Source organism: Pogoniulus pusillus, chromosome 24 (assembly GCF_015220805.1).
Source record: "Pogoniulus pusillus isolate bPogPus1 chromosome 24, bPogPus1.pri, whole genome shotgun sequence".
In the NCBI taxonomy this organism is placed as follows: domain Eukaryota; kingdom Metazoa; phylum Chordata; class Aves; order Piciformes; family Lybiidae; genus Pogoniulus; species Pogoniulus pusillus.
The window spans coordinates 16976397-17264754 of record NC_087287.1 but is presented as its reverse complement, the minus strand read 5'-3'; the positions used below and the strand labels follow the sequence as shown (position 1 = coordinate 17264754).

The 288358-nt window shown below is 45.1% G+C and overlaps 1 protein-coding gene and 6 long non-coding RNA genes across 11 annotated transcripts in view; 1 reads left to right on the top strand and 6 right to left on the bottom strand.

Moving 5' to 3' along the window:
* LOC135186249 (uncharacterized) overlaps window positions 1-123 on the bottom strand; it is a 1905-nt gene extending 1782 nt beyond the window's left edge. The window contains exon 1 of the long non-coding RNA XR_010306791.1: window positions 1-123. This exon is cut by the window's left edge and continues 468 nt beyond it. This is a non-coding gene — a long non-coding RNA (uncharacterized LOC135186249).
* LOC135186248 (uncharacterized) overlaps window positions 1-580 on the bottom strand; it is a 7958-nt gene extending 7378 nt beyond the window's left edge. The window contains exon 1 of the long non-coding RNA XR_010306790.1: window positions 445-580. This is a non-coding gene — a long non-coding RNA (uncharacterized LOC135186248). The remainder of the gene's footprint in view (window positions 1-444) is intronic.
* Window positions 581-8938: 8358 nt separating this feature from the next.
* Window positions 8939-36465, bottom strand: LOC135186337 (uncharacterized). The gene is made up of 3 exons (XR_010306827.1): window positions 36320-36465; window positions 10449-10593; window positions 8939-9893 (listed from the first exon to the last, which is right to left on the bottom strand). It is a non-coding gene; the product is annotated as an uncharacterized LOC135186337 (long non-coding RNA).
* A 39304-nt stretch (window positions 36466-75769) lies between these two features.
* On the bottom strand, window positions 75770-92424 carry LOC135186246 (uncharacterized). Its single transcript, XR_010306788.1, has 3 exons — window positions 92244-92424; window positions 77373-77410; window positions 75770-75939 (listed from the first exon to the last, which is right to left on the bottom strand). It is a non-coding gene; the product is annotated as an uncharacterized LOC135186246 (long non-coding RNA).
* Window positions 92425-110562: 18138 nt separating this feature from the next.
* LOC135186245 (uncharacterized) lies at window positions 110563-149158 on the bottom strand. Of its 2 annotated transcripts, XR_010306786.1 has the most exons (7): window positions 149042-149158; window positions 138884-138991; window positions 136431-136513; window positions 122990-123068; window positions 114024-114189; window positions 111957-112080; window positions 110563-111574 (listed from the first exon to the last, which is right to left on the bottom strand). It is a non-coding gene; the product is annotated as an uncharacterized LOC135186245 (long non-coding RNA). The 2 variants fall into 2 exon arrangements; XR_010306787.1 differs by lacking the exon at window positions 136431-136513.
* Window positions 149159-161751: 12593 nt separating this feature from the next.
* On the top strand, window positions 161752-176699 carry RCN1 (reticulocalbin 1). Its single transcript, XM_064163826.1, has 6 exons — window positions 161752-162227; window positions 166234-166427; window positions 168353-168531; window positions 169056-169116; window positions 173398-173597; window positions 174572-176699. The coding sequence occupies exons 1-6, from the start codon at window positions 162001-162003 to the stop codon at window positions 174677-174679; spliced, it is 969 nt and encodes a 322-aa protein (XP_064019896.1). The 5' UTR covers window positions 161752-162000; the 3' UTR covers window positions 174680-176699.
* LOC135186243 (uncharacterized) lies at window positions 163088-279356 on the bottom strand. Of its 4 annotated transcripts, XR_010306785.1 has the most exons (4): window positions 279181-279356; window positions 165671-165825; window positions 164218-164269; window positions 163088-163949 (listed from the first exon to the last, which is right to left on the bottom strand). It is a non-coding gene; the product is annotated as an uncharacterized LOC135186243 (long non-coding RNA). The 4 variants fall into 4 exon arrangements; XR_010306782.1 differs by having other exon boundaries at window positions 163088-164269; XR_010306784.1 differs by lacking the exon at window positions 279181-279356 and adding an exon at window positions 174123-174181 and having other exon boundaries at window positions 163088-164269.
* Between the last annotated feature and the right edge of the window lie 9002 nt (window positions 279357-288358).

The window sequence follows — 288358 nt, the reverse complement described above, 5'->3', positions numbered from 1 at the left end:
TTCTGGGGCCCGACCAGGCAGCCGGCTGCTCCGGGGTGCTCAGCGGGGCCCCCAACGGGTGTGGTAACCTGCAGCTGCCCCCGCCACCTGAGATGGGTAACGGCGAGGGAGCAGGGCTCGGGTCACTGGGCGGGGGGAAGGGGAGGGGGCTGCGCCGCCCGCGCGGGGAGGGGGAGGTTTGGGAAGCCGCTCGCCGCGCCGGCCACCCCCTCCGCCCCGGGGCTCCCCCTCCGACGGGAGGGCAGCGGCCGGAGCCGCTCCCTCCTTTCCTCCCTCCCACCCCCACCTGTTGTGCGGGGCTCCAGCCCGCTTCCCTAGCCTTCCCATTCCACGGGGCACGGGTACCCGGGCTACCTGGGGTCGGCCCTTGGGGCCGGCGACAAGGACAAGCCTGGGCCTGGGGCGAGCGACAGGGGACGAGGCGGGGGCATGCGGAGACGTTACCTGTCAGCGGGAGCGTAGGGCCTGGGCACGGCGGTCCCGCGGCCAGGAGGAGGTACCTGGAGATTCCAGTCGCCAATTTCCACGCAAGAACCTGCCACACAGTTTAAATGTCAATGACAGCAAAAGAGGGGTGCTGCCTTTGCACTAACTTTCCCTTAATATCCACGCCAGCGCCTCCCCCATTGGCTGGGCCGCCCCGGTGACGTCACGGCGGACAGTACTTAGCTAATGAGACATTTTAGGCGATACGAGCGCGGACGGCGCGAGTCCGGACACCGCCCGCCCCGACGGCGGAGACAGCCCGGCCCGGCTCGGCTCCGCTCGAACCCCGTTCCGGAGCTGGACCGCGGGTCGGGACTCCCTGCGCAACAGCGGAGGCCGCTGTTTCCTCCTGCTGCCTCCCTGCAAACGGGGCTGCAGCCCGACGGCTCGCCCCATCCGCAGAGCTGCCAGCAGCCGGGTCCGTCCCTGGACTCCTATAGGCCGAGTATTAGGCTGAGGTTTGGCTTCTTCACCTGTAAAACGCCCTCCGTGGGGAAAGGTGGTGCGTAGGTAGAAAGATCACCCCCAAAAACTCGTCCTAACCCTGCGGCTCCTCGGAAATGTCGCGTCTGTCCCAGCCCGCCCGTCGCGATCAGGCGGAGCGGGGTGTCGGTCCGGCCCGCCGTGCGCCCGGGACACGCGTGAATCGGCTGGGTAGCCCACCCGACCCTTGACAGCCCCTGCTGGTGACCTATGCCCAGCAGACTCTGCCCGGGCTCTCTGCTCTGCCCACCGCACCCTCTCCCATTAGAGAGGGAGGGAGAGAGGCCGTTATTTGCACACACTTGTCAGAGTAAATAATTTATCAGAGAAGAGTTCCCCCCCCCCCGCCGATAGTTTTATTGAACTGCACTTAAATGTTTCATGAACTTGCCGCCCGCCTGGGATGAGGCAGGAGCTGCCAGATAGATCAGAGGCAGGTTTTGACGGCGAGGCAGGAGGAGAGGGATTTGCGGGGTACCGGGGTGCTCATCCGGCCCTTGCTACGACTCTGTAGGCCGTGGTTCGGAGGCCTCAACCAGGACAGGGAGCTTGCAGGGCCTGGCTCGATTCCCAGATGACCCTTTCTCCTTTACGCGGCAGGACCGCGTAAGTCCCGCGCGTTGGCAGGTAGCGACGGCCCCGGGGGGGTGGCCTCGGCGCCGGGCGCCCGGCGGCGCTGCCAGGAAGGGGTTTCGCGGCGCTTTTGGAGCCGCTGCTATTAAGGGGCTTGTGGCTCCCTGCAACCCGGCAGGGTCCTCCAGGGAAGCGTTGGAAACACCACGGCTCCCGCCTGCTTATCTGGCTGTCAATAAAAGGAGATGGCTCCTAAAGCAGGGCCAGGTGCTGCCTCCCCTGCTCTCCAGCGCGCCGCTCTCCAGAAACTGCTCAGGCGTGAAGCCAAGTCTGCTTGGCCAGGCCTCGGCGGAGGCAGGCAAACAGTCCCCTCACCAGAGCCAGAGCGCTCTCTGTTTGCCTTTTTATCTCCTAAAAAAAAAAAAAAAGAGGGAAGAGAGGCAGGAAGGTGGGGGAGAGAAAGGAACAGAGTCCATATTTGCCCGTGAGATCGCCGCAGAGGCTTAGGGAAAAAAAAAACAGGGGAAGGAAAAAAAAAAAAAAAAGATCGGGGGAAAGAAGCTGCGAAACGTCGTGCTCAGAGACAGCGGGACCCCGGGGGCTGCGGGGCCGGGCTGCCCATCTTTCCCCGGCGGGCCACCGGCTCAGGGCGCTCTGAGGCGGACGTCGCGGGTACTCTTTGGATAGGAACCGTCTGGTCCCCTCGGACCACGAAGCGGGGCTATCCAGGCGCGCAGCGGGCCGCCATCCTGCGCGCAGTCGTGAGGGAGTGCCCAGAGAGCTTGTGCCCAGCCGCAGACCGGGTGGCTCTGGCAGGGAAAGGTGCCGGGGAAGCAGGGAGAAAAGCCCCCCCGTATGTCCGTGCGTTCCCCCCATTATTTCTGTTTTCTGCCACCGTCGGGGCCTCAGCCTTCACCTGGGCCGCGGAGGAGGGAGGCGGTTCCGCCGAGCAGCGCGGAAAGGAGCTGTGCTCATTGTAGGGCTTCGCGCCGGGCAAGGAATAGCAGCAGGGACAAGGCAACGTGTTACAAATTTATAAGCATTATACATATTTGATTTACACCACTACACGAAGTAGTGTTGTCGGTGTTGTTTTTTTTTTTCCCCCGAAGATGCCCCAAACCCCCGTGTTCACATAGATTGAGCAATTCTCAACACACACTGTAATAATGAGCTTTAATTCTCTATCCAAGCAGAACTTGAGCAATAATAATAAGCACATCAGAACAATTTGTTTACTGTGGCATTGGACAGGCTGCAGGGTCCACGACTAGCTGCCATAAACGGTAAAAAACGAAGGAAACTCTCTAGAACAGGAAAAAATATTGCGATAGAAACGTGGTTTTGGCTTTCAAGGAAAAAGGCACTTGACTAGCATTTTAGCTGGGATATTTTGCCCTTGTCCAAGGTATGTGGTTTTAAATACTTTCTTTTTATTTCCCCCACACGTTTCTTTGCTTGTCTAATATTTCTCTTTTGCCCCCAGGATTGTGTTTAAACCTTGGTGCAGAAATGTAATTTTGCTCTTCTTTGGTTTTAAGGAGTGTTTTGTTTTTTTTTTAACCTTCTCGTCCTGTCGGTTCAGCCCTCTCGCAGTTTGATAGAAACTGAATAGTTCCATCTCTTCGAATAAAAAATACCTGAGATATTATTGAAATGGCTTTTCATGTGTTGCCATATAAAGGGCTGAGAGCTTTCCGCTTGTTGTGTGGATGGCAGCCTGCGAGGCTTTCCTGCAACCTGGTAAACGGTTGCTCCTTGCCTTCTCCTGAGCATTCGCCAAGAGCGGGCTGAGCCGGCTGACACAGGGCACCCCGGTTTGTGAACCCTGATGTGCTGGAAACTTGTTGTAACAAGAGGGATTAACGTGAGGGAGTGTGTGTTTGGGGGCGTTTGATTTAAGAAGCTGCAAGAAACTTCTGTGAACTGAAGCGTCCTAAAGACAGAAATTTAGCAGAAAAATAACATTTCCCCTCGCGAAGGATCCCACTGTAGCCGACTGTATAATAAGACTATTATTTTCAATGCCATAACCTTGTTTTCTCATCCAAAGAAATATAATTCAAAATTTAAAAAGGAAAAAAAAAAAAATCAAACCAAACAACTTCTTGCTTCGGAAAGAAACATACAGTTATAAATAATTTCTTTATACCTTAACTTTGAAGCTGAGCTTTCTCTATTTTTTTTCCCTCCGAGGACTCTTAATGCTATTAATTTGTCTAAAACTTTATTCTGGGTTGTCTTGAATTATTTCCCTTTTCTATCCTTTAAAACATTTTCATAATAAGCGTGACTCCGGACAATGTTTGATTTGTTTTTCTCCCCTCATCCCGGTTTAGACTGAGACATTAGCTGAATTCCCTGGGGGTGATTGGATGCAATTCGCTGAAAGTCGACAGGCACGTCCTGGATGTTAGAAATTCACTTTTCCTCAACGTGACAAGGCTGAGTTCGATCTACAATTGTATTTGAAAGGGCAATGAGCGGAAAGATCTCCCATCATTAAAGCCTCCCTCTTCTTTAGCAAAATAACAAGATACTTCATTTGCACACAAACACTCAGGGGAAAAAAAAAATACAAACCCCGAACGACCTGCGATAACTCTTTAATAAAACGCTATCTCTGCATAATTTGGGAGGGGGAGACGACATATCAAAAGGTATCGGAGGTCCCCCAAAGCACCCATGTGATCAAGTTGACTTTTTACTTAAAATCTTGAATAAGATGTGAGTTGTAACAAGGGGATTTGCACTTACTCCATGACCCTTGTAATTGGATTAAATATAGACTGAGACGTACAAAAACATACCAAGATTGACACCTGCCAACTGGACTTCCTTATGATTGATTGTGATGCTTCGTGCTGGCAACAATAATGAAATAAATTGTATGGATAAAACAGCGCATTTGTCATTTCCGTGCCATAAGAGAGGAAGGCAGCGTGCTAGGCAAGCTGTTAGATGACAGGCACGAACAGTAGACACAACTAAAGAGCTAAACAAGGATTCCAGACATTGACAAGACAAATTATAACTTGTCACAACCTTTTTAAATTCAGAAGTTTTCAATTAACATATATATTGCTGTTACATATAAGATCGGGTGGACTTAAAACATAAACAGCCAGGGACGGAGGGCGTCGGGGGGGGGTGGGTGTGCGAGAGCCTGCGGCGTGCCGGCGTTGCCCCGGCTGCTACCGGCACTCACCGAAGCCGCGGCCCCGGGGACGACGGCCCGCAGCCGCCATGGAAGCCGCCCCTGCTCCAGGGATGGCCCTGCTGGAGCAGCAGGACGAGTCGACGGGGCCGCTCCCGTCCGCTTTTGTCCGCCCCGCGGCCCGGCCATAATGCGGAGGCGCGCAGAGGACAGGTGCCGGGGGGCGCACAGGTTATTCGCGGCGTGCCGGGCTGCGGGTGTCAAAGCGCCGTCCGCTCAGCCCCGGCTGCAAGTCGCGCTCAGCAGCGGTGTGCCTCGTAGGTAATTGATTTGGATTTATGGCTCCCGGAGGCAATTCGCGGCTGGGGGATGGATGCAGCATAGGTAGTCTGCCGCGCTCCTCCGCGTCCGGCCGCACCCGCGCAGCGCGGACAGCGCTAGGGTCGCAGAGCCAGGCTCCAGCAGCGGGCCGGGTCGAGCTGGGCCGGGTTCTCCGCCTCCGTCATCCACGGGGGCTGCAGGGAGAGATCAGTTCCCGCGGGACCCCTCTGGAGGTCCGGGGCTGGGATCTACGCCTAACACCAGCCTCGCTTTTCCGAGTGAGGCCCCGACCTTCGGCTCCCCACGGCCACTCTCCCCAGCCCGGCCCAGATGTCATAGCCCCCGTCCTGCCCAAGAAGGGGACTTTCCGTACGTGTGGGACACCGTGGCACAAAGATTTGGGATTGGTCTGGAGTTTCCAAGATGTCCAAACAGGATGCCTGTCCCATAGAGGGCTGGGGCCGGTGCGGTGGGTCAGTGGCCAGATTTGGGCTACCTGGATTCTGCCAGGTCCTTTCTGGATGAGCTCTGCCCTTCCCTGAGCGCTCCGAGACGGGAGCGGGCTCGCCGGGTCACAGACTCGAACCTCCTGCCCCAGACTGCCCAAAATGCCAAGGGAACATCCGAGCCCTTTCGCCTCGATCCTGGTACGCTGTGCCCGAGGGATGCTGACCTAAGCTGGGCCGGTCAGCGTCCTCCGGGAGCAAAGAGAAATCCCCATTCTCTCCGAAAACAGTCGGGTCCTACTCGAGGGGCAGCTCCAGCGCTTATACAAACATTTTCCACCCCCGTCTGAGTGGGTTTCTGCTGGGTCCGAGATGACGAGTGGTAAAAGTGCAGGGCTGCAGCTACGCGGCTCTCCCGAGCGTCGCCGAGGGCCAGAGGTAAAAGACTCTCCCCGCAAAATCTCGAGTTCCAACTTGGGGAAAAATAACTAATATTCTAAGGCGACCTTTCCATTTGCTATAATTACTGCCAAACTCATTCCTCTAAATTAAATGCTGCAAGTGATTTGAATCCTTGTAAAGCAAAAAACCAAGTTCCATCGAATTAGTTGTACCCTGCCTGCTTTCCCCAGTGACTGCATCTATTAACATTATAATCTCAAACACCATTTTTTATGTAACACTATTGTTAGTAAATCAACTCCTCAGGTCCACAGAGACGCTGACCCCTGGCAATTCAGTGAAAGTGTAATTATCTCTCCGAATCTTGGACAGATTTAAGAGATTACATTTCAACTAAATCTATATCAATGCTAATTTTTTCCAGACTCCAGGTGCTAGGCACTCCGAAATGGTGTTTCTGCCCAGCAGAATGGGTTACAAAGAGGAGAGGGCTTGCTGTGTAGAGGGCCAAAAGAAATGCAGCCCCACATAAAATTACACCTATTTTTTTGCTACAAAACCTGGTTCTTGCATGGCAAAGTTAAACAAAGCAGCTATGCTAAATTAGCGTTAAATAAAGGCTAGTTTAATGCTCGGTTACAGTCAACTGGTGTATATTTGATGGCTAATTGTCTATCAAAATTAAAAAGAAAAGAACAAATGATTCGTTATAAGAAGGTGTTAAAAGCTTCGACAAAAGGACATTTCACAAATATAATATCTGTGGATGGCGAATTGTCCTTTTGAACCTTTTTTAATGTACTAAAGGCCCGGGACTCCCTAGATATGAATAACGGGGAGAAATGCGTTCTTTTATTCGAAAAGAGCCTCTTTTAAACTAGTGGCTCTAATAAAGCGGCTAGGACAATATTCCGGGAGGAAGGAGGACGCGAGTTGCTGTGATTTCCGACGGCCACTTAAATAAATAATGCCCCGGCAGTAAAAAGGCATTTAAATGTTATTTGGTTTGCGCTTAAAGAGACCTAAGCTCCTTCCCGGCGGAGAGCAGCTCTCACTTGCAAATCAACCTCTGTCAGCAGGGGGAAAACAGTATTTGGAGGGCTGCGGGGACTGGGACGGATCCTGCCTCGAGTGCCCCGCGGCCAGGCGAGGTGCGGGGCCGCCCGCCCGGCATTTATTTCTTTATCAGAGTAATGGGCCAGGAAATATGCCAGGGAAGGGGGGGGGAGGGAGAGGGCGAGAGCCACAAAAATAAAAGGGGAGAAAATGGTAAACTCAACCAACCAAGAAACCTCTTGTGCGAAGTTAATTAAAGAGGATGGAGGCGAAGCGGCAATGGGGCAAGGTCAGCCCCGCCAGTTCCGCGGACGCGGAGCCGTGTGTGGCCGGTCCGCAAGGGGAGGGAGCGGGTCTGCGCCCTCGCGGAGGGCGTGTGGGAGAGCTGGAGTATGCAAAAAAGCCCAGACTAAATCATGCAGCAAGAACGACAAACCGTCTGGAAAATGGACCCATGGAGCAGCAAGAATGTACTTTTTTATCTTTGACAACTTGTGTCCTAAAGAAACTATCTTGAAGATAATTGAAATGATTACAATTCATTGCTGCCTTACTTTGAGAAGAAACAGTCAAATAATGAAATCTTAGTAATACAGCAAAAATTTAATCTACATTACACCACTGCTCGAGGTTTCCCTCTCTCTCTCTCTCTCTCTCTCTCTCTCTCTCTCTTTTTTTTCTTTCCATTCCCAACTTCCTCTCGAAATTTTGTGTTCAAACATAATTCAGCACTTCGTTGCATTATTCATATTTTCAGGGTTATTTCCCATCACCTTCTGCCCTTTCTCCTTCAGTAATTGTTTTCTCTGAAACTTCTAGGTGTGGGGGTGGGCTCATTTGTAGTAGCCCATGATGAAAGAAGGGACCCCAAAGCTAACCCCAGTGAGATGGATATGTCCTTGCCACACAGCCTGAGCGAAGGTTTTGGATACTCCCCACCTTGTGCAGCTGCAGCAGTCAGGGGTTAGCCAAAATCTCCTTTCAGGCTGTGATGACCAAGGATTTGGGCTGGCATGGTCTGTCCCACTCAAGGAGGTGGCAATGATTAATTTTTGGAAGCTATTATGGGGCTCAGTCCTTCCTTTATTATTATTATTATTATTATTGTTGTTGTTGTTGTTGTTGTTATTGTTGTTATTGTTGTTGTTGTTGTTGCTGCTGCTGCTGCTGTTGCTGTTATCAGTATCGCTACCACTATCAATGTCACTATTTTACTAATAGTAGTAATTACTGTTTTTGCCAGGAAAATGTTTCCTAGTAGCCATAGAGTGTCCCCAGTGATGGGGGGGTATTGGTTTGGGTGGTATTTTCCAAGAGCTTTGGGCTGGAGGAGGGCAGTAGGGCTCACCTGGCATGGGAAATGTGATGGAGCTGGGATGACCCTCTGCTCTAAGTTACTCCTGGCTTCTCCCCAGCTCCCCACTAGCTAGCCTCACAGTTATTGGTGGTGGCACTGCCCAGGATGTCCAAGTCCCTTTTCAGCCTCTCGCCTTGCAGATTGCGAGGGAGGCAGCCTGTCTTTTAATCCAAGTCAGAAATGGACCAGCATACATCCTCAATGCAACTAACTGTTTCTAAAAAAAAGACCATCTGGTAATTGTCTTCCTTTAGATCTTCCCTTAATTATGCTTTTAATTAAAGATGGTTCAAGGCATTGGACCACATGAAGGGCAGTAATTACAAATTACATTACAAACCCAACAGATGTAGCTCTATCTGCTGGGAAAAAGGTACTGGAATAAAATTTGACTAAACTTTAGGATAAATTAATCCGCTGCCTTGAGAACAGAAGCACATTTTTTATTATGCAGACTCTAGCCAGGATTTAAGTTCTCTGTCATGATTGTTTTCATATTTCTTTGACATCTATTGATTTGGAGGCAGCTGCAAGGCTTTGTCACAAGAGAGAAGAGCAGTCACAATATATTAGCTTGATGGCATAACTCGAATATGAGTAGGAAGGATAGAAACATGACAGGGAGCCACGTGACCGAGTGATGGGTCTCCAACAAAATAAAGAAATTAATTTTTAATAAAAAGCTTTAAAAATACCACAGCTAGTGCAACAAGGAGAGGAAGGACAGATCCTGTTAATTAGCGAGCGTTGGAGCCTCTGAAATTCACCCCTGAAGACTACGATGGGACAGGCTTTTAATTTCCAGTTAGGACTTATGCATTTGGGCAGAAGTCACAGGGAGCAAAGCTCCTGTGTGGGGTGTGCTTGGCTGGAGCCCACCCTGCCTCAGCTGCCAGCCCTGGCTTGGGGACACTGGGGCACCTAGCTGCCATGGCAGGGCTCCCCTTCCCTGCCAGACACTGGGAATAAGCATCCTATTCTGCCTGCGATCTGCTCAGAGACATAGCTCAGGAACCCTGAATAGAGTTAATGTAAAGTCCCCTCAGTGAGAGAACGCAAAGCAATGCAGACCTGATAGCCTCTGTAATGAGAGAAGGCTGTGGAAGCTCAAAGATTTCCACAGGGAATATCACCCCACTAATCTGTGGTCACTGATAAGCTACTTATAATGCATATTGCAGGGCTGCAGGGGCGCAGGGGTATGAACTTTTTGAAAGCAACCTGCTTCACTGGGGCTGGCTGGCACCTTGAGAGGAGATCAAGAAATTATGGGTGTAAGGGTTTACGAAACCCAGTTCTGGTTCAGTGGATAAAGACATCACTGATGATCAAGGGGCTGTTTTTCAGTCTACCTCCAGTTCAAAGTATGCGCCTCTCCTGCATTTTGCCAAAACCCTCTGCTAAAGGTAGAACTTGGGAGCTCAAAGTATTTGAGCAGGTTTGGACAAGGTAACAGAATTTCCCTGTCTGGAGGAGTCTGTTTGTTAAAAGCAGTCATTGAAGTCGGGCTGGAGAGCAGGGACAGTGAGGATTCACATGTCAGACGCTCCATCAGACCATTATAAAGAAATTAAGTTGGGATGTTTCGTCTTCCCCTCTTCCAGCTCTACCTCTGTGGGAAAAACACAACAAAAATCCATCCAGCACCTGAATTGGGTGGGTGAGGCTGTCTCCCCTTCAAGCCACAACACAATCTGTGATGCCTTTGGCATCTTTTGAAGGTGGAATTGGACACAGGAGACTTTGGGTGTGAGGCTGCTTACAGTTCCCCCTTTTTGCCTGTGACCACTTGCACCTGCATCCTCTGAAAACTTCCTGACTGTGGGAGCCATGCATGGGCATCCCAGGTACTCAGGGTTGTATCATGTCTCTGGCTTCCCTCTCCCACACACAGACACAAATGGTGGCCAGGCTCTTCCCATCCTGTCTCAGGCTTGACTTCCAGTATGCCTCTGCTTAGCTGAGCACGTCGGGACCTGGCCCAGCTGCTTTCTTCTCCAAAAGACTCCTCAGTGCAAACCAATGGCAGATTGATGCACGTGCACACCCCTTGCACCCAATCTTGGCTATACATTCACACTTTCACACACCCTCTGTTCATAGTGTCACCTCTTTTTTTCTATCCAAGAAGCATGAGCCCCTGTGAGCATCTAACCCATTTTCTTACCAATTTCTGCATTTCATTCTGCGTACAGGGCAGAAACACGAGCAGCTCCTCTTGGCTCCTTGGGGTCCTTCGGTCAGGAAGGTAGTTATTTGGACAGAGCTCTTCAAATGTCTCTTAATCAGCCAGCTCCAGGTTTCCAGTATTACTGTAATTTATGATTGCCAAGTGTCAGTAGGGTATGGTTACAGGTACAATGTGCAATACACTACAGCTCCTAGGCTCTCATTTTGCTTTCAGAATGAGCAATGTAATGCTTCTCTATTTGTTCATATTTTAGCCCTCTCTTTATCTATCATTTCCCACTTCCTTAAACTCACCCTGATGGCAAAATACCATATGAGAAATGCAGACTAATTGGATGTTTAAAGATGATGTTACATATGAGAACTACATATGCTATCCAGTAAAGCCCAGGTCTATAATGTGACTGGTCAATAGGTGGTTACAGATCCTCCTGAAAAGCTCAGGCTGCTGATTCATATAAAAACTGTTGGGATGTCTTTGCATATCAGCAGACAAAAAACTTTTGCCTCAGATTGCAATAATGCCTCAGATTGCAATAATGCCTCAGATTGCAATAATACCTCAGATTGCAATAATACCTCAAATTGCAATAATGCCTCCAATTGCAGTAATACCTCAAATTGCAATAATGCTTTCAGATCAGGAACAAACCAGAACTATTTAAATGTATTTATAGCTATACATTATATTTATCTTCTGTATGGAGTATACTATTATTTTATATTCAAATATTTCAAACATTAAATTGTATTTCACATGGAATACAAGTGCATGTAAACAAACCCACATCAAGGATAGATTTATATTCTATCCTAGGCTGTAAAGGAATAGAATCTCCATTTCTAGCAGTTCATTTCTTTGTGATTTAATTGCTCTGCCTATGGCCCCATGTGTTGCCGTTCAGAGAGGCTGCGACGTGCTACCGGACAAATGTTTCTTTGTGAGATAAAGCCTACACAGATGTTTCACTGATCTGCTGGGTGAATCTCAGACCCTTTTTGGTGACGTGGTCTGTACTTGTTTACACAGCGAGGAAGCAAGTGAGGCGTGCTGTTCTTTGGGTTGCAAGACTCACCAGACGTGAAGTTAAAGCCATATATGCAGCTCTGTCTTTCACAGGTCTGATCCAGAGCTCGCCGATGTGGTGGACAAATTCCCAGCTCCACGTGATGTGGTCACTGGGCTGAAATCACAGCTCACAGGGTGCACGATGGAGTTTATGTCAATAACTGAATACCACAGGTTTTGTTTCTAGTCTTCTTTCACCATCAATACTGAGCACATTATTTTTCCTGTTACAATCCAAATTTGAGCTTTTTCTTGGAAAATGAGAGTCCTTACAACTATTTAGTGTGGAGAATCTACTGTCTTGCATATGGATTATATAGTTCTAGGTGTCTGGCCAGTATACTGGGGAGGGATGGAAAGCAGACAGCAGAGGATGTATACCTCTTTAACAGCATGTCTCACAGCCATGATCACTGTGCACATTATTTTTCCTGTTACAATCCAAATTTGAGCTTTTTCTTGGAAAAGAGAGTCCTTACAACTATTTACTGTGGAGAATCTACTGTCTTACATATGAATTATATAGTTCTAGGTGTCTGGCCAGTATACTGGGGAGGGATGGAAAGCAGACAGCAGAGGATGTATACCTCTTTAACAGCATGTCTCACAGCCATGATCACTGTTCACATGTGAAGTGTATTTCATGCAGTAATGATGTTGCATAAACTAGCAGTTTCAGAGCTGTAGAGTAGATGCAATAGTGTCAGCCTTTTTCAGCATGCAAGAGCCTAGTCCTTGGAGTTTTTCTCAGCTAGCGTTGTCTGCAGGAGGGTCCTGAGTTGAGAACAGCCATGTGATTCCTAGTGGCAACACCTACCTCTGCAGGTCAGTCAAAGTGACCAGAAAATCCTTCTGCAAGGCTGGCCATGCATTTTGTAAAGCCATGTTTTCAAGCATGTCTGTAGACAGAATATTGCCATTCTTTTCTCCACTTTAAAAGGTGGATTGTCTCAATAACACATCAGCATAGAAAACACAGGGTGAGAAAATACCTTCTCCATGCAGAACAGAAGCAAATGTAACACTTTCAAAAAGCACTGCCCAATACTTTCCTGGGAATAGTGTTTTTTAAAGTGCAGTATTTTGGACTTCAATCTCTGTCAGGCATTTGTGTTAGATGTTGTATTCCTGGCGTACCTTGCTCAACGGTAGCGACTTCATCTATAGCGGGTCAGACAGTGCAGGGTTTACATGGAAACTGGAAAACTGCCCACTCTGCATCTCTGTTTTTGGTGGTGGTGGGGTTTGTGCTTTTATTTTTGTTTGGGAACAGAGTAAAATTTGGATAAAGAAAGAATATATCTTGATGCACTCAGAGTAAGCAAGAAAAGCTTGAAGCTGCCGTGGTGTTTGGAATGATGGAAATAGTCTCTGGGGACAATATCCAGGTGGGTTTTTTTGTGTGGGACTTCAGAGCACTTCCAAGATATACTTATTGCATGTCTTCCCCCCGACCCCCTTGGTGTAATACCCAAATACCTCACCTGTGCATGTATTAGATATTAAAGATTAACTGAAATCTGGACATTTCTGTGTACATTTTTTTTTCTGATTAGTTTAAAAAGGAGAAGTCTGAGATGTTGTTAGGAACTTTTTCCTGCATTCCTCAGCAAATTATTCAGTTGTCCTTAGCCAGTGAGCTGCAGATCATTTCTTGTAAACATTTGCATTGCACTGAAGTTCAGTTACATAAAACCTTGTGTAAGGGTGTATGTTTGGAGGAGTCTCTGTGTGTGTGTGTTCATCCACACACTTAGAGACGTGGCCCCTCAGTTTTCTGTGTCTCAGAAAGAGAATCTCTCTCTTTTTGTTGCAAGGACACATTTATCCATATAGCAATCTGCTGTGGGGCAAGCATGTCAAAGGGATAACACTACACATGCAAAATCCAGATACAGATAGAACAGGACAGAATATTTTTCTGTATGCCTGCTCTCACAAACAAGATTTACTGATTGGCACTGCTTCCTCCACATTACCACCTCTCCAGTCCTGCTCAGGAATGGTACCTGTGATTGTACAGTACAAGTGAATTTTAAAGCAAGGCAAATTCAGAGCAAAACAGAGACATTTGCAAATATTGAAGCTGTTGTCCTTTTCTTGCTTTTAAGCATTAAATTTTAGCCTGGTTGCAATGTCTGGCTCTTCATTAGTTGTGAGTGTAACAGTTGGGTTTGGAAGGACACACACGTGGTGCAGATCCTCCTCAGCTGGGCAGCAGCAGAGTGCTTTCTTCTGCAGGGTTTCCCCAGTGGAATCAGAAATCCAAAAGCAACCCTACCATCACTCAGGGACAGAGTAGTGGAATCAGAAATCCGAAAGCAACCCTACCATCACTCAGGGACAGAGTATAGATTTGTCACGGTCCTTGGAGGACAGAGAATCCTAAAATCAATGACTGGCTTACACTGATCCGTATTTGTAGATATCTCAACAGATACAGGATTGATAGGTCGCTTCATTTTGCTGAAGTATTTTGGATCACCACGTGGGGAGGCACAATGGAAGGATAATTGCATTTTCTGCTGTGAGAAAGACTTCTTAAGGAAGCTGAAGTCATGCCATTTGACGGGGATGTAAGTTGCTGCTACCTCCTGCAACACATCTGAGCACACATTTGATTACAGCATTACTGTGCTGCACAACTTTTTGTATCAGAGCCCATACATTTGTGGCTCAAGCACTGGGATGGAGAGACACACACAAGCATACGTGTGTGTGGGCAGGGAGACAGAGTCTGCCCTGAAGAGTTACATTTAAAACACCTGGTGCTGCTGTTTCACTTCTGATTTCTCCAGGTGCATTATCAAGAATGGCATGGTTCAGGGGAACAAGGGGGATTGTGACCAGGCTGAAAATTCAGTTTTACAAACAATGCTTTTAAACACAAAGAGCAGAGAACACAGAGCAGTGAGCAACTGCTATATGCATGAAACAGAGCTCCATATTGAGCTAAATAATTTGTGATTAACGCTAACCTCATCTGGCATAAGTGTGCATTGTGGCCCAAAGGCAGATTTACACCTAGATGTGGCAACCAGAGACTAAAGCTGTGCAGAGCAAAGCCGAGTCTCTCTGAGGGCTGCTGGAAGTTTAGGCATTGCCCTCCCCTTTCCCTGTTTGCTGCTCAGGCTGCTAGTGCAGGCATCACTCGATCTACGAGCTGCAAGTCAAAGGAGAGATGTGAGTGGGATTTTCCAATATTTGCAGATTTCCCACACAAGTATCCAGGTTTTCCACACAGCAATGTGCTTTTCTGAGTGCTTTGAATGATTTTTAAACAAAAACAATCTGCCTTTTACAGCAGGTTCTTTTTTTCTTGTTTGTTTTTCTTGTTTTCAGCCATGTTTTTGTTTTCAGCAATATTCTTTGCATTTGAAGGAGTAAATGAAGAATCTATGTTTACATGCATGTCTCTTGAAGCCTCTACATGAAGCAAAAAATAAAAGGATCTAGAATTAAGGAAGTGTTATGATTTCCTTACAGACATTTTAAAAAGGAAGCTGGTATGAATAGTTTGCTTTCTAGTGAATAGGGCTACACAAATTCCTTACTTTTAGTTACCAACCTAGCAGTTCCATTTTGAATCAGACCAAATCACTGAAGAAAGCAGTGGTCAAGGCAGGAAAGCTCAGTGATGAAGAGCAGACGTTGAGAGAGAGGAAAGTCTAATGAAAGGGAACCCAATATTAGCAGGTTGCGTAGATCAGGAGCAGATGGGATAAATAAACTCACTCAAACACAGACAGAAATATGTAGTATAGCAGGAGGGGGCAGCTGCATAAACCAGCTCCAATTTGCATGATTTGCCCTTCCCCTAAAACGTCATGCATTGCTTTCTTTAGGGCAGAAAGCTTCCCGGAGCTCTGAATCCTTGTGGAGAAAGGATGCAAAGGGAAGAAACACTGACCCATTGGTGAGCTCTAAAGCCACACACTACCTACCTGCCTGCAGCCCTGGGTTGTCATTTCATGGGATCAGATGCAGTTAGGTTTGAGTTGGACCTGAGATGGTCATGTCAGCCTGAGAGTGTGGGGTGAAACTTGCAGCAAGTTCCAACACTACAAGGGTGGCCCAGCCATGTTTAAAGGCAATTTATTTGTGATTTGTCCCTGTCAGACAGTGTCTGATGGGGTGTGGTGGTGGTCCTTGTGGGGTACTTCTATAGATTCTGCTCCTTAAAGTATTCTGCATGTGCTTCTGTAAGGGATTTCACCAGAGTTCTGAGATTCCCTGCTGTATGCAGTGTAACAGCTCACCCTGAATCTCGGCAGGCACAAAGGGCTGGATTTCAGTTCTAAAGCAGCATCCATGGACCTAACTGATTTTTGGTTATGAAAACTCTTTGTATACCCCATCTAATGAAGGTGTGGTTATGGTAACAACAGAGCAGGGCAGCCCTTGCACTACAGAGCTTGGAAATGGACAGGATTTGCTTAGGTTTGATACACTGCTTTGCAAATGGCTTTTGTCTCATGGTACACGAACCAATGTTATTTTACTGATAGAAGATACTCCAAAGCAATAAAGACTCTCCCAGTACTTTGTGCTTGCTTAACACTAGTACTTTATGCTGATTGTGTGCACTCTGCTTTTAGCCATTATTCCCCATCTATAAATCAATCACCTGAGGAAATTCATTGCGAGAACAGCAGCGATGCATTTTGAGCACAAATCTCGCGCTCAGAATGTTGAAGTTTCACTAAGTGGATTTTACCTCCAGGAATAAAACATTGCAGGCATTAATTTTGCAGGCTTTAAATTGTATTTTCTTGCCCAGCAAAGCATAGCCACAGATACTCTGGTGTATCAAGAGCTGCTATTGCAGCAGCGCAGGGTTTGTGCCCGTGTCCGAAGGGGTTGCTGAAAACTGGACGTGCAGGTTCCCGCATGGCGGCATAAGCCCACTGAATATTAACAGCAGCTTTTATAGGCTGCTTCAGTGCAGAGCAGATGCAGCAAAAAAATGTCTTCCAGCTTGTGCACAAGTGGTGAAAACACAGAAAAACATTACACAGACAGCGCCTGCTTTTCAAACATGTCACACGGGCACGGCCAGGTAATCATTTTGGAAGGCTCTCTGCCGACAGGTTCATAATAGGGACTAAAAGCCAGGAAAATGCAGTGTTAAAAAGTGCAGCTGTACTCTGCCAAGCACAAACCAAGGCATCAAATGCCAGGAAAAACAAAAACAAACCCCCACCATTACACTACAAGTGGGTTTTTTAAACGTTGGGGTTATTTTTATCAAGGCACGAAGGTGTTCAGAGACATTCAGTGTTCAGGACCTGCTTGAAATCTTCGTGCCTGGTTTTCAGAAGCTTTGTTCCTCTGCTTCTGGGGTGGGGATCAAACCCTGCATGAATGCTCCCGAAAGCTGTTAAGCACTGGCAAATTTAATTTGCTAGGGAAACTTGACCTATCTATCTCTATCATCTCTGTCTCTATCTCTGTCTCTAATCTATATCTATATATATATCGTCATAGAATCAACCAGGTTGGAAGAGACCTCCAAGTTCATCCAGTCCAACCTATTACCCAGCCCCTATCCAACCAGGTTGGAAGAGACCTCCAAGTTCATCCAGTCCAACCTATTACCCAGCCCCTATCCAACCAGGTTGGAAGAGACCTCCAAGTTCATCCAGTCCAACCTATTACCCAGCCCCTATCCAATCAACTAGCCCATGGCTCCATATACCTATATATCTATCTCTGTATCTAAATAACCTCTATCTATATTTAGACAACACAATGAAATAAAAGGGAGAGTCCAGATGCTATCTCAAAACTGTAAAGTGATTTCCTGTTTTCACTTGTCATCTGCAAAATGTTATCAAAATATTAGCTGCATAGAGGGACATTGGGGCTGGAGAGGGAGAAGGAAATCACTCTTGGAAGATCTTAGGCTCATGAGTGATTTTCTCTGGCATCAAGAAAAAACCTACCTACACCCCCAGCTTCAGGAAGAGCAAATATACTCACAGAAATCCCCATCAGCCTCTGCCCTGAAGCCAGCTACTTAACTTCAGGATCGCTTTTATTTAAGTATCTTACACTTCAGCAAAATGCAGCAGAGCTTGACAAATTCATTTTGCAAGGGAAAGTCTGCTACAACTTGTTTGCTTCCTGGGTTTGAAACGGGGGCAGAGTGGAGAGCATTATTTTTCCCCCCCCCCCACACCTAAGTTAAATTTCACAGGGACTGTAACACACTGGGACCTGCGGTGGCAGATATGAACATTGCTTAGTTGGTACTGTTGTTACAAAGTCTTGTATACATTTCAGGGGCAGTTGAGTTATTTGAGTTTACAGATTTTTACCTTGTCAGGTGAACAAAATGATTGCATTTGGAATAAGATTTTTTTGTTTTGGAATGCAAAATTTTGAATAGTAAAAAAAAAAATATGATTACAAACTACCAAATTCTGCCAAGATCTTGAAATTATCAGTGTGCACCAAACTGGATCACTCAGTTTAATCTCCAGTGCCTTTGACTTCACTAAGTAGGTCAGCCCAGCAGCAAGTACAGATGTCATGAAATAAGGTAAAACATCCAAGCAAAAATATGGAAGATGTGTGATCCCCAAACTCTACAACTCAATGCATTCTTAAAACTCCTCCAACCTGTTCTTGGATAAAAAGAGACATCTGCAGAAGATCTGAAGAAACAATTCAGAGACAGCTGTTGGTGGCAGAGGCTAAGGAGAAATGAGATCATATATGAGTTGATTAGGACTCTGTCCTTATTCTGTGCAGGGGACTGTCTGGAGACAGTGGGATGTGTCAGGCAGGACAGCCTATGGCCTTACAAGCCTGTGTCCTCAGCAGCAGGAGCCATCCCAGCCATTCCAGGGGCTTGTTTCTGATTTAGGCTACAAATGCTGTGAGGAGCTTCACAGAAAATAGTTTATTGCATTGGTGCTGCACAAAAATATCCCAAGTGTATGCTGCACCCACCTTTGGAGGTCTGAGATTGTGGTAGCTGAAACAGGGTCCAGGGTGCAAGATAGCATTGGGAGTGTGCTCAGGCTGAGATGGAGTAGGGTTTACACCCTACCCTGGCTCCACTGTTCACGGTAGGTACAGGCTGTTACCAGGATAGGTGTGTCCTGAGATGTGGCCAGGGATGGCATGTGCTGTGACCCAAGCTGGCATGTGCCATGATGTGGTTGAGAGCAACAACTGCCTAGGGGCAGGGCTAGGACAAGGAGGGAACATGGGCGATACTCGACTCACGGAGATGTCACTGGGCCACCTCCATCTGCCAGCCCCAGCGGGCATAAGGGTGCAGCCTGGGCACTGCCCTTCCATGGGAGCTCCTGGGCATCTCAGGGCACTGGTGCAAGGCAGGTGGTAACGGACTCAGCTGTCTGGAGATGCCCCCAGTTGGGGGACATGCAGGTGGCACCAGGAATTAATATGCACAAATAATTTGTAAGGAGACTTAGACCATGAATGCTGATCCAAACCCAAGGAGGGTCTGGGCAGGGAGACACAAGAACAGACTGGATTAGGCGCTTAGTGCCATGGTCTAGTTGATTGGCTAGGGCTGGGTGCTAGGTTGGGCTGGATGATCTTGGAGGTCTCTTCCAACCTGGTTGATTCTATGATTCTATGAAATGTGTTCAGGCAAGCACTGGCCTGTGGACACAATGCTGTCAAGACCAGTTTTGGCAACTGGTGGCCCTGCTGCTTCAGTGCCTTCTGAAATGGTCTGTCAGTGCCTTAAAAATTCTGAAAAGACTGTAAAAATAGCATATTTATGGATTCCTTTTGTCTCCTACATCAGATGGACCTGAAACTTACTTCTGAAGGAATATCGAGCTCCTACAGAAAACCTCTCTCCCTAGGGATCAGATCCCAAACAGCAACGACTATCACCCAGCTCCAGCAAACCCTCCAGAACCAGAGGCACTGGTGGCTTAGAAAGAGGCAGCTGTCTGCTGGAGCACTGCTCTATGCTGGGAGCATCCCAATGCTTCAGGGAGGGTTGCTCAAAACGTCACCGTCCCGTGGCTCGGGGGAGACGCTGACACAGGATGCTGATGTGTAGAGAGGGAGCTGGAGAGCAGCTTGTTCGTGCAATGTCACACACTGAGGTGGCCATTGCTCCCTCAGGCCTTTGTCGGGGATGTCCCAAACCGGAGCTGACCAGCTCTGCACTGTCACTCTGCAAGTGAGTGCAGTGGTCTGGGTACTTTTCTCTCGTTCTAGACTCTACAAAGTCTCCTTCTCTAGAGACTTTCACAGTATCACAGTATCACAGTATCATCAGGGTTGGAAGAGACCTCACAGATCATCGAGTCCAACCCTTTACCACAGAGCTCAAGGCTACACCATGGCACCAAGTGCCACGTCCAGTCCTGCCTTGAACAGCTCCAGGGACGGCGACTCCACCACCTCCCCGGGCAGCCCATTCCAGTGTCCAATGACTCTCTCAGGGAAGAACTTTCTCCTCACCTCCAGCCTAAATTTCCCCTGGTGCAGCTTGAGGCTGTGTCCTCTAGTTCTGGTGCTGGCCACCTGAGAGAAGAGAGCAACCTCCTCCTGGCCACAACCACCCCTCAGGTAGTTGTAGACAGCAATAAGGTCTCCCCTGAGCCTCCTCTTCTCCAGGCTAACCAATCCCAGCTCCCTCAGCCTCTCCTCGTAGGGCTGTGCTCAAGGTCTCTCCCCAGCCTCGTCGCCCTTCTCTGGACACGCTCAAGCATCTCAATGTCCCTCCTAAACTGGGGGGCCCAGAACTGAACACAGCACTCAAGGTGTGGTCTAACCAGTGCAGAGTACAGGGGCAGAATGACCTCCCTGCTCCTGCTGGCCACACCATTCCTGATGCAGGCCAGGATGCCACTGGCTCTCTTGGCCACCTGGGCACACTGCTGGCTCATGTTCAGGCAGGTATCAATCAGCACCCCCAGATCCCTCTCTGTCTGTTTGGATACGTTCTTGTGTGACCTTCCCATGGTGATCTTGCTTTGGCAGGTGGCTTGGATTTGATGATCTCCAGAGGTCCTTTCCAACCCCTCCCATTGTATGATTCCCAGGGCCTGGCTGTGCCTGCTCCTTTCCGTGAAGCTGGTTTTGCCTGTGGCTGTGGCAGGAGCCGGCGGGAGCCTAGGACAGCCCTGCCTGTCACCCGGGGTCGCTCTGCCTGCAGCGCTCGCTGCCGCCTGCCAAGCGAGCGGCACAGGGGAGGCAGGGGATAAAGTGCTGCTTTGTGCTCTCCCAGCACCTTTTTCCCTGCCACAGTCTAACCATTGTGCGCATTTTATCGCGATTAGGCTCCAGATGAACATCAAAGGGAACGAAGTTCATCAAAACAGGAACGGAACAAAAGGCTTTTAACGCGCGGCTGCGGTGCGCCGAGTGCAGCTTTTCAAAGGCAGACAAGTTCACGTTAAACATAGACTACCTTCCTGGCGCTGCCTTAACCGTGAGGGCACTCAGGCAGCCCTCGGTGCCAACCGGGCTTGTTGCTGGGGCTGCTGCAGCAGCAAGTCCCTGTCCCTGTTGGAGGCCCTGTCACGCGTGGGTGCCGGCACTGGCTGAGGGCACTGCTGCGCAGGGACCAGGCAGCATCAGCCTGGGAAAGCACATGCTTTATTCATACAAGTGAGTGGCACTTTTCTGCTCCAAACATAAATAGTGAATGGTTTCCTTTTTCTAATGAAGTGCTCTCTAATGACAGTTGGGAGACTTGGCTTTTCCCCAGGTATCCACGCTGGGAGCTCAAATGACCAGCAGTAGTGTTGCAATTTACCATCGTGCTTATAAGCTATAAAGTGTGTAAAATGTAGTGGCCACTCGAGATGTTTAAAATCCAGGGGCAGCTCATGCACAAGCTCGTGGCTTTTGTAGGAAAAAGCCAAAAAAGAACTAGTGGGAGAGCAGGGAGGGAAGGGCTGGCTGTGGGATTAGCCAGGGAAGGCAGAGCAGGTCTCCTTAGAAAGAAGGCTCTTTGATATGGTCATATTCCAAGAAGGAGCCAAAGTCTGATCCAAAGTCCTTGGCAGCTGGGAGAAGAAACAGTGGGATTTTAAACTCATAAATAAATATTTATTGCTTATTACTGCATTTTCCCCCTGAAAATGGAATAGTTTTTCGTTAGGACAAGTTGACACCTTCCCATTTCCCATGCAATAACTGATCCAGTGAGAGCAAACACAACAAAGTGGAGCAGAAGATTGGAAGCGTTTCAGCCCTTAGTGAAGGGAGTGAACAAAAAACATAGACTTGGAGACAATAAAGAGTTGGGGTTCTTTTTGGTAATATCTGTGGAGAAATAAATTGTTTATGGATTTTGAGAGCTAGATCATAGGGGGAAAAAAAAAACCCAACCCTATTTACTAGCCCTGAAGTCACTGAGCATGCCAAGCTCCCATTGAGCTCCCATTTGGTTCCAGAAACAGCGTACCACACAAAGCAATTTTCAGTCTCAGCTCTAGGTAAAAAGTTTGTTGCCATGGGCTTATGTGGGGATCAACTTATTCCCCCCAAAAGTGGAAGCATGAGGATGATGGGCTGTGAGGTCTGTTTTGTGGAGGAAGGGGACACAGGCCACTGTCTCTGTTGAATCTATAAAGTGACAGCTTTATATAGGCAGAGCAAATACGTTCGCTTACCTGAAACAACACCCCTGCTCTCAGGAGCCAGAAGAACTGGAGACAACAGCTACAAATGAAAGTCAGAGAGGGAAGAAAGCCTCTTAAAGTCTTGTGCTGTCAAAGCCAGCCACGGGCTCTCCACTAGCTCATTTTGAAAATGATCCATGCAGGGAATAGAGGCACCAGAGAAATCTGTGGGCTGAGGGAATTTCGTGCCGTGATCTAGCAAAGAGGGAATTTTGTTTTGCAAGGCCATATAAAGCTGAACACAAAGATAATCCACAGCTACAGAAAGCCTGCAGGTTGCTACAAAAACCCCAAGAAAGCCTCTGCAAGAAGGGGTAAACAATTAACACAAACTTCAAATCAATGTGCTGTCACCTTAATAGCCAGCGAAGGCAGCTAAGATGGGTGTAATACGATGAGACAGTTTAATTCTTGTTATGACATTAGCTGCAGACTTTTACAACAGCTGAAAATGCTGGAGTGAGAAGAGTTTCCAATTATCACTGAGCTACGATACACAACTCTGGATTAGACCGAGGCATGAACAAGGGCTCCTCAGCCTGACAAGCAACACGCAGGTGAAGTCACAGAACTTTCTGAAATCCAATAAAGATTTTTTTTTCCCCCTTCTCTCCTTTTGATGCTACACTTCCAAAGAGGTTTACTGCAGATAAAATAAGACCACTTTCAAAAGCCTAGCAGGGAAAGCAGCTCCCGAGCCGAGTGTGATACAGAATTGCGTATCGCAAATCTGTGCATCCAGGAGGGGAACTGAACCAATCTGAAGCGGTTCTGTTTTCCCAGCATTAAGCTTCAAAAAAAATTAAAAGTCACCCAGGCTTGAAGTGCAGATAGACAGGTAATAAGCCATGACAGCACTTCACGGGAATCCGCAGGAATAGGCAAGTAGGTCTGGGTGTCAGCCATATAAATATGATCATCAGACCCAAAGCGCCGAATAATGCCGCCAAGTGCGAGCATGTCAATATTAAAGGCAAGCGGGCTGTGAACAGGAGCCCGAGGCAGCAGCGAGTTTTGTGGCTGGCCTGCTGGCCAGGCAGGCTGCACCCTTTCCCTGGAGAGGGGCTAAGCCAGACTGAAAATGCAGATCCTTGAGCTGGGAACGGTGTGCAATTCACATGCCTGCGGGGAGACTCTCCTGCTGGGTAATACGGAGCTGTGTTGGCTGGAAGGGTTTGGGTTTTTTTTCATGCCTTGGGATGGGTTTGCCCCAGTTTTATTTCATAACTTGTTCTCTATTCTCTCTCTCTCTCTCTCTCTCTCTCTCTTTTTTTTTAATAAACCTCACAAGAAGAACACTCCTCCTGGACCCTGTGTATGGAGATGGAGTCGGTATGCCAAATCATGTACCTCCTTCATGGCTTTTGTCAGTCTCTTGGGGGCAATTGTGAACTTGGGAAGAGTCTGGGACATTCACAGAGAGAGTGATTGGGATTGGAATGGGCTGCCCAGGGAGGTGGTGGAGTCACCATCCCTGGAGTTGTTCAAGCAAAGCCTGGATGAGGCACTTAGTGCCATGGTCTAGTTGACTGGACAGGGCTGGGTGCTAGGTTGGACTGGATGATCTTGGAGGTCTCTTCCAACCTGGTTGATTCTATGATTCTACGATTTGAAGTAGCAAGGCTTTAACCCAAAGGTGGCAGGTTTTGCATTGCTGGTGTCTACTGGCCTGCCTTTTGAAATATTGCATTTGTAAAACCAGGTCACATTTTCCTTTTCAGATCATAAAGAGAAAAATCACTTTGTCAGGCCTCTCCCTGTATAGTGCTCCTGGATTTCCTCTGTCTTACTTTGTGTAGCTGAAAACGTAGATTCTAGAAAGGAGAAAAGTAACCTCATAAGAAGATAACTGGGGAAAGCCCTGTCCTGAGTTGCAAAAAGTTTTTTGCTGGAAAATAAGTTACAGTGCACTAAAATGCCTTTTCCACTCTCATGAGAGCCCTGTCGGTGCTCCATGTTCATTGATTACATCCCAGATGTCTCTCCCCACCTCTAGTTTGGTAAAGTCTTTGCTGAAAAGTAAGTCACGTCTCTCTAAAATGCCTTTTCCCTCTCTTTTGAAAGCATTCACAGGAGTCATTCTGGGTGGCTTGAACCACAGCCAGCAGAGAGGGTCTGCCTGCTTGCGGTGCTGTCTGACTGACAGTAGGCAAGGAAAAAGAGTGTCACAGAGGGAGAAGAGCTGAAATTCCACTCAGACCTCCCAAAAACCTATCTGGGGAGACCTGTCTGAAGACAGCCTTTGCTTCTTTTCCTTTCCCAGCAGCCTTTATTTTTTGGCAATTAATTTTTAAAAAGGCTGGCCTGAAAAGCTGCTGTGTCATGCAGTCCCTTCCTTATTCTGCATGATAAGGTAAGGTAAGTTCTCATTAAAAGGGTTGGCTTTCAGCCTCCTCCCTTCCCTGGTGGCTGAATAAGTAAACACATACACTTGAATACGTTCTGGAAACGCTCTCTCTGCCATTCGAAGAGCAGAATGGAAAGCTTTGGCTTTGGCGTGCACCATCCTCTCCCAGCCACTCTGCGGGACAAGAGACAGCTGAGGGGTGGCCAGAGGGTGATTGAGGGGCAGGCAAGGTGTGAGCGAAGGTGTCCCCTGTCTGTAAAACCCTCCTTACCTCCTCACCTCTGTGCTTGGCTGCTTCACACACAGTTTTGCTGCCCCCTCGCAGCTCACAAAACTCTTTGGTTCAGGATGTCATTTGCTGTCTGCTCCGCTCCCAGGGATTCATCTCTGGCTTTTTTTTTTTTTTTTAATTCCAAAAATCCCTGCAGTGAAAAGAAACTTTCATGGCTTTATATGGAATTGCAAACCTGTATTAAGCCTCAGAAGATGTTTTTATCAAACAATCTCGACAGCTGCCAACTTCCCTAAACCCCAAACCATCATTACGCATTTAGTCTTAGACAGGGGATTTTTCTGGATCTTCCCTCCTGACCCAGTGATAAAGCCAAGTTGGTTTGAGATTGAAGATTCATTTATCTCTCCTTGGCAATTATCTCCATTACTGCCCACAATCCTTCCCAATCTTTTTAAACAACATCCTGTTATTAAAGCCACTTGGCAAGCATTTAAAGCCCTGGGATAAGTTAACCATGCACAAAATATCCCACTTGGGGAAGGATCCAGCTATAAAAATAAATGGTTTACGTTCCGCAGGCCACGGTTCAGGATGGGGATTCTTCATTTGTGAAGAGAGGTCATCATTGCTGACAATAAAATTATGTAGGACCTGATCCTCCCCCACTGAGCTCAATAGCAAAATCCCTCCTGATTTCAATGGTGTTTTCCGGGGTCAGTCGCCGGGAAAGCCGACATTCCACAAAGTTGCTGAAAATCTATAATTGGATATATTAAGAGGGCTTTCAAAGAGATGTCAGATTTGGAGGCTTAGTGTAAACCATGCTGCAAAGGGGATCATTTCCTAGAATTGAATCAATAAAGCTTTTTTTTGGTGGTGGTTTTTTTTTTTTTGTTTAATGTTACTTTTCTACTTGCTCTCTGATGGGGGAAAAGCAAAGCTCTGGAGACTCACCGTTAGCAACCGAGGAGGTGCTGGGAGTCTGGCTGGAGGGTGAGCCTGGTGGGAAGGATCCTGGCAAGTGACCTGGTGTAAGGTGCCAGGCTGAGGGGTGTAATCCTGCAAGTGTTTGATCCAGTGGCTTTGCTTATGCTGTGGAGGTAACTCGTGCATGTAAGTGCTGGACTCCTGAGCCCTTATTCTCATGGGGTTGCTGGTCTCCTGTCACAACACATCTCATTGGGAGGTATGACTGAGAGTTTTGGTGAATTCTGCCCTGCCTAACGTGCCTATATTTAGTAACATGAAGCTTAGTTTGCATCTTTGGAACAAGAGATGACTTTATCTCCCAAAGACAATTTTTTAGACTCCTGGCTTCTTGTGCTTCAAAGTGTTCTTTAAGGCCACTTTGAAAATGCTCACTGGTAGCTCTTCAGGAACTGGAAATCTTCCATTTCTACTCACATGGTGCTTTTCAGGCTGATGAGCATTGCCCTGCCTTTGGTTCTCATGCAGAGAAAGTGTCTCTTGGTACAAAGCAGCTGTGCTGGGCAGGGATAGGAGCCTCATGGAGATCGGCACTGGTGTGCCCAAGGGGCTCCCCTGGGCAGAGACACTGGTCCAGGGCTTGCATCAGGTTGCTTCACCTTCGCAGCAGCTTGATTTATAAATGTGTGTGAATCATCTCTCTTCCAGCATCCCCATGTTGTGCAGGTGGGGATGGGGAGATAGTTACAGCTCCTGCAGGTGATGCTGCCCTCACTGCCACTGGGCCCTGCCACAGGTCCCCTCTGTGGTTCAATCAAGTCCCCTCCATGGTCTGGTCACACTTTCCCATTGCTCCTCTTTTCCTGCCGTCTTGGTGAACAGCTCTCCACAGGGTCACAATCACAAAGCTTGCTCCTTTTTCCTACAGAACTGGAATTCCCCCCCTCTCTTTTCAGTGAAAGCTAAAATTCAGCAGAAGCTGATGAGACCACCACAGAGAAAAGCTGGTTCACCACACTGGCTAGTACCAGCTTGATCTGGCTCTGGCTCCGGGATGTGCAGCCTACAGACACAGCAATGAAAAGAAACAGCCTGAAAAGGATGAGTCAGCTGGAGGCCGGTGGGGAGAGCATGCAGGATCTGACTGGAATTTAAAAAGTTATGAGGCTACATGTTGTTTTGAGCCCTGCCAGAGGAGAAACTCACACATGCAAAATGCTTTGTCATCTGGTTACTTTGCTGATTGCCTACTAAACTCTTTAGAAGATGTTTTCAGACATGAAACGTAAAAGCTTCCTCTGACAGCACCAGTAAGAGCCTGCTTTATGTGCTTTTGCAAACTGTCTTTCCCAGAACCCCATCAGACTATTGAGTGGCTACAAACTTCTATGTATTAGACAACTTTTCCCTTAAAACAGTTGCGGTACCTTCACAGCTTCACTTCTGTGCTCTAAGCTGATGTGAGCTGTGAGTACAGCCACACTCATAGTGCAAACCACATCTTTGTCTAGTTCTGAGCCCCTCAATTCAAGAAAGATGTTGAGGTGCTGGAACATGTCCAGAGAAGGGCAACAAAGCTGGTGAGGGGCCTGGAGCACAAACCCTATGAGGAGAGGTTGAGGGAGCTGGGGGTGTTTAGCCTGGAGAAGAGGAGGCTCAGGGGTGATCTTATTACTGTCTACAACTACCTGAAGGGGCATTGTAGCCAGGTGGGGGGTGGCCTCTTCTCCCAGGCAACCAGCAATAGAACAAGGGGACACAGTCTCAAGTTGTGCCAGGGTAGGTCTAGGCTGGATGTTAGGAAGAAGTTCTTCCCAGAGAGAGTGATTTGCCGTTGGAATGAGCTGCCCAGGGAGGTGGTGGAGGCACCGTCCCTGGGGGTCTTCAAGAAAAGCCTGGCTGAGGCACTTAGTGCCATGGTCTGGTTGATTGGATAGGGCTGGGTGCTAGGTTGGACTGGATGATCTTGGAGGTCTCTTCCAACCTGGTTGATTCTATGATTCTGTGACTGGTTTTTGTATGTTTGCACCAACTGGGACAGCAGCAGTTTGGTGTGAAGCTTCTGCTAGGTATCAACACATCCTTCCTGCCTTCACTGAATGCCTGGCAGGCAGGTTCTTTGCAAGAGAGAGACCATTCAAAGATTTCAGGGTTTGGCTGTCAGGTTCTTTACATAAATGACATCAGTATCACGTGTATTTGTGTGTAAGAAGATGTGCTACCCACTCCATCTTTATAAAGAGCTGATCCACCCACTCCCACTTTCCAAACCTGGTCAGACTATCAAGGAGAGTCTGTGGTCATTTCTGGAGCATGTCCAAGCAGGAGGTAGGAAGAAAGTGCCACTGACCATGGCTGTAACTGGCCACTCCTTGAAAATGAGCTATGTCTGCCTTTCCTCCACTCCTTCACCTTTCCTTCCACTGAACCTTGTCTTTGACAGAGGTGCTGACATAAGCTGGCTAACTGGTCACAAGAAAGGTGGGTACCCACCAGTGAGCATGAGGCATAACCAATTGCTACCCCCTCTCAAGCAGGTCTCTTTGTCACAACGTGGACGAACAGGACATCAGTTCAATCAGACTAAACCAATACAGGCAACTTCTCTAAGTTATCTCCTGTAATCATTTGTGGGAAGTGGGGAAGTACCAACAGGGTTTTATCACTCTCACTGATGTGTTGTGAGAGGCTATTCCCCAGCTGCCTGAGGTAGCTAGCAAAGGGCCCAAAGCAGGCTGAGGGCCATTAGCAGTTTTCACTGAGGGCTTGTAGAGGACCCTCGCCCTGGGAAAAGGGGCACTAGTGAGTCTTAGACAGGGCAACTGGGTTTCAACCTCAGGAAAGTGCTGGAGCAAATAATCATACAACTATTTGTAAGCACTCAGGGTGGTAGCTACCAACGGGGATTTGTCAAGAACAAGCTATGTTTAAATCACTCCAGTTATGTTCTACAACAGGGGAAGTCCTGTCATGGGGAGAGAAGTGGTGGAGGTACCCCTGCCTCCAATTTTCCCTCACTCTAGGAAGGTAGTGCTTCACATAATGTTTTCCTGTGCAGGGTTGGGCAACACGGTTCAGATGAAGCTAGTATAAGACCAACCTTCGAGTATGTCAAAGAAGGTTACAACGGGGAAGAGAAGAACTTGCTCTCTATGTCCATCCTGGGTAGAACAGGAGCAAAGGGGCTTAGTGTGCGGCAAAGAGATTCTGCTCAAACCTAAAGTTGGTCTTCTCTCACAGTGAGGCCAACAAGACAGGGGGACAGGTTGCTGAACTGAACCACAGGGGCCCTGACTATCCTGTCTAGAGGTCCAGATGACCTTCTGAGATCTCTTCATGGCCCTGTAATTTATACTGCCAAGAAACAATCCTGCAGATTCCACTAAGATGTGTTCTAGAATAAAATTTCCTCCACGAGCACGTTTCTCTGCCACAGCTCACCTGTGGGATCCGGTGTGAAGTGGCTGTGAAACGCTGCTGCTCGGATGTGTCTTTGTCATACACCTCCTCTCCAAAGTGCAAATAACTCCCCAGGCTGCAGTCCTGGGGGGACAGGCCCACAGTAAGTGATGGGCTCTGATTGATGAATTTTCACAGCAGGTGAGAGCAGCAGGAGACACACACATTACAGATATCACATGCAGACAGTAGCACTCAGGAAGACGAATTGTGCAAATACTCCAAGATGCGGCTGCTGGGTCAGGCGTCAGCCTCCAGCACTACACAGTGGTGGACAAATCCCTGTCCTCAGCAGTGGTTCAGAGGTGGTGCTCACCCTGTCTGTCCCTGCGAGATGGAGGAGGTGACACTGCTCCCACAGCCAGCTCCCAATTTTCCTCATTACCTGCGCTAAGCTCCTCTCAAAGTTAAGTGGTTCTTGTGCAAAGCCACTCATTTAGTGGCAGCAAACACGAAAATAAGTCTGGATGCAAAAGGCTGGTGGGATTTTGACAAGATGCATGTAGAGGTTGGGCGACTAGTCTTAATTAGGCCATCTTTGTTTACGTTTGATGTTTATCAGCTAATTGGCATGGCAAGGTGTGAGTCACACAGCTTCCCTCTGGCATGAAATCAGTTCGCAGGAGAAAAACCGGGAGAACAAATGATCCCAATTATAAGAAAACCCACTGTGCTAATTACCATCCCACGGACCACGGAGCCTCCCACCCGTGGCCTCGCATAGTCACCCGCCCCACCAGCTCGTCTGTATGACCCTGGCACTGGCATGCTCCTCCTGCCCACATGCCCAGCCCCTCGCTGTCTAGGGACCCACCACATTCCCTCTCTTACCGCAGGAGCAAAGGTGATGCCTTGCCAGCTGCTCATTTGGTGCTGCACAGCACTTCTCTGGGACTCAGGCTGCTGCCCACGCCACTGCCCTTTTTCTTTTTTTTTTCATCTTTTTAGGGTTTTTTTTCCCTGTTTTAGCTCGGTGGAGACCATTTCACAGCAGCTTTCAATAGGGAATATCTTGTGCTCCCAGCATGGCAATATTGGCCCATCAAAGATGAGATGCTTGCCATGGTGGAGCTAGGCTGGATGAGACCCTCACTGCTTAAGGAAATGAAAAATCAACATTCAAACCTTGCCTTCACTACAGAGTCAAGGAGGAAAGCCTCCCTCCCACCTTTCTGGAATACTTTTAGGCTGTCTGTGGGTTGGCCACTATCCTGCTCTGCTCTCCTTCCACTGCCCTGGCACTTGATTTCAAAGCACACGCTCACATCTACTGGCATGTATGTGCACACCTGCCAACTGTAAATCTCCATCTTTCTCCCTCTCTCTGTCCCTTGGAGAGATGTGCTGCCCTCATACCCTTTCAGGCCTTTCCCCTATACACGAAGGGTCCAGTGCGCAGGAATGTTTCTTGGCTGCCCTTGAGTTGAATGATGATCCTGGAGGCTTGGAAAAGCCACAAAGCTCAATGCTCTCTGTCTCCCTGTGTTTCTCTTGTCTTCCCTTCTTAGTAGGGGTAACAGATGGCTGAGGCTTTCACCAACAGTCCTGAACACATTGTCACTCCCAACTGAAAGTGAAATATTCAGCGGCATTTAAATTAAATAGACTCTAATGCTTCAGTAATATTAATTACGGTTTCATTCATCCCTGGCCTAATAAATCAACACATAAAGATAGGATGATCCTGTGGCTGGCAGCAAAGCAGGGCTATTCTGCCCTTTGTAAGGTTATGCACACAAAGCCCCCATTCTTACAGGGACATGATGGCCCCCACAAACATCTGTGCTCAGCACCACTTGAGGAGAAGCCAAAGTAGTAACATTTAAACTTTTCTTGTCCAATTTGTCCACGCAACAGGGCTCAATTCAACCAGAACCCTGGCGTTAAGATGATAAAGCCCACGGTAAGGGAGTGAAAACATTTCAGTGCTTCAGCTGAGGGGAGACTTGTTCTGGCAGTGCTGGCTGAAGCCAAGGGCAGGGCGTTCATTCTCCCTGCTGAATTTGTTACCCCAGCTTCAACCTTTAAGAGATGGGGGTGGGAGTAGAGAAGGCTTAGAGAATTTGAAAACCTGATGGTGTTAAGCTAAATTTCAGGATCTGGGGAGGCCCTGGGCAATAATTTTTCACACAGTTTTGTGGTGTGAATACCACAGGGGAAATAGGCTCTGTATTTCACCAACAACAAGTTCCTCCCCCCCCTCACTGCTATACATATGTAAAAGGAGACTAATAAAACGGTTGAAGAAAAGCTCGCTGCTAGTAAATCTTCTGCAGACAACCCCCCCCCCCACTTGTGATGCTTCAAATCTGCCCAGAGCTACCAGTTTACCTCCAAAAGTCTCAACTCAGGGCTGCTGATTGGAAAATAAAAAGCCCCGTGCATAAAAACTTCACTCCAATTGTCATGCAGTGAATGTGACGTTTACATGCAGCAGCTTTACTTGGCCAAATGACACACGAGTATACAAGTGAAAAGCTTGTTGCCTATATAGTTTAGCTCCTTTGGTCCAGCTAGAGCAGGTTTATCATGAAAACAAACAACAATAATGACAATGCAACCCCATATCTGGTAAGTGCATCACAGAAAGCTGGACCTGTTAAAACCAAACCAAAGCAAACCCCAGAATTAAATGGGGTGAAAAAAAGCCACAGCACTGCTTGATGTGTCGTTGGGAAGGCACCATTTAGCGGTAGCCCTTCTGGGAGGCAGCAGAGAGGAGTAGCCTCCTTCCTTCCCTGCGGAAGCACAGCCCCTTTCTGCCGACTTCGGTGTGGTGATGCCCCGCGGTGATGTCCACGCTGCAGCCGGCAGCCTGGCACAGTGGGATTCCAGCTCACTGCAAGGAAGGCAGCACGACAGTCAGCAGGGATCTTGCGGCAGGCTGAAAAGAGTGACCAGGAGGCTGTTTCTGCCAGTAGCACACAATGGGGCGCAGCAGCCCCCAGCCCTCCGCGCAGCCATCGCCCTTGGGAACACGCAGCTTCAACCGGCCGGGCTGTGCCAACAAGCCAACCTGTAGTTAAGTGCTTAACAGAGGCATTTTCAGAGCCAATCTCTTAAGCACAAAACTATTTAAACTGCCCTGGGACTAAACGCTGGGGGGCTTACCTTAAATTCGGCCAGGTGGAGGTCTCCACTAATCCTACTAGCCTCTTCTAGCTTGTGCCGAGCCAATAACACCCTTGCAGTGCAGTGCAGTGCAGGTATTCCTGACCAGGTGTCTCACCGATGGTATCTGCTACTGTCAGCCTGGGATTATCCCACTTAAACCCCATTAGCTGTTCAGAGAACTCATTTGCCTTCCCTGTCACTACTGCCTATCAGTTTGAGACCATTTTTAGTGCTTTATTTTGGTGTTCCAAAAAAATCAGTGCTTTGTGCTTGCCTGTAGCCTGCGTTCAGCCCATTCGCTAGGGGACTCACCCAGCCATGCTTCGGAGCTGTGCCCCTCGATGCCAGCACTGAGGGTCCCTATAGATTAGGTGCTTTGGCAGCCTTGGTTACAATACACCCACCTGGAAGCTCACAACACTGATGTGCTGGCTCAGGGCTATTTTCTTCTTACTTTTTAAAGCAGAAAAAAGAAGCAGTGTCACCTGGCTGGCATACATCCCCTCTCCACTCTGTTTTTGTTACCAGGAGCGAGATACAAAGCTGTAACAGGGGGACTGATCTGTGGCAGCCTCTCAGAAGTGGCTGACAGCAGAACTGATCCACGAGGCGCTCTTGTGGGGCTTGGAGAAGATAAGAATGGTGATGGGATGTGTCAGTCACCCTGTGTTCACCCCAAAGCAGTGCCCACAGAGCGTGACCTGGTTATGTGAATGGAGATGAACTCTCACCGTTGAGCATCCTCCCCGTGCAAGAGCAAGTGCAGAGCCTCTGAAAGGACTTCTTCAAGTAGGAAGAGTCCAACTTTCTCCCCACCACCGTTGCTTTATCTCTGCTTTTAGGCTTTGCATCTGATGTGGCACGGCTGGCCGTCCTCTGGGTTTGAGGCATAGGTCTGAGGACAACTTTTGGGAAGTAGAACTCTCTTTTTCGTGAGGAGAAAGACTGACACCGAAGAGGGGTGACCGTGGGCCACTGATTGTCCCTGCTGTCCCCGTTGTGGCTCCAAGCGAGAACACGAGACTGGAGACCGGCGGCGATGCCAGCCCTGAGCGAGAGGCGGCACTGGGTAAGGCACAGCAAGGGCAGGGCTGCGGGCAAGCAGCCAGAGACCCTTAACTGGGAAGAAAGATGGGATGGGGCTGTGCTTCAGGGGGCTGGGGGGGCCCAGGGAAGCCTGTCAGGGAGCAGCAGCTGCTACTGCACCCCGGGGCACGGCTTGTCCTCTCCCGGCTGTGATTTCACTGCCTCCACCAGCCTGCCTCTCCAGGCAACTGCCGATTTCGGCGGCGCCTAAAGCTGGCCCCGGGAGCCGGGCTGGCAGGGAGATGCTCGGCTCCTTAACGCTCCAGCTGGCTCCGAGGCCGTCGCAGCAGCTGAATGAGGAGGACGCACTCCACTGCATGTCCTAGTTCCCATCAGCTGTCCGGGGCAGACCGTGCGCCCGTTAAAAACAGACAAGGAGAGCACGTGTTGCTCCAGCCCGTCCCTACCCAAGCCTCTGATTCGGGATCGCAGCAACACAAAACTGGGGCAGGAGTTGCACGAGATCCGCGGCTGGCATACTCCTGGGGCGGAGGTGGCTGAGCAGTGGTCGCTGCACCAGCACCACAGAGGAGCTGGTGCTGGTCTCAGCTACAGAAGACAGCATGTAGGTTTTTTTTTTAAGGCAAAGAAAATTGTCCAAACATAACTTCCTTTGGTTATTCCACTCAAAATATTTCATAGGAATCTTAAATGAGTCTTCTTTGACTCCCATTTTGGGTAAAAAATCAAAGTAAAGTATCAATACAGGGAGGTCATTCTGCCCCTGTACTCTGCACTGGTTAGATCACACCTTGAGTCCTGTGTTCAGTTCTGGGCCCCCCAGTTTAGGAGGGACACTGAGATGCTTGAGCGTGTCCAGAGAAGGGCGACGAGGCTGGGGAGAGGCCTTGAGCACAGCCCTACGAGGAGAGGCTGAGGGAGCTGGGATTGGTTAGCCTGGAGAAGAGGAGGCTCAGGGGTGACCTTATTGCTGTCTACAACTACCTGAGGGGAGGTTGTGGCCCGGAGGAGGTTGCTCTCTTCTCTCAGGTGGCCAGCACCAGAACAAGAGGACACAGCCTCAGGCTGTGCCAGGGGAAATTTAGGCTGGAGGTGAGGAGAAAGTTTTTCCCTGAGAGAGTCATTGGACACTGGAATGGGCTGCCTGGGGAGGTGGTGGAGTCGCCGTCCCTGGGGCTGTTCAAGGCAAGGTTGGACGTGGCACTTGGTGCCATGGTCTAGCCTTGAGCTCTGTGGTAAAGGGTTGGACTTGATGATCTGTGAGGTCTCTTCCAACCCTGATGATACTGTGATACTGTGATACTCAAAACAGCCATGTGTTCATGCACATCAACACGTGCTTTTAATACACGAGAGTGCTCTTTACCAACCATACTACTGCCCTGGTCCTGCAGGCTCCTGTCTTCAATGCAGGACCAGTCTCATGTACTGATGGCTACACTGGTAACCAGTGGATGGATCTGCTCTCTATGCCATGCATAAATGGTTAACAAAATGATTATTTCTTCATTTAGGCTATATTTAATTCTGAAATACATCTGCATGGCCTGGTCTGTAGACAATGAATTAGACTTTGAAGAGGCTGGCCTGGAACATACTTTCTCCTCCATGTATTTATGAACCACTGGAAACAGTTGAATGAATAATGTTGCTGAATCCTAGGGAACAAAAGTTACTAAAGTAATCAAGGAGGCGTTGTTTACTGTTCCTAGACAAGGAAAACTCAAAGCTGATCATCCCTTCCCCAAGCAGGGGCAGAGAGACCTTCTTTGAGTGATAGAGAAAGCATACACTGCATTTTGGAGGCAAGTGGCATCTCTTCCCAGAAGTACACCACACCACGTTGTGCTCAGACAAAAACCTTACATAACCTCTTATGGGCTGACATAAGAATAAGCTGAAAGGCAATTTTTATACGATGGAGATTAGCAGAGAACATTTCACTGAATTTATCTCGAGATATAATTTGCTAACATCTTTTTTCTTCCTGCCTTCAAACATTCTCTGGCAGTTATTTTTAGTAATGACATAGATATTTCTTTGTGAGGCACTTTGCATTTAACAGTAATAAGAAATAACATTATCTACTTTTTATGATTGAAGATTAAGGAGTCTACTCTAATAGCTTCAGTTGTCAACACAAGGTCCTCTGGTACTATGTTTCTTGACTTCCCTGTTGTAAAAGAACATGTCTATGTAGATATTACTAATTTATCATTGCACAAAACCAAGTTTATGAACACTTAATATTTAATGTGCTGTGAGTTTAATAATAAAAAATTAAGACTCTACCTTGCATCATTTTTGAACTACCTGATTTTTATTCTTCTCATTAGCTCTTTATGGCTCTATTCTGAGATTTTAAACCCCTGACTTGGGTTTAAAAGCTTTTAGCTGTGTATACTGAAATGTAAATACTTAATCTCTAGCCTAGTTGAATACAAGGACCACACCATGATGATATTAAGGACCGTGGCGTTTCTACCACACACAGAACACACAGATCTAAATATTAAGCTGTACTGAGCTAAGCTGAGCTGCCCCAAGTTTCATGACCCAAGGAAATAGGTTGTGTCCCTTAGTAGCCACAACAGATAGGCATGCTTGCTCTTCTGTCAAAGAGCCCTGATGCTTTGTGCATTGATGCTTTGCCAGGCAGCTGAGTAGGCACTCATTACAGGTTCTCCAAGAGCCTGCACCACTTCTGTCCCTCTGAGTAGTTTTTCCATAAGCATGATTAAAGAAAAAATATTTTATACTGGGAAAGATTAACAGCTCTGGCTTGTTATTATGGTTTCAGCTTTCCTCAGCACAACCTGACAGATCGTGTTGTTATCTGGAGGGGCTCTCTAGGCTCTCAGCATAGGTTGGGGAAAGTGGCTTTTCACACTAGTGGCATTACATGCTCCAGCCCAGGGAGGATCTGGCTCTAGTAAGTCCTGACACACATGGCATATGATTTTGTTCCTACCACATGATTCATTCTAGATTTCAAGTGGTGAACACGATTCATACTCACTTCTTTCTTTGCATTTATATAATCCAGCCTAGCTGCTGAGGCTTTAGCCAGAAGAATAATTAACGTTTGGTTGATAATCTGAATCCAAACAGCTCATCCCAGACAATGTTTCTTGACAGCTGATCCTGCACCACAGAGGTTGAGGCACAAATCTGCAAAAGCCAGAAGGTGAGGACTGCACACAGAAGTGCAGGCCACAGCACCAGTGCACCCCATCTGCTCTGCCCCGCGCTGCGCTGCCCTGACTGGAGCGCTCACACCGCACCATCGCTGAGCCACAGCCCCAGTCTGACGTGATGATGAAGAGTGATCGTGCACTCAGGAATGCAGACCACCAGACCTGTACTGCAGTGGGCATTTGTACGTGCAATTATCTGACTTGCACACCCCTCCTGTCTGTGCCTCTTGGGATTGGCACACCCTGCAAGCCAAAGCAGATGAGCTTTAAAGTGGCTGCAACAACAGCAGAGAGGAAGCCTTCACTTCTGGGGTTGTCTAGCCTGGAGAAGAGGAGGCTCAGGGCAGACCTCATTGCTGCCTACAACTACCTGAAGGGACATTGTAGCCAGGTGGGGGGTGGCCTCTTCTCCCAGGCAACCAGCAATAGAACAAGGGGACACAGTCTCGAGTTGTGCCAGGGGAGGCATAGGCTGGATGTTTGGAGGAAGTTCTTCCCAGAGAGAGTGATTGGCATTGGAATGGGCTGCCCAGGGAGGTGGTGGAGGCACCGTCCCTGGGGGTCTTCAAGCAAAGCCTGGATGAGGCACTTAGTGCCATGGTCTGGTTGACTGGCTAGGGCTGGGTGCTAGGTGGGACTGGCTGATCTTGGAGGTCTCTTCCAACCTGCTTGATTCTATGATTCGTTAAAAATCTCACAGCAATTGAACTGTTTTGTAATGAGACAAAAGGCAAATCTCCAATAAAAAAAAAAAAAAGATAAAAAAAGTAAAAAGATAAAAGGCAATTTTCCAATAAAAGATAAAAAACACTTCAATCAGAGCTGGAATATTAATATGCCTGACTATGGCAAACAAGCAGGATAAGCCAGACAGGGAAGCAAACAATGGAGCTTGCGCCTTGCTGGGTGGTTATTCTGAGTAGAGATCCATTGTCAGGGCTGCTCCCTTGGAGGGAAGCATGTTTGGTGAGAGGAAAGAAGTAGTGTGCTCCATAAAAAAGGAAGTGTAGAAAACTACTAGCAAAGAAGTTGAAGTAGAAAAACCAGGCTGTGGAGAATGGAGGCAGTAAAAGAAAACCAGGGACTGATGACCATTGCACACTGTCAGGCCTCCTTCAGAAGGAAGGACAGAAGGAATGCTCATAATTGCCATTGGTAGCTTAATTTGATACCTTGATCAGTGAATGCCAGCAGAGGAAGTTCAGTTCCCTCTTTGCTTCAGCTGCTCTTGCTAGCAGGACATCATCCCACAGGCAGTTATGCTGCCCTTTCCTACGGAGAGGAGGAGGAGGAAGAGGAGACTGTTGTAAACTTGGCCTTACAGGAACCTGCACAGTACCTGCAGGTATTTCACTCAGGAGGAAAGCAAGAATTTCTATGCCTGTATTTTATGAGCTGAAGCTTCACAGAGTGCACTTCTACTCCTCTGAACTCCAAAAAATGCTCATCATTTTACCACTACAAAAAAAGATGAGGCAGTGCTCATCTAAGGGAGAAATTTGATCTTAATGGCTAAAGTATCTCAACAGGTTGTTTTATAGTATTAGAACTGTCACCGCTGGAGAAAAGGTGGGAAAAGACCACCAGCTTCCTAGGCACAACCATTTCCAGCTATTTCACTGGAAATACCAGGTGTGAATAGCCTCCTGCCACTCGCCACACCAATTACTGTGGGTGGGATGGGAGCGTGGTACAGAGTGCGCAGAGTGGGGATCCCCTTGCCTACTCAGTCCTGCCAGGCTCAGGGTTGCATCACTCCTCCTGAGATTTAACAGCTATTAGAGGAGGAAGATTTCTGGGAATGAGTAAGCAAGCACGATGCTAGGAAGACAACTGTCATCACCTGATAGATCACAAATCATCTGCCAGCACGGTCCCCTCTTCCCCTCCTCACCATTCAGCCTCTTCAAGAAGCTCACCTTCAGCCTCTTCAAGAAAGTGTCCTCACAAGTCAGAGCTGGTGTGAAAAGGGTTTTCCTCTCACAGTCTTCATGCTGCAAAAGAAAATAACTCAGTTTCTCCCCTCTCCTCTCTGGTTAACATGGCAATCACTCACACAACTTGTCATTGACCTGGTTGTTACAGGTGACTTCCAGCACAACACTTAGGGGACAGAGCTACCAAATGCCACCACATAAATACCTTTAAGACAGTAAACAGCCTCCACCAAACATGAATTATGGTACCTTGGCTTTTTAAAAAGGAGCATCACTTACTTCAAGTAAACATTCCTGCAGTTGCTGGAGTCTGTTTCTGTTTCAGCCAATAATTGTGCTGCCTAAAACATGAAGCAACATTTATGAGAGACTTCCCCACCCAGCAAGCCTAAGATTCTGCTCTATCAACCAGGACAGTTTGCTCTGACTGTGGCTAACTATCCCTCAAACCCAGGCTTGCCTCTCTACGTCCTTTATTGCTTCATGGCCCTCTGCAGGCAAGTCAGCATCTAATCCTCCTCCTAAACAAGGAACATCATATTACAGACACACAAAACAGTAATGTAAGGACTAAGTGACTAATGACCTAATGTCAAGTGTCCTCAGCGACTGACTGATCCTTGAGGCTCTCATGATTAAAGTGCTGCCAAATGAAATGTTGGAATATAAGTGTGTAACTCTCTCCTGCAAGTGCCTTTTTAAGCTCAGGACGGATGCTTTAATTGCAAGGCTGGTGAAAGCTGCTTTGTAATCCGAAGAGGGTTTGTGTAATGCATGCACATACTTAGTGAGAGGTAATGAACCCTTCTTCACCTCCCATCCAATGAAGCATTAGCACCACCAGTTGGTCATCAAGCCTGAATAGCATCCCGGCCCAACTGCGATAATCATCCAAGAGCTCTTAAAACCAACGTATTGTGTCGTCCAGATACATTGTTTAGCTGACCTGAAGCTGGGGCGAGTCATGTTGAAATTACACAGATGCCTTTTTTTCCCCTGGATTGATCGCTCATACCTGATCTGTTCCAGCTTGAAATATAAACCACACTAATCAGGGAATCAGAAAACTCTGACAAGGAGCACAGCTATACCCCAAATCTCTGAGCACAGTCACGTTTTCCAGTTCACTGCTGAAAAGACTGAAGAGGATCTGGAGAAAACACTGTTAATGCTTTGGACTTCAGAAGCAAGACAAACGAGAGAAGGAAAAAAGACCTGGAACTCACCTTTTCCCAATGGAAGTTTTAATATTCTTTGTGGCAGCCTTGCCACATGCTGTCTGAAATACTTCCCCTCTTTGCACTTGTACAAATAAGGATAACAAAACCAGTTTTCTTGGCAATTTCATGTTCCTCTCTTCTTTAGTCCAAATGAGCTTTGATTTGAGGCTATCCCCACAAAACCACATGTACTTGTTCAACACAAACGTTCTGTGGTGTTTACACTGATTAGAACACTGTGAGGGGTTAAAAATGGAGAGCAAAGTATCACAGCTCTGAGTATGACTTTGTGCCTGCTGCTGGCACATGATGCTAAGAGAGCAAGGTGCTTTACTCGTGAGTAACACCAGATCTTCTCACCTGAGCAAGCATTTGTGGTATCCAAGCTTTTCCTTTGCAGAGCTGGAGGGGTTTTTGGAAGACTTTTTTTTTTTTCTTTCCCTTTTCTGAGCTTATTAAAACTGAAAAATTCTCCAACCCATTGCTTAATTGTTTCTCAGAGGCTGTGCAGTGCTCAGAGAGCATATCTTCTTCGTACCCTGGCTCTCAGCTACACAGGCTCTGCCTGAAGAGGCTGGGCAATATTCAGTACCATGTAGCACTCAGAAGTGGCACTTTGACTGTAAATATTATATGCTGCTGTAAGAACATTGGAATGGTAATACTCAAGCAATTACTTTCCTTTCAAGATCATTAAACACAAATCTGACTTGTATTTTAATAGGACTGCCAATGTATTTAATGGGGGGCAGTAAAGGGTAGGTTTTTTCTAATGGATGAATGTTTATATTATTATCCACTCTGAGAGACCACATTAGAAGGAGACTGTATCATGCTCCTGTGTTTTGCCTCAGTCCTTTTCTCACAGTACTCATTTTTTTCTCAGTTCTGCATCTTACTGTATGATGGCAAAACTGCATCTACAATAAATCCCACTACCATATTCTAATGATGAGACCAAAGAGACTGAACACAGTCATGCTGAAAAGCATTTGCCATTTGCATCTCCCTTGTGTCTGTTGAAAGTTCAGAAAAAAGCCAATGCTTGGCAAGCTGTCAGGTTTGGATGGTGACACCTGCCATGCAGCCAGGGGACAGGCACTGAAGGATCAAGAGCAACACCAGTTTCTCTGTGGCATTTTACAAACGTGTCAGGGGACTGCTTGGAATGATTCCTCAGCAGTTAGTAGGTGTTTATGCCTCTATGTCCATTCCCATCTCTATGTGGCCTTCCAAGCAGAGTGATCATCAGTGTGAGACATGCTGTGGGTGACTGGGTCAGTGCTGAAATCAGCAACTGCTTTGCCACAGCACTTTGGGCCAAGTGCAGGGTTCTGTACTTTGGCCACAACAACCCCAAGCAGCGCTACAGGCTGGGGACTGAGTGGCTGAGAGCAGCCAGGAAGAAAGGGACCTGGGGGCACTGGTGGATAGAGGGCTGAAGATGAGGCAGCAGTGTGCCCAGGTGGCCAAGAGAGCCAATGGCATCCTGGCCTGTATCAGGAGCAGTGTGGCCAGTAGGACAAGGGAGGTTATTCTGCCCCTGGACTCAGCACTGCTCAGGCCACACCTTGAGTGCTGTGTCCAGTTCTGGGCTCCTCAATTCAAGAGAGATGTTGAGGTGCTGGAAGGTGTCCAGAGAAGGACAACAAAGCTGGTGAGAACACAAACCCTATGAGGAGAGGCTGAGGGAGCTGGGGTTGTTTAGCCTGGAGAAGAGGAGGCTCAGGGGGGACCTCATTGCTGTCTACAACTACCTGAAGGGAGGTTGTAGCCAGGTGGGGTTGGTCTCTTCTCCCAGGCAACCAGCAACAGAACAAGGGGACACAGTCTCAAGTTGTGCCAGGGGAGGTCTAGGCTGGATGTTAGGAGGAAGTTGTTGCCAGAGAGAGTGATTGGCATTGGAATGGGCTTCCCAGGGAGGTGGTGGAGTCACCATCCCTGGAGGTGTTCAAGCAAAGCCTGGATGAGGCACTTAGTGCCATGGTCTGGTTGACTGTCTAGGGCTGGGTGCTAGGTTGGGCTGGATGATCTTGGAGGTCTCTTCCAACCTGTTTGATTCTATGATTCTGTGACTCTCCTTTCATAACTGCTCCCTAGCCTTTAACCATTCTCTTTAGCACAGACCCACCCCCTGCCACTGCCACCTCCACCATGGGGACCTACTGGATGGAAAGCTAAAGGGATTCCAAGTCTCTTATTAACTCCATGAGCAATTTGGACAAACATGTTCCTGACTACTTATTTCAGATTAGTAAAACATCTGCATTATCTTGTCACTGTGAATTTAAGTAACATATTTTTGCTGGGGATAGAGTACCAGGTGAGCTGGAAATCAGAGCCAACTCGGGCTGGTCCTCAGCAGACTGCATTTTGGGAGCTCAGGAAAGAGCAAACACTGCAGTCTCTCTCCACTTTTCATTCACTTCTTGAAAGCAAAGGCTGGAGACTGCTGTGTGATATGGTTGGTTAACATCTGGTAATCTCTGAGCAGTAGTTAGAAAATTCCAACCTGGTTGATTCTGTGATTTTCCTCTCCATCCACACACAAACACAGACCCTGCTCTCCCAACTGCAGGGAAGGTTTTGCCTATACTTCAGAGCAAAGGAGGTTATGTAGATTGTGTGATGCGTCCAAAATGCAGGACAGAGAAGCACATTTCTCTAAGGTCAGGGCTTTTGTGACAGTCTGAAGTTATCCATGGAGCTTTGTTTCAAACTTGTACCTACCTGAACAGCTGAGCACATGCACATGAACCACCTGTATCCTCACTAGAACGTTTCAGCTGCAGATCTTGATGTCTCCCCAGTTGAGATCTGGGGGCTGTAGTTATTCCAAGTTTATCAAGCAGAATTTGGTAGATGTTTAGAGCTGTGCTTTGTAAACATGGCAGTTAAAAACATCAGGAAGGTGGCTTTAAATCCAGCAGTCATGGGATTAAAAGGAAAAGTGAGGTGGAAGATTTTTCATTACTTTGTATTTTAGTGGAGAATAGCAAAAGCTAACCAGGAGCTGCCAAGGACCAAACACAGAGCGAGGATGTATCATGATAAAAAACTGAGTAATGAGAGTGAAAGCCTCCAATCATGAATGAATTCTGCAAGTTGCAGACAGAAATAATGTAGATGAACACTTTCATCTCCCCTCTTACCCTGGGGATGAGAGGAGTCATTGTGCAGAAAGGTTCCCTACCCTGCTATCTGCTTGATGTGGCTCTGCTCCACCAGCACTTCTCTGAGGACCTGCTTGACAAGAGCTTGGAGAGGGCTTTACCAAAAACTCCCACTCTTAGAAGAGAGAGACAGCACAGAGGAGGCAGCAAAGTCACTACACGATTGCACATGCAGAGAAGAGTACCTAATCGCTGGGATGCAAAGACAGAACATGCTCAGTGGTGAGCAGGCTCAGGAATGTGTAGCTAGCCCACTCCTAACGGCTGCTGCAAAAAGAGCTGCTCCAAAGCCTACAGCTGCCATGGTTGGGACTGTGATTATAGAAAACTCTTGACATTCTCTGTGTTAAGGATGGTTATCAGGAATTAATGGATAATTTAGCCTTTTTCCTTGCAGAAATAGTGTGGTACGCTCTTTAAATACGCATGTAAAGAGACTGATGTGTGACATTTGTGGATTCAGATGTCCTGAAAAGTGGCAATCCTGTATGGCAGAGAACAAGACTTAAAAGAGGATATTATTTATAAAAGCACCACCATGCACAGGCAGTGTTTATTTACCATTTAAATGCCTCATTTCTGTTCTGGCTGTCTGTGCTATAATTTGCACAGGCACTTAAACTTGAGTATAAATAAATGCAAAGAAGTAATGTTTATGCAGAGTTAGGATGAGGAAATCAAGTGCTAAAAGATGGAGGCTACTCCTGCATCAGTTCAGCCATCTTATCCAGTTTGGGCTTCTGCTGAGGGCCCCTTGAGTGCCAAGCAAGAAGCCATCCATGCTTGTTTTTGAAGAGCTTGATCAGAATGCCAGCGTTGAAGATGTGGCTGAGATTTAATGAGAGGGTGCACAGCGTGAGCCAAGCACAGGATGGTATCTTATCACTACTGAAATGCATGGGATGTGATGAAGCACCTCAAGCATCTTGCCAAGATCCACAAAATGGGAAATGCTTTCACCTGGGCAAGATGAGACCTAAACCCTCCTCCAGGATGAAGGTGGCAAGTGTCAGGGAAGAGCCCCAGGATGGCAGGCTGCAGTGGAAGGCATTTCACAGTATCACAGTATCACAGTATTATCAGGGTTGGAAGGGACCTCACAGATCATCAAGTCCAACCCTTTACCACAGAGCTCAAGGCCAGACCATGGCACCAAGTGCCACGTCCAGTCCTGCCTTGAACAGCTCCAGGGACGGCGACTCCACCACCTCCCCGGGCAGCCCATTCCAGTGTCCAATGACTCTCTCAGGGAAGAACTTTCTCCTCACCTCCAGCCTAAATTTCCCCTGGTGCAGCCTGAGGCTGTGTCCTCTTGTTCTGGTGCTGTCCACCTGAGAGAAGAGAGCAACCTCCTCCTGGCCACAACCACCCCTCAGGTAGTTGTAGACAGCAATAAGGTCTCCCCTGAGCCTCCTCTTCTCCAGGCTAACCAATCCCAGCTCCCTCAGCCTCTCCTCATAGGGCTGTGCTCAAGGCCTCTCCCCAGCCTCGTTGCCCTTCTCTGGACACGCTCAAGCATCTCAATGTCCCTCCTAAACTGGGGGGCCCAGAACTGAACACAGTACTCAAGGTGTGGTCTAACCAGTGCAGAGTACAGGGGCAGAATGACCTCCCTGCTCCTGCTGGCCACACCATTCCTGATGCAGGCCAGGATGCCACTGGCTCTCTTGGCCACCTGGGCACACTGCTGGCTCATGTTCAGGTGGGTATCAATCAGCACCCCCAGATCCCTCTCTGTCTGGCTGCTCTCAGCCACTCTGACCCCAGCCTGTATCTCTGCATGGGGTTGTTGTGGCCAAAGTGCAGCACCCTGCACTTGGAGCTATTGAACACCATCCCCTTGGACTCTGCCCATCTGTCCAGGTGGTCGAGGTCCTGCTGCAGAGCCCTTCTGCCCTTCAACCAGGTTACATCTGCCCCCAGCTCGGTGTCATCTGCACACTTGCTGATGACTGACTCCATGCCCTCATCCAGATCATCTATGAAGATGTTAAAGAGGATGGGGCCCAGCACTGATCCCCAACTATCCTATTGGGAAGGGGACAACTAAACTGTGCCTCCTCCTTGAGCACTGCCCCCATACTACAAACCTGTAATTGGTCTCTTTGCTCCCACACATTTGACTCTCTGCCCTACCTTTGTGGACATGTGCACAGTGTCATGGAGGCACTGTGCAAAGACATGCTCTTCCCGTGGGAGAGGGCATGGGGCAGGGAATGGCTGGGGGCTCCCAAGGTGGCAGGATGGCTTGACTTCAATCTCTAGACTTGGTAGGAGCAGATTTACACCAGTTCATGTCTGTGTTTGAGGAAAGAAATCTGTGGCAGAGCTTGAATCAAATATTAGGGGCATAAATCCCTCATCTGGTTCCCTTTATTTGTCCAGGCAGAAGAAGTGAGCTGTTTTGGCAGAGGAAGGGAAGGCACCTCTTGCTTTCTGTGTCTATTAAAAGGGTGGAAAAGTCACATCTTTTTTTCATCACGTTACAGCACATTTCTGCCCTTGGCTCCTGAGAACAGACATTAGGAAGAGAAATGGGTGCAAGGAAAGGTTATGTTCCTTACTTACCACATCTGCTCTGTTGCAGTCCACGGGGAAGGTGCCCTCGATGAGTTGTCCTCTTGCATAACAATGCCTGTGATGACTTTTCCAGCACAGCCTCTCCGGCAAGTGTTTGTGAAGCCTCTCTGTATTGTGAGGAAGAAGAAGTGTGGAAATGAGGGTGCACCAAATTCTGGAACGCCTGCTTCAGAGCTGAAGTCACAGAAGGTGTTTCTGTATCTGCAGCAAGCCCTGTTTGGAACATCAGCTCTTCCTTTGCTTCTGCTTTGACTGCATCAAAGAGAAAAGTCTGTGACCAGCAAGATACTCAACATCACTTACCTTGCAGGTGATGGAATCACAGAGTGACAGAAACATCCAGGTTGGAAAAGCCCCTCAGGATCACCAAGTCCAACCTGTAACCATACTCTACAAGACTCATCTTAAACCATATCCACCATATCCCTAAGCACCACATCCAAACAACCCTTAAACACATCCAGGGTGGGTGACTCAACCACCTCCCTGGGCAGCTCATACCAGTGCCTGAAAGAGAGGAAGTGCTGTTGGGGTCTGCTTTGGCTTCGAGTGGGGATTGGGCAGTGTCAGTGCCATGCTGCTGTCTGTGGCTCTAACTTGCTTGAGGAGCCATCCTTATCTTTCTTAGACCAGTGCTACCACCCATGCCAGTAGAGCATTATCCAACATGCATGTTGCCACTGCGAAAACATATTCTTCTGTCCTGCCTTTGCTGCAGGGAAACCTGACAGCTGAGCTGTGTTTCGTGGCTATGAGGTCTCACCTCTTCCTCCATCAGGTGCTGCCCATGGGCCTGCAGGACTCACACGAGTATTCAAGCCAGTAGGAACAGTCATGTTTGGCTCAAGGTGTGGCACCAGGGAACTCAGCACTGCACACAGAGCCCTCCCTTCCATGGCACAGCTGGGCACCAGCTCTGGTCCTAGCCGTGCAACAGCAACGTGAAAGCTGAATGCGTCAGTCCCTGGCCAGTACCAACGAGCTGTCACGTTTGCAAGGTATTGAGAGGGAAAGACAAGCTGTCCTTAGTGATCACCAGGGAATATCAGGTTGTTGTTCCTCTCATGCTTCCCTAACAACTCTCCAGCTTTGCCCTCAGCAGCACGTTTGCTCTCAGTGCATCTTGATTTAGTTACCGTTAGCTTTGGGCACAGCCCCTGTCATTACTGACAGCAATGGCACACAGCCTGTTGACTTCAGTAGGAGGGGAATGTCACTCCTTCTGCACATGTAAGTGTGCATGAATGTCCTTCGAAAAGGCCTAGCCTTATATTAACACTAATATCTAAGAGCATTACTCCTTTGAGTCTGCTTGATGGGCAGCAGGCAGATCGTGAACTCCTCTGTGTATCAATTAAGTGAAAAACAGATAATAGAGAGAAAGCAATATATTTAACAACATTTTCACTGTCACATATGTATTTATTAGACACAAACCCTGTGAGGAGAGGCTGAGGGAGCTGGGGGTGTGCAGCCTGGAGAAGAGGAGGCTCAAGGCAGACCTCATTGCTGTCTACAACTACCTGAAGTGGGGGGGTGGCCTCTTCTCCCAGGCAACCAGCAATAGAACAAGGGAACACAGTCCCAAGTTGTGCCAGGGAAAGTCTAGGCTGGATGTTAGGAAGAAGTTGTTGGCAGAGAGAGTGATTTGGCATTGGAATGGGCTGCCCAGGGAGGTGGTGGAGTCACCGTCCCTGGAGGTGTTCAAGCAAAGCCTGGCTGAGGCACTTAGTGCCATGGTCTGGTTGACTGGCTAGGGCTGGGTGCTAGGTTGGACTGAATGATCTTGGAGGTCTCTTCCAACCTGGTTGATTCTATGATTCTGTGATTCTGTAGACAGCAAATATAAAGCTGCTCTTATCTTTTACATGTTCATCATGAAGACCTAAAGTGATTTATGGTATCATGGTTTAGATGCTGGAAGTCAGATGCAGCAGCATCGCTGTGTTCCTCAAAGCAAGCTTGCTGATAGAATTCTTGTCATTTGTTATTTCTTCTTACTTTTTATTTGCTGTTTCTTCCAAACACTTGGTCCATTATTGATGTGCATCCTGCATGGGACAGCAGACTTTTGTGGGGGTGGGAGAGCCAAGAGATGACTCAATATGAGCTAGCTTGCAAGGCAATTTGAGGTTTATTGAGAGCATCAGGCTTCAAGTTACAGAGCACAGACTTTTAGGTTAGGGTGAGCAAAGTGAGCGAACCCAGCATGCAATGTGGTACATCTAAAGACTGGAATTTGCATGTTCCTCCTATTTCCCTCCTAATCTGGACACAGTCCCACAGAAGCTGTTTATCAGAAGGCTCCAGGACAAATTCCTTTTGAGCTTCTTCACGTACACTGCTGTGGCTTAACTGCGCTCCAGTACTCAGCCCTCACGTCAAGGGCTGGATTGTACAAGCTTCTAGGGACTTGTGTCCCCTCTCCTTCAGCCAGTTCCCAACAGACTTTCTCAGAGTAAGGCAATAAAGTTAATTTCTAGCCATTTTTTTTCCCCTTCAGTCTGCAAGTTTCATTAAAACTTTATCCTGATTATCCCATCTTTAGAAAGGGAGACAGAGAGAGCAGAAGTGGGACAGAGAGAGCAGGGTCGTTTAATGAAGGTGCAGTGTGTGAGGTGAATCAGGGAACAGCAAAAGCACATGTGGATGTATGAGTAGCAAGGGGGTTGCTCCTGAAACATGGTTAAATATGTAAACTCTGCCTAGGGAAAATGTTTATTTACCTAGATTGACAGCAATCAAGGTAAAAAGCACTCAAGATAAATGGCTCTTTAGGCAACTTTAATTTGTTGATGGATGGATTGACGGGAGGATGGTCAAAGAAATGACAACATAACTCTCTGTAATGGAGATATCCTGTCTGCTGGAGTTTGCAGTACCATTTGGTCTAATTATTCCTGATCTATCTATGAGCAAACTTTGCTCCCAGTGAGACAAGTTGTCATTCCTTTTATTTAAATAAAAAGATGAGGAGGTAAAATCAAGAACAATTAGAGCAGCGGATGATGACATCTTCTGCAGTCAAAAATAGATAGAAAATGATGTGTACTTCTTAAAGATGCTTCACTGTATCAACTGCAATAGTTGTGCATTCTATTATGCAGTTTGTAAGGGAGCAGATGGCTCATTTCACAAATTAAGCCTTGTCTTTTAATATTGCTTCAGCAAAATAATGGTGAGTGAATGCTGCTATTGTAACTGATCTGCAGTTCAAACCTGTAATATCAGAATGGACTCTGCTTTTCTGGAGGAAGTTAGTGGGAAAACAGAGAAATCAGTCACAGAATGATAGACTGGTTTGGGTCAGAAGAGACCTTTAAGGGTCATCTAGTCCAACTCCTCCTGCAATAAGCAGGGACATCAGGTTGCTCAGAGCCCTGCCTGACCTGATGTTTAATGTTTCTATGGATGAAGCATCTATCACCTTTCTGAGCAGCCTGTTCCACTGTTTCAGGACCTTCATTGTGAAAAAACAAACAAACAAACAGACAAATCTTCCTTATACATAGTGTGAATCTCCCCACTTGGACACAATACTCATGGGGTGAAGTAGAGAGGCAGCTGAGGACAGGGATGGCTTTCTGGGATGGGAGTGCACACTGCCAGCTCATGGCCAGTTTGTGGTCTGTAGAGACAACAGTTTTTCAGTAGCAATGGCATAGCTGAGAGAGAGTCACATATGTGGCTATACTTGGTTCAGCTGGTCAGTCAGAGGTGACCGCTTGCAAAGCATCCTGAGGAACCACAGAAGTATTCTGCACTTACTGCAGAAGAAAAAGCTGCCAATCAGCAGCACAAACTGATGTCTCAGATTTTCTGATCTGGCTGAAATATGCTTGCTCCAGGACTAGCAATAAAAGAGCAAATACCAGTAGCTGCTTCCCTAGCCAGAGGGGTGGCTGTCCCCAGCACAACTATGGAGAGCCACGAGGTTGCTCTAAGGCAACAGAGCCAATGCTAACACTTTTTTTCCGGGGGGGGGGTAGCCTGCAGGTTCTAAAGGATCAGTTCCTTTTTGGTTTGGATTCCCAAAACTTGAGCTAATGCCTATCAGTGTCACTACTGGAAACTGCCTCTACAATGCAGCTTGTTTTATGTGGGCTGGCACAGGGATGGATGGCATGAAGGAGGGCTGAAGTTAAGAGCAACTGTTTGTGAAGTGGATGCTGGTGTCAGGTCACATCTTTGTAGAAACCATCACCACTAACAACCTGAGTGTGAGCTCTGCATGGGCCTTCATTTGGCTGGGGGATAGGTTGGACTGGATGATCTTGGAGGTCTCTTCCGACCTGGTTGATTCTATGATTCTCTCAGAAGAAAATTCATGTGGGTGGGGGTTGGAACTGCATTAATTTGGCCCCAAATTCACTTACCTTGGATGCACTTATTAGGTGATAGGTTGGACTTGATGGTCTCGAAGGTCCTTTCCAACCTGGTGAAATCTGTGTGATCTGTGTGGTTCCAGGAATAAAAACACTGTAACACCAGATTCATGCGCTGGATTGAAGCAACTTTTTACCTAAAAGGCAAAATGATTCCTGTAATTTGGAACACTGATGTGACACTGACCAGGTGGGTCTGCTCAGCAATGCCTGTTGAATGGGAGTCAGGCAGTCCCTCCCTTGCAGTGACATCGAGGTGTCATTGCAGAGCAGAAGCCCTACCCACAGACCACTGCCAACAGCACAGGGGCCACCGGCAGCAATTAGCCACTGCTCTGGGACCCACTGCTGATTGCAGACTCTTCTTGGCATCAGGATGAGGCCAGAATGAAGCACCAGGAACTTGCTGTGAGGAGCAGGGGACCTCCAGGAGACCATGGCTCCATCACATCATCCTGGCACATGGTGGGGGATAACCAGGAGCCCTTCGACAACTCTTCTCAGGAGCACAGCACTGCAGGGCATGACCCTATGCAATGCACTTCTGCACAGCTTGGATCAGCCCCAACTACACAAAAAGCACATATGCTGCTGCTGGAAATTTCATGTGGAAAAAACCTAGCCTAGGTTGTAGTTTATAGTTCTTTTCAGCAGGGCTGCATGAAGCTAATGACACAGAAAGCCATTTGGGTTAAATTGTGAGACTGAAAGATGCAGCACCTGTTTTTATGCTTCACATGCTACTAAAAATACTTCTTCCTTTCAAAAATGCAACTCAAATTACAAGACAAAAGAAAACTCTACAATGACATGGGTGACATTACTGAGAGAGGATTCATCAGTGTGTCTGTACACAGGTGAAAAAAAGACAGCAGACACACAGTATCTCAGTATCATCAGGGTCGGAAGAGACCTCACAGATCATCATGTCCAACCCTTTACCACAGAGCTCAAGGCCAGACCATGGCACCAAGTGCCACGTCCAGTCCTGCCTTGAACAGCTCCAGGGACGGCGACTCCACCACCTCCCCGAGCAGCCCATTCCAGTGTCCAATGACTCTCTCAGGGAAGAACTTTCTCCTCACCTCCAGCCTAAATCTCCCCTGGTGCAGCCTGAGGCTGTGTCCTCTCGTTCTGGTGCTGGCCACCTGAGAGAAGAGAGCAACCTCCTCCTGGCCACAACCTCCCCTCAGGTAGCTGTAGACAGCAATAAGGTCACCCCTAAGCCTCCTCTTCTCCAGGCTAACCAATCCCAGCTCCCTCAGCCTCTCCTCGTAGGGCTGTGCTCAAGGCCTCTCCCCAGCCTCGTCGCCCTTCTCTGGACACGCTCAAGCATCTCAATGTCCCTCCTAAACTGGGGGGCCCAGAACTGAACACAGCACTCAAGGTGTGGTCTAACCAGGGCAGAGTACAGGGGCAGAATGACCTCCCTGCTCCTGCTGACCACACCATTCCTGATGCAGGCCAGGATGCCACTGGCTCTCTTGGCCACCTGGGCACACTGCTGGCTCACGTTCAGGTGGGTATCAATCAGCACCCCCAGATCCCTCTCTGTTTGGCTGCTCTCCAGCCACTCCGACCCCAGCTTGTATCTCTGCGTGGGGTTGTTGTGACACAGAGGACAGCATCACTGTATAAACCCTTGGTGCATCCGTGTCTGTGGCAATTCATTGCCATCCTGGTCTCTCCAAGTTAAAAAAAAAGAGAGAGATAATGGTAGGTTTTAGGCAGGAGAGAGAGGAGAATGATCCAAAGTATGGAAGAGCTTCCATATGTGGAGAAACTGAATAGCATCATTTTTTCCTGAAGGAATGAATCCTGAGGGGAGAAACATGGCAAAAAGGTATGGATGAGGTGAATCAAGACATGAAGTGCTTCAACAGACAAATGAGTGTGAAGGCTCTAGAAACAAACAAGCAGAGGTGCTAAATGTAACTGAAACCCAGCATTTGAGGGGAAGGTGTGGAAGCCATACAAAGTCGGTGGTTTAAGCAAGGGGTTATGCCAACCCTCCTGGAGACAGCACGGAATAAAGACTGCCCAGTCTGGTTGCAGGCAGCAATCCCATCTGTGCTGGGGTGGAGACTGTGGCTGGCCATGGCCTTGTCCCCACTCCATATCGGCTTAGGTAATGGGTAAGGCTGAGCACATGGATGCTCACCTCCCCCAGCAGGCATGGGGGACTCCAGGGCAGCTGTCTCCAGAAGGTGCTGCTGGGACCTCTATGGACCCTTCTTGTGGGTGCAGCTTGCACGATTTGACCACCACATCTGTTCTAAACCATTTTTCACCTCCACTCCTCAAAATCAAAGCAAAAAACTCTGACTTAAGCATTTCTTTGTTTTTTCACCAGTGAAAAGGGAGCATTGCCAGAGACTGTGAACCCCTGCAGAGATTTTACTTTTGCTATTGATTTTATGCGTGAGATGCTTTAGCTACTCTGATAATATCTGACAGTATAAGAAGCCAGAGAGAGAACAGAAAGGTTAATACAGCAACAATGTCACCAGGATAACTGGTACATTTTTTGGAACTCGTGGTTTAAAAATCTGGCTGAAATACCTCATTGCTGATGGAGCTGAGAAGTGCTTTGACCAAAATGAAAAAGAAAAAAATCATCCTCCCATTGAGGAGTTTTAATTTGTTTTGTTGTTATTTTTGTGAGAAGGACATGTGAGGTGAAATGGGATGTGTTAGAGAGCTATAAATGCTTCAGAAAAGGAAAAATGTCAGTGGCAGAGATTTAAGCAGTGAGCTGAGGCATTCACAGTGAAGGTACATACATTTCCTGCCTTGCTTTGTGGCTTGGGTTGCATCGATGCTATGACAGTTCCTTGAGTGTTAAAATCCCTCATTGCAAAGAGTATTTTTTAATGAAGATGTCTCTGATTAACAGCATTGCTCCTCTGGGACAATGCAGACCAGAAGGCTTGAGGATATGGGACAAGGCATCCTCAGCTCCTCTGGAGCCTCAGAAGATGTGCAGCCAGATCTGTCCTTTCCTCAAAATGCTGCTCTAACAAGCAAGCTGCTCTCTGAAGACATCTACCCATCCAATATAAAACTCAGAGCCAAATGTTTTGTAGAACAATGTTATTTTCAGGGGGTAAATTGCTTTTAAAGCACTAATAGAACTTTAGGTGAAATGTTGGCTGTAGCTTGCTTGCTCCCTGGGTTTGGTTGCTCTCCTGGGCATAATAGTTTGGATCTTTTTGGATTGAGGAAGCACTTGAATTCATGTCAGTCACTTCCTGGGCAAGTGCTCTCATATCAAGGGTCTTCAATAAAAAGCATAAGACATAAGCTGAGCTCTGGGGGATAGAACCACAGAATCAACCAAGTTGGAAGAGATTTCCAAGATCATCCAGTCCAACCTATCACCCAGCCCTAGCCAATCAAGTAGACCATGGCACTAAGTCCAGTTCTGGGCCCCTCAATTCAAGAGAGATGGTGAGGTATATCCAACTGGAGAGGACTTTAAATTCATCTTCATCAGCACATTTTACAATCCCTCCACAAAACCTTCTGTGTGCTGGAGACCCACATGGTAAAGTCTGCAATAAGTAACTAAGAAATGACCATAGAAGACCATAGAGTCAACCAGGTTGGAAAAGACCTCCAAGATCAGCCAGTCCAACTTATCCCCCAGCCCTATCCAGTCAACTAGACCATGGCACTAAGTGCCCCATCCAGGCTTTTCCTGGACACCTCCAGGGACAGTGGCTCCACCACCTCCCTGAGCATCCCATTCTAATGCCAATCACTCTCTCTGGCAACAACTTCCTCCTAACATCCAGCCTATACCTCCCCTGGCACAACTTGAGACTGTGTCCCCTCGTTCTGTTGCTGGTTGCAGAAGTTGGAGCACAATTGCATTCTTCAAGGTTCCAGGTGGCTAATGTTGGGACTCTCCCCATGGATGGTCCAGAGAACTTCAGGCTTCACCTGAGTGGCCCCACCTGTAAGAAGCAAAGAGGTCTCTGACCTGTGCTGGGCTGCTTCTGCTGGTACCAGCTCTGTCCACACATGTGCCTAGTTGTGGGCATTTGAATTACGTGTCAGAAATATTTACTCCTTAAAAAAAAATGAGCTCTTCCCTTACAGCTACTTGAGGATGCTATGCCAAGAGACTAAAATATCTTTCAGTTCAGTTCATTTAGTTCAGCAAGTCTGCCTGCTGTAACTGTAACCCACTCTGCTGTCAGGGAATGTACTGGAGCTACCGCCCAGGAAGAGAACCAAAAAATACACATTTGAAGTGACAGCATGAAAAAAGTGAATGGGGGTGAAAGATAATTAGCTGAGGCAAGGACAAGTAGGTAAGTCTCCACAGTCATAATTTATGTGGGATATTGTTAGAGTTATTACCATGCAATTTAACAGGAATACACCAGAGCAATTTTCCTAGCTTAAAACATGCAGATGCACTCCCATCTCTGTGAGAAAAGTCTCAGAACTCAAATCATCCAAAATAATCCAGAAAGTTATTATCATAAACAGTACAATTAACAGAGGGAACCACGAGGGATGAGTCTCCATTTCTGATAATCTTAAGAGAAAATGAAAGCGTTATTAAAGCTTCAGTGTAGAAAGAGAAGCTACATTTACATCTCTGCACATCACCAGATGTGGCTGCTTGGCTCAGTCCTTGTGCTTCACCCACGGTGCTCACCGACAGTGATGAAAAGCATTGTTTGGATACAGTGGAACAGCAAAGAACAGAGGCTGTGGTCTGTGTCAATCCCTCCTCTGCTGTTGCTTTGCCAGCCCCAAAACCAACATAGAATCATAGAATCGACCAGGTTGGAAGATACCTCCAAGATCATCCAGGCCAACCTAGCACCCAGCCCTAGCCAGTCAACTAGACCATGGCACTAAGTGCCTCATCCAGTATAGAATCATAGAATGTGAAGGTTTGGGTGTTCCCTGCCCCCCCCCCCCTTTTAGAAATCACCCGGACTAGACTCAGCCAGCTCTGGAAATTGAATGAAGCTTATATTTACAGCCAGCACAATACACAAGCAGATATTTACAGTGTATACAGTTATAGACAGAAATAGACAAGGTAAAAGGTAATACAGAAACACAACAGCCCTCCCAGAAACCTGAGTCCCCAGGAGGGGCTCTCAACCACCCCTTCACCTTCCCCCTGCCCCTCTCAACCTTACCCCAGTCCCAAGGAAGAATGGAGGTTCAGCCAGGGGGTTAGGAAGCAAAGTGGATTAGCCCAAACTGGAGAGTGAGGTTAGAGAGATGCAGCTCAGCCAGCAGCCCCAGCGAGAGTGATGCTGAGTGGTTATCTAATGGTTTTATTTCTTGCTCCTGTACTTCTCAGCAGGCCTATAAGTGAAGCAGACATCACTCTTGTTTTCCTTTCTCAGCCTGTAATCCAGTTCTTCTCACCAAAACATTCTAGCCTGCTTCAAATTAGTACATAGAATCAATCAGGTTGGAAGAGACCTCCAAGATCATCCAGTCCAACCTAGCACCCAGCCCTAGCCAGTCAACTAGACCACGGCACTAAGTGCCTCATCCAGTATAGAATCAACCAGGTTGGAAGAGACCTCCAAGATCATCCAGTCCAGCCAATCACCCAGCCCTATCCAGTCAACTAGACCATGGCACTGAGTGCCTCATCGAATCATAGAATCAACCAGGCTGGAAGAGACCTCCAAGATCATCATCCAGTATAGAATCATAGAATCAACCAGGTTGGAAGAGACCTCCAGGATCATCCAGTCCAGCCAATCACCCAGCCCTATCCAGTCAACCAGACCATGGCACTGAGTGCCTCATCCAGTATAGAATCAACCAAAACCTGAAGATGTGAGATGTCCTGAATCAACAGAGGACGCAGATGGTGCTGAAAAACTTATTTGGACTGTCCTTGATAGTTTAAACTGAATTATTATTTTTTGAGCAGTTTCCAGCTCTTAAAGAGGAGGAGGAGGTATGACCACTATGGGTACAAGCTTCTGGAAAGTTAAAGTTTCAAAGAGAAAAATGGTGCTTTATGATGGTCTGCTCTGCCATCCATAATTTACAGTCTTCTTTTTTACTGTTGCTGTCAATACAGGAACACGAAATAAAGTGCTACCCTTTCAACAAAAGGAGACATTCATCATTTTAATTCACACCTAAATTGCTGAAGATTATCCACTGTCCATTAGGCTTCAACAATATCCACACGTAAGCGGTTCTAATCGTATGCTAAAACACAATAACCACCAACTCACAGAACCACCTGGAAAAAGTCTGTCACTCCCACACTGGTGGAGTTTCTATCTCCTTCAGAAATCTTTTTTCTCTCCTGTTCCTGTATTTGCAGGTGCCCAGCGTGCTTTCAACTTCACGTGCAGCCATCCTCATGGCTTCCCACTGAAGGTGAATAGCTTGGGTATGTTTTAGTCTACTAAATACAGCTTAGAAAGAGCTGCTTTTGTCTTGGGGCACGAGGATAGGCTGAAAGAGCTCCTGAGGCTTGCTGTTGTCTTTTAAAATTTGTTCCTTAAGCTGAAAAATGTTGCCCCAGATTTGGAAACCAAGCATTTACTTGAGGAGGAGAGATGAAGCATCACAGCTGTCAGTGCCATTTCTGGATCACAAAATCATTTTTCTGTCTATTTGCCATGGACTGAAATAACAACAAAATGAATCTCCAGATAGAATCATAGAATCAACCAGGCTGGAAGAGACCTCCAAGATCAGCCAGGCCAACCTAGCACCCAGCCCCAGCCAGTCAACTAGACCATGGCACTAAGTGCCTCATCCAGGCTTTTCTTGAGCATCTCCAGGGACGGTGCCTCCACTACCTCCCTGGGCAGCTCATTCCAATGCCAATCACTCTCTCTGGGAAGAACTTCCTCCTAACAACCAGCCTAGACTTCCCCCAGCACAACTTGAGACTCTGTCCCCTTGTTCTGTTGGTGGTTGCCTGGGAGAAGAGACCAACCCCCACCTGGCTAAAACCTCCCTTCAGGTAGTTTAAGACAGCAATGAGGTCCCCCCTGAGCCTCCTCTTCTCCAGGCTAAACACCCCCAGCTCCCTCAGCCTCTCCTCATAGGGTTTGTGTTCCAGGCCCCTCCCCAGCCATGTTGCCCTTCTCTGGACACCTTCCAGCACCTCAACATCTCTCTTGAATTGAGGGGTCCAGAACTGGACACAGCACTCAAGATGTGGCCTGAGCAGTGTTGAGTACAGGGGAAGAATAACCTCCCTTGTCCTACTGGCCACACTGTTCCTGATGCAGGCCAGGATGCCATTGGCTCTCTTGGCCACCTGGGCACACTGCTGGCTCAGCTTCAGCTACTATCTACCAGTACCCCCAAGTCTTTTTCTTCCTGGCTGCTCTCAGCCACTCTGTCCCCAGCCTGTAGTGCTGCTTGGGGTTGTTGTAGCCAAAGTGTAGATAATACAGTTTAGTGGTTTTATCTTTTTTGTGTCGATCCCAGAGGTGAGTTGGGACCTTCTCTGGGTTAGCTCAGAGAGCCCTGTCACACCGAGTCTGCCTTGCCAGCAAATCACACTGCAGTTAAAGCAAGAGAAACTTGCTCTGCCCTTACGAATTAAGGCTTATGCATGCTTCCTTAGCTCCACATTTTAAATGCATCAAATAAAGACAGCCTGTTATGTTATTCCAGGGTTTGGGTGGCTTTTCTTTTCATCATTTCTTTCTGTGCTAGTCTATATCTGTAAAAATCTTCTTCCCTCTGTTTGCTGAATCATGCCTGGAATCCATATTAGAAGTCAAGTGTAAAAAGAAGGAGGGGAAGCTGTGCTACAGGCAGCTGTTGTTGTCAGTGCCCTTTCCTTCTCTGAAATAAAAGTCACAGAGAAACTTAAGTGGAACTCTATTCCTTACTGCCAGCATTACCTCCCTTCAGATCTGTATAGAAGGGCAAACCTTTTCCTAGCAACAGCATTAACCCATTCACAAGGTTTTGAAAGTAGGCTTTCTGCCTTTCCCACAGCTGACACCACCTTGCACTGCTCTTACACGCCTGTGGCTTAGCCTGTTCTAGTCTCTCTTTAGCACCAGCAACTACTTTGCAGCACTGAAAAGAGCAGAGACACAGTGAAGTTGGGCGCTTGCGTTTGTTCTGCTCTAATCAAGGCACCCAGTTGAGAGGAACTGAGTGATGAAAGAGCTGCTGATAGCACTTCAGAGGCAAATCTTGCAAACACACAGCTGTGGCAGAAAGTGTTATAATCCAGAATTAAGTTGGATATGTGGGAATATACAGATAACATCTCAAGTCACTAGCTAGGCTGCTGATTGACAAGACACCCCTGCCCCAGCGTCAATCATAATCCCTAATCATTGCATGCTGCTGCTGGAACAGGAAGCAAGGCAGATAAGCACAACCACACGAGAAAGACCTACAGTTCATAGAAGCATAGAATCAGCCAGGTTGGAAGAGACCTCCAAGATCAGCCAGTCCAACCTAGCACCCAGCCCTAGCCAGTCAACTACACCATGGCACTAAGTGCCTCACCCAGGCTCTTCTTGAACACTTCCAGGGACGGTGACTCCACCACCTCCCTGGGCAGCCCATTCCAATGCAAATCACTCTCTCTGTGAAGATATTGTAGCTCTGTCCCTCAGCCTATGATCTCCTTGCCAGCAGATGGTATGGACTTGGAGAGGCTGGACAAGCACTTGAAAGACATCTCCACAGAGGGGACAGAAATAGATAAATTGCATTAGATTTGGGCAAGCTGTTGGAACAAAACCAGTCTGAGACTAAGAGGGTAACATCATGTGGCAATATCATTGATGCATGCCTTGCTTGTACTCTACCCTAGGAACTTGCTATGGCCACTGCTGGAGACAGGATGCTGAGATGTGGCTTCCTCTGAGCCCTTATGGTTATTCTTACGTTCCAGTGAAGTCCCAGTCAAAGTGCTTCTGGCAGGAAAGCCATGCTGGCTTCACGTTGGCTTCATGTTGGCATGAAGCCTGTGCTTAGCTGTCCATCTTATTTCATTACTTTTAAATATATTTTCTAGTCTTCAGTGTTGCATTTACCTCTCAAAGCTATACCTACAACGTCAGTAATTCCTACCTGCCATAGGTTTTTAAAGAGAGCAGACAGAAACTAAACTCTCAAACCAAATTGGAGAGAAAATACAGAATTATATTTAGAGAGAGAAATACAGTGACAGACATTGCAAAGCAATGATCATGGCAACCCCCCTTGAAGTTTTCGTAGAATCAACCAGGTTGGAAGAGACCTCCAAGATCATCCAGTCCAAACTAGCGCCCAGCCCCAGCCAGTCAACCAGACCATGGCACTAAGTGCCTCATCCAGGCTTTGCTTGAACACCTCCAGGGACGGTGACTCCACCACCTCCCTGGGCAGCCCATTCCAATGCCAATCACTCTCTCTGGGAAGAACTTCCTCCTAACATCCAGCCTAGACTTCCCCTGGCACAACTTGAGACTGTGTCCCCTTGATCTGTTGCTGGTTGCCTGGGAGAAGAGACCAACCCCCACCTGGCTACAGCCTCCCTTCAGGTAGTTGTAGACAGCAGTGAGGTCACCTCTGAGCCTCCTCTTCTCCATGCTAAACAGCCCCAGCTCCCTCAGCCTCTCCTCACAGGGCTGTGCTCCAGGCCCCTCACCAGCTTTGTTGCCCTTCTCTGGACACCTTCCAGCACCTCAACATCTCTCTTGAATTCAGGAGCCCAGAACTGGACACAGCACTCAAGGTGTGGCCTGAGCAGTGCTGAGTACAGGGGCAGAATAACCTCCCTTGTCCTACTGGCCACACTGTTCCTGATACAGACCAGGATGCCATTGGCTCTCTTGGCCACCTGGGCACATTGCTGGCTCGTCTTCAGCCTATTATGTACCAGTACCCCCTGGTCTCTTTCTTCCTGGCTGCTGCCCATCCCCAAAACTAAATCTGCATTCCCCAGTTCTCCAATCCTCCCCCCACTCCCAATGCCTCCACCATCCAAGAGGCCTACTGCTTACATGTTCCTGATAAATTGGCTCCTGCCACACACAGAGGGCAGGAGGAGGAGGAAAGAGGAACGAAATGACCTTGTTGTGAGTCTACAAAGAGATCAGAATTATGGGACTGAAAAACAATCTTCTAGTCCCCAGAAAAAAAAAAATTAACCCTACAGCCTCAATCTGGGACACTACTGATACATAAATGGTCGTTCAGATGAATTTTAGAATCATAGAATCAACCAGGTTGGAAGAGACCTCCAAGATCAGCCAGTCCAACCGATCCCCTAGCCCTATCCAGTCAACTAGACCATGGCACTAAGTGCCTCATCTAGTCCTTTCTTGAACACTTCCAGGCATGGTAACTCCACCACCTCCCTGGGCAGCGTTTCAGACAGCAGAGGGGAGAAGACTTCCCTTACACTTCTGTGGTCCACCTGAGGAAGTGGTGACACAGGCAGAGTAATTTCTCTGCCTTGCAATTCTCTCCTCATAGTCTTCATCGTCATCCCTTATTATTTTATTACTACTTAGGACATTTTGTGTGCTGACTTTGCTTTTCACTGCTGTGAAGTTATATAAGGTGATGAATGCTCTTTGACTGTGTAATGACTGCACTTGATTTGTGAAAAAAATAATTAGAGAAGAAAGAAACCGCCCTTAGAAAAGAAAAAAAACAACCATGAGAGCAGATGGAAAGGTACATCTTGGGCGTGGGAATGGTTGCACACAGTAGTTTTGGGTCAACAGTCACTGGGTGATTTTGCTCTCCCATTTCCTCAGTGGTGATCTCAGTGACCAGTGTCTCTTCTAAATTATTAGAACAGTTTAGGAGAGAAATTTGTTAGGGAACTTTGCTCTTCTTGGCCAACAGATTCATCCGAGTTAATCCTCCCTGAAAGATTTGACCAGCCAGGGAAGTCCTTCCCCATAACTTCAGTATTTATCAGAGGGTTTAGTTCGGTTTCAGAGGACAGATCATCAGGCTGGCATCTCCACACCCAGGTGGGAGTGAATACAGACCAACCTCTGCCAAAATAATAACAATAATTAAGGAAGATGGGTTGACTAGTCCTTGTGCTCAGCCACTTCCTCCACTAATGAAGCATGAAACAAAGGAGAGAGTACAGAAAACAAATGCAAGACACAAGGCCATCTACTAGCACTTACCACTGTCACCTTGCAGAAGGGGCTTCGTACTTCAGTGGTGTGGATTTAGGACTCTACACCTTGCAGTCTTGCTGTTCTCCATGGGATTTGTGGCAGCAAGTAATAAGCATGTGAGGTCGTGTGGCTCCTTCTGACCAAAAAGATGTTTAGGAACCTGACCTTAAACATAAGACATTACTTGGCTCAATGTATTGTGTGACCCTGAAATAAAACCAACATTTCAGAGAAGTTCCAACTTTACTCACTTGAAAAGTTTTCTTCCTAAAGATATTTCCAATGAACGTCCAAGGGTACTAGAAACCTGAGAAAAGAACCTACTCCTACAGGTTTCCCCACTACCTTTCGAGGTCAAAAGCTTGTGGCTTCGTTCAGGTTGTATATATTAGCATGAAAAGGGAAAGCTTTTGGTGCTGGTCACCAAAACTACATTGGTTTATGTAGCACTGAGCAGCTTGCCACATTTGGCAATGCTCCATCTTCCCGCACAGATACAACAATGGTTTCCATCAAAACCCCCTACCAGATCACTTATTAGAATAGATCTACTGACTTTTCCATCCCAAGATTCCTCTTCCTCTCAAGTTAAAACACCCTAGCTTTTCAAAGACACATTTCATTTGGTCTGAGAATCCAGTGGCCAGGACAAAGCGCAACACAAATAATTCTACCGAGCTCCGGTGCGATCTCAGAGGCTTTCAGCAGGAGACATTTTAGAGCTGGAACCAGTTCTATACAGTTCTGAAAAGCATCAAGCCAAGTTTTGACATGTCATAAAATATTTATTTCTAACCTGAGAACTTGTGCAGCAGCTGAAACAGGATTAAAAGAAAAAGAGCCACTCGGTACAGTGTGCATGCCAAGGTCCTCATACACTCTTGTGTTCCTCCGTCGATGCTTAATTGTGCTACAACACCATACTGATCCAAGTGATAAAACAACACTGGGGGTGCTGATCAATACCCGCCTGAACATGAGCCAGCAGTGTGCCCAGGTGGCCAAGACAGCCAGTGGCATCCTGGCCTGCATCAGGAATGGTGTGGTCAGCAGGAGCAGGGAGGTCATTCTGCCCCTGTACTCTGCCCTGGTTAGACCACACCTTGAGTACTGTGTTCAGTTCTGGGCCCCCCAGTTTAGGAGGGACATTGAGATGCTTGAGCGTGTCCAGAGAAGGGCAACGAGGCTGGGGAGAGGCCTTGAGCACAGCCCTACGGGGAGAGGCTGAGGGAGCTGGGATTGGTTAGCCTGGAGAAGAGGAGGCTCAGGGGAGACCTTATTGCTGTCTACAACTACCTGAGGGGTGGTTGTGGCCAGGAGGAGGTTGCTCTCTTCTCTCAGGTGGCCAGCACCAGAACAAGAGGACACAGCCTCAAGCTGTGCCAGGAGAGATTTAGGCTGGAGGTGAGGAGAAAGTTCTTCACTGAGAGAGTCATTGGACACTGGAATGGGCTGCCCGGGGAGGTGGTGGAGTCGCCGTCCCTGGAGCTGTTCAAGGCAGGACTGGATGTGGCACTTGGTGCCATGGTCTGGCCTTGAGCTCTGTGGTAAAGGGTTGGACTTGATGATCTGTGAGGTCTCTTCCAACCTTGGTGATACTGTGATACTGTAACACCCCATCTCCACAAAATAGGAAGGGTCAGGAGTTATACTTTGGGTCTAATTCCACCCTCCAGAAAATTCAGGCCGTGCAGAAGGTTAGTTCTTTTCAGCCTTAGGAGCACTTACTAAGTTCACAATTCAGATGACCTGTACTGGCTCAGATAAATAGGAGAGAGGAGAATTCTAAGTCTCGGGGAGAAAAACATTAGGACTGGCAAAGATCAGATTTCTCTCTGTTTAACTCCTCAAAGTTTCCTCTGGCTAAAATGCTTAAATCCTAAAATCCACATACTTCTATTTGCTAAATATGCTAAAATCTACACCCACATATGTATCACAGTATCACAGTATCATCAGGGTTGGAAGAGACCTCACAGATCATCAAGTCCAACCCTTTACCACAGAGCTCAAGGCCAGACCATGGCACCAAATGCCACATCCAGTCCTGCCTTGAACAGCTCCAGGGACGGCGACTCCACCACCTCCCCGGGCAGCCCATTCCAGTGTCCAATGACTCTCTCAGGGAAGAACTTTCTCCTCACCTCCAGCCTAAATCTCCCCTGGCACAGCCTGAGGCTGTGTCCTCTCGTTCTGGTGCTGGCCACCTGAGAGAAGAGAGCAACCTCCTCCTGGCCACAACCACCCCTCAGGTAGTTGTAGACAGCAATAAGGTCTCCCCTGAGCCTCCTCTTCTCCAGGCTAACCAATCCCAGCTCCCTCAGCCTCTCCTCGTAGGGCTGTGCTCAAGGCCTCTCACCAGCCTCGTCGCCCTTCTCTGGACACGCTCAAGCATCTCAATGTCCCTCCTAAACTGGGGGGCCCAGAACTGAACACAGTACTCAAGGTGTGGTCTAACCAGTGCAGAGTACAGGGGCAGAATGACCTCCCTGCTCCTGCTGACCACACCATTCCTGATGCAGGCCAGGATGCCACTGGCTCTCTTGGCCACCTGGGCACACTGCTGGCTCATGTTCAGGTGGGTATCAATCAGCACCCCCAGATCCCTCTCTGTCTGGCTGCTCTCCAGCCACTCTGACCCCAGCCTGTATCTCTGCATGGGGTTGTTGTGGCCAAAGTGCAGCACCCTGCACTTGGAGCTATTCAGTGCCATCCCATTGGACTCTGCCCATCTGTACAGGCGGTCAAGGTCCCGCTGCAGAGCCCTTCTGCCCTCCAACCTGGTCACACCTGCCCCTAGCTTAGTGTCATCTGCAAACTTGCTGATGACTGACTCCATGCCCTCATCTAGATCATCTATGAAGATGTTAAAGAGAATGGGGCCCAGCACTGATGTGTGACATCAAGAAAAACCATGGCATTCCAGAAACTTGTCAGCATTTGCAGATAGAGAGAACCAGCTGGGACACAAATCTAGTATTGATTAACTGCTACCTCAACATAATATTTACCTTTCCAATCTCTGCTTAATTAGGTAGCTAATGGTGGTACCAAGCTCAGGGAGGTTATCTATTTATTTGTCATGAAAAAAGCACGTTCCCAAAATCTTATTTACCTCTGAAAAATGAATGGGACTGAGCAACCAGTGCCAGGGATGAGTAATCAGTGCCAGGTTAATCATGCTTCACTGGCCTGCAAGGGATGGGGAGCTTACAGACACAGCAGATCGTCAGCCCAGACTCACCCACTGCCTGGCTCCATGTCTGGTCACTGTGGATTCCCACTGTGCCACTTTCTGCCACCTCAGCTGGACATGTCACTCAAGTGGTCATTAACTATTTCTGCCTTTTCGAGGTAGATATTTCCTTGCTGATCTTATAAAGGTGCTTAAGCTGTGCCTGTGACACAAACCATAACTGAGATTGGCAAATAGTTATGCAGTTCCATCAGGTCTATCAATGAGTTCTCACAACACCTTAGGCAGATTTCATAGAATCATAGAATCATAGAATCAACCAGGTTGGAAGAGACCTCCAAGATCATCCAGTCCAACCTATCACCCAGCCCTAGCCAGTCAACTAGACCATGGCACTAAGTGCCTCATCCAGGCTTTTCTTGAAGACCCCCAGGGACGGTGCCTCCACCACCTCCCTGGGCAGCCCATTCCAATGGGAAATCACTCTCTCTGGGAAGAACTTCTTCCTAACATCCAGCCTATACCTACCCTGGCACAACTTGAGACTGTGTCCCCTTGTTCTATTGCTGGTTGCCTGGGAGAAGAGGCCACCCCCCACCTGGCTACAATGCCCCTTCAGGTAGTTGTAGACAGTAATAAGATCACCCCTGAGCCTCCTCTTCTCCAGGCTAAACAGGCTCAGCTCCCTCAACCTCTCCTCATAGGATTTGTGCTCCAGGCCCCTCACCAGCTTTGTTGCCCTTCTCTGGACACCTTCCAGCACCTCAACATCTTTCTTGAATTGAGGGGCCCAGAACTGGTCACAGTACTCAAGGTGTGGCCTGAGCAGTGCTGAGTCCAGGGGCAGAATAACCTCCCTTGACCTACTGGCCACACTCTTCCTAACTGTGTGCTGCCTCTTGATGGGGAATTGTTCCCCATCAAACAAGCGAGCATCATGAGCGAGCAATGAATCTCTTTCCAGGAGAACAAGAGGCCTGTTGACTTCCCAAACAGAAATTTGGGTGTTAGAGGTGTGTTTGAATAAGGCTTGGTGATGCAGACACAATTAGTGGATGTTGCACCTGCCAAACCTGCAGCAGATATTAATGTTCCTTAGAAAAAAGGGTCATGAACAGAGATGTCAGGCTGAGACTCCTAGGGAAATTATGCTGTCAGCAAAAGGCCAGGCAGACCCCCGAGACAGGAGCCCATGCCAGGAGGTTCCTTGCACTGGGAATGCAGTTTTCCCCGTGGGGAGTGGGGGTTGGCAGCTGCACACCTGCCTCCTCTGTAGCTTCCCAAGTGCCTCCCCAGATGGAAGCATTTGCTGGAGATGGCCCACGCTGCTCCAAACAGCTTCCTGAGCCCTGTGGCTGCTGTCAGGGGAAGGAGCAGTATGTGAACCATGGCATTGTTTCATCTTACTAAGAGGAAGCAGATAGCACAGTGGATAAAATAATGTGCAGAGTTCCCATGTGTCTCTCCATACTGGTGCTTAAAAGCATTGTTTGGATACAGTGGAACAGCAAATAAGCACACAGAGAAGAGTTTTCAAACGCTTCTAAATTGCACTGCAACAGATTTCCTCCCTTTCTTCCCATTTTTCAGTCTCCACAACCATGACACACAAGTGATTGATGTAGTGCTTTACTCCACATACCTTCTTCTTCTTGAAGCCACCGGGGATGCTTTGCGCTTGGAGTATTCTCCTTGCGTTTGGACGCTGAAGTAAAAGAATAGAAGTTAAAAAGTAAGAAGTAAAAGAGAATTGTTGAAACTCCACCTGTGGAAGGCAGGACAGAAGCCCTGGAGCCACAAGATTTGTCGTGCCTGATTTCTAGGAACCTGGCCCCAGAAGGTGACCTCACGTCCCTGTAGCCTCTGTCTACAGTGCTGGGTGAGAGTGAGGGACCTCAGAAGGGGACCTGGCCCCCCAAACCTCCTGCATGCTCTGCAGCCAAGCTGCTGCCCAGACTACTGCTTAAAGGTAGCCCCTGGAGAATGAGGTTTCCTCTCCTGCCTGTGCCCCTCACAGTCCAGCTGCCCTGTTTGGGTGCAGTGCAGGCAATGCTTGCCTGAGACTCAGTGCTAGGAAGCATCTCCTTAAAACAAGAACCTTCAGGTTCCTCTCTTTCTTTCATGGATCACTCAACTGTAAAACATAAAGGGAGCTCTGATAAACCAATTAGAGCACTAATAAGAACAGAAGGACCTGGGATCCCCTCAGCTGCCTAAGGACAATTGTGGCTTTGAAGCTGAATCCTGGGGAAATAAGCATCCAAACCCACATAAATCCTCCCAGGAACAAGACCAATGCTCAGGTCTCCTCCAGTGACCACTCTAAGTTACACTCACAGTGGAACTTACCCTCTTTTCTCTAAGTTACACTAAGAGTATAACTTACACTCTCTTCTCTAGGTTACACTTACAGAGGAGTTGGTGCTCCTGAGGGCCATTTCCAACCTGAATGTTTCTGTTATTCTGTAAAGCTTTCCCATTCTCTTTGCCCCAATAAAACCTGAGTCATTTTCTGGGAAGTGGAAAGTTCAAACTCATTGTAAATGTCACTTGATCTGCAATACGGAAATGAGCTTGGAGAGTTGCTAACACGTGAGATGAGAACTTTACTCTGTCCTCCTGCTCTTCTCCCACCTTATTTCCTAGGAATATTTGTTTGCATTCTCTGCTTGAGGGTCACTGCAGCCAGCTACACCTGGGACTTCATCTGGGTTCTGCACTTTGGCCACAACCACCCCAAGCAGCGCTACAGGCTGGGGACAGAGTGGCTGAGAGCAGCCAGGAAGAAAGGGACCTGGGGGTACTGGTGGATAGAAGTGAAGATGAGCCAGCAGTGTGCCCAGGTGGCCAAGAGAGCCAATGGCATCCTGGCCTGCATCAGGAACAGTGTGGCCAGTAGGACAAGGGAGGTTGTTCTTCTCCTGTACTCAGCACTGGTCAGGCCACACCTTGAGTGCTGTGTCCAGTTCTGGGCTCCTCAATTCAAGAGAGATGTTGAGGTGCTGGAAGGTGTCCAGAGAAAGGCAACAAAGCTGGTGAGGGGCCTGGAACAGAAACCCTATGAGGAGAGGCTGAGGGAGCTGGGGGTGTTTAGCCTGGAGAAGAGGAGGCTCAGGGGGGACCTCATTGCTGTCTACAACTACCTGAAGGGAGGTTGTAGCCAGGTGGGGTTGGTCTCTTCTCCCAGGCAACCACCAACAGAACAAGGGGACACAGTCTCAAGTTGTGCTGGGGGAGGTCTAGGCTGGATGTTAGGAGGAAGTTGTTGGCAGAGAGAGTGATTGGCATTGGAATGGGCTGCCCAGGGAGGTGGTAGAGTCATTGCCCCTGGAGGTGTTCAAGCAAAGACTGGATGAGGCACTTGGTGCCATGGTCTGTTGACTGGGTGGGGCTGGGTGCTAGGTTGGGCTGGATGATCTTGGAGGTCTCTTCCAACCTGGTTGATTCTATGATTCTATGATTCACCAAGGTACTCACAGAAGCACCACCCCAACTGCTCAACCTTCAGCAAGCTTCTTGCAGCAGCAGGAAAAACCCCAACACATCAACAGGACATCTTAATACAGTTGCGACATGACGTGGAGGGCACCGAAAGAGGGATATTCTGTCACCTAGTTGCTTCTCCTTTTGTGAAGCCACACATAACACAAAGTTAATTAAACCCTCTCCTCTGAGAAGAAAGGACTGTTCCATTTGGTAAATTTAGAAACAGCTGGTTAGTTTTATCCATTACTTTTGTGCTAACATCACTTGAGCTCATTCAGCTCTCTCTTTTTATGAAGCTGTCCTTCCTATGCTACCTGATAGCTACTAATTGCTGCAACTACATTTCTGAATTGCAAATTTTCTGCACTGATAAAAACTTTGATTGCCTGTCAGCTACACATAAGGAAAAGATCACCAGTGCTAAATGAGGTGTTCCACGCTTGGATAATAATGCCTAATGAATTATTCAAAGAAGAATGCTTGAATGAAGCAAACAATTTGAAGGGTTACTAGCAGCCGTAACAGTTCAACAGCCAAAAGAACAAAAGTATCATCCTGAAAATTACACTAATGATTAAAAAATGTGTATTAATTCTACATTTGGAGAATAAAAAAAGAAATGCCAAGCTGATTTTAAAGGTTAATCATTATTTTTTTTTCACTGGTGCTCTAATCTCTGGGAAAAAAAAAAAACCAACCCAATCCTTTAGTAATATTTTGGGATGTATAATATTATGACATAGCATATTTATGTAATTTTCCAGGCATTAACCCTCTCTGCAAATTTCAAATTTCACTGTGACAGAACCAAAAGCTGCTTTTAAAAGCTGTTATTGTCCAAAGGATCTTTTCTATTGCTTTAAATGAACCTCAGACAGGCCCAGTTTGCAGCACAGGAGTAGCATCCTGGTTGCACTGTAGTCAAGCGCCACTAAGGTGCTCACAAGAGATGCTCTGTTGAGCCAGGGTGTGCTAGTTTGAAGCAGGATAGAATGTTTTGGTGAGAAGAACTAGATTACAGGCTGAGAAAGGAAAACAAGAGTGATGTCTACTTCACTTATAGGCCTGCTGAGAAGCATAGGAACAAGAAATAAAACCATTAGATAACCACTCAGCATCAGTCTCGCTGGGGCTGCTGGCTGAGCTGCATCTCTCTAACCTCACTCTCCATTTTGAGCTAATCCACTTTGCTAACCCCCTGGCTGAACCTCTATTCTTCCTTGGGACTGGGGTAAGGTTGAGAGGGGTAGGGAGAAGGTGAAGGGGTGGTTGAGAGCCCCTCCTGGGGACTCAGGTTTCTGGGAGGGCTGTTGTGTTTCTGTATTACCTTTTACCTTGTCTATTTCTGTCTATAACTGTATATACTGTAACTATCTGCTTGTATATTGTGCTAGCTGTAAATAATAAGCTTCGTTTATATTTCCAGAGCTGGTTGAGTCCAGTCTGGGTGATTTCTAAAGTGGGGGGGGACCATCACAATTACCTTTTACCTTGTATATTTCTGTAGATAACTGTATATACTGTAAATATCCACTTGTATATTGTGCTAAGCTGTAAATATAAGCTTCATTCATATTTCCAGAGCTGGTTGAGTCCAGTCTGGGTGATTTCTAAAGCAGGGGGGGACCATCACAATTACTTTTTACCTTGTATATAATTGTATATACTGTAAATATGCACTTGCATATTGTGCTAAGCTGTAAATATAAGCTTCATTCATATTTCCAGAGCTGGTTGAGTCTAGCCTGGGTGATTTCTAAAGTGGGGGGGGACATCACAATTACCTTTTACCTTGTATATAATTGTATATACTGTAAATATGCACTTGCATATTGTGCTAAGCTGTAAATATAAGCTTCATTCATATTTCCAGAGCTGGTTGAGTCTAGCCTGGGTGATTCCTAAAGTGTGGGGGGGCAGGCAACACCCAAACCATCACACAGGGCTTGGCTTCAGCCACACCAAAACACAGCCTGAATTACTCCAGGCTGATTTTGGTGTGCTGAAGACAGAATCTGGCTCTCAACGTTTGCTTTATGACAATATCTGCTAAATGAGGAGCGATGGGTGATGGACACAAGACCCACACACTTTCAAACTGTAACAAAGCCAACAGCTATATTCACACAACTACTGTAACAAGTAACTCTTTCCAATCCAGATCTGATTGTATCTTAAAAAACAGTGGATGGTTAGTAGGGAAAGGAATATTTTCTCTAAATGCTGCTGTCTAAAGGGAGAAGGCTAAAAGCAAAAGAACCACGAGAATTTAATGTATATTCAATGCTGACACGTTTTCAGCTTTCATAAAAAATATATTTCCCAAAGCAAAAGTGATAATTTATTACGACAGACTCTCTCTGGCTGCTAAAACCCAAGAAAACAATATCTGAGAACCAAATCCTAACGAACACCTCCTGCAAAACATCAGCAGCGCACATAGGCGAAAGGTAAGAGGACAACGGCAGCGATGTGGTTCTCTGCTTTGCTCTTAACACACTCTCAGTTGTTGCCTTTGGAACTGAGCTAAGGAGGAGACACCAGCAAAAGCAGAGAGGTCTCACAATGCTACTGCAATGTTGACTGTGCTGAGGAAGGATTCGTACAGTAGCATTTACTGAAATGAAACCCAGTCAAGCGCTCGGCTACCTCTGCTGCAGTTGTGCAGCTATAAAGCCTTTGGTATTAGAAGCCAATTAGTGATTTGATTATAAAGATGTTCATTGTCAAGATAACACTTCTTCTCGTTTCTGGCAGTGACACTGAATGGTGGATAGAAGAAATGACTTCAGGAAAGCTTAGCTGGCCATCTGCTTAGGTCTGCTCACTCACTGATGATTAATCCTTTCCCTCGAGGACAATGTCTCCATGTGTTTCTCTTGCTGTCTTTTTGATGTCACAAAAAGAGGTTGATAAACACATTCAAGTCACAATTAAAAAACATTTTAACTGACCAGTTGCCACTGATGATATTATTAGACAGTTTTAGTCACTGTTGTAACAATGTGTTTAGTGGTGTTGATGTGAAGTAGAGATGAAGTTTCTTTAATGTGTCTCCTACCTATTTTTATGTTTAAGTGACATTTAAATGCTTACCTTTTGCAAACAGTTTGCAAAGGAGAGGGAGAGGGGGTTATTTTTCACCCTGCAGAATCCAAACCTCTGGAAGCAATCTTTTCAGGCTGCCGTGTTGCCAGCAAGGGGTGGGAGAGGAGGAGCAGAAGACCTGACTGAGATATTAGGTAGAGTGCAGAAATTACTTCTAGACCCACATATGCCTTCATACAAATGCACAGGTGACTGATTTCCTGTTTCCTCACAAGAAACCAGAGAGCAGTGGTGGGAACAGATAGGAGTCATAGGTGACACTGAGTCATCCTATTTGGGACACGGATGCTGGTACAACATTGGACAGAGCAGTGTTGAATCCTGTCTGATCCTCTTCCCTCTCATGGATGATGGCACGGATTTTGCTCCATGTGGGAGGCAGGTCTGTGCTTGTTACTTTTCAGAGCTGTCATGATGGAAGTGGTGATTAGTGAGGGACTAACCACTGACAAATGGAAGGATCAGCCTTCAGGAGGATTGGTAGTTGCAGAGCTCAGCACCTCTGGCCACAAGATCATTTTCTCTTTATGCTCTCAAATGTGGATTTATGCCCTGACCTTTCATCTCCACTCAGCCTTTTATTTCGTAGCATACTTTTATTCCTTCAATTCATCTGCACGTGCAAATAGCATAATCACATTTCCTGGCAGCCCCAGAATCATAGAATCAGCCAGGTAGGAAGAGACCTCCAAGCTCATCCAGTCCAACCTAGCACCCAGCCCTATCCAGTCATCTAGACCATGGCACTAAGTGCCTCATTCAGTCTTTTCTTGAACACCTCCAGGCGTGGTGACTACAGCTCCTGGGCTGACCTGTTTATCACCTATCTGATTTAAAGCAAATCTGACCAGCAGAATGGCAATGGATTCCAAATATTGTCCTTCACCTGTGAGAGTGGTTTCCAAGCTCTTTATCCACATCATTATGCTTGCTTTCATGAAGCCTCACACTTAAGAGTATATCAACCCCCATCACATAAAATACATTGAGCACTTCATGAATCAGAAAGCAAACAGCCTTAAAGGGAAGCATAAGTTCTAGTGATGTGAATCTACTTCATTCTTGTGAAGAAAGGCTTGAGGGAGAGCATTTTCACAATTCTAGTGATGAATTTGAGCATCTCTGCATAAATCACCCCTTAGAGTTTCCTTCGCCTGTTACAGATCTTTATCTACATCGCTGCCTCTCATTAGATTAAGGGACTGAAACTGGCCTGTGACATGGTGGCATTTCTACAGCTCTGAAAGTTTCCACAGTAACAAGCACACTGCCTTTCACCATCAAAGCCAGTCAGTGTTTCCTAGGAGTTTGACCCAGACAACTTCCACAGTCCCTCTGTGGCTATACAGGGTGGAGACAGACACTTCTTGGTACAATCACATCCTCCTCTTGCAAGGTGGTCTCTCAATAAGAATTTTACTCATTAACTGAGGTGATAATAAGGCCCTGAGCAGTCCTACCTCTCCTTTTGTTGTTGTGACTTGATGATCTGTGAGGTCTCTTCCAACCCTGATGATACTGTGATACTGTGATGCCTTAGCATCACATGCACACATAAAGCATGGCAAGGTGCTGGATAGGCACTCTAATTACCTTGCAACATTATTACATGTGCCAGTAATACCATCTACAACATGGAAAGGTAAAGAAAAGGCTTTCTGGCACAGAAGAGATTCAATGGTGGAATATAACAGAGAAGGAGAGGTGATTACAGGTGTGGGCCTTTAGGATGATTTTGGCTGCAGTGATTTTTTTCCATACCACGGCAGCATGAAGGGATACTGAAAATTTATTCTCTCTTTAACCAACCCCCAAAAAAGCACTAAGGAAAAGTCAGGGTCTTAAACTCTGTAAGAAAGAAAAACTTGGTACTTATAAAGAGTTTCTTTGCAAGACATCAGGGTATATGTATCAATTTTTAGTGGAATCACATAGATGTTTTATAAGGGGAGAAGAGGAATAATGCTTGTAGAGGCTCTCAAGGGATAGTTGCTGACATGGAAAACCATTTGCCCCAATCAAACTTTTGGTTTTAATCTGAGATGAAGGATCTAAGCCATTTAAGGGTGTTTCTGTTTACCCCTCAAGCTTCCTAGAGGCAAGAGAGAAGCTCCTGTGATCAATAGTATCAAATGGCATGAAGAAGCAGAGAGCAATCCATAGGAACATACTTTCTTTTTAAAAGGAGAGATCATCTCCTAGATAACAAAACACTTTCCACATCATAACCTACAATTAGTCAAACGGACCAGTCTGCTGCACTGGTAGGGGATGAAAAGACTCCTGGATTATTGGAGTTCTTTGAAAATAGAAATCAAGCAGTTGGTGGTACCTTGAGCAAGCTTTTGAGGGTGCATTGCTACAACAGACCCAGAAAGCTCAAGCTAGTAATAATTTTTAAAGTGGCCTTTAAAGATTTCATCCTGCAAAAGCTTCCTCTGCTTATTACAGGGCCAGCCTTTTCTCCAGCATTGTGACAGTGTCTTCATAGAGCTGGGTATGGAGGCAAAGTTCCTTCATTCCCAACACTTAGCCTATAGATGACCCAACTTTAAACATGTGATACCTCATCACTAAGATACTGTTTCCAGTGGAAAACCACCTGCTACTTTAATGTCCTACCACCACATTTTGTTGCCACTTAAAGACTATCAAATCTTTTATTCTAAAGAATTTTTGGCAGAACAGTAGACAAAACTCTTCCTCTTCATAAAAAAAATAACCAAAACCCTATCACTTTTTGTTGGATCAACAATAAATTTCAGTTTTAAATGTTATGACCCAAAATTTCCAACCTGAAACTTTTGGAAGCCAAATTATTCAAGAGTTTCAAGGAGACTGTTTAAAAAACAAATGAGATACTCAGAGTGCCCAGACACTCAAAAACATAGGCTTTCACTTTAAAACTGCCTGCAGAGTCCATGAGAAGTCTCATTTGACATTAAATCATAAAGCCAGTTGCATTGACTCTCCTGGTCACCTGGGCACACTGCTGGCTCGTCTTCAGCTACTATCACAGTATCACCAAGGTTGGAAGAGACCTCACAGATCATCAAGTCCAACCCTTTACCACAGAGCTCAAGGCCAGACCATGGCACCAAGTGCCACGTCCAATCCTGCCTTGAACAGCTCCAGGGACGGCGACTCCACCACCTCCCCGGGCAGCCCATTCCAGTGTCCAATGACTCTCTCAGGGAAGAACTTTCTCCTCACCTCCAGCCTAAATTTCCCCTGGTGTAGCCTGAGACTGTGTCCTTTTGTTCTGGTGCTGGCCACCTGAGAGAAGAGAGCAACCTCCTCCTAGCCACAACCACCCCTCAGGTAGTTGTAGACAGCAATAAGGTCACCCCTGAGCCTCCTCTTCTCCAGGCTAACCAATCCCAGCTCCCTCAGCCTCTCCTCGTAGGGCTGTGCTCAAGGCCTCTATCAGTGCCCCCAGGTCCCTTTCCTCCTGGCTGCTCTCAGCCACTCTGTCCCCAGCCTCTTGCGCTGCTTGGGGTTGTTGTAGCCAAAGTGCAGAACCCTGCACTTGGCCTTGTTCAATCTCATCCCATTGGCCTCTGCCCACCCATCCAGCCTGTCCAGGTCCCTCTGCAGGGCTCTCCTACCCTCCAACAGCTCCACAACTCCTCCTAGCTTGGTGTCATCTGCAAACTTACTGATGCTGGACTCAATCCCCTGGTCCAGATCATCAATAAAGATATTGCACAGGACTGGGCTCAGCACTGATACTTCAGGGACACCACTAGTGACAAACAAACATCGTTGTGCTTGCAGCAGAATACTACCAGGGGGAACTCCGGGGAAAAGTGAAATGTGCTACAAAGATGAACCTTGCCATCTCTTTTTCTTTCTATATTTGGCTTGTGAGATGCTTCCAAATCATAAGAAGCTGGCTTTGTAAATAGAATGTGTAACACCATCCTGAGAAAGAGGCAATTCCTCGCCTTCATGAGGCAAAGGTCAGATGGCAGAAAGAAATGAAGTAAAAAATGAAGAAAACAGTGACAGATTTTCACAGAGGCCTTTCAAAATGTTGACAATTAAAGTAGATTCAAAGAGATTAAACGGCTTGGAGTAGTCAAGAAACAAATCACATAGAGCTGTCATTGGCATAACACCTGGAGCTGAAACCAAAACTATCCTGATGGATGAGAAAAGTAAAAGAACACACCACAGAAGCAAATCTGCATTCACCAGCAGCAACTAAAGTGACTAATTCAGATCAGATATTAATGAATCACAGTTAAGTGGGTTATAATTATAATCAAGGTGTCAGTAAAGCTCTGCAAGTACCCCATGGTCATCAGAAGCATTCAGAGGGACTGCTGTCCTGTGACTGTGTCTCTCCCTCTGCTGCAACGAATTTAAGCACTACAGACTTCTACTCAAAAAGCAAATCACAATTTAGCCCTCCCTATAAAGAAAAATCAGAACCCAGAAAACAGACAACAGGTATATCTTTGTCTGTTTGGTTGGTGGGTTGTTTTGTTTTGTTTCTACTCTGTGGCAGCCTTGGCAATCTGTTTGGCCATCTTTCCTCCAAAGGTCTGTGTGTTTCTCCAGTGGCTGATTGTGCCTGGAAGGCTTTAACTCTATTCTTTCTTTGCATCACCAGGTCTTCCATAACGTTCACCTGATCAGTTGTTAGCAGGCAACTGCCTATTATACCTGCAAAACTGAGCTGGACGTTGAGAAGTAGAAAAATAGACTCCATCCTAACTAAATCCACTGAATTCAGAGATGCATGAGTCTAAGGGGATGCAGATTGGCGTTGGGAATCGCAGCAGCCACACAGAATGATAATGGGAAGTGCCAGTGTTAACACTGAGAGACCATATCAAACCATCAGACACTGCTCTGGGCTACGAGACCTGGATTAAGTAAATAGCTCATCAGACCTCCCAAGATCCAGGTGTGTGCCTGAAATCTTAGCCATAAGCTGTTTTAACACCACCACCACCACCACAGAGCATGCACATTATGAGAACCAGGGTGTGTGATCAAACCTACATCACCCATTTCATTTGAGTCTTAGTTCAACGTCCTAAGAAAGAGCCATTTTCATGTCCCTTTGCCATACTGCCTCAATACAAAGGTAAGAGAGATGACATTTTCAGAGTGGTTGTTCCAGCACATTTCACCAGCTTAGTTATTGTCCTTTCCTTGCTTTTCCAGCTCCAAGACTGAGGGACTTTTCTTCAGGTTTCCACCTCAGTTCTTTGTTTTTCACCCTGGGAAAAGCACAAGACACGGAGAGATTTCAGAAAACCTGAGCGACTTCAGAGTTTTGCATTGAACTGCAAAACCCAAATGATGAGTGAGCAGGAGCAACACACTGTAAGCAAGGGAAAAATGAATGGGCAGGAGCAACACACTGTAAGCAAGGGAAAACTAAGTGCCAAAGCCAGTCCCACTGATGTTTGGCTTTTCAAGCCTTTCTCTCCCTGCATACACTCTCTAGGACAGCTCGCTTTTAGTAAAGGCTCTTTTGCCAAAATATTCTAGAGGGACTTGATGTTTGTCCTCTCTGTATCAAGAGCAATGTGCATTATTTCACGTTTCCCAGCAATAAATTTAATTTGCCACGTGTCAGCTCAATTACTGAGCTGATCTAAGGCACGATGAATATTTCTTGCCACTCATTTTGCGCTCAGTATGCATCATGATTCAGTATCATCAGCACATACCGTTGAGTTGCAGTGGGTCTTGCTAGCTAGGTGATTTATTTAACATTAAAGTCTGAATCCAGATATTAATCACACTTAACTCTTCCCTTTTGGGGGACAAAGATACCTCAGCACAGAAAATTCATTTTCTTTCGTGTGTTTCTGTGCCATGCCCTTCTCAGCCTGTTAGGTTCATCTTCAGAAGCAGCCTGTCATGTAGATCCTTATCAGAGATTTTCTGAAAACCTAGATAAAATATGTCATATGCACTGCAATTATCTACTTTATAACTCCTAAGCTCATTAAGGAGGTCAATTAGTCATTATTGCCTTTTTTAAAACCCCCTCTGGCAGCCTCAGGTTAGGCTTTGGCTCCTTAATGCAGGCAGTACTGAAAGGGAGTGAGTGCTCCCAGGAGCCAAGAGCTTCTGCAGCCAGAGCTGAGTACCAGCACTTTCAGAGGGAAAAGAAAAGGAAGGTAACTGCCCACTTTTCTACTCACATATTAAATATTGATGAAAGGACTGAGAAAATAGAGCTTGAAATGTAAGGAAATCACATCTGAGTGAAGGGAAAAAAAAATCACAGAGAGAACAGGAGGAAGGGGGGGAGTAAACCCTGCAAGAACACTTTTGTAAGCAGAAGCTGAAATTAGCAGGGGAAGTATCTATTTGCAAGCAGAACAAACACAATTAGCTGGTCCTCCTGCTAATTCTGGCTTCTGGTTGCACAAGTGCACTGCAGGGCACACACCTTCATTACCAATTCCTCCTATTCTGCACTTTCCAGGTGATGTCTGTGAAACAGCGAAGGAAGAGCACCTCCATTTTGAGCACCGACTTTAAGCACCTGGCTGGGATGATTCCTAGCAATTTTGTTATGAAAATAGGCACACAGGGATTTTGGGTTATTCCTAACAAAACCTTCCTCACAGCACTGCTCCAGGGTGGTGCACTGGTGGATAAACCAATAGAGCCAAACATCCAAGAAGTCTCATACCTGCCTCATTCTTCCTCTGTTGGCCCATTTCAGTTTCCCTGTGAAGCACAGAATCACAGAATCAACTAGGTTGAAAAAGACCTCAAGAAAAGCCTGGATGAGGCACTTAGTGCTGTGGCCTAGTTAATTGGATAGGGCTGGGTGCTAGGTTGGACTGGCTGATCTTGGAGGTCTCTTCCAACCTGGTTGATTCTATGATTCTATGATCATCTAGTCCAACCTGTCACCTACCCCTTCTAATTAACTAAACCATGGCACTAAGTGCCTCATCCAGTTTCCTTTTAAACACCTCCAGGGATAGTGACTCAACCACCTCCCTGGGCAGTCCATTCCAATGGGCAATCACTCTTTCCATGAAGAACTTCTTCCTAACATCCAGCCTAAACCTGCCCTAGTGCAGTTTGAGGCTGTGTCCACTTGTTCTGTCACTGGGTGCCTGGGAGAAAAGACCAACCCCTGCCTGGCTACAACCTCCTTTCAGATAGTTGTAGACAGCTGTGGGTTCCAGACAGGATCACACAGAGCCATGTGAAGATGGAGAAACCCATCTCAGTGGGAAGGACACAGAAAAGTGTGTCCCAACTCCAGCTGAAACTTCACTTAGGACCCCTCTTCAGAGTATGTCCTCCCTGTCGACCATGACCTATTCAGAACTCATCTCCTGAATGTTTTCTCTGCCATTGTTGTGCTGCAAATTAGAGGAGAGAAATGGATTAAGAGAATAAAAGAAGGTTACTCCTTCCTCAATCTCATTATCTCTGCTGAGAAAAATGAACAGTCATGGCAGTGAGGAAGAAAAAAAAATCTCTGAAGAGTGCTCAGTCCAGGCAGAGAAGCAGCAAGAGAAGGAAAGCCAGAATTAATATGTGCTTTTCACCCAACTGCATTCTAATTTACTAGTGGACTCTAGCTCTCTTCTATTAATGTAGCAGTGTTCCTAGTTTATTCTGTCATTTTACTGAATTAGATTTCAATTTCCCTTTTCCTATTCTTTAATTGGTCAGTTACAGATGCTCACATTTTTTTTCCATGTGCAAGTTTGCTTTGTCTATATTTCGCAGTTGCAATCTGGGCTGTCCACTGCTCTATTACTGTGTGATAAGTGATATCTGTTGCAACTACACATGAACTCATTTTTCTCTCTTCCTTGCATACCCCTCCAAAGCTGGCTTATCCAAAATAACAAATTGTCTTGCAGCTGGCAATTATTAGTTTGGGCTTATTCATTTTGATCTATAAGGTAATTTAATGTGTAACCTTATTATAGTTATGCAAAGCTCAGGACTCTAAAGACCAATTTGATGTTACCTTCTTAGCAATTAATTGCAATCTAGTTGGGCTGTGCATGTATTGGAATGAAGAAATACTTTCATGAACAAATCTCTGCATCATCTGCTAATGGCCATGTTTTAAGGGCATCAGCTCAACGAGGACAGCTTCTATGCTGAGGTAGGTAACAGGTTATACTATTTGGGGTAGTATCTCTTGTGCTTACTAGAGGTTAACAACATAATGGAAAGAGGTGGGGTTTTTAAATAGAATAAGCCAGTCTTGCACTGTAGCAAGATCAAAGGTTTATTAATACCTTGATATCTGTGATATACCAATTCTCTTCTTCTGTATGCACTTCTGCTGTTTCTGCCTTTGATCCTCCTCTTCCATCCTTGCAAGTGGAACTTTGCATCCGTGCTGAATCCCATCACACTATCCAGATGCCTGCTCAGAGGTAAGAATATGTCCATTTGCAGCCAAACACAACCAGCTGAGTTAGGCCAGATGACAAATAGATCTTTTTGCACTGCTTCCCAAACTAAACCTGTTAGCTATTAACCCTTTTCCCCCAAATGACTTCAAATGGATTAGTTCTATTTGTGCTAAAATTCCTGATGACCTAGAGCTCAGAAAGCTGAGGTAGCTGAGATTTAGTAAAAACTTCAGGGAGTCCATGATGATGCAATGAAAAGAAAAGTTTCATCCTGAAGAAAGGGTGGATGCTAAAAGTGAAGTATTGGAAGCTATTTTCATGGTATCAGCAGTAAGAGAACAAATAGTTATGAAAGTTATAATGAATATCTCGATACTAGAAGAGCACTTTGGGGTTTTGCCTTAGAGCTGAGAAGACAGCACAGTAGCAGGTGACAGGACAAAGGGCAATGGGTAGAAGCTGAGGCATAGGAAGCTTCATTTAAACATGAGCATGATTTTTTTTTCACTGTGAGGGTGACAGAACACTGGAGCAGGCTGCCCAGGGGGGTGGTGGATGCATCCCTGTGTGATCTGGTATAGGTGATCCTGCTCTGGCATGGGGGTTGGACTGGATGAGCATTTGAGGTCCCTTCCAGCCCCTGACAGTCTGTGATTCTATGGAGTTAATCAGCCTGTGGATCTGACTCTTCACATCAAATAGATGATCTTTTTACTGTCCTTCACATATTTCTGTGGAAGTTTCCCTGTTGTACCTTTGGTTTGGGGTGGATACAGGTGTGTGCTCATGTGCTCTTCTGTTCATAAATGCAGTCGTACACCTCTGTACGCGCTTGAGAAAGAACCGCAGGTGTTTGCTGCTCTCAAAAAGCTTTTCTATGGGGACCACTGAGTCTGGAGAGAAAGCAATATCATTTCCACTTTTGCTAGCACTCCTCAATCCTCAGCCACCTCCTCTCTAGCAAGGAGTACCACCCTGGTGGATGTGAAACAAGACCACCGTTGATAAGAGCACTTGAAGACCTCCACACGAGAACTATGGTGATTTCAGAATATTCCAACACCCAGATCTCTACATTCTCAGCTGTGCTCAGACCTGCACTTCTGGAATACCAAACCCACTAAATATTCTGCATTAAAATCATCACTCTGGGAGCAAAGATCCCATTTTCCTAACCAAAGGCTATTTTGTGTGCCGTGCAGCCCTTGCCAGGACCATAGGCATTAAAGGAAAGTGCTATGTAAATCAAATATGGGCTCACCTGCCAGGCAGCATATGTTTTGCTACTGTCAAACCCAAGGGTTCTGTAAAGAGATGAGACAGATGCTTATCTCACCTCCTGCCCCTTTTGCAGAGATCACGTCACAGCATCCACATTGCTGGAATGCTTTATTGTGAAACACAGCACCCTTTTTAACACTAGTTTGCCAGCAGCCTGAGACTTGCTGGTAAATGTTTTCCTCCATGCCAGCCAGTCTTGGCTACCTTAAATTTTCCTAAAGTGACATGTTGGAATTCCCTCCCTGCATACCAACCTGGAGATAGGTGAGGTTCAGTGAATTGTAAACTTTCACAACTGATTTACATGTTCCAGGTTTTAATACCCTTCTCAATTCTTAAACGGATTAGGGAGGAGAGTCTTTAGCTGCATTTGACAGAGATTGTTCTCGACATGGCCTATTTTTCATGGTAGTCATTTATTGTAGTTGGTAATTAGCTATATGGCCTTTTGGCATTGATTTTCTTTTCTGCATCTACTTCAGGTCTGCTCCCTAAATGCTGGATATGGTGTTTACTGACACCACTTTTGTTTATGCTACAGTCTGGCGTATTTGATAATTCACTCGCTTCTTCACATGACATAAATTGGCAATGCATAAACTAAGGCTGGAAATAAAATGGGTTTTGGCTGCCATAGGATGGATAAAAGCCCTGGAATGGCTGCTCAGTAATAGGGATACTGAGGGCCAAAAACCCAACTGCCTTTTTTTAGATGAAGCTTAATCAGCTTCTGAAAAGGTTTAAGAGCTAACATAGCAGCTCCAAAAATGAGGGAATGGGTCCCAAAATCCAGAATGCCTTTTCCAGGCATATGAGAGATGAGTGTGCATGCACAAGGTGATTCACCATCACAAAATAGCACAGCATTTTCTTATGTGTGCACAAACCAAACAAAAACATAACCATAGCTTGTTACCTCTAAGCTGTCCTTTGTGCCTTGGAAAGGGTAACTGATTTGGGACAACTGTTGGGTCCACAGGGGAAGTCTGACTGTTCAAAAATCCAGAGGCACATGCATTCTGCTCCTGATGCAGCAGGTACTTGCACCTTCTAAGGCTGCACATGTCAGCAGCCAGCCCAATCCTGGGTTTATGATTTATTTCTTTACACAGTTGCAGCTTTGCTAGTTTGATAACTAAGATATAGGTACATATTTTTTCCCCAGGGCTACTACTAATAAAATGCCTTATATAAGCAGATGCACAACAAGAATGCCTTCCCATGTACCAGATAAAATGTGGAGTGCTTATTTGGCATCAAAAGTAGCTGCTGTTCCTTCATCCTCCATCAGTGTGGCCAGTAGGACAAGGGAGGTTATTCTGCCCCTGGACTCAGCACTGGTCAGGCCACACCTTGAGTGCTGTGTCCAGTTCTGGGCCCCTCAATTCAAGAGAGATGTTGAGGTGCTGGAAGGTGTCCAGAGAAGGGCAACAAAGCTGGTGAGGGGCCTGGAACACAAACCCTATGAGGAGAGGCTGAGGGAGCTGGGGTTGTTTAGCCTGGAGAAGAGGAGGCTCAGGGGGGACCTCATTGCTGTCTACAACTACCTGAAGGGAGGCTGTAGCCAGGTGGGGTTGGTCTCTTCTCCCAGGCAACCACCAACAGAACAAGGGGACAGAGTCTCAAGTTGTGCCAGGGAAAGTATAGGCTGGATGTTAGGAGGAAGTTCTTCCCAGAGAGAGTGATTGGCATTGGAATGGGCTGCCCAGGGAGGTGGTGGAGTCACCATCCCTGGAGGTGTTCAAGAAAAGCCTGAATGAGGCACTTAGTGCCATGGTCTGGTTGACTGGCTAGGGCTGGGTGCTAGGTTGGCCTGGCTGATCTTGGAGGTCTCTTCCAACCTGGTTGATTCTATGATTCTATGATTTACAAGAGCTTTAGGAAGAACAAGACACAGAAGCATAAGAGGGAAGAGAAAGAAGACAATGATAAAGATACGAAAAATGCCTGTTTAATTACACTCCAGATTTTATCTCTGTTCCATATAAGCTCTGTCTCTTCCTCCTCCAAGTGAAAAAAAAAACAACCCTGGCATGTGCTGTATTTTGAAAGTGGATTGACACAAAGGAAGAGAATTGGTCATGTCTGCTGGCATCAATCTCCCTCCCCAACAGGCTGTGATTCAGTCAGAGCTATTATTCTCACTTTGAGGTCTGAGGCAGTATCAAAAGGGTTGCTATTTCTTGGGCATCCTTTCCAGCAGGGGTATGCACTGTCTGACAGAGATGGTGCAGAGCACTTCGAGTCCAAGAGAATTTGCTCCAGCTCTTGCTTTTGACCTGTTCACAGCTCGTTCAATGAAAAGCACAAAACCAAAAGGGGGCACAAAGAAACAATATTGCTGCTCCAATTTTCTTATTGTCTACTTTCTTACATCCTTCTCCTTCTGCAGTGTTCTCCATGATGGCATCCAAAATGTTCTCCTCCTCACTATAACCACACTGCCTCAAGAAGAACCTTTTAACTCAATCACTTTATTCCATACATAGAAAAAGACTTCTCTGATTATAGCTTCTCTGCTCCTCCACCTTCTGCTTACATGCATCTAAATTCCTCTTCCTGAAGACAGTTAGCATCTGCTCTGGACTTGAGATGGGCCCTAACTGGTGATTTTAAATACCCTTGCTTACCACTCACACAAGGAACTGAAATAACCTGCATGGTGTCACTGTAGCCCAGCTGCTGAGCTCAGCAGAGGACATCAGGTACTCAGAAGCATTCATTCTCATCATTATCTATCGTGTCTATTCCCTGCCCTCAGCTTCAGCTCAGCAAAGCCCTGCACACCACCCCATTTGCTGATAGGGGGAACCACCATCCTGTGCAGGAGGAACTCAGAACCACAGGAGTCTGCACAGCTGATGAAATACTGGAGCATGCAGCTCACTGATCCTTAGTTTGAAACCGCAGTTCTTTAGCTAACTCCAATCCTCTTTTAAAGCAGCTATGGAGCTTTTGGGTTGAGTAGGGAAGTGGAAGAGAGCCACTTCACATGCAAGGGTTCCTCCCTGAGATATCCCAGCTCTCACTGAAGTTTCTAGGTAGCTAGGATCTAGTGCACTTGAGACAGAGAGCAGACACCTCTCAGCCTTCCCCCAACGATGACAGTGTTGGTCTCATGTCAGAACCAGCACACTGAATGCTGATCTTAAAATGCTCCTGGACCTGCTCTGCTACGAAGCTGAAGACCTCTCTTTACTTACTCCCTTGTTTTGTTCTCTTCAATGAGTACCTGAATGCTGTCCTTAGACAAATTTCTCAGCTTACCACCTGCTTTCTCTGCGAGATCTGACAGCAGAATTGTGTTTGCTGTTGCAGCTATGAAAGCAATGCTCATTGCATGCAGGAGACCACATTCCAGTCTGTCTATCAGCAACACACAACTGGGTGCCAGTGTCTAGGGCACTCATCCTTTGTCACCTCAGCCACTTAGAGTGGAGTTGCTTCTAGTACCTGAGAAGCTGGCAGGGCTACACCCTCTTCTCTTTTTTTCATTTGGGTGTTTTTTTTTTCCTCCTCCCCTCTGAAAAAAGAAAGTTGAGCTACAGCTTTGGTACGTTTTTGCATCTGGACAAATCTCAAAGAGCCATCACTTGATCCCTTCATCCAACATCATGCTTCGCTTAAGTGACTTTCCAGAACCAAGTCTGTATGGAACTGACTGTAGGATTTTACCCTCGCTGTGAAATACTCTTCCCTTTTGTGACACCAACTAGTCTTGAAATGCTGTAAAAATGCTGACAGAAGAAATACCAGAGAAGGGTTTTAAAGAGCTTGTGAAGGATTGGTAGGTCCAGAGGTGGTTTTTTTTTCAGCACAGGAACAGCTAGGGGACATTTAAACCCGAATGGAAACGATTCTAGAGGACACTAAGGATTTAGTGCATTTGAGGGAGTCACCAACATGAAAGGTAACATATTTTGGTGGAGGCTGGAGGGGACAGGATCTGATGGACAGTATGTCAGCCCTATAGTAGGAACGGGGAGGGGGGCAGGCAGCACTACTGCAACATGGGGAAAGCAATGAAATGAGAAAGGTAAATGAAGCGAAGTGCAGCATCAGACAGAGGCCCCAACATCACAAACACAGTGGCAGTGCACAGTCTCATGGATCCTCTGAGTTTTACACTGAAGAGAAGTGACAAAATCATCAGGAGAGAAATGAGAATGACCAGCAGAAGCCTGAGGAGGAACAGTGTGAGAAGGGAGTCAAAAACACTAAAGAGCTGCCTGAGGTTAGTGCTACTGGACTACGATTTATGAAGGGATACATTCAAAACTGCCTCAAAGGTTAAATGTGAAGCTTGGACAAGAGAATAAGAGGAGGAAAAAAAAATCTTCAAGTGTCCAAGATGTAAGCAAGATACATGGCATGTACAACACAGCTAGCACAATTACACGGTGGAACTGAATTCCTGAACAGCAGCTCTTTGCTTTGCTGTCCTGAGGTGGCACTCCCAGGTGAGCCTGTGTCATTTGAACCCTGCTGGCTTCCACTGCTACAGCACCTGCACCATAACAAAGGAAGGAGCCTCAAAATAAGGCTGTGGAAGGTTCATTAAAATCATGCTAGCCTTCCAGGTCTTCATTTCCAAATGCAAGCACCAGTTCACATCCACACTTAGAATATAGGTGCATGCATACCTGTAGAGGTACATATACACACACAGTTTGGGCTGCATATTCTGCTGCTCATCTCACCTCTTAAAATACTATTTATTTGTGTTTTAAAGTCTCCCTTAGAAATCCTAATGCAAATAAAAAGCAATATATGCAAACCTCAAGCAGCGCTACAGGCTGGGAACTGAGTGGCTGGAAAGCAGCCAAGAGGAAAGGGACCTGGGGGTACTGGTAGATAGTAGGCTGAAGATGAGCCAGCAGTGTGCCCAGGTGGCCAAGAGAGCCAATGGCATCCTGGCCTGGATGAGGAAGAGTGTGGCCAGTAGGACAAGGGAGGTTATTCTTTCCCTGTACTCAGCACTGCTCAGGCCACACCTTGAATGCTGTGTCCAGTTCTGGGCCCCTCAATTCAAGAGAGATGTTGAGGGACTGGAAGGTGTCCAGAGAAGGGCAACAAAGCTGGTGAGGGGCCTGGAACACAAATCCTATGAGGAGAGGCTGAGGGAGCTGGGGGTGTGCAGCCTGGAGAAGAGGAGGCTCAGGGGTGACCTCATTGTTGTCTACAACTATCTGAAGGGAGGCTGTAGCCAGGTGGGGGTTGGTCCCTCCTGCCAGGCAACCACCAACAGAGCAAGGGGACACAGTCTCAAGTTGTGCTGGGGGAAGTATAGGCTGGATGTTAGGAGGAAGTTGTTGCCAGAGAGAGTGATTGGCATTGGAATGGGCTTCCCAGGGAGGTGGTGGAGTCACCATCCCTGGAGGTGTTCAAGCAAAGCCTGGATGAGGCACTTAGTGCCATGGTCTGGTTGACTGGGTGGGGCTGGGTGCTAGGTTGGGCTGGATGATCTTGGAGGTCTCTTCCAACCTGGTTGATTCTATGATTCTATGTCCCACAGTCTCACTTAGGAGACCAAAGAGGTTCTTTCTCAGACAAAAGTTGCAGTAGAGTTACATTTATAAACCCCTCTCTCATTTAGGCTGCATCCCATTTTTTTGCTGCATCCTGTAGGAAGCCATCCACCTTCCAAAACAGTCTCAAGGGCTCTTTCCCAGGCTCACTCCCTTTGCTTTTGGTCCTGTTACATCAACAACAGTCTCGCAATACGTAGCTCCTGAATGGTGGAATTTATGTCCAATTAGTTTAATTTTATACTCTCTGTAATTATGGGAATTATCCTGCTTTTCTTCAAAATCCTATAACCATTTTCCATTAGCTTTGTTACATCTTTAATTACGACCTTAGGTTGAGGTGGCATAATTTGACTTAAAGAGATGCTCCAGAACTCAAGTACTGACGTCTCCAGGTTTCATAGAAATTGCAGGGATCATAGGAATTTAACTTGGTAATTACCTGAATATTTCAAGTCAGACAACCACCATATAAAATAATTATGGGTTGTTGTTTTCCAAATTAACTTTGTGGGTTACTGCAGGTTACTGCAGGTTACAATAGAGATAAAGAAATAGAGATTAAAAAGTGAAACATACCTAAACACAAGATTATCACAGTATCATCGGGGTTGGAAGAGACCTCACAGATCATCAAGTCCAACCCTTTACCACAGAGCTCAAGGCCAGACCATAGCACCAAGTGCCACGTCCAACCTTGCCTTGAACAGCTCCAGGGACGGCGACTCCACCACCTCCCCGGGCAGCCCATTCCAGTATCCAATGACTCTGCAACCAGATGAATAAAGAATGCCAAAAGACAATGAGAGATGGCTCTTTAAAATGCATCAAATAGCAAATACCACATTTCCAGCTAAGGAATGTTCAGATCAAGGTTTCTATTCCACCATAGAATCAACCAGGTTGGAAGAGACCTCCAAGCTCATCCAGTCCAACCTAGCACCCAGCCCTAACCAATCAACCAGACCATGGCACTAAGTGCCTCATCCAGGCTTTGCTTGGGCACCTCCAGGGATGGTGACTCCACCACCTCCCTGGGCAGCCCATTCCAATGCCAATCACTCTCTCTGGCAACAACTTCCTCTTACCACAAGGGACTTGTAAAGATCCAAATTGGCATAAATAGGAGCAAAATTGCCCCTTGTACACTTCTGGTATGAAGCCTTCAAGAACTGGCCCCTCTGTAACCCACATAAGCTCCTTTCTTTTGCTCTTAGCCAGCATTTCATCAGCAAGTTTGCAGATGACACTAAGCTGGGGGCAGATGTGACTGAGTTGGAAGGCAGAAGGGCTCTGCAGCAGGACCTTGACCGCCTGCACAGATGGGCAGAGGCCAATGGGATGGGGTTCAATAGCTCCAAGTGCAGGGTGCTGCACTTTGGCCACAACAACCCCATGCAGAGATACAGGCTGGGGTGGGAGTGGCTGGAGAGCAGCCAGACAGAGAGGGATCTGGGGGTGCTGATCGATACCCACCTGAACATGAGCCAGCAGTGTGCCCAGGTGGCCAAGAGAGCCAGTGGCATCCTGGGCTGCATCAGGAATGGTGTGGTCAGCAGGAGCAGGGAGGTCATTCTGCCCCTGTACTCTGCACTGGTCAGACCACACCTCGAGTACTGTGTTCAGTTCTGGGCCCCCCAGTTTAGGAGGGACATTGAGATGCTTGAGTGTGTCCAGAGAAGGGCGACGAGGCTGGGGAGAGGCCTTGAGCACAGCCCTACGAGGTGAGGCTGAGGGAGCTGGGATTGGTTAGCCTGGAGAAGAGGAGGCTCAGGGGTGACCTTATTGCTGTCTACAACTACCTGAAGGGTGGTTGTGGCCAGGAGGAGGTTGCTCTCTTCTCTCAGGTGGCCAGCTCCAGAACAAGGGGACACAGCCTCAGGCTGCGCCAGGGGAAATTTCGGCTCGAGGTGAGGAGAAAGTTCTTCCCTGAGAGAGTCATTGGACACTGGAATGGGCTGCCCGGGGAGGTGGTGGAGTCGTCATCCCTGGGGCAGTTCAAGGCAAGGTTGGATGTGGCACTTGGTGCCATGGTCTAGCCTTGGGCACTGTGGTAAAGGGTTGGACTAGATGATCTGTGAGGTCTCTTCCAACCTTGGTGATACTGTGATACTGTGATACTGTGATTGTGGTGGTTTAAGCTATAAGATACTACTTGCTAAGGTTTTCTTTCTTCAGTTTTGAAAAAGCAGCTAACAAAGACTAAAAAGGGAAAACTTCAACATATAGTAATGTGATTGTATTTTGTGTCTTCTTTTCCCCTTCAAAATGCCAATGCTTTTGTTATCTCTTGCATGTAAAGACATAGAAAAAAAATTACTTGGCATGATTTCCATCATGTTGATTCTTCTGGGTTCTCAAATATTATGATCCATGGAAAGTCTGGATTCATGCTTACTTCTACTCTTCATTAAGTCAGTTGTAGTTGAATTGCTGGTAGGGCAGGCTGCTGATACAGTAGGTGGGCATGCTGAATAAAATACATACCACAGCTGTACCTGCACTTGTCAGAGAGCCAACCTGCTTTATGCCAGTCTGTTCTCCACTGCTTCCTGGTCATAGCCCATCTGTTTCTGAGTTCATAAAATGCTGAAGAACACAAATATCTGAACCTATTATAGGTAACATGCTTCAATTAAACTCTGATGGTGGAGCTGCACTTACCAGACTAACACTGGTAATGTATCTCTTTCAAGTTTGTCAATAAAATAGACATCCATGCACAGACATTTCTGTGGGGTTCAGAGGCTTTTCTGCGTAGTGGCTTCCACATATGGTGCATCTGGCCAATATTCTTGCAGTGGCAAACAAAATCAAACCCAAAAAGAACTGCCAAATCAGAGTATGGAAGGTTACTAAGACAGATTAGATAAACCCCTACATACAGGGAGAGGTTCCACAGTAGGAGCACTTACAGGTGAAGTAAGCCAGATAGCTATTAACCTGAAGATTACCAATTGCTTGAAGGAGTGCTTTGCTTTGCTGTTGCATTCAGTGATAACACAGAATGAGAGCACACCCAAAAATGATGAAACTAATAATCAGCTTGCACAAATAATTTTTGCACTGGGGCTGAAACACTTAACTTTACAAGGTCAGTTTCACAAAACCTGAGAATTAGAGAAACTCAGCAGGCTGTCAATAGCTGATTTAATAGGAACAGACTTTAAACAGAACAAGTAGGTGAGGGATACACCCCCAGGAAATACGCTGAGGATACACAAGGCACCTATGGTTAAGATATCTGTCCTCTGGATGTCATCATTGGTCTTTTTTTACATGCTGTTGGTGAAAGGTGTATTTATGGAGAAGATAACTGCAGTCCTAAGGAAGCTGGCTTGGGTGGGTCAGTGTTGGTAGCTCAGTGCATTTCCAATTAGAACTGAATATACAGCAGTGTAGAAGACAACTGCAGTCCTAAGGAAGCTGGCTCGGGTGGGTCAGTGTTGGTAGCTCAGTGCATTTCCAATTAGAACTGAATACACAGCAGTGTAGAAGATAACTGCAGTCCTAAGGAAATTATCATAGTATCACAGTATCATCAGGGTTGGAAGAGACCTCACAGATCATCAAGTCCAACCCTTTACCACAGAGCTCAAGGCCAGACCATGGCACCAAGTGCCACGTCCAACTTTGCCTTGAACTGCCCCAGGGACAGCGACTCCACCACCTCCCCAGGCAGCCCATTCCAGTGTCCAATGACTCTCTCAGGGAAGAACTTTCTCCTCACCTCCAGCCTAAATCTCCCCTGGTGTAGCCTGAGGCTGTGTCCTCTTGTTCTGGTGCTGGCCACCTGAGAGAAGAGAGCAACCTCCTCCTGGCCACAACCACCCCTCAGGTAGTTGTAGACAGCAATAAGGTCTCCCCTGAGCCTCCTCTTCTCCAGGCTAACCAATCCCAGCTCCCTCAGCCTCTCCTCGTAGGGCTGTGCTCAAGGCCTCTCCCCAGCCTCATTGCCCTTCTCTGGACACGCTCAAGCATCTCAATGTCCCTCCTAAACTGGGGGGCCCAGAACTGAACACAGCACTCAAGGTGTGGTCTAAGCAGTGCAGAGTACAGGGGCAGAATGACCTCCCTGCTCCTGCTGGCCACACCATTCCTGATGCAGGCCAGGATGCCACTGGCTCTCTTGGCCACCTGGGCACACTGCTGGCTCATGTTCAGGCGGGTATCAATCAGCACCCCCAGATCCCTTTCTGTTTGGCTTCTCTCAGCCACTCCGACCCCAGCCTGTATCTCTGCATGGGGTTTTGTGGCCAAAGTGCAGCACCCTGCACTTGGAGCTATTGAAGCCATCCCCTTGGACTCTGCCCATCTGTGCAGGCGGTCAAGGTCCCGCTGCAGAGCCCTTCTGCCCTCCAACCCAGCCACATCTGCCCCCAGCTTGGTGTCATCTGCAAACTTGCTGATGACTGACTCCATGCCCTCATCCAGATCATCTATGAAGATGTTAAAGAGGATGGGGCCCAGCACAGATCCCTGACGGACACCACTAGTGACAGCTGCCAGCTGGATGTGGCACCATTCACCACCACTCTCTGGGCTCAGCCCTCCAGCCAGTTCCTAACCCAGCACAGAGTGTTGCCATCCAAGCCGTGGGCTGACAGCTTAGCCAGCAGTTTGCTGTGGGGAACAGTGTCAAAGGCCTTGCTGAAGTCCAGACAGACCACATCCACAGGCCTCCCCACATCCACCAAGCAGTCACCTGATCACAGAAGGAGATCAGGTTGGAGAGGCAGGATCTGCCCTTCCTAAACCCATGCTGGCTGGACCTGAGCCCTTTGCCATCCCTCAGGTGCGCTCTTATTACCCCCAAGTTAACCTGCTCCATCAGTTTCCCTGGCACTGAGGTCAGGCTGACGGGCTTTGGGTGTATCAGTTTTGGTAGCTCAATGCATTTCTAATCAGAACTGAATGCACAAGAGTGTGTTCCAGATCATTACTACTTATAACCTACAGTGAAGCAACTTCCACAGTGCAGTGCAAAAAACCCAGACAACAAACAAAACCCCACAACAAACAAACCACAAAACCAAAACACACCAGCAAAAAACCCCCCCCAAGAAACCAAAAATCCCAAACTCTTTTGCACATTTCATGGGAGAAGAGTTCACATCTCTGCTTCAAGAAGCACTTTATGCCTCCTCACTAAAAATTTCCACCTCCCCATATGTGCAGCTGAGGCATAGCTGCCTGTCAGCAATAGTGTTTGCAGTATTTGCAGAAATCTTTGCTTTGAGGTGGAACCAGAATGTAAACTTTCAAAATAAGGTGCTTGGTTTCTCTGGTGAGGGAATATTCCACTAGTGCTGATGCACCAGATCAGAAAGGAAAGATCTGGAATGCATCTTACTGCAGCAAGGGCAACCCTGAGAGAGTTGATAGGGAGCGCAGACCAAAGTGAGGCACTGCAGGTATTTACCAGAATCATAGAATGGTTTAGGTTGGAAGAGGCCTCAAAGGTCATCCAGTTCCAACCCCTTGCCATAGGCAGGGACATCTGCCATTAGAACAGGTCACTCAAGGCCTCACTCAACCTGGCCCTCCAGGGAGGGAGCAGCCACAACCTCCCTGGGCAACCTGTGCCAGTGTCTCACCACCCTCACTGCAAAGAGCCCTTTCCTAGCATCTAGTTTGAATCTCCTCCCTGCCAGTTTAAACCCATTACTCCTCATCCTGTCATTACAAGACCTTGGCAATAGGCCCTCCACTGCCTTCCTGTAGCCCCCTTCAGATACTTGAAGGCTACTATGAAGTCTCCTCAAACCAGTATCTTTTCTAGGCTGCAGAGCCTCAACTCTTGTAGCCTGTGCTCATAGCAGAGCTGCTGCAGCCCTCTGAGCATCTTGGTGGCCTCCTCTGGACTGGCTCAAACAGTTCCATGTCCTTCTTGTGCTGGGGGCTCCAGAACTGCACACAGGACTCCAGGTGGGGTCTGAGGAGAGCAGAGGCAAGGGGCAGAATCCCCTCCCTTGCCCTGCTGCCCACACTGCTCTTGCTGCAGCCCAGCACAGGGTTGCTGTCTGGGCTGCACTCCCACTGCAGGCTCATGTTGAGCTTTTCATCAGCCCAGACCCCCAGGTCTTTTTTTCAGGGCTACTCTCAGCCATTTTCCACCCAGCCTGGAGTTGTGCTTGGGATTGCACTGACCCAGGTGCAGGACCTTACACTTGGCCTTGCTGAACCTCATGAGGTTGGCCTGGGCACACCTCTGCAGCCCATCCAGCTCCCTCTACAAGAGCTTTTATAAGATATCACACTGAAATAGTCTAAGCAGAAGCAGATTCCAGACTGAATCATAGACTGAATCATCCTCCCAGCATGAGGCATAAGGTTGAATTCAAATCTTCTCAGTACCTTTCAAGTCCAGATGAATCCAAAGGCAAGGAGGGTCTGGCTGTCCTGGATTGCTTGGGTCTGCTGGCAGGTGGTGCAAGCTGCTGAACTGGCCCCAGCTAGCCAGTAAAGGAGGCTGTCACCTTTGCACTTCTTTTTCTGAACAGTGCCAGATGTTTCCCAGCTGCAGTCAGCATCCATCCTGACACACCTGAAACAGTGTCAATTTTAGCAGCATGGGGACCACCCCAGAAAACTTAGGGATACAAGTATGATGTCCTTCTTCCTTCTGCATGGCCACAGCATACAGAGAGAGATACATTGCACAAAGAAACCCCCAAAACAACAAACCAAAGCAAAACCAAACCAAACCCCTCCAGATTTCATAGAGGAATTATAATGGATCTTTGAGAGAGAGGCACTGCCCAAGTTGCACAAGCTAATGCTTCACATATGACTGAGTTGGAAGGCAGAAGGGCTCTGCAGCAGGACCTTGACCGCCTGGACAGATGGGCAGAGTCCAATGGGAGGGCATTCAATAGCTCCAAGTGCAGGGTGCTGCACTTTGGCCACAGCAACCCCATGCAGAGATACAGGCTGAGGTCAGAGTGGCTGGAGAGCAGCCAGACAGAGAGGGATCTGGAGGTGCTGATTGATACCTGCCTGAACATGAGCCAGCAGTGTGCCCAGGTGGCCAAGAGAGCCAGTGGCATCCTGGCCTGCATCAGGAATGGTGTGGTCAGCAGGAGCAGGGAGGTCATTCTGCCCCTGTACTCTGCACTGGTCAGACCACACCTTGAGTGCTGTGTTCAGTTCTGGGCCCCCCAGTTTAGGAGGGACATTGAGATGCTTGAGCGTGTCCAGAGAAGGGCGACGAGGCTGGGGAGAGGCCTTGAGCACAGCCCTACGAGGAGAGGCTGAGGGAGCTGGGATTGGTTAGCCTGGAGAAGAGGAGGCTCAGGGGAGACCTCATTGCTGTCTACAACTACCTGAGGGGTGGTTGTGGCCAGGAGGAGGTTGCTCTCTTAGGTGGCCAGCACCAGAACGAGAGGACACAGCCTCAAGCTGCACCAGGGGAAATTTAGGCTGGAGGTGAGGAGAAAGTTCTTCCCTGAGAGAGTCATTGGACACTGGAATGGGCTGCCCGGGGAGGTGGTGGAGTCGCCGTCCCTGGAGCTGTTCAAGGCAGGACTGGACGTGGCACTTGGTGCCATGGTCTGGCCTTGAGCTGTGTGGTAAAGGGTTGGACTTGATGATCTGTGAGGTCTCTTCCAACCCTGATGATACTGTGATATTGTGATATTCCTTCCCAGCACTCCTCTCAAAAGCTTGACAGAGGCTGACTCTTGGGCAGAGCCAGGGGGAGCAGGTGCTGCACTCTGAGCTTTAACCAAAGTGTAGCTAGGTAGCATTCAGCAGATCACTTACACTCAAAGACTACAAAAAGCAACTAGGCTGAGCCTCGCAGAAAACATACATGGCTTTGGTGCCGAGCTGCTGAGATCATGGTCCACCAAGCACAGAGTGGCTTATGGGCTCAGTTTTCTATGTGCATGTGATTTTATGAACACTCAGAAGCCTCATACAATTGTCAAAGCTGAACGACTCAGCTTTTTTTTCTTTTTGTGGCTCAGCCCTGTGAGGATTATAACATTTGATCACCTTGTAAGTAGCTCACAGGTGGAGCAGAACCTGTTAGGTGAGCAGACTGGGCAAACCCCTCAAAAAGGACACTTACCTTTCCTTCAAGGAAGAGGCAGAGGGTTTTCTTGTCCTTTTAACCAACAGTTAGTAGGTAGTACACCACCTTTGGAGGAAAAAGGCCATTTCCAGGGGTCCTTAAATCTGTTTAAACTGATGAGCAGCAACAGGGGGAGCTGTGCCAAGCCATTTTTTGCAGATGGCACACCATTTTGTAATGAAGCAGTGCTACTAAAAGATGTACTTTAGGATGTTCAGTCTATTGTTTTGAAGCATCCTCTGGAAATGCAAATGCACAGCTAGAAAAAGAACCTTGATGTAGTGCCCTGTTTCAACACCAGTTTTGCCTTGCATGCTAATGGGTAAGTTTTCATGCCTGAGCTACACTAACTGTGCTTCTTTCCTGTTTCTATTTATTTTGGAAGCCATATATGTTTACTAAATCAGTTGAAAAGTGTTAATGACCAGTTCACAGAATACTAATGTGGATTCAAATTACTCTCACATGAATCAAGACAAATTAAAAAGTGCTATTTGATCATAAAGTGCTTCAAAACCCTGTCATAAGAATCCTACTACCTTGACATAATGATTTCTTCTTTAGTTTTTTTTTCCCCATTCTATCAGATATTTAAAGTGATCAAAAACGTGTGGGGACAAGGATGTGTGGATTATCTCCAGGTAACAGAGGAGAATGAAATAAACCCTCTGCCTGTGTGTATGCATGCATGGCAGGAGTGGGGTATCCAAATCATTGCACCACAGACATCTTTTGTGTGTGCCTGGAAAGGATGGAGGAGTCATTGTGCCACATTGTGACTCAGTGTCCCAGTCTTCAGGTTTCACCTCTTTTTTTTCCTCAGGGCTGCATAATATGCTACATATCAGGACTAGTTGTGCCTGTGTCACAGCTCTTTTGCTTGCACCACCAGTGCTGATACAGAATCATAGAATCAAGCAGGTTGGAAGAGACCTCCAAGATCATCCAGTCCAACCTATCCCCCAGCCCTAGCCAGTCAACTAGACCATGGCACTAAGTGCCCCATCCAGGCTTTGCTTGAACACCTCCAGGGATGGTGACTCCACCACCTCCCTGGGCAGCCCATTCCACGTAGCATATTATGCAGCCCACAGGAAAAAAAAGGTGAAACCTGAAGACTGAGACACTGAGTCACAATGTTTCCAATAGAAATTTTTTTATTGCTCTCAGAAAATTAACTGAAATTGAGCTATATCCCAAAGAAACTGATTTCAGTGCACTTCAGCTTGGTCCCATCATGAGCTGATACAAAGCTGTGCTTCAGGACTGCCTTCCAAGTATGACTTATACTCTAGAGGGAAGAACTTCCAAACTATGAAATTCCCACAGGTTTTAATGGAGGAGAGTAACTACATTCAGTGACCTCCACAGGGAAAAGGCAACCAGCTCAGACATAACAATACACATGCTGTCTGGGAGCAGTATGCTAGCTAAGAGCACATGCCATGCCCACTGACCATACCTACACACAGGTGACAAGGAGCACACCACCTCTAGTGAAACAGGCTCTAGTACTGCTGCTCATAGAAAGCTTTCTTTTCCCTCTATTCTTTTCTTCCCATCTGTTAAGATTTACCTTTTCCAGGCTCCCTGATGTTGTAAGTTAACCTCTTAGTGCTTTCTTCTCCCAGTAGAAGGCAGAAAGCTGACTGTAATCATACTAATCATTACATCTCATGATGCCTCGTAAGCTGAGCCACAAGGAGCCACTGGAAAGTAAGAACTTAGCTCTTTGCTCACCTTTTCCTTATGCATGAAGGGATAAGTGCAGGTGCAACAATTCCTTAACCATAGTTGTCCTGAACTGCAGTTAAGGAACACAAAGCAGGATGTGAGGCTGGGCTCAGCTCCTCCACTACCATTCTGCAGAGAGCAGGTAGAACATTCAGCTCTTTCTTTACTCTCTTATTTTGTCTTCAACACAAAAATGTAATCTATAATGGGTATTTATTGCATGACAATCAAGCCTCATCTAGGAAACAACCAGATTCATAGAATCAATCAGGTTGGAAGAGACCTCCAAGCTCATCCAGTCCAACCTAGCACCCAGCCCTAGCCAGTCAACCAGACCATGGCACCAAGTGCCTCATCCAGGCTTTGCGTGAACACCGCCAGGGATGGTGACTCCACCACCTCCCTGGGCAGCCCATTCCAATGCCAATCACTCTCTCTGGCAACAACTTCCTCCTGACATCCAGACTACTATCCACCAGTACCCCCAGGTCCCTTTCTTTCTGGCTGCTCTCAGCCACTCTGTCCCCAGCCTGTAGTGCTGCTTGGGGTTGTTGTGGCCAAAGTGCAGAACCCTGCACTTGACCTTGTTAAATCTCATCCCATTGGCCTCTGCCCACCCATCCAGCCTGACCTGGTCCCTCTGCAGGGCTCTCCTATGTTCCAACAGATCAACACCTGCAGAAGGGGCAGGCTTTCCAACTGTGCTAGTTTGAAGCTAGCTAGGATGTTTTAGTGAGAAGGACTAGATTACAGGCTGTGAAAGGAAAACAAGAATGATGTCTAATTCACTCATAGGCTTGCTGAGAGGTATAAGAACAAGAACCCAAACATAGATAAGGGAGTCTTCTTCTTCTGCCTTTGAGCTCCGAGATGCATTTCTCTGTAGCCTCTCTGCTGTTTCTCAGATTAATCCACTTTGCTTCCTAACCCCCTGGCTGAACCTCCATTCTTCTTTGGGACTGGGGTAAGGTTGAGGGGGGTGGGAGAATGTGGAAGGGTGGTTGGGAGCCCCTCCTGGGGACTCAGGTTTCTGGGAGGGCTGTTGTGTTTCTGTAATATCTTTTCCCTTGTATATGTCTGTCTATAGCTGTATATACTGTAAATACCTGCTTGTATATTGTGCTAAGCTGTAAATACAAATCTTCATTCAATTTCCAGAGCTGGCTGAGTCTAGTCTGGGTGATTTCCAAAGTGGGGGGGGTGAGGTGGGTAACACCCAAAGCACTACACCAAGCTTCTCCATTTCACTCAAGCCAATTTTATCTAACCAATTTTTAACAAATCTAAACCATTGCCCACATCTACTCCAGCTATGAGGCACTGGTAATCGAGTCAAGCACCATTGCCTGTGAGAATAGGGAACTGCAGAAAATGACTTCTCAGCATTATGTAGTGTCACAGCACAATTTAAATAACACGTTCATTATTCAAGGTCTCATCATTTGTACATATAGAAACAGACAGAGGGAGGTGAAAGAGGCTTTCAAGAACTGAATAAGTGAACTGTATCATTGCAAGCATACTGTGCCAGGCCACAACAACCCCATGCAGAGATACAGGCTGGGGTCGGAGTGGCTGAGAGCAGCCAAACAGAAAGGGATCTGGGGGTGCTGATTGATACCCACCTGAACATGAGCCAGCAGTGTGCCCAGGTGGCCAAGAGAGCCAGTGGCATCCTGGCCTGCATCAGGAATGGTGTGGTCAGCAGGAGCAGGGAGGTCATTCTGCCCCTGTACTCTGCACTGGTTAGACCACACCTTGAGTGCTGTGTTCAGTTCTGGGCCCCCCAGTTTAGGAGGGACACTGAGATGCTTGAGCGTGTCCAGAGAAGGGCGACGAGGCTGGTGAGAGGCCTTGAGCACAGCCCTACGAGGAGAGGCTGAGGGAGCTGGGATTGGTTAGCCTGGAGAAGAGGAGGCTCAGGGGAGATCTTATTGCTGTCTACAACTACCTGAGGGGAGGTTGTGGCCAGGAGGAGGTTGCTCTCTTCTCTCAGGTGGCCAGCACCAGAACAAGAGGACACAGCCTCAAGCTATGCCAGGGGAGATTTAGGCTGGAGGTGAGGAGAAAGTTCTTCCCTGAGAGAGTCATTGGACACTGGAATGGGCTGCCCGAGGAGGTGGTGGAGTCGCTGTCCCTGGAGCTGTTCAAGGCAGGACTGGACGTGGCACTTGGTGCCATGGTCTGGCCTTGAGCTCTGTGGTAAAGGGCTGGACTTGATGATCTGTGAGGTCTCTTCCAACCTTGATGATACTGTGATACATTCCTTAAATACCTGATAGGTTGTTGGGAAGTCCTTGCAAAATTAAACCCACAGTGTTAATTTAGGATGAGTGTTGTATTTAGAGTGGTGATGGCTATTACATATTGATGTTGCTTGTAAAGGAAGGAACAGAAGTGAGAGACACTCTGCTTTCTGGGTAGGAACCTCAGACATTATTATGTTGATAGACAAAAGGGCTCTTACAATTGTGATTTCAGAGATCTAGTATTAAACTCATGCTCTTCTCTATGATTTGAGTGGATATGTGTTTGTTTCTGTGCAAGGTGGAACTTACTGCAGAGGTTGTTGTCTTGATTTTCACATGCACTTAGATTTCAAAGTGAAATTGTTGCACTTTCTGTCTGCCACTTCTGGTTGAAGAAGAGCATGCTACAGCTTTATTACAGTGCTCTGTAACCCTCTATTCCAGCAGGTCTTGCAATAGCTTGTTTATGCAGCCTTAATTTCATCTCAGAACAGGCTGGGTCTATTCTGCCAAGCATATCTGCTCCACAGCACATCCTGCATCCTTTCCTGGGTACTTCTGCTGCCATTCAGCTGCACAGTTGGATTCTGGGCACCTTCCTCTGTACACTTTGCTTTCTTCTGGTAGAAAAACTGTCTCTATGCATAGCAAGGATGCTACTATAGATTCCACAGATGGTCAGATCAACATTACAGACACTGCAGAAAACATTTTCCCCATAGGACACCAACAATCTCTGTCCCTCAGTGCTAGTGTAAACTGGCAGCACCGAGGTCAGCTGAGCTGCATGAAGCTGCAGTGGGTCTGGCTTTGTATTATGTGGCTATTAAAAAAAGATAATGAGGCCATGTCACTCATCCAGTGAGCATACCCTACATCCCAATGCCTTCCCTGCTGTCTGTGCTGCTCTTTGGGTGAGTTAGCTATGTACCCAAACATATCCCTGCAGGTCAGACCAAAATCCATCCTTGCCCTCTGTCTTGTCTTTGGGCTACTAGTAGGAGATACTTAAAGGACAAGAATAAGAAGACAAATCAGAAATCACTGTGCATACCCCCTCAGCTTCCAGCAATCAGCTGCTCAGAGGACTTTCTGCACTAGAGCTTGCCACAGTACCATCATGTTAATAGTCCCCCATGGACCTATCGTCAGCAGTGTAGCTTATTTATTTGAACTCCTAACATCCTGTGGAATGAGCTCCACAAAATAATTATGCCCTGCATGACAAAAGTTTGCTATGAATTCCCTCTGTGCTTGTAGCATTGGAACACCCTTAGGTCCTGTATTGTCAGAAACAATGCATTAGTCACTCTCTAATCACTTTCTCCATGACACTCATTATTGTGCACATCTCTGTCATCTTCTCCTTAGTGGATCCTCTGAAGGGTCTAGACTATTTACTCTTTCCCTGTTCTCTCTTCCTATACCTCTCCTAGTTCTATCCCTTTGAAACACAACAATCAGCCAAATGCAAGATTCAAGATGAGGGCACATTGGAAAAGTGCATGGCATAGATATCAAAAGTCTAATTTGACAAGAAAGACAATTTCCTGTGACCAAAAAGTGCTTAGCAGGTTTGGCTGCCACCAGGACAATTACAACAGCATTGGCTAATAAATGGTAGTAGTAATAAACAGACTGGTTTCTTGGAAAACAACATGACACCAAGCTGGGGGCAGATGTGACTGGGTTGGAGGGCAGAAGGGCTCTGCAGCAGGACCTTGACCGCCTGGACACATGGGCAGAGTCCAAGGGGATGGCTTCAATAGCTCCAAGTGCAGGGTGCTGCACTTTGGCCACAACAACCCCATGCAGAGATACAGGCTGGGGTTGGAGTGGCTGGAGAGCAGCCAGACAGAGAGGGATCTGGGGGTGCTGATTGATACCCACCTGAACATGAACCAGCAGTGTGCCCAGGTGGCCAAGAGAGCCAGTGGCATCCTGGCCTGCATCAGGAATGGTGTGGCCAGCAAGAGCAGGGAGGTCATTCTGCCCCTGTACTCTGCACTGGTTAGACCATACCTTGAGTGCTGTGTTCAGTTCTGGGCCCCCCAGTTTAGGAGGGACATTGAGATGCTTGAGCATGTCCAGAGAAGGGTGACGAGGCTGGGGAGAGGCCTTGAGCACAGCCCTACGAGGAGAGGCTGAGGGAGCTGGGATTGGTTAGCCTGGAGAAGAGGAGGCTCAGGGGAGACCTCATTGCTGTCTACAACTACCTGAGGAGAGGTTGTGGCCAGGGGGAGGTTGCTCTCTTCTCTCAGGTGGCCAGCACCAGAACGAGAGGACACAGCCTCAGGCTGTGCCAGGGGAGATTTAGGCTGGAGGTGAGGAGAAAGTTCTTCCCTGAGAGAGTCATTGGACACTGGAATGGGCTGCCCGGGGAGGTGGTGGAGTCGCCGTCCCTGGAGCTGTTCAAGGCAGGATTGGACGTGGCACTTGGTGCCATGGTCTGGCCTTGAGCTCTGTGGTAAAGGGTTGGACTTGATGATCTGTGAGGTCTCTTCCACCCTTGGTGATACTGTGATACTGTGATACTGTGAAAGACACAAAGAAAAAAAGAAGTGGAATAAAAAAATAATCACAAGATAATTTTCTGAACTAAGCAGTCAGTTCTTTACCCCAACATCTACTGAAAGCTTCTTTGCTCTGGGAGGGAATTCTTGAAGAAGTTTACCACTTCAGGGGAATGAAAAATAAGGGAAATGCAGTGTTGACTCTCGAGGTCTCTGTGATACAGCAGACAATTGCATCTGCTCTGCTACTGACCCCTTGAACAGGGTTTCAGCAAATCTATGCATTTAAGAAACACTACATGACAGCTTATTACTTGCTGGAACTGTCACTTAGCTCTAGCTGCAAGTGACTCAGCTGAACAAATATCATCTCATACATTATCATGTATCTGTTAGCTGCAAGATTGCTTTATTATGCATGGTCAGCACAACACTTGTTCTCTTACGAAGGCAAAAACCTAGGGTATATTTAGGCTGAAGAGCTCAGTATTGCAATAAGACACTTCTAGAGGCAGCAGCATCTCTTGGACGGTCTCAAAGCCCCTGTGTCAGCAGTTGGGCTCCTCAGCACCGCTTGCTTTCTGCTGGCAAACCCTCACTGTTCCTCTCTAATTCACAGCAGGGTCAAGGCAGCTCTTCACTAGGACAAAGCACGCTGGCAATCACTGGTAGTTGATGGGAGGTAAAATCCTAGCAGGGCTGTGACAGTCTGCCATTGGTTCAGCCCCTTCACTGGCTGAGTCTCACGAAGCCTACAGGACCATTACAAACCGTCAGGTCCTCATTACACTTTTCTCTTACACTACTCTTTTTCCTCTAGTGAAACAAAACTTTCTCATTCAAAATACATCTTTCACACAGCAGCCAGGTGCTGATTTAACAGCCAGTAATTGGGGTTACCTCACTGGGATCTGGAATTGCTCTCTTCAAACTGCCCTCAAGAGTTAGGACCCTTAATGACATACAGAGTTAAGCACCCAGGCACTTGTCTGGTGCACGGAGCCTCTGCAGGTGACAGAGATCCAGACAAGCTGTCGATAATGATGCAAGATCACACTCCCACGTAGCATGCCCAGTGTAACTGAAATCATTGCTGTTTGCTTTGATCTTTTATGTCAGTAGGCATTTGGATGTTCTTCGAGGAAACACCAACTTGCCAAGTCTCCTGTTATCATTTAGTAAACATCAAACAGGTTCAGCAAGTACCTCTTGCTCTGCTGGCTTTGCTGCTCTAGAAGTTCACCTTCTCAACTGGCAGGCCACAATCACAAATTCCATGAACTCACAGTATCACAGTATCATCAGGGTTGGAAGAGACCTCACAGATCATCAAGTCCAACCCTTTACCACAGAGCTCAAGGCCAGACCATGGCACCAAGTGCCATGTCCAATCCTGCCTTGAACAGCTCCAGGGACGGCGACTCCACCACCTCCCCGGGCAGCCCATTCCAGTGTCCAATGACTCTCTCAGTGAAGAACTTTCTCCTCACCTCCAGCCTAAATCTCCCCTGGCGCAGCCTGAGGCTGTGTCCTCTCGTTCTGGTGCTGGCCACCTGAGAGAAGAGAGCAACCTCCTCCTGGCCACAACCACTCCTCAGGTAGTTGTAGACAGCAATAAGGTCTCCCCTGAGCCTCCTCTTCTCCAGGCTAACCAATCCCAGCTCCCTCAGCCTCTCCTCGTAGGGCTGTGCTCAAGGCCTCTCCCCAGCCTCGTCGCCCTTCTCTGGACACGCTCAAGCATCTCAATGTCCCTCCTAAACTGGGGGGCCCAGAACTGGACACAGTACTCAAGGTGTGGTCTAACCAGTGCAGAGTACAGGGGCAGAATGACCTCCCTGCTCCTGCTGGCCACACCATTCCTGATGCAGGCCAGGATGCCACTGGCTCTCTTGGCCACCTGGGCACACTGCTGGCTCATGTTCAGGCGGGGATCAATCAGCACCCCCAGATCCCTCTCTGTGAAGAGAATTTCTTTCCCTATGGTTCTGAGTAGAGGTGGAAAAATGGAGTGTGTGGTTGCTTGTGTGTTACTGCATAAGTGTTTCAAATTGCTGTTCAAGCAGTAAAGAACTTGCATCTAACCCCAGGGAGTGTCTAACCCCTCTGCAGAAGCAAACCCAAAGCGCTGCCATTTCCTAAGGGCAAACCCTCCTCTAACACAGCTGCAAACCTGGCTGGACACCACAGCCCTTGTGCCATAAGATTCATGTTCTGGGTCCGAGCTGAGAAGAATGACTCACTCTATAGATCCAGCCAGCACATTTTGACCCTACCCCACACTTTCCTTCTTACTTGTTCTCACTTTCAAAACTGAGCACAGTGGGTTTTGCAACAGAAATGGTGCTGACTCATCAAGATGAGTCCTCAGGCAGGTGGGAAGACACCAATGTGCATCACCAGTGCAAGGCTAGTGAAGCAGAGCAGCAAGCTGAGACTGGGAAGCCAGTATGTTCAAGGGACAAAGAGTAGCTCATTCTGCTTGTTCAGATAGAAACATTTACACTTCCACTACCCAATACAATTGGCCATGGTGTGAAGAGAATTATTTAGTTTGGAAAAGATCTTTAAACTCATTGAGTCTAACTGCAAATCCCACACAGCCAAGTCCACCACTAAACTACGTCCCTAACTGCTACATCTATGTGTCTTCTAAGTCCCTCTGGGGATGGCAACTGCACTGCTGCCCTAGGCTTGACAAACCCTTTTGGTAAAGGCATTTTTGCTTATCTTCAACCTAAGCTTCCCCTGGAGCAACTTGAGATAATTTGCTGTTGTCCTATCACTTGTTTCTTGGGAGAAGAGATCAACATGGAAGACAAAGTCTCCTCAGGTGGGAATTTTTAAGAGACTTTTATGGGACCTGCTCACAGTGTATGGCCATAGGAGAAAATGCAAAAAGATTATGTAACCCAGTCTTAGTGCTCACTTAGAATCATAGAAACAACCAAGTTGGAAGAGACCTCCAAGATCATCCAGCCCAACCTAGCACCCAGCCCTGGCCAATCAACTAGACCTTGGCACTAAGTGCCTCATCCAGGCTTTTCTTGAACACCTCCAGGGATGGTGACTCCACCACCTCCCTGGGCAGCCCATTCCAATGCCAATCACTCTCTCTGCCAACAACTTCCTCCTAACATCCAGCCTAGACCTCCTCCAGCACAACTTGAGACTGTGTCCCCTTGTTCTATTGGTGGTTGCCTGGGAGAAGAGCCCAATCCCCACCTGGCTACAGCCTCCCTTCAGGTAGTTGTAGACAGCAACGACATCACTCCTGAGCCTCCTCTTCTCCAGGCTAAACAGGCTGTTCCAGGCTTTCTGCCTGGCTGCTCTCAGACACTCTGTCCCCAGCCTGTAGTGCTGCCTGGGGTTGTTGCAGCCAAAGTGTAGAACCCTGCACTTAGCCTTGTTCAGTCTCATCCCATTGGCCTCTGCCCACCCATCCAGCCTGGCAAGGTCCCTCTGCAGGGCTCTCCTACCCTCCAACAGATCTTGTGGCATCCTCGGTGATGCAGGGAAGGAGGAGAAAAACATCCTGGTAACTATTTAAATTTAGGTGATGTGAGAGAGGGCTTAAATACAATCTCCAGAGTAGATGGTGTGAAAAGGTGAGGAAAGCAGCTTCTCACCTGCACAAAATGAAGGATGCTTGAATGCAGAGAAATTCACAAAGCAGGGAAGAACCATTTGGGTTTGGAATTTAGTCTAAGATGACTCTTTGGAGAAATTACCACATATTATGACTAATAAAATGTTGAAAAATGAGGGCATAGTGACTAGTCAGGATATGAGAAGTTGTTTGTTTGATTGTTCTTAATTAAACAAAATTTGGTTATAAAAAATAATGGAATTTGCCTTTTGATCCAATTTTTTTGGGGGAAATATTACCTTCTGTTAAAAACCAACACAACTCAAAACATATAACATAGTACAGCAGAATAAAAACTGACTAAAACACTGCTATTGGTTCCCACATCTGAATATGGGTGCAGCCAGTAAGTGTTCTCAATGTCCCTGTCACTTTCTCTGAAACCCCAGAGAAAATACTTGAAATATTTTAAACTGGCTACTCTGAGGGCATAGAAAGGGAAAAAAATGGGCCAAAGAATCGTTGGTGAGGTAAAGACTGGTCAGTTATAATCTGCTATTTGGATCAGCTTGTAAAATGAAGCCATACTTTAAAATAAAACGTTTTAATACAGGCAGACACCAAGTCAGATATGTCAAAAGAGAGAATGTAGGTCACACTAACAACACAGAATGCTATATCCTGAAATGCAGTGACACTGAAAAGGACTTCAGAAAATCAATTTACCATGAATTCCCTATGCAATCTATGAGCTAAGGTTAATGCAAGACTTGCATGATTATGCAGGAGACTATGATATTACAGGTAGGTATCACTGATGGGACCAGCATTGCTATGTCCAGTTCTGGTATCCAATTTTCAAATAATGATGATTCTGGGATATTAAAAGGAAACCAAGAATGAGTCAGTCAATTATTCAAAATCCTGGAAGCCTTCTCTGCACATAACAAACTGTAGGGAGACATCCCCCCCTCCCCCCCAAAAAAAAAGGAGAAATAACTCATTGCAGTGCCAGGAAGTGCTGGGAGGGGATAATTCTGATGCCAGTGGACTTTCAACTAGGGATCAAAACCACAAAAAAAAAAATTCATGATTGAGAAATGCATGTGGGCAAAAAAAAAAATCCCTGTTTGCTCTTTTAATGAGTGAAGTAAGTATTAGGTTAAACTTAATTCCATGGGAGCAATGGGTAGAAAAAAACCCTGTTGTCTTCTCAGTAAGAAGCCTTTATGAAAGAGACACTGCAGCTCATTGGAGACCTAGGGGTTGAAATCACATGGCTGGCACAATAAAAGAAACAACATTAGATGTTCTTAATAAAGCCTCAAGATCATCATACACTACAGGTATTTTGACACAAAGAGGAAGCAGAAGTCAAGGGAAAATAACTGTTTGTGTTCACACGGTAAGCAGTTAACCGCTTTGCTTTCAAAGCAGAAGAATCCACTGCCTTAAGAAATGCAGGACAGAAATTAAGTCTGTGTAAAAGAATTCATGAGCAGGTAGGCAAAATAAAGATAAGTAATAATTTCACACATCCACACAGACAGAGGCACACACCCAAGAAGTAGGAGGACTGAAGGAGGAAGAAATGACTGTTTAAGGAGGATGCGTTCAAAGATCCCAGATAATTTCTTTGCAGCCATATTCAAAAGAGGATTTTAAGATGTCATTTCAGCACATCCTATGTAAGAAAAAGGAAACAAAGATTGTTTTCAAGGCAGAAAGTGCTGCAGAACTTGCATTTGGGAGCAACAGATCTCCAGAACTGGCTTGTGTGCATGCAAATATTGTCAGGGAAGCATTGGAGGAACTAATTAAAAACTACATCCTCGCTCGTTACCATCAGCTGCTGGAGAGCTAGAAGCTGCTGTATGAGTATCAGCTTTAAAGAACACAGCCTGGAAAACTCTGCTCTGCCACCAGGAAAACAAATCTCTTAACAGAAAAATAAAATATGAAAACAGGCCAATTATCAGTGTATAAAAGACAGACAACAGGGCCGAATTTTTCAAAGGAAAACGGCCTCAAGTACAAGCACATCTGATTAATCTGCTGCTCCTTCTCAAAACAGCTGTTAGCCTTCATCACACAAAGTGACAAAGGGAACAAAATCAACTTGGGAAGTAAAACTCACCAAAGAAGAGGAAGAATGAAAGGCTTTCAATTGCTTGGACAATGAGGTGACTCAAAGAACTGTTAGGTACAGCATTGTTGAATGTTAGCAAACAGGAGAAGGGGCTGCAAAATCCAGCTGGTAACACTGGAACTGGATACAATTATTGAGACTTGTCCAATATCATGAGAATATTATGAACCACTTCAGAAGGACCTAATAACTAAATAGAGGGAGAGATGGCAAATGAAGGTCACTGGAGAGAGAGATGTATGTGAATGCATCTTAGAAAGAATTACTCCCATGCATCTGTGCTAAAAAGCCTGCACTGACACCACCTTCCAGCACACACAAACCCTGATCTGCGAGTAGATGTTGCTGACACTGCTGGAAGAGCTCCGGTAAGGAAACAAAATGCTTGTCTGGATCAAGACCTGTGCTAAATATGTGACCATTGGAGGGGAGGGGGGATGGAATGGAGTAAAACTGTGGGCAGCTGCTTGCAAATCTGTCCGTGTGCAAGAACAGGCAAAGAAATAAAGCAAAACAAAACATGTTCCTTCTGCTCCACCATACACCACTCAGCCACAAAAGGTACAGCCTAAGCTAGAAATAGTGAGGCCATTACAATTCCCGTTTGTAAAGGAGTGATTTGGCCTTTTGGCTCAGCGTAGCCCAAGGAATTGCAGAAATGAAATGGGTCCCAGAAGAGGCCCCAGAAATGATCAGCTTGCTGAGGAGAGAGCGGAGGGAGGCTCATCCCCTGTGATGGGTCCATCCGCTCCCCACAGGCACCAAGTTTTGGCATAGGGAGACTCTGGTAAGAAGCTGTAACGAACTAACCCTGGGGGATTACCCTGATGAATTACCCCAGGGACTCAGGGAACGGTCAGAAGAGGACTTTAGTGGCCACATTCCCAGCCTCTGCAGACAGGGAGGTTAGGAGCCCTCTGAACCCCAGGATGGGAATTGCGGTCCCACTGCAGTGACCACAGCTCAAGACACAAACCCAGCATGGGAATCTCCATCCCTGCAAGAGATTTTGGAAGCCTTCTTCAAGATAAGGTCCAAATGTCTGAAGCACTCCAATCAATGTAGCTGAGGTCCAGAGATTTTGGAGCAATACTGGCTTCATTTATGTGAAAGTGGGGGCTTCATGTGGACTTAGAAGCCTGGCAACATAAACGTTAAGGCTAAACGAAAAGATCTATCTTCATAATGGAAAGAATAACATTTTATTATAACCAACTTTCTGGAGATCTTAGCGACAAACCACAAACTGCTCAGTATTTTCTGGTCTAAAGAGCAGGCACAGAGCAGCAGAAGAGAGCATCTGAGTGTTTTACACTCTGCTTTCCCGCACCGTGCATTGAGCTTGCCTAAGACCTAAGCAGCGTTTGATTTGAGACTAACAATAAACAGGGGGGGAAAAAAAAGGATTGCCAATTAAAAATGTGGGGCATCTATTTTTAACAGAACGCTTTCAAACTTTGGGCTGGCTACGAGAGACAGGCAGTGCCATCTGTTGGGGAAAGCCAGCTGGTTCAGGAGACCGCAGCGGGCACGGCGCTGCCTCGCCTGCCCTAGAACAAAAGCCCACTCCGACTCGCTACACGAGTACCGAACAAACTCCTGCTGGTGAATAGCAAGGAGAGGTTAAAACCAGCTAGGTGGATCCGGCACCTAACCGTGTTAAGCAGCAGCTACGAGAAGTGTTTAATACCTTTGCACCCCTCTCCAGCAGCAGGTTCAGATGGGCGGAGGTTGGCGTGGGGAGGGCAGGAGGAGCCGCGGTGGGGTTAAACCCGCACGACTTCGGCCACTGCTGCAGCGACAGCAACTCTCCTCCCTTGCCGTTTCATGAGTCAGCGCCTCTGCTGTTAAGACTTCGCACTCAAATTGAAACGAGCAGCGGTCCTGAGCGGAAGGAAGATCAACCTGGCAAGCTGAGGTGGTCTGTCAATATTTGGGGCTTGCGTAATTTTTACTCAGCTTTGTGCTGGTGATTTAGCTTTTACCTATCCAGCAGCTGGGTGGCCGTAGCCAAATGCAGGGTTCGATAGTCGGCGCTGGATGCAGAAGCCCACGCAGTTAACATTCAAACACACTGCATGCAGCGTGTGAATTATTCACTGGCACCAACCTTCCCGGGGATGTGTGGATATCCTCACACCCGCACGGCACCAAACCTTGCCGGGGATGTGTGGATATCCTCACACCCACACACGGCAGCGCCAACGCACCTCTGCCCATCAGCTGAGCCTCTTAGCTAACCGTGCTCTTCCTGCAGCTATTGAGCAGGCTGCTGTTTTCATTTACAGGGCAGGGTAGGGCAGCGGATATCGAATATGGACATTTTTTGTGCCCAGTGAGGCACTGACACATCGGCTAGAGTCACGTTGATGGTTATTCAACAGAACTGCAGTAGCCGCTATTTTTGCTCCGTTCCCACCGCAGCAATAAAACGGTAACACGAAACAGAAAGTGACACACCAGATAGACTGAACAGCAGCTGCCCTTAAAATCCAAGCAGCCCCCGTGGACTGATTTGCCATCCGCAAATGGCTACCTTTTCCCTTTGGTTTGTTTGTACTCTGTGTGTGTGTGATTAAAGAAGAAGTGGGGGAAATGGAGTCCTATTAGTAGTAAGCACAATGAGACCAGAAATACATTTCCTCAGCTGAATAATTGTGCTTTGAGAGTTGTGTGGAGAGGGGCAAGGAGTGCACCAACAAGGTGTTTTAAGAAAGGATTACCAGTGCCATGGTCTAGTTGACTGGCTAGGGCTGGGTGCTAGGTTGGACTGGATCATCTTGGAGATCTCTTCCAACCTGGTTGATTCTATGATTTCACTGCCCAGTCCTTGCTTGATTGGTAAAAATTAATTTTTCAGCCAACACCAAAGCAAGCAGTTCTGTATAAGTGGTGAAAACATACACCAGATGAGCCCATGGGCAGGATTAATGCATAGACAAGCTTTCAGAAGAGACTTTCCCTCCCCCTTGTTTAAAACAGATAGATGTATTTTGAACTAAGCTAGGTAGACTCCATGCTGCCCTGTTTTAAGTATCACAGTATCACAGTATCATCAGGGTTGGAAGAGACCTCACAGATCATCAAGTCCAACCCTTTACCACAGAGCTCAAGGCTAGACCATGGCACCAAGTGCCACGTCCAACCTTGCCTTGAACAGCTCCAGGGACGTCAACTCCACCACCTCCCTGGGCAGCCCATTGCACATCACAAGGTACAAAATGAATAAAGCACTTCTCTGGTGCCAAAGGGGAGAGTGACTGAAAACAACACTTGCAGGACCATTTCACTTGGAAAATGGGCAATCTGCTGGTTTGCTTCCAGCTGAACTCTGCAAGTGTGCAAAGTACAATCAGAAAGAATATTAAACTTTGATGAAGTTAACCTAAAATTGTATAGGCTTGGACTGGAAACACAATTATATTGTATTCAAATGCCAGGGCTTCTTTCTGAATAGAGACAAAGTATTCTGTGGAGTAATATTCCCTGGGGAGACTGAACTTAGTAGCAGCTTCAAACTCAAGACAATATACAAGCCAAGCAGAACTAGAGCTAAAAATATCCAGTGACCCTATCACTGCTTTGCCTGTGATAGTTGTCATCTTTTCGTAACATGTGTTCACAGATATGTCACCATTGTCATCATCATCATCATCAATTCAAGGGAGATGTTGAGGTGCTGGAACATGTCCAGAGAAGGGCAACAAAGCTGGTGAAGGGCCCGGAACACAAACCCTATGAGGAGAGGTTGAGGGAGCTGGGGGTGTGCAGCCTGGAGAAGAGGAGGCTCAGGGGGGACTGCTGTCTACAACTACCTGAAGGGAGGCTGTAGCCAGGTGGGGTTGGTCTCTTCTCCCAGGCAACCAGCAATAGAACAAGGGGACACAGTCTCAAGTTGTGCTGGGGGAAGTATAGGCTGGATGTTAGGAGGAAGTTCTTGCCAGAGAGAGTGATTGGCATTGGAATGGGCTGCCCAGGGAGGTGGTGGAGTCACCATCCCTGGAGGAGTTCAAGAAAGGCCTGGATGAGGCACTTAGTGCCATGGTCTGGTTGACTGGATAGGACTGGGTGCTAGGTTGGACTGGATGATCCTGGAGTTCTCTTCCAACCTGGTTGATTCTATGATTCTATGATCATCTGTTGTCAGACTAGTGGCAAAAGAAGACTTGCAGATTTTCCTGGATGTTTCCTCTCTCTGCTTGTTCCAGCAGTAACATTGCCCACTTACCTTTTATTCCTCCTGTCTGGCACGTTCTAGTAATTCTCACTCATAATCAGACCTTGTGTTCTCAAGATTTCTTTTCCCCTTTTGTTTGTTTGTTTGTTTTTTAAAGGACTTTTACAGCCATTTATTTTCTTCTTGTCTGTGTTATGTTTATTTCTTCTGAGGCAGGAAGGACAGAAATCCCTTTTTCTATCTTCCACACGTCTCCAAGAGTCTATGACTCAACTCATCCTTTTGTTTAATAATCAAACCAGCAAACCAGACACATTCAATACTGGATGAACATGGAACCAGCAGCACTGCAGAGCTCAGCTGAAAGGCCTGGCTGCAGTGCTCCTAGCTTGCTGAATCTGGAAACACCTTCCAGCTCCTATGACTCTTTTGCCTGTGTGTCAGAATGAGTCCCAGGTCTTAACCAAATCTGATTTTCACTGGGAGAAGGTCAGAGTGTACAGGTTAGGAACAAGCCACAGCCTGCTGTGTTAGGTCTGAATGATCTGAACAACAAGGTGCTGGTTATACAGAGTACAGCCATAGAATGTAATAAGGATTTTAGTATTTATGGCATTGAAATGGACTTTTTTTTCCTTCCCAACTCAAGAAATCACATTTCCAAAGTGAGAAAAAAAAAATCAACTATTACCTAACACTAGTGTCTGATACCCATTGCTGGAATTCTTTTATCATACCCAGTAAGGCACAGCTTTGGTCAAAATCCATTATTCTATTGAGACAGGCCAGGATCAGTAAGCAAGGTAAATATATGCAGAACTTCACATCTCAGTGGGATGAGCCAAGTGAGTAAAGACAGAATTGTACTGAAAAAAGTATATAGTTAATGCTCACAACAGGTCAAAGCCATCCACTAGGTGAATTCCACGAGGGATGCCACACCAAACATGCAGATTTTAAGGCTATGTTAGTCTGCCTGATGCTGACTTAGTCTAGAAAGAGTCTGAGCCTGAAGGAGCCCAAAGGTGCCAACAGTCACTAGCAGGTGGTGAGTGCCCATGCTGAAAGACCACATTTAAAACCCTGCCAAACATCTATTTGCCTCTTCAGCTCCTTAGTTACCTTTGTGTTATTTGGAGGGTCTTTGGTTTATTCTTTTTTCTTTTGTCTTTGAAGGATTGATTTGTTGCTATCTGATATGAGCTATAAAAAGACAGACAGTCTCTATCAGCTTGCATCTAAACCTCTTTAAGATCTGTAACAAGCTCTTATAACCCCCCTAAAAAAAAGAGTGATGCCTAACTTTAGGTGTGCAAGCAAACATTTTTAGCCTCAGAATAGAACTGAGGTTGGCCAGGTAAGCTTTGCTGCTCTCAACTAAGCTCCATATGGGATTTAGGATGTGATCATTCACATTTATGATGACTGTCAACCCAACATCTGCTTTTACCATATTGGACTGTGAATATTTCAGATCAACAACTGAAATCCAGATGTGTTTGTGTCATGAGCTCTATGCACTCTACTTGAAATGATTTGTCTTTAGAAACAGAATTAAGGATGCACTCATGCTTGCAACACTAACCTGAAATGTTCCTAGTGCACTGCAGAGCTTTCGTGGGAGAATCCAACCACCTGGGTCCAAATTCCCTAATACCTTGGGCAAGAGGCATGTGCAGCTGGCACTTGCTCCTTTCTCAGTGTGACATCTGGAAGCATAAGACAAACCATCATCACATTCTACACCATTATTAGCCCCACTTTGAATTCTCTTGCACTAAATACCCCATCTTTGATGATAGTCTCCCTATTAAGGATAGCATCAAACTTTATGGTCACAAAATGCACAAAAGCAGTAATTCCCCTCCTCCTCCTCCTCCCCCCATCCAAGCCTCTCTACACAGTTGATAATTTACAAAAGAAAAAGGTTTATACAAGCAGTACCTTGGATGTGTTATCAATTACCTTGTCCCTGTCTGCCTCTTTTTTACTATTCAAGTTGAATATTTCTGCCCTGGTCAGTGGTCTCCCTTTCCTTTCCTCATGTAGGGGAAGTGGAAGGATGAGAGCTGGAGGAATGATGACTTAGATGGAGCAAAATGAGCAGAACAGGCTATGCAGCACATCACACAACCTCAGGGCACAGCTGTAAGATTGTTTCTGACTGAATTTAAGAGTGCCATAGCATTAGCCTAAAGACTAAACATGGGGTGGGGTGGGGTTGCATGTATCTGATGTTTCAGCAACCACCCTGCTCCCTGCCAAATGGTAGAATATTTCTGCTTACAACACAGGAAAGTTGCTGTCAAGACTCAACTCATATCAGAACTTTTAAAGACCTGTTCTTAGAATATTTTTTCTTTGTTTTGTCATCCCACCAACCTTGGATACTCCCTGGTGCTACACACAGAGCTAATGTGCACACACACAAAGGCCACACATCCAGCTGCTCTCCTGCACTTTGGAATCAGACATGGATGCCTGGATGCTGACACCTAGCTCTTGCAACAGAAAACAGGTGTGACCAGCTCCACCTGGAGTTTAAAGTTTTGCTGCTTTCAAGAGAGTGTGGTGGATTGCTTAATTCTCTCTGTGGGCTAGAATATGCAGAACTGGTCTCTCTCTATGATTAGTGTGTTCCAACAAGGCTTTCAGACTCTGCAACACGATGGAGAAGGACAGGAGTGTGCATAGCTACCTGGCAACTCCCTTCAGTCACCAGGGAAGCTGCCCACAGCCCTGCTCCAGTCTGTAGACAGAAGTGTGCCCAGAGGACAGAGGATGGATTCACTCTTCCTAGAGGTACACTTCAGAGCTTTGCTGCAGAACTTCAAAGCACAGCAATGAGTAAGGTAAAAAGATGGGAAAAAGACAGAGGGAACTGCTCAGCATAGACAGGGAACCTACATTTACCAGTCTGGGTCTTGGATGCAGTTTATTTTCCTAATCTTTGCTCACTAACACATTTATTGGATCACCTAGTTCAGATGAGCTGGGCCTGTTTAGCCTGGAGAAGAGGAGGCTCAGGGGTGATCTTATTACTGTCTACAACTGCCTGAAGGGGCATTGTAGCCAGGTGGGGGGTCTCTTCTCCCAGGTAACCAGCAATAGAACAAGGGGACACAGTCTCAAGTTGTGCCAGGGTAGGTATAGGCTGGATATTAGGAAGAAGTTGTTGGCAGAGAGAGTGATTGGCATTGGAATGGGCTGCCCAGGGAGGTGGTGGAGTCACCATCCCTGGAGGTGTTCAAGCAAAGCCTGGATGAGGCACTTAGTGCCATGGTCTGGTTGACTGGCTAGGGCTGGGTGCTAGGTTGGACTGGATGATCTTGGAGGTCTCTTCCAACCTGGTTGATTCTATGATTCTATGTGTGCAGCTTCAGAAGCATGTTCCTTTGTCACTGCCCTTTCCATGTTCTAAGGAGAATGTAGATTTCTTTTATATTGCTTTTAAGAAAATGGCTACTGGCAGCCAGCAGCAGCAGTGACAAAAGTTTTTCACTGGAAAACACTGATTTATGAAGAAGGTCAAAGAAATTATTTTTTCAGAACAGAGTTTTTTTGGGGGGAAAAAATCCCAAGCAATAGAGATTAAAGACATTACTCTATTCACCTGAGACACTGGAGACCTAGATTCAACTTGGAGCTTTACCTGACTTGATTTTGGCCTCAGCCTATCCCAGGCGAATGTCCTGACCAAATGCATCCAATCTCAGCTTCAGGTACTGTCCATAGGAATTTCTGGGGCCTCAGAATTAAAAATGTTCCTTGTATACTCATCAAGAAAGCAGGCCAATGGCAGGAGTGGGACTCCAAATCTGCACAATGAATGGGAAAGAAAAACAGGTGTGAAAAGAAGTTGGTGCCATGGTCTAGTTGACTGGATAGGGCTGGGGCATAGGTTGGACTGGATGATCTTGGAGGTCTCTTCCAACCTGGCTGATTCTATGATTGAAGTTTGCCCCAATGACATGAAAAGAAAAAATCCTCATTATACAAGATCAGTGAGAAAATGCTCTACACCAGTAAGATGCTTAGTTCCTTGCATTTAAAAGCAGGGGGAAAATAGAATTTCTCCTATCAGGACTGAAATCTCTATTTATGATGATAAATATGCTTTAGCCACCCTCCTGGGGAGAAAAACAAACAAGTGAAACCCAAACCACCACCACCACCAAAACCAAAACAACCCAAAATAATACCCTACCAAAACAAGCAAACCAACCAAAAATACAATCAAATTCTAATAGCCCTAAGCCCTAGGAAAACTCCCAGTCACTTTATTCAGTTTCCTCTGGATGAATACAGATTTTGGAGTTCAGGAGGTGGCCCTAAAATTTCACACCTCCTCAGCAGCACAACTGAACACAGAAAAAGCAAGCTCAAAAGGATCTTGAAACTCTTCTCTTCCCCCTAAGGAATCATGCAGCAATGTACAAGTGGCAAACGTGATGTGTGATTTCCTTTCTCTTTGCCAAGATTTGGATTCCTTTTCTGGGTGAGGTTGTTGTGCTCTCTCACTGCCACTGCAGCCCCAGCAGATGCCATAAGGCTGAGGGAGCTGGGGTTGTTTAGCCTGGAGAAGAGGAGGCTCAGAGGGGACCTCATTGCTGTCTACAACTGCCTGAAGGGAGGTTGTAGCCAGGTGGGGGTTGGTCTCTTCTCCCAGGCAACCAGCAATAGAACAAGGGGACACAGTCTCAAGTTGTGCTGGGGGAAGTATAGGCTGGATGTTAGGAGGAAGTTGTTGGCAGAGAGAGTGATTGGCATTGGAATGGGCTGCCCAGGGAGGTGGTGGAGTCACCATCCCTGGAGGTGTTGGAGCAAAGCCTGGATGAGGCACTTAGTGCCATGCTCTGGTTGATTGGCTAGGGCTGGGTGCTAGGTTGGACTGGCTGATCTTGGAGGTCTCTTCCAACCTGGTTGTTTCTATGATGATTCTAGGATGAAGTTCACGATTTCCAGGCTCTGCATTTCCCACGCTGCTTAGATTTACTTGTCACTATTTTCCTGCTTGATAACTGCAGGGATGAGAATATTAGGAGTGGCAGCCTAATCAGTGACCACTCTGGGCATTCAACCTGTCAGAGCTGAAGAGTCATGAATGAGCTGCAGTGGGTCAGTGATATGCTAACACATCAACTAGAGCAGGAGGGTCCTTTACAGCGAGGCTCTTCTTCATCATTTACCCAAGAGAGAAACAGAAACCATAAAACAGAACAAACAAACAAATAGAAAAACAAGCCAAAAGCAAGCAAGGATCAACAAAATAAATCACACAACACAGATATAAGTCTTGATGGAAATATAATAAAATATATTCTTGTCCTTTAGCATCAGGCAGATACTGAACTAAAGGTGATATTTTTTTCCCCCAAAATTTTATCCAAGATCTGACCCTTTCTCAGATAGTGGATCCAAACCAAATTAAATATTAACATACTCTTATAAATTTCATTGATAGCCTTTTAAAAAATACATAGGACAAAACCCACAAGTGCAAGCAAATGAATTCAAATGTTCACATTGCTCAATTAAAGCTCAGCCAGAGATGGGCCTGGGCAGCTATGGCCCCAGTTCAACAAACCACTTAAGCATATGCTTAAAACAAGCTCTGGATCAATTCCCAGTGAGGATTAATGCATGTTCATAAATGCTTCTCTCCTTTGGAGATCACAGAATTAAATATCCCTGGGAAAAAAAAACACTTTAAAAGTAAAAGCATGGTTTTGGTTACTAGTTTTCAAATTAGTTGAAGCTAAACTGAATATTCTGGACTCAGCAAACTCTCCACAGCCAAATGTTTACTTTCATTCTACAGCACCTTGTGCAATGAAATGAAAACTTCAGAATGCAGGACAGAGAGGCTGCAGGGTAAGGTGATGCCTGAAGGTGGAGGTTAATGCAGAAGGACTGGCTGAGCTTTCCCACTACATTAGAATAGAAAGCACGTGACTAGGCTGGCTAAGCTGGTAAATACTGATAAATCCATCCCTTGCTATGTCTGCAGCTTTGCAGGGTGTCCTGTGCATGTCCTGACACTCCTGGTTATGTGTTGAATCAAGAACGTGAACTGATACGAAGTGAAACGGTTTATTTCCCTCAAGCTCCTTCTGTGCCTGGACAGACTGATGTTCACACTCCACTTTTTCTGGTGAAGAGGAGGCTCAGGGGAGACCTTATTGCTGTCTACAACTACCTGAGGGGAGGTTGTGGCCAGGAGGAGGTTGCTCTCTTCTCTCAGGTGGCCAGCACCAGAACAAGAGGACACAGGCTCAGGCTGCACCAGGGGAGATTTAGGCTGGAGGTGAGGAGAAAGTTCTTCACTGAGAGAGTCATTGGACACTGGAATGGGCTGCCTGGGGAGGTGGTGGAGTCGCCGTCCCTGGGGCAGTTCAAGGCAAGGTTGGATGTGGCACTTGGTGCCATGGTCTGGCCTTGAGCTCTGTGGTAAAGGGTTGGACTTGATGATCTGTGAGGTCTCTTCCAACCCTGATGATACTGTGATATTGTGATACCAAAGAAAGAAATTTTTGGTTGGATCCACGTTATTCATGTTTTGCAGAGAATTTTTGCCTACATATACCAGTTCTGCTGGGGCAAGCCAGCAGAGACCTATTGACTTAGTGTCATAGCAAATGGCATGGCCTTATAGTCGGATGAAATACTAACTCAAGGGGATGGATACCTTCACTGGATCAAAGAGCAGCTAATGAGAAGCAGAACACTGGTTTTCAAAGAGGGTTTAAAAAGTTAGAGCAGAAATCACTAAATACACTGCAAAAGTTGCAGTAACTTTCTGACAGTTTGCTTGCCTACAAACCTCTATGCCCTGATTTATTAATAGTAGCTACCGTGCCAAGTGCGTGTCATAAAGGATAGATGCTGCGTGCCCACGCTCTGCTTGGAACTGCATAAACATGATCATCAACTAAATTTGACATCACAAGCAAAACAATGAAAATAACTTCCAAGTGGCAGGCAGTATCTGAGAAACTGTATGAAGCATCTGCATTAGGAAAAATGAAATTTGTCTCCACTGATGGAGGGAAGGGACCTTTCTTTTTCCAAAGGAATTCAGGTGCTTCAAGAAGCAGATGGGTGCACAGTGGGATTTTCAGAAGCTCTTAGATGGCAACTCCCACTGAAATCACTGTGTATTAGGCAGTCAGGGATTTTGGAAAATTCACATTACCTGCATCTTTAAGCACCTAAATACCTTTAAATATTTGGCCCAAAGACAGCTCACTGTAATGGCATAGGAAACAGAACAGTCCCTGCTCAAGTGAAAGTAGTTTATTGTATGGTCAATTAATTTTCAAGCAAGAGAAATGCATATAAGCAATTAGGAAGAAATATAATCATAGAATCAACCAGGTTGGAAGAGACCTCCAAGATCAGCCAGTCCAACCTAGCACCCAGCCCTAGGCAGTCAACTAGACCATGGCACTAAGTGCCTCAGCCAGGCTTTGCTTGAACACTTCTAGGGATGGTGACTCCACCACCTCCCTGGGCAGCCCATTCCAATGCCAATCACTCTCTCTGGGAAGAACTTCCTCCTGACATCCAGCCTATACCTACCCCGGGACAACTTGAGGCTGTGTCCCCTTGTTCTGTTGCTGGTTGCCTGGGAGAAGAGGCCAACCCCCACCTGGCTACAATGTCCCTTCAGGTAGTTGTAGACAGCAATGAGGTCCCCCCTGAGCCTCCTCTTCTCCAGGCTAAACACCCCCAGCTCCCTCAGCCTCTCCTCATAGGGTTTGTGTTCCAGGCCCCTCCCCAGCTTTGTTGTCCTTCTCTGGACATGTTCCAGCACCTCAACATCTCTCTTGAATTGAGGGGCCCAGAACTGGACACAGCACTCAAGGTGTGGCCTGAGCAGTGCTGAGTACAGGGGAAGAATAACCTCCCTTGTCCTACTGGCCACACTGTTCCTGGTACAGGCCAGGATGCCATTGGCTCTCTTGGCCACCTGGGCACACTGCTGGCTCATCTTCAGCCTACTATCCACCAGTGCCCCCAGGTCCCTTTCCTCCTGGCTGCTCTCAGCCACTCAGTCCCCAGCCTGTAGTGCTGCTTGGGGTTGTTGTAGCCAAAGTGCAGAACCCTGCACTTGGTCTTATTCAATCTAATCCCATTGGCCTCTGCCCACCCATCCAGCCTGTCCAGGTTCCTCTGCAGGTCACTCTGCAAGGCCAGAACTCTTGAGTTGTGACTTCTGAACAGCATTCTGTAGTTGAAAGAAGAGCTGTGGTGCACATAGGTATCTTGGGCAGTTCTTGCAAGGGTATAGCAGAGATGCCACAGGTCACTTGACCATCTGAAGTGGGAGCACATCTGGAATACATGGCCTTGATCCCACCAAAGAGTAGAAGACAAGTGTGGTGCCTCGGTGTTTGTGAAGGGAGTCAGGGGCTGGTTAGTGCAAGGGCTTCAGGAGGGGGACACACCCTGCAGAGAAGGCAGGCAAATGGGCATTGGAGGCATTTGTCTCTGGCTCACGAGGAAGACATCTCAGCAATCACAGTGTCTGTCTAGAGGAAGCTCAGAGATTCCAAAGGTGGACCTGTAAGGTTTATAGGGACATTTATGCCCACCACTATGACAGGAAGGGAACACTGCAGGTGCCATGGAGATGAGACACTGCTGGCTCACTGACATGTAGCTTTCTAATTCTACTGAGAAAGAGAAGCCCATACAAATCCTTTGAGTTCTACTTCAGCAGAGGGAGCCACAAAAAGGTTACCTACAGCCTGGCTTGCACCGAGGCTTTGCCCCACTAGCCTGATGCCCAGGAAATCAAATCAGTTTCTTGGCTTATCTTTCACACAGGAGGAAAACAACACTTACAGTTTTGCACCATGCCACCTTTTAGCAGCAGAAGAGACTTTATCCTGCATCCCCAGCCTGTGTATCCCATCCAAGTGACTTCATTTAACATGGAAAAAAAACAAGCAGTGATGGAACAGACCCTTAAGTCATGCTCCTAGCATAAGGCATGCACAAGAATTTAACAAGTGGGATTTACTTGAGTGGTCACTAAGTGTTAGCATTGCTTTAAAGACATATGGCTGAAAGTGTTTCTCTGGCCATAAGAAACAGAAGCAAGAGAGCAGAGAAAATGCCTGGCAAGCAAACTCTCCCTTTTGTTTAATAGCTCTCTCCAGACTTGCCAGCCTAGGAAAAGCTTCATTAAAGTTAATGGACAAATATTCCAGTTAAAAAAAAAATAGAAATTAAGCACTTAAGTGTCACTAGTTTTGGTCTGAGCATGCAAAATTTCTCTTCCTTGCTGGGCTCACTCCAAGATAGCAATCTTCAGGCAGAATTATGTAAACATTGACATCTTTCAGACCTGAGGAGTGACTGGCAGAGTTCACAGGCCAGGTTCACAAGCCTTGTAAATGGGCACAGCTTCACTGAAGTCAGTGGGAAACCTGAACACATTACAGAAACCTGCCATAAATAGAACAGAGATGAGTCCATTTGTAGCAGAAATTACTGCAAATTACTGCCAACAACATTATAGAGAACATTTTTCACCCTGAAGACTTCAGGCAAACACTTCCTGAAGGTACCCTACAAAAATATCACCACCACTCCAAGTCACTCCCTTAGCTACCACCATGGCACCCTTTCCTTTAACACTGAAATCCTCTCACACACACCAATTCCAATGGTGATTACCTTTGCTGTCCCTCCAGTGTGATACCATGCTTACTCTCTAAGGTGATTCGTGAGCAGCCTCTTCTGCAGCTCCCATTTGGGCTTTGAAAAGTGTAAAACCAGTCTTTGAGATCACACAGTATCACAGTATCATCAGGGTTGGAAGAGACCTCACAGATCATCAAGTCCAACCCTTTACCACAGAGCTCAAGGCTAGACCATGGCACCAAGTGCCACGTCCAGTCCTGCCTTGAACAGCTCCAGGGACGGCGACTCCACCACCTCCCCGGGCAGCCCATTCCAGTGTCCAATGACTCTCTCAGTGAAGAACTTTCTCCTCACCTCCAGCCTAAATCTCCCCTGGCGTAGCTTGAGGCTGTGTCCTCTTGTTCTGGTGCTGGCCACCTGAGAGAAGAGAGCAACCTCCTCCTGGCCACAACCTCCCCTCAGGTAGCTGTAGACAGCAATAAGGTCTCCCCTGAGCCTCCTCTTCTCCAGGCTAACCAATCCCAGCTCCCTCAGCCTCTCCTCGTAGGGCTGTGCTCAAGGCCTCTCCCCAGCCTCGTCGCCCTTCTCTGGACACGCTCAAGCATCTCAATGTCCCTCCTAAACTGGGGGGCCCAGAACTGAACAAAGGACTCAAGGTGTGGCCTAACCAGCGCAGAGTACAGGGGCAGAATGACCTCCCTGCTCCTGCTGACCACACCATTCCTGATGCAGGCCAGGATGCCACTGGCTCTCTTGGCCACCTGGGCACACTGCTGGCTCATGTTCAAGCAGGTATCAATCAGCACCCCCAGATCCCTCTCTGTCTGGCTGCTCTCCAGCCACTCTGACCCCAGCCTGTATCTCTGCATGGGGTTGTTGTGGCCAAAGTGCAGCACCCTGCACTTGGAGCTATTGAACACCATCCCCTTGGACTCTGCCCATCTGTCCAGGTGGTCAAGGTCCTGCTGCAGAGCCCTTCTGCCCTCCAACCCAGCCACATCTGCCCCCAGCTTGGTGTCATCTGCAAACTTGCTGATGACTGACTCCATGCCCTCATCCAGATCATCTATGAAGATGTTAAAGAGGATGGGGCCCAGCACAGATCCCTGAGGGACACCACTAGTGACTGTCCTATTCTTGCCAGACACAAGTGCTGCAGAAAAAGATAAAACATCCTGCTGTGAAGTCTGCAGTTCATACAGGGAGCAGAATGTAACAGAGACCACTTAGACGACACAAGACTCCTGGCTGCCCTTGGTACAATGTTGGCAGAGACCTCTTCTGGATGAGCCAGAGTGGAATCATTTCTCATTAAGGGACTGCTCCCAAAAGTTTTACCTACTACATCATTACAAGACAGTATGATGTTGCTAACTGCTCTTTGTTCAAACCAATGCAGTTAAAACAACAGAATGGTGCATAAGTGTCCTGTTGGGGCAATTTTCAGCAGCACAGCAGTAAAGTGCATTGTCTCATGGCTTCTTTAATCAGACTCAAGTGCACTGGAAGAAGAATCAGTGAAATGCTCCAAAAGAGACTTTAAAACTCTGAGGGGATTTAAGATGTCAGGCTACTCAGCAAAACTTACAGCCTTTTAATGCTGCTTGTCAGCCTATAAGCAGAGAACAAAGAAATATATGGGTCTGACAATCCTTCTGTATGCCAGAAGGCTGAACACTGAAGTAGTCACCAGAAAAACTGGTGACAAGGCTCTCTCTGACAGAAAAAACAGTTCCATTTGGAGGGGTGCAACATGACAAACCTCTTGTTTTCCTCATCAAAACTAAGAGGAAGAAATCCAACACTGAGCAAAGTTAGCAGTGGAGTCTTGGCACTGACAGGACTGTGTGTAGTGCAGGTGACCTGATGTATGTGGCTTTGCATTTTAATTCTCAGCAGTCTGCACATGTGCACCTGAAGACACATGGACTCCAACAGGCAACAGGAACTGAGACTCAGATTGCTACAGATATTTACATGTTTAACTCCTGACTGATCCCCTGAGGGAAGCTGAGTGAATCAATCATAGAATCATAGAATCAGCCAGGTTGGAAGAGACCTCCAAGATCATCCAGTCCAACCTAGCACCCAGCCCTAGCCAGTCAACCAGAGCATGGCACTAAGTGCCCCAGCCAGGCTTTTCTTGAACACCTCCAAGGATGCTGATTCCACCACCTCCCTGGGCAGCCCATTCCAATGCCAATCACTCTCTCTGCCAATAACTTCCTCCTAACATCCAGCCTATATTTCCCCCAGCACAACTTGAGACTGTGTCCCCTTGTTCTATTGCTGCTTGCCTGGCAGAAGAGACCAACCCCACCTGGATACAACCTCCCTTCAGGCAGTTGTAGACAGCAATGAGGTCACCCCTGAGCCTCCTCTTCTCCAGGCTGAACACCCCCAGCTCCCTCAGCCTCTCCTCGTAGCACAAACCCTACTGCTTTTCAAAGCTAACTTCCATCTTTTTGGGGTAACCTAGCCACCACACGTGATCTAGTTGATGCAGGCTCTTGCTTCTTGACTTTTCACTTTCAAGTTAAACAATCAGGGAAGTCAGTGATAATAAGCCTTTAACAAAAGGTCAGTCTTGGAGACTTTGCAATACCTGAAGTGTCAGAAGACTGTCAGAGCTCCTGACAGCTTTTATGGATGGAGACAAGTATGCTCTGCCCATCACCAACACAGGAAGGTTCTTAGCCAGTAATAGATTTCTTTCCATAGTCCAGATCATGGCTGTGCTCCCTGTGTGCACTTCTGGTTACTGCAACTTTCATCTTCATTACTCCTGCAGCTGCTGCCCTCTTGCACGTCTTCACCTGAGCAGTAGCCCTAGTTCACACCTTCCACTCCCACCAAGGTCTTTCACTTGAGATGTTCTCCCCCTGTCACTAGCTGTCAGTCTTCTTTGGATTAGACACCACAAAACAACTGCTCTGGATTAATCTATCATCTGTAACTTTGTACCTGGCTTAAGGACTCCCTGTGGCAGCATCAGGTTCTTGTTCCATTTGGTTGGTACTTCCCATAAAGACTTTCATGAGAACTGAAATAAAAAATACACAATCTCTATGTCATTAAAGAGTGTCACTGCCAAAAGGAGGAAATGAATCAAAGCTAATACCCATTGTCTTGATCACAGGATATTAAGGGTTGGAAAGGACCCAAGGAGATCATCAAGTCAAACCCCCCTGCCAGATCAGGACCACACAATCTAGCACAGATCACAGTGGAACACATCCAGACAGACCTTGAAAGTCTCCAGAGAAGGAGACCCCACAGCCTCTCTGGGGAGCCTGTGCCAGTGTTCTGTGACCTCTACAGTAAAGAAGTTTCCCCTTATGTTGAACTGGAACCTCCTGTGCTGCAACTTACACCCATTGCTCCTTGTCCTATCACAGGGAGCAAATGAGCAGAGCCTGTCCCCCCTCTCCTGACCCCCAGCCCTCAGATGTTTATAAACATGTATTAAATCCCCTCTCAATCTTCTCTTCTCCAGACTAAACAGTCCTAGGTCCCTCAGCCTCTCCTCATCAGGCAGTGTCCCATCCCCTAATCATCCTTGTAGCTCTCCACTGGACCCTCTCCAGCAGATCCCAGTCCCTCTTAAACTGGGGAGCTAAAAAGTGAACACAGTATGAGATGAGGTCTCACCAGGGCAGAGTAGAGGAGAAGGACAACCTCCCCTGATCTGCTGGACACACTCTTCTTAATGCACCCCAGGATCTCATTGGGGCACATTGCTGTGCCATAAATGTTATCCAGCAGCACTCCCAGGTCCCTCTCCACAGGGCTGCTCTCCAGTAGATCACCTCCCAACCTGTGCTGGTGCAGTTTATTACACCTTCCCAGGTGTAGGACTCTGCACTTGTCCTTGTTGAAGCTCATTTGGTTCCTCAGTGCCCAGCTGTCCAGGTCTCTCTGGCCACACAGCCTTCAGCTGTAGCAGCCAAGCCCCCCAGTTTGGTGTCATCAGCAAACTTGCTGAGCAGACTCTGTCTGTCCTCTCATGAGTGTCTTTAATGAAGATGTTGAACAGCACAGGACCCAGCACTGATCCCTGGGGGACTCCACTGGTTACAGCTCTCCAACTGGACCTGGCACCACTGATCACCACTCTTTGAACTCTATTTAGTAACCAGTTCTTAATCCACCTCACTGTCTGCTCTTCCATCCCACACTTCCTGAGCTTGCCCACTAGGATGTCATGGGAGGCAGTGTGAAAGGCCATGCTAAGGTCAAGGTAGACTACATCCACTGGTCCTCCAGAATCTGCCCATTCAGTTCTATCACCATAGAATGCCACCAGGTTAGCAATCTGTGGCTTATGCTTGATCTTTATGAATACAGCAATCTGCTGGAATAAAACTGATCAGTGCAATTGTTTCAACATTAGGTGCAGAACTTAAAACCAGAAACTGAGAAGCTGCAAGGATTGCTTGAAAGTCAGTGTAAGTATTACCATGCTTGCCTGTAGGTAAAGTAATGAGACTGCAAGCAATTCTGCCTCACAGCACATTAAAAGTAGTTTGCTGCCACATTTTCCAGCAGGCTTCTCTGCAGAGATATCAGAACTAATGTGAGCTTGAAAAAAAAAATATTCTTCAGGAACTCCACAGCCAAAGAGGGGGAAATTCTACCACTTTTTCTAAAGCAGGCTAGTATCACTTGACAAATTTTTGTCACATCGATTCAAATTGACTTTTCCCCCTGAGAAGTATAAGAATTCATCAGCTTTCCCTGTCTGATTTCTGCTGTCAAACACTTCAGGAAGCGTGTACCTCTCCATAATTCAGATTCCTTCCTGCCCACCTTAATTGTATGTCTCTTTTCTAGATGTAACTTAGTAAGAATGGGCTGTCTCAAAGGGAGATTCCTCTAGATGTCCCTAGATGGCAGGTATACGTGATCACTGAAGGATAAGCTCTCTGCAGAATTCTTCTGTCATCACTTTAGTTTATGTCTCCATGCTTCATGGCAGCCATTTCGATGTCCTTGTCTACAGGGAATATTGCCATGAACTTGGCTTGCACAGATTCATTCTGTGCTGGATCAGGAACTGGCTGAATGGCAGAGCCCAGAGAGTGGTGGTGAATGGTGCCACATCCAGTTGGCAGCTGGCACTAGTGGTGTTCCCCAAGGATCAGTGCTGGGCCCAGACCTGTTCAATATCTTTATTGATGGTCTGGATGAGGGGATTGAATCCAGCATCAGTGAGTTTGCAGATGCCACCAAGCTAGGAGTAGGTGTTGATCTGTTGGAAGGTAGGAGAGCCCTGCAGAGGGACCTGGACAGACTGGATAGGTGGGCAGAGGCCAATGGGATGAGATTTAACAAGGCCAAGTGCAGGGTTCTGCACTTTGGCCACAACAACCCCAAGCAGCACTACAGGCTGGGGACAGAGTGGCTGGAAAACAGTCAGGAAGAAAGGGACCTGGGGGTACTGGTGGATAGTAGGTTGAAGATGATCCAGCAGTGTGCCCAGGTGGCCAAGAGAGCCAATGGCATCCTGGCCTGGATGAGGAAGAGTGTGGCCAGTAGGACAAGGGAGGTTATTCAGCCCCTGTACTCTGCACTGGTCAGACCACACCTTGAGTACTGTGTCCAGTTCTGGGCTCCTGAATTCAAGAGAGATATTGAGGTGCTGGAACATGTCCAGAGAAGGGCAACAAAGCTGGTGAGGGGCCTGGAACACAAACCCTATGAGGAGAGGCTGAGGGAGCTGGGGGTGTGCAGCCTGCAGAAGAGGAGGCTCAGGGGTGACCTCATTGCTGTCCTGAAGGGAGGCTGTAGCCAGGTGGGGGTTGGTCTCTTCTGCCAGACAACCACCAATAGAACAAGGGGACACAGTCTCAAGTTGTGCTGGGGGATGTATAGGCTGGATGTTAGGAGGAAGTTCTTCACAGAGAGAGTGATTGGCATTGGAATGGGCTGCCCAGGGAGGTGGAGGAGTCACCATCCCTGGAGGTGTTGGAGCAAAGCCTGGATGAGGCACTTAGTGCCATGGTCTAGTTGACTGGCTAGGGCTGGGTGCTAGGTTGGACTGGATGATCTTGGAGGCCTCCTCCAACCTGCTTGATTCTATTCTATTCCTTAGACTCTGCAAGGAATGGAAAGCAAAGTCGTACCTCCAAGTAGAAGCAATTCCAGCTTCTTCAGGAGAAAGCAAAATGATGAATTCACACTCCTCAGAAGCAATAAAACAAATCCTGGTGTAGCTAATTGCCTTAAGACAGGAGAATAGCTACACACTGCTGTGGAAGCCAGTTAAGATCTCACATAGTTCCTTTTACCTTTAACAACTTCCAGTCAGTCGATAAGCAGAATTGTTGATGACAAGAGGCTGGTGTGACAGACAGTAATTGCTAGAAAAGAGTAGGTGTTCCTCTCTGTGCTTCAAGTTTCACAGAGCTCTAAGAGATTGTGGATCCTGGAATTAGGATGCACATGGCTTTTTGGTTCTTCTGCCTCTGTCCCCAGCGTTAGGCAGAAGGCATTTGTGCCCTCACGTCATTGAGCTACATCTTCAGGGATTAGAGTGCTTCATCTCCTCTCTTTTACTCCAAATGTCACAAACTGCTAGAGACCTTTAGAAATACTCAAAAATTGATCTGCAGGGCTGAATTCCTTCAACAGCTTTCTGAAACATCTTCACCATGGCATAGAGATTGTGTATTTTTTATTTCAGTTCTCATGAAAGCCTTTATGGGAAGTACCAACCAAATGGAACAAGAACCTGATGCTGCCACAGGGAGTCCTTAAGCCAGGTACAAAGTTACAGATGATAGATTAATCCAGAGCAGTTGTTTTGTGGTGTCTAATCCAAAGAAGACTGACAGCTAGTGACTGGGGGAGAACATCTCAAGTGAAAGACCTTGGTGGGAGTGGAAGGTGTGAACTAGGGCTACTGCTCAGGTGAAGACGTGCAAGAGGGCAGCAGCTGCAGGAATAATGAAGATGAAAGTTGCAGCAACCATAACTGCACACAGGGAGCACAGCCATGATCTGGACTATGGAAAGAAATCTATTACTGGCTAAGAACCTTCCTGTGTTGGTGATGGGCAGAGCCTACTTGTCTCCATCCATAAAAGCTGTCAGGAGCTCTGAAAGTCTTCTGACACTTCAGGTATTGCAAAGTCTCCAAGACTGACCTTTTGTTAAAGGCTTATTATCACTGACTGCCCTGATTGTTTAACTTGAAAGTGAAAAGTCAAGAAGCAAGAGCCTGCATCAACTAGATCACGTGTGGTGGCTAGGTTACCCCAAAAAGATGGAAGTTAGCTTTGAAAAGCAGGTGTTTGAAAAGCAGTAGGGTTTGTGCTACGAGGAGAGGCTGAGGGAGCTGGGGGTGTTTAGCCTGGAGAAGAGGAGGCTCAGGGGTGACCTTATTGCTGTCTACAACTACCTGAAGGGAGGCTGTAGCCAGGTGGGGGTTGGTGTCTTCTGCCAGGCAACCAGCAATAGAACAACACAGTCTCAAGTTGTGCTGGAGGAAGTATAAGCTGGATGTTAGGAGGAACCCACTGAGGACTGTAAATATCAGTGAAAGTAACGGGGGCTAAAAAAAAAAAAAGAAGGAAGAAGAAATTTATTTGCACCACCTAAGCACCATAAAAATACTGAACAAAAAAAAAAAAAGAGAGAGGCAAGAATGAAAAGAGAAGGAAGAAAAGCCAACCATAACAAGGAAAGATGTTCTCACCAGATATGTTGGGGACTGCTGAAAAGAGTTCACAGCTCATCAGCATGAAAATACGTCAAGGTTATTGGACTTAAAGCTTGTCTCTGCTAACTGCTGCTTACTCTGCTTGACCTTTAGAAGCCTGCTTGCTCAGGTTCCTGAGGACTTTGTGAAGGGCACAAAATGTATCCTTTACAATTAAATGATCAATACTTTGGCCTAAATTCACACTGCTTATTGGGCCACCAAAGAGCTATCGCTTCGTTTTGATCCCTTGCTCTTCGAACTTCGTTGCAAACACCTGGATGCCTCAGAATACATTTATACAGAGTCTGATGTACAAAGCAATGGGGTTTTTTTTGTATTCTCCCAGCATTCCAGAGTATCTGCAGTGGATATTTCTCTTCTTTTAAAACACTTTTAAAACTTCCAAAGACTTCTGATTGTATTACCACAAGCTCCTGTCTCCCCAAAACCTGGATGAAATGGCACCAGTAGCTGTGCTTGAGAGACCTTTCTTTTCCTTGCTCTGTTTAGACAGATTCAACCTCTAAAGCATCCTGCCATTGCCTACTGCTGGCTGCAGCCCCTTCCTGTTCAAGTCAGAGAGAATCAGAATATATCAAAAACATAAGACTAAAAATAAAACAATCACCCAGCAAACAGAGTAAAAAGAAATTGTAAGCAAGTATTTGTATCAGTAAACTTGAAAAGCATCATCTGCTGTCTTCACTTAATGTCAATAGTTACTGATGTCCACTCTCATCAATATCATCCTGTAACTGGCTTTTCACCCCCTTCTGTACATGACATCCCTCCCCCTCAACACACACTCTGTTGTGATTCACAGGAAAATTGAGCTCTGTGAGTAAATTCCAGGCTGGTGCATTGGCAAACCTCAACAGATTTCCACACAGTGCTGGAAATTTACACTGATGGCTAATTTGACCCATTAAAGAAGTTATTCTGGTCAATGAATTAGTTTGTTTATGAGTAAAAGGAAATAGTAACTGTAAACTAAAGTGCTATTTGAATATTCCTTATTTACAAACTCCAGTTCTGCAAGGCTCAGGCTGTAGTTGCATTTCATTAGCACTGATTCTGCGGTGCAACTTGAGCCTGGGTTATTAAAGGAGTACCTAATTAAGATAACATGTTTGATTAATAAATGGTAATACTCCACCCCTACCTCTGCTCCTCCAACTCTTTCAGGAAAGAAAGAAATATAAATCCCTAAATATGCATGCACATACCCAAAGGCCAAGTGAATTTGCCATTGGAATGGGCTACCCAGACAGGTGGTGCAGTCACTGTCCATGGAGGTGTTCAAGAGAAGACTGAATGAGGCACTTAGAATTGTAGAATCACATAATCAATCAGGTTGGAAGAGACCTCCAAGATCATCCAGTTCAACCTAGCACCCAGCCCCACCCAGTCAACCAGACCATGGCCCCAAGTGCCTCATCCAGGCTTTTCTTGAACACCTCCAGGGATGGTGACTCCACCACCTCCCTGGGCAACCCATTCCAATGCCAATCACTCTCTCTGGCAACAACTTCCTACTAACATCCAGCCTAGACCTCCTCTGGCACAACTTGAGACTGTGTCCCCTTGCTCTGTTGCTGTTTGCCTGGGAGAAGAGCTCAACCCTCACCTGGCTACAGCCTCCCTTCAGGTAGTTGTAGAGAGAAATGAGGTCATCCCTGAGCCTCCTCTTCTCCAGGCTAAACAAACCCAGCTCCCTCAGCCTCTCCTCATAGGCTGTGTGCTCCAGGCCCCTCACCAGCTTTGTTGCCCTTCTCTGGACACCTTCCAGCACCTCAACATCTCTCTTGAATTGAGGGGCCCAGAACTGGACTTAGTGCCATGGTCTAGTTGACTGGCTAGGGCTGGGTGCTAGGTTGGACTGGATGGTCATAGAATCATAGAATCAACCAGGTTGGAAGAGACCTCCAAGATCATCCAGTCCAACCTAGCACCCAGCCCTAACCAATCAACTAGATCATGGCACTAAGTGCCTCATCCAGTCTTTTCTTGAAGACCCCCAGGGATGGTGCCTCCACCACCTCCCTGGGGTCCCTTCCAACCTGGTTGATTCTATGATTCTATGAATATACTTCATGCTAGTTGAAATAAGACAGCTGAATGCTGCTGAGATCCTACTGAAATAGCTAGCATAGCAAAAGGCCTGGGGAGCAGAACACAATGAGCGTTCAGAAACATCTCACAATGTAATAATCAATGTGTAATATGAGCTAGGGGTTAGTTAAATAAAATGTGAAAGCTGTATTAATGAACCCTCTCGCTGTCCAACACAGCATTTCATTTTCTTTCATAGGCTGCATAATGCAGGGCCCGAGAATAAATTATAGATGAAACCCCCATCATATGTTTATAAATACACTAACATTAGCATTTTACTTCCTCGTAAATCTGCACCAAACACTCAGGCACGAGATGGAAAGCCCTGTAAAACAATGATATATTCTCTGCTTGCAAGACTTGCCTAGTGGCCCATTCATTTCTACCGCTGCTCTTCAAACATTACTTTCTTCGCTCATGCCCCCTCATTTAAAATCCATTTTAATTTAAAGATGCTCGATGCAGCCCTAGTGGTACATTTACTCAGCCTGGTTATACATCATGGAGCAGGGGAAAGAAAATTGTTTCATCTAGAGATACGGTTCACTGTGGTCACCACTGAACAGTGGAGTAATTACCAGATCAGCTCCGCTAAAAATGCACTCAGGGTGTTCTGTGACCTATCATCTTCTAATCTGCATAGTGAAGTATAGCTTCATAACTATAAATTGCTGACTTAATTAAAACCAGGACCTTTCTGTCATTTAATTACAGGGAGAAAGGTTATTGCTTAAATGCAATTTTCCAAATGTGATTTCTTAACAGTTATTAACTGCTTCACCATCATTTATTGTTTCAGATTTTTCAATTTGAAAATAGTCCCTGTGACAGAAGTAATGACTTCATGAAAAACTCAATCTAGATGGAGCTGAGCAGACCCATTTGTTTCTCGTAAGTGGAGCAGACAGGAAACTTGAAAATGTCACAGGAGGATCCTGTGATTGCTCCACTTTACAGGAGTAATTAAAAACCAAGAGGTTGCATTAAAGGTGAAGAGAAGAGCTTTATGAGAATTTCAAGGCTTTTTCCCCCCCTTACCAAAATATTGGGCTTGCATTTTCAACTCTATTAGGAAAGGTATTGTGGCCGTTTGAGCTGATCCTCTAGCTCAGACGTAGGGGAGAGATGAACATTCCAGGGTGTGCTAGTTAGAAGCAAGCTGGAATGTTTTGGTAGAAGAACTAGATAACGGGCAGTGAAATGAAAACAATTGATGTCAACTTCTCTCACAGTCACGCTGAGAGCTCTGGGAAGAAGTAGTAAACTTTCTCCATTTTGTTTTCTTCTTCTGCCTTTGCCTTCAGACCTGGTCACATCTCATTAACCTTGCTCTTACTAACCTTGCTCCCTAACCTCTTGGCCGCACCTCTCTTCTTCCTGAGAACTGGGGTAAGGTTGAGAGGGCTGGGGGGAGGTGTTGGGGTGGTTTGAAAGCCCCTCCTGGGGACTCAGGTTTCTGGGAGGGGAGTTGTGCTTTTGTATTGTTTATCCTTTGTATATTTCTGTATATAATTGTATATAACTGTATATATTGTAAATAGCTGCTTGTAAATTCTGCTAGCTGTAAATAAATTGCTTCATCTATATTCCCAGGGTCCGTCTGAGTTAGCTGGGGCAAATACAAAAGTGTGGGGGGGCGGGTAAGAGCCCAAACCATCACACAGGGATAGGCCACATAAATGGCAACAATAGATAAATTAATATAATTTCATTGGAGCATCAAGAACTTAATGTCTAGAAGCACAGTTTGTTCTCCCCCTTCTCCCGCTGGCTTCTGCTGCTTCAGCTTCGCCTATCTCCCCCGGCTGCTGTTTTGGCTACTGCTGCTTTGCCGCCACTTGATCCCTCCCCCATCTCCCTTAAGGTTATTGTATTGTTTTTTTCCCTTCCTTCCTTCTCTAGTTATTATCTCTCTTTACATTGTTATACTTATACTATAAGAAAATACAATTTCATCTTTCCCTGACTTTCAAAAAAGAAGGGGGTGTTTGTGTTGTGAATTTTCCTCTCAGGGGAGGGATCAGCCCAAACCTGGGGCAGGTATGGATCCATAATTGTTAATTTATCCAAGTCCAGTAAATTACACTAGTCCCAACAGCCTAAGACAAGCCAGTTAGCTCTGCAGCTTTTCCACTGATTCCCCAAGAGCCACCTTCATAGAATCATAGAATCAAGCAGGTTGGAAGAGACCTCCAAGATCATCCAGTCCAACCTAGCACCCAGCCCTAGACAGTCAACCAGACCATGGCACTAAGTGCCTCAGCCAGGCTTTGCTTGAACAACTCCAGGGATGGTGACTCCACCACCTCCCTGGGCAGCCCATTCCAATGCCAATCACTCTCTCTGGGAAGAACTTCCTCCTAACATCCAGTCTATACTTCCCCTGGCACAACTTGAGACTGTGTCCCCTTGTTCTGTTGCTGGTTGCCTGGGAGAAGAGACCAACCCCCACCTGGCTACAGCCTCCCTTCAGGCAGTTGTAGAGAGCAATGAGGTCTCCCCTGAGCATCCTCTTCTCCAGACTAAACAACCCCAGCTCAAATAAGTTTCAAACATTTTTCCTCTGTGCATAAACCTTTTCACTTCCAAGAACTGTTTCCATGAAATGACAATTAAAATTTGAACCAGGTGATGTTGTCAAAGTCAGCCCTTCTCATCCAAAATTGAACTTGGTTCTGCAAAGCTGCTTTTATACCAGTTTCAATTCAGTAAGGGGAAAAAAAATCAACACCAAAGTCTCTTCTGCAGAGTAGTGTTTGACAGAAAGTCTGCTTGAAGGACAAACCTGACCATTTTAACTCAGAGGACCAGATACAGCAGAAAGGCCTCTTACAGGGCACTGCAAATCCATTGCAAGGCTTTAAAAAACCCAAACACAACTCCCACAAAAAAAAAACCAAACCCCCAAACCAACCAAAACCCAAACTTAAGAACAAATTCCCCAAACTACATGAAAAGCCCAGATGGTTGCTGTTGCCAAGACAACAATTTCTTACTCCAATAAGAACAGGTTTTAACGTGAATTTGCCTTGCATCCCACTTTGTGGTCCTTCTGAAAGGAATGCATCTGAACCTTACATGCAAGAGGTCTGGCAGATGAGGGAAGCTTCATTGCTTGACACCAGTGAGAGAGATAAGGAGTTTTCTACCTGGCAGTCACATAGTCCTTTGCCCTTGTGGTGAGATTCTGACACACAACATAACATTTTAGTGACATCACTTGCAGGGGATTTAAGGTATTGGAGTAGTAGCTAGTAGCAGGTATGGCAGCTAGCACTAAATATCCATTCATTTTTAACAGCTTTGTGATCCCATAAGCATATCATAGTCTTCAGCTAATTAACTTTCCACCTCCTCAGTAGCAATGGGGAAAATGCTTTCCCCAGGTCATGGGTGCGGAGCTGGAGGAGAGAAGCCACATCCCTATGGTCTGGGGCCCAGGAACTGAGCTTTTCCTTTCCTGAAGAAACAAGTAACAGGGATTAACTTTTATGGCCACTTTTCTGGGGTATTCAGCTGTAGGTGAACTGATTGCATGAATCTTATTGAGAGCTGCTACTCAGTAGTTAAATTCTGCAGAAGAGTTTGCTGCAGACACTCACCGTATGCTTGGTGCTGGCTGGATTGCACAGCCATGTGGCAGTGTTTCCTCTCCCTGCAGCAACACAGCTGAATATTGCCCATTCAGAATTTGCTCTCGATGTACTATTAACTCTGCACTCAAAATATTTGCAAGCAATGTGTCACCTCTGTTTCAAATTGCATGACTAAGTGGAGTGCAAGCTTTTAACTCCCTCCCCACCACCCCCCCCCCCTTTATTTTTTTGTTGTGAGAACAAATCATGTCTTTGGTTAGTCACCAAACATATGTGCTATTGGTTTTGTTCCCTGACTGGTAGACTTGCATAACTTAGCAATGGAATCAAAACTGTAAACAGACAACATATGTGCATGTACCATGTGCAGTTTGCTTTCAGCTAATGACCAAGCATTCTGGGTTACAGTTTGCCCTTGGCAAGTATCTGTACTGGCATAGCTTGAGTCCTTACACGTTGACACTCACTGCTGGCAGGGGAGTGGCAGTGTGACACAGGACATAGCATGAGGGAACATGAATTATCTATTTTAGGACTCTCTGGACATGGTCTCTGCAAGACTACAGAGAAAGAAAATGCAAGAGAGAGAGGAGGGGGAAATTAAATTAAAAAAAGAAAAGAAGGAAGGGCTTAGGAGAAAACAGGAAAGAAAAACTGCAGCCACCACAGCCAGAGAATAGGAACAGTGGCATGCATATCTGCCTGTGCAACTGCATGCCCTAGAATGAAAATGCAGCAAGTCTGAGCAGAAAGTACCAGACAGTAGACAAGGACTCAAAATCTGGACTACCCTGCCAGGCCAAAGCAACACCTTAGTGATATATACTGTGGCTTTACTGGTTTATTTAGAAAACAGTGTTGTTGCCATCTTTGTGGAATTCCATAGTAGGGACTTTTGTGACCTTTATGCAGAGAAAAGCCTCCCTTCTTGCTGAGAGATCAGCCAGGCTGCAGGAGCACCTCCCAAAGAAAACAATGCATCTTCTATCCCTGCCAAAACCACGGGTAGCAATCATGCTCTGAAGGAATGGGCACCACTTCTGTGCACAGGAGGAGTTTGGTAACAACCTCCTGGTCTTAGTTCTACACTCAGAACACTTCTGCTTGGTTCCCCAAAGCCAAGAGGTACTCTGCAGATGGAGGAGGGAAGTCAGAGCCCTACACTGCAGACCTCCTGCTGGATGCATCCTGCAGAGGTTGCCAAAGAGTTCCCTCCAATAGTATTCATGCTGGGTGAGAGTTTTCATGTGCCCTTCCGTTTGTACAGGATTCCTAGGGAACAGGCATTCTCTAGGAGCACCTGAAGTGCACTTGTAGAGAACAATGATCTTTTGTTTCCAGTCCTTCCCACTTTCCCTATCTCTTAGCAGAGGACAGGTCTTCACAGAAGAGAGGAAATTTCCAGACTATGATCACTGATAACAAGTTTAACTGAAATACAAAAGAAAGAGAATAAACTTAATGAATTCCAGTTGACATTTTTCATTTCCCCTTGCAGCTGCTGGGGCTCTAAAGGCAACAGGACACTTAGAACAGTTCAGGGACTTGGGAAAGTGCACTGAGGACAGTGACAGCTACTTTACAAATACTTGAGGACTAAATTCAAGTGAAGCCACTGACATCAAAGCTGTTTCTTCTTTAACACCTGACAGATTCTCTGTATAGTAGGAACTATCTTAGTGAATGCCAAAATAGTAGTGGATTCCCACATAGAGAGAGTGATTTGCCATTGGAATGGGCTGCCCAGGGAGGTGGTGGAGTCACTGTCCCTAGAGGTGTTTGAGCAAAGACTGTATGAGGCACTTAGTGCCATGGTCTGGTTGACTGGCTAGGGCTGGGTGCTAGATTGGACTGGATGATCTTGGAGGTCTCTTCCAACCTGCTTGATTCTATGCTTCTATGGCAGTTACATTCATCATTTAGCCTTGGCTATGTTTGGGATTAGTTGTCTGCTCTGAAGCAAACTTTTCCTGCTCACCTACTCAGAAACTGCAGCTCTATGTCACAGACAGAACTGACCCAGCCAACTGAAACACAGCCAGCTTTTTCAGTGGGGTCTGCCCAAGCCTGTGCTTACAAACATCACCCTGGAGCAAGGCTGCCTTTTGAGCTTTCCATGCTTCTCTATGAATTACAAAACCACAGACTCCGAGAGAAGCAACGCACGGATTGCAAACCACACCATTAGAACAGGACACAATGGCTGTGCAGGTTAGTAGTCTGAAAACACAGATTAAGCCTTTTTTTTTTTTTTTTGGAGGGGGGGTGGTGGTGGTAATTCCTTATATTCTGGGCCCCCCAGTTTAGAAGGGACATCGAGATGCTTGAGCGTGTGCAGAGAAGGGCGACGAGGCTGGGGAGAGGCCTTGAGCACAGCCCTACGAGGAGAGGCTGAGGGAGCTGGGATTGGTTAGCCTGGAGAAGAGGAGGCTCAGGGGTGACCTTATTGCTGTCTACAACTACCTGAGGAGAGGTTGTGGCCAGGAGGAGGTTGCTCTCTTCTCTCAGGTGGCCAGCACCAGAACAAGAGGACACAGCCTCAAGCTACACCAGGGGAAATTTAGGCTGGAGGTGAGGAGAAAGTTCTTCCCTGAGAGAGTCATTGGACACTGGAATGGGCTGCCCAGGGAGGTGGTGGAGTCGCCGTCCCTGGAGCTGTTCAAGGCAGGACTGGACGTGGCACTTGGTGCCATGGTCTGGCCTTGAGCTCTGTGGTAAAGGGTTGGACCTGATGATCTGTGAGGTCTCTTCCAGCCCTGATGATACTGTGATAGTTTGTTCATTTGATTAATCAAGCCCATTCCATTTCCATTTGAGACTATTAAGAAGCCCGTAGCTCCAGCTATTTTTGTCTGTGAGCCTCAGCTTGGAGATTGCAGAAGCTTAACATTCTAGCTGCATGTCACTGCCACCATTGTCTCTTGTCACAATTCTAATTCTATGTTCTGATAATAAAATTTCATTAGTGTCTGCACATCCTTTGCCTTACCTTTGAAGCACTGTCGTGCGCTGGAACGATTAGCGGTACTTTACGTCCTATCGCTTGACTGTTTGACAGCCATTGTGAGTGAGCTAAACGGGGAGAAATTAACATTTCTGACAATTTCCATTACATCTAAATTGCCGAGAAATTAAGGGATATTTACTTCTGCAAATATTAAAGGTTGCTCAAAATGTAAACTGACTGCCTTTTATTAGTGGATTCCACAATGTGCTAATTCAAAATGACTGCGTGGCCCTTATGTGAATAAATTACCAACTCATTTACCAAAAGCGAAGGACATTTCCTCCAGGCTGCTTTTTGACTGTTTGTGTCAGTAGAAAAAGAAAACAACAGAAAAAAAAGCTTATGAATATTTCAGAAGAGAAGATATTCCTTGGTGCCTGTACTCCTTGTTTCATCTCAACAGAATAATGAGGTTATTCCTCTATGATAGGATTTTTGAACAACTTGACTAAAAGCATGCCACGAAGCGCTGCGTTTATTGGAAGATGTTAATTTGTCTTGCAAGGGGGTCTCTCCCTGATGAATGTCTTGATCTTTGCTAATCCAGACAATTGCACCTTACCTAGCCATCCATACAGTGATTAAGCTTCATTTTAAAACTAGTTTGGATTTTTCCATACCCCTGTGCACTCTGCCCAAGAACCTCCCCTCTTTGAGAGGTATAGACACATGCATACAGGATGTAGCTTTATTCTTTCCAAGTTGACTCTCTGACTTTCTCTTCAAGCTCACCAACCAGACTTCCAGCCTACATGCTGTGACTTCAGGTCACAAAATTTACAAGTTTCATATCTAGGTTTCTTCAAAACTAACCTCCAGATCCTCTTCCATGCTAGCTGAGCCTCCATTCCATCATTTATTAGCTTGGTGGGGTTTATTATCACAAATTCTTTCCAAGACTTTTCTTAGTTCCTAACTAGACCTTTCTTCACAAAGGTCTCTGTGCAAGGCCTGAAGACAAATGCAGCTCCTAAAAGCCCTAATGCTTTGCCTTGTAGGTATCTCCTTCATAGACTCTGTTGTAGACAGCATTCACATAATCATACAATCAGTGAGGTTGGAAGAGACCTCCAAGATCATCCAGTCCAACCTAGCACCCAGCCCTAGCCAGTCAAGTAGACCATGGCACTAAGTGCCTCATCCAGGCTTTTCTTGAAGACCTCCAGGGACGGTGCCTCCACCACCTCCCTGGGCAGCCCATTCCAATGGGAAATCACTCTCTCTGGGAAGAACAATCATTCTAGGATGAAACCCAAATGGCTGTTCGTAATGTGGTGGCATGTTGAATGCAACTTATTCCATGAAGTCTGGTACCCATAAAATGGGTATAATAGTTACCTACCACATAGGATGTTGTAAGGCTTAATTTATTACTGCTGTAAAGCATTTTAGACCCTTAGAAGAAGGGTGTTACAAAAACATAAAGCACCATTGCCATAAAACATTTGTCTGGCTGGGAAGCTCTCTTATAACCCTGCTCTGCTTGAAAAACAGAGGGATGTAGAGAATCAGAGTGGCTTACCAGGCATTTTCCAGTAAGAAAAAGACTACTGCTTTAATTTATTTGGTGTCAGCACACATATTCTAAGACTCTTGGTGATGGAGAAGGAGGAAGAGCAGTGAGAATGTCTACTGCATAAAGCACATCTGAATAAAAGATTACTAGGACAGGGAAAAGCATACAAGCTACTTCTTGTCAGCTAAGCAGCAAGAGCAACATAAGCAAATGCAGGAACTTCTAAAACTTTAAGTCTTGCAGATTAAAGCAAATCATTATGAATAATACAAACTGTGTGAGAAACACTGAGTGAGGATGTGAAAAAGGAGCAAGAGTGCAGTGGTTTTGTTGACTGGTTTGTGAGCAAGTGTTCTGTTTTGTTGGGACTTTTGAGAAGCAAGCAGTACAGCAGTAAAAGCAACTAAGTTCAGCAACTGCCACCAAAGCTCACCGTGCTTGAAACTCTTTTTCACATGCTTTGCTGAATCAGGACTCTGGCACATGGAATACACTTTGGTCTTGACAGTGGCTCAAGTCTTTTCCTTAAAGCCAAAGACCATTTGGGATTTGTTTTTGCCTTGATGCACTACCGAGCTCATGCATGTTCTTTGTCAAACTATCTCTCTATAATAGGCTTATAATAAGCAGTTCCTTGAACAGTTCATTTAGGATTCCAAAATGATGAGGCTTGCAAAATGCAAAGAAAAATCACAGGTCTTATTTTTCAGCAAACAAACTGTAACATCCCCTGAATTAATACTACAACTGAAAGAAAATTACATCTGAGATAAGTTTATGTGACCCAAAGGCCTTAGGGCAGCACACAGCAATATGCTAAAGACAGGCTCATAACCACAAGCAACATTTAGGACTCAACTCACATATGAGTGGCACATTTCAAATGTTCTTCTGCTCCTTAAAATAGAGATGTACTTACCAGATGCTGACAAAGGGCCACTCCACAAATAGGTAAGGAAAGATTTCTTCTTGTTCATATTTGATGTTCTCTTACATTCTCTTGTCATGTCCAGCTTCTGTTCACATGCTACTGAGACAAAAATAGAGCTATTCCATGAGAAATGTTGAAGCATGAGATTTTTGATCTGCCCAGAAGACAACACAGCATGTGACAGCACGTATTGCTTAGAAGATCTTTATTGAGTTTGCTGGAAACCCTCACATAGGTGCTTGTATTTTGATTCCAAGAATCAGAGGTTGTAAATCTCAAGAGGACCTTTAAGACCCTGGGCTGCCCTCCAGCAAAACAAAGACCTCAATGTTCCTCTAGCAAATTGGAATGATTCAGAGTAGCATCTCAACTTTCAGGAATATACTTAGATCCATCTTCCAAGCCTCTTCCAACAATATGAAAACAGAAAGAAAACTGTCAGGTGCATCTTTTGCAATGTCATGTAACATGAAAATCACGAGGCAGTTAATTGAAGTGATTGGAAGTCAAGAAGATAATCTAAATATATACAACTGTTCTGCAAAGTCTGCTACACTGCAGCTGGACTTCCAAAAGGTTTGTGAAGAAACTAGCTACAGTATCTACTATTAAATAGCACAAACTCAACTAAATCCAGACTAGATTTAGAAGTAGTATTGTATCCTAGAATACAACTACAGGAAAAAAAAAATCACTGCAAGAACAGCTTATGTGAGTTCATCATGCAATGATCAATCTCACAACACTTTGTCTGCGTCTGTGCTCTCCCTCACTGGAAGCTTGCTCCTGCTACTGCATAGATAAATGTGTCCTGAGTCCATACCTTAACTTGCTTCACAGTGTGCTAGTTTGAAGCTGGTTAGAATGTTTTTGTGAGAAGGATTAGACCACAGGCTGTGAAAGAGAAGTGGTGATGCCTACTTCACTCACAGGCTTGCTGAGATGTATAAGAACGAGAATCTAAACACAGATAAGGGAGTTTGAGCACTGCCTGAGCTCTGAGCTGAATTTCTCTCTAACCTCATCTTCTGCCTCTGATTAATCATAGAATCAACCAGGTTGGAAGAGACCTCCAAGATAATCCAGCCCAGCCTATCACCCAGCCCATCAGACCATGGCACCAAGTGCCTCATCCAGGCTTTTCTTGAACACCTCAAGGGATGGTGACTCCATCACCTCCCTGGGCAGCCCATTCCAATGCCAATCACTCTCTCTGCCAACAACTTCCTCCTAACATCCAGCCGAGACCTGCCCTGGCACAACTGCAGACTGTGTCCCCTTGTTCTGTTGCTGGTTGCCTGGGAGAAGAGGCCACCCCCACCTGGCTACAATGTCCCTTCAGGTAGTTGTAGACAGCAATGAAGTCACCCCTGAGCCTCCTCTTCTCCAGGCTAAACACCCCCAGCTCCCTCAGCCTCTCCTTGTAGGGCTGTGCTCAAGGCCTCTCCCCAGCCTCGTCGCCCTTCTCTGGACACACTCAAGCATTGAAGAGAAGAGTTTCACTGATTGCACAGTGGCAAATGGAAGATTGTCACTTGTTTTTAAAGTGCTTGCTTTTTACAGGGAAGAGCATGAAGTGTACCAGCAACGTTAACCTTCTGGAAACACACAATATTTAAATTACATTGCTCAGAGCACAGTAATTGAGCCAAACAGACATAAGTTCATATCCACTGAGCTTTCAACGTAGCAAATGCTGCCATCAATCCCTCTGAAACGCCCTAAGGATGGTTCCTATGCCCAGAATATTGTGGATTTTTTTCCCAAGTCTAGCAGTAGACTTAGTAAATTAATAACTTCCTCTTACAAATCTTCCCTCAGCTGTGTACTCTGGGGCTGTTTGCATTGTTGGCTAACTCAGACATTTCCAACATGCTTAGCTAAAAACCTGAGTAAACAGTAAAATGTCTCTTTAGAATGTATTTACCCCTATATAATGTATACAAAGCCATCCTGAGGGAGAGGACTTGGGCATGCTGGTTGATGAGAAGCTCAGCATGAGCTGGCAGTGTGCAGTTGCAGCCCAGAAACCCAACTGAATCTTGGGCAGCATCAAAATAAGCATGGCCAGCAGGGCCAGGGAAACTGATGGAGCAGGTTATCTTGGGGGTGATAAGAGCGCACCTGAGGGATGGCAAAGGGCTCAGGTCCAGCCAACATGGATTTAGGAAGGGCAGATCCTGCCTCTCCAACCTGATCTCCTTCTGTGATCAGGTGACTGCTTGGTGGATGTGGGGAGGCCTGTGGATGTGGTCTGTCTGGACTGCAGCAAGGCCTTTGGCACTGTCCCCCACAGCAAACTCCTGGCTAAGCTGTCAGCCCATGGCTTGGATGGCAACACTGTGCTGGGTTAGGAACTGGCTGGAGGGCCGGACCCAGAGAGTGGTGGTGAATGGTGCCACATCCAGCTGGCAGCTGTCACTAGTGGTGTCCCTCAGGGATCAGTGCTGGGCCCCATCCTCTTTAACATCTTCATAGATGATCTGGATGAGGGCATGGAGTCAGTCATCAGCAAGTTTGCAGATGACACCAAGCTGGGGGCAGATGTGGCTGGGTTGGAGGGCAGAAGGGCTCTGCAGCAGGACCTTGACCGCCTGGACAGATGGGCAGAGTCCAAGGGGATGGGGTTCAATAGCTCCAAGTACAGGGTGCTGCACTTTGGCCACAACAACCCCATGCAGAGATACAGGCTGGGGTCAGAGTGGCTGAGAGCAGCCAGACAGAGAGGGATCTGGGGGTGCTGACTGATACCCACCTGAACATGAGCCAGCAGTGTGCCCAGGTGGCCAAGAGAGCCAGTGGCATCCTGGCCTGCATCAGGAATGGTGTGGCCAGCAGGAGCAGGGAGGTCATTCTGCCCCTGTACTCTGCACTGGTTAGACCACACACCTTGAGTGCTGTGTTCAGTTCTGGGCCCCCCAGTTTAGGAGGGACATTGAGATGCTTGAGCATGTCCAGAGAAGGGCGACGAGGCTGGGGAGAGGCCTTGAGCACAGCCCTACGAGGAGAGGCTGAGGGAGCTGGGATTGGTTAGCCTGGAGAAGAGGAGGCTCAGGGGAGACCTTATTGCTGTCTACAGCTACCTGAGGGGTGGTTGTGGCCAGGAGGAGGTTGCTCTCTTCTCTCAGGTGGCCAGCACCAGAATGAGAGGACACAGCCTCAAGCTATGCCAGGGGAAATTTAGGCTGGAGGTGAGGAGAAAGTTCTTCACTGAGAGAGTCATTGGACACTGGAATGGGCTGCCCGGGGAGGTGGTGGAGTCGCCAACCCTGGAGCTGTTCAAGGCAGGACTGGACGTGGCACTTGGTGCCGTGGTCTGGCCTTGAGCTCTGTGGTAAAAGGTTGGACTTGATGATCTGTGAGGTCTCTTCCACCCTTGGTGATACTGTGATACTGTCTCTGCCCAGCACAGTGAGGATCTCCAAAGTCCTTTACAACTCAAGCCACACTATGATTCTGATTTGCTCCATTTTTGAGTAGGCTGGAAGGAGTTCATGCACAGCCACGATCACACATTCGTTAAACTGCTGTGTTTATAAAGGGTCTTTGCAGTGCAATGAAATCTATAGCTAACAAACCTATGGTGATACTTTTAAAGACATCAAGAAATGCAGCAGCTGCATTGTTCTCATTCCTCTGTACATCATGCACTGGCTTTCTGGAATCACTGCTCCTTGTGGCAGTCATGACATTTTCAGTTCTTGCAGAGTAAAGTGGAGCCTCTATGGAGAACCTGCACGTGGTATATGAACCACTACTGTGCCTCCCTAATACTCAGAGCAAAGCACATTCACCCCTTCTGAGAATATCAAAAAGTGCTGTGCCTTCCCTGCTGGCTTAGACAGACACAAAGTAGATTAGGCAGAGACACAAGCAAACACATTTACTCATCTAAGAAATCCAAACATCTTCTTAAAAATTAAGGTCTAAACTGCCTTTTTTTGAGAGAAAAGTGTATTATGTTAATGAATAAAATAAATATCAGCATTATCTGTTAAAAACTGGCAGTTATGAATTTTATATTTGCTTTATGGACTTCTAAAATCTTGCTTCATAATGAATCCAACTCTGAATGTGCAGGAAATGAGCAGAGGCTCAATGCTATCTATTAGCTACCCTATCAGGCCATCAAAATGACACACAAGCTTAACAACAGATTTTAGATAAAGAAATGCATAGCATGTGTAAAACACACTCTATGCCACCAACACAAAGGGGTTTACAGTGCCAGCTGAAGCTAGTTTTGCACAGCAGGTGCCTTAGAAGAAGCTCTGTCCATCCCAGGTAATGACAGAACTTTAGTTCTACTCAGTTCAGTAGCAAATTAAACCATATAAACTATCCTGAACCCCTACACTCTCGCAAACTAAATAACAACTACTTCTGACTCTGCTTCTACCTGTACATGTCATGCCTTAAAAGCAGGAATAACAACATGCACACTCATGCATTCCTGATTTTTCATTTCTAATGCACGAGTCTGATGAATCTTCACATGCAAAGCATTTGGAATTGTGTTCAAGCCCCAGATTTTGCTGTTGTGAGTCCCTCGCTAATCCCAAACGCAGTGTAATAGGTCACACTCCTCTAAAATGAGAGAGTAGTTGGGGAGGCAGTGATTATTTTAACTGTAGGTTTGTTCTAGCTGATGGTCTAGATCCTGCTTCTGCTGCACCCACTTTGAAACAGAGTGGTTACTGAAAAGAAGCATGAGCTGAAGTACACTGTAGAATTTGCCCCTAAAAGATACATGAAGTCCTTAGACACAAGGACTTTCTGCTCCAAAAGCATCCTAGTCTCAAATGAACTCTGCTCTGTGCATAAGCTTTACTCCTGGTCACTGTGCTCATCTCGTACTGTAAAAGCAGCAGTTCAGTTTTAAAGTTGCTACCATTAAGATTCTATCCTTTTTACAAGTGTTGCTCAAGAAAAGTCTCATATTTACTTTCTTTCTTATTCTAGGCAGACTTGATTATGCTGTTCTCATTTCTAAAGAGAAAAAAAACTGAAGCCACTCTCCTCAGGTTAGAATAAATCCATTTTATCAACCCTTATCATACCTTTGTCTGATCATTCACGTTCACAGGCAGCTCTTGAAACAAAATGCTGGCAAAAGCAAGAGATCAGGGTTATTGTCATCAACCACTTGCCCTCGGTGTAAATTTACCTAGCGTTTTACAAGCAGAGATAAGATTATTTCCTACCCCTAAGACCTTAGAGTCAACAGAAGATGTGATAGACACATGGCCCGCAAAGAGTTGGTGCAAAAGGGAGACCTGAGGGGCGTGAGAGGGCGGTAAGCGCTGGGCCAGCCTGCAGCGAGCGCTGGCTCGGAGCGCACGGAAGGCGCCAGGCGCTTCCTCCCTGGCCAACAGCAGGTGGGGCTGCTGCAGTGCCGCCGCTGCCAGGGCACGGCTGGCATCCCTGCCAGCATCCCTGCCAGCATCCCTGCCAGCGGCCGCGCAGCTGGCAACCTCTGGCATTTCAGACAGCCTGCAGGAAACAAGAGGCGGGAACCGAGAGCCACAATATAAACGGCAGGATCGATGACTTATTTCATCACCCGGTACATATAGCCTTAGCAAGATTGCCAAAACTCCGGAGGGTTTGGGTGTGGCACAAACACACATTCAGCAAGATACAGGCCATGGACTTGTCCCAGATCGGGATCAGATCTTCAGTGGCAAAGCTCCACTGGCTTATGATACGAAGCCAGTCTATGCCAGTTGAGGAGAACACTCAAATGACCCCTAAAAAACTTCAGTGCATCTCATTTAGAACATAAATTGCAGACCAAAACTACCTATTTAACTTAGGAAGAAGTTCTTCACCATGAGAGTGGTGAGACCCTGGAACAAGTTGCCCAGGGAGGTGGTGGAAGTCTCATCCCCGGAGATGTTTAAGGCCAGGCTGATCTAGAATCATAGAATCAAACAGGTTGGAAGAGACCTCCAAGATCATCCAGTCCAACCTAGCACCCAGCCCTAGCCAGTCAACCAGACCATGGCACCAAGTGCCTCATCCAGGCTTTTCTTGAACACCTCCAGGGACGGTGCCTCCACCACCTCCCTGGGTAGCCCATTCCAATGCCAATCACTCTCTCTGCCAACAACTTCCTCCTAACATCCAGCCTATACTTTCCCCAGCACAACTTGAGACTGTGTCCCCTTATTCTATTGCTGGTTGCCTGGGAGAAGAGCCCAACCCCCACCTGGCTACAACCTCCCTTCAGGCAGTTGTAGACAGCAATGAGGTCCCCCCTGAGCCTCCTCTTCTCCAGGCTAAACACCCCCAGCTCCCTCAGCCTCTCCTGGACACCTTCCAGCACCTCAACATCTCTCTTGAATTGAGGGGCCCAGAACTGGACACAGCACTCAAGGGGTGGCCTGACCAGTGCTGAGTACAGGGGAAGAATAACCTCCCTTGTCCTACTGGCCACACTCTTCCTCATCCAGGCCAGGATGCCATTGGCTCTCTTGGCCACCTGGGCACACTGCTGGATCATCTTCAGCCTACTGTCTATCAGTACCCCCAGGTCCCTTTCCTCCTGGCTGCTCTCCAGCCACTCAGTCCCCAGTCTGTAGTGCTGCTTGGGGTTGTTGTGGCCAAAGTGCAGAACCCTGCACTTGGCCTTGTTCAATCTCATCCCATTGGCCTCTGCCCACCTATCCAGCCTGTCCAGGTCCCTCTGCAGGGCTCTCCTACCTTCCAACAGATCCACAGCTGTGGAAGAATTTCTCCCACAGCGAGGCATGAAATGTAAACAGGAGACCTTGTTATGGGAGATGTCCTTGGAGCCCCAGCCGGCACCAAGGAAGCTAAGCTGTTAGGCTGAGCAACCCATGCACACCTGATAGGGGATGGAATCTGCCAGCCCCTGGGGCGTACACAGCTCCAGGGGGCTGACCCTGCCAGCCCCCTGAGGTGGGACCACGGGCTGTTCTGATAAGGGTAACCTATGTCACCCTGCACGTGGCTTGGGGCCAATCGGTACTGTCCACTTGTACCAGCCCCAGGCTGGTTGTGCACACCTCCTCTGAGGGCTATATAAACCCCTGTATCACCTTAATAACACGCACTGATGCACAGCAGCTACAGAGTCGACTCGTCAGTACCCCGATCTCACCTCTCGCCAGCCTCCGGACCCCAACACACAGCTGCTCCTAGCTTGATGTCATCTGCAAACTTACTGATGCAGGACTCAATTCCCTTGTCCAGATCATCAATAAAGATATTGAACAGGACTGGGCCCAGCAGTGTGAGGTGTCTCTGCCCATGGCAGGGGCGTTGGAACTGAATGATCCTTGTGGTCCCTTCCAACCCTGACTGATTCTATGATTCTGTTTACAATACAAGGATCAAGACCACATTCATATCATTCCCATTACTCTCTCAAAGTTAGCAGCACTTAGAAATTATGTACAAAGGAGAATGCAAGAAAAAGTCCTGAGGACACGTCTTGTTAGCCAAAAGACTGAGATTTTCAAGTCTAAGGGTCCAATTCTGCTGGACTAAACAGGAAGCTGTGCCCTTTTTTCAGGAGAAGGAATGACCATAGAGAAGCAGTGCTTGGTTTAGCATCCAAAAACCACCTGCAAGCATGATAGATCCAAGTTCTAGACTCAACCAAGCAGGCACAGTTCAGTGAGAAGTACTGGCTGCTGCTGCAGAGCCCAGATGTTCAGTTCAGCTCCATGGACCTTCATTAGCCTGACAGCTTACATAAGCCGTGCCATAGGGTAAGACATGAGAGCCCCAGGGATCAGCCTGTGGCAGGTAACATCCATACATCCTTGTTCAGGGTTTGAGGCCCAGTTTTCATGCTCTATTTCTACCACATCTGAGGCAGTGGTAGGTTGTTCTGCAGCACAAAACAGTTCCTGCCAGCGCTTTGCTTCTCCCAGAATTAAGCATCATGGGAGGGTTTTAACAGTCTCCGTCATAATTTTTCTGGCATGGGCACATACCTCCAGCACTACAGCAGAAGTCTCACTTGCCCCCTATACCTCCACTGATATGGTATCTCTAATGTTGTGCTGCATCCTCTCTTTGTTTTGTTGTCTCTCTCCAGTCTCTTAGCATTGATTCCATACATGCTGAGGGCTGCAACTGGGTGAATATTTACACTGTTAATCCATAACGCTCAAACTGTTTCCCATTAGCTAAAACAGCTGTGTCTCATCCACAGCAGTGTTAGTACTCAGGACAAGCTGCAAAAACCAACCAAAAAGTGGAATAAACACTGTGGTAGTTGTTTAACTCAGTCTTTGCTAACTCCTGCTATTACCTCTGCCAATTAAATTAAGACAGGCCAACATTCTACAGGCATGCCTTATTTTTGCCAGGTAGACCTAAAGACATAAAGGCAGCCCCAAGTCAAAGGAACATCCCTAGTCAGAGTGAGAGACAAATGCATAAAAGTCAGACCAAAGTGTAACTCCTTCTGGAGAATATAATAATTCTACTTTTTTGAAGAGCAGCACATAGAAACAAAAGACACTAAAACCAAACATGGGGCTGGTCACAACTCAGACACTGCTGAGCTAGATAAAGCTGCTTCCTAACAAGTGCTCAGGACCTATCAGGCACAGGTTCCCTGCCAAGCAGCTATGGCAGGACAGCAAGTGAGTGTGTGGAACAGACAGAGGCCATGATATCAAATTAAGGACCCTGATGGCCTTTTTTACACAGAGATGCTAGCTGTGTGGCATCCCTGTGTGCAGGGCCATGTAGAGGTCCATGGTAATCGCAGTGCCTGACCTTGGAGGCACAGCAGGGTTTTCCACTTGCCCAGGAAGAACTGACCAGATGAAAACATGAGGGGACAGACAAAGGAAGAACCAAACAGCTGTAGTCACCTTCAGAGGAAAACACAAAAGCAAACACTGTTCTTTGTCCAGGAATTTTTGCACTGCCAATAAATGCCTGGCTAGAGGAAAGGCACTCTGCAGGGAGGGGAGGAAGAAGTATCGATGGTGAGTGATAAAGACAGAGCTTCCAGTTTGTATACACACATCTTTGGCCAGTCCTTGCTCACAGGTTTAGCAAATGTGACCTCTCCAGCACACGGTGTGTGTTCTCACTGACTTGTGTTGCACTAGGGTCTGCAAGGAGCCTTTAAAATCAGAAGGTCTGATTCTTCCCCAAAGCCATTTTTATACCAGGCCAAGCTCACTTTCATCAGCAGGCTTTGTCCTGATTCAGACTTTGCTTGAGAGCAGGATCAGACCCACAAATCTTATGAGATGCTGACTTTGGGCTTGCCAGCACAGGGCAGATTGCTGCCACTTATCTGCTGGGGAAATCCCTGCTTGGAAGGGTGAGCTGTGGCTTGAGAATCGGCCCAGGCAGCATCTGACATTTCCTTGCTGTGGTTGCCCTTACAGAGGGAAGTTGACTTTGGCTGGAGCACTGTGTGTTCTGGCTAACCCAGCTGGCAGACAAATCCCCAGGGACTCCTGGCAGTTCACACCAGAGCAGCCCGAGGCTGCACTCTTATATTCAGGAAAGCCTGGGGCAGAGCAGCAGAGTCCAGCCTACATTGCCCCTCTAAAAGCCTGAGCCAGCTTGCAGTGAGGTTGATGCCAAGGCTCCTGTATGGAAGGGAATCCAGACTGTTCAGAACAACGTCTTCTGTGGCACTGCCAAACCCCACAGGATCTTGGGTCCAGTGTCAGTTATGCTGCTGGTGGTAGTACACATTTACAGGGTCTGTTTGTTAAGGCTTTGCCATTTACTGCTTTGTTCATTGAAGAAAGTCAAGTTGGCCTGGTCTTATTTTGTTACAAGACCTAAATATGGACATAAAGAGCTTGAGCATACATAAGCACAATGAATATGAGTCTCTCATTCATTCCTGCATCGTTCACAGTAAATTGCCAGCGCAGCCCTTTCAGTTTGCTAACATCTTCAGACTTGGCCTCACAGGGATTACGTTCTCTACTCAGCAATTCAACCTCCTCCTAACACTTCTAAAACAGAGGAAAGGCCAAGACCCATAGAGAAGATGCCAAAGATTGAATGGTTGGTCCTGAAAGCAGATGAACTGCAACAAGCAGTAAGGCAAACAAACCATGCCAAGAGTGGTGCTCTGAAGCAAAGGAAGCACAGTTTCTGTTCTGGCATCCACATAGCCCAAACACTTACACACACAATGCGGATCTCTGCAAGGCAACAGTAGGCATCCACTTCGAAAGGATCTTTGCTGCTTGGAACTTTGTCAGGCTTTCTTGATGCTGTGGCTTTTCTTATGCTGCCCTCATCCTTCTGGTCATTCTGGGAAAAAAAAAATTACTGTAGCCCAGGATGGACCCCAGAAAGCTGCAAGAGCTAAAAGCTGGACTACACTGAGCAATACTTTGCTGTCTTTCTAACACAGAAGGATTTGCATTTCCCTCAGAACCACAGTGAGCACCCATCAGGAAACAAACATTTGCAAGGCTGAAATCTCAGCACTGAGCATTATTTTAATTTGTAGGGCTACTTAATGTTTGCCACACACTTGATCCTAACAGTGCAAGTGATTTTCCTATCAGAGCATTTCTTTTTTCCACTTCAACAAGGAAAACTGCCCCTCCAAATATAGCCACTGCTTGTTATTTTGAGGCAGTGAGGCAAAACATGCAGCACATAGACCACATTTGGGTTGCTTAGCAGATGTCTACAGATCACTTGATGTTAATTTCAACATAAAAGCTATTATATTTCTGGCCTTGCCCTATTAGTTGTTAAATAATTATTTATGCTTGGCAGATAAATTCTAGGAACCCTGAATAAAGCCCATCAGCCCTACTAAACTAACTGTATTTGACACAACAGTTTTCACTCACAGAAGACCCTGGATGTAATGTTGGTTGCTTAGATGATTCTGTTTCGCAAGCTAAAAGGTAATCCCATGTTTATATTTAAACAAAGTGCATATAATACACATCCCAACATTCACAGGCAAGGAATTAGCTTGACTGGTTCACTGACATTTACAGCAGTGTACTACAGCTACTTTCAGTCTATAAGCCAAGTTATCTAAATAATCTCTTATCCACTTCACATTTTGGCACTAATTAATAAGCTTTCCCATGAATGTCTTGGCTTTTTGCCTATCCAGTTCACTATACTTGTGATCAGTTAGGAACTGGTGTGCTGCAAACCAAACCAATAACTGGAAGTTAATACTTCATTTAATTAACATATTTAAGCAGCTATCCTTTCCTACAGGAGTGCTACTTATACACATTCAGAACTGCAGTCATTGTGCATTCCAGTTGAATGGTTTGTAAACTCCAAAGGGTCAATCTACAACAAAACTCAGAGAAGGTATTGAGTGCAAGACCCTGCATAAAAGTCTTTCAACCAAGTCTTTGGACACTCATATCACAGTATCATCAGGGTTGGAAGAGACCTCACAGATCATCAAGTCCAACCCTTTACCACAGAGCTCAAGGCTAGACCATGGCACCAAGTGCCAAGACCATGTTGTTGTCTGAAGACACTTAGTTGGTGTGTTGTCCTTTGTGAGCATATTTTAGTCGAATTACACTTCTGTATCCTTAACAGATATTGTTAGAACTCAAAGATTTGGAAAAACAAGGAATTTGAATGTCTCACTGAAAAGACCTCATTCAATTTCCATCTGTCTGGTTAAAAGAGCACAGCTTCTCTATTTAATCACAGAAACATATGCCATGCCTGCACTTCAGGTCATGCACAGTTTAGGATTTAGGTGATACACTGAAATAAAAACTAGTGATTCACAAAAGAGCAAAAGCATATTGCTGACAGCACACTGCACTTCTTGCCCTAAAACCCACGCAGCACAGTTTGCACTGTTGACAATTAAACTAAACTCGCCAAAAAAGTTACTAAAAATGCTTTCAGCTGATTTCAGGGGACATTGGACAGACCTCTTCTGCAGGATACTAATCCTTCTGTTCCAAGGTAGCTTCATTTCAGCAGGCAATTGTGCTAGATGATTATTGATAAAAAATATAACAAGTATGTGTGTGAATATATACCTATATCATAGAATCATCCAATCAGCAAGGTTGGAAAAGGCCTCCAAGGTCAGCCAGTCCAACCTAGCACCCAGCCCTAGCCAGTCAACTAGACCATGGCACCAAGTGCCTCACCCAGGCTTTTCTTGAACACCTCCAGGGATGGTGACTCCACCACCTCCCTGGGCAGCCCATTCCAATGCCAATCACTCTCTCTGCCAACAACTTCCTCCTAAACATCCAGCCTAGACCTCCCCCAGCACAACTCGAGACTGTGTCCCCTTGTTCTGTTGCTGGTTGCCTGGGAGAAAAGACCAACCCCCACCTGGCTACAGCCTCCCTTCAGGTAGTTGTGGACAGCAATGAGGTCTCCCTTGAGCCTCCTCTTCTCCAGGCTAAACAATCCCAGCTCCCTCAGCCTCTTCCTCACAGGGCTGTGTTCCAGGCCCCTCTTATCTAAGCTTAGAGGCAGTCTCCCCTCTTAATTTCCAAGCCAGACCTATTTTGCTTCTCCCAGAAAGCCAGACTGCCCAGTGAGGGCTGAGGTTCATCTTTCTTTCCACTTACACCTGCAAGCCTTCAGCATCTCTACAGCAGCTTGCTCTAGAACTGCAAGCTATGCTGTCAGGCTCCAGTATTTGCCCAAATGAAGACCTTTACCAAAGCAGGGAAGCCACTGTCAAGTCCGAATGGAGAGAGGCAGGAGGAAAGTGGAGCTAGCCACAGGAACAACTCAGCCACAACTGCCAGTAGTCATATCAGACTTTTTAGAAGTCTCTAAAAGACTTAGACAGGAACCCATGGGTGTTTTGGAAAGCAAACTATTAAGGAGAGCTTCTTGTGCCATTCCTCCCATGGCAGAAACACAAAATGTTAAGTCCTCTTAACTGGAGGACTTAACATTTAATAATACCCTATGAAAGAGATAGGAAATAAAGCTGAGTTGCCTCTTTCCCCTAAATGCCTGCATTCCAGGATCCTCTCTCTGCAGCTACAGCCTTGAAGCACCTCTCAGCCCTGTGATAAGCCCTGTCTCCATACAGCTTCTGCACACAGAGATTTTAACCCTGGGATAAAAATAATCAACAGATGAGAGCTGTGGGTGCTGTTTCACAGTATCACAGTATCATCAGGGTTGGAAGAGACCTCACAGATCATCAAGTCCAACCCTTTACCACAGAGCTCAAGGCCAGACCATGGCACCAAGTGCCACGTCCAGTCCTGCCTTGAACAGCTCCAGGGACAGCGACTCCACCACCTCCCCGGGCAGCCCATTCCAGTGTCCAATGACTCTCTCAGTGAAGAACTTTCTCCTCACCTCCAGCCTAAATCTCCCCTGGCACAGCCTGAGGCTGTGTCCTCTCGTTCTGGTGCTGGCCACCTGAGAGAAGAGAGCAACCTCCTCCTGGCCACAACCTCCCCTCAGGTAGTTGTACACAGCAATGAGGTCTCCCCTGAGCCTCCTCTTCTCCAGGCTAACCAATCCCAGCTCCCTCAGCCTCTCCTCGTAGGGCTGTGCTCAAGGCCTCTCCCCAGCCTCGTTGCCCTTCTCTGGACACACTCAAGCATCTCAATGTCCCTCCTAAACTGGGGGCCCAGAACTGAACACAATACTCAAGGTGTGGTCTAACCAGTGCAGAGTACAGGGGCTGAACTTCACTTCAGCACCCAGCAAGCAGAGGTTGTGGGCAAAAGCAAGGTGTATTGTAGGCCTGTTTTACAACTACTATTAACGACCCCAGCCAATTTCTCTCTGTTGATGCCTGCTGGATGTGATAACGCAACATTTCCTTCAACATCATGTCATAAACTAGCAAAGGTGAGCAACTGGTGAGGCGGAAAAAGCGTGGAGAAGAGGCACTAAATAAAATCATGCACGTCAAATACTATTTATTAAACACACATGGGGTTTGGGACAGTTTTTGATGTTATTGCTTCTTTTGCTTTCTGATAAAATAAACAGTTAAGTACAAACTGCACAGCTGGCTAATAGAGTAGGGTTTTTTTTTCACGTGCTGGCAGGTTCCCTCAGTTTGGTTAGCTAGAAGCAAATAAAAATGTGGAGAGGAGGGAACACCAGGAGGAAGGGAAACCCTTGTTAGAGCAGGAAACCAGAATCACTGAAGCCAAAATTAACCCCACATGTGACATTAACTCAGGCAAATATTTTTCCATACATACTTTTTCATAGAATCAACTAGGATGGAAGAGAATCATAGAATCAAGCAGGTTGGAAGAGACCTCCAAGATCATCCAGTCCAACCTATCACCCAGCCCTAGCCAGTCAACTAGATGATAGGCACTAAGTGCCTCATCCAGGCTTTTCTTGAACACCACCAGGGATGGTGACTCCACCACCTCCCTGGGCAGCCCATTCCAATGCCAATCACTCTCTCTGCCAACAACTTCCTCCTAACATCCAGCCTATACTTCCCCCTGCATCTGAATGATACTGCAGCAGTGAGGAAAGCTTTGCAACATTCAGCAGCTTCTGTGATGAACTTTTAAGATCTTCAACAGAATGCCAGTGCTACAAAGTTTCATTAACAAATGATGTAATTTCCCAGGCATTTCTAGGTTGCTTGCAGCATTTTGCTGTTTAAGTAATTCAAATTTTAATCCCATTCCATGAGTAAACATAATAAATCAAACCCATATAGACATGTGCTGGAACATGTCCAGAGAAGGGCAACAAAGGTGGTGAGGGGCCTGGAGCACAAATCCTATGAGGAGAGGCTGAGGGAGCTGGGCCTGTTTAGCCTGGAGAAGAGGAGGCTCAGGGGTGATCTTATTACTGTCTACAACTACCTGAAGGGGCATTGTAGCCAGGTGGGGGGTGGCCTCTTCTCCCAGGCAACCAGCAATAGAACAAGGGGACACAGTCTCAAGTTGTGCCAGGGTAGGTATAGGCTGGATATTAGGAAGAAGTTCTTCCCAGAGAGAGTGATTGGCATTGGAATGGGCTGCCCAGGGAGGTGGTGGAGGCACCGTCCCTGGGGGTCTTCAAGAAAAGACTGGATGAGGCACTTAGTGCCATGGTCTGGTTGATTGGTTAGGGCTGGGTGCTAGGTTGGACTGGATGATCTTGGAGGTCTCTTCCAACCTGGTTGATTCTATGATTCTATGATGTAGCAACAAGACAACAAGGAAACAAAAAAATATCCCAGTAATGATCATCACTGTCCCACGAACCTGTTTAGGTAGTTCACTTCTGAAGAAGACATCTTAGACATGGAAAGCAGAGGACTAGATAATTACAGTCAAGTATTTTGGCTGGCTGTGATATTGGCCAGTCTAGCCTATAAATAGGATTTTGAGAGGTCTAGCAGAGCTGTTACTATAAATTTTATTTCAAAGAGAGTGGATTTAACATGTCAAGACCTCAGTTTGGCTACCCCTGTAATTTCAAGGCACCTACTATTCCCTAGTATGTGGCATGGAGTCTAAAGAGAGGCCATCCATAGGCAATCAAGTTCTGGGTATAAAAATGACAAAGAAATATCCACTATATGCGAAAGAGGCAGACAGGCAAAAACTCCAGCAGAGAGTTAGGCTCCATAGTTTCTCTCAGATGATAAAAAGACTGCCTTTATATATATAATTTTTTTTCTGGTCCAGTTTGTTTCTCTTAGGTATCCTAGAAAATGTTTTTTTAAGTCTCTAGCTGCAAGCACTGCTGCAAGATTTAGCAATAAACTGGATTGCCTAGACCTGGGTACCTCTCAAATTCCACTGCCATCAAGAGCAATTCTTGGCAGGTTAGCACAGCTGAAAAGTGCTATCAGTGCTACCATTGGATAAAGTATCAAATAGCTAATTTACAGGGAAATTAGAGGGTAAAATATGAAAGCTTACAATCTGGGCTTTGCAGGCAGACCTTGAAGTGGCAAACACCCTGTACGGATACCAGGGGATACAGATTGGCAGTATTTTAATCTCCAGTTAATTAACACTCTCTGCATCTACTACCTCTTGCACACACAAAGTTGCTCAGAGACTTCAGCAATGTTGTTTCCACTCCCCACCATGGCTCTGTATAAAGGAGACCATGTGTTTATGATGAAGACAATTTATTGCTGGCCTAATGAATAGCTCCATTTGCTTTGGAAACATTTTCCTTTCAAACTGGGATCTGATTACATACATGCCTTTGGCTGCCTGTGCAGTCTGACACTCCACAACCTCCACTCTCTTTAGTCAGGGTATTTCCTCATTATAGAGGCCTGGGCAGTGCAGCTTTCAGTAATCAGTTAACTTCAGCACCCATCACAGAACTAAAACCCACATTCACACTAACCACAAAGCAAAAAGATTCAGCAACAATTTCATTCTTCACCAGGAAAGCTAAATGTTTACTTAACCAATTTTCTCCCTTCCTGTTAAAATGTGTTATCATAGAATCAGCCAGGTTGGAAGAGACCTCCAAGATCATCCAGTCCAACCTAGCACCCAGCCCTAGCCAATCAACCAGACCATGGCACTAAGTGCCTCAGCCAGGCTTTTCTTGAACACCTCCAGGGATGGTGACTCCACCACCTCCCTGGGCAGCCCATTCCAATGCCAATCACTCTCTCTGCCAACAACTTCCTCCTAACATCCAGCCTAGACCTCCCCTGGCACAACTTGAGACTGTGTCCCCTTGTTCTATTGCTGGTTGCCTGGGAGAAGAGGCCACCCCCCACCCAGCTACAATGAGGTAGTTGTAGACAGCAATGAGATCACCCCTGAAGAATGTTTAACAAAATATCCTAGTTTCAGGTTAGAAACTTGTCATTTTCATAACTGCAGAGTTCTAGGGTTAGGCAACAAGTAGCATTCGTAGGGCCTTTTTTCCTTCCTCTTGCTTGTGACCAAACAAGGGATAAGTGTTCCTCCCCCCCCCCCCCCCCCCCCCCCCCATTGTTCATTTCAGTAACGATTCGTTGGCCCTGGTAAGCATTCAGCTACAGCCTATCTGCTTTGAAAAACAAAGCTGCTCTCCCATGTCCTCTGTAAATGATGTGAGGTGGTTTACACCTCAGTCCAAACATTCGTGGCTCCAGTTCCACCCCCCCACGCTCACACTCGGTGCTTACAAATGCAAGAACTTGGGTTTAAGCACAACATGGTCCTGGCAGCGCATCCAAGTCTCTAGACTCTTATGCCCTACATACGCTGTGGAATGTCCACCGTGCATACAAAATTATTCACGACAGAAACACTGAAGGACCACTCTCCCCCTCCCTCTTTGTGAATACCAATGAGAAAAATAGCAAGAGGTTTTCTTTCCCTTCCTGATCCTAGCGAGGAAAGGAAATTTAAAAGCAGCACGTATGGGGGAGGGGAAGGGAGAGTTGCTGCAAAATGTTGAAGACCAGGGGTGCGAGTACATACTTGTATTAACATCTTCCATCCCTGGAGCTGCAGTAATTTGCATGACATTATCTACCTGGGATGTTGCTATGGTTATCACCATACATAGGTAATTACCAGGACAAATTGCACATACAGTGCACAGATTCACGCTGTCAGAACCAAGGGATCTTTTTATACACTTGAAAATGTAAATGTTGGGAAAAAAACATTAATCACAAAGGTTCCAGATAAGATAAAAACTTCAGGTCTGCTTCTGAGCAATCTGAAGTTGTTGTTACCTCTGCTTACTGGCACTGGTATCTTAAGGGCCAACTCAGATCAGGGCCAAGCGAGCCAGACTACACAGTAGTGTCTACATCAGTAGAAACAGTAACCAGTAGCACTAACCAGAAACTAATCAGTACAAACAGCAGAAAATCCCTGCCTGAAGAGCTAACAGTGCAATTAGATGAGAAAGGTGCAGAGTGAGAAAAGTGGTGTATCACACAGAGCAAACAACATTGTCAGCCTCGTGGCACTGGCATAGTTACTTTGGGTAAGTTATGCCAAGTGACTTCTGGCAAGTTAGACACAAACAGGTAAAAGGAGGAGAAGGGAGTGATATAGGCTACACTCATACAAACAACAACCAAAACAGGGGCATGGTGTTGTGCTGAAACAGCTAGTCAGGACAGGTCAAAACTAAGCTCTAATCAAAATGACTCTATGAAAAGCTTCTCCACTTCCCTCCTGTAATGTTTCTCCTGCTAGTTGCAGGCTGTGATCTGGTATCTACAATCATACATGCAGGATGAAGAGAGCAATTAACATGTAACAGGATTTGGTTGGAAGTATTAATACAGGACATCTAATACCAAATCATCCAAAACAGGTTAGACACATAAAGCTCATTCTGAGACACTGCCACAATTAGGTTTCCAACAATACACAGCAGTGCTCTATACAAACAGCTTGAGCTGCAGTCTATTGCTGTCAATGGATGTTTTTCAATAACTTGGATGAAGATGTTCTGTGCCCCAAGGAAATGACAAGGTTTTATAGAACAGTGCTGCTACTTTGACCTGAGTAAAGCATATTAGGCTAATGGCAATGTGAAAACAAATCTGAAAGAAAAAAACAAAATAGGTTTCTATAATTTGAGGTGATGATAGTTTTATGCCCATTCAAACCAATCATATGCTGTGTGTGCAAGGGAATACTCTAGTTATTCTGGATTTACATAGTATAGTAGAATTAAGGAGGAAAAAACACCCTTATATTTCCCAAATTTAGCTTCTCTGAAGAACAAATTCTTACACTTAGAAACCATTTGCTTCTTGCAGACACTGATCTTTACCTCCTAATAATATTAACAGAGTTATCATCAAAGATCAGCCTTCTCCCTGACTGAGCTGTGGAATATATTCTTTTCAGAGCTGCAATAGGCTCTTGTTTTAGACCTAGCCTTCCACACTCCTCCAGAGGAAACCAGGCAGCATGTCACACTGACCCTGAGAAGAGTGGTACTTCCCTACACTCACAACTAATAAGCTAAGCTCCCTTGTGTTTCAGCATCCAGCCCAAGAAAACCATCATTCACTGATAACAAAGTGCCACCATGAGAGCCTGGACTGCTGATTTAAATCCACTCCCTCATTCCTCCAGGTTGCCTCAGGGGACTATTAATCATAGCTACATGAGACTCTGAAACGTACTCAATTTGTTGATGAGAAAACCAGTGAGCGTGTCAGTGCTTCACCTATTTACATAGGGATCTCTGTGCAAATGGAGCCAAGCTCCATGAGGTACTGCATGTGAGCAGGAATAAACAAATGAATTCTGCAAAGGATGGAAGAGAAGCATCGACATCAGTCTTTGCCTGGTGATTAGGAATGCTGCACAGCCTGTGGTTTAGATGAAGCAGAAGATTTCAAGCAGTTTGGCAGGCTGAGTTTTTAACTGGAGATGTGTTTGCACTCTAAGAACTGTTAAAAGACACATCAGTCTTACTTTCACCATATCTTTTCAAACCAGAGTAAGCTTCAGTCTTTAAGCCTGAATCTTGCTGTAGTTTTAATATGGACTTCAATGTAAATAAGAGCACACAAAGGTGCTTACTCAGCAAACCACACTATGATACCATCAAGTACTTTGACTTGACATCATCAAGTATTTCAGCAGATGGGACTCATGCATAGAATCACAGAATCAATCAGGTTGGAAGAGACCTCCAAGCTCATCCAGTCCAACCTAGCACCCAGCCCTAGACAGTCAACCAGACCATGGCACTAAGTGCCTCAGCCAGTCTTTTCTTGAACACCCCCAGGGATGGTGACTCCACCACCTCCCTGGGCAGCCCATTCCAATGCCAATCACTCTCTCTGGCAAGAACTTACTCCTAACATCCAGCCTACATCTCCCCCAGCACAACTTGAGACTGTGTCCCCTTGTTCTGTTGCTGGTTGCATGGCAGAAGAGACCAACCCCACCTGGCTACAACCTCCTTCAGGTAGTTGTAGACAGCAATGAGGTCCCCCCTGAGCCTCCTCTTCTCCAGGCTAAACAACCCCAGCTCCCTCAGCCTCTCCTCATAGGGTTTGTGTTCCAGGCCCCTCACCAGTCTCATCAGCCTTCTCTGGACACGTTCCAGCACCTCAGCATCTCTCTTTAATTGAGTGGCCCAGAACTGGACACAGCACTCAAGGTGTGGCCTGACCAGTGCTGAGTACAGGGGCAGAATAACCTCCCTTGTCCTACTGGCCACACTGTTCCTGGTGCAGGCCACGATACCATTGGCTCTCTTGGCCACCTGGGCACACTGCTGGCTCATCTTCAGCCTACTATCCACCAGTACCCCCAGGTCCCTTTCCTCTTGGCTGCTTTCCAGCCACTCAGTCCCCAGCCTGTAGCGTTGCACTCTGAGAAAAGTTTTTGCTTCCCTTGGGGATGGCTGCAGGAAAGGCACAATTTATAACATCCAGAAGCACTGACTAAAGATGTATGAATACCCTCACCAGCATAAAGGCAGACTGAAGGCAAATTATGGTACAAAACAAACCAACCCAGGCTTTATCCAGGTAGTTGGACCCACACAATGACTGGCACGTTGTAGCTCTAGATATACTTCATACAAAATAGTTTGTTGTCTGTAAATGCATCTGTGAAAGGGAAAGTAAATATGTGAAGAGCAAAATGCAAGATGGAAAAAACCGAGATAAATATTGTTAGAATCAGAGGGAAATGCTATAAACAGTAAGCAAAGCTCTTTGATTTGCACTGTTTTCCAGCCCATAAAACCCTAATATCTGCCAGTGTTTCATTAAAAGCTTATAAACTACCCAGCACGCCTGCTGCTGCATAAATGTGTTGCTAAAAAACATTGTGGATGTTGCAGACCTGGTATTTTGTAATATTTCAAAGAAACCTTAGGGGTATAAACCTCAGACACGCTACTGAAAGAAGTGTGGATTGCAAAAATAGCACCTTAAGGTCTAAACCTAATTAATATTAATCATTCAGTAGCAGGAGGTTTCTCTCAGCAGAGGGGTTCATAGCAATGCTACTAAAACATAAACCACCACCATTTCAGAGCAGATTATTCAGTATTTTAAGAAACAATTGTTGTGGGTAAAGGATTTAAGAGCTACTTTTTTGGGGGTATCACAGTATCATCAGGGTCGGAAGAGACCTCACAGATCATCAAGTCCAACTCTTTACCACAGGGCTCAAGGCCAGACCATGGCACCAAGTGCCACGTCCAATCCTGCCTTGAACAGCTCCAGGGACGGCGACTCCACCACCTCCCCGGGCAGCCCATTCCAGTGTCCAATGACTCTCTCAGGGAAGAACTTTCTCCTCACCTCCAGCCTAAATTTCCCCTGGCGCAGCCTGAGGCTGTGTCCTCTTGTTCTGGTGCTGGCCACCTGAGAGAAGAGAGCAACCTCCTCCTGGCCACAACCTCCCCTCAGGTAGTTGTAGACAGCAATAAGGTCTCCCCTGAGCCTCCTCTTCTCCAGGCTAACCAATCCCAGCTCCCTCAGCCTCTCCTCGTAGGGCTGTGCTCAAGGCCTCTCCCCAGCCTCGTCGCCCTTCTCTGGACACACTCAAGCATCTCAATGTCCCTCCTAAACTGGGGGGCCCAGAACTGAACACAGCACTCAAGGTGAGGTCTAACCAGTGCAGAGTACAGGGGCAGAATGACCTCCCTGCTCCTGCTGGCCACACCATTCCTGATGCAGGCCAGGATGCCAATGGCTGTCTTGGCCACCTGGGCACACTGCTGGGTAAAAGCAGTAAAAGGCATGGCTCTTCACAGGGCATTCACAGCTCAGGGGTCAGTATTGGGGCCAATACTATTCAATATATTCATCAATGAGCTGGATGAGGGAGCAGAGTGCACTGTCTGTACCAAACTGGGAGGAGTGGCTGACACATCTGTGTCAGGCTGTGGCATTCAGTAAGACCTGGACAGGCTGGAGAGTTGGGCAGGGAGAAATTGAATGAAATACAACAAGTGCGAGGCTTGCACCTGGGAAAGAGCAACCTCATGGACCAGTATAGGCTGGGGACTGACCTACTGGAGAGCAATGTAGGAAAAAGGGACATGGGAGTCCTGGTGGGCAACAGGATGACAATGAGCCAGCAATGTGCCCTTGAGCCAAGAAGGCAAACAGCATCCTGGGGTGTATTAGAAGGGCTGTGATTAGTATGCTGAGAGGAGTTCTCCTCTACTCTTCCCTTGTGAGCCTGCATCTGGAATACCGTGCCCAGTTCTGGGCTGCTCAGCTCAAGAAGGACCTCAGAGAACTGTTTGGAAGAGCCTAGCAGAGCCACAAATGAGTTGAAGGGATTAGAACACTTTGCCCCTGAGGAGAGGCTGAGCAAGCTGGGACTCTGTAGCTTGGAGGAGACTGAGGGGTGACCTCGCTAATGTTTACAAATGCGTGAAGGGAAAGCATCAGGAGGATGGACCCAGACTCTTCTCAGTGATGCCCAGTAATAGGAGGAAGGGCAGGCAGGCACAAGCTGGAGCATAGGAGGTTCCATGTGAACATAAAGAAAATGCTTTTTCTCTGTGAGGGTGACAGAACACTGGAACTGCCCGCAGAGGTTGCGGAGTCTCCTTCTCTGGACTTAGTCTAAAGCCACCCGGCCGCATTCCTGTGTGGTCTGCTCTAAGCGATCCTGCTCTGGCAGAGGGATTGGACCAGACGATCTTTCGAGGTCCCTTCCCACCCCAACGCTCTGTGATTTCTATTTATTTATGGATTGGTAACACTCAAGACAGAGTCACAGGGCTCGCTTTTGGTTTGTTTTGTTTCACTTGTAGTCTTATTGCTACTTTGAAAACAAAAAGAATCACGATTTCGCACTTTGGTCCTTTCCTAAGCAACTCAGGATGCCCACAGCAGTCACCGAGCCATAGGGTACCAGGAAGGAGCCGCTGCTCTCTGCTGACGCGTTCTCCTAAGAGCATAGGCTCAGCGCGTCACGATGACAACGGCGTGGGAAAGGACCGGAGCCTCTCCGCTCCGATTCCCTTTGCCAGCACCTCGGACGCCGGCTGCGGCGCTCGGGCAGCTCCCACCGCCCTGCAGACGTGGCGCCGGACCGGGCCGGACCACCCTGCCGGCGGCTGCTGCCCAATCGCTCCCACCCCCGTGACCGGCCGGGGGAGGAGCGGGGCGGGGCGGCGGCGGAAACCGGGACCGTGGTCGGCCTGGGTCTGCAGCGGGAAGGGTAGCGAGGGCAGCAAGGCGGTGGAGCGGCGGGACTCGGGGCATGGGGGGCGGCGCGGCGAGGTGGTGGCTGGCGCTGCTGGCGCTGGCGCTGCTGGCGCTGCCGGCGAGCCTGGCTAAGCCGACAGCCTGGCAGGAGCGGCCGCGGCCCGGCGCCGCGCAGCACGAGGACCGCCCGGGCTTCCAGTACGACCACGAGGCCTTCCTGGGCAAGGAGGAGGCGCGGAGCTTCGACCAGCTCAGCCCGGAGGAGAGCCGGCAGCGGCTCGGGTGAGAGGCTCAGGCACCGGCCTGCGGAAACGTGGCAGGGGATGGGCGCGGCAAGGGGGGCGGTTGTAGGGCCGCCTGTGGTGCGTCCGAGGGGGCGGTCGAAGCGAGGGGAGCGGCTGGAGGCCGCTGGACGCTGCCTGCCCCGCTCCAGCACTGCGGCCGCCAGGGGAGAGCTGCTCCTGCGGCAGTGCGCCGCAGCCGCGGACAGCCAGCGTAGCCTCCGCGCTTAACGCTCCCTGCGCGCAGCGATTTTGCGAACCGGCAGACCAACGCCTCATCACGTTCGCGTTTTTCTCCCCTGCCTTTTCTGGTCTTACAGCAATAAGCCTCGTGGAGGGAGCTGCTGCATGTGGTGCTGTGCTCGATGGTGGACAGACCTCACCCACTTCTGGAGAGCTTTGATGCTGCAGCTCCTTACCTCTGGGTCACTTAACCCGGCGCAGATTAGTGTGAATTAAGTTAAAAGCAATCCTTCTTCACAGCCGCATTTATACAGTGTCACCTCTCAGCAAGTGACTGGCTTCAAGCTGGCAGAGTTCATGAAAAGTTAGTTTAAAATGCTTTCTGGGAGAAAACAGCAACATCCACTCTGCTGCTCTAACCAGAGCGCACGGTGCTGCGCTTGTAAGTCGGCTTAGTTTGCTTAGGAAGGGTGACAGCACATTGGTCATCTCATCAGCTAGTGCTTGGAGGGGAGTCCCAGGGCCAGACAGCAGTAATGCAAAGCTACCCTCAAGTTCTTCCAGCAAAGAGAAAGGAACGAGCTAGATACAGGCAGAAAGCCCTGTGTGCTTAACTACCTGCAGCCTCTGGAGGAGCAGCCACACAGTTTGAGATTATGGCACCTACCAGCCCATAAGTATATTGTGACCTGAGTGTATATCTGTCCTTAACACAGATTCTGCTCAAGAAGGAATCACTTAATCCCATTCCAAGAGACCTTTGTTAGAACAAGCACCTTCTGAAAGTATCTGGATGAGAGTGGACACATTTGGAGCATCCATTCTCACAGTTTCACAAAGAAATGATAAAGCCTTTTATGTTTATCTAAAGAAGTTCATGTCTTAAAGATAATGTCTTTTTAGGTTTAATCTAAAGAAGTTGCAGATTGGTGGCCAGTGCCATCATTTACTTCATAAGGGAATGTTGTCCCTGGGGCTGTTCAAGGCAAGATTGGATGTGGTGCTTGGTGCCATGGTCTAGCCTTGAGCTCTGTGGTAAAGGGTTGGACTTGATGATCTGTGAGGTCTCTTCCAATCCTAATAATACTGTGATACTTCACAAGGGAAAAATCACTCATTGCCTACCCATGCACAGTACCACAACTCACCTGGGCTTTGGAGACGCGTGGCAATGCCGGTGCGGCATCCAAGAGCTGCATTAAGGGAATGGAAGATGGGCTAATGAGGAGGGCAGTGGGGCTACAGTGCTCTGAACCTTCTGCCTGCCGTTTGTCGTGGGCCTGTCATTTTCAGAGAACACAAAAAGCAGTTAACCCTCAAAATACAAACGTTTCTGTTTTTTATACAGGCCGAGGACAGATGGTTGTACTTATATCAGGTGCCTTCCTCACACAGTCACTTGGTAGCAGTTCCCTCGTCCCAAATTTGTTTCATCACCAGAAGTCTTTGCAGATTGACAGCTTAAATCTCTCTAGTAGCAGTCTGTACACACGTGTTGCATGTGCCTCTAGCTTCTTCTGAGGTGGGAAACTAGTACTGACTGCAGTCCCACCCCAGTTAAAAGGAGCAAGTAAGCTTTTGGGTATTACACACTTGCACATGTCAAGTCCTGCATAGGAACTGGCTTCTTATGTCTAACCTACTCCCTGTTTTTTTGTTGTATTTGAGAATGAACTAATTCTATGTAAAATAAAGGTACTCAGGCTTTTCAGACTGGTCAATGTACATGAGCTCTGCTACAAAACTTAGAGTTATCTTGAGCCATTTAACGGGTACTGTAACTCACAGTCCTTATGATAGCTTCTTACCTTTGGGAGTTTATAGGCAAGACTATTTCTGTTTCTTTGTCCTCATCTACAGCTGGGAAGCAGAGTGAAATAGATGCAGAGGGCTTGTAAGTAGAGGTGAAAAGGCAGAGGTATGAGACATTTTCTAGGAAACAGTCCTGACTTCCTTCATACTAATTATGGTAGCAGCTATTTGGTATTATTTATTGTAACCCATACATTTAACAGTAAATACCATCTAAACCAATTAAATCAAATTCATTGTAGGGCTAATTTATTGACAAATGCAGTCTTATCATGCAGTGAAAGGGCCCCTTGACAGCTAGTTCCCCATGAGATTCATACAAAAAAGGCTTTCCAGTCAGTTACATTGTCATTGCTACATCAGACAGCATATCCAGTAGCTCCCTTTTCCCTCCCATAGCTCAGAAGTAAAGTAAATTCACTTCAATCCTGTCAGACTCACAAAAGATTAGTGGAAATTCAGCAGAAGCTCTGGTTACCACTTCCACAATTAAGGCTTGAGAGAAGACATTGCTTCACTAGTGAGAAGTTCCAGTTGGCCAGGGCCAGTTTCTCTCTGGAAAATCAGGATGCTGAATTGCAAAGAACTTTATTGTGTATCTTTTGGCTGCCTGGAAATTTAGGGAACTCATCTCTTGAACCTCAAGTCAGGATTTAGACAAATCAACTCCAGCTTTTACCCCTTCTTATAAATGACATAACTAGTCTATAGGCAGTATGGTTGAGCTTATGAGGACTGGTTATTCAGATGATAAGGAGTTGGTCACTGGTCAAAGTGCAGTTTGCACCTGCACCACATGAGCAGCAGTACAAGGGATAAAACTGCTGATGAGCCTAAATCCAATCCACATAACACCGAACAGCCTTGATGCTGGCAGACCCTGTTCCTCAAGCAGGGTGCACAATTTCCCATGGGCCAGTGCCTAGAATATAACAAGACTCTCACAAGTGTACCTACAAGTTGTGGGATTAAAGCTGCATTCTTACTTTAAAGAGAAGGTTCTATCTGGTTTACCACTGTAGCTAACGGAGAAGACAGTTTTATAAGTTCAAACCCAAACTACTAACATTTAGCAATTACAGGCATCCCTTGAGAGACATTAATTGCAGAGAATCTAAATGGTAGAGGAAAGCATGGCCTCTTTTTTTTTTTAAAACCTATATTTTTTAGATCAGTTTTATCTGAAGCTGTGTGCAGAACTTTTCAATGGAGAAGGTTTCCCTGGGAGTACACCAGGACTTAAGACTAGCATTTTTACAGAGGACAGCGGTGTATGTCCCAGCTGCCAGTCGTGACTGGTGACCTGCTGCAGACTAGCTGTTGTTTTAGCAAGCTACAGTCATTCCTGGCAACACAAGCTACATAACTTTTTTGGGGGGAAAGAAAGAAGAAACAAGTGTAGAGACAGGAATTTACGTGGTGTACATACCCATTGTTACAGTCACATACCTCACTCCATCTTGGTGTCAGTCTGCTGAATAGCCACCAGATGAACTAGAAGTGACTATGTATCCAAGATTCTTGCCCTGCTTGGCTCAAGTTCAAATGCAGGTTTTCTCTCAAGGTGAAGTTAGCATCTCCACTGAATTCAGCATGGTCACTACCTGCAAAAGTGAAGAGCAGGTCCCCCTAAGTTAGTAGGTAGAACCTATGAAGTACAGGTATGTGAGGTACTTTGTTCACCGATTTTGATCACGAGTTCCACTTCATGAAACACTTGGTGCCATGGTCTAGTTGACTGGCTAGGGCTGGGTGCTAGGTTGGACTGGATGATCTTGGAGGTCTCTTCCAACCTGCTTGATTCTATGATCTGGTCAAAGCAATACTGAACAATGAATAGAACCATAGCCCTTAAAATAATCTACAAGATGCAGGAAAGCCATAGCCAGTAGGATAACTGTACATTTTGGGCACTCCATTTCTGTGGAAAACTGTGAGCAGATGAAGATTACTAAAATTACCTGCAGTTTGTTTCTGTGTCAGCTCCTAAGGATGCTGGTCTCTTCTTACAGGAAGATTGTGGATAGAATAGATGATGACAAAGACGGCTATGTCACAACAGAGGAGTTAAAAACCTGGATTAAACGGGTACAGAAACGCTACATCTATGAAAACGTGGCTAAAGTTTGGAAGGACTATGATCTAAACAAGGACAATAAAATTGCCTGGGAAGAATACAAGCAAGCCACATATGGTTATTATCTAGGTAAGGTAACACTTTCAGGTCATATGCTCAAGTCTTACTGAGATTATAAAGCATGATTTCATACCTTACAGTCAGCAGGAGTTTGGTGTCACATTTAGGACTCGAGAAAATCACCTTAAATTTTAGAGATGCACAGAGGAGGCTCAGGGGTGACCTCATTGCTGTCTACAACTACCTGAAGGGAGGTTGTAGCCAGGTGGGGGTTGGTCTCTTCTCCCAGAAAACCCCCAATAGAACAAGGGGACACAGTCTCAAGTTATGCTGGGGGAAGTATAGGCTGGGTGTTAGGAGGAAGTTGTTGGCAGAGAGAGTGATTGGCATTGGAATGGGCTGCCCAGGGAGGTGGTGGAGTCACCGTCCCTGGGGGTGTTCAAGAAAAGCCTGGACAAGGCACTTAGTGCCATGGTCTAGTTGATTGGCTAGGGCTAGGTGCTAGGTTGGACTGGATGATCTTGGAGGTCTCTTCCAACCTGGTTGATTCTATGGTCTTCTATAGTCATTTGTTAGTTACTTATTGCAGACTTTACCATGTGGGTCTCTAGCACGTAGAAGGTTTTGTGGAGGGACTGTAAAATGTGCTGATGAAGATGAATTAAAAGTCCTCTCCAGTTGGATATATATTCTGTTTTAAATGTTAAAAATGGTATTGTAATTTAAAAAAAACCCAATACATTGCATAAATAATGAGCTTTTTTTTGTCCAGTCTCTAAAATCTTAAAGAGTCTAGGTGCTAAAAATTTAGACTGAACCTAAGCTACAGCAAAGTTACTCATTAGAAGAGTTCTTGCAGAATAACATGTGTCAGGCTGTGATCAACTGCAAATGAAAGCCCTTAGCAAATCAGGCAAAAGAAGCACATATTGAAAAGTGTACCTGAATCTTCCTCCCCCCCTATACATTCCCTTTGCTTTTTCTAAGTTAATTAAGGGAAAAGGAGATGAAGAGATCACTTAAGCTAAAGGGCAATGCTGACAGAACAACAGATCAATATTAATTGACCATTTAGACTTAGTGAAAATGAGAAGACAATATCTACCTACCATAGAGGCAGTTCTTGGAGCAAGCTTCTAGTAGCAGTAATAATATCAAACTCTACCTGAGTTCAAAGCAGGGCTTCCTATATTTGTAGAAGGAAATCTACAACAGAGTCCCTGCAGCAGCAGAATCTCTGAGAGCCTTTTGGTCTTTGTAATCCCTGAGATTTGGAGAACATTGTGGTCTTGTATTAATGCACGCTTAAAATTTCCATCTGTGGTTCCTGGCCTCACCTTTTTCAGCAGTGTTTGTCTCCCAACACGTGAATTTAAAAGCTGTTATGACTGTTCATCACATTTGAAGTCAATTTAGTGATCCTGTTTTAAAAATCTAAATACCATTTGTTTTATGCCACTGAACACATTGAGAAACTTAATTGTTTTAACCTGAAAATAATTGTTAGGTTGCCTGTAGCAGAGGCGTAGCACCTCGATAATTTCAGTCACTGTGCCATCTTCTGAAACCACTTATCTTTCTTTTCCTTGCTTTTTGAAACAGAGAATTTCTCTAGATCGTGCTGGTTCCAAAGAATAAAACTCATGTGAGTCAAATCTACCCCAAACACTGCCTAAGCAACGGTTATAAAATCAGATTAAAAACAAAATCAGATCTGTGAAGGTAAAAGCACTGCAAAATCCATTGTCCTAGACTGCAACAGAAAGCTTAGTCAGACATTTAGTAAGTCACCTTGGAAAATCATACCAACTACTCTGCCACTGATCTGAAAGCTTCACAGCAAAGAAGTTCCATTTTAACACAGCTGCTATCCTAGCAATTAGCCTTTCCATTTCTCCAGTCTAGCAACAAACTGGGATGCTTTGTTGTGGTAATGTGTTTAAACGGGGTTTAAAGTGGAACAGACTTCTGAGACTGTCTTGATTAACTTGCAGAAAATCCAGAAGAATTCCAAGATGCAACTGATCATCACAGTTTCAAGAAAATGCTGCCTAGAGATGAAAGACGATTCAAGACTGCAGACCTGGATGGAGATTTAGCTGCCACTCGTGAAGAATTCACTGCTTTCCTTCACCCAGAGGAGTTTGAGCATATGAAAGACATTGTTGTCTTAGTAAGCAGGGCAGAAACGATGCCATTACATTTACTTTTCTTTTTCAGATGAGATTTGAAGTGCTTCTTTAGCCTTTCCATGCAGAGTTCAGAAAGAGATACATAGAATAGCTAATTGGGGAACAGAAAGGGATGCCTTTTGTGAAAGAAGCTTGATTTAGAGCTTTCAGTGTAAGAAAGACTTGTTAAATGCATTTCATTCCTAAATGCAATCAAGAGATTTGGGCATGGACTTAGACCAAAACAGAGGGAAAGGTATACAGACAAGTGGCAGCAGAGCTGCTCCAGTTTAAAACTTAAGCATGATGTCCACTTTGTTTGTGCATCATTTCATGTTCATTTTGCAAGGTGAAAGGGTATTTGTGTATTCCTTGTGTAAACAGCAGTCACACTGATGACAGTGAGAGCATGTTTGCCTGTATGCAAGGGGCAAGCCAAAGTCTCAAAATGTTAAGTGATCAAAGATATAAGTACTCAGAATGCTCAGTTCCCTCCTAACTATTTCAATGCAAAACTATATTCCAGGAAACCTTAGAAGATATAGACAAAAATGAGGATGGTTTTGTGGATCAAGATGAGTACATTGGTAAGTGTTGAGATGTGTTTCTTGCATAATCTCCAGTTCTTCTTTCAAATATGCAGCAGAATTTGACCCAAAGATGAACAGTTCTGTGCTGCGGTACAACCATTCAGCCTGTTTCAGGCAGACAGCTACGTCACCAGCAAAAATATCCTTACACTTTACAGCATCAGATTCTCCTCTTACTCTCATATAATTAGACTAAGGAGGTCTGTAAAAACATTTTTCATCACAGGAATATCCTCAGTGTACCTGACCACATTAACAGCTTTTTGAAGGTATTGTTTAGAAACACAGGAGGATCAGAAAGTGAATTAAGTCTCTTCCCAAGTTTGACTCACGGTTGACCATGTGAAATAGCTGGGAAGCACACACTGCAAAAAAGAAAAGTCACCTTTTTTCCTACTGGTTATTTTCCTACTTGAAGTAAAAACCTTGTACTTCTCTGTACTAGTGGTGTTCCCCAAGGATCAGTACTGGGCCCAGTCCTGTTCAATATCTTTATTGATGACCTGGACGAGGGGATTGAGTCCAGCACCAGTGAGTTTGCAGATGACACCAAGCTAGGAGCAGGTGTTGATCTGTTGGAAGGTAGGAGAGCCCTGCAGAGGGACCTGGCCAGGCTGGATGGGTGGGCAGAGGCCAATGGGATGAGACTGAACAAGGCCAAGTGCAGGGTTCTGCACTTTGGCCACAACAACCCCAAGCAGCACTACAGGCTGGGGACTGAGTGGCTGGAGAGCAGCCAGGAGGAAAGGGACCTGGGAGTACTGATAGATAGTAAGCTGAAGATGAGCCAGCAGTGTGCCCAGGTGGCCAAGAAAGCCACAGGCATCCTGGCCTGGATGAGGAACAGTGTGGCCAGCAGGACAAGGGAGGTTATTCTTCCCCTGTACTCAGCACTGGTCAGGCCACACCTTGAGTACTGTGTCCAGTTCTGGGCCCCTCAATTCAAGAAGGATGTTGAGGTGCTGGAACATGTCCAGAGAAGGGCAACAAAGCTGGTGAGGGGCCTGGAGCACAAATCCTATGAGGAGAGGTTGAGGGAGCTGGGCCTGTTTAGCCTGGAGAAGAGGAGGCTCAGGGGTGATCTTACTACTATCTACAACTACCTGAAGGGAGGCTGTAGCCAGGTGGGGGTTGGTCTCTTCTCCCAGGCAACCAGCAATAGAACAAGGGGACACAGTCTCAAGTTGTGCCAGGGTAGGTATAGGCTGGATGTTAGGAGGAAGTTCTTCCCAGAGAGAGTGATTGGCATTGGAATGGGCTGCCCATGGAGGTGGTGGAGGCACCGTCCCTGGGGGTCTTCAAGAAAAGCCTGGATGAGGCACTTAGTGCCATGGTCTAGTTGATTGGTTAGGGCTGGGTGCTAGGTTGGACTAGATGATCTTGGAGGTCTCTTCCAACCTGGTTGATTCTATGATTCTCTGATGGTGATGCCACTATTTTTCTTCTAGGAATAGATGATGCTGATATTACACAGTCCATTTTCAGAAATGAGCTGTGCAAAAGCTGCACTAAGATTCAAGATTATCAAAGAAGTTGTGATGCGTGTGAAAGTTAGCTGTGCTTTAATTCAGTGGCAGGAAGAGAACAGAAATGGCAAACATCAACAGCAGATCAGTCACAGTTAATTTGCACAAGCTGCCTCACACTGAGTAGTTGGCTGCTGTCTTGCACTTAGACCTACAAAAACAAACCAGAAGCAGGACAGGAGATCAGCAGTACATAATATGTGTTGGCCTTTAGAATCGTTATGCTGATACCAAAAGCTAACTTCTCCCACTGCACTCACTTTGATGGGTTTTAGAATCAAAAAAAGCAGCACCAAAAATGCATTGGTACAAACCCAGATGAATCTTTCTGTTTCTAGTGGTGCTATAAAGATCACTTCACATATAATAGGAACAATATACACACGTTAATTAATGGCAGGGAGGTTCTATTCCTTGTAAATTATATTTAGCCTCAGAATGTGAATGCTATGCATTTATGACTGAAATAACAGAGCAGCATAATTTCCACAGTAATTTCAGTTCATTCACTGACATTACCTACATATAATTATAAGGTAATTGTCAACATTTGTTACCATGTGAATGCTGGTTTTTCTTGTCTTCTATAGATAGGAACATCGAATGTTCTAGTCACGATCACCCTGCATTGGCAAGGATGATAAAAATCAAACTGATGGGACACGTCAGTTGCTTCAAACAAACAATATAATTTGCACTTTAAAAGTGAAAAAAAGAGAGTGATTGTGTTGTCTGAAGTTTTTTTCATCAGTTCAGGGAAACTATGCTTACAATATATCTACTTCCCCTTTCGGATGTGATATTTTGTGGGTTTTTAAGAAGCTGGGTTAGAAAAACAAAACAAAACAAATCTCTTCTTTGGTAATTTATGAGGAACAGCAAAAGAAATCAAAACATTTCAGTCTCCAGGTGTTTGATGGGGAACTCTGCTGAAGATCTCCTTCAAATAGAAAAGTTCCTCCCTTATCCTCCCATCATCCTTTTTCATCTTGCATGAAAGTTTGGTTTGAATTTTACACAGGCAGCAAGACAAAAATACTCCTAATTGTGTTAAGCAGAATGAATGAAATTGTTACTGTGCACAAGCAGGTAACAGAGTATTTCAGAGACACTGGAGAGTTCTGCCAATAAAGAACTTCAGCCTAGTGTACCTGCTCACACTGCAGGATCAAGGGAGCTTATTCCTTGAATTTATACATCCCGTAGATACTAGCCAGCCTGTGGCCTTGAGACCAGGGTGCACTTTTCCTTAGCACATCTTGTAAACCAAACCCAAAAGGCATCAAAGGATTAAGCAAGTCTTACTTAGGAATAAGAAGTGGAAAGCCTAAGGACTAGGCAGGTCTGGTAAGCAGGAAACAATTGCTTGGCCATGGTAACCAAAAGAATGAAGTGGATACACTACTCGTCATTTGGAATGGTTACTCGTCACTTGCTGCTAATAATAGCTGCTTCATTCCCAACTCTGTCTATACAGATAGTTACAGCCACTCTGGTATCTTCCTGTTGATGCTTCTTGAATGTCTCTGCCTATCAGTCCTATGCTATATTTATGTATGTGATCCGTGCATCACACCTCATGAATGGTACTCCACCCCAAGCTACCAATCCATGACAAGTGCACTGACTGTGGATTCTCACACAGAGTGCACCACTCATTAGTGACTTCTCCAGATTGTTCTTTGTGGGGTAGCTTCTACTGGAGTATGGTGCATCACTGCGTGGTTAAAAAAGGACTCATCTACTAAGACAAATTGCTGTTAGAGAGATCTCTCTAAAAGTAGGACAAAAGCAATCATAGAATCAACCAGGTTGGAAAAGACCTCCAAGATCATCCAGTCCAACCTAGCACCCAGCCCTAGCCAGTCAACTAGACCATGGCACTGAGTGCCTCATCCAGTCTTTTCTTGAAGACTTCCAGGGTCGGTGACTCCATCACCTCCCTGGGCAGCCCATTCCAGTGCCAATCACTCTCTCTGGGAAGAACTTCCTCCTAACATCCAGCCTAGACTTTCCCCAGCACAACTTGAGACTGTGTCCCCTTGTTCTATTACTGGTTGTCTGGCAGAAGAGGCCACCCCCCATCTGGCTACAATGTCCCTTCAGGTAACTGTAGACAGCAATGAGGTCACCCCAGGTAACTGTAGACAGCAATGAGGTCACCCCTGAGCCTCCTCTTCTCTAGGCTAAACACCCCCAGCTCCCTCAGCCTCTCCTCATAGGGTTTGTGTTCCAGGCCCCTCACCAGCTTTGTTCCCTGTACCTTTTTTCACCCTCTACTGGCTGGAGCCCGATCATAGAATCATAGAATCAACCAGGTTGGAAGAGACCTCCAAGATCATCCAGTCCAACATATCCACAAAAACATTTTGCTGGCAAAAACAGATTAAAATTGCTGAGCTCCTTCTGCCCATGTAACTGATACTAGCACTAAAGCTTATGACTGCTATTTAGCTAAAGGTACTTAAAAGATTTTCATTCTGAAATTCAGTGGATGATGTCCTTTGGACTTGTTCACCTGTCATAAGTCTCACCAGCATCAGACAGTTACATGACAAAGGTAAAGATGGACAGCATCACCAGCAGTCAAGAAACAGCCCTTAGAGAAGATGCACACAGCTATTAATAGCCCACATTTCATTTTCTGTGCAAAGTTTAGCCTTCCTCTGATTAATACCCTCAAATGTCTTTAGTTTGTGCATAATTTGCAAATTAAACATAACTTGAGTGAGACCTTTTCTTTCCTTTCCAGCTGATATGTTTGCAAATGAAGAAGGTGGACCAGAGCCTGACTGGGTAATCACAGAGCGTGAGCAGTTTGCAGATTTCCGTGATCTCAACAAGGATGGAAAGATGGACAAAGAGGAGATTCAGCACTGGATTCTCCCACAAGACTATGATCATGCCCTAGCTGAAGCCAGGCACTTAGTCTATGAATCAGATGTAGACAAGGTACTTAGTGCTTCTTAAAAAAAAAAGATATAAGGTGGTGTGGTTTTCTTAATGATACCAGCTTGCAAGAATTTATTCCTAATGATTTTCTTCTTAGTGTACTTCAGATGGAGTTTTGCAGGCTAGGATTGCTAATGTGTTAATGTATCAGTGTTAGTTTCAGTTGGCAGGGTTAGAATCACAAAGTAAAAGTAATAAAACACAGTTTATCAGCTCTAGAAGTCCCCTTAGCTTTCATTAGGGTAGATAAGGGATTATTCATCATCATGGCTTTTGTATGCTAATTAAGCTGCAGGAGAAAAATTACATGGAAGCTAGCCAGGGAAAAATCTGTAGATTCATAGAACCATTTAGGTTGAAAGGGACATTAAAGATCATGTAATTCCAACCCCCTTGCCATGGGCAGGGACATCTTCCACTAGATCAGATCACTCAGACCTCACCCAACCTGGCCTTGAACATCTCCAGGCATCACATGCACTTCCTTGACTTAACGGCTGGCTTAGTACATCCACTTCATCTAACCTGGGAGATTAATGGTTCAGTAGATCCCAGATGGTGATCTTCAGAAGTGTAATGTGATCGAAGCTGGAACCTGAAAAGCCAGAACAATTTACATAGTGTAAATTGCTGATGTGAGAACCATCTTCAACAGAGTACACCAGAGGATTCTCAGTTTTACTGCCAAGAAGGCAAAACCAAACCACAGAGCAAAACTGCTTGCCAGAGAACCCATACACTGGCAGTAAGTTAATGGCAAAGAACTTTCAGTTAGCAGTTTGACCCAGGTGAAGCCAGTAAGAATTGTGTTTTCCTCTGCAGTCCAGATTTCACTCACCACGACAGCTACAGTGGTCCCTGAACCTGCAGTCTACTGCTTCAAAGAACTGTCTCCTAGGGTTCTTGTAAGTCTATGCTGATGTGTCTTAGCTTTTAAAATGTTCTTACAGAGATCTTTATTTTCATCTCACCAGGATCAAAAGCTAACAAAAGAGGAGGTTCTGGACAACTGGAATATGTTCGTTGGAAGTCAAGCTACTAATTATGGGGAGGACCTCACAAGAAACCATGATGAGCTATGAGACAGTACACACCATCCACTACGCCTTCTCTCTGCTCTAGCAACATCACCATGCCCAGCCTTTCTTTTTGGGGAAGGTGGGCAAGGGACACACTCACAAATGACTGACTTGTATTAATATATTTTCAATGTACCAGCTTATTACCTCAGAAACCACATAGAGCTAGATTTTTTACTCTTTTCACATGGTTAAATACACTTAATTACTACAGTTTCGTTTTGAGACAAGGGAAAAAGGAACTTTTTTAATAGGTTAAAGCCTGACCTGCAGAGGCACTTCTGAAAAACATAATTACAGGGATCTTTTAATTGTGAAATACTTTGCTTAACTACCCACTTTTACCGTAGTGAAATGCAGCTTGGATTAGAAAGAAACCTGATCTTTGTTAAAACAGACTAAGTTATTTAGTTGTCTTTTTTTAAGTAGAATATATTAAATCTATTTGGTCATCTTTTTTTTAATAGAATATATCAGTTTAGAGTTATACTTTGACCTTTCTTCCAGAGAAAAGGTTTGACATAACAAGATCCACAGACTTTTCCTCCCTGCTGTTTTGCCTCTGCTGGTATAGGCCAGAGGTGCTGCAGAAGGTATCCAGCAGCCCTGTGGCTCATGGCTTTACAAATGCAACGTGCACAACTGGTCCTTCTCTCTAACCCCCATCCCAGTGGCGAGACAGCACACATGGCCCAGCACCCTGTGCCGGTGAGGGCTGCAGAGTTCATAGTGACAGCTGCTCCTTCTGACAACAGAATAACGTCTGATTGTTGGTGGGCTCTTGGTTCTGCTCTTTCCTGGGAGGAATTATGCCACATGGAGCATAATTTGCCTCACGCTTTTCGCACTTTAGCCAAGCCGTAGTCTTGCTCGCACAGTGTGAATGGCAGCAGTTCTGTGATGGAGAAAGAATGAGACGTATCACCCCTCTGGGCCTTCTGTCTTCTCTGCCTCATAAGAGGACAGACTTCTGTGGCTAAAGCTCTGGTTTTGTATGTATATGCATATAACTATGTGTTCCTGAAGCAATTAAATGAAGATGGCTTTCCTTCCAAAGAAAGGGGTAAGCTTTCCACACAGGTGCTTTCTTTTTTACTGTGAGCTATTGCTTGTATATTTTTCTATACCCAACTTACCTAACTTGGTTGTTTTTTTAAATGTACTGGGTTTTAAAACAATAAAAACAATACTACTTTTTGATACTGTAAAGGTGCAATAACACTAACACAGGCTAGCATAAAGAGATGGTGTTTGGAAGTATGAATCAAGCCTTCACAGCCAGTAGTTCCCAAAGACAAGGTCATTGGCAGCTTCTGTAGCACTGGGTGATCATCTACCAACTACCTGGACATAGGGAATTGACTATATCTCTTCACCTCATTAAAAAAAACCCAAACAAAACCACAAAAAGCAATAAACAAGCTAGAATTAAGCCAAATATACAAAGCTGCTATCACTAGAACACCAATGGTAGGAGATCAGAACTCCACAGCAGCGTTCATTGGGTTCCTTGGAAGGTTTGGTGTATAGCATCACACACCGGTGATCCCATAACCACTGAGAGAGGAAACTTTGAGGCTCTCAGGTTCTGACACTTCAGAAAGGTAACAAATCTGTGAAAAACATGAAGCAATGCAAAACTGTGACCATGAAGAGTCATAAGCAATGCAAAACTGTGACCTCCCTGAAGAGTCAAGCAATGCAAAACTGTGACCTCCGTGAAGAGTCGTAAGGGTTGTAAAAACTGTGGTGAAATATTTCACATCTTCCAGCTGAAGGTAATTAAATCTAGGTACCAGCATCTGGCAGAAATGACATATTCTTGCTAGCACAATTAGTAAGCATTTGGTGTGCACTGACATTGCCTGCAATGTCTCTGAAAAGTCCCTACCTCTGACACGCAGTAGGACAAACATCATCAGACATGAACTGTTTCTGCTTTTCCAGTACCCTCAAGTTAAATGCATGCCTAAATGCAGTGTTACCTATGAAGCAATAAAATTGTATCTTGGCACATGTGAAAGACTACCCGTTTTGTTTGTGACCTGGATTTGGACTACTTTTTAAGTCATCCTTTCATACTCAAATGTGACATTTTAATGTTTTAATAACAGGATTGCAGTACTGTCTGCACTCACTGCTGTTTAAGGAAACAATGCCTTAAAAGATCTGGAAAAACCTTTGTCTGCTGCAGGTGAAAGTGCAGCTCTGAATGGATACTAAGCCAAGGATTTTCACTGAAGCCCAAGGGATTGTTGTTGCTAACTCTTGTTGAAATTTGGTGGGAGTTGGGTGCTGAGACACTAAACATTGTTGCCTTCAGCTAAACGTGACACGTCCAAACCCACTGCATCCTATCCCAACAAAACCCAGCAACTGAGCTTTGACAGGCAATCACATTTTCTTCCATGTCACACGAGGAGTTTGGGATACAATTAGCATCACATGGGAGATAAATCATATTCTTTTGTTTCTGGATTCCTATTAATACTTGGAACATACAGAGCATTTTCCAGAATAAAACTGTACTTAACATAAGTAAGAATGCTGAAATCAATAGGGCTGCTCATGGAAATAGGAAACTCAGACCCATAGTATTTCACTGTAAAATAAAACAGTGCTCAGGTAGAATCATAGAATCAAACAGGTTGGAAGAGACCTCCAAGATCATCCAGTCCAACCTAGCACCCAGCCCTAGCCAGTCAACCAGACCATGGCACTAAGTGCCTCATCCAGGCTTTTCTTGAACACCCCCAGGGACAGTGACTCTACCACCTCCCTGAGCAGCCCATTCCAATGCCAATCACTCTCTCTGCCAACAACTTCCTCCTAACATCCAGCCTAGACCTTTGGCACAGCTTGAGACTGTGTCCTCTTGTTCTACTGCTGGTTTTCTGTGAAAAGAGACCAACCCCACCTGGCTACAACCTCCCTTCAGGTAGTTGTAGACAGCAATGAGATCACCCCTGAGCCTCATCCAGCTATAAAAAAAGATAGAGATGCCACTTAGAAAGGGGTTTAGAATAACCAAATTCTTCTATCAGTCAGGAGCAATGAGGTCATATAAAGGCTGGGAGCATTTTTATGAAGCAGAATAGATAAATGGTTTATTTTTTAGAGAGCAGAAGTATCACTAGCGTTATTTCGCTCTACAGGCTGCCCTCTTCTTTATGCAGCATTTCAGTGTTTCACTTGCCTGTGTTCAGTAATGCACAGTACATTTCATGCACTAAATTCTCCTTTCAAGCTCAATGCACTGAGGAAGAGTAGCTCCAAAAGAGACTAGAGCTTCTGGGTTTAAATTTAACACTATTTAAGGAACGCAAACCTTTGCTAGGGGACATAACTGCTAACATTGTGATTTTTCAAGCCTGAGGTTTCTAATGGAGTTTGACTGTTCCAGAGCTAACAATTTTTTTTCCTAGGTAACATATTTCAAGTCGGATTATGAGCAAATGCTACAAAATTTTAGTGTAATGTGAAATACTGTAATGTCAGATAGCATTATTTATCTGCTTAATATGACTAAAACCATTAATTGCTGGGAGCTACACTTCATCCCAGCAACATGAAAATCCATTTTGTGCCTATCTTGTCAGTTATTGCTGATTTCCTTAATGAATTATGACGCAGGGGAATTCTGTTGGGGAGCATGTTTATATATTTCCAACTGCAGGTTCTGTAGGGTAACTCTTACTACATAGATCCTCCATTAACTCAATCTTTTCATTATGCCTATGCCACAACATATCAAAGGTGCATTTTTCTTTCTTAGGTATCTGGAATGGGCATTATCATTGCACATGCAGTTTTAATTATTGGGATTTATGAAATGAACTAAGTGGCTAATGTTCATTGTCTGATATTTCCATTTCATGGTTCAATCAGGTTAAATCTGTCTCCTATTCCAGTCAAGGTACTGTGCATGACTCCCTGAGGAAGGGAGAATGCAGCCCATCTTGATCTAATTATACAGGTGTCTTAAAACAGTTGCATAATGCTTCACTATTTGCAATGCAGAAATTGATCTTGATCCCAAGGAGGTTTATAGAGGAATTAGGAATTCTGCCATTGAGAGTCTAAGGCCTTGGCCACCCAAAGGGAAGCAGAGCAATAGCATGGAGGGACTGTAGGCTAGGGATAACTTTATGATCCTGGTCTTCTTACTGCTGCTGACTGCTATTACTGAACACTAACTTTCATGAATTGAGAGTGATTTGCATTGGTGTCACACAGGGCATAAGCCTAGATCATGGAAACAATGTCCAACGTTTCACTGAGCAAACAGAGGCACTTTATTAGGTGATGCTAGTGTCACCCCTAGACAGAAAGTTACCATTAGCAAATGGGACTGGTTTTGCAGAGTGGCAGAAGTAGACACAGAAAACATTTCAAGGCCAAAGACTCAACTTGTAGCTGAACACTTGGGAGCATCCCCCACTAATAACCCATGCCCTTTTTCATCACTTCACTTTAGTGTATTCTCTATTCCACTTAATATGCCCAGCAAGGAGCATATTAATCATACTAATTACAAAGGAGGAATTTAGGATTATCTTCCACTGAAGTTTCAGGCACTAGTAAGACTGATGTCCCTCAAGCTCATGTGCTATATAGATTATTCCAAACATGCTGAATTTCAAAGCAGCCTCCCCTAGTGTGAAATAGCATACAAGGGACATACACATGCCTGTGACACAACAGGCAGTTTCACACCTGCATTCTGTCTCTCCACAGGATAAGGCAAAATATCTTCAACAGATGGAAGCATCTCTTCACTCTGCCAGTGACAAGAACACAATTATCATGTATAGACAGTACTATTGCTACTGATAATTCAGGGATATCCATCCTCAGAACAAGTGCTGGCTGTGGCCAGGGCAGCAGAGTTCTGGAGCTCAGTTGCTTGTAATTTTCCTTAGGGAAGGATTTGTTTTGTAATTGTTAAGTGTCCAAATATGATCTGGTTAGATAGCATTTGAAGTGTTAGCATCTGTGTGTTTTGTAGTTGGCTTCACATTTGTGAGGCTGGCCTGAAACCACCACATACCTCAAATTCCAGGACAGCTATAGAGAACAAGTCATAGCATGATGCTGAACCTGAATAGTAATCAAGGGTGACACATACACGGGAAATGACAACGTTTCATCACATCAACAAGAACTTAGATACACATCAAGGGAAATCTTGGTGTGGGAACAGCTTGATAACCTTTAAAATGAAAGTCTACTGGACCAATGGGGTATAGAAACTCAATGAAAAAATCAGAATTGCTTTTGGAGGCATATTTGAAAATCCTTAATAAGGCTCCTTGGGGCTTTTGTGGATGGCATCACCAGAATGTGAGTTGATGATTTAAACTAGATGTCAGGAAGAAGTTCTTTACGGTGAGTGTGGTGAAACACTGGAACAGGTTGCCCAGGGAGGTCATGGATGCTCCCTCCCTGGAGATGTTCAAGGATAGGTTGGATGAGGCCTTGAGTAAGCTGTTCTAATGGGAGGTGTCCCTACCTATGATGCAGGGTTGGAACTGGATGATCTTCATGGTCTCTTCCAGCATAAACCATTCTATGATCCCATAACACATGCCCATTACCAAACAGTTGTGGTACAGCAAGATACAGCCATCACTGAAGATGCTGCATTTGTACCAAACAGACTGCTGAAGTCTAGGCTAAAGCTACTCACTAGGCTGCCCCAGCATGCTCCTCCTTCACCCACCTAAGACTGCTCTGGAATTTTGCAGGATAACAAATGCTGTTTTGGTCACCAGGATCCTCACCACTACAATTCAAGTTAACAAGTTGGCAGCAAGGCTGTAGCACCTAGGTCAAAACCAAATCATTCTAACTGTCAATTAGTGAATTCTCAAGAGCATGATCTCAGTACTTCTCAGGACACATCTTCTGTTTGGATAAAAGCCAGTGAATTTAGTATTTCAGGAAGACAAACCCCACAGACCAACTAAACAAAACACAACCACAAAATAAACACCAGGAGAGGAGTGTTTGAAATTAGATCAACTGTAAGAACATGGCCACACCAAAAATAGTATTGACTAGGCTGGCAGGTTAGATGCATCCCTTCCAAATTACTCCCAGTGCCCACTGTTGCCAGTTTTAAACTCAGCTGCACTGAAGTTTTGCTGACATTGCTCTCATTGCATCTCACGGGGGTTTGGTTGCTGGGACACAGAACAGAAAGGAATGCTAGCTGAGAATGCATCAAATGAAGAGGTGCAAAAGAGTTCAGATAGCTAAAACTTCCTGAAACCTTTTGTGGGCAAAATGTGGAGGAAAGATTTTTAAATCACAAGGAAGGTACTTTTAAAAGCTGAATTCACAAGAGAATTCCACAGGCAGCAGAAACGGAGGGGAAAGAGTGGTTTGAGAGGTGTCCTAGAATCAAACAAACCCAAAAGTTCTCTTCTGCTTTCCTGTTCTTCATTTTGAAGATTTTGCATCAATACCTTTGCCTGAGTTTTCCTCTTCATAGGATCATAGAATCAACCAGGTTGGAAGAGACCTCCAAGATCATCCAGCCCAACCTAGCACCCAGCCCTAGCCAGTCAACCAGACCAAGGCACTAAGTGCCTCATCCAGGCTTTGCTTCAACACCTCCAGGAATGGTGACTCCACCACCTCCCTGGGCAGCCCATTCCAATGCCAATCACTCTCTCTGGGAAGAACTTCCTCCTAACATCCAGCCTAGACCTCCCCCAGCACAACTTGAGACTGTGTCCCTTGTTCTATTGCTGGTTGTCTGGCAGAAGAGACCAACCCCACCTGGCTACAGCCTCCCTTCAGGTAGTTGTAGACAGCAATGAGGTTCCCCCTGAGCCTCCTCTTCTCCAGGCTGCACACTCCCAGCTCCCTCAGCCTCTCCTCATAGGGTTTGTGTTCCAGGCCCCTCATCAGCCTTGTTGCCCTTCTCTGGACACCTTCCAGCACCTCAACATCTCTTGAATTGAGGGGCCCAGAACTGGACACAGTTCATTGTTTGTCCTCCAATTACACATTCAGTGAACACTGTAGACATTTCTGGGAACCCTTCAAACCTCCCCAAGTCACTGATAACTTTAAAATGCATTGTGCCAAAGGAAGAAAGTTTTCACAGCTATTATATCTGCTCCTTATTAGACACAGGAAAATACAGTTAAACCAAATGCAAGAAAGAGTAGCATCCTCTTATTCTCACCTTCACTCATACACAACAATATGTGTAAGATGGGACAGATTTAGGGTTACACTAAACTGAAATATTTCATTTACTACAAAAAACATTAATAAAGACACTGTACAGGAAAATCCTGTAGGCTGGAGTACTGCTTTCCTAGAGGATAAATGCAGCAAATCATGTCTGAGTTTAGCCAATGCTTCCTACACAGCTCATTGTTCAGTGTGGTTGCATGACTATTAAAATTCTAGGGTGGGTAGTTGAGCTAACAAGCCCCAGGAGTTTATTGCAAGGCTGCCCACTCAGTTTCTTAACCAAAAAAATAATCATATCTGTTTTAATCAAGTCTGCAATTGCTGCAAGTTTGAAAACTTTCAAGCAGCACAAAAAGGGTGATGGAATTATTTCAGCATGAAGTGGACCCTTCAAAAGTCAAAGTCTTACTATCCAACTAGCATTAGGTTTACAGCATGGTTATGTAGGCATCTGAACAGCTACATCCATTTCTTTGCTCTCTTTTTGCAAGGAAATCACTTTTCACCTTTGCTCCCCCCAAGCTTGCAAAGAGGAAGTGTGTGTACAAGAGGTTAAAATGGGTCCTTTGGGATAATGAACATGGGGATAAGGTTGGTTTTCCTCAGCCTGTAAGGGTGATGCAGCTTTGCAGTGTACTCCGAATTTTCTAGGCGTGTAACTGTGATGCAAATAAACATTAGCTTAATCGTGGGAAGGGAGGTACCAAAATGTAGTCAAACAGAGACAAGCAAGGCCTCCTCAGTTACAGCTTCAGAAGGTTTAATTATGGGTGCATAAAGTGGACAGTGCAAATATCCTCCCTGTGTGTTTCTGCATCCCTACATAACATACACAAACACGGCTGAAAGAAAACAGGCAAGACGAAGAGCGATGAGGACCGACACGATGAAATGCTGCCCTTAAAATCTACTTTATTCAACTGGAAACAAAACATGTTAAAAGGTGATAATGCTCTAAAAGCTATTTAACTCACCAGCCAAATCAAACTGACCAAAACCTAATTTATTCCTTGTCTTGTTTAGCAGATGCTTAAAAGATCAATAGAGTTGTCTCTGTAGATCGGCATGAAATATTAACCAGGCTGAGTGTTCTGGAGCTTTTTACAACATATTCAGCCTCATTAAACATTAAGCAGCCTTGCAATATAAATATAAAATAACTATCAGCTTCCTACCCTTCAGACACAGAAGAAAGGTAGCTTAAATGTGGGAAGCAGGAGGGGGGAAAAAAAGTATTAAATGAAGAGGGAATTCACAGAGAAGTTAACTTGGGAAAGCTGTCAGTATAAATTGCCTCAATCAGATACACTTTGCCATAAGGAATGAGAGTATTACAACATCAGAAGAATATCTTCTGAGGAAGGAAAACAATAGTGTGACATTTATAGCATGGGAAATTTGTAGAAATGTGCCTCTGACCACAAATATACTCATTCTAGGCCCAGTCCTCATTTATACTTCAGCTCCTTTCACTCCACGTATTTGCTACAAGACCCACTCCACAGGTTCGATGAGAATGAAACCCTCTTTCCTCTGCTTTTCATTACTGTCTGGTACATTAAAAATATCTGGGCAATACAGCAAGAAAAAAAAAAAATAGAGTTTCAGGTTCACCAAAGGGAAATGTCAACTTTGCAATTCACTGAAAGTAACTGGACATAAACTGTCAAAATAAGTCAGCGGAACGGTGTGGTTATTGTCAGCATCTACCTCACGTCTGCAATCTGAGCCAGGGCTAGGGATTGTAGACAATAGACCAAGATGGTTCTGCTCTGATGCACAGATCAAATAATTGAGCTAAAAAATGCTGTTTAATTTTAATATACACAGCACATTTACTACCTTTTCCTCCTGGTTGTCTGCTTGCTTTATTATTAGAGGACACTGATAGCGAGGAATAAAATTCAGCCTCACATATTACTGCCTTTACACTACAGAGTCTGATATGGGTTACTGAGAAGATTTGAATGTGTTTTTTTCTTATTGCTGCTACTTTAATATTGTTCCCAGACCAGATGTACCACTGTAGGATTTATTACAGCTGCCTTCTCCCTTTGGTGAGATGGTAACAGTAAGAAGTGAAACTGTAGGCTCTGTTCCCCTGCAAAGGTACCAAATTCTATATACTAAGCCATTAAGCTAGAACTCTCAAATTCACTTAGATGACATGATGGTAGGAATGCCATCAATCAGTCATTGCCAACACCATAAGGAGTTGAGAACGAAAGCAAGAAACTAATTCAGTACATCTAAAGGGGAAAGAAAAGAGGGTATTTTGATTTCATGTTTTTTTGTGGCATAACCAAGCCATCAGTGGGCTCACAAAGAATAAGTGCATCAGACATATTAAGACATGATATTCAAATAGCATTTGACATTAGGCTATTTTTACTGCATTCTCAGAATAGAACTAAAAAGCAGACTTTGGCTGTCCACAGCATTACACCAGATCTTTCTGTTTTCACTACTACACTGTTAATAAGCATTGATTAGCAGCAAATCAAATGTTTTACGCTTACTTACATGACAGGTTTTCATATGTGCTTTGAGGACAGGTTCACACCATTGCCAGTGACACATTTAAAAATCAAATTAAAGCAGTATATTCGATGGGAAAAGATTGTACATGCTGTGAGTGTACCCTGACACCTTGCACTGTAGTCAGAGGGGCAAATTATAGCCTATCCACAACGCAGGCTCAAGGAGGGAAAGCAAAAGCTTAGTTTCCTGCACCCTCCTTGATTGTGCACCGTCCCATCTTGCTTGTGCTTAAACTCAGAACGATCTCAGGTTCAAAACAGCCCTTCATTGCCACAGTCACACTCGACCCTTCCCTCTTAAGCCTTTTTTTGGTATGCTTTTGATGTATGATGATTCAGAAAGCTGCCTCCTCAGCAGAGGCAGTTACGCAAGGAGATGCTCACCTTTCTTACAGCCACGAAGGAGCGCAACGAAGCCGTAACAAGGCAACACAGATGAGGCTGCATGACAGACAGACACGCACAGAATTGATGCAGCAGCTTCAGGAACACAGTGTGGTGTCTTGCTCCTTTAATCTGCATGCTTCACCTAAATTTCAGGTCCTGCAGGTTGTTTGGGAAGAAAAGTAATTTGGCAGCAGTGGCAAGCACTGTTTTGATGCCGCGGTACGACATAGAGGAACTGAGCAAGGCTCTTTTCTCCCTGAGACTGCCATAACTCTTTCATCTAAAAATCCTCTTCTCTCAAGGTTATGCTCATTCATGTGTCATCCTAGTATCTCACTGAGCTTCTGGCGTATAGGAAGCAAGCCAAACACCAGAGTTAGAAGGTCACTTAAGTGCTATGCAATTGGCATTGAAACTCAGGGTAGAAAAAGCAGGCACGATGATGGGAATATGTAGGTAGCAATTGTACTACAAAGAGACAGGGATTTTACCTGTCCAACTGCTCTCCACTCAGACTTGGAAAACTAGCTTATACCCAGATGAAATCCATTCCACTTTCTGTGCTCTACTCACTCCCCTTGCAAACTTGAGAGAGATGAAAAACTCCAGTGCCAAATGTACTGTAAATATCTACTCACGCAAGAAGTAACAGTTTGCTTTGATCAAGTTGCACTTACACTTCTCTTGGACATCCATTCAAAGCCAGTTTCTGAAATGCAGTCTTTGAAGTCCTGCAGGTGCTTTTTATGGAAGATTTCTTCTGCCCATCCACACAGCCAGACCTTTTATCTGGGCCAGTCCCTCATTACTTAAAACTTATTAGTTCAGTATCTTTTTCCCAACAACAGACTTGTCCCTGCACATGCTCAGCTCAAAGCACTACTGTAGAGCAGAGCCAATGCTCTACTCCCTCCACTCTACCAAACTCCAAGTGACTCAGCTTCACTTTCAAAGCCCTCCACAGCCTACAGTTCCCAATATCCCTGTCACTCATCCACCGATGGGAGTTTTCTCCCTGTCATTAACCCACACCACTAACAGTTAATTTTTCAAGGGCAAACAGAAGCCAAAAGCCCTGTAAGCTCCTGTGCTGCTCCTCAGGATTAAGAGAGCTTTTCAATCAGTTAGCTCACAATGCTCACCCACAGCTCTCCTCAGACACATCCTCTCAAAAGGGGACTGACAACCACCATGTTATTCCATTTTCTCAATCAGCAAGAAAGTTTCCTTTCCTCATGTCCATTTCTAACAGTTGACATTTCACAGAGGGGAGGAAAAAGCTTCCTAGGACTTCCACTAGCCCCATGCTGGGTGTCAAGGTAGCCTGTGTGTATTTTCACTTTTGCCTCCACCCATGTGTTTCCCTTTTCTCATGCTGCAAATCCTTCAACAATGTCTTTTGGTTCAGTGCTGGTACAGTATTTAGGACAGCAAAACTATACCTCATGACTTGGATTCCCAAGAGTTACAGTCATAAAAGTAATAAAACAACCACGCTTTTAACTTCATTTGACTAAAATTCTTACCTCAAGACCAGTGAGCCATGAATAAATAGCACACAATGGAGAGAGAAAACAAACACAGATCAGAATGGCACACTACAAATGCAGCAAGCCTCAGCTAGCACTGAGACTGACTCAAAAAAAAAAAGTATTTTATCTCTCCTGCAATATACCTCTGCTCATTTACATCCACAGGCACTGTTTAACATGGATTTGGCCACAAACAATCCTCCTAGACATAAAAAACCCCAAACCGTCAAGGAAAGCATCCCTCATTTTTTTGCTGCTGCTGTAGATGTGCTACGGATGTGCAGCAGCACACAAAAGACAGATGATGAAAATGATTCAGCTATTTGGTGTAAATCAGTATAAAAACGTTAAAATATATGCAAATTTATTTGGTTGTGGCCCATAAAGACATCCTGGTACTGCTGCAGCTTTGCATTCCTTCTAGAAGAATTGAAAACCTATTTAGGATCAAGGCAAGGACAGGTACACACAGAACACCATCAAAATGTGTCAACAGGGATTTGTGCTGGGTTTGGCTGGGATAGAATTCATTATTTTCCTTAGTAGCTTGTACAAGAATGTGTTTGGGACTTGTGCTGAAAACAGTGATGGTTTTTGGTCACAGCTAAGCAGTGTTTACACAGAGCCAAGTCCTTTTGTGCTCCTCACACCACTCCACCAGTGAGCAGGCTGGAGTTGCACAAGATGTTAGGTAGGAACATAGCTGGGGCAGCTGACCCAACTGACCAAAGAGATGAGCCAACAGTGTGCCCAGGTGGCCAAGAGAGCCAGTGGCATCCTGGCCTGCATCAGGAATGGTGTGGCCAGCAGGAGCAGGGAGGTCATTCTGCCCCTGTACTCTGCACTGGTTAGACCACACCTTGAGTACTGTGTTCAGTTCTGGGCCCCCCAGTTTAGGAGGGACATTGAGATGCTTGAGCGTGTCCAGAGAAGGGCAACGAGGCTGGGGAGAGGCCTTGAGCACAGCCCTACGAGGAGAGGCTGAGGGAGCTGGGATTGGTTAGCCTGGAGAAGAGGAGGCTCAGGGGTGACCTTATTGCTGTCTACAACTACCTGAGGGGAGGTTGTAGCCAGGAGGAGGTTGCTCTCTTCTCTCAGGTGGCCAGCACCAGAACGAGAGGACACAGCCTCAGGCTGCACCAGGGGAGATTTAGGCTGGAGGTGAGGAGAAAGTTCTTCCCTGAGAGAGTCATTGGACACTGGAATGGGCTGCCCGGGGAGGTGGTGGAGTCGCCGTCCCTGGAGTTGTTCAAGGCAGGATTGGACATGGCACTTGGTGCCATGGTCTGGCCTTGAGCTCTGTGGTAAAGGGTTGGACTTGATGATCTATGAGGTCTCTTCCAACCTTGGTGATACTGTGATATTCCATACCATAAAAGACATGCTAAGCAATAAGAACTGGAGGGAGGAAGGATGTGGGATGTTCAAAGCCCTGCTTTCCTGAAGACAGCTGAACACCTGCCTGCTGTTGGGAAGTGGAGAATTCTTTGCTTTGCTTGTGTGCAGTTTTTGCTTTACCTATTAATCTGTTTTCATCTCAATCCAGGAGTTTTCTCACTTTTATTCTTCCAGCTCTCTTCCTGATCCCACTGTGGGGGAATGAGCAAGAAGCACTTAGCTGCTGGCTATGGTTAAACGGCAACAGAATATGTGAGACTCCTATTAGGATGTTCTAAAAGAGCTCAAAACCATTGGAAATGTATTTTGTAAATGAGTTTCTGGAGCAGTTATATCTTCTAATATAACTTTTTTCCCTTCGGGAGTTAAATGATGATTTGATAGATCTAGAATTGAACACAAGCTCAGACAGAACATAGATGAACTACTAGCAGCAAAGTCACTCAATCACTTAAAATGCCTGATATTCTTCAGTGAATTTATTTTCAGGAGACACTGTGCTAGATATGCAAACAGGCTGGAAAAAGCTAATTAGAGCTAACTGTTGTTGGGAAACGTTAATGTGGAGTGGGAGGCATTTAAAGAACGGTAACAGAGTTTATAATGCAAGTTCATTCCAGTAAATCAGTGTCAAAATGACAAGGGAAGCCAACATGGCTCAAGACAGATATGGAACAATATGTAAGGAAAAACAAAAAAAATAAGCTTTTTGAACCCATCCATAGAATATGAGAAGTGAAAGATTTGAGCAAGTATTAAGAGAAAAAGATTGAACCAAATGAAACAAGAACAACAACAACAAAAAGTGAATCATACAGCTCAAAATGTCTCAGTATGAGTTTTTGGGACTTTGCTTGGTTTGTTTTCCCTCTTTTGAGTTTTTTAAGCTTTTGTTTGCTTGTTCTAAATCAGGAGGGGAAAAAAAAAAAGAGAGAATTTCCTTTGCAGAATGCAAGTTGAAAAGGTTGGGCTAGAAGTGACTACATGAAGTACTTAAAGAATTAACTTGCAACTATTCTAAGATACAAGTGTACCTGGTGAACATTCTTATAAGGGTTTTAAGGCTTTTCCCAACCTTTACTGCTTTCTTGTGCCAGTGCAAATTAGGCACTGACAGCACTTACCAAGGGCAAGTACACTGACATACATTCAGGCAGATTTCACCAGCACTGATTGCTGTGTGAAGCACCACCAGGGCTTGGCAAGACTTAGCTCTGCAGCAGCAGACATTTGAGGGATAATTCCTTCTCTTGGTTTCTGCAGTTATTGCAGGCATCTTCATTCAGGGTAAGTGATCATAGAATCAACCAGGTTGGAAGAGACCTCCAAGATCAGCCAGGCCAACCTAGCACCCAGCCCTAGCCAGTCAACCAGACCATGGCATCAAGTGCCTCATTCAGTCTTTTCTTGAACACCTCCAGGGATGGTGACTCCACCACCACCAGCCCATTCCAATGCCAATCACTCTCTCTGCCAACAACTTCCTCCTAACATCCAGCCTAGACCTCCCCCAGGCACAACTTGAGACTGTCCCCTTGTTCTGTTGCTGGTTGCCTGGGAGAAGAGGCCAACCCCTCCTGGCTACAGCCTCCCTTGTATATTATGCTAGCTGTAAATATAAGCTTCATTCATATTTCCAGAGCCAGCTGAGTCTAGTCTGGGTGATTTCCAAAAGGGGGTTGGGGGAGGGTGGGTAACACCCAAACCATCACAAGAATGATTTCCCCAAGTTCCATACAGGGAAGCTAAATGCATTTAAAAATCTAGAAGAGCAGATGTATTCTACCAACACAAAGTGCATTTGATAAGCTGTTTAATCATATATTGGTACCAACAGTGGGTTAGGCTAATAATTTCACAAACAGCAACAGCACTGAAAGGTAAAGAAAAGGAAACCTTGGTTAATAAGGTGGGCAGAGAGAAGAGATCACTTGCTTTTCAATGCAATGATTTGGACATTCATTTAAAAGGTCCATCAGCTTGGCCTGTGCTCACAGAGGTAGGAAGGATGAAGAGCAGAGGATGGTGCTCTACATGTTCTACTAGCTGGGCTGGTTATCTGGCACTCAGTCTTTGGCAGGGACAACAGCCTGCAAAATAATGGCCTCAACAGCTTCTTTGGCCACTCGCTGTTATAATCTGTATAATAACCATTAGTTTAGGTTTTCATATGGAAAGTTAATCCCCTAATAACATTTCAATTTACTGAACAGCCTTTGGGAAAAATCATAGCTAGCACTCAGAAGCCTGTGCTGCAATCAGCTACCACAATATATATGGCTTTCTGTAATTAGCACACACCTTTCAGACTTGGCTCATTATCTCTTATGAATTGTTTCCCCCACCACTAGCCAGAGGGAAAAAAAAAGGGGGGGGGAAGACAAAATAAGAAGAAAAGATAAGCTTTATACTTCTAATGCATCTGAACATTGAGTAAGATATTGCCACTGATGTGGTTTATTTCCAGGTGAACATCAGGTTATTCAACCTAGGTGAATTTAATGATTCTGGACAGGTTGTGCAATGAATTTTACTATAAATCAGTTCTAATTGCAAACATAAAAATTAAAGATCAGTCTGAAGAGGGAGATAGCAGAGTATTAATGATGGAAAGCAGGAATCTACAGATAGTGGTGCTGCCATTTTAATTGAGGCCATTCTGATTAAATGCTTCTGAACCTCATGGGGAAAGCACTAGGATGAAGAGGATAGGGTGTCTAATCTGCAAGAGGTTTTAAATCACTACATGTGGTTACCAACCATGTTTCAAATACACTGACACAAAAACTTCAGAGTTTTCCCTTTTTAGCACTATGTTCTTTTGCTGTGATCCTGAAGACCAAGCTAATCTTGGCCTTCCACATCTGTTCCCTGGTATCCATTACCAGCTGGCTATTACCTCTGTGCTGAGCCACAGATTGCTTACATTTGTGTCCCAAGGCATCTTTCTTAGCATCTCTGCTCATGGCAGAGGGGTTGGTACTAGATGATCTTTAATATCCCTTCTGACCCAGAGCATTCTATGATTCTGTGAATGATGTGGAGCATTTCAAGCTGCAGATTTCCCCAGTAGAGCTTTTTATGTGTCCAAGTGCTGATCAGCTCACCACCACCATGACCTACTCACATAAAAGCAGTTGGGACAACTTGGATTGGGGAAGACTTGTGCCCCTGCTTGACAGCACTACAGAACTCTCTAGTTCAGTCAGTGGGTGACACAGGCTGACAGTCCACTAGCTCTGCTTCCCTTTCTCATTCTTTTAAGCACCAGGCCTATCTCATTTGTATGTGTCAAAACACAAGAGCTGGCACAAAACCTCCAGCCCTGCCCTGCAGCTCCGCAGTCTAGATGGAAGTTGTCGCTGTACAACCCACGCAGGGAGAATAGGATGAACAGCAAAAGGGATAGCTGACTCCAGACCAGTCACAGGGGCACTACTATTACTCAGAATGGCAACTGCAAAACAGAGCTTTTGCTTTCACACTGAAAAAAAAGAGAGGGAAGAGGCTGTGTTCTCCTCTCCTTACCTGCCAAGAGCCTGCAGCAAAGGACTGCACATGGAGCAAGAAGAGTGCATGTCCCCTGACCTGTTTCATAGGATCAACCAGGTTGGAAGAGACCTCCAAGATCATCCAGTCCAACCTAGCACCCAGCCCTAGACAGTCAACTAGACCATGGCACTAAGTGCCTCATCCAGGCTTTTCTTGAACACCTCCAGGGATGGTGACTCCACCACTTCCCTGGGCAGCCCATTCCAATGCCAATCACTCTCTCTGCCAACAACTTCCTCCTAACATTCAGCCTATACCTACCCTGGCACAACTTGAGACTGTGTCCCCTTGTTCTATTTCTGGTTGTCTGGGAGAAGAGACCAACCCCCACCTGGCTACAACCTCCCTTCGGGTAGTTGTAGGCAGCAATGAGGTCACTCCTGAGCCTCCTCTTCTCCAGGCTAAACAACCCCAGCTCCCTCAGCCTCTCCTCCTGTCTTATTCATGGATCTCATCCAATGAAGAAATCCTGCACTTTTGAAAACAAGTGCAGTTTAATTTATCAGCTTTTTGGAGTTCTTGAAAGGTTTTGCTCCCTTCTATTTTAGGCCAAAACTTTTCAAGCTATTAGGTGTGTCAAAAGGTAAATAAACAAATTGAAAGCCATAGCAGAGACTTTCAGAATTGGAATTTACTTGAATTCAAACATCGGAGCCAAACTCATCTAACTTTGTCCTGTGTGAAGTTTGGAGCCAAGATTAGGCTTTTTCTGGTCATAATTCAGATCAGATTGACTTTTTTTGGCATTAACCATTTTTATTGGGTTTTGGCTGCAGATGAAAGGAACCTTGCAGGTACAATCACGCAGCCAAATGACTAAGCGCCACCGTTTGTGCTTGTTAATTCTTCCTGGCCACGGCATTTGGTGCATAATGGAGCATGGACACAACATGATGGCTTTTTTTTTTCCCCCCTCCTCTCCCTTTCCCTTAAAAAACAAGAACTCAAAATTGGCTTCTAGGTCAACCTTTTGAGAAGCCCACACTTGCTTTGCTAAAAGTCAAGCCTGGAACACCATGGGTTGTTTTGCGTAGGGACTCAGTCTTTGCAGCTCCCAATGATTTTCAGCTAGAAATGTGAGAGCAATCATAATGCTAAAAATCAGCCCCAAACCTCTTCAAGGTTAATCACTTGAAAAAAAAAAAAAAAAAGGAAAAATCAGGAACTATTAAACAAATGTGGACAAGATATTGAGGATGGAGGAGGAAGAAGAAGGAGCTTCATCCTTGGATAAAACTTGAACTCCTCGTCCCCAGCCATTGTATTTTAATTTACTTTTAACTTTCTCCTGCTTGTTGTGGGACAGAGGTATTGAAATCTTTCTATGGTATCACATTAATATAAAAAGCATTCTTTCTTTCTTGGATGATAGTGAAATGCAGTCATGTTAGCACATTTCATTGTAAGTTAGTAAAAATGAACATTAATATGACCTGATACTAATCCACCACGACAGAAAATTCCTAATACGATAAAACTTTCATATCATATTAGCAGAAAAAAAAGTCAGTTCCTGCCTGTTCCAGGTCACTTTCAATGCTGCCTTTGAGCATAAAGTCATGGCAAGCATTTGTCTGTCTGCAAAAGGGGTTCCTAGCACTGTTCAATGGCAAAATAAAGATTATATTCCATTGTTTTTGCTACCTGTGTGTTAGAAATCTGCAAGACAGCCCTCAGTATTGTATCAGTTTGCCTTCAGATCTAAGCTTTAACTCTGAGTTACTCAGAGTCCCTCTTTGTAATGAAGAGCAATCTCTTTCTAAATGGTTGCTTCTTCATATTAGAATCATAGAATCAATCAGGTTGGAAGAGACCTCCAAGATCATCCAGTCCAACTTAGCACCCAGCCCTATGCAATCAACCAGACCATGGCACTAAAGTGCCTCAGCCAGGCTTTTCTTGAACACCCCCAGGGATAGTGCCTCCACCACCTCCCTGGGCAGCCCATTCCAATGCCAATCACTCTCTCTGCCAACAACTTCCTAACATCCTGTCTACACTTCCCCTGACACAACTTGAGACTGTGTCCCCTTGTTCTGTTGCTGGTTGTCTGGCAGAAGAGAGCAACCAACAGCTGCAGAAACAAATATTCAGTCCACCACATCTCCTCTCTTCACTGTCATGATCAGCCTCTGAAAGGAAATAGTCGACCAAGAACAACAGCACAATCAGGCAATCCTAAGAGTTGCAAATATTGAGCTTCCTCACATAGGTTGCACCATTCACAAGTCAAAGTTGGTGTTCCAGAGAATTCAGTTTTTCAGAACAAAGATTTCATTTTTATCAATAGAAATATAGCCAAATAACTAAAAAAATGAATCAGTTTGGCTTAATTTTTCTCCATCAAACAAGAGGAACAAAGGATTCAGTTTAAACTGCTGCAGAACAGCACTGAAGATAAATCTTGTAATGGAGCAGTTTGGTCTAGAGAACACCCTACAAGTCAAAGAGTGCCATACTTCAGTTTGTTATCTAATTCCAATTATTGGTAACACTTTTGAGTTGAAGATGCTAAAAAAGCCCTAAAAGTTTTAAGTAACTTCACTGCTGCACCTTAAGAGGAAAAGTAAAATGCTCTTGGCAGGGAAAGGCCAGGTTACTACAACCAAAAAAAAAGGAGTAATTTTCAGTTACACTACTGCCTGTGAAACATTACAAGAGCAAAATGTAATTGCCTTAATGCTATTTCTGATATCATATCAGCAAATTACACTGAGTTCCTACTGTGACACTTATATCAGGGTAAGAATTATCCTGTTGTGAGTGTCGATCCCAGGGGAAAATGAGGCAGCATAAATGGCTGTGATTCTTGAGCAATTAGCTGCTCCAAGGCTGCAGATATCCTTATTTAAAAGATACTTATGGAATGTTTAACCTGTAAACATCTTGAACATTTACCTCCTATTTGTTTTTTCAGTAATTAAGCCTGCAGGGGATCTATCCTATGCAACAAGCATTTCTTCCTTATTTTTGCCACCCATTTTCCTTTTTAATCATGCAAAAGCCCCTTTCTGCTATTAAGATACACACCGTGAAATTTGGAGTTGTTTGTAATAGCTATGTCTTTCCATTAGTGCTAATACCCTAATGCCACAGGAAAGCCATGGAGTGTGCTGAAGGATTATATAATCTCACGTTGAGCAAAAAGAAATTGCAAGTTCCAATCACCTTTGGGAGTTTTTTCAGCTTTCAAAGTTCTTTAGCAGTTACTGAGGGAAGGGAGAATCAGGGAGCTACCTTTAAATCTTAGGCATTTACTCCAGAGTCAGAGACATTGGTTTGAAAGAGCCGGAAGTACAAACTACTGGCTAAGTCAAAGGCTACATGGTGACACAAGCACCAGTTCTGGTCTGGGGTATCAAAAGTATACATAGGTCTTCAAGGAAATTTAATGCACTAGCAAGAGGAAAGCCAGGTGGGGGTGGTCTCTTCTGCCATGCAACCAGCAATAGACCAAGGGGACACAGTCTCAAGTTGTGTCAGGGGAAGTCTAGGCTGGATGTTAGGAGGAAGTTCTTCCCAGAGAGAGTGATTGGCATTGGAATGGGCTGCCCAGGGAGGTGGTGGAGTCACCATCCCTGGAGATGGTCAAGAAAAGCCTGGATGAGGCACTTAGTGCCATGGCCTGGTTGACTGGATAGGGCTGGGTGCTAGGTTGGGCTGGATGATCCTGGAGGTCTCTTCCAACCTGGTTGATTCTATGATTAATGCAACAGTACCATTTCATCATCAAATCATTCAATATCATCTTGCTTCATATTTTGAAGTTGATAAACTTCCATGCCACAATCAAAATTCCAGATGAATGCAGACCTATTTCTGCATGAATCTGCCCAATTAAAAGTAAAAGCACATATGAAAAATACACCTTAACATTTTTGATCCTAAGCACATGGGGAAGACATCCTTAAAAAGAATCCAGACATCCTAGATGTGCTGATGGCTTAAGGAATAACTTTCTGTAACATGAATTTACAGACAAAATATGACTGCATGAAAACATCAGCTTATAATTATCACAGTATCACCAAGGTTGGAAGAGACCTCATAGATCATCAAGTCCAACCCTTTACCACAGAGCTCAAGGCCAGACCATGGCACCAAGTGCCACATCCAATCCTGCCTTGAACAGCCCCAGGGACGGCGACTCCACCACCTCCCCGGGCAGCCCATTCCAGTGTCCAATGACTCTCTCAGTGAAGAACTTTCTCCTCACCTCCAGCCTAAATTTCCCCTGGTATAGCCTGAGGCTGTGTCCTCTTGTTCTGGTGCTGGCCACCTGAGAGAAGAGAGCAACCTCCTCCTGGCCACAACCACCCCTCAGGTATGTACTTAAACAAAAAAACCAACCAACCAAAACCACAGAAGACATTAAAAAGAACCCAAACAACTAAATGAGGTCTTTCTTCTTGTAAAAAGAATCAGTGACATAGAGAACATTGGTTCTACAGCTCCAGATTGCTGATATCTTACAACTCTGCTCAAAGTCACTCTTTAAAACTAAACTAAATGACAACTATTACCACCTTTCCATCATTTTAATGCACCACTGAAGCAAACTGAAAGTCTATGCTTTGGTAAACATGAAAATTATTGATTTGTTAAGTGGTTTAGATGACACATGCAAGGCACAGGATTATCCATATGCAAGGTAAGTTATTCTACAGCTTTTCTGTTACCATGATTTCCTTCCTTGACTTACAGTTGCCATAGCACCAAACTTTTCTCCTCTCTAATAACTACTAGGTGTTCTTATACAATTAACTCTTTAGCAGATGTTACATTCTGTTTGAAAATAGCAACAAAAGGGGGTTCTTTACAGTAGTTAAAGGGCTTTGAAATACACTGGCAAATGCAATAAGCTTTGCTCCAGCTGTTGGGAATTTTAAATCCAGACTTTATGATCTTGTTACTGGCTGCTTGTGTCTCACTACAGCTGCTACAGAGCCCCTTGCTGCTCGTGTGAAGAAAGCCCACAGAAGGATAAACCTCACCATGGTGGTGAACACGGAGGAAACACAAAACTTACTTTTCCCCTGGCAGGACAAAGGTGTTGTTAAAAGCAGAAAACATTTGAAAGCAACAACAGCAGCAGCAAAGTCTACTGAAATGGTTCTGCATTCACTTTCACACTTGCCAGCTGCAGCAAACTCTCAGTGGTCCCATTTAATACAACAGCAAGTTATGAAGCATAACAGATTTTTCTCCATACCAAGAAGACCATAAAAACAAGCAGCTTTGACTGCACTATACTTTTCCACTAAGTATCTGAATAAAAGGGTTCATATTAATCCCTTCACATGAATTCTGACATCTCTGGCAATAGAATACAGGCTCAGAATCTCATTTAGCGCTCACTGGAGTTAGCTTAGCTTACACTGGCAGAGGAAAAAGGTTGATTAAGTGAAAAATGACTCGTTATAAAGCAATGCTTTGAAACAGTGCATGCCTGTGAGTATCAATAATACTGCCAATTGCCTTTAACACACCAAGAGCTGTGCAAGGCTGTCTTTAACATCCACTTGAGAAGAACAGATGACAACAAATGTTTTAGAACTATCCAAACATTACCAGGACATTAATAAAAAAATATGGAGAACTATTCCAAATATCCATAAACTATGTACTGCTCTCTGCAGAATTCTTCTGTCATCACTTTATTTTATGTCTCCATGCTTCATGGCAGCCACTTTGATGTCCTTGTCTACAGGGAATATTGCCATGAACTTGGCTTGGACAGATTCACTCTGTTCTGGATCAGGAACTGGCTGAATGGCAGAGCTCAGAGAGTGGTGGTGAATGGTGCCGCATCCAGTTGGCAGCTGGCACTGGTGGTGTGCCCCAAGGATCAGTGCTGGGCCCAGACCTGTTCAATATCTTTATTGATGATCTGGACGAGGGGATTGAGTCCAGCATCAGTAAGTTTGCAGATGCCACCAAGCTAGGAGCAGCTGTGGAGCTGTTGGAATGTAGGAGAGCCCTGCAGAGGGACCTGGCCAGGCTGGATGGGTGGGCAGAGGCCAATGGGATGAGACTGAACAAGGCCACGTGCAGGGTTCTACACTTTGGCCACAACAACCCCAAGCAGTGCTACAGGCTGGGGACAGAGTGGCTGAGAGCAGCTAGGCAGAGAGAGAACTGGGGGTACCGGAAGACAGTAGGCTGAAGATGAGCCAGCAGTGTGCCCAGGTGGCCAAGAGAGCCAATGGCATCCTGGCCTGGATGAGGAAGTGTGGCCAGTAGGACAAGGGAGGTTATTCTGCCCCTGTACTCAGCACTGGTCAGGCCACACCTTGAGTGCTGTGTCCAGTTCTGGGCCCCTCAATTCAAGAGAGATGTTGAGGTGCTGAAAGGTGTCCAGAGAAGGGCAACAAAGCTGGTGAGGGGGGAAAGGAGGGGGGGGAAAGGAAAGAAGTAAAAAAAAAAATTAGGGGAAAGGGAGACCAGGGAAAGGGAGACCAGGGAAAGGGAGACCAGGGAAAGGGAGACCAGGGAAAGGGAGACCAGGGAAAGGGAGACCAGGGAAAGGGAGACCAGGGAAAGGGAGACCAGGGAAAGGGAGACCAGGGAAAGGGAGACCAGGGAAAGGGAGACCAGGGAAAGGGAGACCAGGGAAAAGGAAAAAGAAAAAATAAGAAAAAAAGAAAAAAAAAAGAGGGGAAAAAGGAAAAAAGGGGGGGAAAGAAGGAAAAAAAAAAGAGAAAAAGTCATAATGCAAAGGTTATTTAGGGGGGAAAATGTATTTCTGTAGAAGGCTAAGTATAAATATTTATCAGATGCATAGACAGACTAAAGATATTAAGAAAAAGAGTGAAAAAATCCTCTTTCATTGTCATATGCTTCTTGCAGATCCATGATGGGATAACACTTCAACTATAATAAACCTGTTCATTATCTGGAGATGCAGTAACAGGAGGAAAAAAAACATCATTTATATTGCTAAGAACAATTCTGTGGAGGCAGCAAAAGACTCGAGGAACAGAGATTCCTTTTCGATATTTGATGTTTATGTAGGCTGACTGAAATGGAATGATTAAACCCATCTAATTAGAAATTGGACATGGGAGTCCTTTGCAAAAGAACAATGTATGTATTTGTTCCAAGTCACAACATCCAGGCTGGTAGTGTTACAACATCGTTTTGAGGGCAGAGGGGAAGGAAACTGGCAGGCAATATTTGTGCTGCTCTACAGCTGACCAGAGCATATTTGATTCAGTGTTTGTCGTTTGGGCACAGTATTGAAGGCATTATTCAGGAGGTACAGCTCTCCAGATCTCACTGGTTGTCTGGTGACCCTAATGGGATTGCTCTACCTCCACTACTCTGTATATGCACACTGTGTGCAGTAGCTCCCATTTATAAGATGCATTCCATGGCAGTCTGATGCTAAAACAGTTATCAGTCTAATTCCTATAAAGGATAAGGAGTGTAACTTCTCAATGTGGAGTTTCACTTTTGCAGATAAGACTTGAAAAGTAAATGTGCACAACATGCACAGAAGTTTGAATAAAACCCAACTGTTTAATAATAACAACACTTCATTCAAAGGCTTAGAGAGGTTCTCTATTGTCTATTGCCATCTTGCACTCTACTGAGAAAGTATTCTTTTCTCTAAGTAATGAGGATAAGAGCAGTAAGATGTGAAGCAATTTACTTGAGGAGAGCTGGTAGCTGGTCTGAGCTGAAAGCTCAGGAATTCCTGGATGCTATTACTGCACTTCTCTCCATAATCTGGTGCTGCCTTTGCAGTAATAGTCTCCCAGCAGCACTTGTATTAATCATTTGCACTGCTGTAGCATCCAAAGGGTCCGGTCTGGCCTGTTACAGCAATTGATGTACATACACAGAAAGAAACAGAGCATCAACACCGAGAGCATCTCACACAATAGAGCACTTTAAAGCAAAACAACAAACAAAGGCAGAGAAAGAGCAAGACTCTAAAGTACAAAATGGCAAGCATGTCTATTGCTCCCCACCTTGTGACACAAGACAGGGCAATAAAAGCTATTTTTACCATGCTACTAACCTAAATTCTATTAATCTTTCTAATCTTGATAATTTATCTTCCTTTCTAGGTTTTCTTTCTTTCTTTCCTTTTGGTGTGTGCACAATGCAAAGTAACTTTAACTTCCTTAGGTGCCAAGTTATAGGATTAGAAACAGTGATATCTTCTGCTCTGTATCAAATAAGAGTTTTCTGGTTTCCTGTGAGGGTTGTTCTTTTTGTCTCATTTTCAGAAGATTTTATTTTTAGAAGAATTTTATGTTTATGATAGAACATTTTATGTCACTTTCATATATTTATATATATATAAATCTTGTATCAGTTTGACACTGGTGTTCATAAAGCATTCAATGTATTTCCTTTTTCAGTTGTATCAGCACTGTTTACCAGTCAGGAGCACCACAACGTTTTGCTTTCAGACTTCCATATGTTCACTCTGAAAATTAACAGCAGATCCACACTATGTGAGACAGGCAAGTGTCACAACTTCTTATATTTGCAAAATAACATGATCTGCTGCCAGCAGAACCACAGCTAGGATCTGTGAGTGTTCATGTTATGGGAGCATGGGGGTCCTCTACAACAGCACCCAAGCAAAGGGGTATGTAGCTGGGGTATATGGTATCAGCACTCACACCTGCCCTCTTGGCTACTCAGCCCTGGGGCAGGGCACCTCTAAGTCACTCTCTGATTATTACAATGTCAAATAGCAGCAAGCAACAGTGGCCTGTTTGAAAATAAAAGTCCAGAGACTCTGGGGCTTTGTACATTTTCATCTGCAACATACACAAGCTTGTGAGTCAGAAGAAAAATGCTTCATTGAAAAGTTCTTGCTGTCATTTTTGGCATGGATCTGGAAGAATTCACATATAAGTTAGATCCAGGAATTCAAATCTAACCTGAGAGTTGGTTCCTGGTTTCTCCATATTGCACACTTTGCTCTGCCAGAGCTGAGGAAGGGAAGGTCTACACACAGAGCTCCAAGTCTGCCTCTCGCACACATTCAGGACCAACTTGAGCTATCTGGCTGAGCCCAGAGCTGACAGATATTCTGACCCAAACTGGACAGAGTTCACTGAGCACAATTCTGCCTGGCAATGTCCATTGTCAGGCTTCATTCTGCTTTCACCTCTTTCTGGGACATTTAAGAGTTGCAGGGAATTCCCCTTGGCAACAGCTGGGGAGAAGCTCTTCCTCCCAACACCCTGAGGAACAGGGGCCAAATTGGCTGCATTTCATAGCTGAAAAAAGAAACAGCCCTTAGAGCAGATGGCAGGCAGCAAAGAGTGGTGTTGGAAACAACCTTTCAAAGCAATTCAATCCAAAAATCACAATTCCACACAGATCCCAAGCGAGACCCTAGATACCTGAAAAATCCTTAACATCCTAGCAAAGACAATTCTCATTCTCTAAAAAAAACCCAAAAAGGTACAGATATGACATCTCTATGATTATTAAAAGCAAGGGCACATCAATACAGATTAATGTCCAGGCACCACCCGCAGAGATGCAATAGAATGAGACAACCACACCACCACATCATTTTCCGCCTCTGTATAGATATCAAGAGTAGCAGCCAGACTGATCTTCATCAACAATATGAAACTCATAGCAAAAAAAGTGTTCCTTGAGATCACTCTGAGGGAACATATTTTGCCACAGGACTGGAAGCATCACATCCTTCTTGCTGGCCATAACTCACTCTAGACTACACTATTTGTGTGTCAAACAGTATATATAGTAATACAACTGTAATAGGTACTAAACTGATTAGTTTCACACCATGCTAAATTGGCTTACTCTGAGATTTAAATTTAGAGTACTAATGGTATTCAAAGCATTTATTGCCCAATTTTACTCAACATAGCTCATGCTGCTGCTATCTGCTAAGTATCATCATCATTAATGTGCCCCCTTGCCCATTCTGCCTATTAAAATCACCCCAAAAGTACAACATCAAAAAGATTATGTTTTCTTTAAGCTGACCTTTAAAACTGAAGTTTACAATGCCCTGGTAAGAACTTAACATCTTCATTTACATAATTTTCTTCTAAATTACGAGTCATGTTTTATCAGAAGAGAGTAAGCCAGAGGACATGTGGAAGCGATGAGCCATCAGCAAAACAGTCAAACCCCAGTGGGCTAAAAAGGTCTTACGGACAGGTTATACAAGGCAAGAAAACAACTAAAACAAACCAAAAAATATCATCTGCTATTGAATTACATCCCCCTCTTTCCCTTGGGCACTGCCAATATTCTTCTGTGCATTCTCAGTGTTTTAAAAGAATATCCAAACAGGATGGAAAAGTTAACAAGTGTTGAATTGCTAGGATTGCTCATACCCATCCGGAGTGATATGGCAGCACAACCTCCTCCAATAACAAAGGTCTTATCCTTCACTTACTGCATGGAAAAACAGATGATCTGGAAGCTGTTAAGTCCAGTTCTAGCCCCATCAGCATCACGGAAAATTAACATCAATTCAGAAGCAACAGAATGATGACCACTGGCTAGAGGAAAGGTTCCCTCAGCACGTGTTAAGGCTCAGCATCCATCAAGTATGCTATTGTTCCTTGACAAGTGTGTGAAAATACAGAGTGGGGCCCAAGAACAGTCCAAATCTGGAAAGTAGTTCCCGCATTAAAGTGGATTTGCAGACATCTCCTGTGTGAAATTGTGTTAAAGACCTGTATTCAAGCATCATGACACATTTCAAGGCCACTTGCTGGACTCCCAGTAACTTAAAAGTACAGCTCTGATCAGAAGCTCTTCTAAAATTCTTCGGAGGGAACTACAGAGCTACCTTTGTGTTTTCTTTAGTGCTGATGGCTTTTGTTTAGAATACCTTTGCACAAAAAATGCCTAATAGGAATGAGAACACGCTTGGCATCTCTCCCAAAATACACTGTGTGATGCACTAGGAAAAATTTTCCCCTCCTCATTAACTGATCCACGATTGAAAGAACAGACACAGCTACTGCCATTGTTACATGTTTGATTCTGAAGCAGATAAGGTCGTGCCAACATATCACATATGGTTAATAAAACATACACACATGCCTTCTTATCAAGGACTTAGGCTAGAAAGAGGCAAGTTTGCTGAGCAAAACCAAGTGAGCTACTCCAGAGCAAGCTCTGCAGATGAAGCTTCTACATTATGCCTTAGATAAGTCTGCATGCCAGCTTCAACTCCAAACTCCAATTCTTTGTCGGACTGCCCTTCTATCATATTAGACACAAACATCTAAGGAAGAAAAAAAATCCATAATAGTTATACTTAATACTTAATTTCCTTCTAAATACTACGATTCAGTATAAGGATTTAAAATTATTTATTTCTTAAAAACCCTTTCTCTGATGCCCACTGGAGAGTGCTCGTTAAACTACTATTAGATCAGTTGTTCCTCTCTGACAATCTGTTCAGTGCTAGGTTCTTGCACCTCGCCTAACTGCAGTCAGAAAACAACATGCTGAGCCGCGCAGACCTTTGCCAGCCAAAAGCACCCGTGCGGCCGCTCATCTCTGTGCACAGGCAGATACTCCACCGGCAGCTGTCTGGTGGAGAAGACGCAGTTTTGCAATCAGTGAGCTTTCCAAGTATTACTTTAGGTGCCATCTCCAAGCTCTTCTAGCAAACAACTATCCGTGGCAATCAGACTAATTTCCATTACAAAGCTGCTCTCAAGAGGTTACGGAAATCCCCCTGATTTCACTGAATTTGGTAAGCAGATTGTGTTGCTGCAAAGTAGATTCCCGGTCCGGGTGAATCCTTAGTGTACACAAAAAGATAATACTGAATATAGGCTCACGGAACAAGGCAATGTTTTTAATGGGGCTAGGGCTAAGAGGTGCACAAAGGAAAGAGGGAAAAAATAAAGAAAGGAAAAAAAGGGGGTTAAAAGAAGAACGATAGGTGGGGGGGGGGGAAATGCTGTAAATTTTTGGCCTCATGACTAGGTTGAGAAACTTGCAGAACATCAACTTCTTAAGCACCTAAGTAAATCATCTGTGTACACTCACCTATGCTAGTGTTGTTGCTATATAATAAGGGGGAAACAAAAAATGAGTCATATTTTGCATTAATATTTACTCTTGCTTATTGCATCATTTGCACAACTACCCAGCTGGATAAAATCCCCACTGCAGATGCAATCGCATCTGAAGACATTTAAGAAACACCACCACTTCGTTGGGCCACTGCTTCAGAGTCACTATGCAGGAAAGCTCCAATCTCATCCCAAATTGTACAGCACGTTTATCAGCACTCCGAGCTCTCCTGTGAAAGCTTACCATGTAAAAGTGTCATTTGCCTTTTGTGGTGACAGCTATAAATGTGAGCTACGAGTTTCAACAGGAAGCAGCATTTCACAGCACGGTTAGACCTCCTCCTCTCCTGTCACCGGCCAAGGTAAACGTTAGCTGCCTTTACTGGAGAGGACTGCGCTGTAAAAGGGTACAGAAGCCAAGAAGTCACCTCTCAGCTTTCTCTGTGGAGGCTGCAAATGAAATAGCCCTGCCTCTGGCTCACCTGCCCAGCAGTAGATTCAACAGACCTGGCTTGCACAGATGGGGAAACATGGAATACATTTAAAAAACACTAGGAAGCAGTTTACTGCAGAAAGGTAGAAATATGCTGCAACAGAGACAGAGTCAGCGCGGCTTCGCAAAGGCAGACCGACACGCTCTCAGACGCGATGCTCTCCTCCACACTTACAGGATCAGAGAAAAATAGGGATAATAACTAAGCTGGGGATCAGACAAACATAACTCTCTCTGCTCACCTTATAAAATCCCATATGTGCAAACCAGCCAAGACTAGGAAATTTCACTCGCGTACACCCACATGCAGAGCAGATACTACATTAACTCTGTTTTGGAAAGGTGAACAGAGGAAGGAGAGGCTCGAGCAGACTGATAAATCATTCTGGATTATTACAAAGACATAGGATTTCACACACATTTTAAACATTTATCAAGTGGATTCTTATACAGACAAGGCGTATTTGAAAGCAAGTGTTACACTTGACCCACATGAAGAACAAGACCTTCCCCCTTCAGGGCAATCTATTTCTTTGATGATGCCATGCTACTTTGGGAATTTAATCTGATACCTTTTCTAGCCTCCTTTCGTCACTCCTCTACCTTCATAACAGCATTTCTAGTTTTTGAAGACTGCAGAAATATTGTCTATGAAGACAATAATTTCCATCCCTTATGCTTGCAAGGGGCATCTGACAAACGAGGTGGCTTTTGGCCAGTCTCCCAGCAAAAAAAAGACAGGGCAGTTTGGGCAGCACGTGGTTCTCTGTTTAAACACAAAGCACGAACAGTTAACCCAGGCATGAAGCAAGTTTGCACCCTGCAATTTAGCAAAGCACTATAAAAGGCAAGACCCCCACCCGTGCCAAATTCAGCAGGAATTCGGTGGCCTCAGTTTACCCTCACATAAAAGAGGGCTGCAGGACCTCTGCGCTACACAGAGAACAGCGTCACCTCAACTCTCCTCTGCCATGTATCAGCCCACTGATAAAGCTGCCCGGGGCTTCAGTCACCACAAGCATAACTAAAGTCTTCCTAAGTGCCAATGATTTCCCTCTCCCACAACAGAAGAGCAGATGATCCGTCAGGAGCATACTATAAAACTCGACTTTTCCCAATGATGTTAAGCATCTGCAGCTGTAACTTCAGGTTCTAATCCACATAATGCCCTCAAAACAATTAAATGCACACGAGTGCCTGTTAGTGCACTTGAAACGTGGGGTTCGTTCGTTGGGGGCGGGGGGTTTGTCATTGTGGGGTTTTGTTTGGGTTGTTTTGTTTTGTTGTAGTGGGTTTGTTTTTTTTTCCTAAGGAGAAAGTGCAGCTCTATTCAGCTGCTAGCACCTAACTACTAACTCCACCTGTGAAAGACCCTCTGGAGTTTTGTTTTTGTTGCTTTCTGAGTCAAGAGGGAACCTATGTGCACTGCAGTGGCCTTGCCAGGGTGCTGCATACCCTTCGCTTTCGTGGGTGAAGTAAACAGCTTAAGAAGAAAGAGCTTTAGAGGATTGTGTCATACAAGCATTAATATAATGCTCGCATCGGCAGCGCCGTGCCTTTCTAATTTAAAGCCTGTATTCCCTTGGGAATTACCATTAGCTCATTTTTTTTGCACTCTACCTCTTATACAGTTCTTTTCGGGAGATCTTAACGCGACTGTCACGGCTTCTGAAAAGCAGCAATCGCTACCCCCAGCCACCACCAGCCCTTTAAAAGGGCCCAGAGGGGCAAAGCCAGCACATCAATTGTTAGGGCTTTCAAGGCGCCTCTTTAAAAGGAAGAGTTAAGTGTTACTGCATATGTTTTTTCATGCATAATTTCAGTTATTTCCCAGTAAACATATATCCCAGGGCTCTGGAATTGCAGCGCAGGAGTTTAATTGGAAAAAGGGGGTCGAAAGCAAAAGGAGGGGGCCGTGGGAAGGGAGGGGGGTGGGGGGCTGCTCAGCCTCGGGAGGGAGCGGTGGGGAGGGCCAGCCCCGCGGTGGGGGGGAGGCGGCCGCCCTCAACGCCCCGCTCCACACCCGCCGCCGCCCGCTCCCGTCCCGCGGGGCCGCGGCGACAGCGGCGTGATGGCGCCCCCTGGCGGCACGGGGCTCGGAGGGGCCTGATGCGCTACCGCCGCCACCAGCCCGGCGAGCGGCCCGGGGAGGGGGGCGCCAGCCTCGCTTGATGACTACACAATGAGGAGTGATATATTTTAATTTAAACACCATAAACCTATTGAGTGCTTAATTAACTTTAACCGTCTTTAGGGGAATGAAGCCAATTTGAGGGGGTCAAAAGGAGTTGTTTCGATATCAAACAGTTTTACATAGTCAATCCATTCATTCGTCCTACAGCTACTGATTAACACACAAAATTAACATGTTAGTAAAAATTCATATCCAGGTCCCCGGGGAAATTAAGATGCACATGCACAGAGCATGATTAGCACAACTATTGTTTTCTCCCAACAATATAATTTAATGGGTTTTCAGAATTACAGAAAGAGAGACTCGGTGCTGGTTTGAATTGATTATTTACCACAAAGCTTTGAAATATAGAGAAGATGGAAAACATCCTGAGCCAAGAGGCCAGCAACAGAGGAAAACCGCAGCAAGGCAGGTTCCCACTGCAGAAGGGGTTGGCTGGAGCAAGAGAGAGCAGGCAAGCACCAGACTCTCAGGTGTCTCACCGTGCAGCCTCTCCTGCAGCCCGATCAGCCTCCCCAAGATTATTCCCTCTGCCCTTGCCCACTGACACCTTCCCCTCCTCCTCCTCTCCTTCCCTTTCATGTCTCAAAGTTATTTTTCCATTGTGTCATTTGTTTTAGTAAGAGAACAAACAGTTCAACGCTTCTTCCTATGACTCAAAACATCACACATGCCAATTGCTTTTCAGAAATAAGAGGATTAGGAAAGGTGCCAAACAGACAAAGCAAAGGTGAATAAAAGGGGTGATATTTGCAAAAGACACAACTGGCAAGCCTAGGGAACCTGGCTTAAGCAGCAGTCAAATACAATGAGAAACCATCAGCAACCTCAGTAGCTTTTGAATCTGGCCCTCGCATGTGGGCATTTCCCCCACCACATCCCACACGTTCTACAGGGCAAATTGTCATTTCCAGCACAGCGTGGCACCAGGAAAGTCACCAGCTACACAGAGATGGGTCATATGAGGCCTGAAAGTCAACAACAGATCAGGTAAGCAGAAAGTAGCTGGTTTCTTGCATCACTAAGCTATCAGTAGGCTTCTCATGTTCAGCAGGTTAAAATAAAGGTAGTTATATGGGGTTCAGTTCAACCACTTAGGGTGAAAAAATGTCTCTTCTGTGTCTTACCTGGGCAACATCTATGGAAAGACAAACCACCAAACTGACAAATTTCTTGTAACTGGCAAATGGTTCTCCAGCTTTCTAGGTTGAATATATTGCTTTGCAACAGTAAAGTCAGAGAGGTAGGCTATTCACTCATCATGAATGTAGGTGACCTTACATGCAGCTGGTTAAAACACCCACCCACTACATCAGAGTTACCAGACCTCAGGTTCTGCATTGCCCAGATCTGCAGTGCTTATAGCTACAGTGTCTGTGGGTACCAACAACATACACAGTCATCTGCATTCAATGGGGATAGTCTGGAAAAGAAACTGGTGATCTTTCATGAGATGTTTAGGGTGAAACAGGAGTCCAGAAAGATGATGCAGTCTCCATCCATGCCTTTTTTTTCCCCCAAAAACCCTAATGCACTTAAACCCCCATGCAACCTGATACAACTTTTGGGATAGCTCAGCAAGAGATTGGACTAAATGACTTCCCACTGGCATTATTCTATGATTTCAATCAAGCATTCCAGCAGAGTGTCTCCTGATGGCTACGGCCATACCTTATACAGCACCAGGATGTTGTGGAACAACAGCACCTAACCACAGCACTTGGACTCCAGGTTGTGGTGAGCCCCAAGTCCAGGAAAAGCCAAGAGCACCATTCTTTACAAATTTGGAACACACCCATGATAAGGCCACACCTTGAGTACTGTGTCCAGTTCTGGGCCCCTCAATTCAAGAGAGATGTTGAGGTGCTGGAGCATGTCCAGAGAAGGGCAACAAAGCTGGTGAGGGGCTTGGAACACAAACCCTATGAGGAGAGGCTGAGGGAGCTGGGGTTGTTTAGCCTGGAGAAGAGGAGGCTCAGGGGTGATCTTATTACTATCTACAACTACCTGAAAGGATATTGTGGCCAGGTGGGGGGTGGCCTCTTCTCCCAGGCAACAAGCAACAGAACAAGGGGACAGAGTCTCAAGTTGTGCCAGGGTAGGTCTAGGCTGGATGTTAGGAGGAAGTTCTTCCCAGAGAGAGTGATTGGCATTGGAATGGGCTGCCCAGGGAGGTGGTAGAGGCACCGTCCCTGGAGGTGTTCAAGAAAAGCTTGGATGAGGCACTTAGTGCCTTGGTCTGGTTGACTGGCTAGGGCTGGGTGCTAGGTTGGGCTGGATGATCTTGGAGGTCTCTTCCAACCTGGTTGATTCTATGATTCTATTAAAAAATGCTTCCCTCTTCCATCATCCACAAAGATTGCTTAAATTTAGGATTATAGTGAACCAGGAATCTCAAAATCTTTATGACAGTGTATTAGAATTAGAATCCTAAGTGCCAAAATGAAAACATAGATATCTACTTCCTTGCCATTGCAGAAACATTTGACAAAGAAAAGCAAAACAAAGCCTACTGGAAAAACTCAACATGCACTTAGGTCAGGATAGTCAATTTACCTGAAAAACACTTAGAGTTTTGCTTCCACAGTTGATCATATGAGCACACAATCCCAAGTGAACAGGCACCTTTGTACACATCTATTTCAAACACCTAACCAGGAAATTATTAGGATGACTACAACAGTGATGAGTCTATATTTAAGTGAGCACTTCATGAAACAAGAACTAATGAGAACAACAGCATAATCCCCTTCCTACTCTGATGTGATTTCCATTCTATACCTGAGTAGTTTCACGTATAGAAAATTTTAAAGACCCAAGAATTTGAAAGACATCTGCAGTCTCAACAGCATTGAAGCAAAATACAGGGGGGCAGTGGAGCAGAAAGGGATGGGGAAGAACTGGCTGAATGTCTCATGAGAGCAGAGAATAGGAAATTAACATTTGGTTTATCATCAGCTGATTTTCACATAGAAGTGGAAAGCTGGTAGCTGTCTTGGACTCAGCCTTTAATCAACCTCTGGAAAGGACTACAAAAGAAGCAGCACAGTTTAGCAGTGATTACCATTAAAGGTGACCTCCTTGCAAGCCCAGATCTGTAAGAGTAATCCATTGGAATATTTTAAGAATGGGAAGTGATTGATTTGTTGCAAAGACAGAAGTTAGAAACAGCTTATAACATTAACAGCTACTAAACTTAAAAGTAATTCCAAAGAAGTAAAAATATCCTTTAAAATTATGGTGTTAGAAATGAGTTTGAAGCGTGGGAATGCAAGATAGAGGATTGTGATGGCACCAAAAAAATAAGAGGATTCTGCAGAGCAGAAAGCTAAAGCTGCAGAAGCAAGGAAGGTGAGTAACTTTCAGACTTCTCACTAAATAGGTTTAAAGAGCAATACATGCATGGAAAAGAAGAGGATTAAGAGACTGCAGAGAAGCAAAAATACTTCTGTTAAGTGGCACAAAGGAGATCTTGCCACTTCACAGATGCTGAGGGCATGGTCTGCAGACAACCTGTTTGAAATCAGTAAAATATCCCGTAGACAGACAGCTAAGAAAAGAGGTAGCTCTTTTCAGGGAATTTACAGTAAAAAATAGGACCAGACAAGGCAGAAAAAGGTTTCCAAGAGAGCAGACGTTGCAACTATGGAAAGAAATTTTGTCTGAATGCAAGCATGTATTTAAAAGGAGCGGCTAAGGCCAAAGGATGATCATGTTTACAAGACAGGTGTTACAGATAGGCCTGGAAATTGTGCATCACAGTCCATTTCACTGGGTCTATCCGAGTCTACAAGATAGAGATCTGGATGTGTTCTGTTGATTGAGCAAAGCAAAGCAGCAGAAAGAAGCAGCCTAAAGTCTAGCTTGGGCTGAGTCTTCTTTACGTCAGCACCAAGCAGTTACAAACACATCAGCTCTTCTCCCAGCACAGTGTGAAAGGAAACAAGCACAGCACCTGTGAAGATGGATGAAAACCTTCTGTCCAACCCATAGGAATTGAGCACATGTGGTTATCATTCAGGGGTTACTGAAAAGCCTTTTGGGCAAAGCACCTTCTAAGGACCTACTAATGAAATTAAATTGACTGCAAATGGGTGTTGAGAACATGGAGCACAGCCTTTAGCTTGGGTCTCTAGTTTAAAGAGATGGCTGAGGGATGACTTCATCCATGACAGTCTCAAGTTGCACTGTGGGAAGTACAGGCTGGATGATAGGATGAAGTTCTTGCCAGAGAGAGTGATTGGCATTGGAATGGGCTGCCCAGGGAGGTGGAGTCATCATCCCTGGAGGTGTTCAAGAAAAGCCTGGATGAGGCACTTAGTGCCATGGTCTGGTTGACTGGCTAGGGCTGGGTGCTAGGTTGGACTGGATGCTCTTGGAAGTCTCTTCCAACCTGGTTGATTCTATGATTCATATTTGTGAAGATGTGAAGGGCAAGTGTCAGGAGAATGGAGGCAGTCTCTGCCTAGGGATGTCCAGCAACAAGACAAGGCACAACAGGTGCAAGCTGGAGCATAGGAGGTTCCACGGGAACACAGGGAAAAACAGTTTCACTGTGAGGGTGACAGAGCCCTGGAACAGGTTGACCAGAGATGTTGTGGAGTCTCCTTCTTTGGAGGCACTCAAAACCCACCTGGATGTCTTCCTGTGTGACCTGCTCTAACTAGTTCTGCTCTGGCAGAGGGGTTGGACTGGATGATCTTCCGAGATCCCTCCCAACCCCTGACAGTCTGTGTAATCCTGTCACACACTTGAGATCTGTAACCTGTGTGCACTTTCCAGTGAAGCTGCACAAGCTGGTGGCGTGCCACAGGCCATACATACGCACACTTCTTTCACAGATTTACGGTGGTATGTTCCAGAAGGCTTTGATGGCTTTGGAGCTGCAAAACAGGGCTCTTTATTTTAGGGATGTGGTGAAAATAGCACTTGGTGCAACGACATTTTTCTACTAACTTCTTGTCTAACACAAGTGGTAGTCTGAACTCCATTTACAAACAGAGGAGCAGAAGCTTTTCCTATTATGATCTTTTCAAGCAGAATAAGTGAAGAGTTATGGCAAGTTCATACCACTTCTAAGATGTTTAACACAAGTATCATAATTGTCACTTAATGGGTCAGGAAACAAAGACAGACTTGTCTCAGTGGTGTTGTCTGTTCTCTGTAGATCACACTTATTTCCCTTTCATATTTAGGAAATGTAATTATGTCTAATTCAAATTACAAGAGAGAATAATTACACAAAGTCATTTTTTTTCTTTACAGTTAATCCTCTGAATATTTTATTTGCCAAGGCATACAATTTTCCAAAAGGAAAACATTAACTTATGTGGCCTGCATGGAATTTATTTAATTATATGATATTCCAATAAGAATCCCTGCAATTTATTATGTTAATTAGTTAGATTATGTGTGAAACATTTTCTAATGAGCTCATTTCTTTGCTTTATATGTGTTCTTTTAAATCCATTTAACCATTTTTCTGCACTTTAAGAGCTAGCTGGGCTTTGCAGCTGGAACAAGACTTGTTCTAATTTATACTAATGTTGACTTACTGAGGATTTTGAGAACCTTAACCAGGTGCTGTGTGAGATTGCAATCTCCTTAACATAACAGAGCATAATGTTGTGCATTTGGTATCATAACTGAATCCTGTACTACTTTGGGAGCAAATGCCATCTTCTTCACCCCAACTGGGAGGGGAAAGAAAGACAAAAGAAGGAAAAGACCTTCAATAGTTCTTCCACTAGAAGGGAAGAAGAGGGTTTTGATTTGCACATGCTGATTGTCAGAGGCTTTTTCATTTTGGAAATGGGCCAACAAGCTACATCAAGGTGGATGTTTGCAAGACAGCAAGTTTTGTTTCCTACAAGTTACTGCTACCATGTGAGCAGAGAAACAGATTATTGACTGTAAAATCCCTTCCACAATGTCTTCTACCTGACATTATGCAGCAGTCCTGGGGTACTGTCTCACTTGCAATTTCATTTTGCAGAAAGTTTTTCCATAACAAAATGTGAGCACCTTCAGGTACATACAAACTTTTTGTGCCAGCATCAACCTTATGCATCAGGACTGTAAACAGATTTCCAGAACCACACTGGGATTCCTAGTATGTTCCTTATTTAGCTGGGAATTCATATCTGGAACTTTAATTGCTCAATACAGTGAGGTCCCTTTCAACCCAAACCATTCTATGACTCATTCAGTAAACAGAACAAAATCTCACTTTCCTCACCGCTGTTATCAGCCCAACACTGCACCATGGATCATAGAACAACATTCTACCCAAAGACACACAACTTCAGGGAAAAAAAGCAGTGGTGAACTAAGATGACAGCAGAAGTCTTAAATACACTTACCCATCACAAACTCACTTTGACCAGAACATAGTGATATGAAGAGAAATTGTCTCTCAGACAGTATAAAGGAGAACCCAGATCTAGAGGTCATAATAGAATCTATCTTTTGTGGGTAGTACAAATGTCATTGGTTTGCAGGTGGTAGAGGATGGAAAGAGGGTTGCAAAAAGCCCTGCTACTGAGTGATGAGCACAATGGATGCTTAACCCCAAAAAAAAAAACCCACAAAGAAATTCAAGATGAATCAGCCTCTCTCCTTAGATCCTGAAAGGTTTTGCCTAGATGTCATCTGAAAACAGATTAACACTACAGAATCACTGATGTTGGCCCAAATGTCCCATTTAAGTCAGTTTCCAATTATTATCTTACTCATTTATATTCATTTTCCCTTAATAGGAGCACTGTTAAAACACTATAAAAAAATTCTGCTGTGGTCACATACATTTCAAAGACTTGACAGGCCAGACAGCTGCAGAAGCCCTATGAATATTTCAGATGACCTAAATTTTTCTGACCAACAGATATTGGTGTAATCATAAAAATAATAGATGAAGGCAGAGAAGGGATCAGGGTATATTCCAAGCAAACCAAGCTTGTGTTGATTTCTTCCAACTGTTATATTCAAGTCACATTCACTTCCATGCAGTCTATATCCTTGAAGTGTTCCTATACTCTGTTTCCATTTTTCTTGGCTTGATTGTTAACAAACCAGGAAAGTTCAGGACAAGACTACTGTTTCTCTCTGGAAGAACAATGGAAGTATTGCTGCGTGTCAAAATAAATGCAGCACACCTGGTAACAGCTTTTACACCTCATGAATACACCACGAATTTTGGGTGCATTGGAGATTTTGCAAGCCTAACCCCAAATCCCTGAGCGTTACAAACAAAACCTTCACACCAACACCCATCCACACTACACTGAAGTTGTATTTTGTAAGGCTTAAGCAAAATCCAAGCATAGCTTCACCCCAAGTTTGCGAGTAGCTGATACCTTTATATTGCATTTTGTGTGTCTCAATACTGAACTAGGAGAAAACCATGAAGACAATCTTACTGCAGCTGGTTATTTAGGCGTATTCCTGTACTGTTATATGCAAGAAACATCAACTACAAAATAACCAACACAGATAAGTTAAAGTATTTCTATTCTTTCATTTTAACAGAACAATTCACACTCGCTGGGCTTGCTCCTGAAAGACTGCTCAGCGAAGGAGCTCTCCAGTATATGTTCCTTTAGCAGGCACCCTTGAAGAAAAATGCCACAATAAGCTTGCTAGGCTAAGAAGGCATCTACCAGTCCTTTTTTTACAGCTGATTTTTTTTCAGATTAAACATCCTAAATGGTGCTGAACAAAAAGCCATATGAACAAGAAGGAGCTTGTACCTTGCATTTCACTGTGTGTTGGATCACACTGAGGCCTTAAGCAGCAAGAGGAGGGACAACTCTCTTTAAATTGCCACCACCGCTTTCTCAGACATCTCCCACAATGATGCTTGCTTGCAGGTCACAGCTGAGAGCACACCCTGGGCTAATAATTTAATTCTCAGTGCAAGTTCTTAGAATATCATTAAAGGCTCCCTGACAGACAGAGAGCCTTTAAAGCGCCTTATCTTGCTTTAATGCTCTTTAGAAAAGAATTAAATAGGACTAATACAGTCACAATGAGGGTTACATAAATAGTTCAACAACTCCTGCACTCTGCCCCTTTTTTATTTTCCCCAGAAAGTGCTGACCAGATTGAAAACGGATTCTGACCCCACTACTAAATACCTCTGTGTATCACAACTTGTCTCAGTGCTTCCTTATGGCCCAGCCACCAACAAGTGTCTGTGGCCTTACCCTCTTCACAGTGTCACAGTATCATCAGGGTTGGAAGAGACCTCACAGATCATCAAGTCCAACCGTTTACCACAGAGCTCAAGGCTACACCATGGCACCAAGTGCCACGTCCAATCTTGCCTTGAACAGCTCCAGGGACAGCGACTCCACCACCTCCCCGGGCAGCCCATTCCAGTGTCCAATGACTCTCTCAGGGAAGAACTTTCTCCTCACCTCCAGCCTAAATTTCCCCTGGTGCAGCCTGAGGCTGTGTCCTCTCGTTCTGGTGCTGGCCACCTGAGAGAAGAGAGCAACCTCCTCCTGGCCACAACCACGCCTCAGGTAGTTGTAGACAGGGTCCCTAACCCGGGCATCAGGAAGGGAGCAGACCTCCCTGTGAGACGGGTCGGGATGACAAATGGGTCCCTCTGTCCCCCTCAAGACGGAATCTCCAACAACTATAACCCTTCCCCCAGCAACACAGCATGCAGTGTCAGAGCAGGGATTGCCAGTCCGTGTTATGCTTTGACTGGCAGGAGCTGGAACACTCAAGATCAGTTCTTCAACCTTTCTGCGAGAGTTGCTGGATGCATCTCCAACAACAGCAAGGTGTTAAGCTGCAAGACTGTATAATCCTTGACAGGTCTCCTAAAATAAAAATCTGTGCATGAAGCCATGAGGTTCCTCAATTCTTAGCTCCAAGCCCTTCAATAATGCAGCAGCTCCAAATGAAGTGATTGCTGAGGAACCAACGTTCTTTCCACGTGTATTGTGCTCCTCAACACGCCGCTGACAGTTTCAAAAACTCACCCATTAAAATCATTGTCTAGCTGTGTATTTAAAACAATTAAGTCATCATTAGATCTGTAAGTGCCATAATAGGCTTTTAGAAATCACAAAAGAATCCTTTCCCATGACATACACTGATATGATATTTGCCTAACTAAGCGATCTGCTTATTACGCACTAATGTAATGCTTGCTTAAAATATGTAGCAACAAAGTGCACGAAGGAGCAAAGTTACCCTAATTATTTGGCAACCTAAGTTGTGAAATCCTGGCATGCCAAGCCAGCTAAAACCACCAGCACCACCACAGGACCTCCCAGTTCACTTTCAACCAAAGAGTTAATCTTAGACATTTTACATCCTACCTCAAACAAGAAAAACTGCAGCAAGCAGCAAGCTCTGAGAGTAGCCTTAGCAAGACCATGCTGCTTCTTCAGAACAGTAAAAAAGCCATGCAAATGGAGATGAATGGAGCACAAGCCACCAAGGTAATTAAAAATGTATTTTCCATCTCCTAGTAATTGAATTGTGTACAAGCTGCAAGTTAATGAGGTCATCTACCCTCGAGCACTGACAGGAAAGCAGGAATAATTATCTTTCAATTTTTTCTTATGTAGCAATTAATTTTAACCATTCGCCTACACTCCACTCCCACTTCCCTCATTCCAGTCAGTCAAAGTCACAGCTAAGCCGAATTGACAAGCAATTGATATGGTAGCGGCACGGAGCCGCCGAGGCAGGCAAGGTAATCAAGGGGCTGCAGCTGTTGAGGGCTAAGCGCTTCCAGGTGAATGTCACCTGAGATTTTGCATTCTGCCACTCGGAGGGCCTGGGACACTCAGTAGTGCCTGACAGCACATCTGGCACCAGGTGGGCAGGGAGGGGACCTTGCCGATTCAGGAAGGGAACAGAAGGATGGACAAGGATTGATGAATGGACAAGACTTGAATCGAACTCATCTACTGTTATTGGGCATTGCAAACTCCATTTGGTAGCTGTGAGAAAAAAGAGTGGCAGGCTTTGCTCTGCAATTCAAAACCACGAAGACCAATTAGATTCAAACCCTTATGATGCGTCTTGTAACTATCTGACAGGGACTTACAGCAGCTATACCCTTAAAAGGAGCTAAACATATGCCAAATCAAATCTGTGAGAGTGGGACACAAAGAGCAGCTGGGCACTTTGACCTTTGGACCGAGGCCTTGCAAGCTCTCTGCAGATGCCCACAGAGCATATAATTGGGCTGGCAATCTCTGTGGTCCTTCCTTTGACCTGCATCATCTTTCAACAGCTAAACCGAGCAGCTCTGTCCATGGAAAAAGCAGGCAGCTAGGAGTCCTTCAACAATGACAATGCCACCACTGTAACAAATGCTCTCAACTCAAACTTCTCACTACAGAGGTTAAGATCAAAAAAGAGGAGACCTAAGTGTTTGGTTATTAATGCAACTCCTACATCTCCTCCCTCAAGGAGGTGTACAAATGTTTTCAGCACATTACATACTTAGATGGGGCACACAAAGATGGCCACGTAACCCAAGACCACAGTGACAACTTGTCCCTGTATGTCAGTCCATGACAACTTGTCCCAATTGCCCTCAAGCTAAATTTCTTCTACTTTTTTTTTTTTTTTTTGCCAGCATTTTCAGGAGGAAGCCCTTTTCCAGCATAATTCCCTTGATGAATCACAGTATCACCAAGGTTGGAAGAGACCTCACAGATCATCAAGTCCAACCCTTTACCACAGAGCTCAAGGCTAGACCATGGCACCAAGTGCCACATCCAATCCTGCCTTGAACTGTCCCAGGGACGGCGACTCCACCACCTCCCCGGGCAGCCCATTCCAGTGTCCAATGACTCTCTCAGTGAAGAACTTTCTCCTCACCTCAAGCCTAAATCTCTCCTGGCTCAGCTTGAGGCTGTGTCCTCTCGTTCTGGTGCTGGCCACCTGAGAGAAGAGAGCAACCTCCCCCTGGCCACAACCTCCCCTCAGGTAGCTGTAGACAGCAATAAGGTCACCCCTGAGCCTCCTCTTCTCCAGGCTAACCAATCCCAGCTCCCTCAGCCTCTCCTCGTAGGGCTGTGCTCAAGGCCTCTCCCCAGCCTCGTCGCCCTTCTCTGGACACGCTCAAGCATCTCAATGTCCCTTCTAAACTGAGGGGCCCAGAACTGAACACAGCACTCAAGGTGTGGTCTAACCAGTGCAGAGTACAGGGGCAGAATGACCTCCCTGCTCCTGCTGGCCACACCATTCCTGATGCAGGCCAGGATGCCACTGGCTCTCTTGGCCACCTGGGCACACTGCTGGCTATGACAATGCTTGCATCTTACCTGGCAGAGCAAAGTAGCAAGCCTGCCCACCAGGTAAAACTCCTTCACATTTGCAGGATGTATTGGAAAATAAAAAAATCTTTCTGATATGCAGCACTATAACTGGAGATAAACAGCCATGATAATGGTAGAAATTAATCTGTATCAATGGTGGTGCAAACAGAGAAGAAATCTGAGACTGCTTTCTTAGACTCCAAGTCCACAATCCAGATGCTTTCTCTTTCTACTCTTCAAGGAAGGCTTTTTATGAACCTGATTCTATGAATTTCAGAAGCTTCCAACAAGTACCCTTCTTTCTAGATGAACACGATTTTCAAAGCAAAGCTCTGAAGAAAAGGTAGCCCTAGTGTCTTACTTCATTAGAAAGGTAAATCACAATTATTGCACATGTGATAGTTGGCAGGCAGCACCTGGAAAATGGTACATATAAAGGTCACCTCAGCTTCACTGTAAAATCAGCATCAGGAATGAAATCGAATGCCAATATGTGGAGACTGGAGGGAAAAGGACTCCTCGCTTTCATTTGAGCACAAAGGAAATAACCAGACAAGATAGTGCAATAACATGGTAATAGTTAGATGTTTATTAATGACTATGCATTTATTTTATCACCTAATGTTCTTTGTACTTTGCAATAAAGCCTTCTACTTTTCTTCCCATTGAAGCTAGAAACTAGATCAATATCTACTCTAAGAAATCAGAACAAACAAGGGCATCGACTCCCATTGAGCCAACCAGAAGTTAATATTGTTGGGTACTCACCAAATTAAAACCAAACCTTTTGATCAAGATTGAGACAACATCAAAAATCCAGAATGAAGCAAAAAATCATCTTCCTCCACAAGGCCCAGTAGCTTAACTAAGTGCAGCTAAGTACAAACCTGAGAGAGTTGTGAGTGCTGGTGACAAGTCCAGATGCGAAGTAATCAGTTACAGTATTACAGAGAAAAGCACATCCATAAAGCTAGCATTCATCACTCATAATTAAATTCATCTGAAAACACTACACACATGGACATGATGGAAAGACATGAATTGTACTACAAAGACAAAATCATTCTCTGTGGTTAGTTAAATGTTGTCAGTCAATCCTAACCATTTCACAGTCAGCTTTCTCTCTGTAATAGCAGATTAAACTTGGCAGACTTGATGGGGCGTAATAAACTTCATGTAGCTACCACTCCTCCTCTTTTTGCAAAGCTGGGGCATGTTCATCTCTTTAGATTTACTCCAGAAAGCCCAGATTAAACAAGGATATCAGTTTCCATGTTCTCTGGGGGTTCTCCTGCACTCACTAGATGAGAAAGTTCACATATAAGCATAAACTGAAGAAGCTGCTTCATCCTCTGAAGTGCAAAAGGACACAGGAATGAAATGCTTACTCAAACAGTGCCAGCAACCAAAGACAAGGCTTAAATAAAAAGTCAACATTACACAGCTTCTTCTCTTGAGTATATGCAATACTCTGCTGCATCAGATATATACTCCATCCTGAGAAAAAAAGAAGCAACCTCAATCATACCTAAACTTTGCCAATCTGCAGCAGGCTGTGGTCTCACTCCAGAGGCATGTCCAACCCACAGTTTAATACTCAACTCTGAGTTTTCCATTTACAGTATTGAATTTCTGACATAATCAATGCTAACAACTTCTAACATGAGAAAGGTTAAATCCTGCCCGAACTTTATGATTTTGTGAGGAATCTGAGACTCTGCAACATTAATTACTTGCTAGACTAATACATCTCCTGCAAGTACTTAACAGATTATAGCTTTTTCTAATGCTAAAATAGCTTGTTACATAAACATGCACTCATGCAAGATTTTGGGCTGCACCCTTAAATACTTCTGAGAAAGCAAACTGGCAGACACAAGGAACTGGTTTGCTCTCTGCACATTTTCATCTCCCATAGAAATTTCCACCTCAAGTGAAAGCCACAACTCATCACAATAGTGACTTGTCCAATAGAAACACCCCCATGCTAGGCTTGTCAATTCCTCCACTAGGCCTGCCAGGACATGGTGAAACCTCTTAAAATAGGGTGCTTTTTTCAGTCCTGGACTAAACAGAAAACAAAGATGCAGTCTATTCAGCCTATGCTTAACTATCTCCAGCCACTGAAATATTCTACACTTCCAGTCTCTGGAGGTCCCTTTCAACCTCTAAACTTCTGTGATTCAAATCTAAGATCGTAAACCTACACTCTCACCTTCTTCCAATAGTGGTGGCTGCATGTGACAGAAAGGTGTACCTAGAAAAGAACCACCCCATGACAAAGTTTGCTAGCTGAGGTGTTGGAGCAATCTACCTGCACTACTGAAGCTCTCCTCCTGCACTCTGCAGCCACAAAAATCACTACGCCCTAAGAAAGATCCTGATCACCCCTTCATAAATGATGAAGGCTACTCTATGCCTGCTCTGACACAGTCTGACACCTTTTTCACCTAGAAACCATACCCTGTGAATTAAAATGTTTTGTTGTATTGTTTTTTCCCTTCCATTAAGATAGAATATCAGAATTAATCTTCCCTTAGGTCCTTCCCTTCCCCCCCAGTTTATGTGGCACAGACCAGCTCACAATAATCAAACCAGAGCCATTTAGTGTATAGTCTAGTCTTGCTGTGACTAATAAGATGATTGGTTGTATAGCTCCTTTATGGTTGTTCATTATATCACCCTTACATAAAGTAATTTAATTTCAGTGGGATAATTAGGGTATTTCTAATCTAACTGATAGTCTGAATGAAATGAGATTCTCAGAGGGAGATTTGTGTACCAGGAGATTGGTGACCTTCGCCCCCAATTTTCACACAATGTATTAAGCTGACAGCCTTACTTCCAAGCCCTGCTGCACCAGCTCTTCACTACTTCTGCAGATCTATGTGCTACAGACACCATCACTGGATGGGATTCTCCTGCCCAAAATCCCATTGTTAAAGGAAACTGCAAGATTTTATTTGAATTCCACAAAAAGAATCCAGGCCACCATTCATTCACTAGTTGGAAAAGCAGCACTATGATTAATCTGCTATAAAAGCCATGCAACTAAATTCTTGATTTTAGGCTGTATCTTGCAAGGCAACATCAAGCATATACTACATCCTCTTTATCAACACCTACACTTTTATAAGTACTAAAAGGAAAAAAACCTCCCCCTGCTCCTAGCTTTCTGCAAACACAAGCCAAGTTGGAAACAGCTGCTTCTGTGTCACTGACAAACTCAATCAATGGTCTATTGTATTTATGATCAAAACCACTGGTTTCTCTGCCTGTTGCTGTCAAGAAGACCAGACTGCCTGACTGGTTAACAGAAAAGGTGCTCCATTTCTTCACAGACACTTGCACACCAGCAGCGTTCTTTCTGTCTCTTTCTGTCCACTGAAAGCTGACATAGTCCTTTCTCAATTCCACTGCCAGGGTTCATACCAATCTGACACTCTGGAAATGACAAGAACCTTTTTCCTTCAGGTAAGTGTGGCTTGCATCTAGCTTCAGCAACCTAAACCCTCACTATGCTTGCAGTATCGTCCCTGCGGTTGCACATTCCTCTGCTGATCCTTGTCTCTACAAACGATGATACCCTTAAGTACCTGAAGCCTTCATCCACACATCTTTGAAATGATTTCAACATGGTTAGCAGACATCTTCAGCCTCAACACTGTAGCCTTTAATCTTAAGAGCTAACAGAAGTAAAAGAGGCCTAATGAACTGAGGAAAACACTTTGCTCTCTCCTATCACAGTATCACAGTATCACCAAGGTTGGAAGAGACCTCACAGATCATCAAGTCCAACCCTTTACCACAGAGCTCAAGGCCAGACCATGGCACCAAGTGCCACGTCCAATCCTGCCTTGAACAGCTCCAGGGACGGCGACTCCACCACCTCCCCAGGCAGCCCATTCCAGTGTCCAATGACTCTCTCAGTGAAGAACTTTCTCCTCACCTCCAGCCTAAATCTCCCCTGGCATAGCCTGAGGCTGTGTCCTCTCGTTCTGGTGCTGGCCACCTGAGAGAAGAGAGCAACCTCCTCCTGGCCACAACCTCCCCTCAGGTAGTTGTAGACAGCAATAAGGTCTCCCCTGAGCCTCCTCTTCTCCAGGCTAACCAATCCCAGCTCCCTCAGCCTCTCCTCGTAGGGCTGTGCTCAAGACCTCTCCCCAGCCTCATCACCCTTCTCTGGACACGCTCAAGTATCTCAATGTCCCTTCTAAACTGGGGGGCCCAGAACTGAACACAGCACTCAAGGTGAGGTCTAACCAGTGCAGAGTACAGGGGCAGAATGACCTCCCTGCTCCTGCTGGCCACACCATTCCTGATGCAGGCCAGGATGCCACTGGCTCTCTTGGCCACCTGGGCACACTGCTGGCTCATGTTCAGGCGGGTATCAATCAGCACCCCCAGATCCCTCTCTGTTTGCCTGCTCTCCAGCCACTCCAACCCAATTTATTTGTCACATTCCAGTACTTCATTAAAAAAAGCAAATAATTTATATAAGCTTTCAGGCTTCTATGTCTCACCATAAAGAGCCCAAGCAAGTGACTGAAGACACTGTTCACAATTTGTCTTTTCCAAACTCAATGAAACCCTGAATACAGTGAAGTCAGGGTTCCCACTAACTTCAAAAGCATCACAACCTCACCTAGAGTGCTACAGTTACAAATAATCAACATATTGTGTATCAAATCTCTGTTTTGCTCAGTCTCTCACCTTATCATTCAGTAATGATCATGCATATTTTGTGGATTAGAAGCCTTTTGGTATTTTTTCACTCAACCTTTGCACTTGCTGCTATGTCAGGACACTTCCTTGGGAATTTGTTGTTAGCAAGTCACTAAGCTGAAATATGGCAATGGACCATTTTCAGAAGCAGCAGCCTTGTCAGAACCTATTTAGGAAACTCTGGAGCTCATGGCTCATTGACCTGATAAAACAGAGAGGCTGTTCTAGTTAAACAGGGTCAACGTAGAGTTCCCCTACAAGAAGTAAAGGATTTATACTAAAGATGACAAAGTGCCATTTTGTGCTTTCTGTATATCATAAAGTTAATTTTAAACACATCTTCAGGAAGAAAAATAATGACCATAAAACCAGCTTTAAAATAATATATCTTTTATAGTGTCTTCACTGGATGGTTATGCCAATATATTCTTCTTGGTCAAAGGAAAGACAAACAAAATAACTCCTTGGGATGCTTACAGAGACTTTTGCACTCAGTGATTCCTCAAAAAAAACATATTTAGGAATATTTCACTCCTACAATGAGTCTACTATACATTAAATCATGACAGCTTAGAAGGGCAAATCAAAAGCAAAGCTTTATTACTATATCAAGTCATTTAAGAGAGCTGACAGTGCATAGTAGCAGATTCTGCTCCATTTCTGCTCCTGCCAGCAAGTCAACACAACTCTATATATACTTAATTGGAACATTTAATGCTAAAATACACAACATGGAAACTGTCTATAGTGGGATGCAGATCTGCTGGTTAGCAGGACCTCATCATTTCGCATGCATGATGGAGACAACCAGCCTGAAGTCATAGCAGCAGGTTCTTCTCTTGGCGGCCAAGACAGCCTTTCTGCACAGCTATGCTGCCTCAGTCTGCTTCTGTTCTGCAAGCACTTATTTTCCTACACCTTTGAAAATATTGTACAACTCTCTGGGGACCTGAGGATCAGTGATTTTGCTAAGGAGTTAGGAGCTAAGTAGGAGACCCCCGTGTCACAGTCTGTCTCTATTCAATTATGAAGAGCAGCCTTCTACTCAACTGAACCACGTTTTATGTACATGCCAGGCTAGAGCTATATCACAGTATCATCAGGGTTGGAAGAGACCTCACAGATCATCAAGTCCAACCCTTTACCACAGAGCTCAAGGCCAGACCATGGCACCAAGTGCCACGTCCAATCCTGCCTTGCACAGCTCCAGGGACGGCAACTCCACCACCTCCCCAGGCAGCCCATTCCAGTGTCCAATCACTCTCTCAGTATGTACAAACTGAAGTGGAAGAGGTGGGGAAAAACACCCCAGCTGTTTAAGCATCTGGCTACTCTGCAGACTCTCCATACAAGTTCAAAAAAGTTTCTTTCATCACTGCACCTCTATAAAATACTCAACAGCTCCCAAACGATGGTTCATTGCCTCATAGGAGCTTGCCCTTTCTCTCTGAAGAGGGGCATAAAGTACCTTAAATAGCAGAAAATGAACCTTTCTGTGTATCTACTAAGCTATGTCCTGATATCAAATTGAGCAAAAGCACACACACACAAAAAATTCCCTGTCTTCCTAAAAAGTAAAATAACTCTTTATTCTTTCTACAGTTAAAAGAGTGACAAATTGCTACAGTGTAGAGGATGTCAGGGAAAGAGAAGACACATCTACTTTCACATTTCAGCAACGTTCAAACCATGGCAGCATTAACAATGATACACTTCAATCACGAGGATTTCTACTAAATCTCCATTTTAAAAAGCCACAACTGCTATGAAGACATGATTATAAAACTGCTTTATTCCTTACCCATTCTATTACTGCCACCAAACAAAATACTTGAATTAAAACAATCCAGACTGTCCCAAGAAGAGTCAAGTAGCAGCAGCACTGTCAGCCCTGTTTGGAGGTGGTGGGCAGGCAAACAGATGAAGAAAAAAAGTAGTATTTTAGGCAAAAATAACCCTTTCTTAAATTTCATCAGTCAAGTGAGGTTTTTTCCCTTGCATATTTTACCATATTCAGATGCAGAGTAAGTTCCATGGTGTAGTTGATCGGATAGGGCTGGGGGATAGGTTGGGCTGGATGATCTTAGAGATCTCTTCCAACCTGGTTGATTCAATGATTTTATGTTGTCCTTTACACAATATCAAGCACTCTGTAAAACGACTGCAATGCTGTGTCTCCAAAGGAAACCATAAATCCTACAGGTGGTGGTGGAATTTGTTCAGTGCTTAAACCCCTCCCCACTCTCCCAAGAAGAGGTTACCCGTACAGATGTGTCATACAAAAATCATTAACTGCATAAACTTTGCATCACATTTCAGCACAACCCACGTGAACGAATTGAGAGCAATTCTCCAGCACTGCAGTGAAAGCATAGCATTTAAAATGACAATCTACAGTCCACTGCAAAATTCCTGCATCCTTTGTGCTATGTGATAAGGGTTTGGGGTTTTTTACCCCTCGGCGTCGTAATTGCTTAGTTTCATCCATTTCTATTGTCTCCATTGATTACTGGAATCACATTTCCAGGGTAAACAAGGTGAAAAAAAAAACCCTTCTTTCCCACTGTCCCACTTTGTCAGGAAGGTTTGAAAGCAAAGTAGGCCTCCCAATAAGTTTTCTAATCCAGATAAGCAGGGCTAAGATATCTGACAGCTGTTTCACGCTCTTCATCATCATCTGAAACAATCAGTGCGCATTAGAGAGTACTTTTCCCTTTACAAAGGTGATAATTAGATAACAAGCTGAGATTAAAGTAATTACAGTTAGACAGCTGGCAAGGCAGCACAGTCATGTTGAAATATTGTTGATACTTCAGCATCTGGTTCTAATAACAGCACAGGCTAAAAGATTTTACATTAATTACAGCACATAATTTAATATAAACATATTTAATTACAATTGATGAGCGATAAACTGCTCAAGAATGACTTAACCCCTTACACATGTCAAAATGATTGGAGCTTCATATATTGTTTTTCACTTTGGGAGCAAGCCACAGGTAATATGAAAGGTTAGGAATCTCCATTTTTAAGGAAAGGCTCTAACTGGAAAGAGGAATTATTGATATGCTGTTCAAATCTACTTCAAAAACATGTTAAAACTGACAACATACTACAGAATTCAGGACCAGCTCCAGTAAGACATTTAGGCAGAGGTGCAGCTAAGCCCAAAATTGCTTTCTCATTATTTGCATTGCAATTGCCACCCAACCCTGAAGCACCTACAACTCCCTGGTGTCTGTGTAATTTTCCCAGAGATGCTCCCAGTTACTCTGATCTTATCAAAACTCAGCAGCACAGATGCTCTGCTCCTTCCTAAACCACCTAGAAATGGGATAGAAAGACCTGCTCTAGGAGGGCAAAGGGTTGCAAGAGATCTCCAGTGTATTTTAGACAGTCATTGACTATGGTGCCAGTCTTAGGAGAGTAGTCAGCAAGTCCTCAAAGGCACTGGCCCTAACTGTTAGCCTTCTACACCACACTCGTTCTTGTACTCCTCTCTGACTTTGTCAACATTTTAATTTCTTGTATGCATCAAATAAAATCTATTTGAGATAAAATCTTGTTTGAGATCCCAACAAGATCATTACATCTTAAAAAAAATAATTATAGCAGTGTCAAAGAATGGTAGAAACAAGACAAGATAACTCTTCTGACAGAAATGAAGACAATGAAGCCTGACTTCCTGAGAGCACATTTCACTCACCAATAATGGAAGGAGGCCAGTAATAATTCCTCTCCCAATGGTCCTCTTCTGCAACTTGTCTGTAAAAAGGAACTCCCCCTTTCTCCTCCTCCTAAGCACCCCTCAAAACAGAAGCATGGCTCTATTTTATTCTGTTACTCTCTCGTTCTTGTCATGTGAATTTCTAGGAACTGTTCAATCTGAAAGGTTAAAATCACTCAGTTATGTTGTTGGAGTTACAGCTTCTCCAATCCTTCTTGCTCAGGCTCTTCTTTCTTTTTCTATCAACTCTTCTGAACTACAAAGGGTCATACTTGTAGCACGTGGATGAAGTCTGAGCAAACTTTCCTGCCATTACCACTAGTGTCCTCAGTGCACTTGGAGGAACAATATATGTTGTTGGTACACAGCAAGGGCTTGATCTCATTACTCTCTGCAAATGCACCAGCCATTTCCCTGACAGCTGATAATTTGTACATAGCTTGCACAGCCAGCTTCTCTCAGCAAGACTAGAGGGTATATCTTTAGCAGATATATATAAACTTGCCTAAGATTTTCTGTTAACCTCCAAAAATTAAGTAATCTCACTGTTCTTCAAAGGGTTCCCTGGAGCAAGGAGGACAGACTGACATATGGAGGAAGAGAAAGGGTATCAGGATAGACACTCCATTCCACCTCAGCACTGTCTTATTACAGAGAGACATTGTGACTTTATCCCTAATCTCACAGCAGGCAAAGCAAAGATGCTGAAATAGAGAGCTAAGTTACTACAAGCTTTGACTTGAGAAAGAAAACAGACATTAACCAAGTCTGGAGGAGGAAGGAAAGATTGTGGACAGTGAAGAGGACAGCTTCATATTTCCATCCCTAGCCATTATTCTCTCAATGCAACACGCCACAAATTATGTTTTCAGAAGAGCTTCAGGTCAGGAGAACCTCATTTCCATTCCACATTTTAAGACTTACAATTCACTTACTCAAAAGATGTAGCTAAAGGCTAAAAGTCAAGAACAGTCACATTAACTCATCTTGGAGAATCCAGTATAGAATCATAGAATCAAGCAGGTTGGAAGAGACCTCCAAGATCATCCAGTCCAACCTAGCACCCAGCCCTAGCCAGTCAACCAGACCATGGCACTAAGTGCCTCATCCAGGGTTTTGTTAGGGCAGGGTAGCCTATGAGAGGATAAGTATCTCTGCATCTTTAATTGTGCTGTCCTGAGTGACTGAGGTGCTTCAGCACAGCTGGCTTTCTAATCACATAAATATACAAGGATATCAGGTAGATGATCATGTTTTAGTGAAGGATGATGTGTGAAAAAAAAACAACAGAAAAGTGGAAGGAGGAAAGGATTTCTGCACTGGATGCAGTGTAAGCAATTCTAACAGAGACATCACACCATCAGAATTCATTTCATGGTACACTGGCATGGCAGCAAAGCCATGAAAAGTTTCTCTACATGCTCATTCCCACATGTGCAGAGCTGCCACTGCTTGAAGTTCTGCTCATACAGTTGTCTGTGGGATCACAGTATAAGCCCACCACTAAAACAATTCAGAGGGAGGTATTTGGATTGCAGATTGTTCTGGCGTACTGGCGATCTCAGTGTCCTTTGCCACACAACTCCTAGTCAAAAGCAACAGAGCAGGAGCAAGAGCAAAGAATGAACCTCCTCTGCCAAAGCAGCACTTTATGGATGGACCACTTCAGTCTGCCTGTGGATTCAGTTCCCTGTTTCAACATTCTTAAACCCTGTCAGGGAAGTGTGACCTAAGGGGACACAGTCTCAAGTTGTGCTGGGGGAGATATAGGCTGGATGTTAGGAGGAAGTTGTTGGCAGAGAGAGTGATTGGCATTGGAATGGGCTGCCCAGGGAGGTGGTGGAGTCACCATCTCTGGAGGTGTTCAAGAAAAAGCTGAATGAGGCACTTAGTGCCATGTTCAGTTGACTGGGTGGGGCTGGGTGCTAGGCTGGACTGGATAATCTTGGAGGTCTCTTCCAACCTGGTTGATTCTATGATAAGTGCATGACAGATAATACAATATAAAATGGAAATCACTCATGTAAGTACACATATGAATCCCTCACATATCTGATCAGCTAATGGTTGGTTATAGAGTCAAGTTACCAAGAACATTCACTGTCATATAGTTTTAAGGTATGCCTCTAATACATCAACTAGCTGGCATGCAAAAGGTTTTGTACTCCTCTCTTCTCATACCCCCATACACATATCACCTTCCTGCTGGCACCATTCATCCCTGGTTGAGGAGGGATGAATCTCATTCTGGTTGAGGAGAGCTCGTGGTTGTCCTGCCATCCATGAATTCTCACAGCTCAGGTGCTTAACTTTTTTTATATAGTTGTATTTTATGCATTGTATACACAGAGGAAAGAAGCCCAAGGGTCCAAATATTCAACCATATATTTTCTCTTCTGTATCCACCCTTTGTGCTTCCTGGTTTTGGCTCTTTTGCTTCACGTCCTTCATATACTGCTATATTCCACTCAACCTCTTGATGACAGACAGATAAGGCAAACCAGTGTCCTAATTTTTTCTCCTCCTCCTCTAAGCAAAACAGAAAACCTCAACCAAATACAGGAAAAAAAAAAAGCAACCTGAAAACCACATCTGCTCCACAAAGCACTCCAGATGCAAAGCCTACTGGCCATGCTGCAATTGTTCTGTGCCACTGCTCATGCCTCTCTAGAGCTAACATGCTTCAGGGCAGAAATTCCTTTGTTTGGCACATCTACCTTTTCTGTATCACAGTGTGCACTTGGAGGTGAACACAGGGCAAACAGTTTGATGCAGGTGTAAAAAACTAGAAGTCATAACAAATCAGGTCATTGATAAAGATACAAATTAATGCCCAGGCTTCAAAAGTTTCTTCATCTGCACTGGAGAGATTTCAGATGATCCAGAGATGGGAGACAGGTGATGATTTATAAAATTTGAAGGGAAAGGAGGTAATATGTAAGCCCAGACACAAATGCCCCTGTTATGGAGGCAGGCTGGGGACAGACTGGCTGGAGAGCAGCCAGGAAGAAAGGGACCTGGGGGTACTGGTAGATAGTAAGCTGAAGATGAGCCAGCAGTGTGCCCAGTTGGCCAAGAGAGCCAATGGCATCCTGGCCTGTACCAGGAACAGTGTGGGCAGTAGGACAAGGGAGGTTATTCTGCCCCTGTACTCAGCACTGGTCAGGCCACACCTTGAGTGCTGTGTCCAGTTCTGGGCCACTCAAATCAAGAGAGATGCTGAAGTGCTGGAACGTGTCCAGAGAAGGGCAACAAGACTGGTGAGGGGCCTGGAACACAAACCCTATGAGGAGAGGCTGAGGGAGCTGGGGATGTGCAGCCTGGAGAAGAGGAGGCTCAGGGCAGACCTCATTGCTGTCTACAACTACCTGAAGGGAGGTTGTAGCCAGGTGGGGTTGGTCTCTTCTGCCAGGCAACCAGCAACAGAACAAGGGGACACAGTCTCAAGTTGTGCTGGGGGAAGTATAGGCTGGGTGTTAGGAGGAAGTTGTTGGCAGAGAGAGTGACTGGCAATGGAATGGGCTGCCCAGGGAGGTGGTGGAGTCGCAGTCCCTGGAGCTGTTGAAGAAAAGCCTGGATGAGGCACTTGGTGCCATGGTCTAGTTGACTGGCTAGGGCTGGGTGCTAGGTTGGACTGGATGATCTTGGAGGTCTCTTCCAACCTGGTTGATTCTATGATTAGGATTCATTCAATTCTGAATCACTCCATGTACCTTGCATTCTACCCTAACTCCAGCACACAATTTCCTCACTGGGAGTTGTTCTTTTATTATACATATATAGAATACACAAATAATCAAGTCCATCTACAAGGACAGAACCCTCATTTCATTCTTATCCATTTAGAATAGATTAAGACTCCAGGTGGGATTTTAAAAAGAGGCAACATTTAAAAATTAGCATATTTACACTAACCATTTGGAAGCAATTTGCATCCATCAATTCTTCTTACAGGTTATATATACGTTAATGTCCACCCATGTGGACACATCACTGTACTAAAGAAAGAAAATCTGTGTGTGCCTGAAGAGCAGGAGACAGTTTTGATAGACATGTGCTGTAAGGGCAACAGGGCTACTTAATAGAAAGCAGCTAAAAAGAGCTGAGCTGGAAGAAGCTGTTGGACTGCAGCGCTGCATGCTAGCACAGTTTGATCTTTTTCATTCCATTAGAAGGGGGAAAAAAAAACCACCCAAACAACAAAAACCAGCAAATAACAAAAAACAACTTGCTATGCAGCCCTCAGGAACCTAGAAATAAAGGCTGGGGAAAAGATCCATAGCTTTGCTTTTCATCCTCCTAAGAGAAGTGCGTTTGGCTTCTAAAACCAGAAATTCAGCAAGAAAACAAGTTTCAGGAAGTTCCAAACACACATTTGTTTTGATAAATTTATTCACAAGATGAAAATGTACATTTTTACATCTTTAATTTAAAAGTATTCATCTTTTTGATAGGTGATAATTAACCATTATTCTGTCACAAACAGAAAGGAAAGATTTACCTATGCGGCGTTTAACTGAGCGTTGTGTTAATCACATAGCAGGGACTCAAAAGAGTGAAGTTTCTTATAGGAACTGTTCCTTCTGCCAAGGAAAACACAGCCTTAATATCCCTGAAAGTTAACTCATGATCACATAAGTGAACCTTGAATTCAGTTTTGCCCATTCTATTTTGATTGAATTTGGAAGACATAACACCTTATCAGCTGTCGTGATAGTTAAATCATTTAGTTACTCTGAGTATTAGGGACTGGAAACTCCTCAGCATCCATAATTAGAGGAACCTGGGAGTAATCCCCCCCAAATATCTCATGCTTTATGTTATAGCAAATATATATGTTCTCAAATATTTATCTTAGCAACTGATAGCAGCAGAGACCTTGAGCCCTACTGAGCTGATACATTAGAGCCATGAGAAACAGCAGAGGAGGTCATCTCCAAAGCACTCAGGATGGTGGCAGAGTGAGGAGTAGCTAAGATGCCTGCAGCATTCCCAGTGGGAAAATTATTCAATTCACCTTTTCAAACTAGCAATAACTGCACATTCACCATGACACACACTGCTTTCTTCAAAGTGACAGCCAAAACTTCCCACTGACCAGCTAAGTCCAAGAGTAAGATCAACCACCATAATGGTTTGCATCAGGAGAGACCTCCAAAGGTCTTCTAGTCCAACTATCCTGCAGTCAACAGGGACACCCTCCACTAGATTAGATTGCTCAGAGCCTTGTTGAGCCTAACTTGGAATATCTCCAGGGATGGGAACCTCAGCTATCTCCCTGGGCATCCTGTTGCAGTGTCCTAGCACCCTCATGGTAAAGAACCTGTTTGTAACATTCAATCTCCTCTTCTCTCATTTCAAACCATTGTCCCTCGTGCTATCACTATAGGTCTGGGTAAACAGTCCCTCTCCAGCATTCTTGTAGGTACCAGAAGGCTGCTATCAGGTCTCCCCAGAGCCTTCTCCAGGCTGAACAATCCCAGCTCCTGGGATGAACAATCCCAGCCTGTCCTCAGAGTAGAAGTGCCCCAACCCCCAGTCACTTTTGTGGCCTTCTTCTGGACCCAGTCCATCAGGTCCATGTCCTTCCTGTGTTGAGGGCTCCAGAGTTGGTAACAGTACTCCAGGTAAGGTCTTACATGAAACATCAGCATCTAAACTTTTTTGTTCATATATATATATAGGAAACTAGAAAATGCATGGGTTAAAATAGCCTATTCTAAGCAGTGTGAAGAACAGTAACATTCAAGCACAAAGATATTGAATGTTCTCAAATGCATACTTCAAAAACAAATCCCCAAAACTGAAAAAGATTTTTCCTCCTTTTCTCCAAGCAAATGAATATGAATACTGCACACCTCTCCTCATGCAAGAACAGCTTTGAAGGACTTAAATACTGTACATAAATGTCTTTGAGCAGGTACACTGGCATGGCTGATCCTACAGAAATCTTTTAATTGTCAGTCCTCTAAGAGTCCAATAAAGGCTCCAATTCAGCAGTTATGTGATTAATACAACCAATACATTACTGGATTTTACTTCCATCCTACTTAGAGGAAATATACAAGCCAATATGACCCAGTTCAGTCTTGCTTGCAACCTCCAGAGAGTTATGCATATATCTATGACATGAGCAAAGTCATTTAAGAACAGATTAGCATGCAAATCTGCTTTGAATTATTCACTTTACAGCATTTCTATTTCTCAAAAAAAGTTGGGCAAGGCAGGCTGTGCTCACAGAAAAGTTCCTGCATTATCTGAACTGCTACCAGCTACTGTAACATTGACTGGTTTATTAAACAGAACAATATATGAAAGCCAGACAAGAATTGTGGCAGATGGATTTTTCCCTGAAGATAATGCCTCATTAAATAAAGGAAATGGGGGGAGGGGAAAAAGGGAATTTGCACTAATAACCTCATTCTAAAAGTAGGACAGTGGTAGTTTGGCCTATCTAGGCACAACAGAGAGAGTGATTTTCCATTGGAATGGGCTGCCCAGGGAGGTGGTGGAGTCACCATCCTTGGACGTGTTCAAGAAGAGACTGGATGAGGCACTTAGTGCCATGGTCTAGTTGTTTGTATTCAAGAAGAGACTGGATGAGGCACTCAGTGCCATGGTCTAGTTGACTGGATAAGGCTGGGTGCTAGGTTGGACTGGCTGATCTTGGAGGTCTCTTCCAACCTGGTTGATTCTATGATTCTATGAACTGTAATGACTTCAGCATGTTCAGTATGTACATTGTCATCCTGTCAGTTGAAGGCAGTAGAAGAGCCCTGCGTTGGGTAAGAAATGTTCGTTCACTCCATAAGTCAAAAACAAATGGCCACAAAGCCTCAAAAGGGAAGTGAAAAAGGTGATTTCAGAAGAACCCAAAACACACACACTATCAGTCTGCAGAAGACTCAGTCTTTCTAAAACAGCCTCCTCAGTCTGTGTGAGACCCTGAAGAAGTTACAATAAAATTGAGCACCTTGGGGACAAAAAGGTTCCAGAACAGATAAAACTATAATCAACTGCAGCAGCATGAACATTCTTTCAAAAGGATTTGTTTCCATCCAATATCTAATTGTGTGCTAGATTGGGTGATCCTGCTCTGGCAGGAGGGCTGGACTCAATGATCTCCTTGGGTCACTTCCAACCCCTAATATCCTGTGATCCTGTAATTGTAAAATGTCCAATTAAAAACAAAGAAGTAAATTTAGGGGAGAGCTGTTCCTCCCCAATCTGTTGCTTACCATCACCCTTTCTGCACCTTCAGTCCTGAAGCTTGAGACTCCAAGACATCCAAATTGAAGCTCTGCTTTAATCTAGACCACACAGAAGGTCAAGTCTCTGTGTGTGTACATGTTTTTAATGCACATATGTAGATACATACACACACCCCATGTATATATGTACATACATGGCATATATGCATATGTCTATATGCTCACGTGTACACAAAAACATGTATGAGACTATAGAGCAAATAAAATCACCTGCCAGGCTGAGGGTGAGAATGCTACATGCAATCCATACGTTTCATGTATATTCAAATATTAGAAATCAAAAAGGAGCTCACTGCTGGAATATTTCATTGCAATTGGCATGATCATAGCAGAGAACAGTTCCACTCACCACCAGCCCAAGTGTTTTTTCAACCTCTTTACCTCCTGGCCACTCCAGGTAATAATGGCTTCACAGCAACTGCTTGGGACAGACCCAAGCCCTGAGAGGAGAACCAGACTTCTCCTGTTGAAGTGGCTTCACCAACTCACACAAATACTACACAAGTGTTGCTTCTGACCTTTTCCCTCCCTACCCCAAACCTGACTGTGCACATGCCTCCTGAAAGCATAGCTAGATACTGAAACTCTAACCAGATCCCAGAACTTCAGAATGCTAAATCTGACAGCAGTGTCGCAGAACTGATGCCTGTGCAGAACTACTGTGCTAGTTTGAAGCTAGCTAGAGTGGTTTGGTGAGAAGAATGAGATTACAGGCTGTGAAAGGAAAACAGCTGATGCCTGCTTCCCTCATAGGCCTGCTGAGATATATGGGAACAAGAAATAAAACCAGAATCACTTCTCTTCTGCTGCTGGTGAGCTCCGAGATGGATCTTACTCTCTAACCTCACCCTCCATTTTGGACTAATCCACTTTGCTTCCTAACCCCCTGGCCAAACCTCTTCCTTGGGACTGGGGTAAGTTTGAGAGGGGTAGGGGAGAGGTGAAGAGGTGGTTGAGAGCCCCTCCTGGGGACTCAGGTTTCTGGGAGGAGAGTTCTGTTTCTGTATTGCCTTTTACCTTGTCTATTCCTGTCTATAACTGTACATACTGTAAATATCCACTTGTATATTGTGCTAGCTGTCAATATAAGCTTCATTCATATTTCCAGAGCTGGCTGAGGCTAGTCTGGGTGATTTCTAAAGGGGGGGGGGGGGGGGGGGGGGAACACCTAAATCATCACATCTACCTTCAAGGACACAAGCAATGAAAAGACCTTATGTTGTCAGAAATGTAACCAAATACTGCTCCTCCAAGTCATGAAAATACAACAACCACCACCAAGTTCTCACTAAAACTAATAACCTGGACTGCACATGACCAAGCATTAGGGAAATAAAGATGGTTTGTAGCTCCAACTTATCACAGTATCACCAAGGTTGGAAGAGACTTCACAGATCAAGTCCAACCCTTTACCACAGAGCTCAAGGCTAGACCATGGCACCAAGTGCCACGTCCAGTCCTGCCTTGAACAGCTCCAGGGACAGCCACATAGAAAGCCTTTACCAGCACACCTTAATGCTAGCACAAGTAGCTCCAGCCAGACAGGTGAAGCTGCATTGAAAGAAGTCTAAAGGCAAATATGCTGAACAGATCAGAGGTACTTATGGTTTTCTTAACTGCCAGTGCAGGCACACAGCTGATTAACCCAGTGGACCAAACCTGCATGTTTCTGACAAGCCAGAGGATTCAAAATCAGAAACTGAGCCTTCAAGAATGAACAATGTCACCAAAAGTAAGTTTAGAGTTGTGATAACTGGCACTGCAGACGTGCAAATACATATGAATTATTTATTTGGTTGGGTTTAAGTGTGTTTAGCAGAGATACAGCTCTGCCAAACTAAGAACTGTTAACAATTCAGGTGATTTCCAGAGATATCACAGTATCACCACGGTTGGAAGAGACCTCACAGATCATCAAGTCCAACCCTTTACCACAGAGCTCAAGGCCAGACCATGGCACCAAGTGCCACGTCCAGTCCTGCCTTGAACAGCTCCAGGGACGGCGACTCCACCACCTCCCCGGGCAGCCCATTCCAGTGTCCAATGACTCTCTCAGTGAAGAACTTTCTCCTCACCTCCAGCCTAAATCTCCCCTGGCGCAGCTTGAGGCTGTGTCCTCTTGTTCTGGTGCTGGCCACCTGAGAGAAGAGAGCAACCTCCTCTTGGCCACAACCTCCCCTCAGGTAGTTGCAGACAGCAATAAGGTCACCCCTGAGCCTCCTCTTCTCCAGGCTAACCAATCCCAGCTCCCTCAGCCTCTCCTCGTAGGGCTTCTGCTCGAGGCCTCTCCCGAGCCTCGTCGCCCTTCTCTGGACACACTCAAGCATCTCAATGTCCCTCCTAAACTGGGGGGCCCAGAACTGAACACAGCACTCAAGGTGAGGTCTAACCAGTGCAGAGTACAGGGGCAGAATGACCTCCCTGCTCCTGCTGACCACACCATTCCTGATGCAGGCCAGGATGCCACTGGCTCTCTTGGCCACCTGGGCACACTGTTGGCATATGCCTATGGTCAAAATATTTTTTTTCCTAGGTCCTTGTCTGCATATGTTCACAAAAATATAGTACCCACACTAAAATATAAGTTGCCCAAGGAAACTTAAGCCACAAACTCAGCAGCTTACCCACTGGAGAATTTAAATGGGTACTTACATTTAACTTGGAACACATTTCACAAGGCTGAAATGATTATTTTTCAGTATACAAAGCCAAAATGAAAGGCCCTATTAATATGAAAGGACAGCTACTAGCACAAGTCAGATAGTTCAGAGTTAAATAGAATGATCTATTGTCCCTAAGCGCTGATACACATATTTTCAGTAACATCTAGGAACCTATCTGTTCTAACCTCCACTGAGCAGTATTGTTGCTAATTGAACATGGAGAATGGGTTTGTTCCATCAGACATGTTCATTTCTTCCAAGAACACCCTGTGGAATATCAAATGTACTAAATATAGCTGTCAACATTAAAAGCATGCAACTCGAAAGTGCTATTAAAGAGCTAAGTGTACTTCACTTGGCATTATAAAGCCAAAGCCCTCTTTAAACATACATCATGTTATTAGAGACTATTCACATTAATGCAAAAATCATCATTCTTAATATATTTTACAAGACATGTCTAGGCTACTTGCAGGCTCAAGAGTTCCTCAATTTCTCCTGCATTTACTGGTAATTACAGAAATGAATCAATATGTTTCAAGCAGGACAAAGAGAGATGCTTAGCTGTAGCAAATCCATACATTAGCTTTCCACTGCAAACCATGTCCAGGTAAAGCTGCAAAAGAAGAAATTATGCAACATCTACAAATGGTCACCATCATCTTGTGCTGCTGTATTTTCTGTTGCAGTGTCCAGGTGCTACAAATCTGCAGATATGACCCTGTTTAATTATGACAAGTTTATAGTAAGAAACATCAGGAGACTCCTCAACTCGGTAATTCATAGAGTTAATTTGCCTTTTCTAGTGGAAATACACGTGAGATTCATGCAGGGGCAGGGAATAATGCCAAACATAACAGCACAAGGCAACCTAGAAGTAACTAAGCCTGAGGAAGAGGTCACTACTCTATAAGGAGATGCTGAGGGAGCTGGGGGTGTGCAGCCTGAAGAAGAGGATGCTCAGGGGGACCTCATTGCTGTCTATAACTACCTGAAGGGAGGTTGTTGCCAGGTAGGGGTTGGTCTCTTCTCCCAGGCAACCAGAAACAGAACAAGGGGACACAGTCTCAAGTTGTGCTGGGGGAGATATAGGCTGGATGTTAGGAGGAAGTTGTTGTCAGAGAGAGTGACTGGCATTGGAATGGGCTGCCCAGGGAGGTGGTGGAGGCACCATCCCTGGAGGTGTTCAAGAGAAGACTGGATGAGGCACTTAGTGCCATGGTCTAGCTGACTGGCTAGGGCTGGGTGCTAGGTTGGCCTGGATAATCTTGGAGCTCTCTTCCAACCTGCTTGATTCTATGAAGTGTTGTTTCTATGTCAAAAGCAAAATTACAGAGCATGTGCTTACTTTCAGAGGCCTCTTGCTTCTACCTCTACAATTCCATGCAAGCTAACACCACCATGCTGATACTGCTTCCAAGCAAAACCTAACATCAAGGTCTCAGAAACAACGATGGAAATTCCATTCCTTTAAGAATATCACCAGGAAAACTACTAACGTTGAATACTTCAGGCAAAATACATTCATTTAACACAGCACTTACTACATACTCTGTTAGTCTGCTTGTTCCTAAAACATGCAAAACCAATTTCAGAGATACAGGCTTTTAAGCAAACAAGCAAGCAATTTGTGCATCTCCCAGCTTTCTCCTCTTTCTAGTTTGTGGGTATTTGTGTAATTTTAACTCTTTTATTTCTACTCTAAAGAATGCACTCAGATCCCCAACTTACTCTAAACTTAACTCAAGCTAAACACAAAGTGTGCTTCCAGAGAGTTAAAAAGAATACTTTCCAGAATAGCATGCAGTCTGCTCTTCAGCAACTGGATGCTGACTTAAATTAGAAAGTAAACTTAGCCCAGTTATAAAACAATAGCTAGATTCTGGTAAATAGTCTAGAAATTCAAATACAGCCTACGTAGCTCTGGGGTGTCTCAATTCCAGCAAGCCAGATCAAGAACTAAATCACCTATTGCACACTGGTGAGCAAGACCTTCTCAGAAAGGAGTAGTCTCTACAGTAAATTGGGTAAGTTGGAAATACTAACAAAGCTGGGGGACCACAGCATGCCAGGGGGACCACAGCACACCAGGGGTTGGAAGGAACCCAAAGAGATCATTGAGTCCAACCCCCCTGCTGGAGCAGGACCATACAACCTAGCTCAGGTCACAGAGGGAAGCATCCAGACAGGCCTTGAAAGTCTCCAGAGAAGGAGACTCCACAACTCCTCTGGGGAGCCTGCTCCAGTGCTCTGTGGCTCTTACAGTAAAGAAGTCTCCCCTTGCATTGAGGTGCTGTGCTGCAGCTTATATCCACTGCTCCTTGTCCTATCATAGGGAGGAAGTGAGCAGAGCCTGACCCCCAGTCCTCAGATATCTATAAACATTAAATCCCCTCTCAGTCTTCTCCAAACTAAAAAGCTCCATGTCCCTCAGCCTCTCCTCATCAGGCAGTGCTCCAGTCCCCTAACCATACCCCAGAATTCAGAATACTTCTTGGCAGAGCACTAACAAAGAACTTACTCTGGCCTTGGCTATAGTAGCTGAAACATCCACATTATTGATGTCAGCATAGGCAAACACTACTCCTGGATGAAAAAATGTTTGGTGTTTTTTTTCTTTTTCCACTGGATACAGCCTTGTTAATATTAATGTCTGCAGCTAAACACTGATACAGTTCTTCCAACCAGAAAAAGAACGAAGGGACACACACACACACCACCCAATTCAGAAGAAAAAACAAGAGCTACAAAAGCATGAACTCTCAGCCAGACAATATTTTCCTCTTGATTCCTCTGTAAAGCACACATTATTAGAGTCAAATCCCACAGGCCTTGTTTCTGTCAGGATTCCCACCACCTTCAGGAGCCACTTTGCCCAGTTTTCCCTCAGCCAGGAAAGACAAATGCGATCTTGCCGTGACACGCAACAGAGCCCTCTTATGTAGCTCTTCCTCTCTGTACTGTTGCTTGTTGTCATAGAGCAGTGACTTCTGTATGGTTACGACTTTCCCACTGCAAGCACTCAGTGAGGAATAGTCAAACCCTGATTAGATATTACAAAACCTTCTCTGAAGGCTTTCTGAACCACAGCCAGCGGGATTCCCTGCAGCATTAAGGGCCAGCCTTGCTCCCACTGCAGTCTGTGGGAGTTCTGCCAAGGATGTAAGTGGCGTTATGACTGGTCTCCAGCAGCAGATATTACCCATCACACTCAACACTTGATTAAAGACCTACCCATCTGCAAATATAGAATAAATAAAGGGCTTAATTGCATAATTAATTATAAGGACTTTCAATCCAAAATAGACAACGCCGTAGGTTTTAGCTAGCCCACACGCACAAAACAATTCATCAGGTCGGTGTTCGCCTGACACCACTTTACAGGGAGATTGCAGAGGGGTTCAAAAGCTGCATGTTTTCAAGAAGCAGAGAACACAATAAGAAGCAATAAACCAAAACTGAATCAAGAGAATACCACCACTGGCTAGACATACAGGCAGGAATAATTTCATACTGTGTCCACAAGCTTCCAACAAAGGTTTTCTTAACAATGTATGCATGATGGGCAGTGATTTTGAACAGTAAGCACAGTGCTGATACTAGACTTTTCCTTTTCCAAGGCACCAGGCAGAGATGCAGCAGTGTACACAAGTGGGGTGTAAAGTCAATGGGATTACATTTTCCTAATTATTTTCTGCTTGAGGTTTACATCACATACACAAAATGAGATCAGCCGGGACTTGCCTCTCTAACAAATCACTCAGACTTAAACATTGCTCAGATAAACAAAAGGGGAGGGGAGGGGGGGGGGGGGGGGGGGTAAGGCTGAGAAAAGGCAGAGAAGTGATTCTTCAATCACAGTTGCAAGGAACAAAAACCTGGAGGGGGAAAAAAGCTGTTGGACCGCCACCAAATCTCCCCCCACTAGAGACAAGAGCCCATCTGCTGAGCTCTGCAACTTAGCTTTAACTACCATTCAACTCGCGTCTCTGCAGAGATCAATCTACAGAGCTGGCAGATGGACCCCTGCTTCCCTGAGTCGCTGTGTTATTTGTTTAATAAATTTAATTAATATCCACACTGCACTGGATTGCTCCCAGAAAGGGGGCTGCAGCTCCCTTCTTTCTCCAATAGCAACATGATGAGTGATTTCCCAGAAAAGACCAGATAACAGTGCCCCCAGGCCACTGAAAAATTAAAAGTGCCATGTGCTTACGTTGCTTCCCCTGTATTAATTTTTTGCAGTGCACTAATTTGTTCCTGAAGCCTATTTTAAACTTGGGGAAAGGATGGGATTTGGGGAAAAAATCATCGTTTATTTTGGTTTATATCAGTTAAAAATTAGGTGGAAAGAGGGGAGGGCAGCAAATCTAATTGGACTTCCAAAAATTGTATCTACTTGCAAGAAAGAAGCAAATCGTTAATGAGGGTGTCTCCTCGGGCAATAGATATTGTCACAGTCTCTGCCAACAAGTTACAGGCATTCAGGGTCATGTTGGACGTGCTTAAGAATGTACTTAATTTAACCAATAAAGACATATTCAGCTCACATAATTTTTTTAAGCTCAAAGGATGAAAGCAAACACAATTACTAGCAATTTTTTTTTACAGTGAAAAGCATAATGAAACAATACTTGCTAAGATATTCCAGTAGCAGGAACAGGCAAAAATTACACACAAGTACCAAGAACAAAAATGGTATTTGTCTTCAGTGCTAGCATTTCATATTGTCTCCATTTAAAGTGTTTAGTTTTTTCCATCCTAAAATATGAAATTAAGAAAGAGAATTACTGCAGTCAGGCCTATTTAACTCAGAGTCGAGTTAAATGGATATGCTTCTCTTTGGGCACCTTTTCCTTACTTGCTCACCTTATGGCTGGGACGTTTCATCCTCATGCTTATTAGTTCAGCTCCAGCAGCAGTTGTCCTATGGGGCAGTGCAGGTTTGTCAATGTATCTTTGGCATCTAACCTTTTGCAGCACCCTTTTCCAGAAGTAACTGTGGCAGAAGGCTTAAGCATGACTAAATACTTACCTCTGCCTCGGGAAGGTGAGAGGTAAACCTGATCCTGACACCAACTCTCTAGCCCACTTCACTTGAAGTCAGCCTTATTTATTCGAACAATAAGTTCAGACATAGACTTTTACTACATTTGGTGAGTGAGTGAAGCAGGTTAAGAAACAGTAAGCCACACAATCCTGCACACAAATACAAGGAGGCATTTCACTGCTTTCAGTTAACTGCTTCTCTTTCTCCTCTTGCTGGTAAGTCTTTCCCTACACGTCCACCTTTTCTACCAATGGTGCCATTTTCATAGTCAGTGCCTAACCTTACCTTCAGAAAATACCAGTGACCCCAGGCAATCTGTCACCATCAAAGACAGCAGTGACCAAACTCAGGAAATAAGGGCCAGCACACAGCAGTTGTGTCCAAAAGGCAATTACCTTCCAGTTCCAGAAGGAAATTAACTTGTTGAGAGAGGATATGGCAAGGCAATCCCACATGGAAGGGAGAAACAAGTGAAAAGATCCACTCAGAACAGCTGAAGACTGATCTGTATACTCTGGCCACAGGCTTCACAGTTGCAGCTCCTGGAGAAGCAAAGGCAGGGATCGCTACAGGACACAGAGCCTGGCAGCATTCCCAAAAGCAGGAATCACAGCAAGACAAAAGGTGCCAGAGAATTAGAGCTGCTCTGTGGGTAGCTTTGGGGGACTTTTCCTTCTAGATCTCAAATATTGCTACACAGAGATTACAGAAAGAATATCTCAAGGAGGCGTTCTTTACAACAAGTAATTGTACAGCTCAAAAAAGGTTGGCATGTGCATTGACAGATGACTTTTTTCCCCTGTCTGAGGCACTTGACTGTGTTCTCAAAGATTAAGGTTTTTTTCCTCCTCAGTATAACACTGAAACACTCTTTTCTCTTATACCTCTAACTTCCTAAAACATTTATGAGGTCAAATGACAAGCAAAGATTCATAGAATCAACCAGGTTGGAAGAGACCTCCGAGATCATCCAGTCCATCCTAGCACCCAGCCATTGACTGGCTACCAAATATTTACATTTCAGTTTGTATTCATTAATTGTATTGGGATTTTCAAGCAATTATTACTTATTACTCCTGTCCTGTTAGCAGAGAAGCTGAGGCAAAAAGAGCAACTTGCCACAATCACCCCACCAAGGTCAGTGCCACAGTCAAGAGCAGAGTCCTTCTATTCACTCATGCCCTGAAACTCCTCCTTGGCCAGTGTCTGGGAAAAGGATAGTAAAGTATCTGGAGTCTTAAATCCAGTGAATATAGACAATAAGACAGTGGTGGGTTTTTTTTTCCATCAGGATTTACATTTCAGAGTGCTAGAAAGGAGGAAATACCACAGAACAAGCCACAAATATAGCATATTCCACTAATGTCAAGAGCTTTAAAAATCAGGTCACAGGATATCACAGGTACTTTCATGCCCAGCACTACATCACCCAGATGTGTCACTTGCACAGGGCAAGTTGGATACCCCAAGAAATAAAAGTCCTCCCTGCAGTGACAAAACAGCCATTGCACAGTGTTAGTCAAAATTTCATGCCCCTCAACCATGACTAGTGAAATCCTGTGGGGCAAGGGCACAGTTCATCCTTTGTACAGAAGACATCACTGGCTTCTCTGCCAGGAAATGATGGGAGGCTTCAGACCCTGTCTATTAAGAGAAACATGCAATGGACTCAGCATTTCCCATAGGCTGTGAAAGCCTCCCAACTTGTGACTTGACTTAGAAGTTTCTAGCTCTGTTTTTCACTGCCTTGGCAACCTCATTTCCTTACCATGATTCAGTTTTGTTTGCCAAAAGGAGGCTGGTCATTCGTTGTCTCATCATACTGAGCTGCCTCGATATGATTAACTTCTTTTTTTTAAGCCTCATTTCTCCCTCCATAACATCTTTGCAAACTGTTATTTATCATCCTCCTTTCAGGTTTAGAGAGATGTCTCAAATCACTTCTGTATTTCATTTCCCAAAATAACATTAAAATAAGGTTTTAAATGCTGCCAGGAAAAGAAGAAGAAGAAAACTTTTTCATTTGATGGTAAATTCTAATTGTGGTTGTATGATTTTTGCTTTGTAGAAGAGAGAGTAGGATTGGGGGGATGGGGGGAGAGGTGTTGTATTATTTGGGTTTGTCAGGTTCTCCCTGAAAACTATGAGCAAAATCAGCATTAAGAATTTCCTTTTCTATAGAAGTCACAAGTTTCAGGCATCAAGTTCATGCTCAGCTGTGTGAAAAGGAAATTAATTGTAATGCAGTGTAATGATCAACATACTGTAAGTGAGAATAGTGCTGTTATACTCAGGACAAGCAGATTTCTTGAACCAAAATCTGTTGGCTTTCATGGCAGCACTAATTTTTACAGACTGAGATATACTCTTAACAGTACAGGAGTTAATCAGACTTCATCTGCCTAAATTTATTGTCTTGTTCTCAATGATATCTTAATTGGAAGAGTAATTCACCTGACAGCCATTGAAGGCACACAATAACATTATTCATACTCCTCTGTGGAGTTATATGCTTGTAAAAGATCAAAGAAAGCACAGTAAAGCAACCTCTTCTACAACATACACTGTAAAACCCAACACAAGCTGTTCATAAGACACTAAAACTTAAACCTCTCTAAGAGATTTACATCTGCCCTTATTATTGACTCCAAAGCAAATTCAATGGGCTTGCACATTCAGGAGCAGAAAGTCCTTTCCAAGTCATTTTCCTTTAAAAACCTCAAAACACCATAATGACCAAAACAAAATCAAAGATTCAAAATAGGGTTACAAACCAAACACAGGGGGGAAAAAAAAACAAACCACAAAAAGACAGATCAAGCTCTGCAAAAGAAAATGTAGGTGATGTGACTACCACATAAAGTAGGCATGTAGGTTTTAAGTCTACCTTGTAACTCCTCTCAATATGCTCTGCATTATTCTTGTGAGCACAGAAATTTTGCTCAACAGGAGCTGCGCAGACTAAGGAGGACTTGAAGAAGTTATCCTCTTGAACTGCAATGCAGAGGGGAAGAACTGTTTGCATAAGGAAATGAGTAACACTTTTAACCTTCCTTTTGTCTTTTCCAAATCAGTCACAAGCTGAACTGAGGAGGCAGCCTCCAAAACAATGACAAGAATCCTGCTCTTTCAATATACTCATGATTTTTGGTAGGTTAATTGGGAGGGTGTTCAGTGGCTCTTCAATTCCCTCCTCCTCTGTTTTGACTTGGACCCTCTATCAGTCAGGGTTGGAAGGGACCACAAGGATCATCTAGTTCCAACCCCCCTGCCATGTGCAGGGACATCCTACCCTAAATCTGGCTGGCCCGAGCCCCATCCAGCCTGGCCACAAACACTTCCAGGGATGGGGCCTCAACTGCCTCCCTGGGCAACCCATTCCAGGGTCTCACCACTCTCATGGTGCAGAACTTCCTCCTCACATCCAGCCTGAACCTACCCATCTCCAGCTTTGCTCCATTCCTCCCAGTCCTGTCACTCCCTGATATCCTAACAAGTCCCTCCCCAGCTTTTTTTGCAGACCCCTTTCAGATACTGGAAGGCCACAATAAGTTTACCCCAAAGCCTCCTCTCCTCCAAGCCAAAAGAGCATTTCAGGTTAACTGTAATGCAATTCAGCTGAAACCTTCCCTGAGTTTAATGATAAGTTTTAATCAAATAGTGAAACACTATCAATGCTGAAACACTGTCAGGGCTTCTCAGTCTAGTACATAACAGTATGCACTGAAAAAAAAATCCCAACCCAACATAATCTTCCCCCTTGTTTGATTCCCTGGATATAAAGCAATAAGAAAGGTCCTAAGAGGAGCAATTGCAAGGCCTTCAGGTCATTAGGCACTCAAAGGCAGGCAGAAATCTGTGGGATGGATCAGAGAGAGAAAACATTTCTCAACAGCAGCCAGCAAGCTTTTGTTTTCTTCTCATCTCATCATGAGCAGATGACCTGGGAAGTGTGTTAGAACTGTCTCACCTCAATCAAGAGATGCTACCAGTCACTAGAGGAAGATGGGATATTATCATTAATCTCTCCAAATATGCATTTTCTTTAGTTATGTTGTACAACATTGCTAAACCGAGGAGCATTTTCCATAGGCTCACATAACACTGCTGATTTAAGGTCAAAGTAGCTAATGGAAGAATTTACCATGAAAAGGAAGAGCTGTCTGTCCTTAGGGCAGGGAGGTGTCCCCCATCGTGAAAGGTTAGGAAAACATGAGTTCAAGAGAGCAACTGGAGTCTCGAGTTTGTCTCTCATCACATTATCAGAGATAGAGAATTAATTTCTTTACATAAAAAAAGCCAAAGAAGACATTCTAATACCCAGACACTACAATTACAATATGATAACTGACAAACACAATGGTGTGCTTTGACAGGATGACAAATACATATTGACTGCTATTTAAAATAGCAGCTAGAAACTCTTCAGGATTATCTTTCTATAATCAAATGGACTTTTCAGAGATTAGAAATACAGGAAAATGGACAAAATTCCTTCATGCTGAGTTCCAAACTCCACCTGATTGGTTCTGCCATCACCAGGTGAAAACTAGCTGAAACTAAAATCCTTAAGAGGCTGAAAAAAGTCCTTTGAGGGCATGCTGCAGACTCCAAGGCTGGCTTGCTCTTCACTTGGGCAACTGCAAAGCACAGTGGACACTTAATTCTTTATCCAGAAGGGAACATCATGTTCCCTTAATTGCTTTAGCCATCTAAGTGTGAGGGGGAAAAGCAAATAAGTGCAATACTACTTTTCAGAGATGTCGTTGACGCCAGTTACCGTTGGAATCTAGGATTAACTTTAGGTTAGACTTACTAACAGAGGGAAAAAAGCTGGGAGAAGAAAAATCAATCCCATGTTCCAAAAGCTCCACACAGAGGCTGTAACTAGAAGTGGATTACTTGGAGTTTCTTCAGCAGTCATTAGCAGTTAATTTCTAGAACAGATAACAAGGACAACTCTTACTGAGGTCTAGTGAGTGGGCATTATCCACCTGGGAGATGAATCATCATTTACAGAACTCAAGGGCACTTCACATGAATGAGCTCATCCTAATAATGCAATCTGACAGGCTGAGGTTCCCTCTTACTGACTTCTGAGGTCACTCAGTGAGTTTTTACATAATGAGATTTTTTTTCCTCCATAGTTTACTGACATATTGGGTGCTAAATCTCTGTCACAAACTGAAGTCCTCTACTACTGTACCTGAACTATGCCAAAAGTGCTAAGGGCACCACAAAAAAAAAAGTAGAAGAAACTTCAGAAAACAGCTGGTCTAAGAAACATTTTTTTCCAGTGAAAGCCTCCTAGTCTGCAACTTTTGTGAAGACAAAGTAGCATCACCAAGAGCCCAGTTAGAACATAAGGTTTCCAGGTTCTGTCGCACATCACATTTATAAGCAGAAACATAGAACCTTAATGCCAATATTATTGTCTAGGGTTATTGTCAATAATTCATCCACCTGCAGATTATTTGAGCAGTTTGACTTCAGAATGCTTTAAAATTACACACAAACTAGGGGAAAAAAAATGTCATGATGACAGGCAAAATGCAACTGCACTGCAGCTAAGCCTAACTTTTATTAAGCATGCAAAAGAACTTGAAAAAAACCCTGAGGTGAAGCCAGCTGCAGCTACATGGACTATGGCAGTGATGCTGAAAGCAAAAATAAAAGCAAGCATATATACATTATTTCAGAGTCAAAAATGCAAAAGAAGGGAGGGATCATCCCTTATAGGTGTGTATGAGATATGTATTATGCATATTGGAGAGAATAAAGAGAATGTCTAAAATGCCACCAGAGCAAAAAATCGATTTGGAGGCTTTGCTGAGTTACCCAAAGTGAGTTAACACTACTCAGGAAATCTGAAGCTGATTACAGTCTGGAGCACTTCAGTCTAGTGATGATCTTGCCTAACTCTAAGTCCATGACAAGTTTGGGTATTTGACATGTGCTGAAGAACTCAGAGCACCCCAAAGCTACTGACACATTCACTGTTCAACATTTTAAACAGTAGCATTGGGTAAATCAAAAGACTATCATAGAATAATCACTATGTTCTAAAAGAGGAAGACACACTACCAGGCTCTTCAGCAAATCCCTACCTTCCTAACCTGAGTTTCTTTTCTTTTGGACAATGTCATTTTATGATGTTGTGAAGGCTAGATGGAGTCTATCGCTTTCCTGGGGGATTTGGGGCCAAACAGCAACCTGAAACTCAATCTGGCAACATAAACATTGTCGCTTTAAAAACAAAACAATTGGGGGGAGGGGGGGGGGGGAAGTCAAAACCTGTAAAAGGCAGAATAAACCTTTCTGCAACGAAACAAGCAACATCAGCCTCCTATTATTTATAAGTGACACAGCATCAAGTAAACTGTTTCACACCGCTCAAAATTAATTTCACGCTGAATAACCTGACTAAATGTTTCATGTCAAAAACTAATCTTCGCCAAAGACACTGTCTGATCTACTCTACTTTAGCAAACTTGCAATAAAAATTATCATTCCTTGAAAAGTAGGGGTTTTTCCATTTGAAACATTTGCATGCCGTTATTGGATGACCATTAAATAACTTAAAACACCTCAACTGATGAGAACAAAATAGTTGGATGAAAGCTAAACAGTAGATTACACTAATCTGAGCAGCGAGCCTGGGACAGATGAGCAAAGTTAGCTTAAAATCACTTTTACTCTCCACTTAGAATCACAGAATCAACCAGGTTGGAAGAGACCTCCAAGATCATCCAGGCCAACCTAGTACCCAGCCCTATCCAGTCAACTAGACCATGGCACTAAGTGCCTCATCCAGGCTTTTCTTGAACACCTCCAGGGATGGTGACTCCACCACCTCCCTGGGCAGCCCATTCCAATGCCAATCACTCTCTCTGGCAACAACCTCCTCCTAACATCCAGCCTATACTTTCCCTGGCTCAACTTGAGACTGTGTCCCTTTGTTCTGTTGCTGGTTGCCTAGCAGAAGAGACCAACCCCCACCTGGCTACAACCTCCCTTCAGGTAGTTGTAGACAGCAATGAGGTCACCCCTGAGCCTCCTCTTCTCCAGGCTAAACAACCCCAGCTCCCTCAGCCTCTCCTCATAGGGTTTGTGTTCCCTCACCAGCTTTGTTGCCCTTCTCTGGACACCTTCCAGCACCTCAACAACTCTCTTGAATTGAGGGGCCCAAAACTGGACACAGCACTCAAGGTGTGGCCTGACCAGTGCTGAGTACAGGGGCAGAATAACCTCCCTTGTCCTACTGGCCACACTGTTCCTGATGCAGACCAGGATGCCATTGGCTCTCTTGGCCACCCTGCTGCCTCATCTTCAGCATACTATCTACCAGTACCCCCAGCTCCCTTTTTTATTTGGGGAAGTGCCACAATGGAGTGCATTTACTGTCTTGAGAAGCTTCTACCAACCCTTTAAACTGGAGCAGTTTACTGACTTTACTTGGTGGATTTCTCCACTTTCATTCAATTTGTTACTCCTTCCTCAACGTCCCATTAACTGGACCACGCTGGGATACTGAACACATTACTATAAACCCTCGTGTGTTGTATGAGTCAAAAGAGAAAAATCACAACATCTCATCTCCAAAGGGCTGGGGAAACCCTGATGGCCATGAAGAAAGCTGGACAGGGACAGGCTGGGATTTTCCCTCCACAGGTCAAGCCATTCTTAGCATTACAGCTGTTTGCAAGTACTTGCATTGTTTTCCCTCTCTCAAGCTTATTCCTCTTGCATTTGGGATAGAAGAATTTAGAACTAACTTGAAAGTATTCTAGGTCAAGTAGCCTTTGAGTCATTCTTAGGTCCTTGAAAGAAAAAACAACTGAAACAGCCACACACAAAAAGAAATTGTTTTAAATCCCTGTTTTCTAAGGAAGTTGAAGGAAACATGGGATTCATAAATCAAAGCTTTTCTAGCAGTCATATCATTTTGTGTCCAAGCACAAATCAGATTTCCACTTGAGAAGCAGCTCACAGGATGACCCTTGCTGTAATGAGGCTCTTGCACATTATAAACACTGCAGGCATATGACAGATGCTCTGGAATCTGCACAAGGCACTTACTAGTAGAAGTTAAGATATCCATTATAAATATCAATTAACTTAAGAGGAGGAGAGCTTTTATACATATATAATCTACTACCACTTCTACACTTAGTGTAGTGTAAGATAGTCATCCTTAAGAACTGGGAATCCCAAATATGCCTTTGGCCTAAAGCTATCAAAGAACACTGCAAAAGTCACTCAGTTTGCAAGGTTTCCTGTACAATTTGAGACCCCATCAGCTTTTGCAGACTGCTGATAAATTACCACCTCTCTGAATAGCAAAAAGACTGCTGGCTTGTGAAGTTTATTTTTAACTGATAGTTAACTTTAACTTACAGTTATATTTTAATTTATAGTTACTTAAAATTTAATTACAGTCATGTCACTCAAAGCTTTGCACAGGCTTTCTTTTTTAATGGTAGACATAAATCTAGGAAATAAATTAAGTGCCACTGACTGCTACAGAGTTACACATCAAATTAATGAAACCACTCAGGAGTACACAGGTAATGTAGGCATAAACAAGATTACATCCAACAAGTGGGGCAAATGCACAGGCAGGCCTGGCATGCAGTCATGGGAGAAGCTGGGGGTACAGGATGAGAGTCAGCTGTCTACTTAAAACAAGTAGCACCATGCACACAAACTGCAGTTATTCACCCACTTGCTGGGGTAGTTCTCTTCTAGTTTTTCAGGCAGTTCCTTTGACAGCTTACCAGGTTTGATCTGTGTCCTCTCTTCTTATGGTCTCTTGTATAAATTACAGACCATGTATCTACTGGGCAGACACTGCTTGTGTGCAGTGATACTCCACTGTACTTTGAGGCTGTGTGTTGGGAACAGTGTTACGGTCTGAGGCTGTCTTGTAGTAGATTGTGTGTATATACATATAAGCTTTCCTCCTCTTAAGTTAATTGATATTTATAATTAATATCTTAACTTCTACTAGTAAGTGCCCTGCTTCCACTGTGTTTGCTCCCCTTCTGTGGTTGCTATTTACAGCCCAAATTTGGGCACTCTAACTCCCCAAGCCCACTAACTACAGGCTAAGATTGCCAACCTCTATCTTAGCTGAGGAGTCTTGAAGTCACCCCAAACCCCACAGTATACTGAGATTGTGATTTTGTGAGGAATCTGATCCAGTTCAGAAGTTATGAGAAAATATATTGAATTTCAAGAGTAATGTACTTCTGGAGATGCTGGTTTCTGAATAATATGTAATAGAGATATTGTCCTCTTCCTATGACCAAGAGTCTCTTTTCTGAAGACCAGGAATATTGACTCCAACACCCTAACCCAATTCTGAAACAGATATTGCAGCTAATTTGACTGTAAATAGCCTGTCCATTTTCAGTTTGATGGGTTTTTTCCCCCCTCCTAAAAATGTTCTGCAGTCCTACTGCTCACTGTTGTACAGCTTCTGAGTTTCACTACCGAGGTGCTACATGTCAGGGGTGGATGAAGTGATCCTTTTATATCAATTAGCAATTACTGTAAAGTGCTTTGGGGTGAAATGCCACAAAGGATTAGAACTTCAAGGGAAGAATAAGCAGCAGGAGCACATGAACTCATAAATGGCATAGATCCTATTTTATGTAAATTGCCCTGGTAATAAAGAATGAGCAAAAGGTCAGATAAATACAGAAAATGACATATAAGCAGAGTAGTCTCTAAATAGAATGTTTTTTTCTGGTTTTCTCAGGCACCAGTGTGTCTCCAGGCCAATAGCTCCCTCATCTGAGCATCTGCAATATTCGGTATAATGCAGTATTTTTCACTTTTACCACCCTGAGAGTTAATTTAATTCCAGGTTAACATAGTGTAAGCTCACAAAGACTCAAAATATTCCCAAGTTTGTTAACAAAACAAAAGCCAAACAAACCTCTTTTCCCAAGAGATGCACACATACTCCTCACACACATCTCATTCCAAGAAGAGGACTACTCCTGGCACAATTTTATACATGATAAATGCATCTAGACAGTATAAAGAAATTCCAAACTACATATAAAGGCTGGAATGCATCAATACCTATATGAGCAGCCTTGAAGTCTGAGATGTTACAGTTCTATTCCAAAGAAAACTCATTTCCCATTTGTGCATTTTCAGCCTATAATAAACAATCCTGCATCAGCTTTAAGAGATGTGCTGCAGTGCTTTCCCCAAAACATCTAAAGAGACAGCAAGAAAATTAATAACCCTTGATAAAAGTAACACATTTGTTTTACTGCCAACATACCGAATCCATGTTTCATTACATAGCAGCCAAAAGCTGAAGTGGAAAACCATATGCTCTTCACATTGGGAGTTTAAAAGCCATGGAAAAGAAGGATCATTTACCCAAAACTCAGCTAGGAGAAGACAAAACAAAATATAACCAACAAGACACAGCAAGTTGGGTTTGATTCTGAATTCTTCTGTTAGTAATCCACTCACTATCCTAAACACATGTAACATATCCTTTCCAATTAGCAACATGTCTTTTTACAGCACCAACACTTCGTGTCTTAGCTCTTTCAGTTTAACTTTATGCAACTTCATACATAGGAAGAACAAATTATACACAGTACTTAGCAGGACGTTTAAAAGTATGTCCCAAGCATGCAACAAAAGGCCTTGAGCACAGCCCTATGAGGAGAGGCTGAGGGAGCTGGGATTGGTTAGTCTGGAGAAGAGGAGGCTCAGGGGTGACCTTATTGCTGTCTACAACTGCCTGAGGGGTGGTTGTGGCCAGGAGGAGGTTGCTCTCTTCTCTCAGGTGGCCAGCACCAGAACAAGAGGACACAGCCTCAAGCTATGCCAAGGGAAATTTAGGCTGGAGGTGAGGAGAAAGTTCTTCCCCGAGAGAGTCATTGGACACTGGAATGGGCTGCCCGGGGAGGTGGTGGAGTCGCCGTCCCTGGAGCTGTTCAAAGCAGGATTGGACGTGGCACTTGGTGCCATGGTCTAGCCTTGAGCTCTGTGGTAAAGGGTTGGACTTGATGACCTATGAGGTCTCTTCCAACCTTGATGATACTGTGAAAATGCTTCATTAATAGCATTTAAAAATAGCTTTAATTCTTTAATTGCACTTTCTGAGGAGTAAACACTACAGTAAACAAAACCCCTACAAAATACACCACACTCTGTAAGACAAATTGATTTTCTTTTTGGTCTTTTTTGTTTTGAAATGGAAAAAAGTGGCCCAATGCCACCTGCCCTGTTTAGCATGCTTTTCAGATGCTGCATATATACAGCTTCTACATCATTAACTCATCTTCCTATGTTTCCAAATGCCTTGCACTTCTGCTGGGTAAGCATTAATTTCTTCGTGGTGTTAAAAATGCTACCTTTTATACACTGGATATTTCACTTGCTCAGTTATTTAATGCACAGCTACCACGGCTGAGAGAATACAACACAACCTAGCATATGGAAAAAAAAAAGGACTACAGAACTGTTTCTCCTGTGGATTCAAATTCACTTTTTTTAGATGAATGGGTTAAAATTTTACCTTAAAAAAAAAAAAAAAGACAAAAATACAACAATCTACCTTTTATATACATGGTATGTGGTATTTTATTCAACACCATTATGCCATTGAAACGTGGCCTTGTAATGCTCTGTGTACACATGAAAGGCAAGTCATTCTGCCCCTGTATTCACACAGAAATTAACCAGGTAGGAAAAGACCTCTAAGATCATCAAGTCCAATCTATCACCTAACTCTTCTAATTAACTAACCCATGGCATGAAGTGCCTCATCCAGACTCCTCTTAAACATCTCCAGGGAACAACTCCACCACCTCCCCAGGCAGCCCATTCCAATGCCAATCACTCTTTCTGTGAATAACTTCCTCCTAGCATCCAGCCTGAACCTGTCCTGGCACAGCTTGAGACTTGTTCCATCACTTGGTGCCTGGGTGAAGAGACCAACCCCTGCCTGGCTACAACCTCCCTTCAGGTAGTTGTAGAGAGCAATGAGGTCTGCCCTGAGTCTCCTCTTCTCCAGGCTGTACAACCCCAGGTCCCTCAGTCTCTCCTCGTAGGGCTGTGCTCCAGCCCCCTCACCAGCCTTGCTGCCCTTCTCTGGACACGTTCAAGCAGATGAATGAGAAAGAGCAATCTCTTGCTAAAAGAGAGAGCTGAGAGTCAGAAGAGAGTTCTGTCACAGACCAACTACATCTCTCTTTGGAAATAAGAAACTGGTCTTTCTATGCCTTTTCCTACCCATAAAGCAAGTAAGACTTCTCTCTGACCTCAGAGATGTTATGGTGTGTCACTTGTTCATGTTAATCAGAGCATTCCTGGCTGCACACACCTGTATAGAAGGGAACCACCACTGTATCTGATAAAACACTGCAGAATTGTTCTACAGGAAGTATGTCCCATTTGGAAAAGAAAAAAAAGACATCTGGAGACAAGACACTTCAGACTGCTGGCCAGTGGTTGATTTCAACTTTGAATGCCAAAGAAAACATCACCACTACATTGGGTACTGAAAAAACATGGGCATGAAACAACCATTCCCAGTGACTGATGCTGTTGCCCAGGTCATAGGATGTTAGGGGTTGGAAGGGACTTAAAGAGATCGAGTCCAACCCCATTGCCAGAGCAGGACAATGCTATCTAACACCGATCACAGTGGAACACATGCAGACAGACCTTGAAAGGCTCCAGAGAAGGAGACTCCACAGCATCTCTGGGGAGCCTGTTCCAGTGTCCTGTGATCCTTACAATAAAGAAGTTCCTCTATGTGTTGAAGCAGAACCTCTTTTGCTGCAACTGTTGCTCTCTACAACCATCTCTCAGCTTCTTTCTTCTACAAATCTATTCAAAACCAAAGGAAATATACTCCCCTAGAAAAGAAGCCTGGGGAGAAAAAAGCCAACCACCTTTCAGTTTGCTCTAATCCATCTCCCACAGATCATTGCAATGATTTCCAGTTCCAACACCTTAAAATTATTTTAATGTATCTTAAACAGATATAGGTATATATAATACCAAATAAATGCATACACTGAAGAGTATAAATGTATATTTTCTAAACAGAAGTCTGGCCTCAAAAGCTGTTTGTTCCCCTCAATATTTCCCCTCAGGATCCCTGTTATCAGCTATTCTGCTTACACTTTTTTCCTTCACCTGTTTCCTAGTCTGGTAAAGTTGGAAGTCATGGGAACAGTGAAAACATTAAAGATTCATCAGGAATATTTTATACATTTTTAAAGTCTATCTTTATTTAAAAACAAAAATCAGCTCAAACCAACCTGGCCGATGCAGGGGTGAGGCAGTAGAGAGGGTTACTCTGCTCTATCAACACAGGCACCTAAAGGCACAGAAAGGTGTAGGCAATGCTGTGCAGGGACACGGTCCTCAAGAGGGCTGATAAGCATGGCAAGATTGGCATTCTGACATGACTGCTCTGCCTCAGGGATCCAAACTGATTTCTTTTTCAGACAGTCAAACTACATCTGTGCGTAGCCCAAATCAAGATGACCTGGTTTGCTGTATTTCAGTTTGCTCAATCCATGACAGACAGACAGCCAGGCTGCCTCTCAAACTGCCAAGACATTTTCCTCTTCACTCAGTTTGGGGGAGGTCCACTATCTGCTGTATAGACTTCTTGTGCTTGCAGTTGGCATTTTGTATCTCATCTTTGAAAACTATTCAAGTAGGAATTCATTCTTTATTATAATCATCTCTCTTCCCTTCTTACCAATGTAGTACTTCAGGTTCTCAAGTCAAGAATAGAATCAATCAGGTTGGAAGAGATCTCCAAGATCGTCCAAGTCCAACCTAGCACCCAGCCCTATCCATCCAACTAGATCATGGCACTAAGTGCCTCATCCAGGCTTTTCTTCAACACCTCCAGGGACAGTGCCTCCACCACCTCCCTGGGCAGCCCATTCCAATGCAAATCACTCTCTCTGTGAAGAGAAGAACATTCTGAAATGGGAGGTTTTTGTTTTCAGAGCTCCAAGCAGTAACTCAGACTGGTTTGTTGTGGGTTTTGATTGGCTTTTGGTTTGGTTTTATTGTTTGTTGTTAGTTTGGTTTGGGTTTTTTTGGAGGGGTTGTTGTGGTGGAGGGGGAAGTTAGTACAGTCCTCTGTCCCAAGTGGTGCTATTATGTTGACATCAAAAGGTGTTAGTAATGGCCTTGTGCAAATGAGGTTGCTACTGGCCTTGGCCAGCCCTGTTCTGAGTCTAAGCACAAAAGCATCACACATTGATTCAGACAATCTAAGCAAGCAATTTCTCAAAGTCTTTAGGATCCCTCAGAATCTATTAAAACTCTAAGCAGTACAAACAATTTTACACTACTGTTACACTTATTTTAGAAACCTTATACCTAAACACATTCACTGAGTAGCATTATTCAGCTAGAGCAGAACATACATAGCAGACCCTTTTATAGCTAGCATGACACCTTGCCTTCAAAAGATTGATTTTAATCATAGCAATGAATTTTTCAAGTAATAGAATAGAGCCACAGAATGTTTTGGTTTGGAAGAGAGCTTAAAAAGCATCTAGTTAGAACATTTCTGCCATAATCATATGTTGTGGGGGAAAAAAAGGTGTCATTGATCCAAGAATCATGTGAAAGGGAACACTCAACATCTGAAATTTAGTCCTCCTTTAATTCTCTGAAGTTCATTTTAAATCACAGTGGAGAGGTTACTAAATAGGAGTCCAAAACATTTACCATTTTCTATATTAAAAATTCAATCATAAAGCTCCACCAAGTGGAAATCTTTAAAACTGCACTGAGCAAATACATGAACAAAAATTCATTTTATTAATTATAACCAATACTCAAAAGTCTAATCCCATGCAATGAATAGCAGAGCTACCCACCCACACCTATAGCTCATCCCTTTTATGAGTGTGCACTAATCATGTTTTTGATTGGGGAGGAAGGGTAGAAGAGTTTTTTAGTCATTTACATTTTCCCTCCTCTTAAATCTGCTTGTTTGGAGCTAGGAAAAGTGAATGTTTTTGGTGTGGACTGAAGTGATCTCTAGACACTACTTTGCTACTTCAAACAAGTCACCCTCCGAAGCACTGAAGTTCCTATGGGCAACATTAAGTTCTCTTTCTTAATGTGCACTTTCAGCTATTTACACAAATTAACAGGCATTGCCATTTTAGGTAGCAGAAGATTCTGGAGCAAATGTAGTTGGTTAAATGGTTTGCTCTCACAGTTGAAATATTCATCACCCGTGTAATTTCAACAACCTGATAAAAACTGTTAAAAGCATAGCTGTGCTGCCCAGCAAGCAGTGCCATTCTTAATGAAACCATAACTCTCATGAATAAATGATCAGCTGATGAAGTATTCATAACCTACCTCAACTTCCAGAAGAAAATTTGTTTGGGTATGGGACTGCAAAGCCTACCACAACTGTTCTCACTCAGTAAAAGGATTTACAGAGAGTTGTTCTAAGCCAAAGCTGTTTTTCTCTCAGACCATTTGAAGTGTTTTGTTCTGCACAGAATAAGCATTTTTTATGCAGAGAGTTCAGAGAGCTCAGTGCTCACTTGGTGCTTTTGATAACACAATGCTTCTCATGCAGTCTAACAGAAGCATGAAGCAGCACTTCCCTTTTGAAGTGACTCATTTTTGCCTGTGGATCATCCCAGCTTACGTGCAAGGACATTTGATGTGTGTCAGACAACATTCTTCCAATGCAGAGGGGGTCACTGCCTGCATTCAGAGAACGCTACAGAAAGCTATCAGCATAGACACTTGATCCTGTTTTATACAGTAGAGAATCCAAGGCAGGTTTATACAGCCCAAATGCCATCAGCTTGGAACGTGTCTATAACGGCATTTATTTCACATCACCTGCGGGCTTCTGAAGTGTGTTTCAGCCACCCTTCTCAAGTGCTGCACTTGCATTTGCAACATGGAGAGGAAACAAAACCAGAAGGCACATTCCAAATGCTAGCAGCCATCTAGTCTGCAGGAAAGACAGAGCTGGTTCAAAGCACCTGAACCCATGCAGCGCACAGACACCAGGTCCTAGCACCAGTTGCGGGAGGCAGCTACTCTATCACAGAGAAGAGGAAATGCTTTCTACACTACCACTCACTGGGCAACAGCAGAAACACCACCCCCCCAACAGCAGAAATACCCCCCCCAACAGCAGAAACAACCCCCTCCAAACACACACACCCCCCAACAGCAGAAAGGGAAAGATGTTTAAATTCCAGGGATCAGACAGGCAGGTCTTTGAAAGATTTAGCTTTGTTTTTCAGAGCAGAGTGTTTCTTCTTTGAGCGAATTCTAGAGCTCGAAAAAAAATTCTCAGGCTTTATCATTATTTAAGGTTAGTAGAGGACTCAATTAATTACAGGCCAGTCAGATTAACATCAATACAAAGCTAAATCATGACAAGGTAGTGTCTGCAAATGAGACTGAAGGGCAGCAAAGTAATTAACAACAACCAGCACAGTTATGTGGAAAGTAGAGCTTGACAAACCTTAAAACAACATACTACAGAAGCAACTGGTGGGTAAATGGGTTGACACTAAGCATGGCCTGTAACAGCTGTGACTGCAAGACACATGAAGCACAGCACTTCTGCAGCCATTTTTGCAACTCTACACACATTAATAAGGTTCACCACAAAGACTGAAAAACAGGAAGAGCTATCAAAAAATATGTAAGGTGGAATTAAGAGGGATCATAGAATGAAACAGGTTGGAAGAGACCTCCAAGATCAGCCAGTCCAACCTAGCACCCAGCCCTAGACAGTCAATCAGACCATGGCACTAAGTGCATCAGCCAGTCTCTTCTTGAGCACCTCCAGGGACGGTGCCTCCACCACCTCCCTGGGCAGCCCATTCCAATGCCAATCACTCTCTCTGACAACAACTTCCTCCTAACATCCAGCCTAGACCTCCCCCAGCACAACTTCAGGCTGTGTCTCCTTGTTCTGTTGCTGGTTGCCTGGCAGAAGAGACCAACACCCACCTGGCTACAACCTCCCTTCAGGTAGTTGTAGACAGTAATGAGGTCCCCCCTGAGCCTCCTCTTCTCCAGGCTATGCTTTTAACAGTCTCAGAGATTTTAGGCCAGGGGTGCTGTTTTTACCAGAGACTGAAAGAAAATGGATAAATACATCAAACCACTGGTACCAAGCACTGTATAATAGAATTCAGTGTGTTGGGCCACATCAGTCACACAGGTCAGTCAGCTAACCTCACCTGAAGTCTGATATGGTCACATGTAACTTAATGCTTAAGAGCAAAAAAAAAACCCAGACCACTTTCAGGGTGGCAACCTCACCCACAGCCTGGAAAGCAGGAACAAATGCATTTGAAGGTAATGATTAGTGAAAAGTAGGGAAAAAAATCCTAGAGCAAAACATTGTTTTACCTAAATAGAAAGAATCCTGGGGAGATGCAGTGTTGAGAGTGAAGCAATGCAAAGCACTAAAACTGGACTCTATACAGTTCTGCCCGCCCTGAGAGTCTCTTAAACTTCAGAAAGTCTAGGAGCAGCTCACAATGAGTTAGTTAGTATGGAAAAGATGATTTCTGCTCATAATCTTGAGAGAGCTCCTGTCAATGGGCTTTTTTGACTGCCTGTGAGGAAGATAATTCAAAGACCAGCTGATATTTGCATAGGGAAGAGGCTTCCAAGAAGCAACAGACCTTTAATTCAGAAATAAAAGATCTTACCTGGTGCAGTCACTGGAAGCCAAAGCTAAAACAACTCAGAGCAAAAGAAAAGAAGAATTCACCTTCAGCAGTAATGAATTATTGGAGCAATCCACTCAGGATTCACCATCACTTCAAATATTTCTTTCAGTATCAGATTTTTTTTCTTCCAAAGAGAGTTTCCATAGCTCAGGCAGGAATTACAAGCTGCATAGTGATTTATTAACCAGAAATGCCTAGTGGCACAGGTTGAGCCATTTGACTAGAAGGGTCCCACTAGTATTTAAAAACCCAAGCATCTGCAACAAGCACCCTAGTCAAGAACTGAATCTCTCACTATTTAAACATACCTTTGTGCTGTAAGCATTAGCAATATGGTACCTCTGATACATTTCACTAGGCTGGTAATTGAAATGCCAGTAAAAAGATGGTTTCTTTATGCTCATTGAGGCACTCCAAATAATCTGCAAATAGCAAAAGCATCAGGCTGAGTGATCAGAATAATGGCTGTGCATCTGTAGTGTTCAAACAGGTTTCTATTGTTGTTTTTTTTTCACTCATTTGAAGCAATGTGAATCATTTCTGCTTACCTGCAAGGAATATTTTTACAAGCATTATACCCTGCTCTTTGGGAACTTCCTCTCTGGATTTTGTTTCATGCCAAGAGAGTGTTGTGATCACGAATTAGCAGTACAAGCAAACAGCAGCCTTCAAAGAAGCTGCAGTTGTTAGATTCAAAATAAAAATTCTCTTTTTTTTTTTTTTTTTTTGAGTGCTAGGTGTTGGGAAAAGCCTTTGTGACTGGTCTGGTGTTTGGTTTCAGCCTAATAAAAGTGACTTCTGACCATTAACAGTGCATGGGCTGGTTGATAGGTTGGACAGGATGACCTTGCAGGTCTCTTCCAACCTGGTTGATTCTATGAGGCTGGCTTGTGCCAGCAAGTGAAAAACCAACTGTGATGGTTTGGGTGTTACCTGCCCCCCCAAACTTTGGAAAATCATCCAGACTGGGGTCAGTCAATCTGGGAATTGAATGAAGCTTTGTATTTACAGCTTAGCACAATATACAAGTAGTTATTTACAACATATGCAAGCTAAAAAGTAACAAACACAACAGCCCTCTCATAAACCCAAGTCCCCAGGAGGAGCTCCCAACCACCCTTCCACCTTCTCCCACCCCTCTACCTTACCCCAGATCTTTCCTTATCTTCAAGGTAAGTTTGGAGGGTTGGCCAGGTGGGTTCAGAAGCAGATGGATTTGTCACACAGACAGCAGGTTAGGTTAGAGAGAGAAGTTCAGCCCAAAGCCCAGAGAGAGACTATTACTTATGTTTGTGTTCTTGTTATACACCTCAGTAAGCCTATGTGTGAAGTAGACATCACCATTGTTTCCTTTTCACAACCTACAATCTAGTTCTTCTCACCAAAATAGCCTAGCTAGGCTCAAACTAGAACATCAGCCACTACAGGAGCCTCACAAGCCAGCTACACTTTGTCAGTACTTCCTAAGATGCCATCAACTACAGCATGCTGAAACATCAGTGAAGGTCAAGCTGCTGTCACAGAATGCTGCTACTCAGAGCAACGGCTGTGTGGAAGGCAGTACCACTTCCATGGAGTTGTTGAGTTGTATTAACATGCATAATCCTTGTGTAATAAATAAATTGTGTTTCTTTCTAGCACTTTAACTGCAGAATTCCCCATTTACCTATTCCTCACCTGTGCTTCTGTTTTGAATTGCTTGTCTTAGCAGCCTAATGAGATGCCCTGTAGTCGGTGGTAACAAAGTTATGCATTTGTCTTGTCATATGCACCATATCCTCCTCTTCTTGTTTTTCCCTTCTCAAACTGTCACCTGTTGAGCTGTTTTAGGAACACTGGAAGTGTTCTGTGTAAGTGAGGCTGTGGGTCCATCTCCAATTCCAGAGCAGCTGATTAGTTGTTTCATGTAAAGTCACAGGTGATTTTTCCCATCAGGCAGGACAAAAGGCAAAGCCCAGTTCATTATTACTGTGCTCAAACACTGCAAAAGGCACTGTCAATAGTTTTATCAACCCCCTGTTGGGTTTTCTTCCAATGGCAGAGTTTGCAAATGGCTAAGAACGTCCAAACTGTGAGCACTGAGACGTGCTGAGCACTTATCAGACATTTGGAAATTAAATACAGTGAGGGAGGAGGGGAGAAATATCCTAAACATTCTAACACTGCAAAAGTTTTACACAAAGGAAGACTGAAGGGGGAAAAATGAAAGTGATCCTATAGCAAGAAAGGCAGCACCTGACTAACAACTCACCTTGCAGCAACCAGTTCCACTTCTGCAGAACTCAGCCAGAACACCTCATTTTATATATGTTCTCCCTAATCTGCTATGTAGTGTTTGGCCATTCTAAAACAAAACTGCTTAAAAGAAAGGTAGAACAACTAAAAATCATCCTTGAAATCCAACCCAAGTTTCCCTTTCTGCAGGCCTCTTGTAAACAGAGCCCTTGAAGCTATGGAAGAGGAGGAATGACTTTAAGTGTGCTTCAGTTGCACCTACTGAACTGTGTTTAAACTTCCTAGCTGGCTACAGGATTCCTCCTTCTGTGCTGCCCTCTTCCCAGACAGTTAATCCTGACTCCTCTGACCTGTTTCCCTGCCCCGTTATTTGGTGGTGTCTGTTCAGAACAAAATCCCACCCCACCCCCGCTGCCTGGCAATCACCTCTGAGTGTTTACAAGAGGGCAAACTCCCTTCAATTCTCCTCCTTGGAGACAGGGCTAGGCAGGACTTTCTTAATGCATTTCATTACGTTCTTCATTAGAGAAGGAACTAACTCCATGGTTTTAAAGTCAAATAATATATTTCTATATATCTTTCACCTCCTCTCCCACTGTCTCCCATCTAGTATCTCTCCTTAACAGTAAATCTGTCACTACACAAAAAAATTAGTACATGAAAGAGAGATTCCTGAACTCACTCCACTCAGTAAGTGCAGATATCTCATGAAAAACTGAACAGAAGTTTGCTTTTGTTGGTTTCATGCAACGTGGTAAAGACATTCTTTTCTAGCAGCAAAAGCTGTGATTTTAGCTTATGGACACATATCACAGAAAGCCCCAAAGCAGGCAACAGCAGAGCCCCAAAGCAGGCAACAGCAGCAAATTGAGGTGTTCTTCAGAAGAATAACCAAGTATGAAACTGCCCCTTTAAATCTAGATTTCTCAAAGTTTATTCCACTTGGGATGTTAGGACATTCCCAAATTATTCCTGATTTCATCTGATGAAAAAGTCAAGTAAGCCCAGGAAGTGAAATAGCAAAGCAATTCTCTCAGGATTCCCTTCTGTGAAATTTATACATGTTGCAGTTCAAAACTATCTAAGAAAAGGGGGGGGGGGGGGGGGGGGGGGGGGAGGGGGGAAAGGAAGAAACAAACAAACAGGTTGGATGATCTCAGAGGTCTCTTCTTCCAATCTGGTTGATTCTATGAAAACAAACAAACCTCACCAAACAAAACAGACCAAGCCCCCAAGCAGAAAAACAAACAAACCCCAAACCGAATCAAAGCAAACAACCCTTGCTGCTTCTACGTGCACCCAAGAGTTTGAGGAGCTGAGTGCTCAGTACAACAGCCATGAAGGGCACACTGCATACACCTATCCAGCGTGCAAGTAGTCTGCAACTAATGCTACAGACATTTGGCTCCATGTGAAACATCTTTTCCTGGTTTTTCTTTATCTGTGAAGTCAAAGGCAGCTCATCTACCACAGATTATCTCCAGCAGAAATAGCTGCATCGTCAGAGCAGTCTTGGTTCAGGTGAGAGCAGGTTAACGGGCAGTGGACTTCACTTTGAACACAACCAACCTGCTGTCCTCATCAACAAGCCTCATGGTCTGGTTGACTGGCTAGGGCTGGGTGCTAGGTTGGACTGGATGACCTTGGAGGTCTCTTCCAGCCTGGTTGATTCTATGAATACAACCCTGCATGCACTGCACAGAAGTGTTTAAGTTTAGCACAAAATTAGAAGCATTTTGTTTCCCACCAGCTTTCTGAGGCGTATTATCTGAAGAGAGAGGCTCATCTGATTTCTCAGACACGCCAAAGGCAGGTCAGCAGCACAGGCACACTGCGTACAGAAACACACAGCACACAGAGCAAGTTATGGAATGACTTACTGGTGCAAGGAACTTCAGTCACAGAAACACTGGGGGTTGTGGTGACTTTAGAAGCTGAATGTATGCTATTTTGATTTCATACCTTGAGTACTGCATCCAGTTCTGGGCTCCTCAATTCAAGAGAGATGTTGAGGTGCTGGAAGGTGTCCAGAGAAGGGCAACAAAGCTGGTGAGGGGCCTGGAACACAAACCCTGTGAGGAGAGGCTGAGGGAGCTGGGGGTGTGCAGCCTGCAGAAGAGGGGGCTCAGGGGGGACCTCATTGCTGTCTACAACTACCTGAAGGGAGGCTGTAGCCAGGTGGTGAATAGTCCCAAAGGGCATAAAATGGGCTTGGCCATGTCCTGTCCTAGGTACCTGCCTGTCTGCACTGCTGCCAGAGGCGGGAAAGCAGGACAAAGGAACCCAGGCAGCCCAGTCCGGTTCAATCCGGTCGCCTCAGGGGGGTTCATGGGGCCCACGCCCCTGTCGCACACAAGGCCTATGTGCCCCCATTTTTGGAAGGCAGCACCTGTGAGTTCTGCCATGTTTGGGTCTCCTTGGGTGATTGCCAGAGGTGGTTGGGTGTTTGTGTGGCCAATGAGACCATCAGCCTCGGCCATTACCCTATAACTGGGGTGAACAGGTGCAGAAGGAGCTTGCCTGCTCGTTCGCTCCTCGCTCACCTGCCGCTCACCTGCCGCTCACCTCAGCCACCTCAAACCGCCTCCAGCCGCCTCAGGCAGCAGCTGATTGCACTTTGCAGCCCAGGGGGAACTCGCCACAGGACTTCTGTTGAATATTTTCCTGCCTGTGTTTTGGGGCACAGACATCAGGACCAGTGAGTATCCTTAACTCTTTGCTCAAGTTGCTAAAGGATTTTAATCAGCCTCACAAGCAGTGAATGAAGCTGCCAGAGTCTCTATCAAAGACATCTCTAAAACCTTCAAAATTCCCTTGTACAGAGACATTCTGTAACATAGTTCTGCTAACTGCATCCAAGAACCTGTGTGGAGAGTTGGAAATAAGTCTGGGGGAATTATTTTGTGTAGATTAATAAATGATTTAATAACTTTTGAATCGGCCTCATTGCATTTTACCCCAAACTCAGATTTCAACTTGTCCCTTCATAACAGCCAGGTGGGGGTTGGTCTCTTCTGCCAGGCAAGCAGCAACAGAACAAGGGGACAGAGTCTCAAGTTGTGCCAGGGAAAGTCTAGGTTGGATGTTAGGAGGAAGTTCTTCCCAGAGAGAGTGATTGGCATTGGAATGGGCTGCCCAGGGAGGTGGTGGAGTCACCGTCCCTGGAGGTGTTCAAGCAAAGCCTGGATGAGGCACTTAGTGCCATGGTCTGGTTGACTGGCTAGGGCTGGGTGCTAGGTTGGACTGGATGATCTTGGAGATCTCTTCCAACCTGGTTGATTCTCTGATTCAAAGTCATTTGAAGTTATTGAAAGTAGAACAGCAGCACCACCCCACAACCCACCACAGGACAAACAGCCAACAAAGAAAGCTGGTCAGGTGCTCTCCAAAGAAACAGCATCAGCACAGACACGATAAAGCATTGGATAGGTCTTCTTTAGCAAGATCTAACTTCATCTGCGTGCACATATTGTACTTAGGCCTGACTTTGCAGACCCAGGCTAAGCACTCAACATCTGACTTGTTGTTACCTAAGTGTAAATTGGATCAGGCTCTTGGGCCTTTCTTTCTCAACGTTAGTATGACCTGGAACAGCAACCTAAAAGTTTCACTCACCTCTGTAGACTTGTACCAATTGACACCAGCAGAGAATTTTATTTCACTTTTCATTTTCCCCTTCAATGCCACTCAAGAGCATTCAGATTCCAAACTGACCTTTATCCATACGCTAATAGCTTTCCTTATCAGCAGCAAAATCACTACATCTTCCGCACAGCTGATCTGTCACTGTGCTTGGAATAATCTTTTACCCTAACATTTGGTGCTGACTATTAATAAATTAAGAACTAACAGCAAAATAATTACCCTTTCACCTAGGAAAACACTGGTGGCCACCACAGAATGCTCCCTCGGTGACACAGTGTTTTGCCCTGTGTAATTGATGCAAATGTGTAAGGGGATACTGCTCTGTCCTCTGCTCTAGCTGTCACTTTCACACACACACTATTTGTCTCCATATTAGGGCAGATGCAATGGTCTACTGCAAAGGGCTTTTGTTTGTTTATTAGAAACAACTACTTTTAATCTCAAACTGCTCCTTTACTATGACAAGAAAGATAAACCTTTTCTTTCTTTTCTCCTCCAGAAGGCAACAGATAGCATTGGTGTGTGACACTATCTCACATTTCGCTTCCAGATACATCTGAACCTTCCACCCAAAGTATTTACTTCCAGCTTGTACATATAACATGTGACTGAAAACTGGCAAAAAGTTCTTATCTGTTAGCAGCAAATGCATCATAAATTACGGTGCATAGAAAAATTCAGCATTTCACCTTGCATAAGCATATAATTCACAGGATACTGCAGATGAAGGAGCAGAGATCTCTCTTCTCCACTACCAATAAATTAACCTCGGACTTTGTTTTATACATCTGCCAGCACAGTGGTGAACTGAGGTGTTGCAGGCGCCATTGTGATGGACTAAGGAAATGCTAAGGTCTGTTGCTTTACCTCATCAATCTGGAACCCGAATGGAGCTTTCCCTGAAGGTTGCCTCCAAACGCATTCCTGAGGAGCACTGACTGGTGACCAGAGCCGCTGGCTGGAAAGAAAACAAGTCGTGCAGCATAGTAACAGCGTTAGCAGCTCTTCACCAAGACATGCTGCCTATTTAAGAAGGGCTTTTTTCCCCACCAGAACTGAGTAAGGGGCTGACCTGTCCTTGCAGCAGATAAAACTCTGAAAGTGAGGCTTGGGGTTGTTTGGGTTTGGTAGTTTTGGGGTTTGAGTTTTTTTTTGTGATGGCGTTTTTTGTTTGTGGGTTTGGAGTTGTTTTGTTTGGGTTTTATTTAACCCTGTAGTATTTTCTCACAGTAGTTTTCCTCCCCTCCACATGACATGTTAAGCACCAGGCTATACACAGGGCAATGCAACCACCAAAGCTGTCTGCTTACTTTCTTTAACATATGTAACAGAAAGGAAAGTGCCACAAAAGGATATGCCTTCTGCAGCATTTAAGGCACCCTGTGGAACTAATTAGCACATAAGGACTTCATTCTCAGCCTAGGGAGTATCTTCCTGCTTCACTTTCTCCTTCCACAGCTTAGAAATAGCAACACTTGCCTTTTTTTGGGGGGTAAAACTAGTAAAATTTCTAGTGAGAAAAGAAAGACATTAAAGGATAAATGTCACTGTAAGGGATTTTTTTACTGACAAGAAGATTTAGCTATCTACAACAGAGGCTAGCAACACCAAACATTATTTACAAAGGATAAATTAAACTATTATAAACTGTCACTGAATTATCTAATTGGCATTTTCTCTTTCCCAAATGCACTCCAGATTATTCACAAAGGCTCCTAAGTCTTCAAACTATTTATAACTCTCCTAAACATTGAAATAATGTATTTACATCAGGATTAATCATCACTATAATTTAATTAGCATTTGACAAGAATTGATTTGGCAGAACTTTTTCCCTCAAAAATAGGAAATGGCCATAAAGCAGGGGAATGGCCATAAACTAAATAGAGTTTTTTTTTTCCTCTCCATCTGCTTCTGGTAAGATGCATTCTTCAACCCCTAATTCAGTCAAGATCTCAGCTTCATTTATCCAGTTAATTAGAGTCAGATGCTGACAACATCAAGATTATAAATCAAATCTGAGCATGCAGGCAAAAAGGAAGCTGCTGCTAGCACCAGTGTACATGTTTTGATTTCTTACAGACATACATATGAAAGAAGAGGATAAACTAGTGGCACATTGGGAGCAGAATTACAATTCAATCCCAGGAAAGATGTGCCTAGGACTTACATACTAAAGCAGTAACCTTGTAAACACATGGACTCAAAAGCCAGGGCTAGACACACCACTGCCAAACTGCAAAGGAAACTGAAGTTGGGTGTTCTACTTTTAGGGCACTGGCTCCATCCAGCTGGTAGGATTGATGCAAGAAGTTGTTTTCCAGCTCCTTGAGTTATATCTCAAAAGACAGGGGCTATGGTCAGAGAGCCTGGTAACTCAGGCACTCACCAGGAGCTCCCAGAGCACACCTGTTAAATTCTTCTCCATCAGCCCTAAATGCCCAAGGTTAATGAAGAGGGACCTGTTTGGGGCATACAGAAATATGCAGTTCTAGTATTTGCAGAACTCTAAATCAAAAGAGGTATTCAGTCTAGATATGAGTGGAATAAAGATGCCATGTGCTGGGGCCTTCAAGATCACACCTCAATTCAAGAGAGATGTTGAGGTGCTGGAATGCATCCAGAGAAGGGCAACAAGACTGGTGAGGGGCCTGGAACACAAACCCTATGAGGAGAGGCTGAGGGAGCTGGGGGTGTTTAGCCTGGAGAAGAGGAGGCTCAGGGCAGACCTCATTGGTGACTACAACTACCTGAAGGGAGATTGCAGCCAGGTGGGGGTTGGTCTCTTCTCCCAGGCAACCAGCAACAGAAGAAGGGGACACAGTCTCAAGTTGTGCTGGGGGAGGTATAGGCTGGATGTTAGGAGGAAGTTGTTGACAGAGAGAGTTTGAATGGGCCAGAGGCATTGGAATGGGCTGCCCAGGGAGGTGGTGGAGTCATCATCCCTGGAGGTGTTCAAGAAGAGACTGGATGAGGCACTTAGTGCCATGCTCTAGTTGACTGGCTAGGGCTGGGTGCTAGGTTGGACTGGATGATCTTGTAGGTCTCTTCCAACCTGGTTGAATCTATGAATCTATACAGCTTTCTCCCAGTGGAACAAAAAGCAAAGAAAGCTTCCCTAAATTCTAAAGGGCAGAACAAGTTATTTCAGAGTGTACAGCTCAAGAGAACCCTCGGGGTTCCTGCTGGAACCACATAACAGCATTGAGTACCCATTCTGAAATGATCTACATGCACAAAGCACACACATTGTTTCAGGATATATTGACTCCTGGGTCACTTAGTCCAGCCTCAAGCTACCAAAACGTTTTCCTGAATCTTTGATAATATTTCACAACTAAGACTGAATTTCTTCTCACCCCATTACAGAAATAGTCACTTATATCCCAGTTAGCTGCAATCCAAAGTGATCTTTCAGTTTCTTTTTTCCCAAGCATTGAGAGGCTCATTTCAGTCCTTCCTAAACTTGACAAAAACTCCTCTGACCGTGAAAAGCTGCACTACACAATGGCATTCCTCAGCTGGCATTCTCAATGTATCTTTCCTCAAGGTCTCATAAGTTTGGCACATTTCAAGTTGCACAGCATGGCCTCAACAGCTTTCACTTGCCATAATGTGTAATTTTCCTTTTACAGACTAGTAGCCCTTTCTAAGTAGAACAGCCAAACACTAGTTCTGGGACTCACTGTCAACTTCTTTGTCTTCTCAGCATCTAGCCCAGAAGTTTCAGAGACTCCCCCAACCACAAAGCAATTCCAAATGCTAACACTCAGCAGGTCAGGAAGATCACAGCAAAACATTATACTGCAATTTTAACTACATGTGAGGAGCTCAGAAAGATTGTGTTGGACACCCAGAAAGAAATAGTAAGCTTATGCCTCAAAACAGCCAAAGAAGCAAAAAAAAAAAGCAGATTTTTAGAGGAAATTACATTTTTCTTTCTACATGTCCCAATTCCACACTGATACCATGTGGCACTCCTATCCCATCTTCCACTAGATTCCTGTTGACAGCAATTCACTGCCTTTACTTAGAAACACTTGAACAATTTCAGACAGAAACATCTTGACAGCAAAGAGGAAAAGCTCTCAATTCGTTCTGGCAGGTACCACAGGCATCAGTTGTTCAGGTGCAGGCTTTGAACAGCTCAGAATGAAAACAGCAGCCAAGGCAAGGAACATAGTCAGGTGCAGGTCAGGCAGGCATGATTGCCTGGGGCATAACCACATTGGATCCAGCGTGGCAAGACAACCTAAGACCAATCTGTCCAAAGGGGAAAAAAATTAGAGTGGACTACAAATGTTGTCTTATTGGTAAGCCCATGGCTCCACAGAAAGTGCCAAGCTTTGGACAGAGTGGTCATAAACACACAGATCTATGTCAATCAGCTTCCTCTCCCAGAAAAGCCAATTGCAGCAGTAAGATGTCCTCCCACACCATGAGCTAGTGGGATTGTCCTGAACTCTTGGATGGGATACAGCTTATGGACAGATCACAGCTCCAAACTGAGGCCTGTCATCACCTCAGTCTTGATCAAGACAGCATTCACAACACATTAGCATAAATAGATAGCCCCAGACAGTCCTCAGCATACTGGATCATTTCACTCCACTGGTTACACCCACAGCTGAGAGAAAGCCTTACACTCATCATAGAATCAACCAAGTTGGAAGAGACCTCCAAGCTCATCCAGTCCAACCTAGCACCCAGCCCTAGCCAATCAACTAGACCATGGCACTAAGTGCCTCATCCAGTCGTTTCTTGAACATCTCCAATGACAATGACTGTGATGGTTTGGGTGTTCCCCGACACACCACACCCCCACACACACTTTTGGAAATCACCCAGACTAGACTCAGTTGGCTCTGGAAATTGAATGAAGCTTATTGTTTACAGCTTATCACAATATACAAGCAGAAGTATAGGCTGGATGTTAGGAGGAAGTTCTTCACAGAGAGAGTGATTGACACTGGAATGGGCTGCACAGGAAGGTGGTGGAGTCAGCATCCCTGGGGGTGTTCAAGAAAAGCCTGGATGAGGCACTTGGTGCCTCTAGTTGACTGGATAGGGCTGGGTGCTAGGTTGGACTGGATGATCTTGAGGGTCTTTTCCAACCTGGTTGATTCTATGATATTCTATTCTATGATATTTACAGTATATACAGACATATACAAGGTAAAAGGTAATACAGCAACACAACAGCCCTCCCAAAAACCTGAGTCCCCAGGAGGGGCCCTCAACTGCCCCTTCACCTTCCCCCTACCCCCCTCAACCTTACCCCAATCCTAAGGAAGAATGGAGGTTCAGCCAGGGGATTAGGAAGCAAAGTGGATTAGTCAAAGAAATGGCAGAGAGGGGTGAGGTTAGAGATGCAGCTCACCCAGCTCCCCAGAAGAAGTAATAGGGAGTTATCTATATTTTGATTTCTTGTTCTTATACAATTCAGCAAGCCTGTGAGGGAAGCAGACATCACCATTGTTTTCCTTTCACAGCCTGTAATCTAGTTCTTCTCAACAGAACATTCTAGCTTGTTCCAAGCTAGCACAGTGCCTCAACTCCTATTTCCAAAACTCCTATTTTTTCCAAGCTTTGATAGTAAACAAATGCTTTCAGTTACAAAAGCAAAGCTCACAGATTATTTATCCTCAGCATATTCTTAGCATTAAACCACAGTGGATGTTTCCACCAACGACCTCAAGTTATTTAGGGGTTTTCACTTGATTACAATGTCACACCAGCCAAGATGAAGAAGGGTAAACCCTATGAAAAACTCTTATCTTCTTACTGCAGCTGTTTAATTTGTCTCAGGTATTGCTAGTAAAGTGACTTATCAGATTGATGGAATCCGAGTTTATACTCTTATTGTCAAATAAGGACTGCTGCACACTGAGCCAGCAGTTACACTGCAAATGGGAGAGTGTTTCCATATAAATACTACTTAAATATACAAATTCTCAAACTGGGCATGATTTTTTAACCTCTCAGGTACATATAAAGCTTTTTATGAAACCACTTGAAAGTTCTATGTGTTTGCTCCAAAAGCCTCACTCTTCCTTAAACTAATATTTCATCCTCTGAGGTATTGGACAATTCACTTAGACTTCAAGATTTTTCTACTCTTTATACAACATGCCCCTCTTTTTTTTTCTCCCTCACAGTACCAACCTAAGCTATAAAACAATGTTCATTCCAAGCCAGCAAATGATCTCATTTCACACACACATTCTGTGTCTGGGTCCAAGTCCCTACAAGGCGAGTACACAATGAGATTTCCTGCAACAGAAAACCTCTGAAATTAGTCAGGCTGACAAGAAACTCAGATTAGACTTGGCAAAATACTCACAGAGACACAGTCAAATTGGTTGTTTCTGATTTCTAGTGACACCTGAAATCATGTTTGAGCCACTCTGCTTCTACAGATCATGAACCCAGCGAAGCAAACTGCTCTTTCTTTTCCAGACCCATTCCCTCCCACAGCACCACAAATAAGCAAGGCAACAACTGATCTGCAGTCAACAAATGCTTAATCACATGTTGTATTCCATGTAAAATGGCACTCTTCCATGGATATTCAGCAACATCACAAGAAGCACACACTGAGAAAAGACTACTGTGACTATAACTCTCCCAAAAATCACAAGAGAAAATTTCATGCATACGAAACAGAGCAATGCTGCTTCACAAAGTAAGAGATGACGTGCTAGGGTTCTTTAGCCTGGAGAAGAGGAGGCTCAGGGGTGATCTCATTGCTGACTACAACTACCTGAAGGCAGGCTGTAGCCAGGTGGGATTGGTCTCTTCTGTCAGGCAACAGAATAAAGGGACACAGTCACAAGTTGTGCCAGGAGAGGTATAGGCTGGATGTTAGGAGGAAGTTCTTCCCAAAGAGAGTGATTGGCATTGGAATGGGCTGCCCAGGGAGGTGGTGGAGTCACCGTCCCTGGAGATGTTCAAGCAAAGCCTGGATGAGGCACTTAGTGCCATGGTTTAGTTGACTGGGTGGGGCTGGGTGCTAGGTTGGACTGGATGATCTTGGAGGTCTCTTCCAACCTGGTTGATTCTATGATTCTATGCAAACCAAAACATATCCTCTGTGAGAAAGCAGAGGTCAGCCTCAGACACTGACTTAGACACATGGCATTTCTCCATAGAAAGTAAACCTAAACACCATGGAAGGAAGTGCACAGCAGACACATCTATATAAAGTTAGTACTCAAAAATGCATAGGAGATATTAATATACAAAGGTATTCCACTGCAACTGACACAGGGTTTTGACAAACATGGAAACAATCTAGTTACAGTTATGTTGTGGATTTTAGCCTAACAGAGACAAGTTAGAAACACCTAAAGACCCACTAAAAATAGGCTGGGCATATAACTCGCTGCAGTTTGGTTTTATGTTCTTATTTCTTATCTTCAATGCAATAACAGGATGCTTTCACATCAAATCATTTCACTAGCCAAGCATAACATACACCAAATCACTTTCTAAAAGGCTGACAGACCATAATTAGGAAGGTTTAATTTGCAAACTTTTGTCACTGCATGTTACCTTTTTGGGGGGGGAAGAAATTGACCCAGTTATGAATTTGCAGATAGTTACTCTTTTTGCTTTATTCTTTGCTCTTAAACTTCTTTTTGCTTAAAATTAAAGTGATCTAACTTGCATTGCCCAGGACAGGAAAGAAGATAAATCAGATTCCAGAATCCTCAAGTGTAGTGTTTCCATAGTCTGAGACTCCCACAGGAAACTGAGGCAGAGGAGGGATATTGACTGCTACCCACTTGTTCGGAGTCGGTTTGCTTTATTTTCCTACGCCTTCGTTCCTTTCCCAAATGAACACAAGAGGGCACAGCTCTTGTGCAATCTCAGACAGCAGTTGAATTCAGCATACTCCAAACTGAAGATAACGTGAAAAATCAACCCCCTGTGGAAACCTCACTTGTCAAAATGAGCCCCAAACATTTTCATCACATATAATTTTGGCTACTACGTGAAAACTGAAGTGTTACAAGTGAAATGAGATAACCACGTAGTAAATCAGGACTTCAAAAAGCAATGCGTAGAACGCACGAGTTAAAAATACCTATTTCAGGAAATCTAGCACTGATTAAACTAACATCTAAAGATCCTGAATATAAAACATCATGGAAAGGAAGTACTGAATGACTCAGGAAAAGGGTCAGCCTGATAACAAGGGGGGGGAAACTGAGAATGCAGGATTCTTCCCTGCATGAATCTTTTGAAGCCAAGCTTATCAGTCTATTTTTAACACAATGGTTAGAAGAACTCAGCAGAACTATTTACTGGTTTCTGTACTCTATAATTGTATGCCAATTATTTCACTTGAAGTTTGGTGTTCCAAGACAATCCAAAGCAACTTTTACCATTCCAGTTGTGAAATGGTGATGTTCAGTAACAGAACAAGCCATTGGTAAGTTAAAACCCCGAGAACGAGCTGTGTGGTAGGGGTAAGCAATACACCTCTTCAGAAGCTATGTGGGATCACCAAGAAGCTAAACAGAAGTCAGGAGCTGGTAAGAAATATTGTTCTGAGCTGACACTGCTGCTGCTGCAACTTCCACTCACAACTCATGCCCTTTCCCCAAAACTTTTCTTCCAATGCAGAACCAAACAGCTAAAAGACACAAGATATTTGGCTGTCTCCTCACCCACTTCCTAGACACTGAACTGATGAAAAACTCCAAACAGCATCACATCTCATAGGGCACAGAACTTTTCATTCAAGCATCTCCAGACACAGTCAGACAACCCCACCATGGTGAGATATGAGCATAAACAGAACACCTGGCTCCTAACAGCAGAGCAACAGGACTCTCAAGCATTGGAATGGGCTGCCCAGGGAGGTGGTGGAGTCACCGTCCCTGGAGGTGTTCAAGCAAAGCCTGGATGAGGCACATAGTGCCATGGTCTGGTTGACTGGCTAGGGATGGGTGCTAGGTTGGACTGGCTGATCTTGGGGGTCTCTTCCAACCTGCTTGATTCTATGACACAAAACGTGCACACAACTCATTCAGAAGATGAAAACCTCCCATAGATACCTAGGATATATATACACATAATACACTCACCAAGGGTGGGATGAGGTTTCATAGGTTCTGTTCTAAAAGTGCCAAGTTCTGAGCTGCTTCTGTGGAGCAAGAGTGAGAGCTCCTCCCCACGGCAAAACCCCTGCAGGTTTGGCTGTGGTTAGTTGCTCACTTAACTGGAGGGCTGGTTTCTCCAAGCAAACAAAAGAACCTTGGACAGGGGAGCACCAGGGACAAAGAGAAGCTTTATCAGCTTCTAGCAAGCTTCCAACTCCCTGCTCGCAAGATCGCTTGAGAGCCAGGAGCATTTTGTAGCTGCCACAGACTGGAAGGACACTCCTGTCACAGCATTACTGCAAATGAGACTGATGTCTTGTTTGCAACATGGTTTCATTCCTGACAGGACTTAAAAATGGCAATGGTCAGCATTAAGTTTCTTGGTTGTAAGCTCTCAGGCATGTCTGAAGCTCTCCCTTCCTCCTGGTTTGATTCTCCCTCACATCCCAAAACCTCATCTTGTGCTTATGTGCTGGTTTGTGGCTAATTGGAATATTTTAATGAGAGAAGTTAGGTTATTAGCTGTGAAAAGAAAACTACATGATGTCTATTCCACTCATAGGTTTGCTTAGACATGTAAAAATAAGGACACAAACACAGATGAGTCAGTTGGTGTCTTCTTCCCAGCTCTGGCCATATGAACTGCTTCTGCGTGACCCTGCACATAACCCTACTAATCATTTCCTTCTAACCCCCCTTGTACATAAGGCAGAAGATAAGGGATAAGGAAAGGGGGTGAAAAGAAGGTGGAAGGGTGGTTGGGAGCCCCTTCTGGGCACTCTGTTTGCTGGGAGGGTGAATTGTGTTTCTGCATTGCTTTTAACTTGTGCATTTCTGTATATAGCTGTAAATATCTGCTTGCACATTGTGCTGTGAATATAAAGCTTCATTCCTTAACTTCCAGCTGGGTGAAATTCATTCAGGGGTGGGTGGGGGTGGTGACAGTGATGCCTAGAACCACTACAACTTGAGATGGTTATGCCATCTTGTTGGATATAGGGGATCAGCTCTCTTTCCTTTGAAATTAACCCTAGTGAAAACAACTTTTTTTTTGTTAACCTAACAGTAATTAGAGCATCCAAAAAGCAAGAAACCTGAAAGCATATCCTTGGTGGAAAAAAAAAGAGATCTGAAACACTTTTCATCTTCCACACAGATGCTCTGACCAGTAAGGCTGCAGGCAGTAGCACAGCGTAGGCATCTACCACCTGCCCTACAATGGCACATGACTGAACACACATACAGAGGGGCTGGGCAGCAGCAGAAAATAATGAGTCTTCCCTCCTCCATGTACTATTATACTAACAAGAGCACTCTCAATTTGCTCTCAGTATATAACTAAAAGGTAAGATTTACAAAACATCTGTCCAGAGCTGAGTGCAGAAAGACAGCAAGCTCAGGAAAAGAGAACAGAAGAGAGAGAGGAAGGAGTAAGCCTATTGTCACAGTGAAACAACAGGTGCTTCTTCCAGATAACTTATCAGCCACAACATAGAATGTTAAGAAAAGTTAGCTTTCATCTTGAAAGTAACTCCCAAAAATTAAGCCCAATGAAATTGGGCACATCTATTTTCCTTTGTCTGCTTTGGTAGTGTGAGATAAATTTGTCATAGAAGCAGGATTCATTTTAAATCCTTTTCAGAAGCAACCATCTTAAAAGTAGTAAGAGGCTTTAAGAGAAAGCCAAGATCACATCAGCCTACATTAGTTTCTGGCTCGGTCCTCTGAAATGCTATCTGTTATTGTGCATGTGTTTGTTTTTATCTGTCAGTGTGGTTTATTGTTAGGGAAGTGTAGTATCAGCTGTCTCTTCCCTGCCATCAAAGCTACTTCGTTAAAGTTAATAGTGTTTGACTTCTAGAGGCTCTTTTACCCAGGTAACACAAAAGCTTTCTGCTCTTCATTATTTTTTCCAGCAGTAAAGACACCAAATGGATGCAGTATCCCCCTTTACCTGTTCTTTAAATAAATATTTTTAGAAGCCATTGCATTAATCCACTGCAAGCACTGAAGAATACTATTTCTCATTTACTGAATGACCTTAGCTGTGAGCAATTAAAATGTTAACCACACTCTATCTGACGGCAGACCGTGCTATAAGTGAGTATCTGCTGTGGTCTGGGGACAGCAAAGGTTCCTCTGCACCTGCAATAACCTGCAGTGTCTTCTCTCTGACCTTACCCCTCCATGACTGCAACTACTTCTGTGAACCCACATCAAACACTTAGCAAAGCCCAGGCTCCAGCCCAAATGTGCACATTATAAGGGTCTTAACTGAAGAACATTTAGAGAATTTAAGACTGCTTTCATTAACCATTAATTATTTTCATTAATTTCATTAATCATTTATTCTTGGTTTTAACTGAGCTAATTATAAAAGAAAGAATGTTTGATAAGCTGCATAATTTTCAAAGCTTTTTCTACTCTTCTAAAAAGAAAAAAAAAAAAAAAAAAAAGAATATTCCTTAAACTATCACTGAGTTTTTGCCTCTTCACATTTATACTCCTCCTCATCTCTATTTTCTGCAAGGTGCTGTGACTATCTCTGATTTCAAGACTAACTGTCTTGAGGGGGGGGTGCAATAAATTGTATTATTTTTAATCAGAAATTACTAATTCTGAGTATCTATTTTATATTAATAAATGTATTACATTATAGAACTACAGCAGTGTAACCAAACACCACAAAAAGTTGTACTGAAAAACGTTTGTGCCCCTGTACTTGAGCCTGCTGAGGGCACAGCTCAAGGACTGTATTCAGTTCTGGGCAGCACAGTATAAGAAAGACACTGAGCTCCTAGAGAGTTTCCAGAGAAGAGCAACAAGGCTGGTGAGGGGTTTGGAGGGCACAGCATAGGAGGAGCAGCTGAAGGAGCAGGAGTTGTTTACTCTGGAGAAGAGAAGGCTAAGATCTTGTTGCTCTCTACAACAACTCAAAAGGAGCTGAGCCTGAGGCTAGTATTGGTCCCTTCTCCCAAGTAACTAGCAATAGGATGAGAGGAAATGCATTTAAGTTGTGCCAGGGATGATTTACATTTGACATCAGGAAAAATTTCTCTGATGACAAAGTGGTGAGGCACTGGAACAGGCTGCCCAGGGAGGTGATGGAGTCACCAGGCCTGGAGGTGTTCAAATGGGTAGCTGTGGCCCTTCGGGATATGGTTTAGTGGTCATGGTTATTGGGTTACGGTTGGACTCAATCACCTTGAAACTCATATCTAACCTGCATGGTTCTGTGATTCTAACTGGCATTGCTGAGGATGAGACACTAAGGCATCTCCACAGCATTTTATCCTGCTTCTAAAAGCAGCATCTTTTCCAACATGCTCTTCACCTTCTTGTGTGTAGGTGTGTGTGTGTGTAGAACTGGTTTGTCCATCAGGCAACCAGATCAAGTGCAGCCTTCAAAGCCCAGCAAACACTGCACAGAATCTGAAGGATATTTACTCCCCGGAAAGTTGCCTAAGGCAATAAAGGCGAAAATAAACTAACTGTACATCGCATGAATCTAGCAGCAAGAGATCCAAAACAAGCACAACCGACCGTACTTCCAGAGGGTGCCTAGGAGCGAGGCGGCGAGCGAAGGGAGCCCTCGGTAGCCAGCACAAGGGGGAGCAGTTGGGTAGCGTTCCCCAGGCTGGTGACCCTGCGTGGCCAGGTTCAAGATGTGGGTTTGCAGAACCTGCTCACAGGCTACCTCAGCCTGCTGCAGGGACAGCCGCCTCTCAGGATCCCCCTGCCGTGCCCTCAAACAAGCACCCACAAAAACACAAAGCTCCTTTAGTCAACCCCACCCTCTCCTCACGCGTGCTCCCAAACACAGCTTTGGCGATTTCACCATGCTAATGGATTAAATGGTTGCAGCTGTTGCTTCACATCAAAACGAGTAATTACAGATGCAGTCTGGTCACAATTTCCCCCTCAGCTGTGATATCCAAATGCTTTCTGTGGAGGAGAGAACATCTATACACTTACTTCATTTTGCTAATACAGCAACACTGCAAACCAAAGGAATTACAAGGCATTGGAGAGTATCAGGTCTCTGTGTTCTCCTGAATTTCAACTCACTTCAAATATTATAAGAACATTCTAAATGTCAGCTTTCTCTCCATCCTAAGGGAACAGAAAAGTTGCTGTGCATGTTGAAATACCCTGAAAGGAATTTCTAAGTCTTTGGCCCTTGTGAAATTTGCTGGTTTACTGACAAAAAAAAAAAAGTGATCCTTCTGCAGAAATCTGGAAGGGGACCCTCAACCCAAGTTCCTTGCCACAGTTCACTGTGATGTTCTTCCAGAATAATACAGCTGCAGCACTTCCTGTGTTTCCAGTCTGGAAACCACCTTCTCTGATACCCAGCACTGTGCATTCTCCAAGAACCCTGAATCCTCTTAGTTTCACTCTTTCGAAACACAAAGTTAAACACAATCTCCTTCTGTCTGTATCTAGAAATCTTTACTGCTACAGCAAACCACTGTTTAAAAAAAGAAAACACTTTACAAATAATTGTCACAATAAAAAAAAGTAACTTTCCACACTGAGATGCCAAATAAAAAACAACTCAAAGTAAAAATCTCCAAGCAAGTAGAATACAAGCAGTGGAGTAGACAAATTCACTTCTAATGCAGAGCTTCAATCAATAACTGCTTCAGTTGTGTAACAGATCGATCATTACTATTGTGTTTAAACCTTTGTAACAACTCCAAGGCAGCTGTAAAATATCAGGCAGAAAGCCCCTCCATCCAGCAACCACTCTCACTAGTACTCATTTCACTTTCCAGATAACTGCATAAAACAAGTTCATATGCCCAAAGCCCCACCCAAATTCCACAGAAGCCAGTGCGATTCCTTCCACAGAAGCCTCTGAGAGCTCCGTTGACTTCATACTGTTCATTACACCACAGAGCATCCACCAGCATTTTGAAAGCCCCTAAAATACTAACTCTTCATATTCAGGCAATATACAATAAAGATTTCAATTGAGAAAGTAGAAAAAAACAAACCAAACCTTTTCAATTCTTGCAGGTTCAGTTTGTATCAGCTTTCCCAGAAAGTTAAAAGGATCATTGCCCTAGCCAGGCTTTAAAACTATTACTCTGCAACACCTGCAAGCAACTGCAGTTTCCACAGAACTGCTGAAGTTAAGTTTCCCCAGCTGAGGAGACCATGATCACCATTAAAAGAAAGGCAACAAAATCTCTTCAGCACAGCAGAATCTGGACTGTAGGTGCAATAAATCAGCCAGTGAGTTTAATTATAAAGAGCATATTTATAGTGGAAGCACTCCAAAAACATCACAGATAGGCCAATTAGTTACAGTCTTCCCTCAGAATAAAGTGAGCATAAACTGTATTCCTACTTCTGTAGGTTGCATGAAGATTTTCATCTGGAAGAAACAACTTCCTTCATTTCAATTCACACTGTCCTTTGCTTTTAACTTACTGCACAATGTTGTTCACTGGAGGAAAGATTTAAGGGTTTTTAACTAAAGTATCTGCTGGAAGTTCCAAGTAAAGCCTTGACAGGCTCCAGCTTGCCAAGAATTGAGCTTTCTACCAGTAAGCAAGGAAGTCTATCCAGATCTGTTTTTTTAAGGAAAAAGCAAAACCAAAAAGACATTTCCTTTGGAATCTCTCTCCTAAGGATCGTGGGGTCTCACTGCCCAGCACAAACACATACCTTTTCCGAGGGACAGGGACATCTCCAAGCACCCAGGGAAACCGGAGCGGTGAGGCTGCCTTCTCCGGGCGCTGCTGCTAGAGAAGACTGGGAAATGACTGGAGGTAGAGAAAAAGTCTCAACCTTGGAGCATGCATTCGAAGGAAAGAGGCTGTCTTTGCAGCCTTGCTTCTCACACAGACACACACAGAATGGGAGGGAGTGGAAGGGGCCTCTCAACATCATCCTACCCAATCAACCTGCTAAGCAGGATCACCTGGAGTCACACAGCAACACACTCAGGTGGGTTATTAATGCCTCCAAAAATGGAGACTCCACAAGATCTCTGGGCAGCCTGTTCCAGTGCTCTGACACCCTCAAAGTGAAGATTTTTTTTTTCCCTTATATTTGTGTGGAACTTTCTGTGTTTGTGCCAATTGCCCCTTTCCTGTCACTGGACAGCACTGAGAAGAGTGTGGCTCCATCCTCCTGGCACTTGCCAGTTAGACATTTACAGACATTAAAAAGGTCTCTCCTCAGTCTGCTCTCCCCCAGGCTAACCAGCCCCAGCTCCCTCAGCCTTTCCTCATAAGGCAGATGTTCCAGTCCCTTAATCATCTTTGTGAGCTCTCCTTTGGACTCTCTCCTCACAACAGGGAAATGCTATAATCTGAAAGAGTGCTCTTTTAGGGACAATTGTTCTAAACACATGTTTCATCAGTATGATGGACTGATAGACAAATAAGATGAGTGTGTTCCAAACTGTTCATTACACAGTACCTCATACATTAGGCTGCAACGCTGACCGCTTGGTGAATCCAGTTGATACAATGGTGCTGACATCCCTGATGTGCCGCTGAAGAAAAGAGACACTTGTTTTATCTGTTCTAGATGGCCAGAAGGTAGATAGTCTCCATGCTGTCACCTGATCCAAGGCCAGTTTAGCTGACAGCACAAAGCAGCTCTGTACTGCATTGTTATCTGAGGTTTTCTTCTCTAAAGCCTATGCTATATCACAGTGAAGGATTTGCACGATCTAATGAGGAAGCAGCAAGAGTATCAGAGCAAGCCTGGCTTTCATGGAAGTATTATCCCTGGGCAGGTTATTAAAAGAGCCTCTGGAGTGTAGTTGTAGAAAGAGGGATGAATTTCAAAGGTAACTCAGCACAACAAATAGCTGAGCAGGAACAACTTCATGTAACTGCCAAGTGGAATATGGCTGAAGCTCAAAAATTCAAAAAGAGCAGAAACGTGATAAGAATAGAAAGGATGTTCATTTTCAAGCAGGAGATAAGATGTGGATTAAAGTTCATGCTCAGAATAGTGCAGAGAAGGGTTTTATGGCTGCACTAGCCCCGAAGCAGAAGATTATTTCAGTAGAGGGGTAAAGTGAACCATAGTGCTTGCTGTAGCTGATGTGTGCTGCTGTGGGATGTAAATCCTGGCACGCTTAGGTTGCTGGGGGTTCTGGCAGCCTCTGTTCTGGAGCTGTGGTAGAATGTGATATTCTTTACACAGTCATCTCTGATTTTATCTATGTGGATATTAACTTTATTCAGTCAGTATCACAGTATCACAGTATTATTAGGATTGGAAGAGACCTCACAGATCATCAAGTCCAACCCTTTACCACAGAGCTCAAGGCCAGACCATGGCACCAAGTGCCACGTCCAATCCTGCCTTGAACAGCCCCAGGGACGGTGACTCCTCCACCTCCCCGGGCAGCCCATTCCAGTGTCCAATGACTCTCTCAGTGAAGAACTTCCTCCTCACCTCCAGCCTAAATCTCCCCTGGCACAGCCTGAGGCTGTGTCCTCTTGTTCTGGTGCTGGCCACCTAAGAGAAGAGAGCAACCTCCTCCTGGCTACAACCACCCCTCAGGTAGTTGTAGACAGCAATAAGGTCACCCCTGAGTCCTTTCTTTTCTTTCCCTCAGTCATTCAGGTTTTAGCTCTCCCTCAAGAAAAAAGAAATGCAGAAGAGGTTGGAACCTCTTACAAATGATGTTAAGTTTCTTTCCCTTCCTCATTATATATGGTTAATTTCTGTCCATGCACACCTTAGCCTCAAGATGATTACTGCTTGATACACTGGAGAAAGGGATCTGGTGAAGGGAAAGATGCTGGACAGAAGGAGTCAATCGGAGAAAGGGTTCCTCACTTTTTGATCAGCATGGCAGGCCCTGACAAAATTAACTGGAGAATCAGCATACAGATGGATAGGCAACAATTGTATCATCACCAAAACAAGACAAGGGTAAAGGACTGGGAAATGTATCAGTTAGGAAGGCACAGGCAAAGCTACACGTAGGTTCCAAGCTAAGGAAAGAAACTTGGTGAATAAGTATCTACTGAGGAAATTCATTCTTTCTTATAGAAGTGAAAATTTAGGCTTTGAAAATTATCTAGAGCACTTCTAGAGTGTACAGGGTGAGTATATTGAGTCTAGTATTCAAAAAATGAATGCATCTGAATGATAATTAACAGTGAGGAGGCTGGTGCTGCTACTATAACTTAGTGAAAGCATCACAGGTTCACATACTGTGTCTCAGTCTCACCACCATTTTATCTTTCTCCATATCCTTGGGCCAGTCATTTGATCCTGGCAGATCTCTGCTGATAATTTCCCTTTGGCCATTCTTTGTCCAAACAGACAATAAAGTCTTCTGGAAAAGGACAAATTCTTGCATAAAAGCACCGCAGTAATAAAAAAATAATTATTTTTAAGGAGGTGGGTTGTGGGTTTTTTTAGACTGTAAATTCTTGATTTGCTAAAGATACACAGGTTAGGGGACACAGTCTCAAGTTGTGCCAGGGGAAGTATAGGCTGGATGTTAGGAGGAAGTTCTTCCCAGAGACAATGATTGGCATTGGAATGGGCTGCCCAGGGAGGTGGTGGAGTTGCCAATCCCTGAAGGTGTTCAAGAAAAGCCTGGATGAGGCACTTAGTGCCATGGTCTGGTTGACTGGCTAGGGCTGGGTGCTAGGTTGGACTGGATGATCTTGGAGGTCTCTTCCAACCTGGTTGATTCTGAGAAAGAGTTGATGGCAGTTCTGAAATGTCATGAAATATTATTGCTGGGAATACACCAGCATTCACCATAAATTCATTAGTTACCTTTTTAGGCTATGAAGATCAGTTACAGTCTTTGATTCGTGTACAGCAGGCACAGTAGCCTTTTCCAGTGCCCTTCCTGTCCTTTCATTTTTTTCCCCCCACTCTCAGCTTCATTTCTTTTTTTCCATGGTGCCTCTTACAGTTTGAATAACTTCCCATCTGCCACATGCCAAATCTCCTTTGGATCCTTCCTTAAAACCCACTTCCTTCACACAGCCTACTTACGCTGATACTTTCACCAAAACATCTCCATTCATTCCCCATCTGAACTATTGTCCCATAAATCATATTTGTCTTGCTTGGATTGTCAGCACTAAACATAAAGCATGTCCCGGACATTCTAGCAGTCATTCCCAGTCTGCTGCCACATGAATGATAGCAGGGTCTTGTATCAATTGCTGTACATTTCCCAGAAGGACAGAGGAGAACAAAAATAATTCAAAGAACTTCACAACAGCCCTCAAGGCTTGTCAGTATTACACAGCTGGGAACAAACATTTCTTCCTCCTGTGAACTACAACTCACGACATTATTAGTTAACCAAAGGTTAAATGTAAGTAACAAATGTTTGTTCCTCCTGCACCCGGCAGTTCCTTGCAGACCTCTCACCAGATATTTAAACCTGCCTTTTCCTCTTGGTTCTGGAAGTGAACATTTCAAGTGACACAATAACTGAACCTGGACAGGAAGAGAAATTATTAGTCCTTAACAATCAATAACAAATAAGAATTGCTTAAAACTTGGTGAGAAAGATCCATGAAGGGCTCTAAAAATCCATTTTGTCAGGCCATATGTAGTCAACAGCTCTCTATTTCAATTGTGAAGATTAATGCTTTTTTCCATGAAACCAATGCCAAAACTTTGACTCACTGCAAATAAAACATTAGTTTAAAGAGCCACTCATTACCATTTGTTTTACAGTAAAAAATGAGTTTCATGAATTAAGATATAAACCATTTTGTCACGTAATAGTATGTTGGAGAAGACATGGAAGGTGACCTGTGTACAAATAGTTCATCCATCGTTGCCAAGTTCCCAACTACTGTAACACATGCACAGTTTACAAGGGAAGGCAGAAGTTTCACTTGCTCAGACTGTTGACTTAAGTTAGCTTCCCTCTGTGAAAGAGAGATTATAAAGCGCTCCTTACCGCAGGGTGATTAGCCGTGGTGTGTAGAACCCTCTCCTGTACGCCAACACCCACTCAACTAATACGAGCACCAGTCTGGGTGCACACTCAGTGAGACCTTCTAGGACAAGACACCTTTGCCTCTGTACTCAGCACTGGTCAGGCCACACCTTGAGTACTGTGTCCAGTTCTGGGCTCCTCAATTCAAGAGAGATGTTGAGGTGCTGGAAGGTGTCCAGAGAAGGGCAGCAAGGCTGGGGAGGGGCCTGGAACACAAACCCTATGAGGAGAGGCTGAGGGAGCTGGGGGTGTTTAGCCTAGGGAAGAGGAGGTGACCTCATTGCTGTCTACAACTACCTGAAGGGAGGTTGTAGCCAGGTGGGGGTTGGCCTCTTCTGCCAGGCAACTAGCAACAGAGTAAGAGGACACAGTCTCAAGTTGTGCCAGGGGAAGTATAGGCTGGATGTTAGGAGGAAGTTGTTGTCAGAGAGAGTGATTGGCATTGGAATGGGCTGCCCAGGGAGGTGGTGGAGTCACCGTCCCTGGAGGTGTTCAAGAAAAGCCTGGATGAGGCACTTGGTGCCATGGTCTAGTTGACTGGCTAGGGCTGGTGCTAGGTTGGACTGGATGATCTTGGACTGGATGATCTTGGAGGTCTCTTCCAACCAGGTTGATTCTATGATTCTACCTATGTGAGTAGAGATTTCCCATACACACAGAGGCTTTCAGGAAAGAAAAATATAATCCTAGGGTAGGGCGAGGAGGTTGTACAGGTTGTAACTACAAAGCAATGAGCATTTCTTTAAAGTGCCTCTGAACCTTCAGCACACACTGCTGCTTGTGTGAAAAACACAACCAGTAAATCCCAAGGTCACTTTCCCACCTGCAAAGACTCTATTCCCTCGAGAGAGCAGCAAAACTTGGAAGGTTTGAAGCACTTCTGAGGATTGGTGAATGAAAATGGAAGGTGTGCAGTGCTCTGGAGGGATAAATTTGCCTCTCTCTGAAATGAAAATCAATATCTGTGCCAAATCTGAAAATCTGTATCAAATATCTGAGCAAGACAAGAGAAAGGAAGCACAGGATTGGGTTTTTTTTTCTTCAAACTTAATGATGTTATCTCTCGGTGCTGGAGTATCAAAAAATCATTCCAGGAATTCTTGCAAATTATGTAAATCCTTAACTTCAAATTCTCCTTCATTTCCCAGAAAATGCCATGATCAGGAGTTGTTATTCTACTAACCAATCAATAGGATGTATCCCATATTGTCCTGTGTTTAAATTTTATCCTCTTTGTTGGTTTGATTTGGTTTGGGACACATTGGTTTTCCCAATTTTGCACTCAGATTTCTTTTTTCCCCAAGATTTTTCTTTTTCTTTCCATAATGGACTCATTTTTTTACCTATAGAGATCTAGAACTGCTGGTGTTGACTTTCTGGATGCTGTAAATTGACAGCACTGGGAAAACACTGGCAGACAGTGCCTTTGCAAGTAGGGAGAGATGCTCTGCTAAGGCTGAGAAGCTAAGGAATCTGCAGAATTCCTAAACTCCAGTGGATTTAATGCTCCTTGCTGCCTCTAAAATGCCAGTGCTTTGATGTGTACCCCATTTCCTGGATTCACTAGCACTGTGAAACCTCTAGGACCTTTGCAGCCTCTAAGTTTTCATTTCTGAATATACACTCTAAATATTTTGAAATACTGGATTTTTCTGAAGAAACTAGCAGCAAAAATGTTGATACAGCTTGCAATGGAGGGGTGTTAATTAATGTGAGATGCTACTCCAGAATTAATGTTGCTTATTTGTTTTGATATACAGGAGTCTCACCACCCCAACCACTAATCTTAATAATAATGGGTTCTTCACATGATCATGGAAACATTATACAGAGGAACAACCAGATCTAGAAATAACTAGCAAAAATATATAAGCATTAATTGAAGTGGAAGAGAAGGTTCCTGCAGTCAATACACTGCTTGCAGTCAATTATATCTCTTGTCCACTAGATGGACTCAGGAAGACTCTTTCTGCTTATGGCAGAAGGCAACAGTGAATTACAAGAGGCTTTAAGTATTTACTCACAAAATTATCTCCTGACTCGTGGGGCTGGCTACAGCTTCAGACAGTACCCAAATGCTTTCAGGGAATTCTGCCACTGGCTTGTCAGCTGCTGAGGCTTCTGATTCTTCCCAGGCTTCACAGGGTGCCGGGGAAAGGAGACAATCTCTGGCCTTATGCTGGCTTCTCTGGACAATCTGTGTGTCTCCAGGACTTCCCATCTTGGCAGGAGACTTTCAGGTGTAGGCAGAATGTCTTGCAATGTGCAGTCTTAGCATGATGTCACACTGGCTGTGCAGGCCAATTGCGTGGAGACATTTAGAGCCTGTTGCTGGTAAACTCGAGGCAGTGGAGTTTCCAGGGTACAATAAGGCAGTGAGCAACAGCAGCAGGCAGAGGCAAGCAGAAAGCAAGCAAGCACAAATACAAAAGCAGAGCATATTGTGTTACCTGCTCACCTCTTTTTATCAATGTAGCCCTAGACTAATGGGCCTTTGGACACAGAATAGCCAATTGGCAGTTATCCAAGCTTGACCATATTAGATGAAACCATAGGCTTGCTTTACCCAAATTTGGGAAAAGCATAGGCCTTGCACAAGACAGGCACAAGCTAAGTGTGTGTGCTTTGTTTACCACAGGATGCAAACATGTCTAAGCAAGCCAGAGTCTTTAGACTCAGTGGCTCCAGGTTCTTTGTCCTCTTTCCTGCAGTTGCTTCTCCTCACAATAGAAGGAGTGAGATCAAAAAAACATGCCTGGGGAAGCCAGGACATGTATAAGCCTATTATGACCTGTTTAGGACTGGCACGACACAGCTAATTCAGAGTGCATGTAACTAATCTGAAATGGTTTTCCTCTGCAGAAGCTGCTTTATCCAAAGTTCCTCATGCTATATGAAATGCTTTGAAAAGGCTGTGATTTTTCAGAGGACAGATGGATCATTTCAGGAAACAATACATCTTCCTTTTAGAAAACAGTACATCTTCAGTGTACCCCCACTTGGCTACTTCAAAATGGAAACATTCAAAGCTCCTAGTTACCATGGCTAAGTTGGGCATACATAAGCCCACCGTGGTTTCTTATGCTGACTGCCTCTTGTTCCATGTCCCACAGCGCTCAGTTTGCAAAAATAATCTCATCTTTCTCTACTGCCAGCTTTCCAAGCTCCTTTGGATCTTAATATATACGAGAGACTTTTCATGCTTCTCACGTTTTTGCAGACTGTAATTGTTCAGGTACATCTGTGAGAGTTCAGCACCTTCATCTCAACCCCTCTGGTTCTAACTCAGGAATGCACTTCAGCAAATCCATCATTTCTAAGCACTGTGTAGACTACAGACATGTGCAACAGTTTTCTGAATGGGAATATTTTCTTATAGATAATACAGCTGGAACCTACTAAATCCTTATTGTAACGCAGCACAAGAAAGAATTATATCCATTCTGTCCAGAGTTAACTCTTCTTGGAATTTAAAAACCAACCAAACCAATAAAGACAAAAAAAAAACCCTAACAAAACCAAAGGAAATATATTGTTTAGAAATAAAGGTGCTAGAAACAAGTGAAGGAAGGTTCCTGGAACCAGCAATTTTATATTGACATTTTTGAAAGACAAACAGGTCTTAAGCAGCCGAGTTAAAGGCAGTAGTTGCGTGGATACAGGCATGTAGGTTGTAGCTGGGTGGGGGTTGGTCTCTTCTCAACCAGCAACAGAACAAGGGCACACAGTCTCAAGTTGTGCCAGGGGAAGTATAGGCTGGATGTTAGGAGGAAGTTCTTCCCAGAGAGAGTGATTGGCATTGGAATGGGCTGCCCAGGGAGGTGATGGAGTCATTGTCCCTGGAGATGTTCAAGAAAAGACTGGATTTAGTGCCATGGTCTAGTTGACTGGATAGGGCTGGGTGCTAGATTGGACTGGATGATCTTGGAGGTCTCTTCCAACCTGGTTGATTCTATGATTCCATGATCATAAAACTGAGAGCTAAGAATTCATTTCAAAGAGACTGCCTCCAGGAGACCACAAGGTTTTGTTAAAGTATTTTTGATGTTCTAGTAACCTGAGAGGTGGCGAGTGACCCTCTTGTTTGGGAACTGGCACTGCTGGGCACAGTGCACAGTCAAATCCCATCTGTGGTGTGAGGGAGAGATCTAGTGCCAGCCCTGGAGAGGAAAGTTACCATCAAGGAAGATGTGGATTACATTGGAGAAGCCTGCATGCTTTTACCAAGGAACCATCACTTGATGCCAGCTCTGCAGCACGAGCAGCAATTCGCCTTCTGAGTACAGCAAAGCTTTTTAGTATCCACACTTACATTAACTTAAAGAGTGCCAGTACTAAGACTTCAGTATTGTCTGCACTGAGCACATTGTTCATTTCTCTGTTCAGTAAAATCCCCTTTGTTGAAACCACTCAGTATTGCCACAGGATTTCCAGTCTGCTAGTGAAGTTCAGGGCTGTTATCCCAGCAGCCTATTCTGGCTTGCTACACGACATAGAAAGTATTTCTTGTAACTGATTAGCAATAGATTGTTTTTGTAACAGCGTGCCCTCCTCTGATATCCCTTCCCTATTCCCAGGACAGAGACACCGACTCAGTAGTCACAGACTACTATATTACATCAGAGAGCCTCAGTAAATCACTGCAGGCACAATTATCTTTTGTACCCATCAAACCATGAAAGGTTACCTGAGTTACTCAAAAATTCCAGGCGTGTCTTCCTAATAAACAACAGTATAGTGATTAATTGCTGCAAGAATCTGGTGCTTTAGGAGTAGCTTTTCTTTGGGAAGTTTAACATGCTCGTTCACCAGACAACTGAACTCTCCACTTCTCACTTTTTCAGGTCACCTGCAAGCGCTGAAGATTTATGTGAGCAAGAAATATTGTTACTT

Excerpts from the sequence above, each read along its gene's own strand:
- RCN1 (XM_064163826.1), top strand. The coding sequence starts at position 162,001 with ATGGGGGGCGGCGCGGCGAGGTGGTGGCTGGCGCTGCTGGCGCTGGCG. Across the intron at positions 168,532-169,055 it reads TGAAAGACATTGTTGTCTTA|GAAACCTTAGAAGATATAGA; the intron begins GTAAGCAGGGCA and ends ACTATATTCCAG. Across the intron at positions 169,117-173,397 it reads GGATCAAGATGAGTACATTG|CTGATATGTTTGCAAATGAA; the intron begins GTAAGTGTTGAG and ends TTTCCTTTCCAG.